This window comes from Narcine bancroftii, chromosome 3 (assembly GCF_036971445.1).
Source record: "Narcine bancroftii isolate sNarBan1 chromosome 3, sNarBan1.hap1, whole genome shotgun sequence".
NCBI lineage: Eukaryota > Metazoa > Chordata > Chondrichthyes > Torpediniformes > Narcinidae > Narcine > Narcine bancroftii.
The window spans coordinates 355,356,401-355,644,758 of NC_091471.1; the positions used below are offsets into that span (position 1 = coordinate 355,356,401).

General features: G+C 42.6%; 3 protein-coding genes across 14 annotated transcripts in view; 1 reads left to right on the top strand and 2 right to left on the bottom strand.

Moving 5' to 3' along the window:
- The first annotated feature begins 64,756 nt into the window (after window positions 1–64,756).
- Window positions 64,757–153,017, top strand: aatkb (apoptosis-associated tyrosine kinase b). 8 transcript variants are annotated; one of them, XR_011354854.1, is made up of 19 exons: window positions 64,757–64,839; window positions 71,101–71,234; window positions 84,311–84,346; window positions 99,371–99,515; window positions 102,175–102,254; window positions 105,726–105,844; window positions 107,897–107,984; window positions 111,005–111,138; window positions 117,167–117,251; window positions 120,440–120,561; window positions 122,078–122,227; window positions 123,006–126,372; window positions 132,699–132,861; window positions 135,814–136,041; window positions 137,634–137,921; window positions 141,422–141,566; window positions 149,893–150,094; window positions 152,045–152,172; window positions 152,429–153,017. XR_011354854.1 is itself a non-coding variant. In XM_069929948.1 (15 exons), the coding sequence occupies exons 2-15, from the start codon at window positions 71,190–71,192 to the stop codon at window positions 137,660–137,662; spliced, it is 4,791 nt and encodes a 1,596-aa protein (XP_069786049.1). In that variant the 5' UTR covers window positions 64,757–64,839; window positions 71,101–71,189; the 3' UTR covers window positions 137,663–140,262. The 8 variants fall into 8 exon arrangements, 1 of the variants encoding a protein (XP_069786049.1); XR_011354855.1 differs by having other exon boundaries at window positions 149,903–150,094; XR_011354856.1 differs by lacking the exon at window positions 149,893–150,094.
- Window positions 151,258–241,415, bottom strand: LOC138759472 (BAR/IMD domain-containing adapter protein 2-like). 5 transcript variants are annotated; one of them, XM_069929950.1, is made up of 16 exons: window positions 241,105–241,413; window positions 225,985–226,060; window positions 222,672–222,716; window positions 217,048–217,134; window positions 187,451–187,512; window positions 185,500–185,571; window positions 183,926–184,063; window positions 171,886–172,038; window positions 169,760–170,008; window positions 163,299–163,500; window positions 161,812–162,013; window positions 161,573–161,629; window positions 158,148–158,310; window positions 156,302–156,336; window positions 155,315–155,380; window positions 151,258–153,252 (listed from the first exon to the last, which is right to left on the bottom strand). In XM_069929950.1, exons 1-15 carry the CDS (start codon window positions 241,150–241,152, stop codon window positions 155,353–155,355), a joined length of 1,617 nt encoding a protein of 538 aa, XP_069786051.1. In that variant the 5' UTR covers window positions 241,153–241,413; the 3' UTR covers window positions 151,258–153,252; window positions 155,315–155,352. The 5 variants fall into 5 exon arrangements, with proteins under 5 accessions (XP_069786051.1, XP_069786050.1, XP_069786053.1 ...); XM_069929949.1 differs by lacking the exon at window positions 155,315–155,380 and having other exon boundaries at window positions 241,105–241,414; XM_069929952.1 differs by lacking the exon at window positions 222,672–222,716.
- Window positions 241,416–274,766: 33,351 nt separating this feature from the next.
- Window positions 274,767–288,358, bottom strand: part of chmp6b (charged multivesicular body protein 6b) — a 17,993-nt gene continuing 4,401 nt past the window's right edge. Inside the window, exons 3-8 of the mRNA XM_069929954.1 lie at window positions 287,863–287,950; window positions 285,119–285,205; window positions 284,902–284,967; window positions 284,708–284,788; window positions 279,022–279,079; window positions 274,767–276,799 (exon numbers count right to left, since the gene is read on the bottom strand). Coding sequence (XP_069786055.1) covers window positions 276,747–276,799; window positions 279,022–279,079; window positions 284,708–284,788; window positions 284,902–284,967; window positions 285,119–285,205; window positions 287,863–287,950 — 433 coding nt within the window. The 3' untranslated portion in view covers window positions 274,767–276,746. The remainder of the gene's footprint in view (window positions 276,800–279,021; window positions 279,080–284,707; window positions 284,789–284,901; window positions 284,968–285,118; window positions 285,206–287,862; window positions 287,951–288,358) is intronic.

The window sequence follows — 288,358 nt, forward strand, 5'->3', positions numbered from 1 at the left end:
TTATTAGAAAGTGGCCTTCATTTAAAAGTTAATGCTGCCATCAATTTGGAAGCTGTGATGTCGAAGTCGATGGAAGTGGTTTGCAGATGCGGAACACCATGAACGTGAGTGTGAATCTGTGCCCGTGGGGCTGTGTTCTGTGGGTGAGCTTGATTACAGAAGCAACCAGGAAGCTTATCTTTAAAAATAAATACACCCTGTGGAGTTGTGAGTCAGCCTTAATGTTTAAATAATTGTGTGTATGATTGATGTTCATAGTGTTGCACACTTCTCTTGACTCATTCTGAATCTTTGCTCTGGCATTTACGAAGATGACATTACCTCTTTAACAGATTATGCATTTCACTTTCTAGATGGCTGTGCTATTGCCAAGGTGAATATTTTAAATTTGCCTTAGTGTCATCCAAGATACTATTCTCCAGCATTTTCTGTTTTCACTACAATCACTGTGTCTGCAGACTTTTGAGTTTCATAAGTTTAACATAATTAACAAATAAGATTGTGATGCACTGTGGTGACAGTAAGCAGACACAAGATTCGAAAGACTGAACAACAGGCTTTATTCTACTTAAAGTCTTCTGCTGTAGTTAGCTGCAACTCCACGTGACTGACATCGAGGGGCCGGATGTGGGTTATGGCAGATGATTGGCAGCCGACCGGGTGAGGCTTGGTCCATTCAGGTCGGCTGATTGACAGCCGGCCAGGTGTGGTCTGTCCTCTGGTGGTCTTTCTGCAGGTACACAGGTCGCCCCCTGCAGTTAGCTAGTGGTATATCACCACAAAGATATTTAATGGCATGTTTGTTTTTTTGTAGTTTCTGTGCTTTGTCTTAATTATGTTTGAAGTCGATCATGAAAGTTTGCAGACACCATGGTTGAAGTAAAAACACAAAGCTGGAGAAACTCAGCAGGTAGGTCAAACAGTGAGCAAAGATAAAGATACAGAACCGACAGTTCAGGCTTGAGCCCTTTATCAAGGTATGGAAAAAAATAGGCAGGTGCCCAAACAAATTATATTTCTTTTTCTAATTGTATATTGACTGAGGGAGACTTCAAGAGTAATTTAGTCACATGACTGAAAAGAAGCTGGAGGGACTCGGTGGGTCAGGCGGCATCCACGGAGAGGAATGGTCAGTCAATGTTTCAGGTTGGGACTGATAGAGGGTGCCGACCCACAACGCTGACCGACTCTCTCCATGGACTGTGCCTGACCCGCTGAGCCCCTCCGGCTTCTCTACATTCCCTAAAGATTCCAGTGTCTACACTTTACTGTTCCTCTCATCTTTTCTCACCTTGGCGTCATTGTGAGGAGAGAGGGAATGGATGATGGGGCTTGGTGGGACGAGGAAGGTAAAAAAGTGACCAGTAACACTCATTACTGATCTGCCTGTCCTGTTGCACCTTTCCAGCATTTTCTGTTGATGTTTCAGGTTTTAAAATTTAGACATGTAACAGGGCCAGTGACAGTGTTGTATGTCTAAATTTTTAAAAATATATATTCCAACTAGGAACAGTGGCTGGATTTTGCTGAGAATGAAACCAGCAGGATCTGGACCAGGAGGTGGAAAGCCAAAGGAAGTTGTCTTTGTCCCTCTGCTCCTCCGTGGTGTAGGTGACAGCTGCTGAAATGCGTGAATTCGCTGCTGTCCCAGAGACACAGCGTCGCGGTTAGCGCAATGCCGACGCAGCGCCAGTGACCCGAGTTTGAATCCACCGCTGTTAGTGCCGCCCAATTACACCAATTGACCTTCAATCTCCGGCAGTGCCAGATTAACGTAGTAGCCAAAGTAGAATATGCTACAGGCCCTGCATTTTCAAGGGCCCCATGCTAAAAGTTTGCTGGCTTAGAACCAGAGAACATTATAGCACAGAAGCAGGCTCTTTTGGTCCTTCTAGTCTGTGCCAAACCATTTATTTAGCCTAGTCCCACTAACCTACACCCAGTCCATAGCCCTCCTTACCTCTCCCATCTGTGAACCTGTCCAAATTCTTAAATTTTGAAAGACTTGCTCTGTTACTTTATGTACTATGAATTATGAATAACTGGTGTTTAACTTAAACATTTTCATTTTCATCTTTGCGCAGCGGCTATGAGATACCACCCTCCCATAGTCTGTGTTAATAACCCTGATTAAAGGTGGTAATTGTCTAAAATTGCCAACCTTGATGTTAGCGATTTTAGCCAATTATCACCTTTAATCAGGGTTATTAACACAGACTATTGGAGGGTGGTATCTCATAGCCGCTGTGCAATTTGTCGATTCCCAACTTATGAAAGAAATGGAGACTGAACAGAAGTATTGGGGCACACTTGCATTTGAAATTGATACCTACGTGTAAGTAACGCTATCAGTGATATATAATGGCTGTTTGGTTGGGGGGGGGGGAATTAGTGAGAAATATGAAAGCATAAAGGGGTGGTAGCGAAAATTGTTATAACCTTTCATTAGGGATGTAATCATTGAATGTATAATGATCTGAGAAAGCTAGTATCTTTTTGTTAAGAATAATTAAGATTATTTCAAACTTACTAAAATGGAGGACATGCAGGGTCAGCATCAGAAACTCTCGTGAGGGGGACGCTGCCATCATACTTTCCCCTCATTGTGCATGCACCAGCTGGCACTATTTAGGACCAAGCATGCGCCAGTCGGGACAATTTAGGGCCCTTTATAATATATGCTACAGGCCCCACACTACCTTAATGCAGCCCTGACTCCCAGTACACTTTTGAACTGTGGACCCAGAGGAAACTCACGCAGACATGAGGAGAACGTACGAACTCCTTACAGGCAGTTTGAACCCGGGTCGCTGGCGCTGAAACAGTATTGCACTAACTGCTGCCCATAATTCTCATGGGAGAATTTTGGCTTGAACACTTGACTGTTCAGTGGGCTGGAAGATTAGTAGCAATATAGACCCTCTCCATAGAAGCTGCACAAATCATGTTCTTCCACATGAGTCATTTCCTCCTCGATGGTGGATGAGGCCTGAGATGAGCAGCTTGCTGCAAAGATTCATAAATACAGCTTCTTTTCTAAGGACGGAGCCTTGACCCAGCTCGTGAGGGTGGGCTGACTCCCTGCAGACTTTCAAGGGAGAGCAGGGCAGGAGGTAAGTGTCCTGCAGCCCGTTTGATCACCTGACCTACATTCTGACTGGCAGATGTACCCCAGGGTTTTTTTCCCCTCATCATTACTTCATTATGAGAATGAGAGAGTATGGCTTTGAGAGTTTATTTTCATGTACCCAAGTACAGATCCACCAAGATTCTTGCTTGGTACTGCTGCACAGGTTAAGTCTGATGCAACGACTGTGATCATATAAATTAAATTTCCATAGTAGTAATAAGACAAAAAAAGAGATAATAAACAAAAGGATAAATAAATAAACATTTGCAGTTAATGGAAAAATGTGCTTTCAATATTATAGTAGTTCTGGAGTGAAGATTCTGAAGATCAGGAGTGAAGATCAATATGTTAGTAGTCCTGGAGTGAAGAATCTGAAGATCATGGAGTGAAGATCAATATGTTAGTAGTCCTGGAGTGAAGATTCTGAAGATCAGGAGTGAAGATCAATATGTTAGTAGTCCTGGAGAAGATTCTGAAGATCAGGAGTGAAGATCAATATTATAGTAGTTCTGGAGTGAAGATTCTGAAGATTAGGAGTGAAGATCAATATGTTAGTCCTGAAGATTCTGGAGTGAAGATCAATATGCTAGTAGTCCTGGAGTGAATATTCTGAAGATCATGGAGTGAAGATCAATATGTTAGTGGTCCTGGAGTGTTGATTCTGAAGATCAGGAGTGAAGATCAATATGCTAGTAGTCCTAGAGTGAAGATTCTGAAGATCATGGAGTGAAGATCAATATGTTAGTAATCCTGGAGTGAAGATCATGGGGAGATTCAAGAACCTGATCATTGTTAAAAAGACACGACTCTTGAACCTAGGGGTGCTAGTCTTTGGGCTTCTGCACCTTCTTCCTGAAGGTAGCATTGAGAAGAGGTTGTGACCAGAGTGTTGGGAGTTCTTGAGGACGTTGGCTGCCTTCTTGAGGCAGAACCTCCCTCGGATATCCTCCACAGATGGGAGGTCAGTATCTGTGACGTACCTGGCCACATTCGCCACCTTCTGCAGCTTTCTCTGATGCTGGGAATGGGATGGATGGATAATAGGTATGGGTGGTTGGGGGGGGGGGGGTAGAGAATGACAAGGATGAAGATTGAGATACTCAGGATTCCAGTTCACTTCTTCCATGTTTCCCAGGCTGTAGATATTCACACCATGTGAATGCAGAAATCTCTGAAGTGGTGCAATGTTCCAAACTGCTGCAGCCCAATTTCTATTTGCTTGTAACACACACTGAATCTTCAAGTGGCAGACTCGTTTGTGTAAAGTTACTGTTTCACCATCTGTGACAGCCTATTCCTGTCACCAATAAAGATTTATAAATAGTGTGTGGCTGGAGGATGGAGTTCTCTCCTTCACAACAAAATCTCTAGGTTAGGTTTGGAACATTAAAGCCATAACACAAACATGCTGGAGAAACTCATCAGGCCACGCAGCGTCTCATTGGAAGTAAAAGCTAGTCGACGTCTTGGGCCCTTCAATTATGCCGCAAATCAGGCTGATTCCCAAATAAGGTGGGAGGTGGAGAGGATCACAGGGAAGCAGGTGATGGGTTGACACAGTTGGCGAGGGGGAAGAAGAGAAAGGTGCTGAGAGCTGATTAAGGAGGGTGTTGAGAAGAGGGCCTTCTGATAGGAGAAGGAAGGGGTGGGAAGCTGGAGGAAGGGTGATAGGGGATGAAGGAAAGAGCGAGATGAGGGTTAATGGAAAGTGGTTGTCCATATTGATGCTCTCTGGTTGGACACTGCTGAGATGGATATAAGGTGTTGTTCCTCCAGTTTGGCACTTAGATGGCTGGGATAGACATTTTGGGCGTAAGGGCCTATTTACCTACTGTATGGTCTGTGATTTTATGACAATTCCTCAGTGGGTTCATAGAATTTACTGCCTGACCTCTTCTTAAACAACCAAATGAACTCAAATCCAATAATCCAGAGATTGCCAGAAGGAATGCTGTTAAGTTCATTTCAAAACATTCTAATGCAGAAGCAGAAGCTACTTGGGCCATCTGAGCTGTGCCAGAATTGAACATCCACTTGAGCACTCTCCCTGCCTTCTCCGACTCTATCAGAATAACCTTCCTTACCTTTTCCTCTCTCATCCATTCCGAAACCCATCAGCATCCCTCCATTCCCAAAGTGGGATCCCTGTGTTAAGATCGATACAAACGTTTGAAGAACTGTTTAGTTCTGCGCCTTGAATAATGAAAGATGCCATCCAGAGGGTTATTGGTGCATTCTTGTGAATGGTATAAGGGAAGATGAAAGTCTAAGCTAGTGCTCACCTTGTGCAGCAGGATGTTCCGGTCCCCATGGTCACAAGATCTTGGACACCATTAAGTTGTGCGTGAAGTGCGTTCAAAGAGTACTTTTTTTTTAAAACAATCCCTTACATATTTCAGGTCCTGTAATCAGGGAAATTATGGAGGTTTTGTGCAGGAGAGATAGGAAAGCAGACCTTTGGATTACCCCCATGAAGTCCTTGTCCTATTTTTCTTAAGCACAGGAGATTTGAATGCAAGTCCCAGGGATGGATCCTCTTCAGCACTGAACGCATCTGGCAGGAAATTATATTGTTCAGAAATATATTCATTTCTGGTGTGCTCTCCTCCATCACTTCTCAGCTTCCTTCTCATACCCTTCACCTTTTCCCTGATGGGTTTATACTCCTGCCCCTCCCTCTGTCCCCCTCCCTTTTATTCAGGCACCTGCTGACAAAGGACTCAGGCCTGAAATGTTGTTTACCCTTTACTTCCTTCACATAGTGGGGGAATTCAAGTACGTGGGGAAAAGGCAGATAGATGGAGATGAGCCATCAGATCAGCCATAATCTCATTGAATGGCAGAACCGTATCGATGGGCCGGATGGCCTTCTCCTGCTCCTATTTCTTGTGTTCTTACGGCCTGCTGAGTTTCTCCAGCACATTTATGTATTGCACTCAACCCCAGCATCTGCACACTTTCTGGACATTTGCTTGCAAACCACAGCATTTATTACCCATCCCGCATGTTGCCCTTGAAGGGGTGGTTGTGTCCTGCCTTTATGAACCTCCACAGTTCAGGCAGCAGTGGGGATTACAAGTGCAGAAACTTGCTCCAGGCTTTTCCAAACTTTGAACTCAAAGTTCCATCTGTGAATCAGCATAATCCTGATTATGCCTCGACTAAATATGGTGCAAAGTTGCTAAATTTTCCTCAGCATATGTTCCTATAAATGATTCATTTGTTTATTGATCTACGAAACACTTTCGTCTCCTGATCTCCCTTTACTGGAAAGGAGAGACTCTCAGGAGATGCGGAATGGTTGATGTCATATTGATAATCGGGGAGATCAAATAAAACCACTCCGTCTGTGACTCCCTCGTCCCATTACTCACCCCCTTGGTTCCTTCCCCTACACCCCATCTGGTGCTCCCTTTGTGATCTTCTCTATACCGGGTAGATTGAAAGCAGACTAGGAGATCACTTTGTCTTCACTCTCTCCGCATCAGTGATGGGGATCTCCCGGTGGCCAGCCTTTTCAATTCTGCACCCCATTCGCACGCTGACATGTCTGCCCATGGTCTCGTGTAATGTCAAACCAAGACTATCTGCAAATTGAAGAGCAACACTTAACTTTTCTGTTTGGGCACGCTCCAACCGGCATTAACGCCGACTTCTCCGGTGTCTGCTGACCCACTCCCCATTCTTCTTGTCTTCATCAGCCCTCTGTCTTCTTTCCTCCAGCTTTCCATCCCTTTCCCTCTCCATTAACGGAGTCATTTGCTCACTCTGTTTGCTGGTGGGACTGTGCTCCTTCCCCCCCACCCCCCAATCATTTTGTTCGGGCGCCTGCCCACATTTTGCTCATTCCCTGGTGAAGGGATCAAGCCTGAAACATTGGTTATGTATCTTTATCCTTGGTGCATAAAGTACACTGTTTGACCTGTTGGATTTCTCCAACATCATGTTTTAACTTTAGATCAAATAGAATTGTACCCATGGAGTTGACAGCAATTACCTCAGAGAAATTCCTTGCTCTAAACACTGGCATGGTCATAGTTAAGCAGCTGTTGTCAGGCGCATTGGCATTGGCTGCTGAATTCACTGAAGTTGATAACTTTCTCTCATGCCACCTAAGATTAGATCAGACTAAATCTTCTTCCTCTATCCATTTCTGTCAGGTCCAGTTACAGAGGCAAATGTATTAACTTGTAAACCATTTAGAAACATTAATGAAGTGATGAGACAAGTGGAAATCCCTTCAATGTGCAGGAGATCTCATTCAATTCTAGCCCGGACTTTTGGAGTGCTGCTCGGTATCTGGCTGACGGGATTTAAGAGCGTAAGAAATAGGGGTTAGAGTCGGCCATCTGGCCCATCAAGCTTGCTCTGCCATTCAAAAGATCAAGGCTGCACTGGCTGTGGATTCTCCTTCATTTAACTGCCTGTTCCCCATAATACTTAACGCAAAAATCTATCTGTCTTAAATACAGTTAATTAAACTGCCTTCATCCGGCAGAGAATTCCACAGATTCTCTACTCTCTGGGAGAAGCAGTTCCTCCTCATCTCTGCCTTAAATCTACTTCCCCAAATTTTGACACTATTTTCCCCCAGTTCTAGACTCACCATCCTGTTATTATCTGTCTGTATATCCTTTGTGCTCTCTCTCTTTCTTAACGTAATATCAATTTAGACATAGTAACAGACCCTCCCGCCCACAAGCTCATGCTTCTCAAATACACCAATGAACCTACACCCTCCCCATGATTTTTTGAAGGGTGGGAAGAAACAGGAACATCCGGAGGAAACCCATGCAGGCACAAACGCCCTCCAGACAGTGCCAAATTTGAACCCAGATCAGAAAATGGTACTGTAATAGCGGTGCGCTGACCACTACACTAGCTCTTTTCCCCTCTTTTTTTCTCCCCTCTTTCTCCTTTCTCCTTTTTATTCTCAATTTCTTCTTTCTTCTCACTTTTTTGTCCTTTCCCACTCTTTCTTCACTCTCTCTTTCACCCTTTCCTTGCTTTTCTATCTCTCTCTCGCTCTCCATCTTCTTTCTTTGTCTCCAACTGCTGTTCCAACTGGGAGCTCTTCTCCCTTCCCTGGTGAATGATGCACTTGTGGGCCCAGAGTTGGTGGGAGCTTCTGCACCAGCTGTGGCCAGATGTGTAGCCAAGGCTTCAAACCTAATTCAGTCAGTGGCACAACTGCTTATAAGACTGAATATTTCCGGGGTACCAGGGCATTCTGGTAAATAAATAAATACCGTTCAACAGAGAAGGGCTAATGAAATTACAAAATGGACAGCCAGGCAAATGACTGCATCAGGACGTACATGTGCACTGAGTGATTCGGCTGGCATTTTCCAGTTTTATTTTTAGTGCTGGCAGGTAAAGATTGTGATTTCAGTTTGACGGTTCCCTGATGCACTGGAACTGGCTCTGCATCAGGAAAGCTGAATCCAGATCTCTGAGCAAAATATAATTCCCACTTCCAAGTCTTTCTTGTTCACACATCATTTAAATGCACAATCTTTTAATTATGGATCTGACCCTCTGTGAAGCTTTAAATAATCTTGTTTATCCAGAAAGAAAGGTACAAAAGATGCATACTCATCCATGTGTGTGCGTTTGCATGCTTGTGTGCCTGTGCATCTGTCTGTGTTAGTGTGTGAGTGTAAGTGCATGTGTGTCTGTGTGGATATGTATGTGCGTGTCTTTGTATGTGTTTGAATGTGTGTTACCTGTATGCGTGCATACCTGTGTGTGTTACCTGTATGCATGCATGCCTGTGTGTGAGAGTGATTCTTTATGTATCCAATATCCTCATGACAAAGCATCTTAAGGAATTTTTGAAGATGACACTTTTCACAGGCAAAGAGTAAGGGTGATAGAGATGTGGGATTACAAAGTAAAAACTATAGGGAAGCTAACGTGTAAAGAATAAAGGGGCTCGAGCCAATAGCGGGAGTGAAACTGATGCTTTTGCAGGTCGGCAAGGGTCAAAGGACCAAGGAGCCTGCTTGGCAAGCATTAAAGTGGGGAGAGCGAAGAACTTGCTGGCTAACATGTGAGGCAAGAGAAGGGCAGTTCTACCCCTCACACCTAGCTCACAGCTCCTGGTGCTCTGCAACATAGCCTGTATTGTGCCTCAGTGCAGGTTTACGGTCTGAGGGGACCTGTGCTGTTGCATCTTGGTTGTAATACTGGGTTTCACCCTGTCTGCTGGATTGGTGTCGGTGTGGGTAGTTTAGCTCAGTTCAGGTGAAATTGATGTCATAGTTCTTGCAAAGACAGGAGGTGTCCTTCTGAATGCTTGCCCCATGCTCAGTGCCACTGTCTGATGGCTGTGAGTTTGCCACACACCAGAAAGACATGGGAACTGCAGACGCTGGAATCTGAAGCCAGACATGTTTTCCGCCAATGCTGCGTGATCTGCGGAGTATCTTGTTTTTACACCATGGTGCAATGTAACAGTAGGTTTTGCCAAGACTGAATTGAGGTAATCGGGTTCAAGAGACGCTTGGACAGATATATGAATAGGGAGAGATTAGAAGGATACATGCAGAGAAATGGGACTAGCTCGGGATGCCAACTCAGTGGCTATGGACAAGTTGGGCAAAAGACTGTTTCTGGACTGGATCATTCCTTGACTCTTCTTCCCCCATGGGCTGATGCCCATGTTGGTCTGGGGGTTCTGCAGGGTTATGCAGGGAACAAAACATGCCTGACTCCAAAGCTAGTGGACAGACGACAAGAGCATGGCTACCTATGTGACTTGTTGTAAAGAGCTTCCAGATGTATTGTCAGAGAACATACACAACATCACATACAACCCTGAGATACTTTTTTCCTGTGGGTGAGGCAGAATTACCACTTATTGGCAGTGCAAAAAAAATTGTACTCGCATACGCATGTAGACAAAAAAAGAAATGTAAACAAATTGCAATGCAGTGGAAAAAATACAGTGGAAAAGTAAGAGTCCTTAAATGAGTCCCTGATTGAATTTGTTGTGGAAGAGTCTGATGGTGGAGGGGGAGCAGCTGAACCTAGTGATATGAGTCTTGTGGCATCCCCAACCGCTTTTCTGATGGTAGCAGTGACAACAGAGCATGTGGTGTGGATCCTTGATAATTGCTGCTGCCCTCCATCAGCAGCGATCCCTGTAGATGTTCTCGATGGTAGGGAGGGTTTTATCTGTGATATCCAGGACTGTGTCCACTACCTTTTGCAGGGCTCTCCACTCGGGGGTATTGGTGTCCCCACACCAGACCATGATGCAGCCGGTCAGCACACTTTCTACCACACCTCTGTAGAAACTTCCCAGGGTTTCAAAGGTCACACCAAACCTCCACAATCTCATGAGGAAGTAGAGGTGCCGATGGGCTTTCTTCATGATGCCATTAGTGTATTGGGTCCAGGAAAGATCCTCTGAGGTAGTGACTCTCAAGATCTTAAATCTGCTCACCCTCTCCAAGTGGTTTTGCACATGCTCCATGAGAAATCATCCTCCGGGAGATGACTGGGATTGCTGACGAAGAACATAAAACTCAACAGGAATGCAGGAGATTTTTAAAAAAGCAATGCAAATATTTCTTGCAAACCAAATAAAGACGAACACCATGCAGCATCTCCTTAACATCCATTATTTATATAATTTTCGCCTTTTAAATGAGCTGCTGCCTTCAGCTCTCTCCATAGCAACACAATGTCTGTGTTTATGTGAATGTAATTATGACCTACTTGTTCAATTTGTAATGGCCAGGTAAAGATTTGGATTTTGTTATTTCACTCCTTAAAACGTCATCATAACATTTATACTCTGCACTTTAAGGGCGCTTGTCAGCTTTAAGTGAAGCAGCCAACATAGTACACAGTTGAGATTTATACATCCAAATTAATTAATGATGTCCTATCTGGATTAAAGCTCATGCAATAGGGGTGGCATGGTTGGTGTAGCATTTAGCATAATGCCTTGACAGCACCAGCAATTGGGACTGGGGTTCAAATCTCGCACTGTCTGTTTGTAAGTTCTCCCTGTGTCTGCGTGGGTTTTCCCCGAGGGCTCTGGATTCCTCCCACCGTTCAAGGGTGTAGATTAATTGACAGCATAGACTCGTGGCCTGAAATGGCCTGATACTGTGCTGTTTGTCTCAATTTAATTAATAATTTCATATGATGGGAATATTACCAACTAAATAGTTTTTTTTTATTGCCAACAAATATTTATTTATCTGTCCTTGTATATTACCTCTTGTATCTTCATGGCATATTGTGGTAATTTAATTTATACCATTGTAGTTGGTGTATCTCGTGTACCTGTGTGGCTGCGGCATGTAGAATTTTGGTACGTCTATACATTGTACTTACATTCTTTCTTTGGCTTGGCTTCGTGGACGAAGATTTATGGAGGGGGTAAAAAGTCCACGTCAGCTGCAGGCTCGTTTGTGGCTGACCAGTCCGATGCGGGACAGGCAGACACGATTGCAGCGGTTGCAAGGGAAAATTGGTTGGTTGGGGTTGGGTGTTGGGTTTTTCCTCCTTTGCCTTTTGTCAGTGAGGTGGGCTCTGCGGTCTTCTTCAAAGGAGGCTGCTGCCCGCCAAACTGTGAGGCGCCAAGATGCACGGTTTGAGGCGTTATCAGCCCACTGGCGGTGGTCAATGTGGCAGGCACCAAGAGATTTCTTTAGGCAGTCCTTGTACCTTTTCTTTGGTGCACCTCTGTCACGGTGGCCAGTGGAGAGCTCGCCATATAATACGATCTTGGGAAGGCGATGGTCCTCCATTCTGGAGACGTGACCCATCCAGCGCAGCTGGATCTTCAGCAGCGTGGACTCGATGCTGTCGACCTCTGCCATCTCGAGTACCTCGACGTTAGGGGTGTGAGCGCTCCAATGGATGTTGAGGATGGAGCGGAGACAACGCTGGTGGAAGCGTTCTAGGAGCCGTAGGTGGTGCCGGTAGAGGACCCATGATTCGGAGCCGAACAGGAGTGTGGGTATGACAACGGCTCTGTATACGCTTATCTTTGTGAGGTTTTTCAGTTGGTTGTTTTTCCAGACTCTTTTGTGTAGTCTTCCAAAGGCGCTATTTGCCTTGGCGAGTCTGTTGTCTATCTCATTGTCGATCCTTGCATCTGATGAAATGGTGCAGCCGAGATAGGTAAACTGGTTGACCGTTTTGAGTTTTGTGTGCCCGATGGAGATGTGGGGGGGCTGGTAGTCATGGTGGGGAGCTGGCTGATGGAGGACCTCAGTTTTCTTCAGGCTGACTTCCAGGCCAAACATTTTGGCAGTTTCCGCAAAGCAGGACGTCAAGCGCTGAAGAGCTTACATATGTAGGTGTGAAATAGTCAATACAATGTAAACGTTGGCCTTGTGGCGGTGTGAGCAGTGGACGAAACACGGCCAACACGTTGAGGGTCGTTAGCGACTTTTTATTCACATTTAGCGTGCCCCTACAAGGGTAGCACGAGCTCAGTTACCTGGTGCATTGTGACATCATAATCGCTGCCCAGGGTGCGCGCTGGAAGGGATGCTGGAGTCAAAGAGAAAGCAATACAAGCGGGGCCAGTTCGCCATGAGGATGTGTGCCGCCACAGTCCCCTCTTTTTGGTCTCGGCTCCCCGCCAATCTGAGCTCCCAACACCTGACTGCCATCTCTCTCCCAAGCCCCAGCCAGCTGCCCACTGGAGCTCTGGACACCCCGATCTCAGACTCTCCCAAGTCCCAGCCGCCCAGCTATCTGATCTCCCAAACCCCCCTGACAGAGGACTCTTGCCTAGGACCCAGCTGCCTGCCTATCTGATCTCCCAACCCTTCCCGCCTCCTCGTGCCCCCCCCCGCCGACCGCAGACTCTCACCTAGGCCCCAGCCATCCGCCTATCTAATCTCCTAACCCCCCCCGATGGTGGAATTGCCTAGGCCCCGACTGCCATCCATCTGAGCTCCTGATTCTCTGAATGTGGAATTACCAGTTGGCTGCCTATCTAACCGAGCTCCCGACACCACGAACAGTGCAGGTACTTACCTCTGTCAAACGTTTTTGTGTCATAGTTAACACCCTAACTTTTACCCTAAAAATTGGTCCACTAAATTGGCCTATTACATGTGTATGTGTATAATAAACTCTCATCATCTGTTCCCATTTATGTTAAAATCATTAATCAATTCAGGACAAAGTAATGTATTTGATTGACACCCCACCTCTTCCTCCATTGTGAGCGCAGTGTGTACAGGCAACAAAGAATACTGCAGTTGCTTGCCCAGATCACTCCTGCTGCAGCAGATGCCTGGGAATGCGACTTTCTGGAGCTGCCTCTCCATGTCTCAGCCACATCCTGTTTGGAAATGCACCATGTGGCTGTGAATCCAAAGATTCCTTTATTGTCATGTGTAATATTACATGAAATTTGCTTTAGTCAGTTGTAAGATTTGCCATCAGCAGAAATTACAGTCAGAGAAAGAAGTAAATGCGAGTCCCTCCAGAGTCCCCGAGTGCCCACAGATTCACCTCCAGTGCTCCTACAGCCCCCGTAGTAATGTAGACCTCAATCCAAACCAGTCAGCAGTCTGAGCTCCAGATCCGAACCTCTGACACGATCGGGAAGTCTTCTGTTCCTTTGGCACCCTCTCACATCCCGGTTCTGATACCTGGCACCCCTTCAGCCAGCCTTCAGCAGTATGCCGCCTGGTGCGAGTCCTTTAACCACGTTGCCTGAATCCTGCAGCCTTTGTGGGTTCCTCACCTCAAGTGGCCAACAGCCCACCCCCTGTGTGTTCTTCAGCCACAGAATCCCCTCACTGGTCTGTCATCGTTGTCGCTGTCCCATGGTCGTCTCCTCTGCTTCTAGGGTGAGGGTGGTCTCCCTGTTTTCTTGTGCCCTTTGCCAGTCCTCCGCTTCCCTGGAGTCTGTAACCCCTCAAGGCTGCTGCCATACACAAGGCGCTGCCATCTTGGGCCCAGACTCTGCAGACTTTAAACATAAACCACTGTTGGCTCCTTTACAGGCTGTTTAAAGCCTGTACAGAGGCGTTGGTACTTGGACTGGATGGTAGAACCCAGCAGAGCAGTGCTGTGTCTCCGCTCTCCATTCTCCTAGGCCCTCACTAAAGGTGTAGACCAAAGAGGTTAAAAGTTCAGACGCTTGGATCTTAATCCAGGAATTCAAGTTTGAAACCCAGCTTGGCAGCTGGAAATTTCAATCAAGTTCAATAAATGGAGAGTTACAGCATGGAAACAGGCCCTTCCGCCCACTGTGTCTGCGCTAGCCAGCAAACATTAATCATGCTTGTTTTATTCCCATTGGCATCAACTCCCTCTACCCCAATAATCCACTATTTTTCTGCCCACAAGGGGAAATTTACAGTGGCCAGTTAACCTACCGTCCCACGTCTTTGTGAAATGGGAAGAATCCACAACATCCAGGGAGACCCATGTGATCACAGGAAGAATGTGCAAACTCCACATGGATGGGTTCAAACATAGGATTCTGGTGCCACAGCATTGCCCTTGTTATGCCATAGAAGGAGACCATTTGCCAATCATGTATTTAAAAAAAAAACAGGAATAATAAAAACTTATCTCAGTAAGGAAATAAAAGTTAGAAAGGGTAGTAAAAGCGACCGTAAATCGGAGGAATGCAATATTCTGTCTGGACACTCTCCAGCCAGATGGCGTCAACATAGACTTCTCCAGTATCTGTTAACCCTCTCCTCTGAGTCTCTCTCTTTCCCTGTCTCCTTTCCTTCTGCTCCACACCCCTCCCCATCACAAAGTTACCTCCTCCCCTATCACTTCTCAGCTTTTTTCCCTTCTACCCTCCCACTATGACCTGTGCTCTGCCCCTTCCTAACCCTTCTCGTCTCCTCCTTCCCCCCCCCCCCCCCCCCCACCGCCGCCACTTTTTTTGCTCATACCTATCGAAGGGCCCAAGCCTAAAGGTTGGTTACCCTATACATCCTATGCTGTGTTATACTGCTGAGTTTCTCCAGCTCGTTTGTTTATTGCAATCAGTCAGGAAATAACTGGATTATTTCCTGACTGGCTTACTAATGTCCTTTAGGGAAGGAAATCTGACATTGTTACTTAGTTTGGCCGGTACATTTTATAGTGATTATCTTTTATTTCTCATGGTGTATTGTGTTGATATAACTTGTTCTTTGTGTGTTTGTGATTAGATGCAACAAGTTGGAATTTCGGTGCATCTGTTCATTCAATAAACTCTCATCAGTATTATGATCTGCCTCCAAACCTACTGATGTGATTCTATCTTTACCATCTCTTCAGAAGTATTAACGATGGCATTGCCATTGATGTACACATCTCCCAAGGTGAAACAGTTTCCTGACAAGTGTGGAAGAGTTAATTAGGTTGTACTTTCAGAAACTTCGCTCATACTTGTCAGCTCTTGAAGAGCCGGTGCCTAACTAGACAACTTGTTCCAAGAGCCAGATCAGGAAAGTTGAATGATTCCCAAAACCTCTGCTGCCAAGGAGGACAAGGGCTGATGAGATGGTTGGGGGTACATCTCTCCTGCAGGTTCCCCTCTTTGTCACAGAGAATCCCAACTTGGGAACATAGGATTGTTAAGAAGGCCTATGGGATGCTGGGCCTCATTAATAGGAGGATTGAGTTCGAGTCGAGAGGTCATATGGCAACTCTACAGGTCTCTGGTGAGACCACACATAGCACTGTGTTCAGTTCTGGTCACATTATTAGAAAGGATGTGGAAGCTATGGAGAGGGTGCAGAGTAGAATTAACAGAATGTTACCTGGATTGGAAAATAGGTCAAGGTTAGCAGAGCTGGGACTTTTAGCTTTGGAGCAAAGAAGGATGAGAGGAGACCTAATAGAGGTCTACAAGATTCTGAGAGGTATAGATAAGGTGTACAACCAGTGCAATTTTCTCAAGCCAGGAATAGCAAACACCAGGGGGACACTTCGGAAAAAAAAAACTGAAGGGAGGAAAGTTGAGGGGTAAGTTTTTTTTTACCCACAGATTTGTGGGTGTCTGGAATGCCTTGCCGGGGATGATGGTGGAGGCTGGAACAATAGGGGCATTTTAGAGACTCTTAGATTGGCACATGGATAAAAGAAAAATAGAAGGTTATGAGGAAGGAAGGGTTTAACATTTTTTGGTAGGAATATATGAGTTGGCATAACATTGAGAGGCAAATGGCCTGTACGGTGCTATAGTGTTCCATGTAGTGTGGGTCCTCCCTCATGGTGAGTTTCAAATGATAGAACCAATCACTCAGTGGAGCACCGTCAACAGGTGAAGGCAGCTTATTACCACTATCTCAGTTAGGGATGATCAGTGGATGCTAGGATACCCAATATGGACTTGGGACCATTAGCATGGATTTCCTTTAGCCAGCCATTGGACTCCATTAGGTTAATCGATCCTCCCTCTATAGACGCTGCCTGACCCGCTGGACATTACCAGCATTTCCTGTTTTTAATTCATGAAATCCTTGGGGGGGGGGTCTTGGACAAATGTGGGGTGGGAAGTGAGGGGAATGTAAAGAATGAAGGAAGGACTGGTTGGTGGGGGGAAGGTACCAGAACTAACATAGAGCACAAAAAAGAGGAGGGGGTTTTAATTTAAAAAAAAAAGTCCAGAGGGTTGTTAAATTGGCCTGCGATATCACAGGCACTAGACATCTGCCTGAAGCAGAGTCTTAAGAAAGCAGCCTCTATCCTCAAGGATTCCCACCACCCAGGCCATGCCTTCTTCACTCTGCAATATCAGGAAAAAGGTGCAGGAGCCTAAAGACAAGCACCCAGTGACAAAGGGCAGCTTCTTCCCTTCTGTCATCAGATTCCTGAATGAACAATAAACCACAGACACTGCCTTTGAATTTTGCTGCTGCAAAACAACAAATTTCATGACATGGGGCAATACGGGTTAGCGTAGCTATTAGCGCAACGCTGTTACGGTGCCAGCAATCAGAACTGGGGTTTGAATCCCGCACTGTCTGTATGGAGTTTGTATGTGTCTGTGTGGGTTTTCCCCGGGGACTCTGGTTTCCTCTCATCGTTTGAAATGTACCGGGGGTTGTAGGTCAATTGGGTGTAATTGGGCAGTACGGGCTCATGGGCTGAAATGGCCTGTAACTACGCTGTATCTCTAAATTTAAAAAAAAACTTAATTTGGACAATAAATTCTGATTCTGAATTTCTACCACAGCAGACAGAGAATGTATTAATTAGGTCAAGTAATTGGGAATGATGTGTTCCAAAAGAAGTGAATGCGTTTTTCATCTATTTTGCACATAAATCAAGTTTAGTACTCAATTCAAAAATCATTTCAGCAAGATCATTTAATCTTTGTGAGTGGAAGGGTAATCTCTCATCAAATCTAATTAATGTTGGGTTCTGCTATCATGTGTGTAACATTTTCTGACCGCATTGGGACAATGTATAAATATATTGTGATAGGATTATTTACAAGCTAGCACACCACATGTAAGTTGGGTCTTTAAGATTTGGTGCAAATCTAATTATTCCATTTTATCTGTGTGACTGTTTGAGTAGCTATACCACATTACTCAGCTGTCCAGTAGAAATGTAGTGCAAGCACAGGTAGATGATGGTTGAGCACAGGATCACTTCAATGCCTTGGCTCCCTCAGTGGAAGTTGAGTGACGTGCCTTGTGATGCGAGCTGTGGACAGCCATTGGCAGGCTAATGATCTCTTGTCCAAGACGTTCCCGTGGAGGAGAAAGGAGGGAGAATAGAGAAAGGACTGTCGGAGGCAAAAGAGCACCAAGCCCAACACCACCAGCTTCTCTCTGCGTCGCGTTTTGGATCAACCCAAAGCACTTCACGCCTGCATCACCAGACAAGCAAATGTTGAGGCCAGTCAATAGAAAGAGGTGATAGGGCAGATGTGACTGAGGGGTGCCATATTGGTGAAGAAAAAAAATCCCACTGTGAAGATGGTCGCTGTTAGAGAGGGCATCAGATGATATGGGTTGAAATGAAAAACAAGAAAGAGGCAGAAACAGAGTTGGGAATGCACACTACACCTCCAAAGAGTCCAAGGAAGATAGAGGAACAAAGGCAGTATGCAGTACTCTTAGGAGATCCAGCCAAAGGAACGGAAGTAGAGACATTGAGTTCCTAAATTACTTTCAGGCAAGCTCGTTAGCTCTTTTATAGCAAGAATAAAAGAAGCTGGCGTGGAGGGATGGGCACAATTTTGGATTTATTTTTTGAAGCTGGGTGGATGCATGAAGTATCTATGGGGGACCATCTTTGTAGCAGTGAACAAAGTTTATTCCTTTGTTGCGTATTATTGCATTAAAAATGTAAGACACATGAAGCATCGCCATTAATATTGCCTGGTACTCCTCACAGAACAAGAGAAAGAGAAGCAAAAGAGAGTCCCATCAGAGACACAGTCGATTTGTCTCCCGCAGCCTTTGTAGCTTCATAGGCTTCTGTTCAAACCATCAGAAATCTCAGATCCAGATCTAAACCTCCAATGTGATCAGGAAGCCTTCAGTCCCCAAGGCTCCTCTGGACCCCTTCTTGACCCCAGCACCCTTCCGAATCCTGACTCTGACACCTGGTTCCCATGAGCCAGTGCCTAACAGCCCATGTGGGACCTTTGACCTCTAGTTGCCCACAGCCTCTATGGGCCACAAACTTGCTGTGCCCCTCACTCGTCCACTGCTGTGGTCAGGGTCCTGTGGGTGGCCTCCTCTGATGCTCCTTCTCAATTGTGGTGGGGGGGTGTGGGGTCCTTCTGCCCACTTCTGGTGCCCTGTGCCGACCCACTGCTTCCCAGAGTCTGCAAATCCTCGTGGCCACTGCCGAGCAGGGGTGCCGCCATCTTGTGCACAAACCTCACAGTTGTAGGATTGTACTTACAAACACCAACAGCTCCTTTAACAGGGTGTTTAAAGCCTGCAAGGAGCCACCAGCATTAGGACCAGGCGATTGAAACCTTCGGAGCAGCGCTGTGTCTCTGGCCTCCCGGGTCCGCGCCAATGGCACCGCTGCCATTTTATTTTCATTGTCCAGAATTCATTTTCACCTGTGATGCTGTGATGTCATCGGCAAATTTGTAGATGGTATTTGAATTATACCTGGTCACAGTCACGGGTGTAGAGTAAAGCAGTGGGCTAAGCATGCATCCTTGAGGAGCGCCTTTGTTGATCGTTGGTGAGAAGGAGACGTTGTTTTCAATTCGTACCATCTGTGGCTTCCATATATCTCAAACTGTTTATATATATATATATATATATATATATAAAAAAAAGAGGGAAATTGCAGAGACTGAATTTTTTAAAATCTGTCCTTGCTTGCTTTGGAGTCAGCACCATTAACTTCACCCTGTTGTATAAAATGGAAGAAAAAAGAGAGATTATAGTGTTAATTTTGACTTTGGCGCTGGGGAAAAAGATTGGAATGGACTTTGATTGATGGCACAAACCTTCACAGAGTGAAACAGATTAAAGAGAGGTGAAGTTGTTGAGGGAAGGTCTGATCTGAGAAATTATTGAAGCAGTAACAAGGCAGGCCAGCGAGGACAATGCATTTGAGAAGGTTCCAAGTGGCAGGTGTATCCAACAAGTGAACGTCCATGAGATCCAAGGGAGAGGAACAAAATGGGGTCAGTAACCAATGATTAAGGGTTGTGGTCGACTGGGGGTTTTGGAGCTGGTGGCCTGTCTCTGTGACAAGGAAGTGACTGTTTGTAATACAACATATTAATTGCACCATTCAACTACGATTTTATTTTCCTGAACACTTTTGGGTGTATTTTATGGATTTTGGCTTCTGATCATGAAAATTTCCTATTACATATTGTTTTTTTTAGAAATAACCTATTCCTGTGATTTCCTGTTATATTTTAAGTCTACAAGTATATTGCCCACAAAGCAAGCTGTTTTGGTCAGTCCAAATCATTTTCTGTATTCACAATTGGACTTCCCCACTGATCTTGGTGCAGTCAGTGATGAACATGGTGAAAGGACATTGTGACCATGGAAAACCAACTGGAATCCATCAATGTTGGCCGACTATTGTTGGACACTGGCACAAGAGGCATCAGATGCTGAATACAAATGAAAATCAGCGGCAAAACATTTTAAGGTCAGTTGAATTAACACAGCACCATTACGCAATTAAACGTGCTAAATTCAATAAAAGTTAATTTAATAATTCTCCAACTTCCATCGTGATGCAGCAAATCTGAAATTATCTTTGTGTTCAGCTTGAATTTGTCTATCAAGATCCCCAATTTTTTTTCAGGAAGCAAACCTTCTGAAAATATTTCTTGTCAAGTGTTATTTACGCTGAAACTCAGGAGAACTGATAATTCAGATGTTACAAAAATTATGATTGAGAGTGAGAAGGCAGCTATGTATGATCTGCCTTAAAGATGGTTTAAAAAAGGCACTTGGAATAATTGCAAAGGGTGCAAGATGAGGCGGTATAAACAGAACTCAGACCACAGCTCCAGTACTACTCCCGGTTCTCGTCACTACCTCACTGGGGAGATGTGGTGGGACTGGAGGAAATTTACGAGGACATTGCCAAGATGTCTGGAAACTTTGGGATCTGAACAACAGCTTGTGTTAATATTAACACCTTAAGCAAGGTATCAGAGCACTTCCAGTCATCCTAACCAGCAAAACATAATATGAACCCACATAAAGGGAGAACGGGGCCAATAGCCAAATGATTTGGTCAGAATTTGATCAGTTAATTCATTTGAAGCAATCACTGGATTTAAATGTGTAATCTCCAGCTTATGACTAGGGTGTGAACTCGAGTCAGGAGCATGGGAATCGCGTCATCACACACAGAAAGGTCTTGCAGCTGGAAGACGCACAAAAATCCTCTAAATTGCTAAATAACTGAGTTTATTCTCAGCACACATTTACTGTTGAACCATTGTTTTGACAATTATGGGATTCTCTGCTGTGTGAGTGGTAGAGTAGGTCTAAGATTTCAACAGGAAGTTGGGAAGGAATAACTTGCCAGCTATAATCTTTGAGTGGGAGAATGCCTCTTCATCAACTGCTCCTCAACTGGCTGTCATGGGCTGAATAGCCTCCTTTTATCCAGTGATGACTGTGGCCGACTGCAGGGGGCAACATCTGTACCTGTAGGAGTGTAAGGGGACAGGACAACACCTGGCTGGCTGCCAATCAGTCAGCCTGAATGGATCAAGCCCCACCTGGTCAGGTATCAATCACCCTCTGGAATATAAGCCTGCGCCGGCCTCCCGAGGCCTCACTCAGAGTTACTGCAGCTACAGCCAGCCTGGCTCTGTGGAAGCCTTTGTGGATTAAAGCCTGTTGTACAGTCTTTACCTTGTGTGTGTCTGATTCTGGCTAACAGCATACCACAATGACGTTATTAACATGAGCACTTGCAACATAAATGAGCTGTTCTAACCATACCCAAAGCCACTTCTTGTTTCTTAATCCTCTCTCAAGAAGGAGGTCACTTCTTGCAATGTTTTATCAAGTCTAGCATTAAAGTTCAAAGTTCAGATTTATTCTCAGAGTATGTACATGACATCAAATATAATTCTGAGATTCTCTTTCCTGTGGGCCAGACAGAATTTTTACTTATCAGTCAAGCAAAAAATGATATTCAAGATAAATATACAAAAGAGAGAAATGTAAATAAGAAGGAAGTGTAAACAAACAGTGTAACACTGGAAATAAATATTCAGTGACGAATAATGTGCAAAGTTAGTCCTTAAATGAGGTTCTTGCTAAGTTTGTTGTTGAGGAGTCTGATGGTGGAGGGTAGCAGCTATTCCTGAACCTGGTGGTGTGAGTCTTGTGGCACCGATACCTCTTTCCTCATGGTAACAGCGAGGACAGAGTGTGCGCTGGGTGGTGTGGACCCTTGATGATCGCTGCTGCTCTCTGACGGCAGTGTTCTTGCATAGATTTTCTCAATTGTGGGGAGGGTTTTGGCTGTGATATAGTGGGCTGTGACCACTACTTCTTGCAGGGCTGTCTGCTCCGAGTTATTGGAGCCCCCATAACAGACCATGATGAAGCCAGTCAGCACCACACATCTGGGGAAGTTTGCCAAGGTTTTCACTGTCACACCGAACCTCCATAAATCCTGAGAAAGTAGAGGCACTGATATGCTTTCTTCACGATGACATTTGGGTATTGGTTACAGGAAAGGTCCTCCTAAATAATGCATCTCAGAGGTAGTTTTAAACCACAGTAATCTTTGTTGCCTTGATTATGAAAGTTTTAATTCCTTGTTTGACCAGTTCAGAAGACATTTAAGATTAAACTATATTCTTTAGTTCTTGTTCAAGATAGTTATGACAAATGAGAAGCTTGGGCCTTGGAGTTGAGTGTGATACATCTATATCAATGATCTGGGTGAAAAGGGTTCATTGCTCATTGGACAGGACAAAATAGATGGATGTAGACCAGGAGGATGAAGGTTGACCATTCTTCATTACACATCAATGATTCTGCTGTGAAGAGAGGGGAGAGCACAAAGTTCCTTGGTGTGTATATAGAGAGTGACGTATCCTGGATCTATAGCACCACCTCATTCATCAAGAGATTGAGGAGCACAAGCTATCGGCAACATTTTACAGGAAAAAAATTGAGAGTGTCCTGTTTGGTGGCATCATTGTGTGTTAAGGTACCTGCAAAGCATCGGAACAGAACCCTATATAGAGGATCATCAAAATGGCCAAAAAGGTCAATGGGGACTGTTTCCCTTTCCTCTATTGAGGACATTTACCAGGGACATCGCCTACATAGGACTCAAAGAATTGTTGTGGACCCTTTCTGTTCAGCTCACAACATCTTTGACCCACTACCATAAAGAAGGACCTATAGGGACATCAAAATCTGGACTGGGAAATGGCTTCTTCCAACAGTCTTGGAGAAGAAAGGTATCCTATAATCAAGTAAATAATTCTAAAGTTTTGATTATAAATTATATGTTTACCTAATCATGCTATTATGTGCTGCGCATTGAATGTGTATGTGTGTGTGCACTGTGGTCTAGAACAACGCTGTTTTGTCTGTACAGTTAGATGGTAATAAACTTGAAGACGGTTACACAAGTAGATAGGGTGGCAAAGAATGTGGCTTCATTGTGGGGTGGGGGGGATCATTGTTGCTGTGGTGATCTAAACTTTTGTTTAGGTCACATTTGGAATGGAACACTGCACTCCTGGTCGTCCCGTGACAGGAAGGATGTGGAGGATTTGGAAAGGCTACAGAAGAGCTTTACCAGGATGTGGCCTGGTTTAATAAGGGGGGAGATTGGACAAACTCAGGTTGTCTTTATCTGAAGCTTTAGAGGTGGAGGGGAGACCCGATAGAAGTTTATAAAATTATCAAAGGTTGGACAATCAGAATTTTTCCTCAGGGTGAAAAAATTGCACACCAGGGGACATGTGTTTAAGGTGAGGGGGAGGAAATTTGAGTTGTGTGGGGCAAATATTTTAAATGGCGAGTGATGGGTGTCTGGAATAAGCTGCCAGAAGTAGTAAAAGAGGCAGATATGACTGGAGCATTTAAGAGGCTTCCAGATAAACACAAGATGGAATGGAGGGATGTTTATCAAGTGCATGCAGCAGAATTTTAGTTTGATTGGGCATCATATTTAGCACAGATGAATGTTATATATTATGGAGTAATAGAAGCCAACAGATTTTCCTCCTAAACGTTCAGTAGTGAGCCAGTTGTGCTTGGACAACCACTTGGTATTTTCATGGTTTGACCAATAGAAAGAAAACATGATTCATTTACTTGATGTAGTCAGTGTTGAACATTGCCCCACCCAGCCTCTCCATTCCAGGTTTTTCTAATGTCTTTTTAATGAAGATGAAGATGTTCTTGGTGGGAGTTGAACTCGTGTTGATGAGTCAGTGGTCTCGAGTTACCAGTCCAGTGGCATCACCACTCCAACACCTATCCCATTCTCTGAAATTATCTTTGTGTTCAGCTTGAAGTTGTCTATCATAATCTCCATTTTATTTCAGGCATCAAAGTTTTAAATTTATACGGAAAGCACGTTAACAGGCCTTTTTGGTCCACGAGCCCACGTTGCCCAATTACACCCAACTAAACTACAACCCCCAGTGTGTTTTGAAGGGTGGGAGGAAATCGGAGCACCCAGTGGAAGTTGGATACTTGCACAGAGAGTGTCAGGTGTATGGAACAGGCTGCCGGAGGAGGTGGTTGAGGCAGGTACTATAGCAATGTTTGAGAAAATATTGGATAGATACATGGATAGGATGGGTTTAAATATGGGCCAAACACAGACTGTTAGGAATAGTGTGGGTGGGATAGTTTGGTCAGCGGGCAAGTTGAACCGAAGGGCCTGTTTTCACACTCAATGACTCTATAAACCAGTTTTACAATTTCATTAAAAATAACAGCGGTGACATGTCCCTTAAAAGACGGCACTGTAAGTATAGCAGCAAACTACACTACATTGGGGCAAAGGGCCTGTTTCCTGGCTGTATGACTCTATGACGAACATGAGCAGTCAGCTTACACTAGACAATACATTTTTTCAAAAAGTGCCATGGCTGTCAGCCCGGTTAATGCAACACTACTACACCATCAGGAAACCAGGACCAGGTTCAAATCCTGCCCAGTCTGTCTGTATGTTCTGCGTGGATTTCCACTGGGTGCTCCGGTTTCCTCCCACCCTTCAAAACATACTGGGGGTTGTAGTTTAGTTGGGTGTAATAGGGCAGCATGGGCTTGTGGACCAAAAAGGCCGGTTAACGTGCTTTCTGTATGAATTTATAAATTTAAAACTTTGATGCCTGAAATAGAATGGAGATTATGATAGACAACTTCAAGCTGAACACAAAGATAATTTCAGATTTGCTGTATCACATGGGAAGTTGGAGAAACATTAAAACAACTTTTATTGAATTTAGGACGTTTAATCCATTCCATTCGTTCAACTGGCCCAAAAATGATTTGGAAAAGCCGCAATGTCCTGATAAAACCTTTCATCGTGTTCATCACTGACTACACCAAGATCATCAGGGAAGACGTCCAAGTGCGAATGTAGAAAATGAATTTTCAATAACATGCTGCACTTTATAGTTTTGTATGCTTGAAGTAGACTTAAGATATGACAGGAAATCCCAAAAATAGGTTATACCTTAAAATAAAAAAAGGTATATGATAGGAAAATTTTAAGGCAATTTTCATGATCAGCGGCCTAAAATCCATAAAATACCCAAACGTGTTCAGGTAGCAAAATCTTCATTGTTCGATGTTATTGCTTCATTCACTCAGTCTGCTGTGGCCTAATGGACCAATGACTGAAGTCTAAACACACTCCTGTGGGTTGACAGTAACAAAGACAGAGAGTCAAGTAGGAAGTGTCAGCTTAGTTCAATGAGCTCACTCACTGTGTCGGAAGAGCACGGGTTCACGCCATAAAACATAATTTGAGCACATCATCTGGGCTCTGTTGTCAGACCTGCTGTTCGTTAATAAGATGTGGATGTAATGAACTGCATAACTCCAGTGCGGGTAATTCGTCCTCCTTCCTGTCCAAGACAACAGCTTCCACGTGGCTCAATGCTGTCAGACATCATCAAGTGTCATGTAATAAAAAAACATGTAATACACATTATATTCTTCAACGTACTGTGGTAAGGCAAACAAAGAGTCGCTATGAACATTACCAAGTACCCCCAATAATAAGAGAAAGACAATCCCTTCAGAGACACCCAGTGTCCGTGGATTCCTGCAGCCGCACAGACTCCTGCTCAATTCATTGGCCGCCCGAATTCCAGATCCCCAAATCTCTGACTCGATCAGGAAGCCTTCAGGGCCTGAGGCCCTTCGGGAGCCCCTCTTGTCCTCAGCAACCTGTCGAATTCTGGATCCACTACTTGGTTCCTATGACCCAGTCTCCAGCAGCCTGTGTGAGTCCTTCAACCTAATCCGAATGAGCACTTCTGGTGCCCTGCGCCAGTCCACTGCTCCCTTGGAGTCTGTGCCCCTTCGTGGTGTTCTGCTCACATAGGTGGTGCCATCCTGGGCACAGACCTCCATGGTTGCAGAATGTTTTTTTTAAAATCAGCTCGTTTTAAAGCCTGAACGGAGCCGTCGGCATCGCAACTGCCATTAGGACCATGAAGGGGAGAGCTCTGTCTCCGCTGCCGGCTCTCCCAGGTCCGCACCAGCGGCAGTGCTGCAGTTATGACAACACCGCGAATGCTGCCATTTTTAAGGTTATATTGTATGGAAACAGACCACTCATCATGCCAATCGTCACCCTCCCATTTACCCTCATCTCACTTCATTTTCTCATCCAACACAAACCTCCCATTCACCTACACGCAAGGGGGAATTGTCAGCAGGCAGCTAATGTCCTCCAAACCCAGGATGTGGGAGGGAAACCACGCAGTCACAGCGAGTTGGCGTGCACCCCACTGGCATCAGATGTTTGAAACAACCTGGCTCACTGGAGAGGGGGAGGTTGTATCTCCAGAACATGCACTGTGCGTGCTGACCTTAAACCAGAAGAGTGTGTGAGGATCGGTGGTGACCCACTGGTAGATCCAGGCAGCAGGGTTAATGGTAGGGAAATATGGTGGTGAAAGAGGGGCACAGTTAATGGTAGGGAGGTATGGTTGGTGAAAGCGAGGCACGGTTAGTGGTAGGGAGGTACGGTTGGTGAAAGCAGGGCATGGGTAGTGATAGGGTGGCATGGTTGGTGAAAGCGGGGCATGGTTAGTGGTAGGGAGGCGTGGTGAAAGCAGGGCAAGGTTAGTGGTAGGGTGGTTCGGTTGGTGAAAGCGGGGCATGGATAGTGATAGGGTGGCATGGTTGGTGAAAGCGGGGCATGGTTAGTGGTAGGGAGGTGTGGTGAAAGCAGGGCAAGGTTAGCGGTAGGGTGGTTCGGTTGGTGAAAGTGGGGCACGGTTAGCGGTAGGGTGGTATGATTGGTGAAAGCGGGGCACGGTTAGCGGTAGGGTGGTATGATTGGTGAAAGCGAGGCACGGTTAGTGGTAGGGTGGTATGATTGGTGAAAGCGGGGCACGGTTAGCGGTAGGGTGGTATGATTGGTGAAAGCGGGGCACGGTTAGCGGTAGGGTGGTATTATTGGTGAAAGCGGGGCACGGTTAGCGGTAGGGTGGTATGATTGGTGAAAGCAGGACACGGTTAGCGCTAGGGTGGTATGATTGGTGAAAGCGGGGCACGGTTAGCGGTAGGGTGGTATGATTGGTGAAAGCGGGGCACGGTTAGCGGTCGGGTGGTATGATTGGAGAAAGCGGGGCACGGTTAGCGGTAGGGTGGTATGATTGGTGAAAGCGGGGCACGGTTAGCGGTAGGGTGGTATGATTGGTGAAAGCGGGGCACGGTTAGCGGTAGGGTGGTATGATTGGTGAAAGCGGGGCACGGTTAGCATAGCAGATAGTCCACCACTATTTCAGTGCCAGCTAAAGAATCTGATGCAGTCTGAAAGGAGATTGTATGTTCTCCCTGTATCAGTTTCCGTTTCCTATGGGTGCTCCCATTTCCTCCAACATTGCCGAGATGCACTCAGTTAGTAGGTTTATTGTTCACATGGTTGGCATGGGCTGGAAGAGTCTGTTACCATGCTGTATGTCTCAATTAAAGAGGGCCTTAAAGGCACATGGAAAGCCAAAGGGATTTGCAGAAAAATCATCAGGAACTCAGAACTGGTATTTCTCCTAAACTGTCCCTGCTTCCTCTAAATGGTCTCGCATCCAACAAATGAACACTAACCATTAACTTTTTGTTTAAAATGGGCGGCATGGTTAGTACAACATTGTTAAAATTCCAGTGACATGGGTTAGAATCTAGCTCTGTCTGTCAGGAGCTTGTACCTTCTCCCTGTGTCTATAAGGAGCTTGTACCTTCTCCCCGTGTCTGTAAGGAGCTTGTACCTTCTCCCCGTGCCTGTAAGGAACTTGTACCTTCTCCCCGTACCTGTAAGGAGCTTGTACCTTCTCCCCGTGCCTGTCAGGAGCTTGTACCTTCTCCCCGTGCCTGTCAGGAGCTTGTACCTTCTCCCCGTGCCTGTCAGGAGCTTGTACCTTCTCCCCGTGCCTGTCAGGAGCTTGTACCTTCTCCCCGTGCCTGTAAGGAGCTTGTACCTTCTCCCCGTGCCTGTAAGGAGCTTGTACCTTCTCCCCGTGCCTGTAAGGAGCTTGTACCTTCTCCCCGTGCCTGTAAGGAGCTTGTACCTTCTCCCCGTGCCTGTAAGGAGCTTGTACCTTCTCTCCGTGCCTGTAAGGAGCTTGTACCTTCTCCCCGTGCCTGTAAGGAGCTTGTACCTTCTCCCCGTGCCTGTAAGGAGCTTGCACCTTCTCCCCGTGCCTGTAAGGAGCTTGTACCTTCTCCCCGTGCCTGTAAGGAGCTTGTGCCTTCTCCCCGTGCCTGTCAGGAGCTTGTGCCTTCTCCCCGTGGCTGTCAGGAGCTTGTACCTTCTCCCCGTGCCTGTCAGGAGCTTGTACCTTCTCCCCGTGCCTGTCAGGAGCTTGTACCTTCTCCCCGTGCCTGTCAGGAGCTTGTACCTTCTCCCCGTGCCTGTCAGGAGCTTGTTCCTTCTCCCCGTGCCTGTAAGGAGCGTGTACCTTCTCCCCGTGCCTGTAAGGAGCGTGTACTTTCTCCCCGTGCCTGTAAGGAGCTTGTACCTTCTCCCCGTGCCTGTAAGGAGCTTGTACCTTCTCCCCGTGCCTGTCATGCGCTTGTACCTTCTCCCCGTGCCTGTCAGGAGCTTGTACCTTCTCCCCGTGTCTGTCAGGAGCTTGTACCTTCTCCCCGTGTCTGTCAGGAGCTTGTACCTTCTCCCCGTGTCTGTCAGGAGCTTGTACCTTCTCCCCGTGTCTGTCAGGAGCTTGTACCTTCTCCCCGTGTCTGTCAGGAGCTTGTACCTTCTCCCCGTGTCTGTCAGGAGCTTGTACCTTCTCCCCATGTCAGTGTGGCTTTCCTCTGGGTGCTTCCCACCGTTCAAAAAATGTTTGAAAATGTTGATTGGGTGTAATTGGGCGACATGGGCTTTTGGGGCAGAAGGGCGTGTTTCTCTGCTTTATGTCTAAATTAAAATAATGCAGTTCAACTTTTAGGCCATTTCCTGCAGGTTTCTCAATATATGAACTAATGAGAGGCATTGTTAGGGTAGACAATCTGAACCTTTCTCACGGGGTAAAAGCATCAAATACACTGGAACACTTGAAGCTGAGTGAGGGGTAAGTTAAAGGGACACAGTGTGGAAGTGGATACAATGATAGTGTTTTGGGAGATTTTCAGAGATACGTGTGCATGCAAGGAAGAGAGGAGTATGGATCATGTGCAGGCAGCAGAGACTTTGTTTAATATGACCATTGTCTTCAGCAAAGCAGGTGAGCTGAAGGGTCTGACCCACTGCGGTTCGCTCCCACTGCGGTTCGCTCCCACTGCGGTTCGCTCCCACTGCGGTTCGCTCCCACTGCGGTTCGCTCCCACTGCGGTTCGCTCCCACTGCGGTTCGCTCCCACTGCGGTTCGCTCCCACTGCGGTTCGCTCCCACTGCGGTTCGCTCCCACTGCGGTTCGCTCCCACTGCGGTTCGCTCCCACTGCGGTTCGCTCCCACTGCGGTTCGCTCCCACTGCGGTTCGCTCCCACTGCGGTTCGCTCCCACTGCGGTTCGCTCCCACTGCGGTTCGCTCCCACTGCGGTTCGCTCCCACTGCGGTTCGCTCCCACTGCGGTTCGCTCCCACTGCGGTTCGCTCCCACTGCGGTTCGCTCCCACTGCGGTTCGCTCCCACTGCGGTTCGCTCCCACTGCGGTTCGCTCCCACTGCGGTTCGCTCCCACTGCGGTTCGCTCCCACTGCGGTTCGCTCCCACTGCGGTTCGCTCCCACTGCGGTTCGCTCCCACTGCGGTTCGCTCCCACTGCGGTTCGCTCCCACTGCGGTTCGCTCCCACTGCGGTTCGCTCCCACTGCGGTTCGCTCCCACTGCGGTTCGCTCCCACTGCGGTTCGCTCCCACTGCGGTTCGCTCCCACTGCGGTTCGCTCCCACTGCGGTTCGCTCCCACTGCGGTTCGCTCCCACTGCGGTTCGCTCCCACTGCGGTTCGCTCCCACTGCGGTTCGCTCCCACTGCGGTTCGCTCCCACTGCGGTTCGCTCCCACTGCGGTTCGCTCCCACTGCGGTTCGCTCCCACTGCGGTTCGCTCCCACTGCGGTTCGCTCCCACTGCGGTTCGCTCCCACTGCGGTTCGCTCCCACTGCGGTACTGTTCAAGAGTGGCACTTGATGGTAGTTGGTCAAAAATAACGTGTACTGGATGGAAAGGGCCTCAATAGGTCTCTTTGAGACCTATTTAAGCAACACTCCTGGTGACAGTCGTCAATTGCCTGTTAAAAGGTAAACAAGAACATTTGCTGATGCTGGAGTCTAGTAACATCAAGGTGAACTCCTGGAAGCCCCGAGCCCTTCCTCCTGAGGAAGGCCTCAGGCCGAAACATTGACTGGCTTTTCCTTCCAAAGGATTCTGTGGGACCTGCTGAGTTTCTCCAGCATTGTTTACGCACAGAACCAATGCTGTTAACTTCTAAAATGCTAATATGCTGAACCAAAGAGGAGAGATTAGTGATTAATGTGAGAGTGGTAATGGTATGGTAAGTACAGGGCTTGTATAGTCTGTCAGCCATTAAAGGAAGTGTGATTTACTGAACAGCTCTGCAGCTGAGGTAGAATATCCTTTGATTTTTATATAGTGGTGATCGTGAACCTGCTGGCTACAAAAGGCTTCAGATCAGACCACCAAGGATAGATGGAAAGTAAAAATTAAAATAATTGTCATCCCTCAAAATGTTGGGTTTGGTTATATTGCCTTGATATTGTTACAACAAAGAGCATTGACTTGATCAGATGGTACAGGCATCCTTTGGATCAGAAACAGGGAACTCAGTTACTTGTTGTTTGACTCATTGCAAAGTCAAGTCAGATTTATTGTCATCTTATTATAAAAGTACAACTCGACATAACAATATTCTCCGGTCCTTGGTGCAAAATATGCAGACACACAACCAGACAAGTTCAAGAGCCTGCTTGTTGTGGAAAGAAACTGTTCTTGAACCTGGAGGTGCAGGTATTCCGGTTTCTGTGGTTACAACAACAGGGCAGAGGGCGGGGGTGACCTGACGGCAGGGAAGCAGTTCCCAGTTTCATTATTGCCATGCATTTAGAGAATGGAAGGTTGGGAGTTCATCCTAGCAACAGGTACCTCCCCCAGGTTCACCGTGTTACTCAGTGTGAATTTTGCATGGCTTCCTGTGGACTTGAGTTCTCATTCCATCCATTTGGCAGGCAGATAGCTTACTGATTTTTTTTTTGGGTGTTGGCAGTAATCACCTCATCGATCCCCAGTCACACGGCACCTTGATGCTGCAGATACAAATGTGGCACAAACCCTGAATGCTTTATCAGGTTGCAGGCTAAAGCCAGAGCGATCTACGTTTGTACAGCAGAAGTCCAAAAATCCAGACTCCAGAAAATCCAGACCACCCGAGAATCCAGAATTCTTGAAAACTCTCCAACTTTTTAAACTTAGCGGGGTTTTGTGTGCATGTATAAGCACCACAGCCGCACAGCAGCAACAAGTGACCACTTTATTTTTCTTTAAAACTGCTCGTTTTGATAAATGAAGCGTGCTGTATTTGCTAATGAATAAACTAACAAAATGTACTTGTTTATCTCTTGTTTATGTCTCCTTAAATTTGAATTTTAAAAGTACTGCCTGAGAATATGGACAACCCAATCCCCGAGCAGTCTGGATTTTCAGACTTCTACTGTAATTATTAACTGATTACATAAATCCACTCCATAGTTTAGCCTGTATCCTTTCATTCTCCTTCCCTTATTCAAAATAATTCTGCACACCTAGATAGCACCAAGATGATAGCTCACTGGATACTTCCCCATGACATTCTGAGCATCAACCTTGCACAGAGAGTGGAGGCAGAAATACATTTCATGCACAAGTTATGGTAATACTAAGGAGGTCAAAAGCATGACGCCACTTCTCTTTTATCCTTCTCCCAAGGCTATATTGAATGGTAACAGTAGGTCTTTGTTGGAGCTCTTGCATCTCTTCGAGAGGCTTCAGTTCGTGGATGGAGTACCCCTGGGGAAGCAGAACCATGGCTGAAGTTAAATGGCACACTACCAGCCTCACTGCAGAGATGGCCCTTTGGAGCTGGCCCCAGTTTGTGTGTGGGATGGCACACTGCCCTCTGGGCAGCTCTTAGTTGAGTGCACAGAACCCGGAGCTCAGAGTTGCTATTGGAGCAGGGAGTGAGGTGGTGGCCACCGAGTTTGGAGAGGGTGTTCAAACTGTGCCAAAAGTCATTGATGGAGTTTCAGGGGAATGGTGATGGAGAAGCAAGTTCAAACAGAACAAGCTCTCGTCCACTGTAGCCAAGTTGATTCTGAAGTTTCTGAAAATGTTCAGCTGGTGTCAGAATGAATTGCAAACTTAGGAAGGAAAGAAAATAACCATATGTTGGAAAGGGCTTTCATTTCTACTGAGACTTCTACCCATAACCAGCTTTCCAGCAATATTTTGTGGTAATGTCTGGCAGAGTAGATTTTCTTTCACTGTTAGTTAATTCAGCTGGGAAAGGCTGTTAAAAACCAGTAAGGTTCACAAAGTTCATCGGAATTAGCACTGTTGGAACCTGCATGGATTAGCCTGGCAAAGTGGCATTTTCCCTACAAAGCAGCAAAGCAAGTTGAAAACTTAATTGAGGTAAAAGGGCGAGAGAATTAACATTGTCTTTAGTTTGAGAGACATTGCCATAGTTGATCAACTTTATTTGAGATTGAAAAAGCGGATGTAATTACATGACAGAGGCTCAAGTTAATTCCCCACTTGCTGGTTCTTAGCCTGTAGACCTGCAGGCTAGCCTGATCCACGTGCTTTCAAAATGTGCTTCCTTCGACTGTTTGCAGTAAATTCTACTTGGAAGACAAATCCGCCTCACTAAACATTCCAGCAAATTTACTCTTGCTGTGGTTTGCCAGAGGATACTGTTTTTGACTGGAGACATTTTAGTGTCTTTTTTAATATAGATCAACTTTAGTTCCATGGTTGATGAAATATTCAGTACTTGTTCAGCCACCGACTAACAGATTTCATTAGAATCTAGGGAACACAGTCCTTATAACATTGCTGTGAATCCCTGAACCCTAATCTGGGATTTGTGGAGTTGATTGTAATGTTCAAAAGACACTTGGACAGATACATGGATAGGAAAGATTTCAAATACAGGTGGCCAAACCATGGCTCTCGAGCCATATGCGGTTGTTTGACATAAAATGCTTGTGGAAGTGTGTTGGCTAAGACCGGAATCGTATGAGCCAGTGGTCACAATGGTTGTGCTGGTGGATGTAGCTTGTGATTGTGTGATTCTGGCTGTGTTACGGGCAGTGAAATTAGCAGAATGTTAGTGTGATCCAGTCTGCCCACCCTCCAGAGCTTCTGACGCCCTGAGCGGTCTCTAGCCTCGGCCGCTTGCCCATCCAAGCTCCTGATGCCCTGAACGTGAACTTAGTAAGATAAACAAAATATTTGGTATGAACTAATACAAATTAGCAGTTTAAAAACTACATACATGAATAAATATTATTATGTGCATGTAATATTTATATAAAACTTTGGTACAAAATGTGCATGTAAGAGTAAAAATGTGTAAGTAGTAATTTTTCATGCGGCTCCAAAAAATATTTGGCTCTCACATTAAGCAAGTTTGGTCACCCCAGAATGCTAAATTGGTCAGCATGGAAGAGTTGGGCCAAAGGGCCTGTTCCTGTGTACAACTCTCTAACTCTAGTCCTGAACATCCAACATTTACGTGCACCAGAAATGCATGATTCTGAGAACTCGTTTGTGAAAACACTTGGCACATTGTATTTGTGAATATGACAATAAACTCTCATCTTTGGCTTGGCTTCGCGGACGAAGATCTATGGAGGGGGTAAAAAGTCCACGTCAGCTGCAGGCTCGTTTGTGGCTGACCAGTCCGATGCGGGACAGGCAGACACGATTGCAGCGGTTGCAAGGGAAAATTGGTTGGTTGGGGTTGGGTGTTGGGTTTTTCCTCCTTTGCCTTTTGTCAGTGAGGTGGGCTCTGCGGTCTTCTTCAAAGGAGGCTGCTGCCCGCCAAACTGTGAGGCGCCAAGATGCACGGTTTGAGGCGTTATCAGCCCACTGGCGGTGGTCATTTAAAAAAATACGCCATGCATTTCCCGTTTGGAACATGCATTTTTTTTTACTGGAAATATTACAATCACTTCCTAATCCCGAAAATAATAAACAAATATAATAATTTTCCCACTCATTCCACTGACCACTACACTCACACAGTAAAACCTTGGCGTCTGGCACCTATGGGCATTGGTCGATGCCGCATAAGTGAATTTTCCGGTTGCTTGAGATTGTGCATTGTGTGATTGGCAAACTAATGGCAAGGCGCGCCAATTTTAAACTTCCTATTTATTTTTCTGTTTGCTTGAGGCTGCCAATTGCTTGAATTCTGGATGTTGGGGATTTTGCTGTATTTGGTTCCTCTAATTTCACTACAACATGGTGTTTAACCAAAACATTAGGGTTTGTGATCTTAATTTTAATTTAGTTGAGAGATACAGCATGGTAATGGGCCCTTCTGTCCTATGAGCCTGCACTGCCCAAATACACTTATGTAACCAATTAACCTACTAACCCTTCAGAACATCAAAGGAAGCCAGAGAGCCTGAAGGAAACCCACGCCGTCGTGGGGAGGACATCACAAAACATCCATTACTGTACTCCCAGGGGGCATTGTGCTTCAGGAGTCCAGCTCCCTCCTGATAGTTGATCTATGTTGGCATCGGGTTAAGCAACATCTTGCCTGTTTTCAAATCTTCCTTGCATTTTCTCTCCCCTACCTTTGCAATTTCCCCTATCCATCAAAGGACAGTTGATGGGCAGATGAGGGAGAATAGGAAGAATGGGACTGAACCAGTATGGTGAGATGGACTGAAGAGTCTTCGGTGTTGCAAAAAGTAAGTTAGCCTGGTAACTTTGGGTATCTGCACACTTTTTTTAACCACGCAAGAGAGGGAAAAAAAACACAGTTAATAAATGTTAAAGGGTGGATTCAGTGTTGCAGTTGGTGCAAAAAAAAAGTGAGGCTACCAGAGTGCAGACAGATCTTTGATCCTGGAGGTTCAGGAGCCTGATGGTTGTTGGAAAAAAACAGTTCTTGAACCTAGATATCAGACTTCTGTACCTCCTGCCTGAAGGTAGTGGTGAAAAGCGATCATGACCAGTGTGAATGGGATCCTTTATGATTTTGGCTCCTCTGATTCTAGACCCGGGGACCAGGGGCTTCCACTGATGATCACATGTTCATTGGTTATGTTACCTTCCCCTTACCCAGGGCTAGGAATGGGCTGTTTCGGCCCACAAGTACGTACCGGGGGTGTGGGTTAATTGGATGACACAGACTCATGGGCCGAAATGGCCTGTTTCCATGCTGTATGTCTATATTAAAAGGTTAGCCACCCCTGCAATTTATCCTGCCAGCCTAAAGTCCCTGTGTGATTTTCTCTAACTGCTTTGCCTTCAAGGCATCACCCTTGTATGTGCTACCTCTGCAGCTTCCTCCAACCCCATGGTCTTCGCATCATCCAATCCCCCGAACTGTGTGCGCCCTTGAAGGTTCCTGCTGCTTTCTCCCCCTCTCAACGGTTGTCAATTTGTCCATCTGCACTCAAGAATGCCTTACTGGAATGAAACCCTTGAGCCCCTACCACTACATTTGACCAACATTCAGTTCACCTTTCTCCACTGGCATTGTCCCTTTACATTGTAGCAACCAATTTAATATTTTAATCCTTGAAGAAGGTCATCATGACTTATTTGGTCCATTGTACCGTCAGCATTAACTATGAAGTAGATATATTTGATAGCTGTGTGTCAATAAAAATAGGTTGTCTTCTCCATCACATAACAAATTTGCAAGATCAGTCATTGCTTCATCATCTGACAGAGCTGGATGCTTATAAAATCAATCAGAGGAGTGTTGGATCTTAATGGGGCTTGACTGCAATTGGTCCCCTGGTGTTGTACAATGTATAAAACAATAATATTGTGGGAAACATCAATGATAAGCCTCGAGTCACATTCTTGCATTATCCAGGAGCCTGTCTTGTCATTAACTCTGCTTTAATCAGCTTTTTGCATCATTTGGACTTTGCAACTTTTGAACTTATCCAAATGAAATCTCTGGCAAGGGCGGTGGGAAAGAAAGTGGGGAAGAACTTCACAGAGCTGTCATGGGAAAGAAGGAAGACATTTCACCCATCCCATTTGGCTCATCCCTTCAGATCTGTTCCCCTGCCCTTTCTCGATAATCCTCCGTGTTTTTTTTCCCCTCTGTCTGCGCCATTCCCTTGTGAACAGAAGGTGTGTGGCGGTTGGAGGCTTATCTCTTCAGCCAGGGGTGTTTCTGCAGGAGATCATCAGGGTGGAGAAGGGTGGATCAAATCTATCTCTCAGTATCACCTGCATTGCAGGTGGTTGGAAGTAAGTGAAATAAAGAGGAGAGACAAGGCAGAAGCTGCAAACCTCAGTCAACTGGAGGACTTGAACCCCTGATCTCGAATTAAGGGTTCTGATAAGAAGCCGTTAAATGAGTTCAGAATGAAGAAGCCTCTGTAAAAGCAGTGGCTGTAAAATGTTAAATTAATATGAGTCGTATAATCAGATCGAGCAAGATGCCATAATCCCAGATGCTGGCATTGTGCCTAGTCACAGGAGCAGTGTTTGATGGACTGGCTTGTTTACTAGATGGGGAAAAGCTCACACACAATTGCAGCTGTCCTACTTGACTTTCTGTGCCAGGATCCGCATAGAACTGTCAGCGTGGCAGGATGGAGAACACTGTGTCCTCAGTGCAGAATGCTCAGCCGATCCATTCAAAAATGACTGTGCCTACTTTGACAGTTGACTTGAATGTCTCTGCCACAGCCTGGATCCTTCTGCCTATCCCACTTCACTCCACTGGGCGCCTGTGTCAGGTGAAGTGAGCACACTTTTCCCAAGGTTAGGAGATGATGGGCTCAAGTCCTAGACAGCTCCAGGCTGTTTCCCAAACGACCACTGCCTTGTCAGAGGTGCTGTTTTTTGGAAAAGATTTTAATTCAATTTCCTCTTGCATTAAGGGATAAAAGATCTCACAGAGTTTGGGCTCATTTTAAATCATCTTCAAGTTTATTGTCATCTGATTGCACACGTACAACCCGAAGAAACCATGTTCTCCAGTCCTCAGTGCAAAACACGCGCGCACACAACCAGACATAACACACAAACAGTACATATGCAGGACAAGTATTCATTTTTGCAAATGAATAAATATTGTTTCATAAAGATGAGAGTCTCAGGTGGTTAGTATGAGCAGTTCCTTTGGTCGTTCAACATTCTCACTACATCTCCTCCCTGATGAGACCAGCTGAAAGATGCAGTGGAAGGAGTCCTCAATAATTTTGTGCGGTCTCTTCAGACAATGAACCCGGTAGACCACGTTGATGGATGGGGGGGGGGGGGGGGGGGGGAGAGATTCCAATGATCCTTTCTGCTACTCTTATGGTCCTGTGGATTGACCCACCTTTGTTGATGCAGTCTTTATAGTCCCTGTAAGTTTCAAGTTGTTTAGTACACCAGTCAGAATGGAAGTAGAAGTCAATTGTACATATTGTTTTCACTGGGACATCCCAGATCTCAGATGATCTATGTTCTGATCGTTCGGCAATCCTAATGGTTTACCATCTGGTTTATCGGGTGAGGTCTTCCGTATTCCTTGTTTGTTCATTCCATTCCTTCCTCTCCCTAGCATCCCAGTTTGACAACTCCCTTGAACTTGATCTGGGTCTGTTCCCTGAGCTCCTTAACCGGCTTCACTAAAGTGTCGGTCTAATTTTTATTCTGAAGAAGATGCATTGCATAACCGCCTAGTCTGGAAAATCTGGCAGCCTTGCACTGCTAAAGATCCAAATGTGTTGAATTATTGGAGTTCTACTGTAGTGTCACCCATCACTGTACATCACTAAAGAAGCAACCCTGATATTTGTGGGAGCTTCCTGTGCAGAAGGAGGCAGTCATGCTTCCTATGTTACAGGGGGTACCAAAAGTTTTAGAGTCAAACAGCACAGAACAAGTCCTTCTGCCCAAATCTTCCATTCTGACTGTTGGCATTCTGGACTAGTCCCATAAACCATTCTAATCGATGTATCCATTCAAATGTCTTTGGAATGTCGTAATTGGATTCACCTCTGTAGCTTTCTTCAGGAGCTGGCTGGCTCATCACCTTGGGCAGGTTCAGATGCCACAGAAATATGCCTGTTAAAAGCTATGCAGTGAAGGATCTGTCACATCACATATCAGTGTGTGAAAATGTATTGATTCCCAATTTTTTTTGTCACCATGTTGGGTTAACAAGAGCAGCAGAATATGGGACCCACATGCCACAGACCAGCTCAGAGGCAAGACATCTTGCACGGAGTCAGAAAATTAGAAGGGGAATTGGGTCGTGGAATTCTTGCTCTCATTTTGATAAATGGTGTGGGGCCAAAATCAAATAGCTCTGGAAATAATTTACTTTTTGCAAATAACAAAGGCCACAAATAATTTACAGCGACAGTGGCGGTAAGCAGCTATATGGTGTCTCAAGAAATGGGTTTTACAAGGAGAAGATTGATACAGATTCTGTAAATCGGTGTTGACAAAGGAAAGCAATGAATTGGTGGAGGAACTCAATGGGTCAGGCAGCATCCATGGGTAGGAATGGTCAGTCAATGTTTTGAGCCAAGTGCCATTTACTGGGACAGAAGGCCTTTTCACACCACAGTGTAAAATGAAGAATCTTGGGAAATTTTCCCATGAACCCTCCTGTGAACCTGCCTGGAATTTTAAACGGGTCGGTGGCCCTACCTTGTAGGTAAGGCCGCAGCCCCGGGAAATTTTCCCAGACCACCCTCTCCCTGTGGTGTGAAAAGGCAAATGGCCAAGTCAGAGCTTAACCATATAACCACTTACAGCACAGAACAGGCCAGTTCGGCCCTACTAGTCCATGCCATAACAAATCCCTACCCTCCTGGTCCCACTGACCAGCACCCAGTCCATACCCCTCCAGTCCTCTCCTCTCCATGTAACTATCCAGTCTTTCCTTAAATGTAACCAATGATCCTGCCTCAACCACGTCTGCCGGAAGCTCATTCCACATCCCTACCACCCTTTGCGCAAAGAAATTTCCCTTCATGTTCCCCTTATAATTTTCCCCCTTCAGTCTTAAACCATGCCCTCTACTTTGAATCTCCCCCACACTTAATTGAAAAAGCCTATCCACATTTACTCTCTGTCCCTTTTAAAATCTTAAACACCTCTATCAAGTCCCCCCCTCAATCTTCTACGCTCCAGAGAAAAAAGCCCCAGTCTGCACAACCTTTTCCTGTAACTCAAACCTTGAAATTCTGTCAACATTCTCGTGAACCTTCTCTCTATTTTGTTTATATCTTTCCTATAATTTGGTGACCAGAACTGCACACAGTACTCCAAATTTGGCCTCACCAATGCCTTGTACAATTTCATCATAACTTCCCTACTCTTAAATTCAATACTCCGATATATGAAGGCCAACATTCCAAATGCCCTCTTCACCACACCATCAACCTGAGTATCAGCCTTGAGGGTACTTTTTACCATCACTCCTAAATCCCTTTGTTGCTCTGCACATCTCAATAGCCTACCATTTAATGCATATGACCTATTTAGATTTGCCTTTCCAAAATGTAACACCTCACACTTATCTGTATTAAATTCCATCAGCCATTTCTCAGCCTACACCTCCAGCCTTCCTAAATCACCTTTTAATCTACGGTAATTTTCCTCACTGTCCACAACACCACCAATCTTTGTATCATCCACAAACTTGCTTATCCAATTCTCCACCCCTACTTCCAGATCGTTAATATATATAACAAACAATAGTGGACCCAGGACCGATCCCTCAGGAACTCCACTAGTCACCGGCCTCCAATTGGACAAACAATTTTCTACCTCTACTCTCTGACACCTCCCATCCAACCATTGCTGAATCCATTTCACTACCTCCTTATTTATACCTAATGCCTCCACCTTTTTTCCTAACCTCCTGTGGGGAACTTTGTTAAAGGCTTTACTAAAGTCTAAATAGACAACATCCACAGCTTTCTCTTCATCAACCTTTTTTGTAACCCCCTCGAAAAACTCAATCAGGTTTGTCAAACATGATCTATCCCTGACAAAACCATGCTGATTACTCCCTATCAATCCTTGTACCTCCAAATATTTGTAAATACCATCCCTCAGAACACTTTCCATCAACTTACCCACCACAGACTTCAGACTCACGGGCCTATAATTCCCAGGTTTACATTTGGACCCTTTCTTAAACAGTGGAACCACATGCGCCAACCTCCAATCCTTTGGCACTACCCTCGTGACCAGTGACATCCTAAATATCTCTGTTAATGGCCCCACTATCTGTCCACAAGCCTCCCTGAGTGTCCTTGGGAATATTTTGTCTGGTCCCGGAGATTTATCCACCTTTATCTTTTTCAACACAGCCATCACTACCTCCTCAGTTATCCTTAAATGCTTCATGACCTCCCCACTATTTTTCTTCACTTCAACTGGTTCAATATTTTTTTCCCTAGTGAAAAAATCATTCAAAATTTCCCCCATTTCCTGACTTCTCACTCAGCCTACCCTCGCTATCTACAAGGGGTCCAATTTTATCCCTCACTAATCTTTTACTTTTAATGTACCTATAGAAACCCTTTGGATTTATTATTGCATGATTAAAATTTAAAATATGCCTACCTCCTGGAACAGCGGGCCGCTTCGGCCTGTCGTGACAGCAGCACAATGCGAGATGAATGGCCATCCTCATTAACCATAATACTTCACACAGCTGGATTTCCCAGAGCGGTTCCAGCTGCATGGGGGATTATGAGAAACAAAGTTGGCCATTTATCCCGCATTGTGCCACTGTCGCAACATGCTGAAGTCTGGGGGTGCGCACGGGCCAGTCGGTGGGGGGGAGGAGGGAGGGAGCTACCGCGTAGGAAAGTGACGGATGGAAGGGGGTGAACTTGCTCTTCCTCCTGTGAGTGCATAATGCGTCCCCCCTAAATTGACGAGGAGGGCAAATTCCCAGGAATTTGGACGACAGTGTGAAAGGCCTGGGAGATCCTGAATTCCTGGGAATTTCACACCGTTGTGGTGTGAAAACAGCTAGAGATACAAAGGCAAAATTATGTATATAAAGGGGGGAAATAAGCTCGGGGAGGGGCCCAGTGGTGAAAAAGCAATCAGCATTTCCACCCACGGATGCCGTCTGACCTGCTGACTTCCTCCAGCAGTTCTTCATCGGCTCAAGCTTCCAGCATCTTCAGCTTGTATGTTTCTCTCTTCATAAGGAGAGAGTTTGCGTCACATGCAGATCTCATTTAATCCATAAGCACCAAAAAAAAGTAAGCTGTTTCCTTTAATTCCTTTTCCCAAATTTTCACAATCTCCGATAGCTTCCATGTTCCATCTGAAATTGGTCACCAGATGCTTGTGGCTCAGAGGGATGTAATCAAGAATGTTTTTAGCTAATAATTATTTTTAATTTTAAAGGGGTAAAGCTAATTAAAATATTACATTTATGTAGCACCATATCACATCACACAAGGTCTCAAAGACTTTGTATGTAATTAATCATTTTAAAAGGCAGTGATTGTTATATAGACAAGTCTTCCCCCCATAACTATAATTATCAGTTCAGCTGTTTTATACGCACAGAAAATCTTATACAAAGAAGACCTCTCCAATTGTTCCCCTAATTATATGGTAAGAAAGGACATATTGCTCCTTTTAGTTTTTCCCTGATCTATTTCTGTTCCTTTTCACCTGTGATGTCATGTGCAGAGATCAGTGCTCTGTCTGACACAGCTGACGACACCATGTTCCTGTAGTGTCTCTCCATTGCACACCATTTCCAGGGACCACACAGGCTAGATCCAACCCATTCCCACCTGTCCATTTGAAACCATAGGTTCACTGCGGCAATCGCTACCTGCTCAGGTGTCAGTGAATGATCTGTCCGTGGCTGTCCTCATCCATCCACGGCTGACTGCTCCCACCCACCCCTGTCGCCAGAACAAAACTCAGCATCAGTTGGCACAGGTGCGCTGACCTTTTGTGCAGCCCTGTTCCTTGTTGGACACCTGGCATTGGATATAAGCATGCGAATATCTACAGTAGGAGAGAGAGTAGGCCATGGGCTCTCAAACCAACCTGATCAATCAAGATTATGGCTGCTTCGACAATAACTTTGTCCACATTCCTAGGATCCTTGATCATTGTTCACTGCCTGTCTGTCTATGAAATTCATCTTTTCTATCCATCCATCTAACTCTATCTACATCTATGTTGATCTGTCAGTCTATTCATCTATCTCTCTATCTATCTCCATCTATCTATTCATCCATCTCCATCTGTCTATCGATGTATCTCTTAAGAACATTCACACTGCCGCATCTGCCCTTTTGTGGAGAGCTCTGAAGAATTATGACCCTCTGAGTACTGTCTTCAGAAAGAGATTTGTTACTTTCACTTTTAGTGAATGATTTCTTGCTTTGATGCAGTCACTTACAGTTGGCAAAGTCCAAAAAGAGGAAGCTCATTTCCATGTATGCCCACTCAAGACCCCTAAGATCTCAAGTTTCAACCAAGGCACCTTTGGTTCTTCCCAACACCAGATCCAAGAGCAGTGTTCAACACTTGTTTCCTCACTTGTTCCAGGCATAAGTCAACTGAACCTTCTCTGAACTGCTTGCAAAATGTACTCACGTTCTTCCTGAGATCAGAAGACCAATACGGTGCACGATGTTCCAGAGTGGTTGTACCAGTGTCCTATTCAACTGAAGCACAACCACCCTGCAGAGACCTCTGGCAACTAAATGTTGAAAATAATCAAAGACATTGTGGTGCCCTCAGACCCTCTGCCCACGAGGCACTTGTTGCCATCCTTGGCAATTGTATAAAGTGGAGCCAGGCTGCTTGCAACCGCTGCAAGACTTGACCCAAAGACGTTCTTTGAACCTCACTTCTATACCAACAATCTGTTTTCCCGACTGACACCTCTCCAAACTCTACTCCATACTCAGCCCATCAGCTGCTCCACTGCTGTGCCATCCATGCTGTCATTAGCCCTTTTTACACAGAGATCCTGCAATACCGCAGTAAAGAAGACCCATCATTTAAGCTGGCTTTGCTTTTTTTTAAACACTGAACCGAGCAATGTCGGCATAATGCGATTTGGCGCTGTGACTACCTCCACTGCTGGCTTAAAGGTGGAACTACAATGACACCCCCCCCATCCACGTTCGCACCTTTTACACAGAACACTGTGGCACAATATTCCCGCCTTGAAGAGGCTGTGTAAAAGGACCATTGTCTCTGGACTTGAGAGTTCCAAACATTGTAGGTTCGAGGTCACCTCAGGTTTTGCTGCCTTACAGCATCCAGAACAGTGAAGCTCCCACATTCTGACTACCAGTAGTGTTGACCAGTGGATATTCCAGAGTTTTAGATTTTAGTCTGATTAATACCCTTTTACATCACCATTTTTACATTACACTGCAGTATGATCAATTTGATAATGCTTTTATTGTCATACTCATAGTACAATGAACACATGAACTGAAATGCTTACTTGCTGCATCTGAACAGATACTTATGTGGGAAAATATAATAGTAAACAAATTGAATAAATTAAAACAATAGAAGAGACGGTGAGAGGGATGGTGAGCACTCCAGACCTTGTCTCCTGCTGCAAACCCACGTCCCTGACCCTTGGTGTTTCCCGCCCCAACTCTAGCCCCAGTCACATACCCAACTCGCATTTCAGTTGCCAGCCCTGGCTATACTCTTGACCAGCCATTCTTTACCTTATTTTGGCTCTGCCCCCCTTAGGACTCAGCTCAAGGTTTATTTGGCTGCCCAATCAAAATTTATAGCAATTTTTTTTGAGGAAGGGGATATTCCTGATTGGGTTTGTGGCAAGTGAGAAGATAGACAATTTCATTTACAAATTGAATATTAAATTATTGTCTGAAAGGACAGATAACCCCATTCTAAAACACATAATTTGGATACGGCAAAAATTCATAAATGTATATGTCTAAAAGTGGGGTTCTTCAAAATGACATTCGGAAATAAAATCCTGGACACTTGGCACAGTAAAGGGATCAAATGTTTTGAGGATTGTTGTGAACAAGGACAATTTATGATATTTGAACAGCTTAAAATATAGATACAATTTTTCAAATAGACCTTTCTTCTGACAGCTTCATTCTTTTTTTAAGAGCTTGTTTAGGACCAGCCATGACCCTGCCGATGGGTAGTTTAGTACCAGCCACGACCCTGCTGATGGGTAGTTTAGGACCAGCCACGACCCTGCCAACCTGTAGTGACATGGAGGCTCTCCTTCCAAAGGGGATCACGTAAATTTATATCGAAAATGTATTTCCTATTGCAGAGCAACAGGCCGATACTGGACTTGCACAAATCAAGGGAAAGGTGGGAGTCGGAAAAGGATTCAAGAACAATCTTGGTCAAAATTGTGCTCTGATAATATGACATCATTAATTAATGTCAGATATAGATGGGTACAATACAATTTTATGTACACGGTTTAAAATCTGAAATTCCAGACTTGTGTTTTAGGTGAAAGTAAGATCCTTGGCATAAATTTTGACAAAAATTATAGAAGTGGATTTTCCATTGAAACCATCTTACAGTTATTATCACAAAAAACACATCATGAGGTTTGCGCTTGCGGCAGCCAGGAAATGTATCACTTTTACATGGAAGTCTGACTCCCCCCTATTTATTACTCACTGGAGAATGGAAATGCAAAGTTGTGCTCCCCTAGAAAAGTTAACTTATATTCTTAGAGAGAAATATGATGTGCTTGTTAAAATATGACAACCTTATTTGAATCACACTGGCTTAATGAGATAATTAACTTCCCCGAAAAGGTTTAAATAATAGGTTAATAAAGTTGAATTTCTTAAGATCATGATATGGACTAATTCTTTGGCTTGGCTTCGCGGACGAAGATTAATGGAGGGGTAATGTCCACGTCAGCTGCAGGCTCGTTTGTGGCTGACAAGTCCGATGCGGGACAGGCAGACGGTTGCAGCGATTGCAAGGGAAAATTGGTTGGGGTTGGGTGTTGGGTTTTTCCTCCTTTGTCTTTTGTCAGTGAGGTGGGCTCTGCGGTCTTCTGCAAAGGAGGTTGCTGCCCGCTGAACTGTGAGGTGCCAAGATGCGCAGTTTGAGGCGATATCAGCCCACTGGCGGTGGTCAATGTGGCAGGCACCAAGAGATTTCTTTAGGCAGTCCTTGTACCTCTTCTTTGGTGCACCTTTGTCTCGGTGGCCAGTGGAGAGCTCGCCATATAACACGATCTTGGGAAGGCGATGGTCCTCCATTCTGGAGGCGTGACCTACCCAGTGCAGTTGGATCTTCAGCAGCGTGGATTCGATGCTGTCGGCCTCTGCCATCTCAAGTACTTCGATGTTGGTGATGAAGTCACTCCAATGAATGTTGAGGATGGAGCGGAGACAAAACTGGTGGAAGCGTTATAGGAGCCGTAGGTGATGCCGGTAGAGGACCCATGATTCGGAGCCGAACAGGAGTGTGGGTATGACAACGGTTCTGTATACGCTAATCTTTGTGAGGTTTTTCATTTGGTTGTTTTTCCAGACTCTTTTGTGTAGTCTTCCAAAGGCACTATTTGCCTTGACGAGTCTGTTGTCTATCTCATTGTCAGTCCTTGCATCAGATGAAATGGTGCAGCTGAGATAGGTAAATTGGTTGACCGTTTTGAGTTTTGTGTGCCCAATGGAGATGTGGGGGGGCTGGTAGTCATGGTGGGGAGCTGGCTGATGGAGGACCTCAGTTTTCTTCAGGCTGACTTCCAGGCCAAACATTTTGAGAGTTTCCGCAAAACAGGACGTCAAGCGCTGAAGAGCTGGCTCTGAATGGGCAACTAAAGCAGCATCGTCTGCAAAGAATAGTTCACGGACAAGTTGCTCTTGTGTCTTGGTGTGAGCTTGCAGGTGCCTCAGATTGAAGAGACTGCCATCCGTGCGGTACCGGATGTAAACAGCGTTTTCATTGTTGAGGTCTTTCGTGGCTTGTTTCAGCATCATGCTGAAGAAGATTGAAAAGAGGGTTGGTGCGAGAACGCAGCCTTGCTTCACGCCATTGTTAATGGAGAAGGGTTCAGAGAGCTCATTGCTGTATCTGACCCGACCTTGTTGGTTTTCGTGCAGTTGGATAACCATGTTGAGGATCTTTGGGGGGCATCCGAGGCGCTCTAGTATTTGCCAAAGCCCTTTCCTACTCACGGTGTCGAAGGCTTTGGTGAGGTCAACAAAGGTGATGTAGAGTCCTTTGTTTTGTTCTCTACCCCTTTCTTGGAGCTGTCTGAGGGCAAAGACCATGTCAGTAGTTCCTCTGTTTGCGCGAAAGCCGCACTGTGATTCTGGGAGAACATTTTCGACGACACTAGGTATTATTCTATTTAGGAGAATTCTAGCAAAAATTTTGCCTGCAATGGAGAGCTCAAACACCCCTTCTTTTTTGGACAATTTTTTGGGGTTTTTTTTTTAATGTTAGCAGTTGGTGGGGGGGGGGAGTGAGTGAGATTTGGGCCATAAATAGTATAAATACTATTTATATGATGTATGTAATAATATTCTATATGAGTCTTGGAAAAATTAAAATAAAATATTCCCCAAAAAAAGATAGATTTTAATTAGTACTGAGATTTCACTTTGAAATTCTGCACCTGAACAGATACCACATGAGTCTTAATGTAATATTAACCTCACACTACGACCCTGTTGAACCAGGGTCATAATTCATTCCACAATTTCTCATATTTAACCCATCCTTTTCTGACCCTCTCCTGCTTTGAAACTAATGGGGAGAGGCTAATATCAAAGGTGAAAGTTCCTGCACTGTTGAAATTTATTTTTGAGGAAATGTCGTACACTGTTCAGTAAATTTTGCTTGCAAAGAGCCACAGGGTCACACAGCATTGAAAGAGGCCCTTTGGCCCACTATGTATATGCAGAACCATTTTGTTCATCAAGACGAATCCCATTTGCTGCATCAGGTGAGTATTTTTCTATCGGATGCTGAGGCTGAATTGATATTTTGAAATTCACTTCAACTGAGTTCCTGTAATCCCCTGTCAATATCAATAATGGCTTTTTAAATTTTATTCTTTGGAATCTAGTTGAGGTTGAAAATCCATTCGCTACTGTAGAGGGAAGGGCGGTTAAAACCAAGGTCACATAGTCTGAATGAAAAAATTGCCTCTGCCAAGGTGAAGTTCTATTTCGACTATCTTTCTGCAAATGTTAATATCCTCTACTTTCAAGGAAGACGTTAAAATGACAAAACCAGTGATATTAATAAGAGAGAAGTTTAAAATATTTGCACCATTTTGGTGGCAATATTTATTTAAGGGTGTAGTTATCCATTGATAGTTTCCTAAATTATATATGAGTGTTGTAGGCTTGAATGAGTTCATACACTTTATATTTAATTATGTGTGCATAATTTGTCTCTGTGTGTGCGTAATTAACGATGATGGTGAATTTATTGTCACATACAGTAAAGGCCCTATTATCCAGAATTCAGGCAACTGGCAGCCTCAAGCAACCAGCAAAAAAAAATCGCGGAAAATAAATAGATTAAAAACTACTAGTTTAAAATTGGCACGTCTCACCATAAGTTCACCAATTATGCAACATGCAATCTCAGGCAACCAGAAAATTCATTTATCCAGCATCTGCCAATCCCCAAAAGCACCAAAATTCTTACTTGCTGAACTTTGTAAAAATGCAGCTACAATAGCATACATTAAATTCAATTGAGAAAATAGTTGCTACAGTGCAAGAAAAAAGTGGTATTATAATGATCCAGATACACGTGCTCATTCATGTAAAGTAGCAATTTAAAAATGTGTATTTGTGTCTAGGTTTGTTGAGATCTGGATGTAATGAAATATCTGAGCCATTCACCAGATCTGTTCGATTGCTGGTTTTCAGTGTCATCTAATGCTTCTCAGATTGTGTAGGGGAACCCTGCTGATGGATTGTGTGCCCACCATGGAGATGTGCTCAGCACCAATTGCTGTGCATTTTAAAAACAAGTCTGCTGCTGCTTCTTGGTGACCCTTTCTTTTGCACTTCATGCCATTCCATTGATTTGAGATTCGCTGCAGTTTAATATCAAGCCGCATTCCAAAGAGCTTCAGACTTGTGCAATATTGAGCCTCAAACAATTGATAATTTCTGGGAAGGCTACAGCATAAACTTAATATAAAATGCTTTGTATTTCTATGTATCGGTGCCTTTCCTATTAAGGAACCCATTTTGACACATATGCTTCAGTTGCTTGCAAAATTGAACTGAGGAACAAGCAAATGAAGCAAGAGCAGGCTTTATTATCAAGGAACAAGCTTCATACAATTTGATCAGAAAGGATATTAATTTCTATTGATTTTTATAGCTCTTGAAAACAATAAAAGCAGAATGGCAGTGGTCGGCCTTTTGAAGGCTGACTAAGAGACAGCCACCACTTCTACTGTTGAATCATGATCTTTTAGCCACTTGCCCCCACTACAATTTGAGCATGCATTGAGGTCAAAAATGTTTCCGGTGGACTGCTAACATTTGATGCAACTTGCAATGGTGCAGCTCTTCCCCAGTGCTGCAGCTGAGCGTTGACTGGATTTCTGCACTCATGGTGGATGCCAGACCAGAAAATAGGCCATTAGTCCCAGGGCAGGATGTTGAAGCAGCTGGAAACAGGAGGCCAGGTCAATCTGACATTACAAGTTAACAAGCTCCATTCTGCAGTGGAGCCATCCATTTCAGTTCCCCGTCCCATTCCCTTACCAACATGCCTATCCATGGTCTCATCCATTGCTAGACTGAGACCACCCACAAATTAGAGAAACAACACCTCATCTTCTGTATGAACACCCTCTGATCAGATGGCATTAACATTGACTTCTCCAGTTTCGTTAGCTCCCCCCACTCCATCTTCCCTATGTCTCCTTTCCTCTAGCTCAGTGGTTTTCAAATGTTTTCATTCCACTTACATACCATCTTAAGTAATCTTTATGCCATAGGTGCTCTGTGATTAGAAAGGGATTACTTAAGGTAGTATGTAAGTGGAACGAAAAAGTTTGAAAACCATTGCTCTAGCTCTATCTCCCTCCCTTTTCCCTCTATCTCCTTTCCCCCAGCTCTGCTTCCACAGAGCAAACAACCCCTTCCCCTGTTCCTCTCCTCCAAGTCCAATTCATATCCAATTAACACTTTTTGTCTGTTTTTCTGTGCTCCTCTGCCTCCCGTTCTTCCCTTTTCACGTCTTTTTATGTAGGCGCCTGCCTGGTTTTTACTTATACCTTGAGGAAGAGCTCAGGTCCGGAACGTCAGTCATATATCTTTACCTCCTGTGGACGCTGCGAGACCTGTTGAGCTCCTCCAGCATTTCTGTGTTTTTACTACAGTCACAGCATCTGCAGATTTTCATGTTTCCCTCAGGCAAAATCTTTTAAGAACATAAGAAATAGGAGCAGGAGTCGGCCATCTGGCCTGTCAAGCCTGCTCTGCCATTCAATGAGATCATGGCTGATCTAATGATAGGCTCATCTCCACCTTCCTGCCCATTCCCCATATCCCTTATTTCCTCTATTATGTAGAAAACTATCCAACCTTGTCTTAAGTATATTTACTGAGGTTATATCCACTGCATTATTGGGCAGCAAATTCCATAGATTCATCACCCCCTGAGAAGAGCAGTTCCTCCTCATCTCCATTTTAAATTTTCTATGACTCCTGGTTTTGGTCTCCCCTACCAATATAAACAACTTGCCCACCTCTATCCTACCTATGCGATGGCTCATTGGCTTTCTGGATTGAAGTGCTTAGGGAGGCTGAGAATATTGGCATAATTCTCTTGTATCCTGTGCCTGAGGACTCACCTCCCTATCAGTACAATAGGACAATGGTTTGATTAGTGTCCGGGAGCCTCAGTGTTCATCTGGGGGCCACAAGTTCAAAACACTTTGCAGAATTACAGTGTAACACAGAGAAAACATGTTAGAATGGAGTAAAGGCAACATTATTTTGAATGTAATTTTCTCTTGAAATGTAGACACACAGCATAGTAAACAGGCCCTTCTGGCCCACGAGCCCATGCTGCACAAATACCCCAATTAACCTCCAACACCTCGTATGTGTTGCATGATGGGAGGAAACTGGAGCATCCGGAGAAAAGCCATGCAGACACAGGGACAACATACAAACACCTTACAGAAAGCGCCTGATTTAAAACAAGGTTGCTAGCGCTGTAATAGCGCTGTGCTAATTGCTATCCCAACCGTGCCACCCAAGTATGAGGCATATTCAGAGATCTGATAATGCAAGGAAAGATTACCTGGATTTGTATCGACAACATGACGGGGTTATGTATCGGTGATGCGTCAGGATTATGTATCGGCGATGCACCGGGGTTATGTATCAGCGATGCGTCGGGGATATTTACCGGCAAAGTTTCAAGTTATTGGCAATGTGTTGAGGATATGTATCGGCAATGTGACAGGTTATGTTTTGGCGAAAAATGTTGAATGGCAGGAAAGCAGCGAATCTGAATGAATGGATGAGTCCTTTCCAGTGAAGAACTAGTAACTCGTGGGGTGTGCACAGATGTCAGTGCTTGGGCCACAGATGTTTACAATATGCATCAATGATGTGGATGAGGAAACAGTGCCAGAAGCTCTCCAGGAGGTGGGACAGTGAATTGAGAAAAGGATGTGGAGCGATTTCCAAGTGTTTTAATAAACAAATCAGGAAATAGATTTCAGATATAATATGTCAAAGAGAAATGTGAAGTTAGGAAAGACAGGCAAAGGCAATAGATTATATAAATGGTGTTAGATGGGGAAGTGTTGATGGATAAAGAGACCTAGATGTCAGTCTTTGAAACTACATACAGATCCAGCAAGCAGTAAACCATGCATATGGTGCAATCGTGGAAAAGGGATTGGAGTACAAGGGCAAAGTGATGCTATAATTATACAGGGCCTGGTAAGACCACACCTGGAGTTTTATCCCTTCAGAAAGAAAATGCATGCAAAGTGGAGTACAGCGTAGATTCAGCTGACTGGTTCTTGAGGTCACAAGTCTGCCGTAGTGAAAGGTATTAAGTGGACTCTTTATTCACTGGAATTTAAAGCAATGAGAAGTAATCTAAATTTTAAACAATCCTAGTTAGACAGAACAGACACCTCGCCAGTGTGTCCTCAACAAGGGGTCATAAACACTGGGGATTTCAAACTGAGATGAGGTTTCTTCATTGAGAGAGTGGTATACTTAAGAATTTTCGACTACAGAAGGCGGAAAGTTATTGAATATGCTTAGGAAGGAGATGGATATATTTCTAGACACAAAAGTTATCAAGAAATATTGGGATGGAATGGGAATGTGGTGTTGAGATAAATAATTGTATTGTATGGTGAAACAGGCAAGAAGGGCTAAAATGTCTGCTCCTGTTTCTATTTGTAATAAGTTGTAACATAAGATTAGAGTGGTAAAAGTTATTGAATCAAAGTCCTGATCAGTTATTGTCCAAAAGTACTTATTCTAATCTTGTCCTGCCCTTGATGAAGCCAGATGCGTTTCGAATTCTGGCCCTTGGGCGGTGAGGTTCATTTGGGAAGCATAAGCTGAGAATTGTCGAGCCGGAGCAGGCGGGGAACACAGTGGTGAGAGCATAAACTGGAGCAAACAAAGCAACACTTTATCTCTCACCCCTTTGATGTGATGCATCAAACAACATCCAACAAACACATCCATTCCAGAGCAGTGGCTCAATTCGAAACACATCACGAGCTCACTTGAAATGGAGCCCAGTTTACATAAGTAATCATGTTAAAATGTTACAAGTTTTCATTTTTAAAGAACAAATTGTAGAACTGCAAATGAACACTGGTGATGCACTGGAACCAGTTGGAACATTTTTAAGCAGATGAGCCAATATTTTTGGGGATATTTGTTATTGAAGTGATACAATGCTACTGTTCATTAGATTCAATGCCTCTGTCATATATCAGAATCAGAATTTATTGTCATGAACAATTCATGAAATTCATTGTTTTGCGGCAGCGTCACAGCGCAAACATTTATATAAACCACCTTACAAAATAAATAAAATAGTGCAAGAAAAATAAAAAGTCAAAGGCTGGGTCTGTGGTTCATTATTCATTCAGGAATCAAATGGCCGAGGGGAAGAAGGTGTCCTTGTGCTGCTGAGTGCTCGACTTCAGGCTCCTGTACCTCTTTCCATGATCGTAGCGGCAGAGTGAAGGGTGGTGGGGGTCCTTGAGGATGGAGGCTACTTTCTTTTTTTAAAAAATATTTTATTGATGATTTTCCAAAATTGAACTCAAACAATTATCAACATTCTGGTGCCTGTGATGCCGCAGGCCTAGTTAACAACTCTCTGGAGTTTTTTCTTGTACTGAGCTTTGGCACCTCCGTACCAGACAGTGATGCAATCAGCCAGGATGCTCTACACCTGTACAGGCTTTTGAGTCTTCAGTGACTTTCCAAATCTCCTCAAACTCCTCACAATCCTTTGTGATGGCATCGACATGGAGGCTCCAGGACAGATCCTCAGAGATGTTAGAACCCAGGAATTTGAAGTTCTTGACCCTCTCCACTGCGGACCCCTTGATGAGGTCTGGTTCGTGTTCTCATGATTTCCTCCCGAAGCCCACAATCATCTCCATGGTTTTGCTAACGTTGAGCACAAGGTTTGCTGATCTATTGCCTCTCCTTCCTCATTGCCGTTTGCGATTCTGTCGACAGCTGTGCTGTCATTGGCAAATATGTAGCTAGCATTTAAATTGTGCCTGTCCACACAGTCATGGGTGTGAACTGAGTAGAGCAGTGGGCTAAGCATGCCTCCTTGAGGTGCGCCTGTGTTGATTGTCAGTGAGGAGGAAACGTTATTTCCATTTCATACCGACTGATTTGAACAACTTGAGTCCACTTATAAAGGCATTAAAATCAGGTGTATTTTCAAGGGTAAAGTTGGGTGATATCCTTTGAACAGAATGCCTTCAAGCACCTGCCTGACAGCGTACATTTTGTTTTGAAACAACAACCCCGTGTGTACATCTGTTCTTTAGCGAGCAGTGGAGCAGCAGTGACTCTGAAACTGTTCTCGCCAATCTACTTTATTCTAGGGGACCCTGGGTAATGTGGAGGAAGTCCCTCAACTCAATTCTATGTCTGCAGACATAGAATCTTGACTGGAGATGTTTGCCAGGCATTGATGTGGTCTGCTCCATGATTTAACGGCACCTTAGTGTTTCGTTTCACTCAGCCAATTGCATGTTTGCATTTTGAAGATGTAATCAAAATTGAAAATTCACGCGATCGGAATGACTTCTCTGAGAATGATCCATCACAGAGATAAACGTTAAATTATGACTGGCTGCAAGGTTTTGTGCTGCAGCAGAATGCGGCATTGTTTGAAGGTTCGTTGGACCGTGTGAGGAAATTGTGTAAGCTGCAGGCAGCACGATAATGTAGAACAAATTCCATGCTTCTGAGGTAAAACACGAAAGTCTGCAGACACTGCGTACTTTATATAAAAAAAACGATACATAACCAAAGTTTTGGGCTTGACCCCTTCATCAAGGAAAATGTGGGCAGGAGCCCAAACAAAATGGTGGAGGTCAGGGGGTGTAGCACAGTCCCAAAGGCTGGATAAGGGAGGAGGACACGCCAGCAAACGGGGAGGAGTGATGGCTCTGTGAATGGAGAGGGAAGGGGTTGGAGAGCTGGAGGAATGAAGACAAAGGGAAGGAAGGGAGAACAGGGAATAGCCGAGCAAATATAAATGTTAATGCCATCCAGTAGGAGCGCTTCAGAGTGTTGCTTCTGCCAGAACTGAGAGTAGGCTGCTACTTTACAACAAAAATCCAGTGACCAATGCGATATGTAGCTCCGAAAATAACCCTGCTCTTGTTAAGGTTGCAGGGTTTTAGTTTGATTTGGCCATCATGTTCAGCACAAATATGTGGGTGTGAAGGCCTGTTCCTGCACCATATGGTTCTATGTTCCAATGTTAGAGAAACACAAAACTCTGCAGACGTTGTGATCAAAACACAGAACTGCTGGAGGAACTCAGCTGGTCTCACAGCATCCATAGGAGGTAAAGATATTCATTACTGACCCCTTCCTCAGGGTAGGAGTTAAAATAGATAAGCATCTGAATTAAAGGTTGAGGAAAGATGGGGGAAGAATGGGAGGAAGAACACATAGATCAGCAGACAAAAGGTACTAATTGGATATGATCAGAGGAGAGGTGAGAATTGATTTTGGCTCGGTGAAAAGAGAAAGAAAAGAGGAGACAGAGCTAGAGGAAAGAAGATGGGGGAAGAAAATGGGAGGTTTCAACAGAAACCGGAGAAGTTAGTATTAATGCTGTCTGATTGGGAGATGGCCAGACCAAAGATGAGACATTCTTCCTCCAATTTGTGGATGGTCTCAGTCTGGCAGTGCACGAGTCTGGTGGCCTTCTCAACCAGAATCAAAGGGAATCCCTTTAATCAGCGAGGGGTTAAAGTATTAGACCCTAGATATCTACAGCACAGTAGTCTGGCATTGTATTCCATGCACCTGCCACTGTCTATGTGAAGAACCTACCTCTTACCTCTCTCCTGTACTTACTCCCCATGCACCAAAGTACCTTAAAACTATGCCCCCATGAACAAATATTGCTCTAAAATCCCCTGAGAATCTGGTCGTTGTTGCGTGGAGTCCAAGTATTTAATAACACTTTGCTAATCAGCAAATACTCTGGGCCGAAACAAATTAATTATATGAATAACTTCCTTTGAAACATATTTCATAATGGATTTTATATTCAATTTTAATTGAGTTTATATTGATATTTCCATTTTCTGTCTTAACCCATTGGACTCTGTGTCCCTGTTTTCTGGGACTGGTTTTATATCCAACCACCAGCTGGTTTGTACTGTAAAGGTTTACCCATGGACCCTGTCTGGAATATATATTATGAAAGGTTAAAAATGGTCAGAGTCTAATCTACATGCCTCACTAAGAGCAGTTTGAGCTGTGTTATCTCCATTATGATTCAGGTTAAAGGACTCTACCTCTCTCTCTCCACAGATGCTGCCTGACCTGCTGAGTCTTTCCAGCATCTTTTGTTTATTACTCAGCTTTCAATTTTGAATCCCTTTAGTGCCTTTGTTTCAGATGTCCAGCCCTTGTTTTCCATTTGCGGTTTTTCCCTGTGGTTTGGTGACCGCGCGGATTCTTTAATGTGATTGGTCGCTCGGCCGTAGTCAGCGTCACTGATTAACAGCGGCCTCCCTTTGCACAGATGCTCAATTAAACCTAATTCTGATTCCACGGCATCGGCAAATTTTCATTCCCCCTTTCCCTGTGTCTTTTCTGCAGCTATTTCTGTCGTTATTTCTTTCCTGTTAGTCACTTCTTGGCATCTAGCTGCCTCCACACCGTTTTACGCACAGTGCCTGTCTTAATTGTGCTTCTCTTGTGGATCAGAGAAGGCTTGTTAATAACTGCACACATAAGTCTCGGGAATGAAGATGCCACATGACTCAGTGTGAGCTTGTTGCTAATAGCAACAGTGTTGCAGTTCAATACAGAGAAGCATTGGATAATAAAGCAGTAAGAAATGTGCGAAGAATTTACAGGGGACCAAATCTGATGAGTTAATAATGGGATTGATGGACTTGACCTGAAATAGTGTTGTTTAACATAACAACTGAGCTCTTTGTTAGACCTGATAGAGGTTTTTTTTAAATCACGAGGGACCAAGATAAGGTGGATGGTTGCAGTCTTTTTCCCAGGGTAGGGGGAGTCCTAAACGAGAGGGTGTATGTTTAAAATGAGAGAGGGAAAGAGGTCCCGAGGAGCATGTTTTTCACACAGAGGGTGGCAGACATATGGAACAAGCTGCCAGAGGAAATGGTACAGTTAAAATGCAGTGTTTAACAGATATTTGGACAGGAAAGATTTAGAGGGATATAGGCTAGAAGCCAACAATTGGATCAGGTCAGGGAGGCACCTTGGTTAGTATGGACGAGTAGGGCCGAAAGGCTTGTTCTCTGCTATATCCAACACTCAGCTCTCAACATTAAATGGAAATTTTAAAAAAATAGGCAGATGCTGGAACCCCTCAGGAGGTCAGGCAGAGTCTATTTTTCAAGTCTGGCTCTCGAACTCCCCCTTCCCTTTCCACAGACGCTGCCTGACAGGCATCTTTTGTTTATTACTGAGCTTTCAACTTTGCAGCCCTTTTAGTGAACGAAGATCTCACTCTTCAGAAACATTATTTGCTATTTTTCCCTCGCATTTTTTAGTGGAGGTTCAAAGTTCAAATTTATTGTCAGAGTACATGCAGTCAAAGTCCAAAAATCTGGATGCCAGAAATCCAGTCTGCCCAAGAATCTGGACTGCACTTGTTGACTGTATTTTACTTTAAAACTGCTTGTTTTGATAAATGAAGGATGCTGTATTTCCTAATGAATAAAATATCAACATTTACCTGTTCATCTCTTTATTCCACCTTAAATTTGGCTTTTAAAAGTGCTACCCGAGAATCTGGAAAATCCAAAATTTCAGACTGATCCCATCTCCAAGCTGTCCGGATTTTTGGACTTCTACTGTAAATGATATCACATACAACCCCAAGGTTCTTTTCCTGTGGGCCAGGCAAAATTTCTAATTACCAGTAACTCTAAACTGAACTCAAGAAATAAATATAAACAAACTATGCAAATACAGAAATATAAATATTCAACAATAAATAATGAGCAAAGTACGAGTCCTTAAATGAGTCTCTGAATGAGTTTGTTGGTGAGGAGGCTGATGGTGGAGGGGGAGCAGCTGTTTCTGAACCTGGTGGTACGAGCCTTGTGGCACCTATTACCAGCAGTGAAAGTAGAACATGTCCTGGGTGATGTGGATCTTTGAAAGCTGCTGTTTCCAGTGTCCATGTAGATATTCTCGATGGTGGGGAGACTTTTGCCTGCAATGTGCTGGGCTGTGTCCACTACCTTTTGCAGGTTTGCACTCAGAGGTATTGGTGCACCCATACCAGGCACACTTTCCACTATATATCTGTGCCTGGTTGAACATGTAGAGAATATCAAAGTTCCTTGGAGTCCACTTAAGTCGTGACCTTTCCCAGACACACATCTCCTCACATCAAAAAGGTGCAAATGTGATCGCACTTCCTGAGAAGTATGAAGTGGGCAAAGCTGTCGGCCATGACCTTGTCAGCTCTCTACAAGAGCTATATTAAGAGAGTCCTGGCTGGCTGCATCACAGTGTGGTGTGGCTGCTGTAGAGGATTGGATTGGAGGACAATCTACAAACCATAAGAGGAGCAGAGAAGATCATTGGGACTCCTTCCATCCCATCGACATGATCTACTGGGATTGTTGTCTTAAGAGGACTTGTAAAATCATTAAGGACCTGTACCACCTGGCACACAGTATCTTCCAGCTACTCCCGTTGGGAAAGAGATATAGAAGTATGAGAGCCTGAAACACCAAGCTGAGAAACAGCTTCTTCCTACGAGCAGTGAGACTGTTGAATGACTGATGAACTGCTCATACAAATGCTCTAAGACCCTACTATTTACTTAATTATACACATACACACACACACACACACACACACATATACATTCACACACACATATACACACACACACATAAACACATACACACACATATATACACACCATATACACACACACATACACACACACATACATAAACACACATATACACACACCTATATATACACACATATACACACATATATACACACCATATACACACACATATAGGATATAAAATATGTGGGCTATGTCTATGTATGTGTTTGCATTTTTTTATACTAAGGACTTATGGTAGAAGATTCTAGGACAAGAGAATGTAACTTCAGAACAAAAGGGTGTCAACTTAAAACAGAAATGCACGAAAACCTCTTTAGTCCGAGGGTTCTGAGACTGTGGAACATATTGCCACAGGCAGCTGTGGAAGTGAGTTCGTTGGCTATACTCAAGGCAAAGATTAACAGATATTTGATTAGTCAGGGCTGAGTGGAAGGATGAATCAGTTTATGATTAGAATGGTGGCACAGACTCGATGGGCCAATGGGCCTACTTCTGCTCCTATATCTTTTGAATGCTGTTTTGTCCAGTTGTACTTGTACAATTGCATGATAATAATTAACTTGAATTTGATTGCAAGCTGTTCATGGATATTTCTGTTCAAATCCATCTCCCTCTGCTCAGGGTGCTGGCACAAGGTATGTTGCTGCAGTGTGACCTCACCAACCAGTCGCTGATGGTACAGTTAATCCAGTTCCATTGGAAACATGGAAAAGTTGAAGCAATCCTTTAATGGGAATTACAATGGCAGAAGGTGAAACTTCAGGCTTCCTGCAGTGACAAAGAATGCCACAGATTCAGGTGTGTCAGTGTTTCGAAGAGTGTGGAGGCACTGTGTGAGCAGAGGGGTTAACCACTGAGCTATGCCTTGAGATGATATTGTGCCTGTCAGGGTGCTTGGAGAGATCACAGCGCAGTGTTATACACCTTGTCAAATTGTTCCCTGCTACTGATCAAAGATCTGATGGTGTGTTCTTAAAGCTTCATCTCTTATCCAAAAAAAAACACATTAATTATTAAGGTATCAGAAATCCTACATTGCATCTGGCTTTCTGGAATGTTGTCTTAAGGAGCTATGAAGGGATCACCTTGAAACAAAAAGAATTCTTCCAACATATCACTAATTGGCAATGCACTGAGTTTTTAACATGATATACTCAAGTCAAGTTTTTTGTCATCTGATTGCACAAGTACAACCGATGAAACAGCGTTCTCTGGTTTTTAGTGCAAAACACGCAGACACACAACCAGACATAACACACCTACAGACAAACAATACACATGCACGACAAGTATTCATATATACAAATAAATCAATAAATAATGCTTTGTAAATGTTAGACTCTCGGATGGTTAGTGTGAGCGGTGTCTTTGGTCGTTCAGCATTCTCACGGCCCGTGGGAAGAAGCTGATCCTCAGCCTGGTGGTGCTGGCTCTGATCCTCCTGTATCTCTTTCCCGAAGGGAGCAGCTGAAAGATGCTGTGTGCAGGGTGGAAGGGGTCCTCAATAATTTTCACGCCCTCTTCAGACAACGCTCCCATGAGATTGCATCGATTGTGGGGAGTGGGGAGGGAGACTCCAATGATCCTCTCTACTTCTGTTTACTTCAGGTTTTCTGGTTCCTACCAGGACTTGGGGCTATTTTCAACTTCACACTCCAAGATGAGGTGCTTACTGTCACCAGCCTGATGAGGGGATCAGATTCTGGGATGGCAGGGGTGCCAGCAAATGACAGATGGTGTGTCTGGAGAACACCAAGCAAATTGAGGCAACTGCCTCAACCAGCTTCTTGGCCTGTTTCCTCATCTCTGTCCTGGTGTGGGCTTCACCTTTTATTCAGCTTGCCCCTGCTTTACAACTTCAGATGTATTCCATTCATTCCTTTACCCAGACCTGTTGAAAGGTTAATGCTGATTCTTTTCCCACAGATGTTGCCTAACTTGCCGAGCATTTACAGCTTTTTAAAAAAATTAATCTTTCCAGCGTCTATGCTATTTCTAGGTACAGTATGATGTTCTAATTTCTGACATGGGAACCCAACCCTGCCACCTTTCCAGTCCACGCTGACCATTAACAGTCAACCTGCACTGATCCCAGCGCCGGAGGTCGGGATGGAATCCAGAGTTTTGAGGGAGATTCTCTACCCACTGGGGCACTGTGACGACCCCATTGGACCCGTTCCTCAGCCTCAGCTGAAACAATAGATGGGTGCACTGGCGTGTTGTAAAAATCAGTATCCTCACCAGAAATAAAAAAACAAAATCATTAACATAGTGTGCAAAACCTATACTTCTAAGCATACTTGTGCATCACTTTCTGGAGGGTCTGAACATTTCTCTGTCAAAAGTAGCAGACAGTCAAATTGCCTTATTTGTATGACATGCAAGGAACACACAATTTAAAAGGGGAGCTGGCTTTGTGCCTTGACCAATGAATATTTCTGTAACATTTGATGTTAAATTAGGATCGAATAAATCCATTTTAATTCAGAACTTTTTATCAAAAATTCCTCCAAATGCTAAGTATTTATGGGGCTTCTGCCCCTAAGTGGTTGTATGGGAATGATTCCCTTTTCAAACTTGGGAGAAATAATGCTGAATGGTTTCAGAGACATAACCTGAGATTTGCTGAGATTCTGTTATGTTGACTTTTGGAATTCCCATATATGGGAATCTGTTACTGGGGACCTGGGAGCAATGGCTCAAATCCATTTCTGTCCAAACTGGTGGAGTGGTAGAGTGTTGAATTATAATGTACAGTGTCAAAGAATCAGGTTTCTTGAGGACAGGAAGGTTTGATGGATCACCTGTTTGTTATACATTGACATATTTCAGTGTCGGAGCAATTGGATTTCTTTCTGCTGTTTTTCACTAAATGCTCCAAGCTTCCAAGCAAACCAGCCACCTCACAGGAATGTCAGTCAGTCAGCAGTGGAACAGATTTTTCTTCCTGAACATTTTTAGGGGTATTTTATGGATTTTGGGCTGCCTTAAATTTTTCCTGTGAAGCACTGCCTTTAAATTATAACCTATTTTTGTGATTTCCTGTCATATTTTAAGTCTACTAGTATATTGCCCACAAAGTGAGCTGTTTTGGTCAGTCCAAGCATGTCTGAGCATGAACTCAGTTCAGGTGCTATGCAAATGTTGTGTTATGCCTGAGCATTCTTAATTAGGATAGATGTAGACAGGCTATAAAAGCAGATACTGTGCATTAGAGTGATAAAGATTAAACCATGTTGATGCACATGTTCTTCAGGCAATAGCATAGTGAGTGTACTTAACAATAGCATTTATTGTCTTCAGGAAGATCAATATGGTAGAAATATCTCATCAATGTCACAACAGCTGTGATACATTTGTGGTGAGTATACGCTTAATGCTCAAAGATGCAGCAGGACTGGACTTATTAAGAAAGCCTATGATCTCCATTTCAGCTGTAAAATTGATGACCAAGACAAACTCTGGAATCTTCACATTTGTTGTGGAACATGTGCAGTCAACTGGGGAGCTTGTTATCATTATATTGATATTAAATATGCTAAATTCAATGAAAGTTAATATAATGTTTCTCCAACTTCCTATATGATACAGCAAATCTGAAATTATCTTTGTGTTCAGCTTGAAGTTGCCTGTCATAGTCCCCAATATTTATTCAGTTAGCAAACCTTTTGAAAAAACTTTGTTGTCCAGTGTAATCAATGCTTGATGAGGCAAAATCCTTGATTCCCTGTCAAAGATGTATGAAGGATCATGAATGACTTTCTCAATGTTCAGTGAGAGGTGGAGGAAAAGGAATTGAAGTGTGGTGAGGGTAGCTCAGACCATCATATGGAGCTGCCTTCCCTCCATCCACTCCCCCTTCACCTCCCACTGCCTTGAGACACCAATCATCAGATGATAAGACCTAGCCCAGCACGGATACACTCTCTTCTCCCACCTCCTGTCTGGCAGAAGAATCATGAGTTTAAATACTTACGCCCCCAGATTCAAGGACCATTTCTTTCCAGCTCTTAACAGATTTTTGAATTGACCTCCCATCACTGCACTGTTTAACTGCACTTCTCTCTAAAACACTACCCAACACTCTTGTTTTAGTGTGGCACCATGTTTTATTTTTTACTACTTGCAGTACTGTGTAGAGGTTGACTTGCCTGGGTAGCACACAAATCAAAGTTTTGCTTCATATAACAATGGGTGAGTTGGCAAGAAAGGTTGAGGATCCTTAATCCCTTCTACAGAAGCTCCATCGAGAGTGTCCTGTCCAGCTGTATCACAGAGAAATGGATCGGGGGTCACTGCAGAGAAATGGATCGGGGGTCAATCCACAGACACAAGGGTGGCAGAATCACTAAAGTCTCACACCCGCCCCTCCCACCATTGACTTTATCTACCAGAGTCGTTGACTGAAGAGGACGTGCAAAACCCCTTCTACTCTGCACACACCATCTTTCAGCTTCTCCTGTCGGGAAAGAGATGCAAGAGTATTGGAGCCAGCACCACCAGGCTGAGGAACAGCTTCTTCCCTCGGTCAGTGAGAATTCTGAACGACCAAAGGAACTTGGGGTAAATGACTGTTACACGATACTGCTATCGACTGGCTACTTGTCTCCCCTTTCAGGTTGCCCCTTTTGCTCTGATCAGTCAAGGAGGTGGATGGTTGTTTGATAGTGTTCCTGTCTTTGCTGTTAAAAGCCTGATTGTTTCACTTCTCAGCTTTTTGTGAATTTTTTTTTTTTTTTTTTTTTTTTTAATTTTTTATTTTTCACACCATAAATCACAATAGCCATGATATACACTTTTTCTTTTCCACACATTTACAGTGACTTTTTTTTTTTGTGAATTATTGATACCACATCAGAACTGTTCAGATTAACCATCCGAGATTCTTATATTTTTGAAACAATATTCATTTATTATTTGTACCAGAGTGGCCAACCTTTTAATTTAGACATACAAAACAGTAACAGGCCACTTCAGCCCACAAGTAGGTTAATTTGGCAGCATGTAAGTTTCATGGTCAGGCAAGCTTTTTAATTAAATTCATATTCCCCAGTTGCTGTGGCTGGTTTTGAAATTGTGATTCTGGATGCTGGTCCAATAACTTAACCACTTTGCTACTGCTCCACTCCAGTCGATTGTGAAGCAGATGTGCAACCTTGCAGTGTGTAATCAATGCCAATTTGTCTTGCTGTAATGACACCCTCCTGGCCATTGATGGCATTGCAGCCCTCTACTGAGGGAGGGCACATTGACAATGGCGTCTTTTTTTATAAATATGGGAAATTGTATTTTTAATGGAAAAGGCTGAAATGGCCTGTTACCCTGCTGTATATCACAATTAAAAGGTAGAAGAATACTTGTCCTGTGTATTGTTTGACTGTATGTACGTTGTGTGTCTGCGTGTTTTGAATGAAGGACCAGAGAATGCTGTTTCATCGGATTGCACTTGTGCTCTCAGATGATAATAAAGTTGACTTGTCTTAATACTACTTCCTAGGCTGGGTATGATCTCAAACACATTTGGTTGTTAAGATCCCTTATGGAGAAAGTAAGTGGGTCACAAAAATTACATTTGCAAAATTACAGCGTAATGTATAAATTCATGCTTCATCTTCAGACAGACGCCATTAAATCTGAGCAAACAGTGCCCAGGTATCACCAAAGTGAAGTTTGTGAGATGGGAGAGATATTAGTTCCCATTGAATGGGAGTGGTTTGTTGAATGATTGGCATGGTTTTAATATTTCATCACATTTTCTTAAACGATTAAAAGGGTGCTGAGGAGATTTACTAGGGATGTAACTTGGATTGGGGACAATGTCCTTTGAAGCAAGGATGACAGGGCTAGGCCTTTTCTCTTTGGAGTGACAAAGCATGAGAGGTGACTTAATAGAGGTGTAAAAGATTATGAGGGTCTGAGGTAGGGTGGACACCCAGCACCTATTTTCTGGGGCAATATTAACAAATATCAGAGGACATCTGTTTAAGGTGAGTGGAGAAAAGTTTAAAGGAGATGTCAGAAGTAGTTTTGTTTTATTCAGAGAGTGGTGTGTGCCTGGAATGCATTGCCAAGGTTGGATGGTGGTGGAGGCTGGTACACTAGGGACATTCAAAAGATTCTTAGATAGGCAATAGAGGGTAATGAATGTGTAGGGAAGGATTAGATTGTAGTGGAGTAGGTTTTCATAGGTCAGAGCAACATTGTGGACCAAAGGGCCTGTACTGTTATGTCCTATGTTAAATTCAACTGTGGTAACAATCAAGAGAAGCTGAGTGAAAGACTATTAATTTGCAGGCGTTCATTGAAAAGTAATAAGTATATTGCTTCTGGTTTCTCTTTGTTATAAATACAAATATGCTATGCAGTAAAATCCCTGTTAACCAGAATTCTAGCAACCGGCAGCCTCAACTGACAAAAAGAATCACAGAAAATAAATGGGTAAAAGATACAAATGTTTAAAATTGGTGCCCCCTCGTGGTTAGTTTGCAGATCCATGCAACACGCAATCTCAAGCAACTGGCAAATTCACTTATCGAGCATCTACCAATCCCTATAGGTGCTGGATGCCAAGTCTTTTACTGTAATATATTATCCCCTCTCTGTTCAGTAACAGTGTGCAATGTTTGCACTACAGTGTTGATGCAGTGCAAAATGTAATTGAGCAATTTTGCAATGTTGTTAAAGCTCTAATTGTTACAATCTCTTGTGCCTTTGTGTTCAAGTGGAATATTGACCAGACCAACTAAGGCAGATTTTCTTTCCTGAAGAATATTATTGAGCCAGCAGGGATTTTACAATAATTTGTAAGTTTCATGGTCAGGCAAGTTTTTTAATTAAATTCATATTCCCCAGTTGCTGTGGCTGGTTTTGAAATTGTGATTCTGGATGCTGGTCCAATAACTTAACCACTTTGCTACTGCTCCACTCCAGTCGATTGTGAAGCAGATGTGCAACCTTGCAGTGTACAGAGGAACTACTGACATGGTCTTTGCCCTCAGACAGCTCCAAGAAAAGTGCAGAGAACAAAACAAAGGACTCTACATCACCTTTGTTGACCTCACCAAAGCCTTCGACACCGTGAGCAGGAAAGGGCTTTGGCAAATACTAGAACGCATCGGATGCCCCCCAAAGTTCCTCAACATGATTATCCAACTGCACGAAAACCAACAAGGTCGGGTCAGATACAGCAATGAGCTCTCTGAACCCTTCTCCATTAACAATGGCGTGAAGCAAGGCTGTGTTCTCGCACCAACCCTCTTTTCAATCTTCTTCAGCATGATGCTGAACCAAGCCATAAAAGACCTCAACAATGAAGACGCTGTTTACATCCGGTACCGCGCGGATGGCAGTCTCTTCCATCTGAGGCGCCTGCAAGCTCACACCAAGACACAAGAGCAACGTGTCCGTGAACTACTCTTTGCAGACGATGCCGCTTTAGTTGCCCATTCAGAGCCAGCTCTTCAGCGCTTGACGTCCTGTTTTTCGGAAACTGCCAAAATGTTTGGCCTGGAAGTCAGCCTGAAGAAAACTGAGGTCCTCCATCAGCCAGCTCCCCACCATGACTACCAGCCCCCCCACATCTCCATCGGGCACACAAAACTCAAAACGGTCAACCAGTTTACCTATCTCGGCTGCACCATTTCATCAGATGCAAGGATCGACAATGAGATAGACAACAGACTCGCCAAGGCAAATAGCGCCTTTGGAAGACTACACAAAAGAGTCTGGAAAAACAACCAACTGAAAAACCTCACAAAGATAAGCGTATACAGAGCCATTGTCATACCCACACACCTGTTCGGCTCCGAATCATGGGTCCTCTACCGGCATCACCTACGGCTCCTAGAACGCTTCCACCAGCGTTGTCTCCGCTCCATCCTCAACATTCATTGGAGCACTTTCATCCCTAACGTCGAAGTACTCGAGATGGCAGGGGTCGACAGCATCGAGTCCACGCTGCTGAAGATCCAGCTGCGCTGGGTGGGTCACGTCTCCAGAATGGAGGACCATCGCCTTCCCAAGATCCTGTTATATGGCGAGCTCTCCACTGGCCACCGTGACAGAGGTGCACCAAAGAAAAGGTACAAGGACTACCTAAAGAAATCTCTTGGTGCCTGCCACATTGACCACCGCCAGTGGGCTGATATCGCCTCAAACCGTGCATCTTGGTGCCTCACAGTTTGGCGGGCAGCATCCTCCTTTGAAGAAGACCGCAGAGCCCACCTCACTGACAAAAGGCAAAGGAGGAAAAACCCAACACCCAACCCCAACCCACCAATTTTCCCCTGCAACCGCTGCAACCGTGTCTGCCTATCCCGCATCGGACTTGTCAGCCACAAACGAGCCTGCAGCTGACGTGGACATTTACCCCCTCCTTAAATCTTCGTCCGCGAAGCCAAGCCAAAGAAGAATGACACCCTCCTGGCCATTGATGGCATTGCAGCCCTCTACTGAGGGAGGGCACATTGACAATGGCGCCTTTTATTATAAATATGGGAAATTGTATTTTTAATGGAAAAGGTTGAAAGGAAGGATGTCCATGCATAGCATCTTTAACCTATTTATAGTCAGCCTGCAATGGTATTTTTACGAGGTCAGTACTTCATTTGTTTACATGTACTGTATACACTGTGTACAGTTTTTTTTTGGACTGCCAATAAATCTGCCTCACCTGTAGGAAAAGAATCTCAGGGTTGTATGTGATGTCTGAAAAAGTGAGACTAGTTGTATTGGGAAGATATTTTAAGTTTTAATAACGTTTATTGTCATACACATAAGAACAATGTATATGTGCTCCAAAATTATTTCTTGCTTCCTTATATTCAAAAGGAATATAAAAATTACAAAAATATAAATTGTTAAATTTAAGAGATGATAAATGCAAAAGATAGATAATAAATATAGTTACCCCAGAGCAAGATTAAAAAGTGGGTGACAATAGTGCGTACAGTCCTTTTGTGGTGTCAAATCAATCCCTAATTAGTGTGACAAGGGGAGGTTCAAGAGCCTGATAGGTGTTGGAAAGAAATTGTTCTTGAACCTGGGGTTGTCAGTCTTCTGTACCTTCTGCCCAAATCTAGCAGTGAGAAGAAGTGGTGACCGGGGGTGTACTAGGGAAAAGGAGGGGAGTTGTCTGCCTTGAGGAAAAGACTGTGAGCATTTGCTTTATCCATGTTGCTCTCAAATCATAAGACCATCAGCATTAGGCCATTCAGCCCATTAAGTCTCCTCCATCATTCAGATCTTGGCTTGATGTATTTTTCATTTCAGCCCCATTCTCCTGCCTTCTCACCATAACCTTTGACACTTGAACCAATCAGGAACCTATCAACCTCTTCTTTAAATTTGCCTATCTGTGGCAACAAATTCAGTATTTTCATTCTTCTCTGTAATGCACAGTCAATACATTTCTTTATTTGTTTACATGTGTACATAGAGTACAGTTTTTTTTTGCACTGACAGTAAGTGGTGAATTCTGCCTGACCTGCAGGAAAATGAATCTCAGGGTTGCATGTGATGCGATGTATGTACTCTGACGATAAATCTGAAATCTGAGATTCACCACCCTCTCACTGAATTAATTTCTCCTCGGTCTCTGTTCTGAAGAGACGTCCTTTGGTTCAGAGGCTCTGCCCTCTGGTCCAAGACCCTCCCACTACTGGAAGCATTTTCTCCACACCCACTCTATCCAGCCCTTCCAATATTCTGCAGATTTATATGAGAACCCCCCCTCCTAAATATCAGCAGGTACAAGCCCAGAGTGGTAAAATGCTTCATGAGATCACCCCTCAGCCAGCTGGTAAGATTTGGTTCTCTCTTCCCATTGGAAGCCTTCAGGGGGCAATGTGCCTCCCCCTATTGTTTTTATTCTCCATTGTTGGAAGCAATGCACGAACCCTAAACAAGTGGCAGCAGATGTGTACTAGGGCTGTGTTGGACGTCAGCTGCACTGGCTTTCATCTGTTTCCCCACACATGGCCTTCGACCTCAGGACAGGAAGGAGCCAGCAGTTCCTGTCAAACTCCTGTACTATTGCTGGGCACTGCCAGTTAAGATGATCCAGGTCATAGGTCAGCGGAGAAATCTGGCTCTGTGCAACTCCAGATGAACATGCTAATCCACAGTCCCACCATTGACAATTAAAAAGAAATATTTAGACATACAGCACGGAAACAGGCCCTCTCAGCCCACAAGTCTGTGTCGCCCAAATATACCCAACTGACTTACAGACCCTTATGTTCTTATGTACTGTCCCACCAAGACAACCTGTAAATTGGAGGAAGAATGCCTAATTTTCTGTCTGGTACTCTCCAGCCAAATGGCATTAACATTAATTTTTCTGGGTTCTGCTAACCTGCTCTCCTCTTCCCCCACTCCCCTTCCCCTTTCCAGTTCTCTTTCTCCCCCCTTCCCTCTCTATTCCCTTAGTCTGCCTTCCTCCCCTTGATCGCTGCTGTCCCCTCCCTCCCTTCTCCACCTATCACCTCCTGTCTTTGCGACCACATCTCCCCCTCTACTCTTTCGTTCGGACACCTGCTGACATTTTTCCATACCTTGATGAAGGGGTCAAGGCCGAAACATCAGTTATCTATTTTTCTTACCTTTGGTATATCAAGGAGTTTCTCCAGCATTGTGTTTTTACTTGACCTACACAACTGGTACGTGTTTGAAGGGTGAGAGGAAACTGGAGGAAACCCACATAGACATGGGGAGAACATACAAACTCCAACAGACAGCGTCAGATTTGAACCCCAGCCCTGGTTGCTGGCACTGTAATAGCATTGTGCTAACAGCTATGTCAACCAGGCCCCCTGATTTGGTGGGGGGAGGGTGGAAAATAGACAGCCAACTGATGATTAAACTTAAGCTCTCACATCAGAGCAAAATGATATTTGCAATGTTAAATTAAATGATAAAGTCAAAAGGATTAATTTGAGTTCTTTTGATCTCCACAAGCCCTTCAAACTAAAATGGGTATTTAATGTTGGTGGAAGATTACATTTTATAGCTTTTCCTGTTTATATTTTCCTTTAGAAGATGTATGACATGGAGCAGATGGTTCTAGGTTTGGATGGCGGCCAGTGCAATGTTTGCTCACCTCAGAGGTTGCTCCAGTTGGCTTTATCATCTTAGGGCCAAAGAGAGCAAGTATTAAACGCAGTTCCTGACCCTGATTAGTGCTCATGCTTTTCTCTTTGGAGCGAAGAAGGATGAGAGGTGACTTAATTGAGCTCTGTGAAATTATGAGAAACAAATAGATAAGGTTTTCCTGCATTGAGAGTCATAAAACCAGAGGTCATCTATAGAAGGTGAGGGAGGAAAGTTTAGGGGAGATGTCAGGGTTAAGTTTCTTTACTCAGAGAATTAGTGGGTTCCTGGAATGCATTGCCAGGGTGGAGGCTGATACCACAGGGGCATTTAAGACTCTTCGACAGGCACCTGGATACAAGAAAAATAGAGGAATATACATATGGGGGGGGGGGGGGGGAATGGTTTAGATTGTTAAAGTAGGTTTCTATCGGTCAGCACAACATCGTGGGCCGAAGGAACCCCATCGCCCTGTCAACCTCTTCTCACTGCTGCCTTCAGATAAAAGGCACAGAGGCTTTAAGTCCAGCACCTCTACCACCAGCTGTCAGGATGTTGAACCTTCCCATATTACACCTCCCATATCAACTACTCCAGGACCACCAAAGAAACCATGGGCAGCACAGATGATGTAGCAGTTAGCATAATGGTTAGCGCCAGCGACCCGGTTCGAACACGGTGCTGTCTGTAAGGAGTTTGGACATTCTCCCCGTGTCTGCTTGGCTTTCCCCAGATGCTCCTGCTTCCTCCCACCCTTCAAAACGTATGGGGTTGTTAGTCGATTGGTGTATTTGTGGGCAGCACAGGCTCATAGGGGTGAAGGGCATGTTTCTGTGGTGAACATCTAATTTAAATTTAATTTTAACATTGTTTGTACCACTGAAATGTCACCATTCTTTCCTTGTATTAACTGCACCTGTGAATATTTTTGTTTTCATATCCTTTTATATTTATTGTCTTTTTTTTTCAGACTTCGCATACGGTGGCAATGTAAACTATAGTGGTTGGTGTGTCTTACGCATCTTTGTGGTTGTAACAAGTCAGAATGTTGCTGTATCTGTACATTGTACTTATGTATATGACAATAAATTTTCATTACGCATTAAACATGGATGTCAGGATTGCAATGAGAACAGTGCATGTAGAACTGGATGTCTTCATCATATCTTTAAATTTTGGTGGACAAATGTACAAAGTGAGACCATGTGGAAGTTTTCCGAAGAAAAGTTATTGACCTAAAATACAAGTTGCGTTTCTCTCTCGTTGCTTTTAACTTCCTGAGCACTTCCAGATAAAATAACTGCCCTGCCCATATAGGGTGTTGAAAAAGCAAGCCCACTGTGTTCTGATGGTAGAAGTTCATTGCAGAAATTCAGTGGAGAAATGAATGTTTCAATTAAATTGATGTTGGTATTGAGTGGAACTTAACAACACTGCTATATAAAATTGAGGGGTATAGATAGAATAAATGCAAGCAGGCTTTTTTCCACTGAGGTGAGGTGAGACAAGAACTGAAGGGTTAAGCGTGAAAGGTGAAATGCTTAAAGAGAACATTTTACTTCTTCATGCAGAGAGTGTGGAATGAACTGCCAGCTGAAGTGGTGAATACAAGCTCGATTTTGACATTTAGGAAAAATTTGGACAAGTACATGGATGGGAGAGGTACAGAGGGCTTTGCTCCGGGTGCAGCTCAATAGGACTAGGCAGAAAGATAATTTGGCATTGACTCAATGGGCTGAAGGGCCTGTTTCTGTTCTGGAGTATTCTATAGTTCCACTGCTCCAACCGTGAGAGTTTTTTATAAAGAACACAAAATAGTGTCTGATGTTCAGGGTAAGAACTTGCTTGTGAACTGTGTAAATCTCTTGTGTATCAGCTGGACTGTTAACTGTTCAAGACTTGAAAGCACTTCTGTGTGACTAGCAACTGTTGTTTGGTTTGACAAGGTAACTGAAGGCAGTTCTCTCTTTCTCTAGACGGGACACCCATCACTGAGCTCACATGGTCCTCTTCATTGGCAGTGGTAGCAGTGTCCTTCTCTGGACTCTTCACCTTCATCTTCCTCATGCTTGCCTGTCTCTGCTGCAAGAAAGGAGACATTGGGTTCAAGGTAAGAGGAATGTGTTCCTCTGTTTTATATAGTATTGTACAAACTGAGATCCAAGTGCTGGCGAAACTTGTCTCTTTGGGCTAAGCGAAAGTGTTTAATGAAAGAATCTGATATTGTCACTGAATGATAATTTTGATATTCAAATTTATTAATCTATATTCCCTCAGGAGAGAATGCAGGGACACGCATCCCAGCCTGTATGCAGGGCACAGGGGCAATGTCTTGTGCAGTGACAGAAATACCAAGGCTAGGATGGAAGATATGGGGTAGTGTGTGTGAGGCTGGGGTATGGGGAGGTCTGAGTGAGGATGGAGTGTGTGGGAGTCTGTGTGGGAGTCTGTGTGGGGATGGGATGGGGGAGTGTATGGGGATGGGATAGGGGAGTGTGTGGGGATGGGATGGGGGAGTGTATGGGGATGGGATAGGGGAGTGTGTGGGGATGGGATGGGGGAGTGTGTGGGGATGGGATGGGGAAGTGTTTGGGGATGGGATGAGGAAGTGTGTGAGGATGGGATGGGGGAGTGTGGGGATGGGATGAGGAAGTGTGAGGGGATGGGATGGGCTGTGTGGGGGGATGGGATGATGGAGTGTGTGGGGATGGGATGGGGAGTGTGGGGGGATGGGGAGTGTGGGGGGATGGGGAGTGTGGGGGGATGGGGAGTGTGGGGGGATGGGATGGAGAATGTGGGGGGACGGGATGGGGAATGTGGGAGTGTGTGGGGATGGGGGAGTGTGGGGGATGGGATGAGGGAGTGTGTGGGGATGGGATTGGAAGTTGTGTGAGCAATGGATATACGAGGGAGTGTTTGGAAATGTCTGTACTTTTTACAAATTGTGGTTGTCTGAGCAGGGAAGTTTTGTTTGTGTGGTCTGCTTGCTTCACCACAATGGGGAGTGTGGGGGGTGGGATGGGGGAGTGTGGGGGATGGGATGAGAACTTTAGTGAAGAGGAAATAGCTGAGCTCGAAATTTGCCTTCATGATGGCCACAAGTAAGTTACTGATGACTGACTTAGAACAACATCGCCCTGTTTTACTCGTTGCCACTTGTGCCTAAGGTGGATGAAGAAGAGAGGTGGTGGTGACAAGAAATAGACAAAGGGTTGAATTTTTCCTGATTCTGGTGAAGGAAATCTCTCTGCAGAGATGCTGACTGATCTGGGGAGTGTTTCCAACATTTTAAGCTTTTATTTCAGATTTCCTGCAACTGCAATTCTTTTGTTATTTTGTCAAAGCCCTGAAACTGCTTGTGAATGTCAACAAGGGGCTGCTGTGGCATCACAAGACATCCTGGTTTCACCTTAAACTCCAAGTTCAAGAGCGCTCTAAATGTTATTGTCATGTTGTCCAGTTCTCCCAGCAGGTAAATATCACACACAAATTTGATTGGAGCAGTTAAAATAAAAGTGGCAGATTAACCCCTTGTTTTATTCACAGGTGGGAAAACTTGAATTTTCCACTGTAGTTCTTTCCCTTTACTCTCTTTCTGCGATGGATTAATTTATTGATGATTGATCAGTTGATTTGCTGCTATTTTGGGGGAGGGGACCACTTTTGCTAAAGCCAGGTGATTGGTTGAAGCGCAGTTCCCAGAAGTCAGCCAGTGGTTGCCCCATTGTTCTCGGCACAGGGAGAAGCACTCTGGTACTTCATGGGTTAAATCTGAGGCATCCCTGAGGGCTGTGAGAACACAGTTCCTCAATGGGAAGTAGAGAGCAGGAACGTGGAAGGCATCGGTGCATTGACCTGAGTGAAGTCTTAAATAGCCAGTAGGTGAGCAATTATCAACCTAATGCTAGCTACTTGTGCTCAGCAGACGTTAGGGGGTGAGTTGTGTTGAGTTCAGCCAGCAGTTGAGTCAGTTATGCACACAGCTGACGATATTAGACCTGAGTGGAAATGGTCCTGCTTCAGGCCAACCCCAGGTCCAGTGTGCATGAGGCTGGGGTACAGAGGGGAGTGTGGAGACAGAGGTGTGGATGAGAAGTAACTTCCTTGCAGAAACAGAGGAGCTAATTAGCACAAGGTCCAATGCAAGGAGCATTTCTGGTTCCTTTTGAAGTGAAGGCTTGGGGCATTGGAGGACACCTGCAGCTCTTCAATGTAACCCTGAAAGGTTCTTGGCATCCACCTGGGAAAGCAGAAGGCCCCTGCTGTGCTGCCCTCTCTTCGCTCATTTCCTTCCTCCGGTGTCCACAACCCTCAACCTTCCAGCTCTGGGCCTGTGTGTGACCTGATGGGCACGGCTGACGCTTAGATCTCTTGCACACAGTTGGTAGAGTTGCTACCTCCCAGGTCCAGTGGTCCCTTGTTCCTGTTAGTGAACTTTGCATGCCCTCCCAATGACCGTGTCGGCTTCCTGTGGCTGGTAGAATAATTAGTCACTCTATATTTCACCACTCCCCAACTCCCGGGGGTGGTGAAGGTAGAATCTAGAGGGAGTTTTGGGATGAGTGTAGATGCAAGCTGGATGGTTGGTACAGACTCAAATGGGCCAAAGGGCCTGTCTCCATCCTGTGTAACTACAATTTTGTCTTCATTCGATTGATTGATTTGTATGTCATAGGTCCCAACATATATGTGTAATCCACATGGAAAAAGGCCCTTCGGCCTAATTTCATCATGCTGAACAAAATGCCACACCAACTAGTGTTCCCTCCCCCCCTCCCCAAGTTTGGCCCAAACCCTTTAAATCCATCCTATACAAGTATCTGTCCAATTGTTTTCTTAACCCTTTGGACTCTAGCCATTTTTAACCTTTCATAATATATATTCCAGACTGGGTCCATGGGTAAACTACAGTATGAACACCAGTATGAACCAGATGGTGATTAGGTATAAAATTAGTCCCGGAGAAAGGGGACACGGAGTACATGCACTTGTTGGTAGTCCCTAAAAATGGGCACATGGAGTCCAAAGGGTTAAACGTTACCATGGCATCTGGCTGAATTGCTTCCTGTAGCAGCCCGTTCGATACACCCACAATTCTCTGTATCAAAAAGTTACCCCTCAGGTTCCTGACAAATCTCTCCCTCCTCATCTTAAACCTACATCTTCTGTTTACTGTTTCCCCCTACTCTGCACGAAACCATCTAGTCCTCTCATGCTTTTGTACACCTCTGAGATCATCCTTCATCCCCATGTGCTCCAAGGAATAGAGCCTCATCCTGCTCAACCTCTCCCTATACTTCCCCATGGTACAGATGGATAGATGTTCATTGTAATAAATGAACCATTGAGGATGAGAGAACATTCTCTGTGAACTGCTGGTGACTGGTCAGTGCCACGACTGATACCATCACACACATTGTAGATGGATACCTTCACAGATGCTGAAGCTGGCAGAGATCAGGGTACACCCACCCATTCACAGTAGCTGAGGCCAATTGGTGGAAGGGCAGGGCAAGGAGCCATTTGTGTCGGATAGGGTGTGGGCAATGAAATATGAGTCCACATCTTTGGATGAAGGCAGCCTTAGAACCAATACAAATTAGACAACCAGGGTTCAAACCTTTTATAAGATTGTGGCTGATCAACCTTCTCTCTCTATCCCAACTCCCCTCGATTACTTTCGTGTTCCACAGATCCATCGGTTTTAACCTTGAATACACTGTGTCCACAGCTCACTGGGGTGGAGAGAGGGATCTCGTACATCTTTGCTTTACAGGTGAGATTTGGCTAGAGAGGTGGGAGCGCATCCTCTCTGATTGGAGGTACGACCCCACAAACACTTTCTCCAGGTTTCCATACCTGCCTTGATAAGGTCTGAATGGGAATCAAGCCCCAGCTCCCTGTGTGAACCTGCCAGTTGCCCATCTGCAGAAGCGTGCCCGCTTCTGCAGACCCAGACACCTTTCCAGGGCCATCGCTGCACTCTGAACTGTGGTGAGTCTTTGTGAAATGATCTTGTGCTTTAGCCTAGATAATTAGATGCTTTTGCTTTTTTAATGTTGCAAATCCCTCCCTAGTGATAATTAGCTTGTGTGTGAGATACAGGCTTCCACTGTTCGAAAATGAGACCAACTTCTGAGTGTTGGCTCTCAAGATGCTGATAATGTTCCCATAAGAGTCATTGTCATTGACTTGCTTCACAATTTGATGCAAAGCTTGAGGATATAGTTTTGCACTGTTAAAATGTAGTGGGGGTGCAGGGAACTTGGAATCTTTGCATACAGAGTGAGCAAACAGCTTTTAGCTGTTGGTGGAGAACCTATGATCCTTCTCTTGGCCCTCTCGAGTGTAGGGATGACACAGATCTGGATGGACAATCAGGAAACCTTTCCTCTGCTGCAGGGTGACTAGCTGCACGGGTGAAGAACAATAAAATAGTCACAAATGGCCAGTTAACATTTTACTACAGGAACTGAAGAAAATACTCCAAAAAGAATTCACTCTTGAACTCCGGGTAAAGCTTCTCTTCGTCCTTGGTTGATTATGGTGGCGAGATTTTGAATTTTTTTAAATTGTTCTTCATGCTCCTAAATAATAATTTTGCAGAAGGAAAAGACACGAGAGAATTTATCTTTTCAAGGAAGCAAGAGCTACACTTACAAAACACCCTTCATGAACTTTCTCTAAATTTGTAGCCTTTTGAAAGTCGGAATGTAGGTAGCACCAAAACCCCTGAATGAACAGGAAGCTCTGTTACAGGCCCAGGGGGCCCCAAAACTCAGCAGCAATAGAAATTCACCAAAGAAAATGGTCATCCAAACAAAAGTCACTCCCGACCCTCTTCAAACGCTAAAACAAGATCAAACTTCAATCTATCACCAACAACCTAACCCAACCCCCCTCCAACTCCAAGCGCATGTGTATGCAATATGTATATAAGTTCAGAAAAGTTCCCTGACTCACAGTCCAACCTCACCCCTCACTCCTCCATCTCGCCGGTATCACCCAATTCTCATACTGTGCACAGAACTTGACATTCACAAATCTTCACTAGGCTTTGGCATCCAAAAACCAAATAGTTACTGCTCAGAAAAGTTCTTGTCAGTTTTTAGAGAGAAATTTGTTGTTCTTTGGACAACAAATCAGCCACTTCAGTGTCTTACCGAAGAAACTTGCCCCATCAGGGTTTTCCAGATGATAACCTCTTTCTTTCAGGTCACCACAGAATTCCCCCTCTGTTTCCTTATCTCAGGCGAAACATTATACAGCCAGCCATCTCCTCTTGTATGGAGCACAAGGGGTTTGAATAGGCTGAACTCAGAACTCATAACCCCTCTTCAAAATGGGGTTTCAAACAAGCTTCCAAAAGGCACTGCAGAAAACTAGCAGTCTCTCTTTCTTTCTGTGTCACACTCAGAGAAAAAAACCTGTTTGACTCTCTCTGCTTGCAAAACCACATGATCTTCCTAAAACAGCACACTCCACCAAAACTGCTTGCTGACTCCCAAAATTGTGAGAGATCTTATCAGTTTCCTGAGATGGGCCCTTCCATTTGCTCCTTGTTGTGAAAATCTCCAGCACAGGAGTCTATTGTCTTTGCAGACTTGTAGGCACCACCTTACGCATAACTCTTGCATTTTAAAATGAGATCTGTTTTGAAGTGTTTGTATCTGTTTGTAACCTAACTTAAAACCCCACAATCTATCTTCCAAAAACATATCTATACATAATATAAAATATAACATCATCTGTCACAGCTCCCATAGACAACTTTTGCCACAATGAGAAAACTCATGCTGTTGGTTGAGGGATAATTATTGAATAGGAAAGCAGGAAAGACATTTCTGTTGACCTTAGCAAGATAGAGCACTATGGAAGTCCTGACTGCTTCCACCCTTCTGGATTTTGAGTACCGAGACAATGGAGCTCCTCCTGAATGTTTGTTGTGCCTGCTGAACCTTTCATCCCCAATTTAACCCAGGTGCCTCTGCAGTTTGAAATCCTTCGCTCTTTCCTTCATCCCTTTACCACTGCCAAATACTCATCTCATTCTCGCCGGGGTCTCAATGTACTGATCAAGGATGTCAAGCGTGGCTTATGGCACTTGGGGAAAACATCAGACTCTTTACACCCATCCCTCATTTTTCCCTCAAATTTATCTTTTTTAATTTTTTTAATTAACATTTCAAAATAGACACAGCATAAGGAGAATAAAATGGTCTGTCCAAGTCTACATAGTATAAGTATCATATATAAATTCCAAAGAGTGAAAATTTAACATATTAGAAATAATTCTCCTAACAAGGAAGACAGAGATAAAGAAATAATTATAATATATATGCAAATTTGTCTAGTGGATAATATGTTTGTGGTTCTAACCAACCACTGTGTCAGCCTGAGAAAGTAGACTTTAGAATATTATTAAATGTAACTTTAAAATGGTAACTGAAGTTTTAAAATGGTGACTGGTAGGGAAAAGGGGATTGGACTGCATTTTCAGGCTACATCCCTTTCTCTTGGGAGCTGATTAGAAACTCTTTATTTGGTCGAGTGGTGTGAGACTAATTGATGAATGAGTTGCTGTAACTACTACAATTTCCTTTGGAAAAGACAAATGTATAGTTAAACCCATACAAGGACATCATCTTTTACCACTGAACGGCCCATTGAAGTGTCTGATCACAGCAGGAAAGAAACTGTCCTTGAATCTGGATGTAGAATGTTATTTCCCATTGGTGGGAGAGTCTCGGACAAGAGGGCACAATTTCAGGATTGAAGGGCATCCACTTAGAACAAAGATGCAGAGGAATTTTTTCATTCAGAGTATGGAATTTGTTGCCACAGGCGGATGTAGAGGCCAGGTTTATTGGGTGTATTTAAGGCAGAGACTGATCGGTTCTTGATTAGCCAGGGCATCACAGGTTATGGGGAGAAGGCCGGGCAGTGAGGCCGAGTGGGAAAATGATTGAATAGTGGGCAGACTCGATGGGCTGAATAGCCTCTTACTGCCCCAATGTCTTGTGAATCCAGAAAGAATTATAAGGAATATGTACACACATGGAGCAGGCCATTAGAATGTTCCAGAAACTAGAGATTAGAAATCGTAAATTAAATTTTTTGTAAGCCATGAGTCTCGTCTCCTTTGTTGACAGATAACATCTTGTGGTTGTGTCTCTTACTGTGGTGGAGTTTTTACCTGTACACTTTGTAAAGTAATTAATAGTTTCTTTTGCAGCTGTATTCGCCTTTGCTTTGGCACATCTCAGGAACACTTTAACAAGCCAAGACCAGCAAAATAGTCTCTCTCATATAATCAGAACACAGCCCTAATCTCACGCAAGTTAATTGAGGTCTTGGTTTCACTAGAAATGGAGCATTAGCAGTTTCATATCAGCGGAATACAACATACCAAGTCACATTAATGTCAGGGAAGGAAATTAAGGATTAAAACTTGAAGGCTGGCTTCTTTTTTGAGCCAAACATTGATAGTCAGAAGCTGTGGGGAAGCGTGCTGTGTTCCTGGTGCCTGAAAACAAGGCAATTTCCCTCTGCACTTTCTCCTCCAAAACTATTTGCTCTGCTGCAGTAAATGTCAAAAGCACAGAGTAAAAATGGGCAAAGAACCCAAAAACCTTTCTCTCCAAAGTTGAGCACAACTGAAATGTGAATGAAAAATGTTTGGAGCCGTAAATGAGTAATTTTCAGAAAAGAACAAAACTGCTGTCAGGTAGCATCTGTGGAGGGATAGAGATGGTCAGTGTTTCAGGTCAAGAGCCTGCAATGGGATCCTTGTAAAGTGGATAACTTTTTTAAAATTTGAAACACATTTTTCAAAAGACAACCCTGACCTATTTCTACCCACAGATGCTGGCAGACCTGCTGAGTTCCTCCAGCAATTCATTGTCAGGTCAAGTACCAGCATCCGCACCTTTTGTGTTTCCCACTAATCAGCGGATTATTCATTTTAGTGACGTTCATTGAGGGATAAAAGTTAGCTCATGGACTCCAGTGCTGGAATTAGTGCAATGTGATCTATGACATCTACCACTAAGAGAACAGTTTAATGTTTCACCTAAAATGCAGTACCATTGACAGTAGCTGTTCCCATCAACAGTACACTGGAGGGGCAGCCCAGGTTTAGTGCTGAAGTTTCGGGAGAGGGACTTCCACTCCAAGATGAGTATTGCATTAAATTCTGCTTGCCTTATTATAGGAAGGATGGTGCAGAGATTTACCAGGTTGTTGCCCAGATTGGAAAACATGTCTTATGTTGCAAGGTTAACAGAGTAAGGATTTTCTCTTTGGAGTGACAAAGGATGAGAGCCAACTTAATCGATGTATAGAAATTAGGGTGGACAGCCAGCACCTTTTCCTGTCAAATGGCAGAGTGCATCTGTTTAAGGTGAATGGAGGAAAGTTTAGGGGAGATGTCAGAGGTAACTTTTTCTACGCAGAGAGCGCTGGGTGCCTGGAATGCATTGCCAGGGTTGGTGGTGGAGGCTGGTGTATTCAGGGACATTTAGAAGTACCATAGAGAGGCACATGGGTGTGAGGTCAGGAAAATAGATTGTTGTGGGGTAGGTTTACATAAGTTGGCACAACATTGTGGGCTGAAGGGCCTGGACATGGCTGTTCTCTGAGTGCATTACCATGAGCCGCAGATCAGAAGGTGGCAGGAGAGGCTACAGAGTTATTGCCGGCATGGACCTGATAGGGTGAAGGGCCCGTTTCTGTTCCCTGTGACTCTTATGAGCAAGAAGGAAAGACAAGGGAATTCAAAGGTTACTAATTTTAGTTGTAAGCCATCATCTCTTTCTAGAAATGCTGCATTTTTTCAAATACATTGTGACATTTTTTTTATATACAGATTCAAGACCTTATGAAATGCCTGATATGCATTTTGGCCATTTATGTTCCTGTCTTGGTTTAGAGATTTACAGTGGGGTGAACCCACGTTATGGCTGCAGCTGAAACCATCTTGTCCCTGCTGAATTCACTTGGTGTCTGCCAATAAGTTGATTAGAATCAAAGTCATTACAGACCTTTCATGAATAATTGGGCAACATGATTCAATTTGCTGGCTCTATGCCATTGCCAAGTCTTTAGAAAAAAAACAAGTAACAATTTCAACAGTAGATACTGGTGGTAAAAATAAATATTATTCCCATTTAGTTACAGAGAGGAATAGGTGGTCATTAAGAATGAGATTGCTCTCTGTTTATTCCCTTCTGCAGAGCATAGCATAAACTAATAAAACCTTTTACTGCATTCTCAGCTTGAATGAATGATACCAAACAATTTATCTCATGCTCTTAAACTTACAAAGGAGAAATTTGACCATGTTATTACAGAGAAGATGAAGATTGGACACTTACTTGTCCTACTCTGGGTTCTGGAATTTATCCTTTCCCATGTTTCGACAGTCCTGTTGGAGGGAAATGAGAGAACCCCCCCCCAAGGTTGGATTGAACCCAAATATCAAAGGATAATATTCCACTGTCATGTCCTGCAATTGCATTTTTGTGCAAACCACTTCCAACTGTTTTCTGTAAATTGCTGGTGATCCCAAAGTTGGGGGACTGGTCATGACGGTGTGTGGAAGGCAGGGAAAAGAAGCTGCACAATGATAAGGGAAGAGCGGCAACAGCCATTTTGCTCCCCTTGTGTTTCAGGCTCTGGACCCTGCTAGGAAGGCTGGCACTCACCGCCTGTCACTAACTACCCTTGAGACTGCTCTCCAGGTGATTTAACGTAGCAGCAAGTCTAGAATGGGTTTTGAGGGATTGGAATTGATGGGAATGCTATGACACCCAGCAGAAACTCAATGGGCCAAATTCCCTCCATCTGTATCAGAAAAATATTACCCTGACTAGTTATGGATGACAGATTTCTTCCCCTGAAAGATATTAATGAACCAATTTTTTTTAACCACAGTCCTGTAGCTTTGTTGTAATCGCTCAGACTAATATTATTTATATTCCAGATTATTTTTTAATGATTGAAATTCCATTGCTGCCTTGCCAAGATATGAATGCATGTTTCCGAATTTTTAGTCTTCTGGGTTACTATTATGACCATTGAGATTAGCAACGTATCGCAGGATACACTCCAGGAGCATTATCTATGGTTCATTGATCCATGCAAGGTGATACCGGGAACGATATTCAGAAGGCTGTGCGGAGCATTGTGGAGGAGCTGAGAGAGGTGAAGAAGTCTCAGAGAAGGAAGGAGTACCAGAGCTCGGGGCCCTGGTAGCCGAGGGCACCACTACAACTGGTGGGCCAGTTCAGGGAAAGCCAAGAGGCTGAACCAGATGAGGGGGCTGGAGTAGATTGCAGAGAGCAGATGAAAATAGTAAAGAAAGATGTTGGGAGATACTTGCAACCCATTGAGGGTCTGTAGCTCATCACTGTTACTCCACACCTTTTCCTTTTGTTTGGCTTTTTACATACTCATTTCCTATTGCTCCTTTCATCTGCCACCCTGCATTTGCCTAACCATTTAGTCACACATCTGCGGGCTCCTGAAGTTTCACTTGCGTGTCCCATTGCAAAGCTATCCTCCTGAAGGCCGCCACTTCCCAGTTCCTGGTCTTCCTTCCTCCACCCCTCTCGCTGCATCCATTTGCTTGTGGGAGCAAAACTGGCTGCTGCCCTGACACCTCCTGGCTTGGCTGTTGCAACCTGATTCTTAATGCTCTTATAGAGTCTTTCCCGAGGAAGCTGGTGGCTTGATGGCCTCTTGCTCTCAGCTCAGCTTCTCTGGACCAAAGGAACCTGGGGTCTGGGTGGGGTGGGGATTGAAAAAGGGGAAGAGAAACACAACCCACATTTTCCATTGTGATGCTCCAGTCAATTAGTCTCATCCATCCTCTTCACCCCTGCTATTGGAGCTCACGAGAGCTACACAAGAAAAGCCTGCAGATGCTGAGGTCAAGTGCAGTACACAAATGTGCTGGAGAAATTACTTGTATCTGCTTTTATTTTAAAAGAAAACCATTGCTAGAAGACAGAGCTGGAGATATATAATACCGCAGGGCTGTTTTACATCAAGAAAGATATTTCCCAGACAGGTGGCTTGATGTGAAACAGTAGCAAACTGGAATTAAACAGCTGGAACCAAAACTCTTCTCCGACCACTTTAAAATGGAGAGGTATTTTTGCAGCTCTCAAAGCCTTTTCTTTCTCCAACCTCATGAAGAGTGTTGGACAGGGCACAGACAACTGAAGTCCTGGACACTTGGCACACTTTTAAAATAAAATGCATTTCTGTGGAATGAGTGCACTGGTCAAACCTGGGCCTTGTCGCTGCCATGATCTGGTCTGAGAGCTAATGAAGGGCACCCTCACTTCCTTCCATCTCCTGCATTTCCATGGCCTTCCATTACCATGACAATCTTGCTCAAGCAAAGGGCCAATCAGCACATTGTGCCCTTTGACCCAGTCGGTCCAAATCCTTCTATCTGGTATAACATACATCCAGCACTCCTTCCATCTTCTTGCACAGTACACAAGGTACATTTATATGATTCCCATGTATCATCAAACCATAGAAAGAGGCTATTGAGTGTATGCTATTGCAAGAACAACATCATTCTCCCACTTTTCCTTCCCCCACCCCCCCAGATTTCCCATCATATCCCTTACAGATCTACCATTCATCAAAACACCAGAGACAATTTATATCAGCCAACTAACTGACCAACCTGCCTGTCTTTGGAACATGGGAGGAAAGCAGACTACTCAGAAGAAACATACACAGTGGCAGAAGGAGCATGTGAACTCCACACAGACAGCACCCATGGTCACTGGAGGTTTTAGGCAGTTGCTCTTCTTGCTGTGCCACTGTGCAATTTACTTGCAGGACAAACAAAGTCTTCCACTCAACCTCTGGCATTCACCGGAGGAAATCAGAGCAGGAATTAGCCTCATGGCCCCCATATCCTGCTCCACAATCCCAGAAGGCACTGGCTGATCTGATCTTGGCCAGAGCCCTACTTTCCCTTCTGCCCCCTGGAAACTTTGACTCCCATAGAGTCTCGAACATATCGGATAACAACCTCCACAACTCGCCCAGCTCAAGAAGTCCAAAGATTCAGAACCCTGTGAGAATTTCTCAACATATCCATCTTAAAAGGTCCCCCCCCTTACCAAAAACCATGTCCCAGCTTTAAATACCCTCAAAGGATGCCGTAAACCTCAGCAATAAAAATCTGAGTCCTCAAGTCTTGGAACTTTCTTCCAATGGAAACAATCTTTCTGGCTCTAATGATGTATTTCCTCCTCTAACCTTCAGGGCTCCAAGGAGAATGCCCCCAGCTTTAAATCTGTGCAGACTCTCATCTCTATTATCTTTCCAAGTGAGCTCCTCTGCCCTGAACCCAAGTGTTTCACATCCTTGCCTCCCAAAGTGTGCACCCAGAATTGGATCATCACATTCCAGCCATGGACCAGCCATTAAAAGAGAGCCTGGGTATCTGGAAACCTTCCAAATCTGGTTGGAAAAATTCGGACAAGGTTCCAAAACTTATCACTTGATTTACAACTATGCACTTCCTCATCAGAAAAGTTTCTATTTTTCCCTTGTTGGGGCAAGGTCAACATTTATTGTGCACCCCTGATTGCTCTTAAGGAGATAGTGAGCCGCTTACATGATGCACTGCCTTCCTCCAGGTGTACGTGCTATTGGGGGCAGCTCATTCCACACTCTCTCCATGGAGGAGTTCCCACCTATGTCCCCTTTAAACATTTCACCTTAACCCACGTTAATCTCCGTAGAAAAGGCCTACTTGCATTTACTTTATCTATACCCATCATAATTTTGTACACCTCTGTCAAATCTCCAGGGAATAAAGTTCTAACCTGTTTAACCTTTTCCTGTAACTTAGTTCTTCTAGTCCCGGCAGGATCCTTGTAAATTTGCTCTGCACTCTTTACATTGATATCTTAGGTGACCAAAACTGTAAACAATACCCCAAATTTGGCCTCACCAACTTCACCATAACATCCCAACTTCTACACTCAATTCTCCCCCTGGCTTTCTACCTGATCTCCCTGCTCAGGCTTCAAGCTGCACAGCGGTCTTCCTTTGCTTTGCCTTCAGTTCTTGCCTCATTTACAGTTAAGACTTCAAAACCAGTGCATTGTTTGTCTCCGAAATTTCATCTCTTCATCTTCATTCCCACAGGCACCGATCTCTGCAGTCAAAAGTGTCAGCCGAAAGGTAGGAAAGCTCTAACCATGTATGACAGCAACGATTAAAGTCAATAAATAGAGCGCTGGTGGTGTGTGCTTGGGTTTGTGGGAGAGGGCAGGGGTTGGGGAAGCAGAGATCTTGCATCTGGTTTGCCTGTGTAATGAAGGTACTGAAATGGTCACTACAACCTTTGTTGTGAGGTGTAAAACTGGATTAGATTATGCATATAGAAACTCAGTGAGTTATTTCAATACCCTGCAATCTACTACTTCCAAAACGCTAAGGATTTTGCAATCTACAGACATCTCGGCAACTATCTTCACAAATCCTTTCACTCTGGGACTCCTTAATTTCATGGTGGCAGCATGGGGCATTCATTACCCAGAATTCAGAGGAGCAGAGGGGCATACTCATTGCAAATGTCTGATCTGCTGGAATAAGTGAACCCCAGAGGTAATGTGGGTTCTCTGCTCCAGAGAATTCTGGGTAAAGAAGACTCCATTTTTATCAAAACTGGGTCTTTCTCAAAGCCTACGTCTGCCACACAATGAGCTGCTTTCCCTGTAGTTTTGATTGTAAGTTGGCTTAGCGCGCAGTTTATAACTTGTGATTGTTTATCGTACCTGTGTACCCTCTCTTTCATTTATTTTGTGCACTGATTAATTCTCACAATTGTTTACAGTCATCTATTATTTTTAGGAGTGGCAGTTCAATCAGGCTTCACTATATATGAAAAGTTGAGTACCATTTTAGAATCTAAGTACAGTAAAACCCCTGTTGTCTGGAATTCAAGCAACCAACAGCCTCAAGTAACCAGCAAAATAAATAGGTTTAAAAAAAAAATGGAAGTTTACAATTAGCGCGCCTTACCATTAGTTCGCCAATCCATGCAGCATGCAGTCTTAAGCAACTTATCTGGCATCTTCCAGGTGCCAGATACCAGGGGTTTTACTGTATTGCATGGATGCACATATTTCAGTTTCAGAATTCTACACTACTAATTCCTGTGCCCTAGCAATATTGATTATGAGCTCTGCCCTCCAAGCATCTCGTTCATTGCATTTATATGTCTGCACAAAGCTTATTCCAGTGGGAAAGACATGATAGTGGGAATTCAAGGATACTCTGGACAGCATACAGTTAAACTGCTATGTCTGAAGAGAACAATCCCACATTCTTTCCAAGAAAACAGCTTTGCATTGGAAATGTATCCACAAATGTTGGAGATTTGAAAAGAATTACTTCTGACATTCAATCTTTTGTTGTTCATTTTTGATGGACCAAGTTTAACCAGTTTCAGAATCCCAACTCAAGTGTGAGTTGGATTGGATCTGACAGGATTGAATAATCTTGCCAGCAGATGGCTATCAATCTCATGTGGTTGATATTACAACCATTTTAACTTCAACTATTTTGCAATAAAGAATGGAAATGCCTGCCTCTGTGAGGTAAATTAAGTTAAACCGTATCCTCAAGACCCAAAGGAGTCTGGAATCTGGAGCTAAACTAACTCTGCTGGAGGAACTCAGCAGGTCAGGCAGTATCAGTGGGAGAAACAAAATGCTTTGAGCCGAAACTCTTCTCGGCTCTCAAACATGAACATCTGCAGGGCTGGGGTTGAGGGCAATACCCGCAGCTGCTGAAGAGACTCAGCAGGGCACACAGCACCCTGACGAAAGAATCAGGCCTGAAACGTCAGTTACCTTTTACTTTCTGTGGATGCTGCCTGGCCTGCTGAGTTTCTCCAGGACTTTTGTGTAATGCACTTGTCTTGGCTCAGAAGGTCTTTTTCTTCCACTGACCCATTTAATTCGTCCAGCGTAGTTTGATTCGTTTAAGCTATAAGCGTCTCTGTATTTCTCCTGTGCAGCCAACACTGCCAACTTCTGTGTGGTTCATTTGCTTTCAACTCATTTACTTCCTTTTCCTTTGAAAACGGGGCTTTTGATATGTGCAGGCAATTTGCATTTCGTGGGTAAGCTATCCTTTTCTGAGCTTTGGGGGGAAAATATTGGGACGGTCCCTTTTGTTTCCACAAATAAAATATATTCATAATAAATCTATCTACAAAGGAAACCTGTGCAAAGTATTTTCACGTTCCTCTTCTATACATTGTTCCATTCATCCTCTAATTTTTTCCTGTGTATCACCGTTGCCACTACTGTGAACTCTTGTAGTGTAGCTATTCCCCTTCTGTTTTTTGCGGGGCTTTCCCTCTGGTCTCAGCTCTCCAATGCCTTTCTTTAACCTAAGGATCTGGGCATTGCTATCTAGAATTTATTGCCCATCCATAACTGTGAAGGAAGTGGTGAGCCTCCTTAAACTGCTGCAGTGCTTCTCGTGAAGGTGTTCGGAGCTGTTGGAGAGGGGATCCAGTGATGAGGAAGGAACACCCAATACGTTTCCCGATAAGGCTTGCTAGGGTTTCTGCAGGCAGTGGTCTTTCAATGCACTCACTGCTTCTGCCCTCCTGACTGATAGAAGCCAGGGGTTTGGAAGGTGCTGTTGGAGAAAGTGCACAGATTATATTGGGATGGCCGTCACTCTGAATACCATATTTCTGGAGACAAGAGGAGGGAATTCCCCAGCACTCCTGATGGTGAAAAGGTTCCAGGTTGTAAGTCACTCTCTGCAAGATAATCTTCCTCATTGCCACCACATTCACGAGGCTGGTCTAGTTGATGTTGCGCTCAGTGCTGACCCCCAAGATGTTGATGGCAGGGAATTTGACAACGAGAATGTCAAAGGGAGGTGACTTTTATCAGAGATTATCATTCTCTCACATTATGAACTCTGAGAAGAACATAGAATGGGGCAGCACAGGATTGTCTCCAAATCACACTAAAATTCGCACTTGACCGATACCCCTTCATCCCTGACACATCCCTGGGTCTAATGTTGTTTATTTTTAACCACATGCAGGCGTGGACTACATTCAATTTCTGAACAATAAATTGGGCTGAACTTTGTTCTCTCATGAGTGACATTCAGTAACAGAGATGTGCCTCTAGGATGGAAAACCACACTTGTGCATTAGTTGCAAAAAAGGCTGGGACTTTGAGCTTAACCTTCTTGACCTGCCACCGTGATGTTTTTAACGTTGGGTATTTCCATCTTCGCCAGGAAGGTGCTATGAGGCAACAGGGTCACTCACCAGTTGTAGAAACTGCTAAACTCTCACCACACAAATAAAGAGCATTTGCACATTTTGGTTTGTCAAACAATCCTGCGACATTTATTCTCCCTTTTTAAACATATCTCCCAAAATTCCCAACCTGCCCTCCTACCACACTCCCGCGCTGACTGATTCGCTCCTTCCCCGCAGGTGACCGTGAGGCTGCCCTTACTCCTATTGTCTGCCCGCGCATGCGTTTGCCAGCGGCGACGGCCCCTACGCAAAGCCTGCGTGGACAATTAGCCTCGACAAACTCTTCAAATAACTCAGGACAAGTGTATGGGCAGAATGGCCTCCTGAGTGGGAATATTTTATAACAATTAAAAACATTAAGAATGTTCTCCTTACAAGTAATCGGAGATGTGTGAGCACCAATGAAACAAAATGCAAAATCAGTGGTCACCAGATCTACTTTATTTTTCAAAGGGTTCTTCAAAACGAGCCATAATTCTTTTTTGTTTTTTTTTCCAAACCAGGCTGAAGTTTTACAATTCTGCTTTTGTCTGTCACAAATGCCATTTCATTGTCATCACAAGGCTGCCAATGGTTTGTGTCCTATTTTCACAAGTAAAGTCCCCACCTTTTACCTGAGTCAGAAAGTGATCCAGAATAATGATTAAGACCTAGTAAATAACATGCCATCTAACCATTGAAAAATAATGTTTAAATATCCACTGAATGTTTATAATGCAATGAAGGAAAAACACGGCAGGCACTCTGTGTCAGACACCTTCCTACTCTCTTGCATGCTTAACATCTAACACAGAAACTGGCACGGCTGGAATCTTGATCTGAATCTTAAGAGAATGTAGTAAGCTGCTCATGCATTCACTGGTATCACACGGCAAAGACCATGCAATTCTGAAGGTCGAGCCCTCCAAGGTCAAGAAGCAGGAGGCCATGGAAATATTTCAGTCACCATCATTCTGAGAACATGTACTGTCGACTTTAACTGACTCAACCTTGTCCCTGGAATTCATGGCAATTTGTAACAATGGTAGAAGAACATTGCTGACATACTTCCATGCAGCCCTTAAATCTCACTGGCTCTGGGTGGCTGTGTTTAAGTTCAGGTTTATTGTCTTCTGATAGTACATCTGCAATCTGATGAAACAGGTTATCTTCAGACCACAGTGCATACACAGACAAGCAGTACACCCCACACACAAACAACATAGTGATCCAAAATAAATATATATTAAAATAAATTCCACGTTTCTGGAATTGTTCATCTTCTGTCTGGGTGCCCTCTAACCGGATGGCATTAACATCGACTTCTCCAGTTTCTATTAAACCCACACCCACCCCCCCCCCCCAACTTTGACCCCTGTCTTCTTTCCTCTTGTTTTCCCTTTTCCCTCTGCCTCCTTTCACAGAGCCAAAATCAATTCTCACCTTTCCTATTATCATATCTAATGAATGCCATTTGGTTTGTTGGTCTGGACTCCTCCCCCTCCCATTCTTCCTCCTTTCTCTCTCAGTCTTTGAGGCACCTCCTGCTTTTTGCTTATACCTTGAAGAAGGGTTCAAGCCCAAAATGTCGGCAATATTACCTTTACCTACTAAGGATGCCGTGAGACTGGCTGAGATCCTACATTTTTTTAACTATAATCACAGCGTGAGCGGACTTCCATGTTTCTCTCTTTCTAGGAGAAAGACAGTCTCATGTTGAACAGTCTCTCTGCCTGTGGGAAGAAGCTGCTTCCCCGCCCGGCAGTGCTGGTTACTGTCAACATGACACTTGGAACTCACGTACATCATAGTGGGTACAATGCCACAGTGACTAGGGTCATGAATTTGGGATGAATGGTCTCAGCCATAAATTCAAACTCCCACCTCCCCTCTAGAGTTGCAAGGGAATTCAAATTCAGTTAATTAATTCAATCTGGAATGAAGAGTAATGGAACTGCTAGATTGTCATCAACATCCATTTGGTTCAGTAATGACCTTTTTTGAGAAGGAATTCTCTCTCCTTCCATTATATGACTGAGCTAGATGTGAAGGTAAGTGGAATGGTTAGTGATTTTCCAACTACCACTAAAATTAAGGGTGTGGTGGATACTGAAGAATGTTATCGCAGATGGCATTGGTGCCTTAATAAATAGGGTGAGTGGGTTGAGAAATAGCAGATGGGATAAGTATAAAGTTTTGCATTTTGGTAAGCCAAACCAGGATATACCCAGAGCCCTGAAGAGTGTTGTGCACCAGAGAAACCAAAAGGTTTACTGAAAGTGGTTACATAGGTAGACAGGGCAGTGAAGAAGGCACTTGACAAACTTGCCTCAATGGGGTTTGAGCATGTAGAGGAGTTGGGACCTCATGTTATAGCTCTACAAGATGTCGCTAAGGCCACATTTGGAGTACTGTATGCCTTGTGATAGGAAGGATGTCCTGAAAATATGCAAAAATATTCACATGGGATGTCACTGGGACTGAAGGGCTTGAATTAGAGGGAGGGAATGGGTAGACTAGGACTTGTATCCTGGGAGTGTCGGAGGTTGAGGGGTAACTGTGTGCAAAATCATGAGGGGCGTTGATAAGGTGATGGGGAGGGTTGGAGAATCTAACGTTAGAGGCCATAGGTTCAAGCGGAGGGCGAGGGAAGATTTTAAAGGGACCCGAGGGGTACCTTTTTCACACTGAGCATGGATTTAAGATGAAGTGGTAGATATGGGTACAATTGAAAGCAGTGTTTAAAATAAAAGATATTTTGACAGGTACATGGATAGGAAAGAGTGAGAGGGATATGGGACTACAGTACAAGAACAAAAATCCAGATGCCAGAAATCCAGACGACCCAAGAATCTGGACTCTCAAACTTTTCAAATTTAACGGGCTTTTACGTGCGTGCTTAAGTGCCACAGATGCACAACGGACACAAGCAACCGCGCTTAATGCAGGTCATTTTATCACAAAGAAATTCATTTGTAGACTGTATTTTTTTCTTTTACAATGTTCATTTTAAACACAAGTTCAACCATTACAAGCATTTTTTGGTCATGAAACTTTTTATCTTTGCACTTTTGTCAAGGGTTGACTTTAATTTTCTTTAAAAATGCTCATTTTCATGAATGAAACCTGCTGTATTTGCTCATGAATAAACTATCAAAATTTACCTGAGCCCTAGTGGCCTCATCAACAAGCTGTTCTTCCAAGGCCTTCTCATAGGCCTTCTACAAATTCTCTCTCTTGAGATCCAGTCTCACCCTAGTTTTCCCCCCATCTACTTGCATGTTAAAATCCCCCAATGACTTTGCCCTTCTGACATGCCTTTTCTATTTGATCTTGAATTTGCTGTTCACCTCCTGGCTACTGTTTGGCGGCTTGTAAATATACCTAACTACCAAAAGTGTTTGTTTACCCTTGCCATTTCTTAACTCTATATCTTCTGATCCCATGATTTGGAGCCGAACAGGAGCGTGGGTATGACAACGGCTCTGTATACGCTTATCTTTGTGAGGTTTTTCAGTTGGTTGTTTTTCCAGACTCTTTTGTGTAGTCTTCCAAAGGCGCTATTTGCCTTGGCGAGTCTGTTGTCTATCTCATTGTCGATCCTTGCATCTGATGAAATGGTGCAGCCGAGATAGGTAAACTGGTTGACCGTTTTGAGTTTTGTGTGCCCGATGGAGATGTGGGGGGGCTGCTAGTCATGGTGGGGAGCTGGCTGACGGAGGACCTCAGTTTTCTTCAGGCTGACTTCCAGGCCAAACATTTTGGCAGTTTCCGCAAAACAGGACGTCAAGCGCTGAAGAGCTGGCTCTGAATGGGCAACTAAAGCGGCATCCTCAACATTCATTGGAGCGCTTTCATCCCTAACGTCGAAGTACTCGAGATGGCAGAGGTTGACAGCATCGAGTCCATGCTGCTGAAGATCCAGCTGCGCTGGGTGGGTAACGTCTCCAGAATGGAGCACCATCGGCTTCCCAAGATCGTGTTATATGGCAAGCTCTCCACTGGCCACCGTGACAGAGGTGCACCAAAGAAGAGGTACAAGGACTGCCTAATGAAATCTCTTGGTGCCTGCCACATTGACCACCGCCAGTGGGCTGATATCGCCTCAAACCATGCATCTTGGCGCCTCACAGTTCGGCGGGCAGCAACCTCCTTTGAAGAAGACCGCAGAGCCCACCTCACTGACAAAAGACAAAGGAGGAAAAACCCAACACCCAACCCCAACCCACCAATTTTCCCATGCAACCGTGTCTGCCTGTCCCGCATCGGACTTGTCAGCCACAAACGAGCCTGCAGCTGACGTGGACATTTACCCCCTCCATAAATCTTCGTCCGCGAAGCCAAGCCAAAGAATCTTCTGATCCTAGGTCACCTTCTTCCACTTATTTAAGTTGTGATCCACGTCCACCCCCTCTGCTTACCTGGCCATCCTCTCAATACATTGTATATCCTCGGACATTAAACTCCGAATGGCATCCATCCTTTAGCCATGACTCCGTGATGGTACATATTGGCAGGAATGGGTAGAGATCCTGCAAAGTAAGTTTAGGGAGTTAGGAAAGAGGCTGAAGAGCAGAACCTCCAAGATGGTCATCTGGATTACTCCCAGTGCATGGGTTAGGGAAGGTCAGAACAGGAAGATGACAAACATGTGGCTGAAGAGATGATGCAAGGGGCAGGGTCTCGTTTTTGAATCATTGGAATCATACCTGCCGAAGTGTCCCTGTACTTCAAGGTCATCCACTTTATTTCTAATGCTGCGTACATTTAAGTACAAAATATTTAGCCATGTATTAGCCTGTTGCATTACAACTCATCTTCATAGCAACAAAGTTGCCCCATCTGCCTGTCCTTCCACACAAACTCCCTACCAGCTCTCCCCACCTGTGCACCAACCGCATCTTCCTCTGCCTCTTCACTTTGGTTCCCATCCCCTTGCGAACCTGGTTTACCCCCCCCCCCCCACCTCCCCATCACAAACAGTATTACAAACCTCCTTGCTTCCCCTTGTGTTCAGGTGCAATCCATCCCACTTGTACAGGGCACCCCTTCCCCAGAAAATATTCCAGTGATTCAAGAACGAGACCTTGCCCCTTGCATCATCTCTTCAGCCACATGTTTGTCATCTTCCTGTTCTGACCTTCCCTAACCCATGCACTGGGAGTAATCCAGATGACCATCTCAGAGGTTCTGCTCTTCAGCCTCTTTCCTAACTCCCTAAACTTACTTTGCAGGACCTTTACCCATTTCTGCCAATCTCATTGGTACCAATATGTACCATGACCTCAGGCTGCTCACCCTTCCCCTTAAGAATATTCTGCACTTACTCTGAGATATCCTGGACCCAAGCAACCAGGAGTCAACACACTATCCTGGACTCTCTTTTGTGGCCACAGAATCTCCTATCTGTTCCCCTGGCTGTTGAGTTCTCTATGACTATCACTCCACCTGACCTTCACCTGAGGTTCAGAGCCGACCAGTCTGGTTGCTTCCTGGCCCAGGTAGGTTACCCCCCCCACTCAGCAGTATCCAAGGAGGTATACTTGTTGCTGAAGGGAATGACCACTGGGGTACCCTGCACTGCCTGCCTGTTCCCTTCCCCTCTCCTGACTGTCACCCAGCTACCTTCTTCCTGCCTCCTAGCTGTGATTGCATCCCTATAACTCCTGTTTATCACCCATTCAGCCTCCCAATGTTCATCCAACTCCAGTTCACATTTCCCTAACACGGTATGTGAGGAGCTGAGTTGGATGCACTTCCCATAGATGAAGTAATCAGGGATAGAGTTGACTTCCCTGACTATCCATGTTCTACAAGAGGAGCATGTCCAATATCCAAATATTTAATATACTTGATGTGTATAAAAGTTTAAAGATTGTGTGAATATATTTATGGAAAATGAAAAATAAAATAGTTAAAAAGTTTTTTAAAAGTGTATGTCCCTGCCCTGGCTACCCTACCCACTGCCTATTAAAGAGGAATGAGTTAGAAAAACCTGTCCTTACTTTGCCTTAACTCTTCCACCTCCACCTCAGCCTCTGCTCACTGAAGCCTCTCATCCAAATCCTCAAACTCATTGGGCCACTCACACAATGGCCACACCACAATGCTTGTCCTTACCTTCCTTTTATTGGCTATAGTTAATAGGCCAATGGAAAAATTTAAACAAGCACCGACCTCTCGCAGAGCTTTTCAGCTATCTTATTCACGGTCCCACTCTCACAGTTCCTGACGAGCATTTAGAGAAATATGGTCTTCTCAGGGATAGTCAGCATGACTTTGAGGGGTAGGTCATGCATCAGAAGCCTAATTGAGTTTTTTTGAAGAAGTAACCAAAGATGATGTGTATATGGATTTTAGTAAGGCATTTGGCAAGGTCCCCATAGTAGACTCATTCAGAAAGTGATAAGGCATGGCTAGGATCCATGGAACATTGGCTGTGAGGATTCAACATTGGCTTGCCTGAAGAAAGCAGAGGGTAGTGGCAGATGGAACGAATTCTGCCTGGAGGTCAGTGGCTAGTAGAATTCTGCCAAGATCTGTTCTAGGACCCCTGCTCTTTTGTGATTTTTATAAATGACCTGGACAAAGATGGGTCAGTGAGTTTGCAGATGACTCGAAAGTTGGAGGTCTTGTGGAATGTGTAGAACCTTGTCAAAGGCCTATGGTGTGCTCGCTTTCATTAGTTGGGAGATTGAGTTCAAAAGTTGTGAGGTAATATTGCAGCTCTATAAAACTTTAGTTTGAGTACGTTTGGAATATGATGTTCAGTTCTGGTCGCCTCTTTACAGGAAGGATGTGAAAACTATGGAGAGGGTGCCAAGGAGATTTACTAGGATGCTGCCTGGATTCCAGAACATATCTTATAAGGAAAGATTAGCAAAGCTATAGCTTTTCTCTCTGGAGTGAAGAAGGATGAGAAGTGACTTGATAGAAGTCTATGTGATTATGAGAGGCATAGATAGGGTGATAAGGTGCAAGAGTACCAAACACCTGAGGGTATCTGTACAAGATGAAGGGAGGAATATTTAGGTGAGATGTCAGAGGTAAGTTTTTTTTTACTCAGAGAATAATGGAAACTTGGAATGTATTGCCTGCATGGTGGTGGAGGCTGGTACAATAGGGATATTTAAATGACCCTTGGACAAGCTCAAGAAAAATAGAGGCTTATGGGTGTGAGGTAGGAAAAGTTTAGTTAGTTGAGTAGGTTTGTATAGGTCTGCACAATATCATGGGCTGAAGGGCCTGTACTGTGCTGTAACGTTCCCGGTTATGTTCTAGTTTGGAATCTAGCAAATGGAATGTCAATTGATACACAGATATTCAGTGCAGAATAAAATCAACAAAATCATAAAGACCTTCTTGTCACCATTATTCAAATTAGGTCAAGGTCACCTCACAGGCGAGAATAATGTGAAGAAATACTTTCCATTATTGGGATTTTTGTGGAGGCTTTTGGCATTTTAAACAAAACAAAAGAGTTAGCTTGTGAGCATTCGCTGTAGTCTCTGATGTACACTTAGCCACCATTCGGCTGGAGGCTGGTTCCTTGAAAGACCATAAACTCTCCAAACTGATCTGTGTGAGAAACTTTGACCAAAGGAAGCTCTGCACAATGTATCCATTCCATCATTCAGAGGTGCCTTGGAGGACAGTTATAGTTTTGGGGTCGGGAGAGGTGGGGGTGGGTGAAGTCCATTTGGTTTGCAAAATTTATTACTTCTCCGTGTGGGAAAAGGGGATGGCCAAATCCAAGGGTGTGCAGAATTCCAGGCAGAAGATCCACAAATGAAAGTGGAGACCAAAATAACCTAAAGATTCATCTCCTGAGTAACCACAGGTTGCGTATGAAGTACTTTCTGATAGCTGGTATTTAACAAAAGCTGTGTTGTTGTCGCTGTCAACCAGAGTAGCAACACAGCGAGGAAATTATATTTACTCTTCCTGACCTCTCTGAATGAACTGTGAGGACCAATTAAGTTTCTGATGTCTCTTAGATGCTCTTTACATAAGAAGGATGCACTTAATCAAAGGTAAGGTGCTCTCAAGGCAAATTCTATTCTTACTTGGGGTACAAAGTGAATGCTGACCTCAGGAGAGGCATGGGGAAGGTGAGAAAATTAGACTGTATAGTTCCAGGAGACTTTACCTTGTTGAATTCCTTGTGACTCTTTGCAGAGAGAGTGAAACTCCCCACACATTGATCTGTTGGAAATGTTTCAATCTAATCGTGTTCGGATCAAAGATCCAGGAAGGGTCGCTAAGACTCCCAAAAGCCTTCATGAAAGGCAGGCCAACTGTTTTCATTAGGGTTTGAGGGAATCCTTGTGACCCTTCCCAAATTTTCGCTTGTGCGGTCACTCGAATATTGATCCATCCCTTACTCCAATTGATCTTCGATAACTGCACCAGCAGGTTAAAGATAACATGTTACAGCTCTGCTAGTACCATTTGTTTTTTGAAATCAATGATTTCATAAGGCCAAAATTGGTCCTTCTTCATGCTGTTGTTGCTGCAATTCACTTTGTCCTTTCTTTCTTACGTGGCACACAAGTGTGCTCCAGGAGCCAAAATCTCCTCCTTTATTTCAGTGACTGTTAGTTTAAGCCCTCGTGTATTAACGTGCATCTATCAGTCTTGGTTGCAATGCTGTGTTTCACAGAGATCGCAGAGAATGAATGGCAGGTGAGTTGAACTTCCACTTTGAATGAGGCACAGATAAATCAAACAGAGGTGTGGAGCAAAAGCAGGGTGGTGTGGTGAACTTGCCCAAAGTATTGGGAACCTGGTGTCCCATGGTGGCCACCCAACCTCAGGAAGGATACAAACATTCCAGAGAGGGTGCCGAGTGGTTCTATATCTGAGGTTTAAGCTGAGATTACTCTCCTGGATAGCAGTGCCTGGTGGAGAGAAGGGCTCACGCTGGGAGATGGTGGACGGGCTTAAAAATTGGAGCAGTGGAGGGGGGGGAGGGAGATGAGGTAAAACTGTTTAATGCAGAGAGAGGTTGCCATCTGGTGCCTGTGGAGGTGGTGAAAACACCAAAGGTCAATCAGAAGGGATTTCCCCATTTGAGAGAGAATGATTTGAACAGAGATAGGGAAGAGTGGAAGGAAATGCTACATCCTGTTATACCTGGATTAGGAGTAGTGGAGGGAGGGTTCCCCTGATTCCTGGAAAGTAGGTTGAGCAGCTTGGAGTTATAATATTCATTGGAATTTGGAAGAGTGAAAGGTGATTTTATTTAAAATATTTATGTTTGTGAGGGTGCTTGAAAGGGTGGGTAAGGAGTGAACGTGAGTGCAGTGGAAAGGGGAACATTTGTTTAGAATGAGGAGATGAGGATGAATTTTGTGTCTCAGAAAGTCAGGAATTCTCAACCCAGAGACCTGCGAGGTGGAGTCTTTGAATTAAATTAAATTTTTTAAATTTAGGCACACAGCACGGTAACAGGCCCTTTCAGCCTACAAGCCCGTGCCGACCAATTACATCAATTGACCTATAACCCCAGTATATTTTCGAACAGTGGGAGAAAACCAGAGACCCCGAGAACACCTCACACAGATATAAGGAGAACATATAAACTCCTTACAGACAGTGTAAGATTCAAACCCCAGTTCCGATCGCTGGTGCTGTAACAGAGTTGTGCTAACCATGCAAAAGCTGGCAGACCAGGAGGAAACCCACATGGACACAGGGAGAACATACAAACACCTTCTGGGCAGCAGTAAATTCGAACCCAGGTCACTGGTAATAACAAATCATGAACTGTGCCACCCTAATTTAATTTGAACATCATGTTCGGTGTAGCCATTGTGAGCCGAAGGGCCTGTTCTCCTTCTATATTGTTCTGGTTTGTGTCGCTTACAGGTAACCTTGCTGAGATTTTGGAAATGAGGGGGTTAGCTTGTGAGGAGGGGTTGTGTAGCCAAGGCCTATGAAGCTTAGAAGTGGATCTTATAGAATCATAGGTAGGATCATGGCAGGGGTATTATTTCCACTGACCGGTGAGAATAGATCGAGGGGACATAGCCTCAAGATTCTGGGTTTAAGACAGAATTGAGGAGGGTCACCTTCTCTCAGACAGTGAATCTGAGGAATTCTCTGCTCAATGAAGCAGTAGAGGCTGCCTCATTAAATGTATTTAAGACACATGGGTAGATATTTGAATCATAGATATGTTAAGGGTTATGGGGAACGGGCGGATAAGTGGAGCTAAGTCCATGGCCAGATTGGCCTTGATCATGTAAAAAGGCGGAGCAGGCTCAACAGGCCAGATGGCTGACTCCAGCTTGTATTTCTTACATTCTTTTTAAACAGTTCACAATAAGCACTCAAGTCCTCACTTTGCCCCATGATCAAAGAATGCATCCCGCTGATGTGCTTTGTCAGTGCTCTGCCCTTATGCAGATATTGAGCATGTATGCTTCAAAAGTGTTTGCAGTTGAAAGTCTTCAGGAAGCAGAGGCTGTTCTTTTTGAGATACTTCCTATGATCTCCTCAGAGAATTTTCCTTGCCACAGAAGTTCTACAGGGCTGGGAAGGCAAGCAAAGCAGAGCAACAGACTGAGAGAGGAGAAAGATGAGTGAATTGTTTGGCTCACTGACTAACAAGGCCACACACACTCTGCTCAGCACAGCAGAATTAGTAGTGTAGGTGGGGGCGTCACATTGACTAATCAGACCACAGAATGACACCATTGGATCAGGGTAGTGGAGTACGCACACCTTAAATGGCACCTCACTGCGTACTATCAAGTACCCACCCAGGTGCTCTGGCCAGGAAGTAATATATCGAAATGCATCACTTGTATTGTTGAGTTTAAGCCAATGGCATTCCTTCTTCCTCTCTTCCCCAAGAGATAACGAGATATGCAACCAGGAGCAGTAAGCTCTCAATTCTAAAAATAAAGGTTCCATTTTTTTTGTCATGTAATACTACATTTAGAATGTAACATGCATAAAATTCTTTAACATTTGTCTATTGTAAGGCAAAGAGTTGCCACTTTGTCCAGCACCCCTCACAGAAACCCACAGTGCCTGGTGTTACTAGATGGTCTCCCCTCCATGTACCGACCAGTCCTGTGCCTGCTTTGCTTTCGAGATCTGACAAAGTAATGTGAGAATTCTATTATCAATCACTCAGGATTCACTCCAGGGAGTATGGTGGAAAATCACGAATTCAAGGGAATCCAGTTGTTGGTCTGTTGTCAGTCATATCTTGCCATCTTGTATTCAGCTATTTTCTTTTTGTTTGAGGAAATGACTGTCAATCCCCTTCTGACCTTTGTCCCTGTGGTCCAGAAGAGCAAGCATCTTGGTCTCATTTGCCCTCATGTTTATTACCCAAAGAAACCGGAGTCTAAACGGACTGTTCCTGCTTAAGTTCTGTGGCCGTAGGTTTGGAATAATTTTCTATTGCCTCATTGCCCCTTAACCCCTTTGGACTCCAGCCATTTTTAAAAAAACTTTTCATAATATATACTCTGGACTAGGTCCATAGGTAAACTACAGTATGAACCAGCTCATAGTTGGGTATAAAACCAGTCCCGGAAAACAGGGAAACGGAGTATATGCGCTTGTTGGTAGACCCTGAAAACCAGAACATGGACTCCAAAGGATTAAATCCTAATTGGGAAAATACCAATGTCTTTTAATATCAATAATTTGAATGCATGCACAGTAGAAGACTTTGTTTCCTAATTATCAAGAGTGTCTTAAATCCGTCAGCTTAAGTTACACGCATCTGATACCGTGTTTCTCTTACCTCTTTATTATGAACGAGATACTCACGTTCTTTTTTTTTAAATATAATATCTCCCTTTGAATACACTTCTTCCATCCTTCATATCCTGTGGTTTCTGAAGCTCCAAGGATTCCTAAATCCTACCAGAAGTCTAAAGTGGTTCTCTTTCTGCCTGCAGGAGTTTGAAAACAATGAGGGCGAGGATTACACAGGAGAAATCTCACCACACACCACCTCCTCATCACAGAATGGGCCCGAGGTTTACATTCTACCTCTCACCGAGGTTTCTCTACCCGTGTCTAGTCAGCCGTCCACCAGGTCAGGTAAGCGGTGGGACACCAGGGCTTCCTGTGGGATTGGGCTACTAGAAGGGAACATCAAATGGGCGAGTGCTTTAAGCTGCCCCGAGTTCATTGACCGACTATGAGTGAAACAGGTTTTTTCCCATTGTGTGGGGCTAAAAAGAAAAACAGCTCATGGCTCTGGGTCCCTTTGAGGAACTTGGGGTGGATTCATCATAAATTCAAGATCATTTTATTGTCATGTAATAAAACAGAAAATGTGATACTACACAAAATTTCCTTTAGTCCTTTAGTAAGGCAGACAAAGATTCACCATCAGCAGAAATTGCCCAGTGCCCCTTACAATCAGAGAAAGAGAAGCCAAAGAGAGGCTTCCCCCCCCCCCCGCCAGAGTCACTGAATATTCGCCCCCAGCACTCCCGCAGCCTCTGCAGCCACACACCCTTCAGTTCCAATCCTCAACAGCCCGAGCTCCAGATACACACCTCTGACACAATCAGGAAGCCTCCAGAGCCCTCTCACATCTTGGCTCCAACACCTGGAACCCCTTTAGCCAGTCTCCAGCGGTCTCCTGATGTGGGTCCTTTGACCGCAGCCCACGGCCTCTATAGATTCCGCGTCTCAAGTTGCCAACAGCCTGCTCGCTGCCTGTGCGTTCTTCAGCCTCTGAGCCCTTCACTGATCCGCTGCCATGGTCACTGTCCTGTGGGCCATCTCCTCTGCTTCTCCTTCTCCTAGAGTCACACAGCGTGGACCTTCAGCTCATCAACGCTATGCCCACCAGATCCAACCACTCAACGGCACACTCAAGGTGCAATTCACAGCAGCCAATTAACCCAGCAGCTCACATTTCCTTGTGATGTGGGAAGTAGCCAGCCAAAACCCACACAGTCATGGAGAGAATGGGCAAACACCACCCAAGCAATGCCCAATGCCGGGATCAAACGTGTCTCTGGCGCGGTGAGGCAGCGGCAGTATTAATTATGCTTTTGTCCCAGCCAAAATAAATCTCGCCCTCTATCTATCCAGACCTTCACCATTGTTGATCACTGGATTTATTAACGGAATTGAGATTCTTCGTCTGGCTTCCAATCCCTCTCTCTGCCGCTGACTCTGTTTGGAGACACACTCATAAACTGTCACTGGGGCAGTGCTGCTCAACACACACACGTGTCAGCACTGAATCCCAAATCCAGGGGTATTTCCCCATGTGGAGGCACTTGCAATGAACTGTGCACTCACCAGCAATAACACATGTACACAAACACATGGACACTCATAAACAGTCACCCACACGCACACAGACACACTCAATCACACACACTCTCATAGTCACACTTACACACGCAGTCACACGCACATAGACGCACATCCACTCATAAACAGTCTCACACAGACATGCACAGAAACAGTCACTCACACAGACAGTTATACAAATGCAGTCACACACTCAGAAATAGTTGTGCGCGCGCACCCACCCACCCACCCCGTTAACAGGGTAGACAGTTCGAATATTTTCCCAGAGTAAAAGTGGGGGGGCGGGGGGTACTTTTTACAGACTGGTGGTTGTCTGGAACAAGCTGTCAGGATTAGTGATGGAAGCAGGTACATTAGTGGCATGAAAAGGGCATTTGACTATGCAGCAAATAACACATCGTGTGAGAGCAGCAAAGTTTTAGAGTAAATCATGTTCGGCACAGACTTGTAGGCTGCAGGGCCTCCTCCTGTGCTGTGCATTCTATGCTTCTGTTCAGTCTCCTCTCTCTGTAACTTATCCAAAATGTCACCGGACAGTGGGAATTCTGTGGCCACTGAGAGCTGCTGTACCATTCCTTCACCTGGGTGCTCTCACTCCTGAGCCACCAGCTCGTTTAACTATCCTTTCAATCAATGCACAGCAGAATTTTATTTTTAAGTCTCGTATAAAACCTCCACAGATGTGTATGCACGCACAAACCCTAATATATTTTTGTGCCTATTGAGTGTACCAACCACAAACAAATTCATAATGAATGATTATGTGCAACATGAATACATTGAACATTGCAGCTTGCTCTGATCTGTAAGAAAGCCCTGTTCTGTAAGCCTGGTTATTGTCTGTCTGCCTGCTTTTTCCACTGGCAGCTTTGGGCAATGGGTGGGGAGCGATCGGCCTGTATTAATGCTTTACAAATGTATCAGTATTCACTTGGAGCTATCTGATGTCACTGGAATGCTGGGGCTGTGCTGTGTGCTTCCAGGGACCAGCTGACCGCTCTTACGCAAATCACTGACAAAGAATTCATTGCTCTCTGCACATCAGTATGTGCCTGGGATTCTCGCATTCAGCCACAGGAGTGGAGGATGCCAGGGGAAGGAGAAATGCCGCCCCAGGGACTGCAGCTCTCCCCAGGGAACAACTGGTTAGCCTTGGCTGTAATGGCAGCAGACTCCCCAGCTCCCTGGCTCCACGTCATCCAAAATCCGTCGCCTGGTCACCTGCCAGACGTCTCCCCGCGGGAACAACGGTGATGCCAGCACCACCCCTCTTCCCCACCCCCACCGCCAGGGTGTGTCCATCCTGGGCTGTGATGTAAAATTTTGCGAGGCCTCCACTTGTGTGGCTCGAGAGAGAGGATTGCCATCGGATGGGAGAGAGAGGTGAAGATTGTGGCGATAACCTTGATGCATCTATTTACAGGGAAGTTCCTTCACCAGGCAAGCCTAGGTCGCCAGAGCCTCCTGTACCTGAAAGAAGTAGGGAGCGGCTGGTTTGGAAAGGTCAGTAGATGTTGCTTCCACGGACCCTCTGGTCCCTTTTTAAATCTTTCTCCTCTCATAAACCTACACCTTCCACTGTTAGATTCTCTTACCCTGGGGAAAAGACCAACCATTCACTTTACCTGCACCCCTCATTGCCCATCTCATTGCCCATCGCCTCATTGCCCATCTCAGCCTCCTCTGCTCGTGGACCACAGTACTCAGCGTCTGAAGTCATCTGTTGGTCAGACTGGGTCACAACAGATGGTTCCCTTCTTTAAATAGCATCTGTGAACCACATGGGGATTTACAATCATCCAATAATTTCATTATCTCCATTACTGACACCAGCTCTTTTAATTCCAGCATTATTTCAGAATTAGAATTGTTATTTTGCTGCAGTATTACACAGTGCAAATTACATTTAAAAGATAAATAGTACAAGAAAATAGGAGAAAGTCAGGCTGTGTCTGGGGTTCATTGTCCATTCAGGAATCTAACGGCGGAGGGGAAGAAGCTGTCCTTGTGCCACTGAATGCTTGTCTTCAGACTCCTCTATCTTTTTCCCCACTGGCAGAAGTGTGAAGAGGGTATGGTCTGGGTGGTGCGGGTCCTTGAGGGTAGAGGCTGCTTTCTTAAGACACCGCCTCTTAATTACTTAAATTTAAGCTTCCCTGCTGCTATTATGGGAATTAAATCTTGGGGTTCAGAGTAAAATTGGGGTGGCATGCTTGGTATCACGGTTAGTGCCATGCCTTTACAGCGCCAGCGATCAAGACCAGGGTTCAAATCCCACACTGGCTGTAAGCAGTTTGTATGTTCTCCCCATATCTGTATGGGCTTTCCCCAAGGGCTCCGGTTTCCTCTCACTGTTTGAAATGTACCCTGGGGAATATAGGTTAATTGAATGTAAATTGTTCGGCATGAGCTCGTGGGATGAAATTGCCTGTTACTGGGCTGTACGTCTAAATTTAACATTTAAATGGAGCCTGTAGCTAGCAGTCCAATTATATAAACCAGGGTTCCAGGTTCCTTTTTTGTCAATATACATAATACACATGGTTTGTTTACCTATAAAGGTATATACACTCAGAGACACCACTAGAGCAGTGGCCCCACCAAGAGAAGCAAACGAGTGTTCCAACAGAGACGTCGACTGTCCGTGGATCCTGCCACCTCCTGTGCCCCCATCACCTCCATAGTTGCACAGCCTCCTCTCCATTCCAGTGGCGAATTCAAGCTCTGAGCCTTCCTCCTTGGATTCGAATCCCTGATAGGAAGCTGTCACCATCGCCACCCTCACAGATCCCAGTCCCAATTCATGGTTCCCACGAGCCGGTCTCCAGTCTGGGTCCTTCAGCTTCTTGAGCCCCTTGCTCATCCTCTCCCATGGTATCGTACCCTGGAGAGTCCATTCCTGGGATTCTTCTCAGTGGGGTGGTGTTCTCCCAGACTGGAACCCTGCACAGTGCACTCACCAGCCATGTCCACAGTAATATATTCACAGCACGTATTGCAAGCATGTGGGTTGTCCACATACATATGTAGCGCATCCTTGAGAGACTATATACATCATGTACTAACACATACTATACCTATGCATGTTATTACCGCAAAGGTTGTGAGATTGTGGGTTGCACTGCTTCTCTTGTAACTTAAAGACGCCTCCTCACCTTTAAATGTCCAGCCAAACTAAAAAGATCTAACCTTGCGTTCTGCACTTGCTCGTGCGCGTGTTTGTGTGTGTATGTGTATATGCGTTGTGTGCGTAAGTCAATGTGTGTGTGTGGATGTGTCTTTGTCAGTGTTTATGTGAGTGTGTGTAAATTGTGTGTGTGTCTTTGTGAGTGGATGTGTGTGTTTATGCGTGAATGTGTGTCAAGGTGTATATGAGTTTATGTATGTGTGTGATTGTGTTTGTGTCAGATAATGTATGTGACTATCAGTATTTGTTGAACCAAGTCATTATCGACCCTCGGGGATTACATGAGAAGACGAATTGTGCAACAGTAATGATGGTATGAGTCGCCAGGATATCAGTAACACAGTATTGTTATTCTCCCATAACAAGCCACACTCTTCATAACCCTCCAACTCACAGGCTTCACACACATTCTCAGCGGTGACTTGAGAAATCTGAGGCCTTTTCCCCTCTCATTGGCCCTGGAGATGAAAATGCAGCAAGGACTGCAACTGAATGTGTCCTTTCGAAAAGAGACGTAGTAACTGGGATGTTCCCTTGTTGCCCTGAGGTGAGAGTTGGAGAGGGACCATGTGCACAGCATTTGCTGAATCACCTCGACTGGAGCTGTCTTTGGTGAGATATCACTGTGTGCTCTCTAAAGACCGCGTGCCCTCTCCGCAGACCGCGTGCCCTTTCCACAGACCGCATGACCCTGGCGTGCACGCTGTCATGGTGAAGTGCACAACCCTGGACTCAGCTTACAGAGATTCCCTGCCCCGCTCCCCCTACCTCTGCATTATTCTGGTGATGTTCACCTACCCAATCACCCCAAACACAGGCAAAGAAAACTGCTGCATGTTGGGACAACAGCTGTTCAAATGCCCAGAACAGTAGGTCAGAGATGTGAACTCTGTGTGAATTGGACATCATAGCACAGTACAGGCCCCTCAGCCCACGATGTTGAGTCAACCCATGTAAACTTGCTCCACAACAATCTAACCCTTCCCCACCTCACACGCATAACCCTCTGTTTTTCTTACTAAGACTCTTTTGAATGTCCTTATTGTACCAGCATCCACTACCACCCCCAGCAATGCATTCCAAGCGCCCACTATTCTCTGAATAAAAAATGTGCCTCTGACATCTCCACTCACTGCAAACTGATGTCCTCTGGTATTTGCTATTGTCGCCCCAGGAAAAAAGGTGCTGGCTGTCCACCCTACCTCAGGCCTCATTATATACCTTTATTAAGACACCACTCATCCTTCATCACTCCAAAGAGAAAAGCCCTGTCAACCTTGTACATAGTGCTGGGTATCAAGGTCATGGTAGGCCTAGTGTGTGGGGCTGGGTTAATGTGAAATTGTTCCTGTTTTAGTTCAGTGTCTGCTTTTATATTCTGTTTCTCAATGTGATCCAGTGAAATGACCTGGACAAAGGCTCATAAGTTTGTGGCCCCAGGATGCCCCCCATGGAACTGACCAAAGTATCTGCTTCATATCCAACTAGTCCTTTTAAAAATACCATCATTTACTCAGCCTTGCTTGAAACAAAGAACCTTTGTTTGCATGCAGCCTTCATCCTAAAGGTTTCTGTCCCACCCTGGATTGGGTTAACTCGGGGTTCCAAATGGAAGAAAGATTTGCATCGCATTTTGGAAACATCAGTTGGGCAGGGAATGAGTCAGAAAGTTTATTGGCACAGAAGCATTGACATCCTTACAAAATGCATGGGATAGGTAGATGCCGGATAAGTGAATTTTCCAGTTGCTTGGTGAAGTGGAAACCTTTTGCTGTGTTGTGTTTCAGGTATTTCTTGGTGAAGTGAACATCAGCCTGAATTCGTGCCAGGTGGTGGTGAAGGAGTTGAAAGTTGGGGCCAGTATTCAAGAGCAGATGCGATTTCTGGAGGAAGCCCAACCCTACAGGTGTGTTCCTTCCTTTTTCCACTCTCGTTGGCATCTCTCGGTCATCGTGGGGCAACGCCTCACATGGATGACTGCAGTGATGGGGTGGGGGGGGGGGGCGCAGATCTGGCTTTCTGAAGGTGCAGACGACACGTGGTTGAAGCTCAGCAAAGGGATTGAGGAGCCGTTAAATCAAGTTTATTGTCATCTGATTGCACAAGTAAAACCTGACGAAACAGCCTTCTCCGGTCCTCGGTGCAAAACACGCAGATACACAACCAGACACAACACCCATACAGACAAACAATACATATGCAGGACTAGTATTTTATCTATAATAATATATAAATATTGCTTTGTATAAAGAAGAGTCTTGGATGTTGGACAAGGGGCTGTTTGAAAGGATGGGGAGATGTTCCATGCCATGCCGACATCCCTGCTGCTGAAACATCATTGGCACATGACCAAGTAGTGATCTCGCCCTTCTGACGTTGCCCATTTTAAAACCAGGAGACACATCATTAAAGCTTTAAAATGCAGAGCGATTTTTATTAATTAAGTAACAAACTGTAATTGTCACAAATTGGAAATAGTTCAAGATTGGAAGCATAGGCATTATTGAAGAAGATAATTTGGAATTGTCTGCACTGCATGGATTGTTTAGATGTACTTCAGAACAAATGAAGTAAAAACACAATGTGGGAGAAACTCAGCAGGTCAAACAGTGGACTTTATATAGCAAAGATAAAGATACATCACCAACGTTTCGAGCTTGAGGCTTTCATCAAGGTATGAGCAATAAGAAGGCAGGCATCTGAACAAAGTGGTGGGGTGGAGGGGAATGTGGAGGAGCGCGGTCCCACAGACAGAAGGTAATAAGGGAGAGAGGGCAAACCAGCAGATAGGGAGACGGGTGGCTCTGAATGGAGAGGGAAGGGGGTGGAGAGCTGGAGGAAAGGGGAGAGAGGGAGAATGATCTGGCAGAAACCAGGAGAAGTTGATGTTAATGCCATCCGGTTGGAGAGGGCCCAGATGGGAAATCAAGTGTTGCTAATCAGAGCTGTTTAGTGGGCATTTTATGGTCATTGGCAGAAAACTATCAAAATATCAAATACACTTCATGAGGATTGCACTCAACGGTAGCCAGGAAAAGTACCGCTATTACATGTAAGTCTGGCTCCCCCTACTTTATTACTCGTCTTCCCCCCCTGGAAAAGATAACTTATAATCTCAGAAAGAAATATGACGTGTTTGTTAAAATATGGCAACCTTATTTGAATCGTACTGGCCTAATGATATAATTAACTTCCCCGAAAAAGGTTTAAATAATAGTTTGGTTAATAGCGTTGAGTTCCTGACGATCACAATATGGACTAATTAATGAAGGCTCAAACACCCCTTTTTATTTTTGGACAATTTTCTTTAATGTCAGCAGTTGGGAGGAGGGATGTCGGTGAGATTTGGGCCATCATATGAGACTCTGAAGTTTTAACATACTTTTTATAAGATGTATGTAATAATGTTCTATAAATTAAAATATTTAAAAAAAACACTCTTGCTCCTCCAATTGGTCCAATAGCCAAACCAAGACCACCTGTAAATTGGAGAAACAATAACTAATATTCCACCTGGGCACTCTCCGACCTCGGTTTGGCAGTGCACAAGGCCAAGAACAGACAGGTTGGCATGGGGATGGTGTGTGGAATTAAAATGGTTAGCCAATGGGTGGTCTTTTACCCCCCACACTGGGCTGGGTTTTATTTGCAGGTAGCCAGAGTAAAAAAATCAACATTATTTTTTGCTGAACCTTTCACGCAAAAACTGACCTCTCCCATCGTTTTAAAGCATCCATTGAAAATCTTGTAATCTCCAACATGTTCTCAGCCAACTGGGCACCACACTTATTGTGGGGTGAATCTTCATGATGTCATATTGTTCCTGAGGAGTTTTAAATGGTAAGATGGCGAGAGGCAATGCATTGTCTGTGAAACCTCAGGCAAGGTTGACGGTTCAAGAAATGGTCATTAGTTTTGCACCTTAACCCTTTAAAGACCAGCTTTTTTTTTGTTACAGGAGTCTCCAGCATCCTAACCTGCTCCAGTGCCTGGCTCAGTTCTCGGAGGTGACTCCATACCTGCTGGTCATGGAATTCTGTCAGCTGGTGAGTTGTCGGCCTGCTTTCAATCGGGATACAACATCCCATGACATCCCATGATCTGGTAATGGTGGCTGAGTGCTCTTCGCCTTTTCCCCCACTGTAACAGGGTGAAAAGGAATGGTTTGAATAAGGACAGGTGCTGCAGTCATAGCTAACTGCAGTCGCCCTCCTCGAGGGCACCAGATCTCCCTCGGGGTAGCTCGAGACCAAACCACCAATGTCCTCCGCCTTCTCTCACTGATCTCCACAGCTAGTGAGATAGAGAAAGAAGGAAATATAAAGGAGACAGCAAGATTGGCTAAAGAAACAATCACTGCTGTGCAAAGGGATGGTATCAGATGGGTCATCCAACAAGGTCATGGGTTGAACTAATGGGGAAGTCACAGAATTGGAAGTGTGTTTTTAAATTTTAATGATACAACACGGTCGAAGTTGATTCCAGCCATTGAAATCCATGCCACTCAAGTACACCCAATGAAGCAACCAGCCCTGTATATTTTCAGAGGGTGGGAAGAAACCGGAACACCTGGAGAAAGCCGATGCAGGTCACAGGGAGAACATACAAACTCTTTTCAGACAGCGCCAGATTTGAAGCCAGGCTGCTAGAGCTGACCACTGTGCCGCCCAATTGTAAACCTCCAAACCGTCCAAAGGAGACAGGAGAGTGAATTCTCGGCAGAAATTTCTGAAAAGCAATGGTGGGGATTATGATTCCACTCCATCAACTATCAATGGTACAGAGGCCAGAGAATTCAAAACTAAAAACTGGAAATAATCAGCAGGTCACGCTGCATCTATGGGAAGAGAAACTGAGTCAGCGATTCAGGTCAAATGCCCTTCATCAGAAACTGAATAGGAGACAAATGTTGATGGTGCAGGGTGGGGATGTCTCCGATAGGGTAGAACTGGGGGGGGGAGGGTGGAGGGAGAGGAGGAAAAGCTGTAAAACAGTGTTATCTGGTCAGTAAGTGAATGTGATCAGGTAAAGGTTGAGAACATTGGCAGCAGGATTTGGGAGTTGCAAAGTACAGAGCAGCATAGACATGCCCGGCGGGTCAAGCTGGTCACGTTCACACCCATTCTAGAGAGACACACAGAAAAAAAAAAGTGGGGTGGGGGTGTCAAACAGAAGCTGATCACTGATAGATGATTGCCTTTGACTGAGGAATCATTTTTCTGCTCAATGTACTAATGACAACCCAACATTGGTTCAAAAAGTTTCAGGTAAACAGGCCTTTCCAGTTCTGACAAAAGTTCATCCGCCTCTCCCAAGGCTCTGCGTGGCCTCCTGCACAGTTCCAGCTTCAGTTTTGTTTCAGTTTCCCAGAATCTGCAGTTTTTGCTTTCATTTCCATTGCAATAATTAGATTTGTTGTGTCTCCTGGTGGCTATACCCAAACATTGCAGCTCCTGGGGTACCATTAGACATATGCTCCCGTGAAAACAGCCACCAACCTGTGACAGAAGCATTGTGCAAATTCATAGAAAACCCAAGCACTCTAACAAGATGCCATACAGTAATTGATTAATAAGATGTCTGTGAGAGTTTTATTAGAACATTTAATCATTGCATTTTATTGAATTCAACCGTAAATTGTACTAGAGATAAAGATTTATTGAAAGTTCTCCTCCTGCTGCCAGTGGATCAGTAACGTGCCTACTGTTAAGATCCCTGTGAACACTAATTTATTTGGGGGAGTGTGTGCGTGTATGTGTGTGTATATATACATGTGTGTACATTTCTGTATGCATGCATGTAATGTGTGCATTTTTGTGTGTATGTGCTTACATTTCTGTGTAGACCTGTAGAAATTTGTGTGCGTGTGCACAGATATGTGTGCTCACATGCATGTGTATGTGTGAATAAACGTATGAGTGATTGTGTGTGCATATATATGTGTTTGTTTGTGTGCACGAGCATCTATATATACATAGGTGACTGCATGTGGATAAGTGTATTTGTCCATGTATTTTTGTTTTCATATGTGAACTTGTGCATGTCAGATAAATGTGCTTGTATGTCTGTATTTGAGGTGTGTGTATGGGTGAACCTGTGCATGTATGTGCATTTGTGTATGTCAGTATATGTGTGCATGTATTTTTGCTCATGGGTCTATGTGGGCTGGAGAGTAAACTACCAAAACAGTCCCCAGTCTGTCCTCTGTTATGGGAAGAGATTACTGAGCGAGAGAAGGAGGTTCACAGGTATACTCTTTTTCCTTGAGAAAATACAACATCCCCATGGACTCAGGAGGAGTCCAATGTCTGCTCCATATATAGGGGGAAACATTGAACATGGCATTGAGAACCTCAAGCCCTGCATTGGGAGTGTGCAGAAGTCCTCTGTAAGGATCCACAGCATTACCAACATTCCCCAAATTGGGCAGGAGGTGGGTTTTCTCAGTCACCTCCTCCGTTTTTTTCCTCGTGGAACCCCTGATCCAGGTGGTGGGGTTTAACCCAGAGCAGCCCTGTCCCAGGAGCAATCAGATCAGAGATTAAAGAGAGCCTGGTGGGAGACAAGAAGGCAACACTCCCCCATCTTCCCATCAAACCATCGTTCACCTCAGTAACATTGACCTCTGTAAACTGACCCCAGTGTGAACGTGAGTGAGAGAGATAACGAGGTTAAAATGCGATTAGAATAGGATGAGTGTTTTATGGTTGGCGTGGGCTCGATGTGTTAGCAACGGTTAGCGCAGCAGTTAATGCATTGCTATTACAGTGGCCCGGGTTCGAATCTGCCGCTGTCTGTAAGGCATTTGTCCATTCACCCAGAGTGGGTTTTCTCTGGGTGCTCAAAAATGTACAGGGTTGTAAGTTAATTGGTGTATTTTGGCAGCATGAGCTTGTGGGCTGGAATGGGTTACCATGTTATACGTCTACATTTAATTTAAGGGCCTGTTTCTGTGCTTTGAGTCATATCGACCGAAAAGTTGTGTACTAGCCGGGGGTATCAATGGGTTCTGTTGACCTCGGAGATGAGCAGAATGCCTGAACCCGTTTTGTGCTCTGTGTTAAAGGGTGACTTAAAGGGTTACCTGAGGACACACCGCGCTGCAGATGAGCTGGCTCCTGACCCCACGACCCTCCAGAGAATGGCATGTGAGGTCACGTCTGGTCTCCAACATCTCCACAAGCATAATTTCATCCACAGGTAGGGACTTGCCTGAGCAGCGCTGAGAATGGAGGGATATGGACCTTGTGCAGGCAGAAGAGATTTGCCTTGGGCATCATGTCCAGCACAGACATCCGCAGGCCAAAGGGCCTGCTCCTCTGCTGCTCTGTGTTCTACGTTCTTCAACACAAGCTAACATTCCATTTTTATGTGAGTTCATCTTATGGATTCTTACAGCTTTTCTATTTGTCTTTTTATTTGGGCCACTGCCTCCAGCAGCCAGCGTGTCCACGTTGTATCTCATCCAGGATACCATCTAGGGTGGCAAGGTTAGTATAGCAGTCAGTGCCACATTGTTACTGCACCAGAAACCCAGGTTTGAATTCACTGCTGTCTATGAGGGGTTGGTCCGTTCTCCCCATGGGTTTCCTCTGGGTCTTCCCACATTCCTAAGACATCCAGGGTTAGCAGGTTAGAACATATAACTTTATAGTACAGGCCTTCAGCCCATCATGTTGTACCAACCCAAATATATCCTCAATCTAAACCTTTCCCTACCTTACACCCATAACCCTCTAATATCCATGTGCTTGTCTAAGAGTCTTTTAAATGTCCCTACTGTACCAGCCTCCACCCCCTCCCCTGGCAATGGCAATGCATTGATTAAATGGTCACATGGATGTATTTGGGCAGCATGACTCAAGGGCTAGAAGTTACCATGCTGTGTCTCTAAATTAAAACAAAATATTGGTGGGAATGAATACTTGTTGCATTTTTCATCAAAATTGCTGACTGGAGGAGATATTCCCTCACAGTGGAAAACATTCACCTACCACAGGAAACCCTCCATCGAACCCATCACTATCTCTAGCCATTACAAAACATTACCCACCATTCACTTCAGCCTACCCAACCCCCCCCCCCCCTGAGAAAAGCAACCAGACCTGGAAAGAATTCACCCCTCCCCTAGAACTTCTTCTCATCTCCCATCTGACAGCAGGTATCTCCGAGAACCCAGTAAAGTCCACTTTCTTCTCAGTGCCAATTCACTCTGGCAGTATAATACAGGAGGAGTGAAACACAGAAGTCTACAGACACTGTCCCCATCTTCCCTCGCTCTCTCTCTCTCTCTCTCTCTCTCTCTCTCACCCCACACACACACACACACACACACACACACACACACACACACACACACACACACACATACACACACACACATACACACACACACATACACACACACACACACACACACACACACCATTTGACTCCCCTTTGATTCTTCTTGCCATTTGTTGACACCAGCAGGGTAATTCATGAGCTCCAGTTAACCAAACAGCACATTGAAAAGTGCAAGGGAGTGGGAACACCTGGGGTAAATGCGCAAAGTCAACACAGGGTTGAGAGAAACATGATAGGCTGCATATGCTGTGATTATTATAAAAACACCTAAATGCTGGAGGAACTCAACTGGTCTATTCCACTGTGGTCTCTCCTCTACATTGGAGAGAGACTGGACACAGACTGGGACATCGCTTTGTAGAGCACCTCAGCTCTGTCCACTGCAATAGCGTGGATCTCCCAGTAGCCCCCTATTTCAATTCTCTGTACTATTCCCTTGCCAACATGTCTGTCCATGGTCTGCTCGTGTACTGCCAGATGGAGACCACCCACAAATTGGGGAAACAACTTATCTTGCACTAATTTGCATGTATCTTTGTCTCCTTTAGATACTGAATAAACCAGTTGAGTTCAGTGTTTTTACAAACAGCGTTGAACTAGCATCTTGGAGTTGTGAACTGCTCCACCTGCTGTCTCACCTGACTTAAACTCACATTCAAACTTTGTTACTAAATACACCTCGCGTTCCACTGCCAACCCAAGAGCTCCCCACACTTTGAACACAGAAAGGTGTACGTAACTGGACTTCAATGTAGTGTTGGAGGGGGAAACTTTCAGCACAGTTGATTGAATGACGGTACATTGGGGCAGTGACCCGTTGCTGCAGTTGTTGTTGGGATCCCTTGGCTAACTGATAAGTCACCAGTCACTGGGTTCTGTTGTGTGAGTTTATTTAAAATTTAATGAAGGCTTATTTCCCTCCTTCATTATGACAATAATGATTACTTTGTCTCCTGTTGTGTGGTTATTTTCCTTTATTTTTACTGCTGGCTTGGCTTTGCAGTGACTGCTGGCAACAGGTCAGGTTAATCACTTTCATCTGAAGCCATTTTCTCCTTCCTGTTCCTCTCCCCACCCACCAGCCCCTCCCTCCATGTTTCCTGCTCCTCAAAGCCCAATGTCTCTGCCTCTCCTCCATCCTTCCTCCCACCCACTTTCCCCTCCTTACCCCCCTCTTCCCCTTCCCTGTCCCCCCTTGCCCCTTCCCTGTCCCCCCTCGCCCCTTCCCTGTCCCCCCTCACCCTTTCCCCTCCTCTCTGTCCCCCCTCACCCCTCCCCACCTCTCTGTCCCTATCACCCCTCTCCAACTCTGTCCCCCTCACCCCTCCCCACCTCTCTGTCCACCCTCACCCCTCCCCACCTCTCTGTCCACCCTCACCCCTCCCCACGTCCCTTACTCCTCCCACCTTTCCTGCCCTTCTCTTCCCACTCTGTCCACCATCGCCCTTGCCTTTCCCTGCCCTCTCCTCCCCCTTCCCCTCCCCACCATCCAGGCCCTGACCCTCCCCCTGCCCTGTTCCCGTCCCCACTCCTCCCTGCAGCTCACCCCCAGATCCCAGGCCCCAGTTTGTGCTGACCAGGTCTCTGCTAGTTCCTTGGTCACTCCCTGCAACAACATCCTGATGCTGACGGCGTGACGCTGAGGCTCCAGCATCAGTGATTTTGTTGTGGAGTCTGACCTCTCACCTCGCATCCAGCTGACCTCCTGACCCTGGCTACAGCCTCTGCCATTGGACAGTGTGATGCTGGGCATTCTCCACTCTCTTGGGATTGGCTACTATTTCCTCAACGAGGTGGCATGGGTCAATGTTGTGGGATGGTCAGTGGAATATTCAATGCAATGATCAGTTAAACAATATCAGTGACGTTGAAAGAGGAAGATGAAGGGAGTGGGTGAAAGTGAAGGCAATGGGATTGTATGAAAGATATTGTCATTCAATACAGAAACAGGCCCTTCCATCAAGCACGGCTGCACCTTTTATTTCAGGTAAGGGAAGAGAGGTTTAAAGGGGATCTGAGGGTCAAGTCTTTCACAGAGAGGGTGTGTGGAAGGAGGTCTCCAAGGAAGTGGCAGAGGGAAATTACATTGCTTCGAAGATATTTGGACAAGTATGTGGATAGAAAAGGTTGAAAGGACCATGGGCTGAGTACTGGCAAAAGGGATGAGCTCAGGAAGACATCTTGATCGGCAAGAAAGGGCCTGTTTCTGCAGGCACTGAGGAGATTGAAAACTCTGGGGACTGAAGCCAAACACACTCTGGCAGGAAAACTCATCAGGTCGAGCAGCATCAGTGGGAGAAAAAGAATGATCATCAAAGCTGCCCTCTCTGTGCTGCATGACTCCACGTTCAACCCATCTGTACTAATCCCAGTCACCCAGACTAGGTCCATAACCTTCAGGTTTGCAGCAGTTCAGGTGTTTGTCGAGAGGCTTCTTAAATATTGAGAGAAGATCTTCATCTCCTTCTCAGAGTCCAACCAGCCTCTGTGTGTGAAACATCCTCCTGAGATTCACCTTAACCCTGCCTCAGACACCCCACCTCGGGACAAAGGTCCTTCCTATCTTCCGTATCAATCCCCGCGATAATTCTGTGAATGGATGTTAATTGCTTCAGATGCTCCCCAATCCCATTGGCTCAAGCAGTTTGCCTTCATCAGTGATCGCAGCCAGAATGGCCTTGGCCTCTCATGCCATTGCTGGTTTCATCCAGGTTATCTCCTCCAGGGGAGTCACATCGAAGTATTGAAAAGACACAAGGGGAGAAATGCCTCCAGTCACCATCAGGGAGGATGTGAAGCACCCTGGGAGAAATGGGCTGGAATGATTCCATTGATGAGTATTCCTGTTCTGAAGTTGCATTGGAGAGGCTGGACTAAAGAAGGTTGAGAAGAGGTTGAGAAAGCCATGAATGGGTTAGATGGAGTAAATTGAAGGAGACAGATGGTTCAGGGAATAGAAGGTGTGGCTAATACAATGGAAGGAAGGTAGAAAGGAGATGAGAAGGACACACTGATTTACATCAAGACTGGTGATGAGCAGGTACTCAGTGCCTGTAAGAGACGGTGGATCTAGAATCAGATTCAGATTTCAGATTTAGTGTGTTGGCTCGAGGAAAGATCCTCAGAGATCGTGACTCCCAAGAACTTTGCTCACCCTCTTCACTTCTGATGCCCCAATGATCACTTGATCGTGCACCTCTGGTTTTTTCTTCCTGAAATCAACAATCAGCTCCTTGGTTTTGGCGACATTGAGGGCGATCTTGTTGTTAGTGCACCCTTCAGCCAAGTTTTCAATCTCCCTTCTGTACGCTGACTCATCACCTCTTTATACAACCCACTATCTTGGTACTGTCAGCGAATTTGTAGATGGTGTTGTTGCAGTCGTAGATGTAAAGCAAGTAGAGCAATCGGGGGTTTTCAAAGGAAATTAAACAGCAACAAAGAAAGTAATTCATAGGCCTACAGAGAACAGGCAGGGGGAGTAGAGATGCCATGGACCAAATGGCTTCCTTTACTGGCTCTGTTCCTTGATTCTAATTGGTCCATCTCAGCATTGCCGGCCATGTATGGGGCTAAACTGCCAAGCCAAGGCCAGCCTTGGTTAAGGGTGGGAGGCAGGCCTGCCTTTTTCCAGTGCCTCACACAAACATGGGCTGTCCCAACATGCTTTGCAGCCTATCAGAGACCGTGACCATGTGGAGAACCTAGGAGACAGTATTTGACCAACTCCTAAAATCAGTTGTGTGATCAGTGACCAGGTAATCTGTTTCCATAGGTGAAAGGGACTTGAATGATTGTTATGTGTATAGAGAAAGAATGAAAAGCTTTGTTTTGAGTGTTAACCAGGCAAGTCAACCTGTAGTTAAGTACCACACCTAAGAACTAAGATGATCTGGAAACCTTTAACACATGAGGGAGAAAACCGAGTCTCTATTTTTACACGGTATCCTAACAGTGGGATCTCTGTCATTGTGGGTCTCTTGCATATGGCTCTTGGGTTGGGGTGCTGATTGGTAAAAAGGGACTTGAGCCCACAACATTGTGACTCAAAGAAGACACTACCTGCAGGCTCTTACTTGGGGATAGCTGTGGCAGGGAAGAGTGGGCTGGAGATGCTGGTCTCATTAACACACTTGCTGTACATAAATTGGTTGCCTTATACTATGGCAGAGACTGCACTCTTAGTTACCTGTGGGATCTGCTGAAAGGGATGTGAAATCAAATTCAACCTTATTATCATCTGACTGTACATGTGCAACTAGAAGAAACAGTGTTTCTCCAGTTGACAGTGCACACACAATACTCAGTACATAGAGATATTTTAAATAAATACAGTAAAATCCTGGTATCCAGCACCTACAGGATTGGTAGTTGCCAGATAAGTGGGTTTTCCAGTTGCTTGAGACTGCGTGTTGCATGAATGGGGAACTAATTGCGAGGCGCACAAATTTTAAACTTCCGTATTTTTTTACCCATTTATTTCCAATAATTTTTCTGCAATTTTTTTGCCGGTTGGCTGAGGTTGCTGGTCGCTTGAATTCTGGATAACAGGGATTTTGCTGTACACTATATAAATATTTTGGAAAGATTTACTCGGTTACAGGATACAGTTCATCAATCTCACAGCCTGTGAGGAGCTATTTCCCAGCCTGGCAGTCCTGATTTTGATGCTGCTTTATTTCCTTTGTGATGGGAGTAGGTCAAAGCTACTGTGTGCTGGATGGAAAGGGTCTATAATTCTTTGAATACAAGTCTTTCTCTTCTCCTTGTCAGTTTTGTCTGTTAGCTTGGCTGAGGGGTTCTTGACAAGGGAAAAACATTCAAGTCAATTGATAGTCTCCAAATCTTTCCCAATAACGCCTGATGCCTCTCCTCTCCCCAGTGACCTGGCCCTGCGCAACTGCTTGCTGTCTCCAGACCTGACTGTGAAAATCGGCGACTATGGGCTGTCTCACAACCGGTACAAGGTAAGCCAATAACACCCCTGGCCTTGCTGGAAATACTCAGTTGGTCAGAAACAATAGGCTTTTTATTTCCAACACACTTGAAGCTCATTCTGTGCTGCGACCCAGACTTTCTGGGGAGGGGTTATGGTGTTGGAGTCAAGAGGGAGGAGCCACAGGTACAGTCACAGAATGAGGCAGAGCCAGATAAGTGAGTGTACAGCAGTTCACCACACCAAGAATGACGGCGACTGCATCACGAACTCACAGAGCAAAAACACTGACTTTAATACTGATTTTCCAAAGTTAACTATTTGATCGCACAAGCTGGATTCTGTTGTTACTGGTTTTCCTTGCTCCCAAGGGTCAATGCTTGACAAAAAGAGATGAAGCCAAGAAGATTTTTTTCTTAAATGTTAATGATACAGCGTGGTGAGAAGGCCCTTCTGGTCCGTGAAACCCATGCCACCCAATTTATATTAGATATTGAGTTTAAATTAAAGTTTATTATCATTTGAAACTACATATACAATAAAACCCCTGGTATCCAGCACCAATGGGGATTAGTAGATGCCGGGTAAGTGAATTTTCCTGTTACATGGATTGGTGAACTGACTGCTTGGGGATGCCAATTTTAAACATCCATATTTTTTCCCTATTTATTTTCAGATAATTATTTTTGCCGATTATTTGAGGGTACTGGTTCCTTGAATAACTGTACAACCAAACAAAGCAGCATTTCTCTGGACCACGGTGTACACACATATACACACAATACAGTGCTCATAATATCACATATATACATAAATATATAAAATAAATATATGTAAAAGGTTTGGAATAATTAAATCATTCATTTATAAGAGGCCAAATGTTACAGGAAACCATTCAACAATCTCACAGCCTGCGGGATGAAGCTATCTCCCAGCCTGGCAGTCCTGATTTTGATGCTCCTGTACCTCCTTCCTGATGGTATTCAGTCAAAGATACTTTGTGGTGGATGGGAGGGATTTTCAGTCATTCTTTGAGCCCTATTTAAGCTAAGACTCTGGTGAATGTGCAAGTCTGAAACATCTCCCAATATTCACTTCCCTGAAGACCTAGGTCACCATTGAACCATCTCCTGTCCAAGTACAAGATCTTTGGATTTCCCAAAGTTACCTCACTCAGGGCCTTTCTCTGGATTGCAGCTTTATTGCAAAGAGCTCCTCACCCAATGGCCATTGTTCAGTCGCAGCCTCAGTCTTGCCGCTAGGAACCAGTTGGCTTTCCTCTAACCATTAAGGGCCAGTGATTGTGTTTCCCACAACTATTGCACAATGAATGCTTGTGAGGTGTGCTGAGGTCAGAAGCTGGAAGATTCCGTGGTTGGAATTCGCTTTGGTGCAATGATGCTTTGTGATGCAAGATTGTTCTTCTGCCATAGTTGGTGGGATACCATCATTGAGAGACCAGTTCTGAGTATCATTCTAAAGGAAGTTAATGCAGATGAGAAGAGTTTCTTTCTCCAAGGTGAACCCTGTTAAGGTCACACAGATTTCTGGCTGCCACCTTATGTATGTTTTAGCACTGTTTCAAATAAAACAGGGAATGTTAGAAATACTCAGCAGGTCAGACGGCATCAGTGAAGAGGGAAACAGGGTTCACTTTCCATTAGCATTGGGGAGCTTTTAGATATAAAACGTGTTGCGTTGAGGCACGAGAGAACAATTTGCAACAGTGATGGGGGCAGGGTGGAGCTGGTGAATAAAGAAAGGAGGTCCAGCAGGTGTCAACAGAGAGAGTGACATAATAATGGGCTTCCTGGAAGCATTACGCGGCTGGAATGCCTGATTACACTGGACAACAATTTTGCTTCCTGAAAAAAAAATTGGAGATTATGACAGACAACTTCAACAAGTTGAACACAAAGATAATTTCAGATGTGCTGGCTCAGGTAGGAAGTTGGAGAAACATTAAATTAACTTTTCTTGAATTTAGCATGTTTAATCATGTAATAATGTTGACACATTGCATTAGTTCAACTGACCTACAAATGTTTTGCTGTTGATTTTCGTTTGTACTCAGCATTTGGTGTCTCTCGTGTCAGTGTCCAACAATAGTTGACCAGGGTTGATGGATTCCAGTTGCCCTGATACCACTTTTCCATGGCCGCAATGTCCTGGTGAAACCTTTCACCACGTTTGTCGCCGACTGCACCAAGATCAGAGGGGAAGACGTCCAAGTACGAATGCAGAAAATGAATTTTCATGACGTGTTGCACTCAATGGTTTTTTGTATGCTTGAAGAAAACTAAAAATATGATAGGAAATCACAAAAATAGGTTATGTCTAAAACATGGTACATGGTCTTTAAGGTGATTTTCATGATCAGCGGCCCAAAATCCATAAAATACATCCAAAAGAGTTCAGGAAGCAAAATCTTCTTTGTCCAGTGTAATCAGATGTGGTTGAGTTCCAAGGGTTATTATCAGCCCAGTTGAAGATGAGGTGCTGTTCCCTTAATTTATATTGGGCATCAGTGAAACAATTTTGGTTGAAGATCTAGATCTGAGTGGGAGTGGGATGTAAACGACAGTGACAGGAGAGCAGAAGCTCAAGGTTCTTTTGTGGACAAAAAGCAGTCACCACAGAAGAGGATTGCACATGGCAAACGATGAATGTGGCGTACCAAGCTGGAGTAGAAAGGGATTGTGGTTTCACCTGGAAGGATGGCTTGGTTCTCTGGTTGGGAAGATGTGAAGGGTTACTGTTGCATCTTCTTGTGGTTACACAGGAAGGTGTGTGAGAAGTGACATTATTGACATGGGTTTTACATGCTATACAGATAGCTCACCAAGATGCACCGCACTTTGGCCGTGGTTTGGATCCACATCAAAACTGCTCGCAGAAAATTCCCAGTCTCGGAACTAACAACTGACTTGTAAAAGTCCAAAGGAAATAGCACAGTTGCTGACATTTAATTGAAAACAGCGGTGCTCCAACTTGGAGTCAAACATGAAAGACGGCAGATGCTGCGGTCGCGTGCAACACACAAACGTGCTGGGGAAACTCCGCAGGTCTCACTTCCTCTGGATGCCACGTGACCTGCGGAGTTTCCCCAGCATGTTTGTGCATGGCCGTTCCAACTTAGAGTCTCTGTGGTGAATTTGTTGGTGAGGATTCTCTGAAACTGAGTGGTGTGACTGTTGGTTTATAATGCTTTTTTGACAGAAGGATTACTTGATTACCCCTGACCAGCTCTGGATTCCTCTACGCTGGATCGCACCCGAGCTCATCGATGATGTTCATGGGAACCTGCTGGTAGTGGATCAAACCAAGATCAGTAATATCTGGTGAGCAGGCGACGAGAGCTTCTCTGTCCTGTGTACCAACATCGGGAAAGTGGATCAGTGCACTCTCAATGGATATAACTCCAAATGATTCTGCAGTTCCTCAAGATGGAGGAAGAGTCCAAATTAGGATATTCCAAATACCCACACACTCCCAATCCCGTCCTCAGGAATGTTCCATGTTTCCAATACCCAAGAACATTCCAAATCTCGTTCTCAGGAATATTCCATGTTCCCAATATCCATATCTATCCCAATATCTGACAACCTTCCACACTCCCAGGAAATGGGAACAGTCCATGACCCAATGTCAAGGAATTTTCAATGTTCCTGAGTGTCCAGGAACCATCTAACATTCCAACATCAGGGAACCTTAAACACTTGCCTTGATATTGTTCACAGAGACCACATCTACCCGTCCTCTCCTTATCATTCCATTGAGCCAAATCGCCAAAGAATTCACTGAAATTGGTGAGACGTGATTTTCCACACCCAAAGTCACACTGAGTATCCAGAATCAGTCATTGCCTTTCCAAACACAAATAAACCCTATCTCTCAGAATCCCCACCATTGATGTTAGACTTTCCAGCCTGTAGCTCCCTGGCTTTGTCCAGGTGCCCTTCTGGAATGAGAGTCACTCTTCAGTTTTTTGATGCTTCATCTTTGCCTAAGAAAGTTCTGCCAGGGCTCAGTGGAGCCCCAGCACTCCTGCTTGGCTTCCTGTGCTTTGCGTAGGATAAACCTGGCCAGGCCCCACTTCTTGTGTTTCAAGGCCTCGAATACTTTGCCATTTGCAATACTGATATGCTTCCCTCAACCCCTCCCTGAACTCACTAACTTCCATGATCTACTCCACAGTAAATACAAATTTTCATTTGAGATCTTACCGGTTTCCTGTCATTCCACATGCAGGTGATCACACTTCTAGTTCAAGGAAGCTACTCTCTTCCTAGCTATTCTTGTAATACACAAAAACGGTTTTCAGATTCTCCTTCACCTTCTTTGAAAGGGATATCTCATGTCCCATTTTGTCCTCCTAATTTCCTTCTAAAATGTATTCTTATACCCCTTGTACTCCTCAAGGGACTTGCTTGTTCCAAGCAGCCTCTATCTAATGTATAATGTATGCCTCCTTTTTCCTGAGGGGACCCTTGATATCCCTGACCATCCACGGTTCTCTACTCCTGCCTGCCACTCCATTCACAGAGCCATTCCCCCCCAAACCCCCCGTTTGCTGGTGCTCCCCACTCCCTTACTCATCTATTACTCTCTTGGCTTGTGCTCCTCTCCTACCCCCCCCCCCCACCATTTTGTTAAGGGACCTGACTACATTTTGCTCATACTTTGAAGAAGGCCTCAAGCCTGAAATGTTGGTTTTGTATCTTGATCTTTGCTATATTAAGGGCACTGTTTGACCTGCTGAGTTTCTCCAGCTTTGAGGTTTTACTTCACTCACTACTGCATCTGCAGACGTTCATGTTTTACTCCCATTGGCTCCTTTGTTGTTCTTTCCAAAAGGTCCCTGGGTGTAACTTTATGGGAGCTCTTTGAGTTTGGTAACCAACCGTATCACCGGTGCTCGGACAAAGAGGTGCTGACCTACGCCATCAAAGAGCAGCAGCTGAAACTGCCAAAACCTCTGCTGAACTTGCCCTTGTCTGACCGCTGGTACGTCCTCCTCATGTATTTGCACCTCCAGGTAAAGGACAGGCCGTTCAACGTGGAGGCGTGTGGAAATTCTTCTGTTTACAGAGGATAGTGAGTCTCTAGAATTCTCTGACCCAGAGGGTGGTGGAGGCTTGGCAATTAGAAATATCCAGGGTGAAGGAAGTTAAAATTTAGATTTAGGGCATGGGGACTGGGGACAGAAGAGGTCACCCATGATCATATTGAATGGACGGGCAGAATTGAGGAGCCTTCTCCTGTTCCTACTCTCTCGCTGTTCCTGTGTGTTATGCTGTATCAGGAATGCATTTATGTCAGTCTGCATCTACTGTGAATAAACCAAAATCAGACAGTGTCCTTTCCAACCCAATAGTGCCTCTCTCTGCCTATTCCCGGTTCTGCTTTAATGGCAACCCCATTCTGCCAGTTTTCCGAGATCCTGGCATCTCCCTCCATCCCACTGCCATGACATCAACCTCTCGGGCACACAGTGAACTGCAGGAAGGACTCAGCATGTCAGGCGGCATCCGTGGGCAGAAGTGGTCAGCCAGCGTTTCAGGTCAGGACCCTTTATCGAGACGGGGCAGATGGTATGGGTATGCAGGGGGGAAGGAATCCGAGAATGTGCCAAGATGTGTAGAGTACTGGGCAGAAGGCAGTGGTGAAGGCGGAGGGCAGTTGGAAGTGTGGGAGGGTTCAGAGCCTGCAGAACACACAGAGGTGCAGCACAGCAGCCAAGGGCTGGGACCTGAAGCAAACAATATCTCCGTTGTGGTTGCAGGTATGAGGTGATGCAGTTCTGCTGGCTGCAGCCAGAACAGAGGCCCACAGCCGATGAGATCCACCTACTCCTCAGCTACCTGTGTGCGAAAGCGTCCAGCGACGCAGAGGAGGAGTTTGAGAGGCGCTGGAACGCCATGAAGCCCTGCGGCTCGAGCTCCAGCCATGCGGCTGAGGTCTCCTCCTTCCCTCTCTTGGAGCAGTTTGGGACAAACAGCTTTCATGCTGAGGCAGATGACGTGCTGACCATTACGGAGACCAGCCAAGGCCTCAATTTCGAATACAAGTGGGATCACACGCAGACAGACAACTACCAGCCGCCCCCGGTGGGCCTGACACACAGCAGTGCCCAGTACCAGGAGATCTACTTCCCCAGCAGCGCTTCGGGAAGGCTCAGCCTGAGCATCTCGCCCGTGTCCTCCAACTCCTTCTATGAGTCCAGGCAGCAGTGCGGACCCCCGCAGAGCCTGAAGCCGCCCGGAGTGGTGCCAGTCATCAGCGCCCACAGCCCCTCGGTGACTGGCGAGTACTACATCCGCATTGAGGAGCCTTCAGAGTGCAACATGGACCTGGACTACACCATGTGCCACTATAGCCCAGAGTACGATGCGGGGCTGCAGGTGGAGCCGTCGTCATGGCGAGGAGTGCATGGCCAGGATGGGGCGGATGATTCCGAAAGCAGCCCCACCATCTCCTTGACCATGGAGCCCCTTTTGGGTCAAGGACCCTCAGCTTCCCAGGATCCCTGGGAAAGCGACCAGTGTTTCAGCAGGGGCAAGGCCCAGGAATACTTCGAGGATTTCATCTTCGAGGACACCAGCCAATATTGGCTGGGGAATTGTCCAGAAGATAGCGACGAGTGGAGGGTGGAACATTCCAGAGATAGTGCCCTCGAGGATCCAGGAGGGATTTCCCCATCAGTACCCTCTTCCCTCAAGGACTCCAGCCCATTGTTTGTCACTTCTTATGAGGAGCTGGACGAGACTGGGATGAGTCAGATGCAGCAGGAGGGGCTGACATGCACGCAGGGTAATACTGCAGGCTCGGAGGCTGCTTCAGATGGTGCAGTTACCCATGATGCTCAGCACTCAGATATGCCATGCAGACAGGTTAACCTGTCTGTCACAGATGAAGGAAACCTCCTCACTTTCGAGTCCGAGGAGCAGCAATTCTGTGAATTTAACACGGTCTCAGCAGAAGAGTCACTGGAGGAGGAGGGTAAAGGTTCCGGGATAGTCAGTGGAAAGCTCCACAGTGACTTTTCAGAAACCAATCTGTCCACACTACAAAGTTTAACGCCTCTATCTTTTTCTCAACCGCCTGAGCCTGTGGTCTCCAAAGCCCACAGTCCCACAGAGGCAGCAGTTACGGAGTCCAAATGGAAGGCACAGGGTGGAGAAGCAGGCGAGGACTCTGTGAGTCTGAGCCAGTCTCCGTCTGGCTTTGGGCCTGCTGGGGAAGAGGTTGGAGCGGTGTGCCCCAACAGGGTCCAGGTCTCAGGGAGTGAGGGACAGCTCGATCCTTTGCTGGGGGTGATTGCAAGGAACCGCTGCAGTGAGGTGCGGGGTGGTCCTGCTGGGATCGAATTGCCCGAGCTGGGTGCGGAAATTCTCAGTCGCAGCCTTCAGCCAGAAATCACTATCCAGTGGTCCAATCAACCGACGACCGATGGAGAACCTGGAGCTGAAGTCCAAGAATGGCAGATGCCCAACCACCTGCAGGTGGACATTGCAGTGACAGACCTGAGCACCAGTCCCCCGTCTGATTCGCCCAGCAGAGGTGACCACGTCCTTCCCAAAGACTCTGACAGCTCTCCCATAAAGACCCTCTCCAGTGCCAGCTTTATCGAAACAGATGTGTGCAGTGACGATGAAACAGACATAACGTCAGGAATATTTACAGATCTGGGACAGGACTGCGAAAACAGCGACCTGGTGGTTTCTCACAAGTCTCTGCAGAAGCTGGTGGGGACTCCTGATTCACTGGAGTCTCTCGATATCCCCTCCACCACCAGCTCCTGTGATATGTTCAGTCCGACCTCACACTATGCATCCCTGCAGCCAAAGGCTGTAGACAGTGGCTATGACACCGAGAATTTTGAGTCCCCTGAGTTTGTCCTGAAGGAGCCAGTTGAACAGAAGGACCCCGAGGCATTCAACAAGTCTGGCAAGGCCAGCCTCGTCCCTGGGATGAAGGAAGCCAGCGAGACGGTGGTAGACTTCGAACCCCTGAGCCTCGACGAAACCAGCTCCTACAGGGATTCGGCATACTTCTCAGACTATGACCCTGAGTCGGAAAGATATCAGGCCTTTGATTCAGAGAAAGATGACCTCTTGCAAGGTGAGATTGACCTCGGGCAACCAAACAAGGAGCACCCAGCAACCATTGCCGTGACGCAGGCTAACCAGGTGCCCCTGAATTGCTCGGAACTCAGTAGCATCAGCCTCGTGGAAGTAGAGGGTCGGAGTAGTGCAGGCACGAAGTCTGAGCACTGCATATTGACCCAAAGTTTTCGAGATGGCCTTGTGACGGAATTAACAGAATCGAAGGAACTCTCTGAGACCTCATCAAATCTAAAAACTGATGAACCTAGCTGCTGCACAAGAACAGACCCAAAGGGACAAATGATATCTTTATCAATCCCAGAAATAAGGGAAAAGTTTCACTCTCAAGACTCAGAAAATGGGAATGAAGCAGAAACAGTGAAGGCGGACTATTTTGTTTGTAGGCAGATGTTTGAAGAAGGAGCTTGCGTCCGTTCAGATAACAAAGATCGATTACTTCAAAGCAGCTGTGGTTCAGAAGGTCTGGTCTTCAATAAGCAGGTGACCTTCCCGAAGAAGGGATGCATTTACAAGCCATCAGGCTGCATCTTTGATGGCACGGAGCTGATACTAGAAGAGCAACTGTCTGAGCAAAGCCACGAGACTGTTGGGTTTCAGCACACTGCGGTGGGGAGGAGGACATTCCAGCAGTACTCCTTGAACGTGGAAGAGAAGTTGGAGAGTTGCATCGTCCCCAAGGTCCAGTCCATCCAGTTGTCCTTGGAGCTGCCTTCCCTGGGCTTCAACAGAGATCCCCGGCCAGCCTTCGGTGGGGAAGATGGCGACGAGGAAGACGAAGACGAAGATGAAAGTGATGACTCTGACGAGGAACTCGGCATCTACAACATTCAGGAGCACAGTGAAGAGAGTGAGGAAGATACGCCCACGGTCCCCATCGTTGTCACAGAAAAGGATGACAGCAGAAATCTACGCAGCCTCCTGAAGTTACCAAACCTGATGTGTGAGGCTTTCTGCGAGGACCTAGAAAGGAAGAAAAAGGCCGTCTCATTCTACGACGATGTCACCGTCTACCTTTTTGACCAGGTAGGTCAGGTCAACCTGGTGTTACTCTAACCCACTGAAGCATCTGCTTACCTTTGAGAACTCATGAGCATGGCAGGTATGGAGTGGGTTAGAAACACCTTTCACCCAAGCGTGGGCGGCACAGTTAGCGTAGCAGTTATCACAGTGCCAGTGACCCGGTTTCGAATCCAGCACTAACTGTAAGGAGTTTGTATGTTCTCCCCGTGTCTGTTTGGGATTCCTCTGCGTCCCACCATTTATGGATTAGTAGGTTAATTGGTCACTTGGCTGTGTATGAGCAGTACAGACTCATGGGCCAGAAGGGCCTATTACCGTGCTGTATGTCTGATTTTATTTTAAAAATCACCATTTTGCACGTAACCAGGTACAAACTGAGACAAAAAGGTTATTACTGCGATTATTTCACAGCATCAGAAGCAAGATTTCACTGGTTATTTGCAGGATCCTGCATTTTGGGAGGGTTGAGTTCTCTGTGGCCAGGGGATCTCCAGAAGCAAAACTCCCACCTCTCCAGTTGGCAGGTGAGAACAGACCCAGGGGACATAGCCTCAGTAGATTTAGATGGAGATGAGGAGGGACTGCTTTTCCCAGTGGCTGGTGAATCTATGGGATTTGTTGCCCATTGTAGCGGTGGAGGTGACCTCAGTAAATATATTTAAGACAAGGTTTTCTACAACATAGGGGAATTAAGGGATATGGAGAAAGGCAGGTAGGTGGAGATGAGCCAATCATCAGATGGGCCATGATCTCATTGAATGGAAGGGCAGGCTCAATGGGCCGGATGGCCAACTCCTGCTCCTATTTCTTATGTTCTTAAGCTGCATTTTCTACTCCTCTGCCCATCCACTAACCAAACCTATTCCTCCCTTGGGACGCCTCATCACAGTATTGGACAGCTGTCACTATTTCCACTATCAATCATAAATTTGGCAAGGGATCGAGTTCGAGAGAGAAGCATCCCTTGAAGAAAGGCTCAAGCCTGAAATGTTGGTTATATATCTTTACCTTCTGTAGATGCTGTGAGGCCTACTGAGTTCTGTCACCATGTCTGTGTTTTCACAGAGAGAATGAAGTTGTTTATGAGAGTGCTAAGAAACACAAGAGACCACAGGTGCTGGTCCTGAACAACAAACACGCTGGAGGAACTCAATGGGTTGAGCAGCATTGGTGGGAGATAAAGGACGGGTTGGTGCTTTGGGTTGGACCCCTCACTGAGAGAAAGGTGCAGGTGGAGACAGCCTGTGTTTATGGTGAGAGGGTTTGGGCAGGGGCCAGTACGGGACTGGCCAACCAGAAAGTGGTGAAGGATGATGAACAGGTGGGGAGAGTGAGGGTGGAATTGGGAGACGGAGGCCTTTGATTGGTAGGTGTCCAACAAAGGGTGAACGAGGAAAGAAGGGGGTGAGGTGAAGGAAGATGAGTCATGCAGCTAGATGGAGGAGGTCAAGCAGAAACATATGCTTCTGAGAGGTTTATTAAAAAGCTGTCGTTCTCTGGTTCACAAATATACAACTTTCATCGAATGGAGCTTTGAATCCCTACATGTCAATTTCATGATCCTACATGATAGATTCACCCACTCAGTACAATAAGATTATGAGGGGCTTAGGTAGGGTGGACAGCCAGCACCCTTTACCTGGGCCAACAATAGCAAATACCAGAAGACATTAGTTTAAGTTGAGTGCAGGAAAGTTTAGGGGGGGGGATGTTGGAGATATGTTTTTTACCCAGAGGTTGGTGGGGGCCTGAAATGTATTGGTGAGGGCGGCGATGGAGACTGAGACAAAGAGGGAAATTCAAAGGACTCTTAGGCACATGAATGTAAGAAAAATGAGTGTGAGGTAGGGAAAATTAGATTGTTGATCAGTCAGCCCAACATCATGGGCTGAAGGGCCTGTACTCTGCTGTAATATTGTCAGTCAGTGCAAATGCGAGGCAGTGCATCTTCCGAACATTGTCACCTTTCCAATGCCCACATCCTGCCTAAGCATCAGTTTAGTGTTTGCAGCGACTGCTTCAGTGTCAGTGACTAAATGGCGGCTTCTTGTTTGAATCCCTAGAGATGGCAGTGATATTTATGGAATATTAGATCTATGGCACAATTCTTAGCATTAATAATTCATAATTGTCTCTGTAACATCAACAAACATGTTGTTGTCATATTCTATTCCACGAGTTAATTGTGTAAAGGATTCATGTTGCTCTAACCCTACTTAAGTGTTCTAAATTCACTGCCGTGCTTCTGGAGTTAATGTGGCGTTGATTTGAAAGGTTACAGTGATTGCAATTTGAATAATCTAGTGTCTGCTGTGCTGTTCCATTTAGTTCCCAATTTTCTTTGGAAATTGGGCAAAATAAGGCCACATGAAGATAACAATAGATACAGATCTTTTAAACCCAACTGACCATTATCCCTTTGCACTGTTGAGTAGTTTGACCTGTATTCATCCCAATCCTTCAGCCAGTGATCCATCCTCGCCTTGAATCTTGGCATCATCTGCTTCTCCAATGCCAGTGCCAGTTGTGACACACAAGCCTCGCAGCTTCATCTAACCTTGCCTCCATCATCCATCGACGATGTCCAAAAGCGTGCTAATGTCGTCCTTGGCAGGTTCCCCTCAAAGCTGCGCGCCATCCCATCTTGGAAATGTGTTGGAACATTGGGCAGTCCCGACGTTCACCATCTTCACCAAGAGGAATGCAGCAGATCAGGGAGATTGACTCCACACCACCCTTAACATGGGCACTTGGACATGCCTGTCAATGCCGGTGACGCTAGATCCAAAATAATAAACAAAACACAAACTACAGAGAAAGTTTGATTTTCATGATGATAAATGTTCTAACATCATGAAGGTTCTAAACTGAGTCGATATTGACGAGAATTTGTGTGGCTCAAAGTTTTAGCACATAGATTGCTCTAAATTTAATTTTTTAAATTTTTTAACATTTACCGTATATACTGTGTAATAGTTGATACCATGTAAAATTCAACCCTCCCCCTTCTTTTTGGCCCAAAAATCACATGTTTTCCATATGACCCAAGTAAAAGTCAACCCAATATTTTTGGCCCCGGTCGCCCACCCACCAGAGTTCCCGATGCCCTGACTGCGGATCCTTGCCCCGGCCACTTGCCCACTGGAGTTCCTGATGCCCTGTCCATGGATCCTCATCCTGACTGCTCGCCCATCCGGGCTCCTGATGCCCAACCATGGATCCTTGCACTGGTCACCTGCCCACTCGATCTCCCGACACCCTGACAGTGGATCCTCACCCCAGCCGCCTGTCCACTGGAGTTACTGACGCTCCGTCCATGGATCCTCACCCCAGTTGCCTCCCCTCTGGAGCTATTGATGCCCCAATTACAAATTCTCACCTTAGCCACCTGCCCACTGGAGTTACTGAAGCCCCGACTGCAGATTCCCACACCAGCCACCTGCCTATTCAAGCTCCTGACACCCTACCACAGATCCTTGCCTCAGCCGCCCAACTATCCGAGGTTTTTCCTAGGCCCCGGCCCCGGCCACCCACCATCTGCTCCCGATGCCCCGAACGCGGACTTACCACCTAGTCCCGACCATTTGAGTTCCCGACACCTTGGACGTCACAGGTAATTACTGCAGTCAAATGTATGACCCCTCCCAAATTTGACCAGAAAAATTGGCCCAAAAAAATTAGACTATTACATGAGTATATACAGAAAATTTAGACATAGAGCACGGTAACAGGCCCTTCCAGCTCACAAGCCTGTGCCCTCCAATTAACCGACAAACCCTGTACATTTTGAAGGATGGGTGGAAACCGAATGAAATCCATGTTGACACAGGGAGAACGAACAAACTCCTTACAGATAGTGCCAGATTTGAACTCCAGTCACTGGCACTGTAATAATGTTGTTCTAACCATGCCACCCTTGCTGTTTTGCCACATATTTAAACATCTTAATTTTTTAACTTTTGAATGAAATCCATTGCTTGCTTCCCTGTTACTGTACCTCTGGAAACTGTCACAGTTGCAAAGTCCTCAAATCAGTCAGTGACACCTCAGTCCCCCATTACAAGCAGTAAATCAGGTCACCAAACATGCCAATATCTTCTCACTCACACAAGTACCCAATGGACTTTCAAGTGTGTCCAAAGAAGCAGGTACCCCTTGAAATAAGCATGATGCTACCAACTGATTCAAAAAGCCTGCCTTTCTGGCATCAGCGTGTAAATCTGTCCTTGCACTCTCTTAATTGCCTCTGTGTCTATAATTTAGCAACCAGAACTACAAAGTGTGATCGAATTGATCTAGATCCAGTGTAACTTCTCTACATATCAGTCTGTCCTTCGAGAAACAATTCCAAGACCGTTGGTCTCGTTTTATTAACCTGTCATGCAACTATTGGAGATCATTTTACTTGACCTGCTCTTTGACCTCATCTTCTAAGATATATAAAATAGAATAGAAAATGGTGGAGACACTCAGCAGGTCTGTCCGCACTGTAGAGAGAGAGAGAGAGAGGTTGATGATCTTTTGTCAGAACCAGTGAAAGGTAACCTCTTCAAAATGTAAATCCCTGTACTTGTCCATGTTGAACTTCTTCTGCTAATTACTGACCCATTCTGTGAGTTTATTGGCCTCCTCCATTTGCTGCCCCCAGTTTAGACTGTCCCGGCTAAAGTCAGACATTGCTCTTAACATTCCAAGGTCCATGTTGTCAACTATGAATTGTGAGCGGCAGGGGTCACGACATCGAGTTAAACAAGAAAGGCTGCAGACACAGGGGTTGAGGACAATACACATCACTGGTCCTTAGAGTCATGGAACATTACAGTACAGAAAACAGGCCCTTTAGCCCTTGTAGTCCCTTATTCTGCCTAGTACCATTGGCCTAACTTAGTCCATACTTCTTCCATCCATGTACCTGTCCAACTTTTTCTTAAATGTTAAAATTGATCCCTCATTCAGCAGGCAGCTCGTTCCACATTCCCACCACCCTAACCCTAAACTTCACCCCTTTACCCTTAACCCATGTCCTCTGGTTTGTATCTGGTGGAAAAACCATACATTCTTTTACTCTACTTATACCCCTCATAATTTTTTATACCTCTATCAAATCTCCCCTCATTCTTCAACGTTCCAGGGAATAACCTCTCCCTGTAACTCAAATGCTGAAGTCCTGGCAACATTCTATTAAATCTTCTCCACAATCTTTCAATAGCACAGCACTGAAAAGTTGTTGGTCCTTGAGCCCACAAATACCCAACTTCTTGATGGCTCCCCTTCCAAAAGTCAGCAGCTGAGATTTGAGGTTAGCTGTGGTCTGAGCCATCTGTCGTCCAGACTCCAAGGCCTGACATGGAGCTTACACCTTCGAAGACAGTTTCCCACCCCCCCCCCACCTTTCTGGGTTCTCCTGTGGTATTTTCTCCCACCTTAGTTATAGTTGTCCCCCAATGAGTCTCACTCCACTCCACACCCACCAAACCCCCACCCCGCCCCCCGCCAATAGCCTGGAGAATGAGATTCTAGATATTGGGGCTTTATAAGGCAATGATGAAACCTCACAGAGTATTGTGAGCAGTTTTGGGCTCCAGATTTCAGACATTAGTGAGGGTTCAGAGGAGGCTCACAAAGATGATTCTGGGAATGAAAAGTTTATCATATGGGGGAGGTTTGACTGTTCTTGGCCTGTATTCAGTGGAATTTAGGAAAACGAGGGGGATCCCCTTGAAACATTTTCATTGTTGAAAGGCATAGTCAGAGTAGATGTAAAAAGGTTGTTTCCCATGATGGGAGAGTCTAGGACAAGAGGGCACAACTTCAGGATTGAAGGCCATCTGCTTAGAATCTCTTTAGACAGAGTTTGGTGAATCTGGAATTTGCTGCCTCAGGCAGTTATGGAGGCCAGGTCATTGGGTGAATTTAAGGCAAAAATTGATAGGTTCTTGATTAACCAGGGTATCAAAGGTTATGTGGAGAAGGCCGAGCAGTGGAAAAATGGATCAGCTCATGATTGAATGGCAGAGCAGACACAATGGGTTGAATGGCCTATTCCTGCTCCTATGTCTTAGACTGATCCTCTCCGCCACACTCCGCAGATTTTCAATGAGATATCCATCACAGCACCATCTGTGAAACACGATCCCAACCATCTACAGAAAACCAATGGTGAAGTCATTGATGACGCGACCCGTCACCACTCATCATCATTGCCTGTTGCCTACAATTGAACCTTGACCTAGCGTTATGGTAATTTTGGGTGCTGTGGAAGGAATAAGAATGGTACTACAGCAATACAGTGTGTGGAAGTGCACTCAAACATCTGTTTTTACTTCCAGGAAAGTCCAACAGGAGAACTAAGTGAGCAGAACATTCCAGATGTTGATCCAGCCCACCAGCACCCAGCTGACAACACCCTAGACAAGAGTGGCAATGTCTCCACGGCAACAGAGAGACAGAATACCTCCAGTGATTCTTCACATAGAGGCTTTGTTGAAGAAAGTAATGTTAATTTTATCAGCAGTCTACAGTGTGGCTGAAGTTGGTCCCAGTCCACCCAGTATCAGTGGCATTTCTAAACACAGGAATGCAGAGGAACTCAGTCTGTCCACCACAACAGCGTAGATCTCCCAGTGGCCAAGCATTTCAATTCCCCACCCCATTCCCTTGCTGACTGTCTGTCCATGGACTCATGCATTGCCAGATTGAGACCACCTGCAAATTGGAGAACAACACTTCATTTTCCATCTGGCACCCTCCAACCGGATGGCGTTAATATCGTCTTCTCTGGTTTCCTTTAACAACCCTCCCCCTTCATCTTTCCCCTGTTATCTTTCCTCTAGCACGCTCTATCTCTCTCTCCTGACTCCTTTCACAGAGCCAAAATCAATTTTCACCTTTCCTCTGCTCCAGTTAACACCTTTTGTTTATTGGGCTGGACTCCTTCCACGCCCATTCTTTCCCCCAGTCTTTAATTCTGCCTATATTTTTTTCACTCATACCTTGAGGAAGAGCTCAGGCCCGAAACATCGGAAAAATATCTTTACCTCCTATGGGCACTACTGAGCTCCTCTAGCATTTCTGTGTTTGACTGCAATCACAGTGTTTGCAGACTTCTGTGTTTCACTCAGTGGCATTTCAGACAGGCATCACCTGTGGATACTTTCATCCTTAACCCATATACTCTGGTTTGAATCTCACCCAACCTCAGTGGAAAAAGCATACTTGCATTTATTCTATCATACTCATTATTATCAAATCTCCCCTCTTTCTTCTGCACTCTAGGGAATAAAGTCCTAATCTGTTAACCTTTCCCTGTGGTAAAAATACTGGTGGAATTCAGCAGGTCTCGTAGCGTCCATAGGAGGTAAAGGTATATAACTGATGTTTCGGGCTTGAGCCCTTCAAGTTCTGCCAGCACTTCTGTATTTTTACTACAATCACAGCATCTGTTGACTTTCGCATTTTAACCTTTCCCTCTATTTCAGTTCCTAAAGTCCTGCAACATCCTGGTCAATCTTCTCTCTGCTCTTTCAATCTTATTAATAATCTTTCCTGTAGTTGGTTGACCAAAACTGCACACAATACTCCAGATCTGTGCCTCACCAATGACTTGTACAACTTTACCATAACATCCCAACTCACTGCTTTGATTTATGAGATGTCACCAGGTTGATTCCAGAGATGAGGAGGTTGGTCTGTGAGGAGAAATCGAGTCGTCTGGGACTGTACTTGCTGGAATTTAGAATGAGAGGGGATCTTATAGAATCATATAAAATTATGAAAGGCATAGATAAGTTAGAGATAGTTACATTGTTTCCACTGGTGGGTGAGACTAGAACTAGGGAACATCGCCTCAAGATTCAGGGGAGTAGATTTAGGACAGAGATGAGGAGGAATTGCTTTTCCCAGAGGGCGGTGAATCTGTGGAATTTGCTGCCCATTGAAGGAGGCAACCTCTGTAAATATATTTTAAACAAGGTTGGATAGATTTTTACATGGAAGGGGAAATAAGGGATATGGGGAAAACACAGGTAGGTGGAGATGAGCCGATTATTAGATCAACCATGATCTCATTGAATGGCTGGGGCAGAATGGTTGGTCGACTCCTGCTCCTATTTCATGTTCTTATGAAGGCCAACATGCCAAAAGCTCTCTTTATGATCCTAATTCATCTTAATTTCTTCAAGCCTAACCTTAATTTATCTGGAATAGCTTCATGACTATAACTCCTCTCCTTTATTTTAGGAGTGAGCTTGCTGAAGCCTGCTAAACACATTGAGGCCGTGGCAAGTTTTCACTCACTGGTCTCCTACTCACCATCTCCCACAGATTTCAAGCTGTTGCTGGGCCCATGCCTGCCCTCTGCTGGGCTGTTGCCTTTAGTGCGGGTCTCAAGCTTTTCTCCGGCTAACACAGAGAGCACACACGTTTCCCAGACTGGAGCATTCTCCAAGAAATCATGGCAGAAGCTGCTAAATTTCTGCAAGTCTCTGTTTCTCACGGTTCTCGAACAATTTTTGTTTCCAATAGATATCAGGCTGCCCTACCCTAACCATAAGCTACTTCGGGACCACCAAGAAATCTGTTTGCACCATTGAAATGTACTTATTTTTGCACTAATTGACATTCTGAATATTTATTGATCTATCCTTTTAATTTTAAGTCTCTTGTTTGTCACAAAATAACTTGTGCAGTGGGGGTTCTTCTGCGAGCAGACCAACTGGTTATCTGCAACATTCAATCTTCTTTGGCTTGGCTTCGCGGACATACAGCAGAATTTACAGATTACAGGATTACAATAAAAATAAATTAGCACCAAGCAAGGGCAGCAGGAGAGCATTGTTGTAGGGTTAATTCAGGAGCCTGATGGCTGCAGGGAAGAAATTGTCTTTAATACTGTTGTTGCACATTTTCACACTCTTGAGCCTTCTCTCTGATGGGAGAAGAGACTGTCTGGGGTGCAATGGGTCCTTCAGTGTGTAAGTTAGATTTCCTGGGCAGCGGGAGTCCACATAGGGGAGGGAAGTTTGCTTTATGCTCTGAGCTGCATTCCCCACCTTCTGCAGCTTCTTCTGATCTTGAACAGTGCAGCTATTTATATTTTTGTGCATGTGTATTATAGTAATTTAATTTATAATACAATAGTTGGTGTATCTTGCGTACATGTGCGGCTGCAGCAAGTAAGAATTTTGATGTGTCTGTACATTGTACTTGTGTATATGACAATAAGCCTCTCTTCATTAACTTCACAGAGCTCCTAACTTATCTCTGCCTTTCATAATACTCCCAGAAAGCACTAGCTGCAAATCTTTAAAGGCCTGGTTTAGTGCGTCATGTGATGTGTTACCCTCATGTCAGCCAATTACGGGTGTGGGCACTTTGAAAGTCAGTGCTATCAGCTGCGAGGAAAACCTTTGAAGCCAGTTAACTTGCCTTTCGTTTTTGTAACAGGTGGCGGCTTCGAATGGGATGATGACTTTCCACTGGTGTCAGTGAAGTCGTCCTTGGTGACTGAAGGGTCTTTGTTGCCCTCGGAAGCTTCCTCCAGCACTGTTCCCAAGGGCCCTGCGCACACCCAAGTGCAGCAGACACGCTTCTCGCGTTTCACCGTCTCTCCCGCCACTCTTTCGAGGTTCTCCATTACACACGTATCAGATTCAGACATCGGATCAGCTGGAGGTGAGGCAGAATCCCTTTCAATCACTTTGAAACCCAGTGTGAGTCTTTAACTTAAAACTTTTTCCAAAATTAAAAAAAGAGCAAATTCGTTCCCCCCAAAAAACTTTAATTTGACATTACTTTGCAACTAGAATCTCAGTCCAGTCAGTTGCTGCAAAATGTTTTGTGGCTCCCTCAGGATATAAAAAGCCCAAAATACTGTGCATGCCCAATAAAAAATCTACTCATGAGCAGGCTTTTAACAAGTATCCAGGCTTCAAACCCTGGACCTGGGAATTGAGCCAAGCTCCCACTTGGAAATGTCTAGGTGAAGCCTTCAAATCAGTGGCTGCAAAGGAGTCTAAATTCTGTTCAGATACTGGTCGTTGACTAAAGCAGAGGGCCGAAGAGCTTCACTTTGACAACTCAACCATATTGTGAATTTTGCTACTTTGCCCTTACTGCAAGTACATTTGAATTAATCTTGGGGCTCTGACACAATTTAATCTGTCCCTCTTGGAACCTTCCTCCATCTGCCTCAGCCCTAAACACTGAGATTTCCTCACTAAACCTCTCCACCCAGATTAAAGTCTTGTTCCAAGCTTGTGAACATCTATCCTGGTCTTATCGGTGGTAAGAGAATGGAGTCTGAGCACGGTCAAGACAGGAGTTCTGTGAGAAAGGACCATGGTCTGGGGTTCTCCCGTTACTGAAACCTGAGGGTCTGAGACTGGCAGGGAAGCCCCTCAAACAACTGAAGGGATGCCGGGGGTGGGGGGGGGAACTACATTAATGTCAATAAAGTTCAATGATTGACTAACACTACAATGCACAGAATCCAAATGGAAAACTGAATGGCAATAAAAAAGAACATGGGAAGGGTTTTCACTGTTATTGCGCGCGCGTGTATATAACACACACACACACACACACGTGAATAATGTTTTCTTTTCAAAAATAAAACCATCTGCTGGAGGAACTCAGGATCAAGCATGAGTGAGCTGTGGAAGGGTTCAGATGCGAAGAGTTCACTGCTCTCTCTCCCATGGACGCTGCTCGACCTGCTGAGTTCCTCCGGCTGATTATTTGTTGCTTCTAAATCTTGAGAGTTTGGTCACTAAACCTAATGGCATAAACAGTGATTTGCTGGCGTGGGTACCCCCATCTGCTTCCACTGTTTCCACCTCCTCTTTACTATTCACGCTCTCAATTATTTTTGCTCCGTCTTTTCCTTCCCCACCCCCTCCTGGTCTCTTCCTCTTCCTGTCTCTCCATTTCCCTCCCCTTTTGCCCTATTCCCCATCACCTCTGAGCCACTTCCTCAGCTTCTTTCCCACTTGAGGTATTTAATGTTGTCTTACTCTCGACCTGAAATGTTGACTGACCATTTCTACCCGCGGATGCTGCCTGACCCAATGTTCTTTGTCTGCTCAAGACTGCAACATCTGCAGCTTTTGTGTTTCCCTGTCCAGTCACCAGCACCATCTCCAAGATGCAAATTGGCTGATACCTTTCTCTCATTTGATTGGCTGAGGGCAAGAGTAAACTTGTATCATTGCAGACATCACCATGGAGGGTAGGGACTAATCTCTCTTCTCCGTAACCTCTTGCAGGCACCACTGAGCAGGGGGAAAGAGAATGACTCACTGGGACACCGATGGAATTGTGAATTCCCTTTTATATTTGGAAACAAACAGCAAATAGACAAGTCCGACAAGAATAGGAATTGCTGGATGACTTTAATGGTCTGGAATTGAATGGATCACGAATTTCAGCTGCTATATAAGCGCGGACGGACGCATTGTGGTGGCTTCGGCGGCTCACGACCCTTCTCCTCCTCCTCATTCGGATCCCACCCCCCTCCTCCTTTCCGCATTACATTGGGGATTTCTTCAAATCAGGTGCGGTCACTGCAGGTTAACCTGATCCCTGGCATTGCTGCCACCTCCAGCGCAGGTGGGTTGGATTATGTTGGGGGGGGGTGGGGTGGAGTGGGGGGGATATCATTGACCTGGAGGAGACCACACACATCGCCAGCTCCACGTCTACCCCAGGGAAGCGCCTGATGTTTAAAGTGCAGAGCAACTGTGAAGGTTTCCTGAAAAGACACACCGCAGACTGTTTGGCCTTCATTTATATTGAACCACATTTTGCAAATAACACCATCTGCTTATAATCCTCCACCGCTCAGGCTCCTGAACGATGTGCTTGGATGCAACTATTTATTAACCTTTTTCTGCTCACATCTTGTACCAATCATGCCTCACAGTATTCAGTCCACAATATTTAATGTTCCACCTTTATCCGTTTGATATTGAATAGTGTAGAAAACCAGTTAAACGGCAATCTCTATACTATTTTTGTAAAACCAGTCAGACTACTGATGAATATATTGTAAATGTTGCCAAAGAGATGTAAAAAAATTGTGCAACTCCAAGCGATGTTAGTTGCTTATCTGTATGGCTGTAAGCTCTTGTGTCATAGTATAAATTTTAGAAAGGTGCAAATAAGCACTTTCTGCCTTCATTCTGCTTTAAGGATGCAACATCTACTAGATTTAAAAAAAAAGGATTAACCAGTTGCATGATATCAGTCAGTGGGGCTATCTTTTGAAGTGTTACAGCTGTTAGTATTCTGTTAATTAATCAATACGGGTCATTAATGCTAGTTCAATGTTTTATTTCCATCTAGCTACCAGCATGTGGCTTCAATCACCAGACTAATAAACTTTTTACGATATCTTATATTTGCTTTCCTTTCCTTTCTGACTCTTTCCTCTATATACTCTTGGTGAGAGTGCCTCATTCTGTTCTGACTGCTTCTCCCCTTTCCCTTCCCCACTTGCACTGCTGGCCGGCTCTTCGCTGTTGGAGTCGTATTGTGGTGGGCTCTAAGCAGCTAACTAAGTCCGTCCATCGACGGAAGCTGTTGTCTCATTTCTCAACCCCCCCCCACAATGGGTTTTGACTATGGTTCAGTGGCTGATACCCTGACCATTGTCTCCGAATGGTCCAGGGCTCTCCTGGATTTACCCAGGAATAGGGAATGCCAGCACAGAATAGAAAGAATAAGATGCAGTAAGGAAGACAAGGACATTAGCATGGGTATGAAATTGATGGGAGCTGGCATAGATTTGAAGGGGTGAACATCCTCCTTTGTGGTAAGTGGGCCTGCACAATGAAAGGTGGGGGTTTAACAGGTGCAGTTTTGAGTCACTGCCTCGTGGTTTGAATAGAAGGTAGACCTCGATTATAATCCACAAAACACTGGGGAAATTAATATGGAGGAAAAAAAACGGGGTTTGTGTTGATAAATTAACCAATTAGAAGCTGAATTAGCAAACTGAACAAGAGCTGCTAGATGTTGTCAAGTGTTGAGTTTCAATTTGCTTGCGGCTGCGATACAGACCGGAAGCACTGATTACTTCAGAGGAAGTGTTCAGGTTTAATGTGTCATTGATAGGAACAGTGCAATACTCCCTCACTACAACTGGCTCATTGCTGTCGGAGGAGACTTTGCAGCAGACAAATCCTGACCTAGTGACAGAAATATCATCTCTTCCTGAACCGTAGTCTCCTACCTCAGAGCGAGGATGTTCTGGGGCTTGAGGGCGATTCTCTGCCTCAAGGATGAGGGAGTGGGGCTAGTCAGGAGATGTACCTTTGCGGGCTCTTCCCTGGCTGGAGGTGGCTGGTTCAGGAACAAGAATCTCAGGATTTGGGGTAAATTATTTAGGAGGAATGTCTTTACTCAGAGAGCATGAACTTGTGCAATTCCCTCTCCCCCAGAAAGCTGTGGAGATTAAAATCACTGAATACATTTCAGGAGGAGGTGAAAGGATTTCTAAGCTCAAAAAACATTGAGGGGAAGGGTGAGGATATGGTTTTGGGCTCGGTCAGCCATGATTACATTGAATGGTAGAACAGGGTCAAAGGGCTGAAAGGCCTACTCTCCTATGCTTCTACATTATAGCTTGGCCACCAATGTAAAAATTGCTAACTGCATTCCCTGGATGAAGGAGAGAGGAATCTCTCTGAATGCACTGATTTGCAGTTAGCTCTCAACCAAAATTAACACATTGTGGCAGCAAATTAATGACTGCATTTCCTACATTAACAGCATTGACAGCACCTCAAATGTAAAGCACTTTGGGACATGTTGAAGGGTGAATTTGAATTGACTTTTATAAGTATCAAGTTTGTTTTTAGTTTATAATAAAGAGACCTAATGCGAGTGTTTCAATTTTTCAATTTTTTTTGCTGTCTCATTTCCCCTTGTTCTCAAACTGTTTTTCTTGAAGAATGCCCAATTGCAGGACCCCAACTGTCATGAAAATCGCCATTATTAATAGCAGTTAATTGACTAGCAAACAGTATTGGAGAGATGGCCAGGTGGAATATAACCCCAGTAAGTATAACAGAGGTATTTTGGGAGCACCAATAAAGATGGGACGTACAGAATGAAAATAAGAGCCATGGAGAAACAGGACCATGGGATTCTAGGTATAGATACCGAGGTGGCATCACAAGGGGCTCTTCGTTCATTGGGTGTGACAGCGAATCCAAGGGGGGGGGGGTATGGTACAATGTTATAAAGATCAGGGAGACCATGACTGCAGTTCCGTATGTTGCATTGATCACCACCCAGTAGGAGGAATGTGGCTGCAGTGGAGAGGGTGCACAGGTCTTGCCTGGAATGGAGCTGCCTTTGTTTTCCTTGGGAATGGAGTAATCGGGGAGTTGCGAAGTCCAAAACCATGAAGGGCGTGAAATGGGTTGATAATTTTAAAAGAAATTGGCAGCAGAGCTAAAGGGTTGGAGGGATTTTTTCTCCCCAAGATCGTGGTAGGATCTGGAATACCCTGCCAGACGAGGTAGAGATTAGATAGTTGGGCTGACTTGATGAATTACTCCATAACTCTATTCTCTAAAGTTCCTGATGACCCTATTTTTAAGATTTGGTTTTCATTGAGTTTTTTAAAAATTGATTTTTCTGAACATTGCATAGTAGAACTATAGTCCACAGAAACAGGCCCTTCATCCCATCTAATCTGTACCAATGAGATTCCACCGAATCTCATTGACCTGAAAATGTTAACGTATGATTCCACTTCAAATTTTAAAATAGTTTCTTCTTTAATAGGCAGTCATTTCCTGGTGGTTCATTTTTTTTTATTGGATCTCTCCAATGGCAGGAAAGCAGGCTTTAATGCAGCTGCCGAGTTGTAACTGGAGATGCACAGTTCCCTGAGTGTGAGGCACTCGTAAACAACAAACTCAATCAGAGATTCATTTACTGACAATTAATGCTCATTGTGGAGGTGTGGGAATGTTTATATCAGCTCAAAGACTGAAAACCTCTGTGAATCTGATGTAAAAATGCTTCAGTTTTGTGCTTGTAGTTTGGAAAACTTTCCAAGTGGATTCCGGGCAGCCTGTGTACAAAAGTGAGACCTCACTCCCCTTTGCGTCTGAATGCTGACAGGGAATCCAGTCAAACGCTCCGTGCATCTGAAGAATTAGAGGAAATGTCCACACAAGATGCAGGTTAGTAGACAATGTCTCTTGGAATTCCAGATTCCTCTTGCTTTCCTTTATTATCATTTCATCTTGGGGACAAAAGATTCAGCTGTGAGAATGATAGAACATTTTGTTTGGTTCACACCGAAATATTGTCTCTTCCACATTTCCACCACCACCACCAAACGTCTTCTGTTGGACTTACTCAGGAATAAGATGAACACTACTTTTCAAATGAGCTTTTCCAGCGAAAGTCCATTGACCTGCAATGTTTACTCTGCTTCTTGCTCCACAGATGCTACCTTATTGATAGAGTATTTCCAGCAGTTTCTGCTTTGGTTTCACATTTGCTGCATCTGCAGTATTTTGCTTTTGGACCCATTGCAGTTTCATTCGCAGTGAATGACCTGTCAAAGAAAGCTGTTCCTGCTTTGTATATTGTCTTCTTCTGTTTTCTTAAAAGTCTGTGCATTTCAACCTTTTCCTCTTGCATTTAGTAACAGGGTAAACACTCTTGCCTTTGAGTCCCATGTCAAGAAGGTCCATCAAAGCTGATCCATCCATGAATAACAGGAGTGGGCAACCTTTTAAAAAAAAACCTCACATTCCACTTTAAGTAACCTCTATGCCATAGGTGCTCTGTGATCAGTAAGGGCTTACTTAAGGTGGTATGTGGGTGGAAAGGAAAAGTTTGAAAACTACTGTTTTAATTGTACCTAATTGACTCTTTATGTGCATGGTTTCATAACTCCAAAGGAAATGGGCCAATGACAATTTTTCTCAAGCAAAATATTTCAGTAACAATTGGGTCGAGAGCAGTGGTTCTCAATCTTTCCTTCCCACTCACACACCACCTTAAGCAATTGCTTACCAATCAGAGCACTTATGACGCAGGGATTGCTTAAGGAGAAATTTCAATTTTTAAAAAAGGTTGCCCACCAAAGGAGCACTGCATTGCTAGAGAAGCTGGCTTTTGGATAAGACATTAACCTGGTGATGCTATGAGAACAGTTTTGATCACTGCTGTACACATTCAAGTTTATTGTCATGTACCAAGATGCAGTGGCAGAGAAAACACAATGCTGGAGAAATTTTAAATTTAATTTTTACATCCAATTAACCTACAACCCCTGGTATGTTTTGAATGGTGGGAGGAAACCAGAGCCCCCGGGGAAAGCCCACACAGACACAGGGTGACCACACAAACACCTTACAGACAGCGCTGGATTCAAACCCCAGTTCTGATCACTGTTGCTGTAACGGCGTTGCGCTAACCACTCTGCCGACCGTGCTGCCCCTCATCGTGAAGGGTTCAAGCCCGAAACGTTGGTTATGTATCTTTTATCTTTGCTACATAAAGTACACTGTTTGACCTGTTGAGTTTCTCCATCATTATGTTTTTTACTTCAATCGCGGTATCTGCAGACTTTTGCATTTTATTGTAGAGGTGGTGGTTGTTTTGCAAGCAAGCTATTTAGACAGCTTATACATAGTACAACAAGTGAGGCACAGAAAGAGACCTCAGTTGGTACGAAGCAAAAGCAACCTAATTTTACTACCTTGCAGTTCATTCAAGAGTCCGATAATGACAGGAAAGATACTGTCCTTGAGTCTGATGGGATGTGAGTCCTTGAATATGTTGGTTGCTTTTCCAAGGCAGAGGGAGCTCGTGATAGATTCAATGGAGGGTAGCAGCCTGAGACACGTTGACCACATTTATAGCTCAAGGCAGGAAAATTTTATTTTTTTAGGAGGTTAACAAAATCTCTTTGGAGGCTGAAGGAATATTTAATTGGAGTGGTAAAATTATGTGGGAATTAAACAGGAAGTCATCCTTGGAAGAGATGTCAAAACTCTGCGAAGGGTGGTGATTGTTAAAGAAGGTTCAGAGCAGTGGTTCTCAACAATATTTCCACTCATCTACCACTTAAGTAATCCTTTACTAACCACAGAACATCTAAGGCATTAGTAAGGGATTGCTTAAATGTGGTATGTGAGTGGGGGAAAATCGGTTGAGAACCATCTGTTTAGAGGAAAGTTGAGGATTTTATTTTTGGTCAGAAATGTTGCTTTCTACATCTTGCCGCCTGCAAAATAGTGGTGGGGGGGGGGGGGACTCTGATTTGTAATTTTTTTAATCAACTCCTGCTTTAAGTTGATGAAACACTCAAGAGATGGCAGATGCTGGAATCTGGAGCAACAAACAATCGGCTGGAAGAACTGATAAAGGGTTCTGGCCCGTAACATCGATGGCTTTTCTCCCACTGACGCTGTTCAGCCTGCTGAGGTCCTCCAGCACATTGTTTGTTGTGTGTGAGTTGACATGCCAGTGGGTAGTCAAAATGTACTGGGGAGGGGGGGGTTGTAGATCAATTGGATGTGATTGGACATCACGGGCTTGCGGACCGAAAGGGCCTCTAACTGGGTTGAATGTTTAAATTTAAGTCTTGGTACACGTGACAGTAAATAATTCAATTCAACAGCATTGAAAGATTCTTTGTTAATGGAGTATTTCTTTCAGGCTTTCACAGAGTTTATATTTATCAGATGCAGAAATGTCAAGGCACTTTGCACCCACTGATCTGGTGTTGGTTCTGTCAGGAAGGCAAACGGCTGCCCAATTATTACTGAGCATGAGCAAACAGTAATTATTGGCTTGTCCAATCTGAATAAACAGTTATTGCTATTGCCACGCATATCAAGTGAGTCACAATTGGAATGATAAAAAGGTCAGAAAAACATTGCCGCTGTTATTTGTGGCAAGTGCATCCAGTTACTCAGTAAAGGTCATAAAATAGAGCTCATCATGGGGGATTGGAGAATGCCTGTTCTAAATGCTTGCTACGAAGGGGCGGACTGTGATTTTGTAGAGCTTCCTGTAGATTCAGTGATTTTCTTAGACCAGCTGGAAGCTAGTTTTAATTTTAAATCAAGCCAAGTTTTTTTTTAAATTTAGCTTCACAGGAGTGTATCTTTTTTTTCAGCTTTCATGCCCAGCGTGGTGCAGGTCAAGAGCTGCAAAGCAAGCGTTTTATTAACTTTAACCCAGTGGTTATCAACCTTAATTTTCCCCACTTACATGCCACCTGAAGTAATCCCTTCCTAACCACGGAGCACCTAAGATAGGATGCCATAGGTGCTCTGTGGTTAGTAAGGGAAACTTAGATGACATGCAAGTGGAAAGAAAGAAGATGAGAACCACTGCTCTACGCTCATCAAACTCCACTAAATCTGCATGGCTCCTCCTAAATGAATCCCAGAACAAGTTTCTCAAAGGCAGTTTGGTGGGAAGGAGAAGCAACAGAACTGGCTGTGCTTCGAACTGCCCTCCTAAACTCACATTCCACCATAAGTATTCTCTATGCTGCAAGTGCTCTGTGATGAGTCAGGGATTGCTTAAGGTGTTATGTGAGTGGAAAGAAAAAGTTTGAAAACCATTGTTTTAATTGTACCTAATTGACTTGTTAAGGTGGAATGTGTGTTTGGGGGGCAGTTTGAAAACCACTGCTTTAAAGACAGGGGTTGGCAACATCTTTGTCAATTCCACAGTAAAGAGCTGGTCAAGGTTTTAGACATACCCTGCGCTCTCAGCACGGTGGGTCGATCTGGCAGGGAACTGGAGACATTGCAATCAAGTCACAAGATGCAAACGACAGGACATAAAGACCCAGTTATAAACCCTGACACTTGCTTTTCTTGCCATCTTCACATCCTTTGGCCCAAATGATGAATATGGTTCATAGATAGTATCAATGATTTTTTTTTAAACTGCAAAATTAGTTTGAAATTTTGAGCACATATCAGAAGAGGAAATGAAATTAGTAAACTCCATGTGATCATTTGAATGCTAAGCTGACACCTCCTGCATAAGGATGGAAACAGTTTGTACCTTTGTCGTTTGACATAAATGTTCAAAGCAAAAAGAGCAGAAACCTTACTGTGTGTGCAGAATAGAAGGAGAGGCTACAAAGCTTACCATCCTGGGAGGCCTGATGGCTGGGCAAATTGTGCACAGCTGGTGGACCTGTGACACTCTCATAATGTTTCCACAACATGAGGCATCTGCCCTGTGGATCAAGTGTAGTGTCCAAAGTCATGCTAGTGGAGCCCAGAGTACTGTATTACACATTCGACTGATTTTATGAACCCTTTCAAACCCACAAAGCCAAAACATTCAAGTAAGCACTTAACATGAGTCCTACTTTTTAAATCTCTTGTTTGGCCTTTGAGAGAGCTTATATATAAAAAATTATTAACTCATTTGTGGAATCAAGGCAATCTTGTCAATTTATAACTTTACAACGAGGAAAGAAAATTAAATGTTAAATTTAAATTTAGACATACAGCACAGAAACAGGCTCATCTGGCCTATGAGTCCATGCTGCCAAATTGACCTACAACCCCCGGTACATTTTTGAAGGGTGGGAGGAAACCAGAACAGCTGGAGGGAACCCACATAGACGTGGAGCAATGTACAAACTTCTTACAGTGCGGGATTCGAAACTCGGTTACTGGCACTGTAACAGCATTACACTAGCCGCCACAGCAACCATTCCGCTACATGGCTGCAGAGTTTTTGTGAACTGTGAATATTGGGCACTAGAGTAAATTTGTACTGGCTTGTGGCTGACAAACTACAAGGAAAATGATAACACAATTATCAGTAATAAAATCTTAGGCTCCTACAGAGTGGAAGCAGGCCCTTCTGTCCAACTTGTCCACGCTGACCAAAATGTCCTCCCCGCACTGGTCCCACCTCCCTGCATTTAGCCCATATCCCTCTAACCCCATCGTATTTATGTATCCATGCAATTCTTTCCTTAAACATTACAATATTTGACCACCACCTCCAGCAACCTGTTCCATGCACCCACCAACCCTCAGGTTCCTGTTAAATCTCTCTCCCGTCACCCTAAATCTATGTCCTCTGGTTCCTGGTGCCCCTGCTTTGGGCAAAAGACCTGACGGACAAAAATATTGTAGATGACTGAAACCAGACCCAAAAACAAAAAATATTGGAAGTATTGAACAAGTCTATGGAAGGGGAGGCAGAGTCCATGATCCTTCAGAATGGCACAACAGGCTGAGACCTTGAATACAATTTAATTTCCTCTTCTGAAATGCACTCAAGCATCTCAAACTGATTTTGCAATTTAAAAAAAAATTGATATATCTATCTATCATACAAGTCGAAGGATGTAAATGTGGCAAGTAAAGTAAGTGTCTGGGTCTTTGTGCGGTCTTCAGTTCCCTGCCAGATCCATCCACCTGAGTACCATTGCAAATCCATTGCAATCCTCTGTCATGACTCATGATATTGATCCAGAATTCTACACGGCCATCACAAGATAACCAATGATGGGTTGTTTGCTCACACTCTGTAGCTTCCTGTGATTATTGTTGCAGCATTCACCGGTTCCATTGTGCCGGTGACTCCACACTCTCACTCTCTTGAAAGATTATTTGAAACTATATTTCATCATGAATCTTATCCAATTCCTCACCTCTAGTGGCACCTGCTGTACTATAATTATTGTTCAAATGCCCCTATGACCATCTCTCACTGATGGCACAGAAATGCACCTTCACTGTTGAAGCATATTATTGTCCCCCCTTCTTCATCCATTATTTACAGAGCTCAATTCCAAATCCACTTACCTGTATCCACGAGAACTAGGAGCAAGTGTTCTCTACTATTCAATACAATTATGGCAGATTTGATCTTTTCTCCATTTCAATATCCTGTCCAATCCACATAACCTTTCTGGCCTCCTGTCTAAAACTTGTGTTAGACCTGAATCGGTTTGCAGATGTGGATTTTAAGATTCACGAGCTTCTGAGAATAATTTTGTAGATAAAAATAGGGGAATAATTTATCTTTATATAATGCTCCCTGGTTGCAGATACCAGGGAGAAGATCTTCACAGAATCCCCATCAAAACTGAATTCTGAGATTTCCTGCTTCTGGCTTATTCTTTGTAGAAGGGCTCAGGCCCAAAATGTTGGCAATATATCTTAGTCTCCCATAGATGCTGAAAAGACCAGCTGAGTTCCTCTAGCATTTTGGTGTGTTTTTTCCCCCTGTCGAAACATCTGAGAATCTTTTGTTTCAATGCGATCACCTTTTATTCCTCAAAACTATTGAGAACATTGGGCTATTCTGTTCAACCTTTGCTCATAGGACAACACTAGCTTGATCTGCAGAAACATTTATTTGTTGTCTATGTTCATTTCCTTCAACTCATCTCCGGCACCTTAATTTATCCAAAGCAGTGGTTCTCAACCTTTTTCTTTCCACTCATATGACTTCAAGTATTCCCTATGCCATATTTGCTGTGTGATTAGTAAGGGATTGCTTAAGGTGGGATGTGAATGGGAAGGGAAAGTTGAGAATCACTGCTCTCGACCCAATTGTTTCTGAAATATTTTGGTTCAGATAAATGGTCATTTGCCCATTTCTTTTGGAGTTATGAAAATGTGCACATAACAGTGGTTTTCAATCTTTTTCTTTTCACCCACATACCACCTTAAGCAATCCCTTACTAATTACAGAGCACCTATGGCATAGAGGTTACTTAAAGTGGAATGTGAGGTTTTTTTAAAAAAGGTTGGCCACTCCTGTTATACATGGACCTACTTGACATGGGACTCAAAGGATGAAATGCACAGACTTTTAAGACATACTTAAAGTGATATGTGAGTGGAAAGAAAAAGGTTGAGAACCACTGATCCAAAGTAAAGCTGTTTCAGTTTGAAGAATATGTTTCACTTTATTTGAGGGTAAAGTAAGCAATGGTATCCATGGAGCTGGGCTCATTAAACTCAGGATGGAAGACATCTGTTTCCAGAATCGACTTTTACCCTTAGAGATTTGTGTTTTCATTAATGTACTTTTTTCCCCCAATTTGCACATATTTTCTTCTGGAATTAGGAATGATAGAGGCTCATTAGTTTGGGGTTAAAACAAGCAGAATTTATTTTCAGTTTCCGGTCGATTAAGAGTTTATTCCTTCCTTTTGTAATGCCTTAAAAAAAGCCTTATTTCATCATTCCATTATTGTGTATCCTATAGAATGTCAAGGTGATCTTCAGCAACTGTACTGGATTCTGGACTTCCTAACGGAAAGACCAGACTGTCCAGTTGGCAGCCGAACATTGAGCACCTCAGAGTTGTGCACTCGGCTCGCTCCTGTTCACACAACTGACCCATGGCTGCATCGCCAACTCCAGCTTAGTCATCAAATTTACAGATGACACAACAGTGGTTGGCCGCACCACAGAAGTGGAAAACCTTGTGAAATTGTGAAAGAATACCAGGCTGAAGCTCAATGTGGATAAGACAAAGGAGATGATTGTCAACTTCAGGAGGACCAGGGATTCTACCCTCCATTACACATTAATAGCTCTGCAGTGGAGTGAGTAGAGAGCATCAAATTCCTCAAGAGTCCACTTAATATGTGACCTATTGTGGACACACATCTCACTTGTCAGGAAGATGCAACAGCGACCGCACTTCCTGAGAAGACTGAAGTAGGCAAGGCTTCTGGCCACCATCACATCAACTTTCTTCATAGCTTTATTGGCTGTATCAGTGTATAGTTGCTGCAGAGCATTGGATTGCAGAACAATCCACGAGCGACAGAGAGGATCACTGGGGTGTCCCACCCCACCTCTCCTCCCCAATCGACATGATCTACTGGGATCATTGTCTAAAAAGGGTTTGCAAAATCATTGAGGACCCCTTCCACCCCGCACACAGCATCTTTCCGCTGCTCCCGTCAGGGAAGAGATCCAGGAGTATCAGAGCTAGCTGCACCAGGTGAAAAGAAAGCTTCTTCCCATGGGTAGTGAGAATGTTGAATGACTAAATGGGAACTGGTCATTCAAACCCTCTATTTTTTTATGTGTGTAAGTACTGCATATGCATGTATTGTGTGCGTGCATTTTTTTTTACACTGATGCAGTTAGCGTAAAGCTGTTGCAGAGCCAGTGACCAGGGTTTGAATCCAGCATTGTCTGTCAGGAATTGTATGGTCTCCCTGGGTTTGATCTGGGTGCTTGAGTTTCCTCCTATCATTCAAAATAAAACAGGAGTTGTAGGTTAATTTGGGTGTAATTGGGTGGCACGGCTCATGGGTGAAAGGGCCTGTTATCTTGCTCTATGTCTAAATTAAAATTTTTAAAAAATACACCACTTGTAAAGTTTCTGTTCCTGGTGAAAGAGATTACGTTTAACTGTAAAGGCCAAAAACGGAATTTTTTAGGTTTGTACCAACATAATGGACCTGGGAATATTACCCAATTTATTTACTATTGTTGCGTTCCAAAATAATGTAAAGCTCTCTTTTGCAAGCTTTTCACAGATTAGCAAAGAGTCACCAAGCCATCTTGCAAAAAAGAAAAATTACATCGTTTTAAAAATGACGAATGGCCAAGGATCATACCGTGCCCTCCGATAACCATGAAAAAAACATGACTCGTCATTTCTAAACTTGTCAGAAAGAGCTTCTCCTCCCAATCCGAACCAGAGTTGACCATTTATTTCTACATGACAGGTCAGTGCAAGTGTTCATGTGCCATTTGGGTCTGTGCAGGAGAAAGGCTGCAAGATGGCCTACAAATTTAATGAGCTGAGTTAGAGGGAAAGGTTAAACAAGTTAGGATTTTATTCCATGGAGCATTGGAGAATGAGGGGAGATTTGATAGAGGTATACAACATTATAAGATGAAATGCAAGCAGGCTTTTTCCACTAAGGTTGGGTGAAAGGTGAGATCTTTAAAGCAGTGGTTCTCAACTCACATATCACCGTGAGTAATCCCTTACTCACCACAGAGCACTTATGGCATCTATGTCAACTACATGACAGGTAGGATGAAAAAAAGTTTTCTGATTTATTCACAATATTCAAGACATCCAGTTGCCTGGAATAAATAGGAAGTCCAATGCTAAGGCGAAGCTTTGAGAAGAATGAATTATGGTTTTTACAGTCACCTTAATAATTGCCCATTGATAATTTTCACACTTGCCTTCCGGAGTGGCCGTTCAAACAGGAAGGACATTTACACTGCATACCTGAGTCGCGGTCATATGGAAGGCTGGTCGTTAGTTGTGATGTCGGCCCTGTGTGCGATGTACAGCATCAACGTTGTCCTATTCATTTAGCCCATTGTTATGGACTGCCTGCAGTTCAGTTTAGAGTCCACAAAATCGTCTATGGCTGCCTCAGGAAAAATTTCAGAATGGGAAGGAGGCACTCATTTCCATTCCGAACTTTTTACATAGCGTGTATTGTGGGAATTTTGCATTTTGAGAGGGGACTTGATAGAGGTATTTAAAATTAGAAAAGGAATAGAGAGACTAGACATAAACAGACTCTTTCCCCTGAGGGGATGGAGGTTGGAACAAGAGGCCATGAGTTAAGGGTAAGGGGTCAACACTTTAGGAGAAATATTAGAGGTGTCTTTTTCACTCAGCGAGTGGTGGCAGAATGGAATGATCTTCCAAATGAGATAGTTGCGTCAGGATCATTTAAGAGAAGGTTGGATGTGTACATGGAGGTGAGGGGGTCGGAGGGTTATTGGCGGAGAGTGGGAGGTTTGAGGTAGTGAACCGGTGCGGACTCGAAAGGCCGTGTAAAAACCATAATTGATTAAATCAGTATCACCATTCCAGCAATGAGCATCAATTAGGAAACTTAAAGACATGGAGTGGGAGATATATTTCTTAAACAGTAAATCCATTTTATTTTGTACAAGCTACTATCAAAATCATTTTTCATTATCAGAAGGAACTTACTCTATTTAGGTCAATTTAAAAATCACAGAAACATGGTGATTTATGAAAAATGGCAGCTACTGAAATCTGCACTGCAGTACAGATCATGTCAATTATCCCAGCAAGTCTCTTACTACATTTTAATGCTCATGTCAGGCACAAATTAAACCATATTCTTGTAACAGAGTCAAAAAGGTTAATGCAGACTTAGAAAAGAAACATGGCCACCTTAAACAGGAAAGCTATTTCATTGGGAAGGCAAATGGATGTATTTTTACTAAAAAAAACAGGACAGAGAGAGGCTGGTAAGTACCCTGTATTGAAGTGTTTGGTTTACAAAATAAATCCACATGTGAAACAGCACAGGTTGGATGTAATATTGATTGCTTTGCAACTCTCCGCAAGAGCTTAATTCTGCGTTATTGTCCACAACCACTTTGTGAAGACAAATTAAGTTTACTAGAAATTTTTTAAACTACCTATTTTACTAAAAAAAAACAGACCCACAGAGTGCTAGACGTTTAGTTTGGTCCTTAGAAATTTTGTGTCAACTCCTCCAACAGTGCAGCCACTGTTCCCTTTTGTGGTGACAACATATCTTGTACTTCAAATTGCTTTAGTGTTATGCATCCAAAGTAAAATTTGTAGAACATGACAAAATTAAGGATATTATATATTAACAAGCTTTTTAAAATAACTGACTAACCACATACCTTTTATAACTTTTCAGATACAACAGAACACCGTGTTCATTAGAAGAAACTAATTGAAAGAGTACATCACCTTGCTTGTTAATACTGATTATCCTATTGCCCAAAGATCACTGAACCACAGACCTTTGACCAATGCATTTGGAAGGTAATTCATCACTCTAATCATTGCTGTACGGCAGTAATCATCAACTTTTGTAGCTCCCACATCTGCAAATTTTTTTTTCTCTCGCATAAAAATATACTTTGAAAGTTCTCTATCGTTTTGAAGCAATGGCACTAGTAAACAATAGGAGAATAATCACATGTCCCCCTCCCACAGCACTTTGAACTCCAGCAGAAAGACCGAAAATGTGACCTTCTGCATAATGTCTCTATGCCTTATCCATTTGCTTTATCCCCAGGTTTTACCGAGGGGGTTGCGTGACTGATCCACAAGTTAAAAATTATACAGGAAGCACTACAAAATGTGAAAGAAGTTTTGACCCTCTATATTGTGCTGCAGATGAAGTGGGCCACACAGATGAATCCTATAATTCTACAGATGGGTTCTGTTTCCTCAGATGACATCAGTCCTGGGCCATCACCTCGCTTATTATTTTTAAAAGGAATGGAAGCTTTGAGGGTGACAGCAAGGATTCAAACAGCAACTGCTAACTGAGGTAACATTGAATAAAAGTTAGGTCAATTATATACACAAACCTTAAAATTTGACTTTTACTTTGTTCCCCAAAAGGGAACAGAGCAGACTATACATTTTATAATTGGTTTGACAATATTTCAGTTTTCTCGTTTCTACAAAGTGTCAACATTTTAGCCAACTCCTGCAAAGACCCAGATAATAAAATATTGTTTTATATGCTGATTAAGTACAAAGTATATAATAAAAAAATACTAACTGCTAATTCTTGAACACGTGCATAAATTACAAACATCTTGGCCTAACCACATAACTGCCACTTAACAATTCCCTCTACACGATCCCTTAAGTATAAAGCAGAGAATAGGATGGGTGGGATTCCATAGCAACATGTGCAATTGGTACATGTGCAACTTTAGTGACCATCATCAGATGGGTCTATTCTAGGCTAAAGTCAGGTCAAGACTTGTTTGGCATCTTTTGCCATCAGCAAGTGAGAATCATCTTGTAGTCGGTGTTCACTTCACTGCAGGGACTGATCTGTCATTTGTTTTGGTTGGCCTCAACTTGACGTTTGCAACAGCTTCCCTGTAGATGGAAGGGAGAGAGATAAAGATGGATTAATGGAGGAAGCTCTACAGAGAAAATGAGCAGTGGCACCATGACAATACAGCTTGCAAGAGCTCATGGCAGCTAAAAGTTCATCTTTGGTAGATATTGGGGACAAAAATCTGGTATGTGACCTGCTTGTGTATAAAATGTTTATCTGTAGTTGGCTGCAAGATAGTTATTAATTTAAAAAACTAAAAATCTTTCAATACCAAGCATTTGTAATATTTTACTTACTGTACAAGTGAGGATTAAATTTTTTGCTTGGGATTTACATTACTTACAAAATTATTTTTCCTGAATGCATTATTTACTAATAAATGCACGGATTGCAGTTCCTTAAACCCTGTTCAATACTGCCCCAGATCTAACTGCAAGATGTGTAGCAACATTTTCCACCCCCTCCTCGTTTTGTTGAGCACACTGGCTAGAGCCCACTTTGAGCCTTTTTTGATCTAACATCAGAACTGAATAATCAATTTGCTGCAGAAATTTTTCTTGGCTTGGATATATTTAAATTTCTGCAAAATTTGCCCAATTTATTCTAACCTCCTGTTTGGGCCCTGGTAGAAAAATTGATCAAAATAACCAAAAATAATGGGAAAAATAATTTATATGCTTAATATTTCAACATTAACTAATCATTAGGAATATTTTGCTTACATAAAAGTTTAAGCCACAAATATCGGGAGTAAAGACTGGAGGAAAGTATTTGATAAAGTTAAACTGCAGCCTGCACAATCTCTATTTGTATGCGGCACATTTGCTCTTGCCAAGCTGAAATGAGAACAGGACTGTAAGAGACTTACTGGAACAATATGCATGAGCAAGTAAATTGCAAGCCACAGGAGGTCAGCAGACAGATTGTCAGCCATGAAACACAGAACCAGAGTGAATCAATGCCCTCAGTCAAAGCAGCTTATCTGTGATTGGCGCAACAGCAAAGCAATCCTGAAGGTGGATCAGTGGTGAAGTAATGACTGAAAAATATCAGCTGATTCTCGCAAAACATTAGGCCACCAAAGTGAACTGGAACTTAGTTCTAATGAGAATATATACAAAATTGACAAGTTATTAGATGAGAAATCTGTGAGGTGGTTTTACACAAGATATAGGCCATTTAACCCTTGAAAGCTTGTTCCAAATTCAAAATTGCAGTTAGTCTTCTATCACAGCTCTCTCGACCTGCAACCTTTCTCCAATGTTCACTCTATTACATGCTATTCACCACCTTACTTGGTATAGTTATTATGCCATTCCTTTAACTCTTTGGACTCCATTTTCCGGGACTACCAACAAGCACATATACTCTGTGTCCTGGTTCCCACTGGTGTTCATACTGTAGAGTGTATCTTGGCAAAGGTTGAGGTAAAAACAGCTGCTTTGCCTAGTTCTACAAGAAAAAGTACTGCTAAAACATTTAAATTTGTTAGAATATCTAGGATGATGGCTAAATCCACCAACTCCAGTTTACCCATGGACCCTGTCTGGAGTATATATTATGAAAGGATACGAACAGCCAGAGTCCAAAGTGTTAATAGTTTCTTGGGCATTGTGGTTGCTCCTAGTATTGCCTCTCAGGGACTGTCACTGCATTCTTTCCATTCAAGGCCCTGATGGGAGCCATGTGAAAGAGTTGAGGATTTCTTCAAAGAGGAGGAAAGCCAGCTTCTGCTAATCAATTGGAGAATTGCAGCAAGTGGACGAAGAGAGTGCTGGCATGCTGCATTGTCACAATGTTTTCAATGGGGACATGATGGATTCTGAAAGGATCTCCACTGATGATAGAATTCTGACAGCTTTACATTGGAAATAGAATTGAAGGAGCCATTCCATGCTGGATATTATTAGCACTTTCCAAACAATTTACCCAAATCGGCCTTTTTTCCCCATCAGAATGAGACATAGAAACAGATCAGGACTGGGGAGGTGAGACAGAACTTGCCCAAATGCAAAGCCACAGTGGGAAATGAGTGATTATCACCCAGTGACAGACAAGGTGATGAAATTCAGACTGGCAATATTGAAATGCCAAACTTACTAATCTAGAGAGGCCTTAAATGTGGCAGAACTTTAAATTCAGAACCTTGCAACCTCGGCATCAGAACTGTAATGAAAAAAATTCAGTTGGTTTGTACCTTTCAGTCCTAAACTCAGAGGGAAATTAAACCACACAACCATAAATCCAAGCAATAAGTAACACAACAAAAACTTTGTACAGTTATCACAAACACACCCTGTTGATAACTATTATCCAGCAAGCAGTAGATCCATGTGGACCAAACAGATGACACTACAATGGGTGTCCAGTGTCCTCTGGATCAATAAGCAGGAAATTCAGTCTGCCGCATTTACTATTCAGGAGTCAACTGGCAGAAAGGAAGGTGCAGGGGGATAAAGCATCACAGGATTAAGCTCCAGTCAGATGCTTACAATTGGGGAAAGCCTGCCAACAATGGCTGTGAGGCAACTGAGCGGAGTTTAGCCATACTCTGTCTAAAAGCAGCAAACTTCAGAAAACCGATTTTAGGCATTGCCCTTTTTGTAGGCTGATAATGGAGAACTTATGCTCTGTTAATTTTACTAAGGAATATTGAAACGCCACAAAACCTTCAGAATATATGAGGCATCCAAGTTACTTCTAGAAACACACTGATTTAGATTAGTTTTAGCTGTTCTTTTGGGCACTGACTGGCCTCACACCAGTTCAGTATTACCCAGCTTTGAATTGTTGCTTGTTTCTCACTTTCTCATTATCACCTGACTGCACATACACACACCATGTACAGTCACGTATATAAAGATACAATATAAATTAAACATAAATAAATATTTGGGATCATTTAGTCGGATACAGTTCATCTATGCCACAGCCTGCAGGAAGAAGCTATTTCTTAGCCTGGCAGTCCTTAATTTGAAGCTCCCGTAACACCTTCGTGAAAATTAATACAAGGAATACTCAACTTATAAGTTATTGTTAGTGCATCAGTATCATTTTTTGTACCATTAAAAAGTTAAAGAATCTTACTTCAATGAAAACCTTGATGGACCAAACTCCACACCCTGGAAAGAACAAGACAAATCATTAATGAAATGCCGCTAGATGTTGACATCAATGCTTACAATCTATTCTTCTGTAAATGAACAGCATTTCCAATGTTCACTAATAATGAAGCAGAACTGGCATTAAACTCCCCAAAGCTCAAAATTGCTTCTCCCCTGTCCAATTTTCAAACATCAAGTCCTTACAACAGTAAGGTGGTGCGGGACCAGTTCATTTCTTTCCGTCTTGACATAAATATGGTCTAGAATACGTGGAGGGCTCATGACTATTTCATGTCAATGATCCTTTAGGATGAGGCTGGCAGGAGTCACTGATACAAGTTGTTGCCTAAACAATGTTTATGACCTAGAAACATAGATTATGAAGTTTGTGCAGTGTCTAGAGGGTCCACTGATTACTAGGTTGTAATTAAAGCCTCAAACTTCAGCCTGAATCTCATGCTACATTATATATATGTTACTGATTCAATACTTTGCTCTTTGGATGACAATTATTGAAGATGATGTTTGTTATTTTAGTTCTTTTTAAAGAATTGCAATATGCTTTTAATTAAGTCTGTCTACATTTACGTGTGCATTAATTCACATCAAAACAAGAGTTCCTTGTTAGGTGGCGTTATAGTATAAATGAAACTTGCTCTTTTAAAATTTCCGTTGTTTTAAAAAAAATATAAAACGATCAAGGTAAGCAAAATGCTGCCTCTGTTTGGACAACACACTTTCTTCCCCAAGTTATAAAATGGCTGTAGCTGCTGCATTTTAATGAAGGAGCGGTGGCAGGAAACCCACTGTAAACAAAAAGCAGTGAAAATCTCTCCCTCCAAATGTTGAGAAACTGGGCCAGTTGAACATTTCAAATTTAGGGCTTTTTGTTTATAGTTTTAAAGGTTACAGCTCAAAGCAAGTGTTTGGGATACATGAATGGCAGAACAGTCTTGAGGAACTGAATGGATTTTTAATTTATTAATTCATCAGATGTGAACACTGTCATTATTTGCTCTGTCTTAAGAAGGCAGTTAACAGTCATTTCCGTTATTGGACATGGAATCATATACTGGCTGGGCCAAATAAGGTTAAATTTATTTTCCTAAAGTACTTCACTGAACCAGATGCGTTTTTACAAAATATGTTTGAGATGAGACTAGCATTTTTTTTTTAATATTAAAAAATTTAGATTTATTTAGAACCAAAGAACACTCCAACACAGGAACTGGCCCTTCTAGTCTGTGCCAAACTATTATTCTGACTAGTCCAACTGACCGCACTCAGTTCATAGCCCTCCGTACCCTTCCCATCCATGTACCTGTCCAAGTTTCTGTTAAAATTGAGCCTGTTTTCTGTGCTGTAGCATTCTATGGTTCAGCTTGTTCCACACTCTCACCACTCTATGTGAAGTTTCCCCTAATGTTCCCTTTAAATTTTTTCCCTTTCAGCCTTAACCATGCCCTCTAGTTTTTAGCTCACCCAATCTCAGAGGAAACAGGTATTTTTAATTTAATTTCTTGAGTTTGTTTTAAAGCAGCCGTAGTGTGATTCAAACTTAGGCCTCTCGATGAATGACTCAGATCTCAGACTGAACCACTGCACTTCCCAGTTGTTGTCCTTTTCTCTCTGTAAAATTACATTTGATTATTCTGTTATTTTAAATACAAAGCCTAAATTTAAATTAATCTTACCAGATGCCGCCAAGTTTTTTGCTCACTTTCTCCTACAGAAAATCCATGGAATTTTAAATTGGTCCAAACGTGTAATGTTTATTGATATTATTAGTGTCAAAATTACATTTCCCTCCAGTGCATGGTTTTAAATACCTGTGAAAAACCTGGCACCGCCATGCTGTAGGGTCTGGTTTTACTTGCAGCGGATATAGGACGAGAAGTCATTCTTAAAGGAGAGTTGTAGTCAGGAGGAGGAATGGAAAGATCTTCTTTCTGTAGAAGGTTCCCTGTACTGCTGCTTTTTGCGTGGTTCAAACTACAGGCAGAAATGGAGACACAAGTTAAAACCAGTTTATTTATAAAGCATGTGCCCTTTTTAAAGTAGTGAAGGAAAGCAACAAACAGAATAAGGTCGAGTATCCCTGATCTGAAGTTCTGAAATGCTCCAAAATCCGAAACTTTTTGAACACCGGCATGACGCCACGAGTGGGCACCAGTTTGTTAACAGCCATCGTCACCACCAATCCTACGGACTCGCTGTTTTTTTTTGCCATAGCAGAATTTCTAGTATTTGGTGCTACGTTTATCTTCATTTGTAAGCAGAAATCACTTTTTGTTTTGGCAAGTACAAAACATTATTTTCATGTGAAATCTAAAATTCATCTCCACTAAAATGCCATGTTTGAGTGTAACATGACCAGCAACACTGCATTAAAAAAAAATAGTGTACTGTAACCTTTTGATCAAAACATTATCATAGTGGAGACTGCCATTGTTTGTTGTTGTTCTTTAACAGCTGATACAGGTTTTCTGCTGCTTTTTTTTTTACCCTAAACACTATTCCAAAGTCTGAAACACTTGTGGTCCCATGCGTTTTAGATAAGGGGTACTCAACCTGTATTTGAAATGCCGAATGTTCAATCATACAATTGTCCTCATGAAGTCCACCATGGATCCTGGCCATCTGCTCAAGACTTGGCCTGATCACAAATAATTAGGGTGACATGATGTGCAATACTGAGGAAGTGTAGCATGGCTACACTTGGCATTTCAGACAAAGGACAGTGTGGTTAGTGCAACGTTATTACAGCATCAGCGACCCAAGTTTGAATTTGGTGCGTTCTGTAAGTAGTTTCTATGCTCTCTTGTCTGTGTTGTTTCCTTTGGGTGCTTCAGTTTTCTCCCACCTTCAAAACGTACCTGGGGCTGCAAGTTAATTGGGATATTTGGGCAGCATGGGCTTGTGGGCCAGAAGGGCCTGTTACTGTGCTGCGTGAGTGAATTTAAATGTGTAATTTAAAATATTAAACAGGCTGCATTTGTTCCCTCTAGTGGAGATTTAATAAATGCCATGATATTATACCAAGTCACAGCCAATAATTATCCTTCACCACTAATTTGGCTCGATCAACTGCTTAATTGACTGTGTCACTCAACACCACCTGGAGTTAAAATTGTCCACCGTTTATGGTGGTTTAAAAAAAATCAAAGAAACACTTCTCTAATCTTGCATCAGGAAAATTTCAGAGGGAATTGTGGACGGGCAAACATGAACCAATGGGCTGCCAAGTTCCAGTTTCACAAAAAAAATTGCATAATTTATTGCTGGGAGTTGTTGCATTTTTAGATTTTAGTGTATTTTAATGAAATTTTAAAAACAATTTGATCTATGGTAAATGGTCCTACATCACCCTGGACACATCTCTTCTTGCTGCTACCTTCAGGAGACACAGAAGCCCAGTCCAGCGCCTCTAGGTTCAAGAACAGTTTTGTTCACCCAAAGACTCAGGCTCTTGTTTGTCTACTTACTACCCTAATCATAAGCTACTCTGACGATGCAAAAAAGCCTGACTTAACTTGAGAAACACTTTTTTTTTTGCATTACTGCGACTGAATATTATCTATCCTTCCATCTAATAATTTAATAGAATTATTTATTTTTACAAAGTACCTGAACGAATGTACCTGCAAGTACAAATTTAACACAGATTTATGTTTTAAAAATGATAACTTTTAAAACAGTTCAATTCTTATATTGTCTCAATCTACCTGATTAAATTTAAATGGCTCTTGGACAAGAAAGGCTTATGTGATATTTTGAGCAGTAAAATAGGAGTTTAATCCGAGCAATGAAACAAAATGGACAGATTGTCAATCACAGCAAATGAGACACAGGCTCAGTGCATAGTAGTCCAAAGGGCTAGGGCGAGGTGAAAGAGTAAACAATTTTCACCTGCTTCTAATCCACCATATACATGAATTAGAAGCTATTTTTCTTTTAATCATCAAAAAGGTTTTAATCAAGTGCTTTGAAAAAACATTTATAAAGCCGATGAACAAACGTCCACAAAGAAATTGCTTTAAGGTGGATGTCACAGACTCCGTTGAAATGACTTTGTAGTTCATCGGGGCAGATGTAACATACATGCTAAAAAGGCATCGAATGTCACCACGTGGACATTATGGATCTAAAAGGTATAGACACAGAGCAAGAATCTGGAGCAAGAAAAGTTACTGGAGAAACTCAGTGGATCAGGCCACCTCTGTGGAGGTTGGGGGAGGGAGATGATTGAAGTTTTTGATTGAGGCACCACCCTAGCCACTGAGCTCCTCCAACAGTTTGTTTTGGCTCTAAAGTTGGAATAGGGGATCAGAAGTGTTGAGAATGTGACTTTTTTTAAGCAGATAATATCATTAAAAATAGGACAGAAATTTTAGACAAGTGACACGTTAATTACCATATTTGGTGGTGGGCTGTCAGTCCCCGCACTGGTCATGGTCCCGCTCCCCGTCAGCCCACCAGTAGTCCCCATACTGATCCCACCACCCACTGGGAGAGAGTGGGGCAGTGGGACCAGCGCGGGGATCGACAGCCCGCCTCCAGTCCCCAACAATAGATGGCAGTGATGCTGGTGAGCCGCACAGCAACAATGATCACTGCCGGTGTTACTCACCGTTAAATATTTACCCATAAATAAACTTTTCAAAAATTCTTAATATTCCCTGCTGAAATGGGGGAGGGTCTGATATGCTAACAAATCTGGTACTTAGCACAGAAGCATCAGCCTTCATCACTTTCTTTCAAATTTAAGTCTTAAACTTGACTTCTGCACCATCAGGCCACAGCAGGAACTGAACCAATTAAGAGGGTGTAGTGGGAATGGAAAATTAAATCTCAGTGAGTGGATTATTCATCTAATCCATAAAGTGGACAGCTGCGAATAAAAAAAACAATTAAATGTAATGTTTCATTATCAGGAACAGTACGACCATAAGTTTAATTATCAGTAATAATGTCGGCACAGTACACTGGACTGTTAATGTGTTGTGACTTGGAGTAATCAGATGCATCTCTTATGCTCTGTGCAATATTAAAAAATGGCCTTCTCCAGGAAGGAAAGCCAATTTTCAATGATTTTGGGTTTCAAGAGGAAGCGTATTGAACATCTCTAGGAAATTAATAATGTCAAATATGGATAAAGTAGAGGCACCAGAAAAAACCTACGTTAGGGCAGGTGCAGAAAAAAATTAAGAAAAATTACACACCTCCAAGTTGACATTTTTAAATAGCCACTTACTTGTGTAAAAGTCCACTTTGTATCATACGAGTATAAGAGAATGGAAACCATCCACGCCTAGAGGTAGAATGATAGAGTCATTGGATCATATAATGTAACACTGAATAATAAAAATTCAACAACTTCTAACATGGGAAAGCAACTTTCAAGTTGATAATTCTGCAGTGCACAGAGATATTGGATTTTAATAGAGAAAACCTGGACTTACAAAGACCAACGCACAGTCTATGATTACTTACAACCGCGTTTTTTCATTCTCGCCATAATGCCAGCCATCCTTCGCCTCTGGAACCAACAATGTGATGACATCGCCTTCACCGAAACTTAGCAGTGTACTGTTGCCTCCTGCCTGATGAGAAAAAATAGCTTGTACTTTGATTCTTCCATTCTTTTCTAACCCAGCAGCCATTGAGCTTGATCGAGGTAATGTCCGGTTTTCAGCTGAATAGGTGAAACAAACCAATATCACAAAGGGTACGAAAATAAACAAACAGACTCTCACATTTACAGAATTTGACAGGTAGAAGCCAACAGACAGTTTCCTCCAGCTGTAGTCCATTAAAGACAGTCAAGAAAACCTTTCTTTACAGTGGATTTGGGTTTCTCTATTGTTTAGTGTATTCAAAAACAAGACTGGTAGACCCTTGGACATCTAAGGGCTTGCAGATTTTAGACAGGAAAATAGAAACCGTAGGGACACTTTGGAAACAACTGCTGCAATTTATTGAAGAATATGTTCAGTAGTACTGTTTTAATGTGCTTTAATCCAGTGCTACTGAACAGCTTCATTTTTAGGTCCACCTATTTAATGATAATGAAATTATAATACACACAAGTAGAACGTAGATACGCAGCAAAATTCTTACTTTCTGCAGCCAGACTTCATAAAATAAAGACTCCAACTTAAATGATCATGTTGAAGGAGATTAATAAAGTTACAGTAATTTAAGAAAAATAAGGGCAGACAATTCTTTTTGTGGTGTCAGAGTAGTTTATGATTAGGGTTATAACGGGGAGGTTCAAGAACCTGATAGTCTTTGGGGACCCTTTAAAATGTTGGCTGCCATCTTGAAGCAGTGCCTCACATAGATACCTTCAATTGATAAGAGGTAACATGCAATTTTAGAATTGCAAGATTTAAGCCCCATCTCAGTGAACTTTAACTGAGCATAGAGATGACAGAAGTACTGTCATTCATATCAATACCACTGTTTGTGTCGAAGTGTTATTTATCCGTAATTTAAACAATTTCCCCAAGATGTATTCAGCAGTCTTTTGGTGAAAAATGGAGTTGGCAACATCTAAAATTCTCATGATATTGGACAGTCAGCCTCACAACACAGTGCATTGCAATAGAATTAAATGCAGTTATTTTTACAATGGAAAGAACCAATAGTTGTGAATGATTTTAAAGTACAAATGGGATTATAATTGGACTGGTAGTAGTCCTGAGCCAATAATTTAGCATTGCACTCACCACTAGATTGCCTTGCTAATTAAAGGTCACAATTCTCCCATTAATTTCCTGCCCTGCATGTTAAGGAAGGCAAGGGTTAAGCATATTTTGCAACCCCTTTGAATCAGGTCCACACCTAGTTAAATATTTCCTTTGACTAAAGAAACATGCAAGTTAGTGCATGATTGCTGTTCCATGTACACTTGACAACGCCAATTAAATATCTGTCCCAAGTTCCATTAGACAATGTCTATATTATTGGTCACTCACCTAACAACGGGCTGACTTTCAAGGGCATTGCTTTGCGTGTAGGCAACGTGTTGGAATAGACATCATTTTGCTGTTTAGGAAGTTGTGGTGGTGACGGCAGCTTTGGTTTGACATCATATTGAGCAGGATGCTGATGGGCCACTTGATGTGAATTGGACAGGTCACCATTAGGCACTAAAGAAACATCCTGGCCCATGATGCGCTGAAATGAAAACAAAAATATATAATCTCTAATCCTGTGTAAATAAATTGCAGCTGTTCCAGAATGCATAACTCAATTTCTTGCCATGGTCAGGTCCATTATTTTAATTCTGAACATTTATAATGATCAGACTTCTTAATCATAACCAATTTTATTTATCTAATATAGCAAGAATCTGGATAGAGCTTGATACACATGAAAACTTGATAAGGCCCTTTCGATATACCTTTCAAATATATTAGTTCAGTTAGTTAACTATATAAGCAACTTTGGGTAGATATTCTTTCTCCACAAATCCCAGTATGTATCAAATTAAATCTTGAAAGAAATCAACAGAAAGGCAACAGAGGTACTCTAGTGCAGCCATTCTCAACATTTAGTTGGCTATGGCTCCCTTGGAACTCTGCTCAAAGTTTAGATGGTTTCTTCTCTACTTCTCTCCTTCCGACTACATAGAAAAAGTATTATGATATCAGTCTGTGGCCCTCACTAGGGGAGAGGCATATGGCCCCTATTGAGAATGTCTGCTCTAATGCATAGGTTTTCTCTCTCTTCAGTCTTCCTAGGAACAAACTGCCTCGAATAAAAAGTATGCATGGAGTGTGCAAGCTGAAAATTAATGCAAATCCATCCTCTTGCCAATGTAGCAATATGAAATTACTTCCCTGATATGTTTCAGTCTCAAAACACGTGATGTTTGCTGTCATTGCCAATAATTAGCTGTTGGCAGGCATTATTCATACATGATGAGGCCAGTTATTTCCCTTGCTACAGCATTAAAGAAGCACTTGGAAAAAAAAATTGTTGGACCAGGCCAACTAAAAGCAGGTTTCACTAAGGGTAGGGAGCTCAAATAAAAGATAACTATGTTCCATTCAGATATGTCTTCTAGAGCTAAGAAGGGACTGTATGTCCAGAGAATTCACAGCAACAATATTGAAAGGCTGAAAAGCCTACCTACACATTTGTTGTTTGAATCCTGGTTCAGATTAAGCAAACTCATTACACGAGTTGCTCTAAAGTTATACACAAGAGTGGAGTACATTTGAATACCATCTAAAGCCTATTTCTCAGGAATCCATACATCTATATTGGCTTTGGTGGAATTCCCTGAACCATTAGAAAAGTAACACCAGGAAAATCTAATGGAACATGGTTTAATCGTTTATTTTGGGGACTACTATAGGGGATTGCTAGAATGCATGAACATTTTTTATTGTGGAGTATTAAAATACTTGCATCTAAATTTTAAAATCAGAACCAATGACTGAAATAGACCATAGGAATGTCTCTAACAAATTCTTCCGTCTCAGGTTGCAGACAACTGCGTAACGTTAATAGATTTAATTGGACTTTTAACATGTAATTTTCTCCATTAAAAAAAGCTTCACATAGAAAAACAAATCGTAATTTGCACTCTTGCTCAGTTGATGCGATCCTCATCTCAAAAGATGCTTGTTTAAACCCCAAGACAAAAAAAATTCTCAGAGCAAAAAAAAAAGGCAGATGCTGGAAATCTGAAATGAAAATCAGAAAATGCTGGAAGCATTCAAGTCAGAGAGCATCTGAATAGACAGAAACGGAGTTAATGATTTGGGACCTTTCAGTGGAAATGCAGTCTAGTAAGTTAGTGCAGTGCAGAGGCAGTGACAGATGAGATGCTTTCCTAAATGGATGAAAAAGCTATCTCAGCTGCTTTGAAATACTCAAATCCTTGTGTAACATCTATACATAATGATGAATGGCTGTAAGCAGTGCTGTTCATGAGAACTTGCACTGGCTGGTGGATTTTCTCTGATGTAAATAGTAATCGGACTCTTAAAGTCATTGGATATATTACTCAAATCAGAATTTATGGTCATGAACATGTCACAAAATTCATTGTTTTGCAGCCAAATTACAGGTGCAAATTTGCTATAAGTTGCATTTAAAAAATTCGTCCAAAAGAAGAGAAAGTGAGGCAGTGTTTGCAGATGATTGCTAGAATGCATCAAAATGTTGATGGAAGGGGGAAGAAGCTGTTTCCTTATCATTGGGTGTTCGTCTTCAGGCTCCTGTACCTCCTTCCTGATACAAACGGCACTTCTGTATTCAAATGCAAATCCCTTTTCAAGATAACTATTTTAAATGTGTGACTGTACAGGTATAACAGACTTACCTTTGGAGATCAGAGCATAGAACAAAACTAAGGATGTTGTGTTGACACTTTACAAAACAGTGTTTAGTCTACACAGAGTTGCCAGGCTAAAGGAAGGGTGTGATTGTGTTGGACAATGCAGAGGAAATTCACCAGGATTTAGCTTGGGTGGGAGGACTTTAGTTGTGGAGGGAGATTCGATCAGCTGGGTTTGTTTTCTCTGGATCAAAGAAGACTGAGAGGTGACCTGATGGAAGAATGACAAGTATGACTGGGAAGAAAGCCAAAAACAAAAATCCCATGGCAGGGGTATTGGACAAAAGGTGGCATAGGCTCAAGGTGAGATACTGTATGCCTTTTCAAAAAAAGAGTTTAATATCTAGAATGCACTGTCAGAGGTAGTGGTGGAATAATTACTGTTTAAGAGAGATGGAGACGGAAATAGACGGGGTATAGAAGGTTATGGTCTGAAGAGAGACAAATTGTATTCACGTGGATGGACATGGTGGGCCAAGGGCCCACTTCTGTGCTGTATGCTTCCATAACTCAAGAAAAGTCAAGCCTGGTTTAACTTTGCTAATTGAATAACTCCTTTATATCCTTTCATAATTTTTTTGTTCCGCACTTCACAAGGATTTAACAAATGGGCAAAGATTTATTGGAAAAATTGCTGTGTAGTTTCAATATCAAGACATTTAAAATAAAACCACATCTTGGAATTCTTGAGAGAACAGAGAACTCTGTACTTGTACCACCAGATTCAGTAATAGTTGCTACCTCTCCACCATCAGACCCCTCAACAACAAACTCAATCAGGGACTCATTTAAGGACTCTTGCACTTTATTGATTTTTCTTTCTCTCTATTGCACATTTCTTTCATTGTTTACATGTGAATGTTGAGCAGGCTTTTTTGCACTACCAATAAGTGGTAATTCTGCCTCACCCACAGGAAAAAAAATCTCAGGGTTCATGTCATGTAGGTACTCTGACAATAAATCTAAATAATTTGCAGCTTCAGCCAGACTGTTGAGAAAAAAAAGACAGTGTTTCAGGTTCAAAGATTCAGACACAGATTAGTGTCTTCATATTTCACACAACTTGCAGTTTCTCTATCATTCCTATCAAGCCTGTAAAGATAATAGATGCACTGGCTATAATCTACCAAAATTCCAGGCTTGCTGGTGAGGTCACAAAGGATTGGGAAACCACAAATGTAAGAATGCTATTTCAAAAATGGTAGGAGACAGAAAACATGGTTGGTGACCATCGTTGGGAGAACGTTGGAATCTATTAAAGAAAGTAACAGCAAGACAATTCCTTTTAGAAAATCTGCCAAAAGCCAAATCACTGCAGTATTTTCTGAACTGTCAATTAAGGAGGTTAGGATAAGCTACACTTTATTCAGAAAGGAGCCTGAAGGGATAATGAAAAATTTGATAAACAGGTAGTTTACTGTATTGGCTTACATTTTATGAATGTGCTTTCCGGTACTATGTGTGTGAATACTCTCTCACAGTCACAAAGCAACTTTTCGCATGCCTTTTTACTGGCATTCACGATTTTAAACAGCATTGTGTCTATAAAGGTAATTTTGAGAACCGTAATGATCCATCACGGCATTTCTCAATTCTTTGTAAAGCTGCCTCTCATGGTTTCACGAGTGTCTAAATTTTGTATTCTAAACTATGAATTACTGAAGTAGGTTGGCTTCAATTCAAGGATATTCATATAAAAATTGACGTCGACAATGAAAGTTATTTATCAATCGCTGAGAAGTGTTTGCATTTCTATCTGATGGAGAATGTAATAGTTAGGATAACTGCAATTAGCTGTGGAAGGGGTGGGGAAATGCCACCATCTTCCAGGGGACTGGGGGGGGGGATATCTTCAGAGAAAATGATCTACAAAAATCAACAGAGTTCTATAGATTCAGTTTCGCATTGTGCATTTATACAAAAGGTATCCAACCTTGTATCGAATTAAGATAATGCAATAACAAGTCTTCTGTTGTGCCCACGCCAGCCAAAAATGGAATTCACTCCCACTTTCCAGCTGTTGTAGAGCATGGAAACCGGCCCTTCAGCCCAACTTGCCCACACTGTCCAAAATATCCCACCTGCCTGAAATTGGCCCATATCCCTCTAATCCATCCTATCCATTTTTACTTAAGCATTGCAATAGTACCCACCCCCTCCAGCAGTTTCCACATATCCACTATCCTCTGTGTGTAAAATAAAAGTAACCCCCCCCCCCCCCGCCCCATCTTAAACCTATGTCTTCTTGTTACTGATTCCCCTTCTCTGGGCAAGACTCTCCATTTACCCAATCCATTCCTCTCACAACTGTGCTTCAAGCAATAAAGACTTAGCCTGATCAACCATTCTCAGTAACTCAGGCCTTAGAGCCCTGGCAATATACTTGGAAATCTTCTTTGCATCCTCTCCAGCTTGTGACATATCCTGCTACAATCATTGGTAACTGTCTTCACGAGCTACAATACCAGACACTTGAGTGTCATCCACAAACTTGCTAATCGTTTCCATTGAATTAATTATTTAGTTTTAATCTTTGTATCAATTTTCCTCAAAAAAGAAACTTAGAATAATATACAGATGTGAAAAAGTAATATACATTGTCCTTGAATATAACAATGAAGTACTTTCAAATTAAAACATTTCCATATATTGACAATTACATTGAGTAAGAAAATAAAAAGTTAATACATAAAACAAAAAAAAAAAATCCAACTCCAATGGAAAAAGAAACAAAAACTGGTCAATCCATTTTGAGAGTAACTTCAAAGAAAGTAGAAATTAGATCCTTCCTGAATAAACACTGTAAAAAAAACTGGAAGTGGGTCAATTTTCTTCATTAGTTTGAGTCATATGAAAATATTGAATAAATGGTTGTCAGGTTTTTTCATTGAAATATTTGTTATCAAGGGAAAACAGCACTGAACCCTGTGGCACATACTAGTCACAGGCCTCCAGTCTGAAAAACCATCACCTTTTCTACCTTGAAACCAATTTTCTCTCCATTCTGCTATCTCACCGTGGATCCAACCTTCCAGATCTGCCTACTGTGCAGAATCTTATCAAGTGCCTTGCTGAAATCCATAACTATTGGTCGGTAACCAAATGCACTATGGTTCCTTGAATACCCATACAGATGTGATGACTGTTTCTATATTCACCACCCTTTCAGGCAGTGCACTCCAGACCCTACTGCTTCACTGGTTTCTTGCCAGCTTCTTATGTTCGCTATGAGTGGGGAAAGGGTGTTGGAATTTGCTGCAGATTTTATCACTAGTCAGCAAGAGTACAAGAATGCACAGTGCTAAAGTTGAAAATAGACAAAGCAGAAAACAAAATTAAAGTGCTAGAAATACTGAGCAGGTTAGGAAGCATCTGTGAAAAAACAAAAGGATGATGTCTCAGGTCAATGGTCTTTCATCAGGATCTGAAACACTAACTCTCTCACTACTGCAGAATATTACCAGCATTCTGTGTTTTTATTTCAAATCTCAAGTATCTGAAGTGTTTACATTTACTGACCAGTAATACTGGTTTGGACGACTGCAGGCAAAACAGAAAGTGTGTACGCATGTGTGAGAGTGAGTGTCCAAAACTTTGATCAAAACATCAATGTGATGGTGACTAACTTAGAAATGTTAGTTGAGGAATACTAGTGAGGATATCAAGAAGAATTAAATGTTTAAGGGTGGCCTACTATTTTTCAGAGATGCAGGATCTTCCAGGTTCGCTGGAGATCAGATCAGGCTTCAGTCTGATTTCTGTGCTCATGTCTCCAGAGTGCACTTAACCTCATAACACTGTCTGAGAGGTGAACCTGCTACCTATCAAGCCATCACTGAAACATAATTTTACATTTATAAATGTCGACATAAAGCATGGTAAAAGGCCTTTCCGGCCCACGAGCAAATACCCCAATTAACCTGCAACCCCCATGTTTTACACGGTTTTGATACCTGACACTATCATTTTTTTCCCCTCTGTTACATGACTCTTAAAAACAAATGCTTAAGTTAATAAATTAGAAATGACATCTAAGTACAATGCAATTTGACAGGTAAATCGCCGAAAAAAATTAGTGATACTTACAGAACTGTGACCCATATTGCTTCCAACAAAGGGTGCAAGCTCTGGTGGTACAGGTAGAGGTTTAGCACCAGGAATAGGATCTGATATAATCAGCCCTGATTTGGTGGTGGCAACGGGCTCAGAGATGAGGGTTCCTCCATTGCCTGAAGACATCTGCTGCATTAATGATACTGCATGATCGGGGATTTTGGATGGATCGCTGCAGGCCTGTTGCCAACCAGGAAGCTTTTGTGTTACCATGTCCTTCCCCTATCAAAGAAAAACAATTTAAATACTGCATTGGACAAAATCCAAGTACTTTATGATTGATTTACTCAGAATTTATTAGAAAATTCACACCATTTGCCACATTGTTGGGAAAACTTAAATCTGATTAAAAAACATGTTTCTGCAAAATGTGCTAGCCTCTATTCCTGCAGCTTTCCCTATGGATACACTGATTGACCGTATTGTGTTCTACAGCCATACAAATTTAGTTGCCTCAGCATTTAGAGAAAAAAAATAAGATAAATGAAAAAACAAAATGCAGGAAAAACAGTTGGCAAATCTGTGGAAAACAAGGAGTTAGTGCTTCAGGTTAAAGGCCCTTCATCCGACCTGAAACTTTAACTGTTTCTTTGTCATGAATTCCACAAATGGTGCTGACAAGCTGCGTTATTTTTTTAAAATCCAGTATTTTAACCTGTCCTGACAAAACAGACACTTTTCACATTTTCCTACATCAGATATAGGAAATATATGATATCATATATGCCAGATCTTTGCCCAGTCATTTAATTTGTGTCCTCTGCAATTCAGTCAAATGGCATTCCTGCAGCAGATGGTCTAAAACATCCACAAGCCAAAATTATGGATACCATCTGTGAATCGTTCTAGCCATTAGGATGTCAACACGACAGGATGTCAACACGACAGGATCCCCAATGAAAATCTTGGACTTTATGATTTGTGTCTCGGCCCCAATTTCTTTCATGGAGACTTTATCTCTTTATTTTATCATTTTGAAAATGCAAACCCATTTAATACTGTAAACTGAACAAGGAAAACTGGAAATTTTGGTCAAGTAATAAAATGCTCTACTAATATTATGTTAAATAAAACGGTTTTTAGCCACTTAATTGTTTGAACATCTTTAACATTTGAGTAGTTTTGTCTGGATAACCAACAGATAACCACTGCTGGCTTAGCTACTTGCAGTGGGCAATTAAATGGGTGCAAATGAATGTTGGGACAGATGTGACAACTAACTTCTGCAGCCCTCATTAGAAAAAAAAACTACCCCTCGCTCCTGTGCATTTCTAATAAAACCAAGCAGCAGCAAAAGTACATACATGTAATCATCTGAGGATTGACTCAGAATTGCCTGCTACACTTTTTGGATGCCGACAATGACACATGATTCTGTAAATGTTTAAGTGTGGCCAGCATTAATGCACTAAAAGATTTGTCTCCCACAGAACTGTAATGTGCAAATGAACTAATGTCTTCAGGGGAGGATGGGATAATAGGAGATCAACAAAGAAGAAGGTAGCCAAAATTGTTACAAGAAGCACATGCAAAGAAATTACGTGCCACATTTTATTAAGGGTATTCATTAATATGATATAGGTGGGTACTAGAGCAACTTCAAGAGCTTTCCTTTGATTATGCAGCACTTATTTCCACATCACATTCACCTTAACTGTGCAATATTAATTCTTCTGGGAAAGCAGAAAGGAAAGATCCATTTCTAAACCTTGTGCTTCATGCAATTAGATGATCTCACATACAGTGATAATAGTCTCTTTGCCTTCCCAGATTAGAAAAAAGAAATATAGTCAACCCAGACTTCCTGCTCCAAACACTGGCCAAAATACAAACTGATATGCATTCTTTAACAATGGAGCGCAGGCGTGATGCCCAACTCCAAAGATATTGTTGGCTTTATTTGAGAAGAACTGTAAATTGAATGCCTAAATAAAGACCTACTGTCACAAGTAGAACAAACAAATCCCAAAAATTAGATGTCAGTGGAGAAGCAGAACAAAAAAAAATTGTTAATATATCTTCCATATCTTTATTCCTCTCTGAACATTGCTGATGTGGTTGACACTAAATAAACCCAAAAAGGTTATCAAAATACTTACTCTGCTATGGTACACCATGTTATTCTTGGCAACTGCACACTGTTTTTCCACCAAAAAGGAATACCGCCTTCGTTCCTCACTCAATGCTGTTTTGTATCCATTTCCAACAAAGCCCTCTAGATCAGATTGCCTTTTGCTGATGGTCTCAGTAAACTACAGGAATGGGAAGAAGAATTGGAAACTAAGTAGACGATAATGAAACAACAATGAAAGAATAAAAACATTTCCAATTAGGATTACCTGCAACGGGTTAAAGTTTTGTATTATCTAGATGACATTTAATTTTCAATGTGCTTTATTCAACATTTCCATGTTGACCACAGAATTTTAATTGCAATTTTGGAGCACAGCTCAAAGTGGTCATAATGAAGGAAACACATTGCACTGCAGATTTTTCCTGTAGAATACCCCAAATGTATTCATATATGGTCAGAAAAATTTGGCTCCGATGATAAAGATGAAAAATTGTCTGCACTTGCTACATCTGTATGATAATTATCAAATGCTCCATTTCTGTGCTGCCAAATTGCATTGAATTAAAATACAGAATCCAAATTTTGAAATACACAGATTGCCATAAATAACTTATAGAGTCAACTGTGTTATCATAGGGATCTTCAAATACAAATACTTGACATTTTTTTTTAAATGGCAATCTATAGAATACATGCTATTTATTTTCTGGGGATGATCAACTAATTTTTAATTTCATTTCATTGACTGCAATTTACAACTTTCTACAATGGGAAATAAAATGCTAATTTTTACAGTGTATAAGCTGCAAAGTGTCCTTAAATGTTTTATTTTCCTTTTTAAATATTCTTATTGAGTTTAACATATAAACTTACATACAACATTTTAAGGAAAACACATAATATACATACAAACAAAATGATGGAATTACATTGGATAGTTCTATAATCCACATGAGAAACAAGTTATTGAATAACCACGTTAAAGCCCATATTTTCCAAATTAATTCAAATAAAAATGGATTAAAAAGATTTTTAAAAATAAACAAAAAACCTAAAAACTAAATCTAATCTATCCCCTCCCTCTAATCAAGGTAACCTTTGTAAAAGAAGAGGGAAATTGTAGACCGGATAACAACCTCCAGACATCGGACAGAGAATCTCCGGAACATTATGAATGGGCTCCACACATTTACAATTTGAAACTTTAATGTTGTTTCTAATTTTCTCCAAGCTTAAATAGGACATTATATCATATAACCACCGTGTATAGGTAGGGGAGGAGTCATCTTTCCATTTTAATCAAATTGCTCATCTGGCTAGCAGTGTGATAAAGGCTAAAACTTTCTCCTGAGTTGCAGACAGAAGTTATATCAGGCTCACATGAAAAACCAAACAAATCAATTAATGGACATGGTTCTATTTTGATCTTAAAAATTGTTGATAAAGTTTGGGAAATGTCTTTCCAAAATATCTCTAAATTTGGCACTCCCAGAACATACGAAGCTTCAAAAATTTTACACTTCTCACATAATGGATCAATATCTGCATAAAAATGAGATAATTTAACAAATGTTTTATTTTAAAATTACTTCAAGAGCATTACTTGCTGAAAAAGATGACACCTTATTCAGGATAGCACCTCATTTCCCAATAAAACACAGCATAGAGTACCAATAATATTTGCAACCACTGTTAACTGCATATACTTTCCAAACTAGTTTCTAATCACATCATTCCTCAATATACATCGTAAAATATTTGCAAAAGTGCAAACTTTAGCCTTATGAGATGATGGAATACAGCAACTAAAGGTTATATTTTTACTCAATCAAAGTTGCTACAATAAGCAATTGCACTACTTCATAAAATGCTACAGGATGGGAGTGATTCAAAAAGCTACTTGCTGAGTTTAGTCATGAATATATCCCATTTGTGGGGGTACAAATATATACCCCAAGTGGAAATAGACATTGTGTTAAAAGAAGATTAATAAAGAGTTAAGTAAACTTTAATAAGGTATTCCTAAATCTCTTTCCAAAACATGATTAAGAATTGCTATTTAAAATGTGCTATTTATTTAAATGACACAAGATGATGATTATGGAGAAATTAGAAGCAAATCATCCTTTCTCCAGCATCTTCCATTCCAGCAAAAAAAGTTTAGTAACTCAAGGCCCCATTGTACATATGCACCAAAATTTTTACTTACTGCAGCTGGATAGGTAATTCAAAGTCAACAATTGAATTCAAAAGAGATGATAAATACGATAGATAATAAATATTCATGTTTATCCTAATGGAAAAAAAAGACAACTTTGGAATAGTGAAGACAATTCTTTTGTGGCATCAGAGCAGTTGAAAAGAAACTGTTCATGAACGTAGAGGAGCTTGTTCTTTCAGCTTCTACGAGAAGAGTATTAGTGAGAAGGTTATGGCCAGAGTGATGGGAGTCCTTTAAGATAATGGCTGCCTTTTTGAGACAGCACCTCACATAGATGTCTAACGATGGATGGGAGGTCAGAGCCCGTGATGATTCCTACTTTCTGTAGGTTTCTGCATTCCTGAGCAGATGTCTACCATAAGGAAGACAGAGTCGCCACTTTGTCCAGCGTCCCCACGGAGGAAACAAACATGCGATCCCTGGCTTATAAGACCAGTGTTCTAACCACTGGGCTATTGGAGGCTCTAAGAAAATGACAGATGAAACCAGGGGTGGTGAAGAGATAAGTGAAGGTGGAGGCTACCTTGTTCATGAACCCATGCAAAGAGGATTATGGCTTGGCTATTTATTTCTAACTTGAAACTCCCATGAGATTTCCTGTAGGGTTTAGCAGTGGACAATGACAAGTTGACTTGTATATAAGATAGAAATTATGCTTATCTTTAACCTTTCACTTAAAGCAAAATTTTACTCTGATCAAGAATGTACTTCATGATTTAACATTATTAATCGTACTTCAAAAAAGAGAAACAAACAAATAATCAGCTTTGAACCCAAATTGCGGTATATTTAGACATTAGAAATTGAAGTAGTTACAATGAAGAAAAAAACTCTACACTTCAGGATGGAATGGCGAGTAAGATGGGCATAACCTCTGAGAACCAGTTTAACAGAAACAGGCTATGCAAATATAATGCTCATCATACCTAATAGTTTGAATTCAAAACCACCCCAAGTTTTTGCTCTGAAGGGCACTTCGATTTTACCTACATTGAAATTTTTAGTGGTTCTTAAAACTGGAAATTCTTTTCTATGCAAGGTTTCCTTAAACATCTTTGATCTTCAGTTGTTCATGGAATGACATTTTCCATAACAAACTACTGTTTTCCAATACAAATCGCATGATGAGCTGTTGCCATAGTGACAGAAACTAGGTCATACCACAAATTCTTTTCATAGCTGGGAACGGCAATACTTAAGAGAAAGAAATCCGTGGAAATCAGTTAAACTGAACAGAAACATGGTTGATATAGCAATTGCAGATTCAGGAGGGAAATAAGACAAATAAAACTGGCAAATTCCTTAGCACTATCCAATACAGCGGTCCTTGCACGAGTTATTATCCATTGTACAATAAGCGTAAAAAGATGCAACTCTTGCACATACTGAGCCAATTAGCAGTTGTATGAGTGTGATGTTGCCCTCCCGCTCCACCTACTGCCACACTGCACATTTAAAGAATCTCCTTTACAGAAATATTTCACGCTTTGTCCAAATATTTGTTCCTCCTTTGATGCCTCGTTTTCCAAACCAGTTTTGTTGCAATTGAGGCTTCATGACAGATTAACTAGATATTTTTACAAACATCTTAAACATACGCAGTTAACCACTGAGAACAAAACAAATTGGGAGCTGCAAATAATAGCACAAATTAATGCTCTGAGATTTTGCATGTAATTATACAATTGAGCTATACAGTACAACATATCAGTATGAGGGAAAAAGATGGTTGATAGGAAAATAAGTGACAGGGTGATCCATGGCAATGGTGACATGTATCCAGAAAAACCAATATCAACAATCATTTGTAGCCACTGCTACAATGGTCTTGTCCTATTCATCCTCAATTCTCACTTTCATCAATACCATATGTCTAGAAGATGGTGAAATTGACATTAATCAGATTGGACAACCAGGAAGCACATTTAAGCTTGTCTATCAGCAGAAAAATAAAGGGCCACTTCATGTTTTTGGGTGATGACAATTCAATAGTCAACTCCCAAAAAGCATCTGTCAAATTTGAAGTGTTATCAGAATGAACTCACGAACAGCTTCAACTCCTGGGTGAAATGGTCCAAATTTTAACAAAGTAATTCTGGAAAGCAGTTAGACCAATGCACACTGCAGCTAAGAAATGAATACACATTTAATGAATTTTTTTAAAATCAAAACAAATATCTCCAATGATCACAAATGATTACTGCATATGATCCTGATTTTAAAGGCTCCATTAAGAGATAGGATGATGTTGAATTAGTCCTTCAGTGTGCTCTAACCCAGAGTGTAATGACATGGGTTCACATTCATGACTCTCCCAATCTTAGCCACGTGAGCAGCATCAAGGAGAAAAATAAACTGCAGATCATGAGGAAATACCATGACATTCATTAAAATTCTTGTAAAAAAAAAGCCCAGAATTTGTTTATTAGGGACCTTTAGAGTCATTTCAAACATGCCGTTCATTATCTCCAAATGGCTCATTTTGAAGATACAGACACATAATACAAGGGCAATGTGAACATAGAGGTATGGATAATTTCTGGTCAGCAAAAAGCTTTAAGTAACAAGGTTTTGGACATCTAATAAAATAATCAGGAAGTTTCTTAGGCCAGAATAATATAGCAAGTTATTCTGCACATCATAGTACATACAAATAAAACAAATAAACAAGTACAGAGAAAATTTTAAACCTGGAAATGGGGGTTAAAAAGTCAAAGCTTGCAAATGATGCAAGGTAACAAAATGCTACAAAAACAAAGAAAGTCATGAGACGGGAGTATAACAGTAGAAAGGACTAATCAGCAGAATGTGGATTTACGGTAATTTGGGCAAATAGGTAGGCCCAGGAGGAAGAATGCCAGAGAAAATGGACATTAGGTAATATTTTTAAGTGGTCAGAACACTTAGAAAACCTTGTGCGCAGAGGTGCGGGCCTTAAAAAATTTTTTTAAAAATCAATTATACAAAAGATATAAAGTGAATTTTAGATCATGAATGGAATCAAAGCAAAATTTTATGCTCAAGTCTGTAGCAGTTAGTGACACGGGTTCGAATCCGGCACTCTCTGCAAAGAGTTTGTGCGATCTTCCCGTGACCACGTGGGTTTCCTCTGGGTACTCTGGTTTCCTCCAATCCTTCAAAATCATATGGGGCAGCCCAGACTCGTAGACCAGGAGGGCCTGTGACTGTGCTGCATGTCTAAAAAATAGTTTAAGTTTGAAAATTTTAAAATCACTGATAAATTTGAGGAACATATTTCAGTCAGTTTATAGGTAAATTAGTTTTCTTTTTAAATCTGATTTATCACAAAAGTAAATGAGAACATAACTGTGAAGAATAATAATGACATGCTGTCAAGAGTTGATTTTATTCACTGTCCAGATTTGACAGACTAAAACTTTCCATTATAAAGGGAATCCTAGAAAAATTATTCTGCAAAAATTGCGCTTGTAGTCATTTCTAATGTCCTTGGAACCAGCACTCCTACACTGAGCATTTAATAGATTTAAAATGTTATGACAGCTCTCTAAAATCATTGATAATATGTACATAGCTACCAACTGAATTGTACATGACTCACACTGCAGTTAAGTGATTTTACAATACAAAGAGCAAGTGAATGGGGTGGGGTAAAGGCACCTATCATATTAGTCATTTCAGAAAGCTACATTAGAAAAAAATTACAATATATTTAAGCATATTGTTTAAGAGAAAAGGACAAGACTGCAATCATGAGAACTGATTCTTGTTCAAAGCTGGAACATGAAGTAGTTGTTTGAATTGCTACCCATGTGATCAGATTACTCGAGAGTTATCAATATTATTCTGAATTCATTTCACTCCATTTACTATCTGTGAAATTCTTACATTTATTTTTCTATTTCTACAAATTAAAAACAATAGATTTTCTCAAATGCCTTCACAAATTTAATTTTTAAGATATAATTGTTACAATTCTCCCTGGTTTTGAACAAAACATTTTTTTTTAAAACTTGGATTCAAGTGCAGCATGGTAACAGTCCCTTCTGGCTCATGAGCCCGCGCCCTCCCCAGAGGTCTGTGGTAGGTAAATTAATGGAGAAAATTCTTAGAGATAGTACTTATAAACATCTGGATAGACAGGGTCTGATCAGGAGCACTCAACATGGATTTGTGAGAGGAAGGTCATGTTTGACCAATCTGATTGAATTTTTTGAAGAGGTGACTAGGAATGTGGATGAGGGTAGCGCAGTGGATGTTGTCTATATGGACTTCAGTAAGGCCTTCGATAAGGTACCACATGGAAGGTTAGTTAGGAAGGTGCAGTCTTTCGGTATAAATTTTAAGATAGTCAAATGGATTGAACATTGGCTGAAAGGGAGAGGCCAGAGAGTGGTAGTGGATAATTGTCTGTCAGGTTGGAGGCTGGTGACCAGTGGTGTGCCTCAAGGATCTGTATTGGGCCCATTGTTGTTCGTTATATACATTAATGATCTAGATGATGGGGTGGTGAATTGGATTAGTAAATATGCAGACGATACTAAGATAGGTGGAATAGTGGATAATGAAGAAGGTTTTCAAGGATTGCAGAGGAATTTGGGCTGCTTAGAAAAGTGGGCTGAAAAATGGCAGATGGAATTTAATGCTGATAAGTGTGAGGTGCTTCATTTTGGTAAGAAGAATCAGAATAGGACATATGTGGTAAATGGGAGAGCATTGAGGAATACAGAAGAGCAGAAAGATTTAGGAGTGACGGTACATCGTTCCCTGAAGGTAGAAACTCACGTGAATAGGGTGGTGAAGAAGGCTTTTAGTATGCTGGCCTTTATCAATCATTGCATGGAATATAGGAGTTGGGAGGTGATGTTGAGATTGTATAAGACGTTGGTGCGGCCTAATTTGGAGTTCTGTGTGCAGTTCTGGTCGCCTAATTATAGGAAGGATATAAACAGAGTGGAGAGAGTGCAGAGAAGGTTTACCAGAATGTTGCCTGGGTTTAAGCATCTGGAGTATGGGGAGAGATTGGACAGATTGGGTCTTTATTCTTTGGAGCGTAGAAGGTTGAGAGGGGATTTGATAGAAGTATTTAAGATTATGAAAGGGATAGACAGAATGGATGTGGATAGACTATTTCCGTTAAGAGGAGGAAAGATTAAAACAAGAGGACATGAGTTAAGAATTAAGGGGCAGAGGTTTAGAGGTAACATGAGGGGGAACTTCTTTACTCAGAGAGTGGTAGCCGTGTGGAATGATCTTCCGGGAGAAATAGTGGCGGCGGAGTCAATTGTATTATTTAAGAAAAGGTTGGACAGGTATATGGATGAGAAGAAGATGGAGGGTTATGGGCATTGTGCAGGGAGGTGGGACTAGAAAGAGGTGTTTGGTTCGGTGCGGACTAGAAGGGCCTAATGGCCTGTTTCCGTGCTGTAATTGTTATATGTTATATACAAGGGCACAGGGAGAATGTACAAACTCCATGCAGACAGCGCCAGATTCAAACCACAGTTGCTGCTGTAGTAGCATTACATTCACTAACTGCTACAGTAACTACATTGCCCTCATGTTCTATTCACTTTCTAGAAATCTTTAACTTAATCACATAAACTGGCACACCAAAATTGAAGGCACAGCGATCATTGGACCCAAAAAGTAGGGTGATACATTGTAATTTGGATTATTTGCATAAGCTCTTAATTAAAATGCTGTCAACATTAAATGATTATTTTCAATGCTCCTCAAAATGAGTAATTGCCAAACAATAAAAGTTGTCTTTCTTAGTTTAATGTACAAATGTACATTATTGTCCAATCAAATACACAACCGATGACAAAATTTAGATTTAAAATACCAGTCTATCACGCCAGTTAAATGTTTTGTTTTTCCACCACTGTGATCCACACAGATGCTGAAGTGGCTGTGGATACCAAAGAGTTTTTCAGGTTACCCTCAAGACCCAGTAAGCAACAGCTGAATTGACTGCATCAAACACCAGATCTGTCAGTCTGTCAATCAGAATTTCTGATATGTACTTTTGCTTAATTAAATTGTACTTTTAGGTTAATGCAGCCTGTACTGAAAAAGAGTATTAAATTTAATACAAGAGTCAGTGGGTATCTTTTTATATCATTGATCTGGGGTTCTAACTGTTTCAAAAAGAGAAGGAAGTCAATACTTGAGATGAACCACAAGGAAGGGCCATATTTAAGCTTGCAGTTTTCCACAGATTCCATAAATAGAAGTCATAGAAGTGACTAAGACAGGGGTCAGACGATGCAGTTCAATGAAAGCACGCAAGTGAAGAAAAACATCTGAACAAAGTCATTAGCTGTAAAAAGCTTGGAGCCACAGACAGCTGCACAGAAGGCTTATCATATGCTAGCCTTCTTTAGTCAGGGGATTGTTCAAGAGTCAAGAGGTAATGTTGCAGCTCTATAAAACTACGGGGAGACTACACTTGGAATATTCTCTTCAGTTTTGGTTGCTTCGTTACAGGAAGGATGTGGAAGCTTTGGAGATGGTGAAGAGATTTACCAGGATGTCTTTTTTCCCCCCATCCTATCTACCCTGCTTCTATTTATTTACACAGAGAGTAGTGGGTGCCTGGAATGCATTGCCAGGGGTGGTGGTGGAGGCTCATACAAAAGGGACATGTCAAAAATTCTTAGACAGGCACATGGATGAAAGAAAATACGAGGTAGGGAAGGATTCGTTTTTTTTGCGTAGGTTCATATAGGTCGGCACAACACCATGGGCTAAAAAGCCTGTACTCTGCTGTATTGTTCTATTTTAAGCAAAATAATGTGGAAAATATTTTAAAATTCATGGGTGATGAATTATAATCTATGCACACAACTAAAATAGTCCTGAGTGGTTTACAATGACCATTAATCAGTTTTTGGCTGGGAGGGGTGCAGGATATGGAAGAGATTACAAGCATAAAAATAGGACATGTTAAAGCAATTGAATGTTCTTGTGAGGAAGGAACGAGTGCCTTGCGAATCAAAGAGCAGTGGAGAATCAGCAATGTTCCTGTGTGCTTCAACACAATGAATTTTTATAAGCACATTTGTACATAGCTGATGTCACCCTGCCAGTGGTGCGATAACACATCATAGGATTCTCAGCAATACGTCACAGCAGCAGTACATTCTGCCAGAGTGCCTAAAATGGCTATGTCTTCATAGCATCAGATACACAAAATACATTTTATTTACCAAGTGCAGACACACATTACGACAGTTCACCTCTCTTCCCAAATGCTTATTTGTTGGCGTTTCTTACTCCAGCTTGTCCACTGGCCAACTTATTTTATCGACAAAAAACTTTTTGATTCTTTTTATACCATAAATTACAGTGGAGAATAAAACTTCTAAAAATTGCTGTCGTGCTTGCTGACCTTCAGTGATTTCCTGTCAGACGCTTTTATTTTAAAATTCTCACCCTCCTTTACACATTATTTCCATGGTAAAGCACCAACCCATTTTTGAAAAGTCTTCCTGTTCTACACTCTTTATAATTCTCCTATTTCGCCTCACATGCACCCTGCTAGGCTTTACGTGTACTTTTATCCCTGGAATTCCCTACCTCAACCTCTCTGGCTTTCAATCCTCTTTTATACTTTAAAAATCAACAAGACTGACCATACTTTTGGTAAAATCCCCACTTAGCTCCTTACATGGCTGTGTCAAAGCAATATTGATCACATCTCTAAAGGCAAATTGAAAATAATGTGTGCCACAAGATTTGTTTAACGGATCTTCCTCAAGACCAAAATGGTTTAAATTTGTGAACTGAATTTTAAATAAGATTCACACCCTGCTTGAAGGATTCCACTGAAAGGTTAATTCTATAAAAGCAATGTATAGTGCAAGTCTTTATTTAAGCCAAGTTTAGAAAAAAGAAAAGCATCTAGCTACTCCTATCAAACGATCTTTGGTGGGAAAACACCTCGGTGAAGGGCTCCAGCCTGAAATGTTGGTGACGTATCTTCACCTTTGCTACATAAAAGCACTGTTTGACCTGCTGAGTTTCTCCAGCATTTGCGTGTTTTTTCAAATCATCTTTGGAGATAAGCAGTGAAATTACACATTTAGAAGCATAGAGCAACATGGAAAGAAAATGTTTAAATATTTGAGAAAGTACAAAATCAAGGCATTTAGTAGCATTTGGTGTACTGATTTCCATGATTTGTTGTCTAAAGCAGGCAAAATGAATCAACAGCAATTGCAATTAACATGTTGGGGTTTTTAAAATACCCTTCTTTTCCTTTGATATATTGTGATTCAGGATATAAATTACTCAGCCTTTTATTTAGCCGGACCAGAGAGATGCCAGGTTCAATACCCAAGCATTATTAGCAGGACAACAGCAGGCTTTAAATTGCATATGGTAAGCAAGAGGAAGTATATCAACTCAGATATCTGGCTGATTGTGACGCAGAGGTTTCTCCTACAACATTTTGTTGATTCAGGAAGGTCCAGATGCTTGAAATGTTATATCCATCATATTATTGAATTAATTCAAGGTGCAAATAATGGTTTAATCTCACATCTGGATTGAGCACTGCTTCCCTGAATTTAATACCCAAACCTCAAGTGAAGTTTAAAGCAATCTCAATCCTTTTTGATTGAAAGTTTATGGAGCCCCTTTCCTGTAAAGCAGTCAAGATTAATTGGTTTCCTCCATACTTCTCTCCTACTGACTACATAAAAATTAGTTTTATGATTTCCTCCTTAAATGTGCTGTGACCCCCATATTGAGAATGGCTGGGCTCACACAACATGTAAATAGACCATTCAGTCCATCAGATTCATAGGACTCTTCAGCACTTGGCTGAGAGCCCCCTATTGCCCAGATGATTCAAGTGCTCTTCAAAACACTCAAATGCTGTTAGTTAGCTACTAATACTAGTTAATACTAATTAGCTCTGCTTTCACCACTCTCTCAAGCAGAACGTTCCCAGGTGAAAAAGGTCCCCCCCCTCAGAATCTCTTGCCCTTTAGCCTAAATATTTGTCCTTTAATTGTACCTACCATGTTTTGGGAATAGTTTCCTGCAGCCAATGCTATCAATACCCCTCAATTTGATGTACTGCAATCATATCCCCTGAAAACCTCCTCCACTTCAGACCTCTGGAATGGATTTTCGACCTTCATTGTTTGATTCCAACAAGTTTAACAATTTAAGTTGCATGAAGAATTAAGTTGTTGGTTGAAAATGTTTTGGGAAAAGGTGAGCTGAACAAATGTACACAGAGGGCATGGAGGCATATGAATTAAAATTTATCAATTCATTGGGTGAAATCACACAACTGTATTTTCCCCCAAATGTAATGCAATGTACCTTTTATGTTAAAGTCTATATATTTTTTTTAATTTTATTTTTTAAATTGCAACTGCAATCATTCAATGCCGAGTCCAATTTCCTAATATTGAAAGGAAACAATTGTATTTTATTCGTATTTTTTGAACAAATAAATACCTATGACCTTAATCGCCATATTTTAACATTAAGTACTCGCAACAGGCTAAAGCACAGACATTAACCGAATATTCAAAAAATATATCATCCATCTAACAACATGTCCTTGCACCTCTGTGGCAGATTACAGTAGATTTGTACACTGTCAACAGAACCTGGACTGAACATAATTTCCACAGAAGCTTCCATTACTTGAATGGGATGAAATCTTTATTCCAATACCAACCAAGATATCATAGGCCAGCCTAAGGTACCTAGTCTACTAAGAGAACATTAAAAATAATTCCCAATTCCACCCTCACATTCTCTCCTTACTGTCAAATTAAAGTTTCCAAGAGTTTTCTTAAACACTTACAGGAAGATCCACTTTGGTCCAAACACGTACCTGCATCTCTTTGTCTCCATACTTCTGAGGATTTCTACTCCCCTGACTCTTCTTTCTCAGTTTCTTCAGCTCTGCCTGGCATTTCTCTAGAGACTCCAATTTGGCTTTATGTTCAGCCTGGTACTTCTTCAATGTGGCCTAAAGAGGAACAGATATAAACAGAAACGTGAACACCAGCCATGTTGACAGCATCAGCTCAGCCACAGGAAAGAGGCCTGGAATTGATGGTAAGAATATGGGACAGGAAGCAAAATGGGTTCAGAAAAAAAAACAAGTCGGAATTATGGGTTTAATATCCAAATGGTTTCAAATTAATTCACATCCTAATAGCCCAGATACACTTATCTGCAAATTGCCTATTAAAATGTTAAACAGTTCACACCTTCGAGATAAAGAATGGTTTTGTCTTTCCAAAATCACTGAAATACAAGCGGGCTTTGACTGGTCAATAGTACTAGAGACAACTTGACAACCCAACGGGAAAGATTTGTATACAACAGAAAAATTTGAAGGAAGAATGGAAATTAAGACGCAAAATAAATATGATCTGTTGCAGCCATTGTGATAATACAATATCCATCATAACACTTGGTTTTTTGCATGCATCCACAGACTACTGTCGAATGTATAAGATTTCAAAAGAAGATTCATTGAATGATGAGAAACTCAAATTTCTCACACTAGGTCTTTTAACAAATGGAAATAATTCAGACCAACAAAAATCAAATGTAAATTAGTTAATAAATCAAGAAAGTGCAAAACACAAATAAACCTTAATAGATGTCAGAACTTAATTGGGATGAGATACAAGTGAGCAACTTTGCATGCGTCCCAAATTAACACAAATATTTATGAATATATGAATGCAGGAATAAATCGTTTGACCCTTACGTCTGCTCTGCTGAGGTCATGGCTGTTCTTTTACCTCTGTTCCCATTTCCTGTACCAACCCCATATCCCTCAATTACCATAAATCTATCTTTCTTGAAAAAAAAATTGGTGACTGAACTTTCATAGCCTTGAATAGATTCCAAATATTCACTCCCCTCCAGCTGAAGAGATCTCTTCTGACCTGAATGGTAGATCAAACATTAACTTGGTTGCCAAATAATATCAAAAAACTAACTATAAACAACATGCTTACATCAACATTTAGGTGCTGTGCAAAATGTGTATCCTTCCATTGCAGAAAGGAGTTGCTACAATTCAGAATGTGGCAGCTAACTTTAAATGTGGAAGATCTACCCCAAAATGTTCATCAGAAAATATTCCAGGATCTTATGGGTCCAAAAAATACTTGCCAGATTTCAATTCTTTTAAACCACCACTTCCCTTATAAATTATACAGATGGCAATTATTTCAAAGCTGCAATTCAATCCTCATGGTAATTAAACTTAGAGCCTACACCCCTGCTAGATTACATCCTGTAATCAGTTCATACTCTCATTTGATAATGTATTTGAAAACATGCCATTTTTGCTACAATATTTCAAAATTGAAAAGTGTTTGGGTAGATTAATGCATCATTATTAATAAAGTGGCAAGACAGCAGACAACTGAGCCTGAAACTTACACTTAAGTACTTGGCATCCAACTCAACCTTCTGCTCCAGTTGCATCAACAACTCATTGTGAAACACTTTCAACTGTAACAGCAAGAAAATGTCAGTTGTAGAACATAAAATATTCAATTTCAATAATGTCAAGGAAACAAGAATCCCCCTGAACACCCCCACACTGCAGAAACAGCCTTTGTACCTTGGATCCTCCAAATTCAACTCCTTAAAAGCTATAATTTTACCACACACAAGCTGTCGTTCAATATTAATTAGCATGGATTTTTACTCTTCTAGTAGAGACTCATACTACAATCCAATTTCACGCCTTTTCTTCAAATCAAGATTGCATCTTAAGGATGCAATAGCTCAAAGGACAGCACCAATTTTGATTTGTACTTAAACCTATATTGAAAACATGACTTTAAATTTCTGATTTAAATATCAAAAATGTTAACATAATATTTGAATAAGAGTATTCATTCTGGAAAAAGTATATTCAATTTAATATTTTTACACTAATAAACATTTCACAATAATTGTAACAGATAAGTTATAGCATCACATGCAAATCATTTTCAGTAGCACGGCTATGATGTCACTGTACCAACATTCAGGGACGGATGAATGAGATAAGGGTTTGATTCCCACCGTGGCAAGAAATCACCATAATATATCTATGAAGTTACCAGATTCTTGTAGAACAACAGGGAAGGGTTAGGGATTTCCAGTCCTTACCCAGTCTGGCTTGTATTTGACTCTAGATCCTTTTGGTGGCTACAGTGATTCCAGATTGTAAAACACTTTCCAAGGTAGCCTAGCCAGGATGCAAGTATGAATGGAGAATAAATGCCAACTATGCCAGTAGCATCCATCTCCAGGGAACAAATAGGGAACCACAGTAATTCAACTATTACAGCCACTATTTCAGAGCTCCAATGGCCCAGGTTCAGTCCTAATCACCAGTGCGGAGTTTGCAAACTTATCTTGTGACCTTATGGTAGGTTAATTAAGCAAAATAAATTGCCCATAGTACACAGGCAAGTAGTCGAATCTTGGGATTGATCATAGATACTTGTGAAGAATAAAATGGAATTTGTGCTGGTGTGCTGCAGATCAGATACTATTTATTGTCATGTCATAAAACAGAATTGCAATATTACACAAAATTGACATTAGTCTGCCATAAGGCAGACAAAGATTTGCCATTAGCACTGCCCGGAACCCTACAGTTAGAAAGAGAGAAACATAAGCAAATCGCAACAGAGTCACCAGGTGTCCATGGTTTCACCTCCAGTCCCCCTGCAGCCTCTGCAGCCACACAAAACTCCTGTTGAGTTCAAACCATTGACAACCCAAGCCCAGATCCAAACCTCAGACACCATGAGGAAGCCTTCAGCACAGAGCCATTCAGGAGCCCTTCTTGCCCTCAGCATCCTCTTGAATCCCAGTTTTGATACATGGTTCTCATGAGCTCGTCTCCAGTAGCTCACAACCTGGTGAGAGTCCATTGACCTCAAGATGTCAACAGCCCATGTGGGTTTCTCACCCTCTAGTCACCATGAGCGCGCTGCCCATGTGTCCTTCACCTGCAGAGCCCCTTGGTGGTCTGCCACTGTGGTCACTTTTGGGTCGTCTCCATGCCTTTCCTTCTTAATGGAGGTTTGGGGGGAGGTTTATTTCCATTATTGATGCCCTGTGCCAGTCTGCTGTTCCCTCAGTATCCGGAACCCTTCTTGGACGTTGCTGAACACAGGTGGCGCCATCCTGGGTCCAGACCCCGCAGTCACAGGATTTTAAATAAAATACTGCTGGCAATAGGACTGGGTGGTAGGACCCCTGAGAGGGAGCACTGTGTTATGAGGAGAGAAATAAAATCACTGAAACCTTTACACATCAGGTACACCTGCCAGTGTTTCAACGATGTCCTTCAACAAATACACAATATCTCTAAAAGAGAAATACTCACCATTTCTTCAAGCTGGATCTGAATTTGCCTGTGGACCTCTGCCATCTGGAACAAAACATCCCCTGAAAAATAAATTGAAGCCAAAATAACTTTTCCCTCCTATTTTGGAATTGACAAATTCAATATTTGCACAATGAGTATCACAATTAAGGCAGTCATTGAACAAAAAAGCCACATCAAACTGCTCAGTCAAATTCTAATGACATTTAAACAACATTCTTAGACCCAGTTTTTACTCCAATGTTTTTCAACCCATTCGTGTCCTCGAGTTAAAAATTGCTGTTTCCCATGGTCAAAAAGCTATTGACATGCAATCTGCAGAATTGTCACAAATATCACCAATAGCGACCAATTTGGGTTCACTAAAGGAGGTAGGAATTTAGAAAATCTAAATATGAAACATGGATTTTTGGGCATCCTCAAAATTAATTCCCTTTCATGAAGGCATTTCATTCGAGAACACTTGACTGAAACTGTGATCCAACTCCAATCAAGAGACAAAAGAAAAAAGAAATCACCACAGGAACCACATGAAATTTTGATCGAATGCATATGTAGACAAAATATTTTGCTTAGTCTTTTTCAGGATGTGGCAAGAACAGTATATTTTTACCCATCCCTAATTGCCCTTAAAAGGAAAAGCTGATTCAACTTCTGGAAAACTGAAGGAAAATAGATCATACCTAACTCAGAGTGGTGTAGGACCTGAGAATTATCTCTGGGAAGTGATTTGTTGCACCTTCCCATGCAACAGCAGCTCTTATCCTTCTTGTAATGGAGACCATGATTCAAGACCCTCCAAGAAGCCATACAGAGCAGCAGCAAAGCCCCTTGTTTAAATTAAGGCCCAAACACCTCCCACATGATTACTAGTGTATTTCTTAACTGAGTTACGAGTTAATATTCATTAGCAAACATGAAATTCCATCTGGGCATGAAGGGAAACTGACCAAGAAAGTAGCTAAACGTGGTTGAATCTGTCTGTACAACCACAACAATAATCCTTTGTTGCTCATTAAGATTCCAGTCTGTTAACAGCATTAACACCACCCCAATTCCCAGCAACTTCAATTGGACCAGTTATGGAACGAGATCAGGATACAAGTTAACCAAAAGGGATGAGTTGGCCACGAGCACGTCAGGAGTATGGGGATCAGGTAGGAAATGGGAGCTGAACATCAGATCAGCCATAACCTCATTGAATGGGTTGTGTGACTTACCCTGCTTCTACTTTGGATACCAATTCTGTTCAATCAAAGTGGTCTCCGATAACAATGTCACTAGACTAAATCAGTTCCACATATGGAACAGATGCTGCAGAAATTTCATCTCTCCGAACAGAACAAGAACCATAACACTCTGTGGCTGAGTTATAAACACATCGCTACCATTCCTCCAGTTAAAGAAAACAAAGGTGAAAGGCGTCAAGAAACCAAACTATTTTAAAAATATGACAGGAATGAAAGCAAGCATTCACCACTGCAGAAGATCAGTCTGGCGTGGCTACCGGAGAGCTGGAGGTGAAGCCGCTTCTTTGACTGGCTGCAATGGGCACTGGGCAATTTTTGCTGAATTTTTGTCTGCTTTATAGTAAACATTTTCTGTTTTAATTGCATGACAATAAAATAATATTGAAAAAATGATTCAGAAACCCCAGCTCTTCTTGGAGGACAAGCAAATGAGGGGGATCAGAAATATACTTCATCACATACTCTGAATAAATTTCTGGAGATGCTGTAAAACTGCTGTTACTATCAACCACTGTTGTTCCCCCATGAAGGGCATATTTGTTGGTAACAAACTATTTAATAGGCCTGGGAAATACCATATATTTCAGCATTCAAGTTGAGTAGTGCAACTCAAAAAAAAAACTCTCCAAAAAAAAAAAGGGGTCAACTTAGATGCCGGGTAGACTTTAAATTCAGCTCAAAATCCAATCCGCGCTGATCCGGTGTACAAGTCGACCCTTGAAAACTGGTTCGGCATACAAGTTGACCCTTGAAAAAAAACCCAACGCTGACAGATTTTAATTGAAAACAACAACATAATTATCACTCTTCAAAATTTGCTATCATTTTCTGAAAACAACAACACATTTACAACCCTTCAAAATCACTCTCACAATCATCGTCTGAAGCAAAGATGGAGGCAAGCACAACCAAACTCTCACTGTAAACAGTCATCATATGGGTCCAAGTCTATATCTGATGAGATAGTTTCAGCTTTGTCGTCAGTGTCCCACAATAAATCATCTTCCGTGCCAACAATTCCACTTTTTAAATGATTTTATTGCAGTCCCTACTTTAAATTTGCCCGATGCCTTGAGGATGAAGTTATACAGTTTATCAAATGATGCAGTACACCTTGCCCCGCTTTTTGTAAACTATTTTTTTGCACTCGACATCCATGTATTTATTCCATTCCTTGCGCACATGGTCTTTGAATGGCATTTGCAAGCAGTCATCGAGAGGTTGCAGTCTGGACATCAAACCACCAAGTATTATGTAGAGCTAATCTTCTTATAGTGTTCTCAGTTAAGTGTCTATGAAACGTATCCCAGACCAGCAAACTCTGTTCTTTGCATAAGCCACCTGGCTGCCTGTTCCACACATTGTCTATCCATAGCTTTACACCATATTCATCCATCCATCCTTTATGATGAAAATGTACAGAAATACCTGCAGGGACTATTTTGGTTGAATTTTGCATTTGAAGATTACCAAGGGTCTAAACTTTGTCCCGTCAGCCATGCACAATAACACCATGGTAAACCTGGTCCTTTCATGGGCTGGTCTGCAGTTTTTACACCTTTTCATTCCGCTGTTCTATCGTCTATCATGTCAAAATTCATGGGGGTTTCATCCATGTTTCTAATATTTGCCAATGCAAACTGGTGTTCCTGCCGGTTCCATATAATAAACTGGTGAAAACTTACAACTTTATGATTAAGATGTCTTTTTGGCATAATACTAGATTTTTTTCCAGTTTATCACACCAGCCTTCTGTAGTGTCAAAAATCATCACTGAGGTCTGGGTGCCACTTGGCTCACTGCAGTGCAAATGTTCTTATTTTATTTTGGGTGATTATGTAGCATTCTTTCATCTGTTCACGTACTCATTCTGCAACATGATTTTCGGACTCCAGCCAATGAGCAATTCCTTTCCTCAAAGAAATTTCCTTTTTTTGGCATGTTTCTTAAAGTCTCTTCTTTATTCCTCCAATCTCTTACCAACTTTCTCATGCACACCAAATTTTTTTGGCCATTTCTATCAATTTCAACTTAAAGTTCCCTTCACATTTTTGTTGCCTGCTGCATGGTGTTGATGGACTCTCCGTGATAGCAATCACCTCCGGCCAATGCCCAGCAGAGCGATCCATGAGATCCATGATGGGGGGGGGGGGGGGGAGGGAGGAGAAAGGAAAAAAAAATTGACATATACGATGGTCAACAGCCAATCTCAGTTATTGGGGTCGACTTATATGCCAGTCAATTGGGCACCTCAGGCAGCCAGAAAATTGTGGGGGGGGGGGGTCGGCTTATACGCCGAAATATAAGGTATATATAATCTCCATTGAAGCTCCAGTCTGGATATTTTTTTCCAGTACATACCCAGATCTTTCTACCACAAGAAACATTAGCAGTGCTCATTATGATCAAGAATTTTCTAATCTTCAACAGCACCTTGTTATTAAGCATTTTAAAATCTCTCCAGCACGATCACCCAACTCCTAAAGGCTGCGACTTCTTAAATATATTTTATTACAAGAAACGGAATGAATTTTCCTGCAAATACTACCTTCACCTCAACCAGTGGTTCTCAGCCATTTTCAATCTAAGTCCCAGCTGGCCTTTGGCCTAACATGCCATGGTCCACTAGTGGCAATGACGGAGTAATATTTTCAAGTCAAAGGCAGCCCTGTAAGAAGTCCACCTTTATCTAATTTAAAGTATTTTGTTTAACATTTTTAAAGACTCACATAGCTGTGGCTCACCATTGGGCCATTGGCCACTGGTTAAGAACCATTGGTCTGTACTTTGTCACAAAATATGGTTTCTTAAAAAGTTAAAAAAAATCCCCATTATTGTCAATACCACATGCATTGTTTTCATAACAGAATTTAAATGAATAAATAGAAGCAAAATACATTAATCCAGTGTTCCAAAAGCTCAAATAAAGATCATTGACTCCTTAAATATGGAAATGGGCGTGCACTGCAGAAGCTTGTTTTGCCATCCTCTTTCAGGACTCCGCTTCATTAGGCAATGTGGTAAAATGGATCAAAAACAGATTCACACAAGTACGGCCTTGCAGTTGCCATCTTAACTGGTTGCACAGTCTTGAGAACTGGAGAGACTGCAGTTGATCTCCTGGCCAGCCTCCCATTTTCCACTGTTTACAAACATGAGCTCATCCAAAATTCTGTTGTTCATACAAGTTGCAGCAAATTCTTTTCACCCGTCTCCCTTGTGATCCCTGATTTACATTGGCATCCAGCAGAGCAATATGATAATTTTAAAATGATCATTTTCAAAGCCCTTTGTGGTCCTCACTCTGGAACCACCTCTTGCTCCAAAACATTGCGACTTCTCTGCAAGCCCCGCATATGTTGTATAATTTTAGCTGCAGGCCCTTGAATGCTTCACCCCTCAATTTCTTCAGATATCCAAAGCCCATCTCTTTAACCAAGATTTTAGGTGTCTGCCAATGTGGGTTTAAGTGTCAAGTTTGCATGCCTAAGCATTTTGAATATAGGAGATCCTACTTTAATGGAAGTTATACTTTAGTGCACCTTGGAGACAATGGAGTAGATTGAGAAATAACCTGAGGCTTATTTCAACAAAAACAAAAGTTAATTCAACATGGATATACTGCACACTCTGTACTCAAATCACTTTAGTTGATTTGGTTAAAAAAACAGCATCAATTTTTGTATTCATGCTAAACAAAATCTAGAGCACCAGCTAAAACCACTGGATAATGGGTAAAACTTGTACAAACAAGTATCAATATCCTTCCAATGCTGTAAATGCAATCACCAATTTAATTCTGCTTACAAACTACATGTTGAAATAATTCTCCTTTTTACATACAATGAGATTATTTTCCAGATGATATTGTAGAGTTGAAGTCATGCTGTAAAAATCATATTCTGCTTGATTTGAGATTTTACTGGGTGTAGATCCAAGTGATTAATAAGCTAATCGCCGAAGTTTAAGTTTTTTGAATTAATATACAGTAAAACCCCTGGTACCCAGTACCTACAGGGATTGGTCGATGCCGGATAAGAGAGTTTTCTGGTTGCTTGAGACTGTGTGTTGTGTGAATGGAGAACTAACAGAGCGGCGCACCAATTTTAAACTTCTGTATTTATTTTGGGTTTTTTTTTCCAGTTGCTTGAATTCCGGATAACAGGAATTTTACAGTATTTTAATTTTCTCAATCCTTAGCCAAAAAAAATTGCACTGAAATAGACTGCAGTTATACTTAAGTTAGACTTAAGTATCCAACTCAGAAGTTGCTCTGGATAGGATACAGAGATAGGTTAAATTTACAGTGAAAAATTGCACTGAAATAGACTGCAGTTATACTTAAGTTAGACTTAAGTATAGACTGCAGAGGGTTAAGTTATATGGTACATAAATGTTGATAAAAGACAGGAATGATATACAGAGTAATGATTTTCTTTCCTCTTCCCATACCTCCTCTCCACCAACCCCCCCCCACCCAAAAAGAAGATCTGATTATTTCTTGTGCACCTACAGCCATCTGGTAATTGTGTCAGCAGGTTTTTCAAAAAGATTCTCACAATTTAGCTGAATCCTCTTGGTGGAACACCTTTGTTGTTGGTTAATGAAGATAAATAGAATGTGCATCATTGCTAAGATTCACCTTTGTTTCCAAGCAAAGTTGGCCACTCCGAAAATATACAGTACTAGCAAAAAAAAAGTTGTTCTTCGTTTGCTTTCCTCAAATATTACACATCTATATTTAGCACTGCTTGCTCATGGCAAAAAACTGAAATAAACCAGTTACAAGGATTCATCACAACAGATTTTCAAACTACCAAAGTTACAACTGGTTATGTAGACCTCCACCAATTGGCTGCCAAATTGCACTTGGAGCTCTGTGCCACTGCCAATTCTAAACTACAATTAAAAGGGAAAGGACAAAAGGTTGAGGAGATGGTGGCAGTGGGGGGGGGGAGAGAGAGAGAAATTTTACATTTTCCCTGGGGTCATCTTCAGTTAGAATTAAAGTTCAACTGGTTTGTTGAGATGGATTCATGGTCTGAAATGTTTAGTGAACTTGAATAGGTAGATGGCATTCTATCTTGAGTTACCCAGTAATAATAAAGACGCCTTTTGTTCATCTTGGCTTTTCTCTTATCATCCGCTGTGCAGCCACTGACAAGGCAGCTGGGTAATTTGCTTATATTGCTGCAGGATTTTGTTTAATTTGCTCTCTATCGGACTGTGCAATGTATGACTTTAAAGAAAGCCAGCTGGCCAACTTCCCAACCAACGCTAGACACTAAATACAGAGAACACATTTAGAATTAGAATATATTTCTCAAACCTGGACTGAAAATGTTAAAAGCTCACATCTGATCTTATTTCATACATAATTTAATATTATTTAACATAATAATTACATAATTTAAATTGAGAATAAGTGTAAAATAAAGGCAAATTTTGATCTTAAGTGGATGATGTAGACTGCAGCTGCAAAGCTCGGAGAATTCAAAAAAGATTAACGCCTTTGTGAATGCAAATCAGAGACATTTGGACATTTTAATAATTATTTAAAATTAAATAATGCTATTTTGCCTTTCAAAAATGTAATAAAGCCAGATCCCGTCTTTTTATAAAGTAACAATAAAATTATTAAAATCACTTTCGAAACTTTAAAAGCAGCATCAATGAGCATCAATATTACATGATGGACTTAAAAATATCTCACAGAAACACACAAAATGCTTTCAAGACTACAGGGTACATGCATAGATGATTCCACTGAATTGGTGCATGAAACCAAGTGGCAGTGTCTCAGGTAAGAGATCAGCTATTCAGTATTAAGATGAGTTAGGCAGCAATAAATCTTTGGAATTCTACACCCATGCAAAGCATGGAGGCTCGATCACTGAGTTAGGGCAGGAACATGTGCTCAGCCTTAATCTTACTTAATGACTAAACTGGTACTTGGTACCAAATGGCCTACCCCTGCTTATATTTAAGTTCTTCTGAGTGAAGTGATTAACACAAGGGTACCATGGTGGTTCCCATGAGCATGCCAAACATATTCTTCGGTGGTACAAGAGCTTGAACGAACATTGAATCCTATTGTAGGCATCAGTGCTGCATTTTAGAAACCTGTATCACTTCACAATAACAAAAACGTTTCTGAATTAAGTACAAAGACCGGAGCTTGAAAATCTAGAGACACTTAATTGCCATGATCAATGATGCCACATTGCAAAACTTGTAAAGAACATTGAAAAAAAACCTGCCTTTTGTAATCCAATTCATATTCAAATATATATTTACCTAAATACTTGGTAAAGTGTTTCAAGTCATGGACACAAATTAAATTTGCTTAATTGTACAGTACACCTCCAATTATCCAAAATGGTCAGGACTGGGCCTATTTCGGATAAACAATTTTTTCGGAGAACTGGTCTTTTTTTTTTAAAACAGCCCAGTCGCAACAACAAAATCACTTGTAAGTGCTTAAACAACAAAGCAAAGCTTTTTAAGCATTAAAATAATGTTTACTTCTCACCCAAAAAAATAGTGGCCACTGCCGATCACTGACACTTCCCCACTGAGGTCCAAGTCTCCCACTCCTGCCTAGGAGCTTGAGGTCCACTGCTGCTGCCACCAGGAGCCTGAGGTCCCTGGTCAGTTTGGCTCAAAAAAAATCAGATAAATGGGGATTTCTGATTTGTTTCGGATATCTTCATTCAAATCAGTGAACCGGTGCGGACTCGAAAGGCCAACATGGCCTGTTTCCGCTCCGTAAATGGTTATATGGCTATATGGTTACCTGAAACTTTTTTTGAAAATTTGGATAACAGGATTTCGGAGAATCCGATTTTGGAGAATTGGAGTTGTACTGTATTTCAGTGCAATTCTGCTGATGGAAAAGAGGACGTACTGTATTCTATTTCTATATCATCCTATAAACTTTGTCATACAAATTGCTTTCAACAAATGCTGAGACCACATTTGAAATTCCTGAAAACAGATATAACAAGTTGAATTCATAAAAAATAAGGGAGCCATAACATTATATTTACACGGTTTAAAATTAAAAATTTCCTTTAGGCTGAAGAAATTACTAGACCAGGTTTCTCCTCTAGAAAGGATTTTTTTTAAATAAAAGGCTTTATCTTTTGAAACTATAGAGATACACACCCAACCTTTTGTTTCACACTAACAAAGTATGCAAGGCGGAAGAAGCTAAATGACGTTGTGTAGTTTGAACAATGAGCTTTTTATTTAATTATTAGTAGTAGAGGAACAAAAAGCATAATTCACAGATTTGGAAATGTTTCTGAACATTTCTCCAAAAACACGTTAAAAAAAGCACAAATTATGCTTCTAACTTCCATTAGAATTAAGCACTAATCGATTATTTGATCTACACATTCATCAATGGTTAAAATTAAATTGAAATGAGTTAGATGAATATGTAATATTCTAATTTGGAAGAAAAAAGGCTCTGGAAATTTGAAATAAAACGGAAAATGATGCTGTTGCTTAGCAAGTCAGGCAGCATCTGTGGATGAAGAAACAGTTAACATTTCACATGCAGGAAGACTGAATCTAATCTCTTTCTACAGATTCCACCTGACCTGCTGGGCATTTCCAGCATTTTCTCCTTTTGATTTTTAACTTGGGACATTGCCCTACTATGATCAGGATAAATGCACCAATCATAATCTCGATCCCTGACATCTCTTTTCATAGATGCAGGAGTACAATATACTACTATTCCGCCACATGACTTGAATCAAAGCAACTCTCTGAAGAATGGATTCAGCAGCAATAATTTTTATTGCTCAGTTTGTTCTCAATCCTGCAACTTCATTTTCTAAGAGGATGTCAAAAAATAAAGAGGAACAAAGTAATTGAAAACTCCAGCAATTTGTTCTATCAGTGAGAATGAGATTTACTTAAATACAATATTGTTGTAACTTTCCCCGCCATTTTGATGAATGATTTTAGAAATACTTCACTAAGCTTGTTTTGATAGATCCTACAGAGGTTACAGTTAGCTGGAATCACCAATAAAAATCACCACAGTATTCAGCGGATATCACCTGACCTCTACCTGGGAAATTGCAATGCACCTTGTTTCAATAAACAAATCATTATCATATAAAGAGATTATTAACAGGTAGATTCCCCCTCTCCTAGTGTGGTGTGTGATCTACATTGACATTTAAACTGGGACACAAGAGGGTGCCGAGGTGGCTGATTGTGTCAGAGGTTTGCATCTGGAGCTCGGTTTGCTGATGGTTTCGACTGAAGGCTGAGTGGCTGTGGAGGCAAATCCATGGACACTCCGTGACTCTTGGGTACTCTCGTTTGCTTCTCTTTCTTGGATTCTAAGGGGCACTGGGCAATTTCTGCTGATAGCAAGTCTTTGTCTGCCTTATGATAGTCTAAAGGAAATTTTGTGTAATATCACATTTTCTGTTTTATTACATGACAATAAAATATTCTTGAATAAATAGTTGGACCCATATTCCTCACAAAGTGATCTGGGATATCTTTCCTTTGTTGGGAGTGTTTTAATGTGCCCCGTTAAATTAAAAAAGACATAATATAACTACCTTAACACAATTTCACGTGAAACAATTGTTAAAGGTTTCAAATAACACCAGAGCAATTCAGAAGTGAATTCAAACTGTATACTCTAACCCCTCAATGCACAATTCCTATGGAAAGCTAAACTTACAAGCTATGGAATACTAACAAAGATCCCAGAGTTTCAAGACTAACATCATGATGTTTCCACATAAGCGAACACCCAGATAGTGTTGAAAAACATCTACTCAAAGGACTTTAGATACATGCTGCTCAAAGGAAAGAACCAACACTGGGGGAAAAAAATGACCATTTCAACTTTGAGGATTTAAGGGGCATGGAAAAAGTAGAAGTTGCAAAGAGATAAAAATTATCTGCTCCCACTTTGGAACCTCATCCAAGAGAATAGATGACAATCTCATGAATGAACATTTCTTTCCAAATTACTTTTGTAAAGTCACTAGTAAATTGTCAAGTTGACCACAGGTAAAATTTGTCAATCCTCACTCTCATCAAGCAAAACTTTGGAAAACGAAGAGATTCCAAAAAATATATTCAATTAGATATGATCAAATAAAATGGAGAAGTTCAAAATGCAATGATTATATCTCCAGGATATATGCATTACATCCATTAACAATGTATTATGTATGGATAAAAAGGGATGGGATAAATCTAAAGGTAAATGGGAAGCGGAGATTGGTTTTATTTTTTCCAAGGATGATTGGTCAGATATTTGTTGTGATAGTGTAACTAGACTGATAAATAATTATAATTTTTTACATCAATTATACTTAACACCTGAAAAACTAAAAAAAATATGATTTTCATGAATCAGATTTGTGTTTTAGATGTGGTAACGCTGTTGGAACTTTTTTTTCATGCGGTTTATATATATATATATATATACACACACACACACACACACACACACACACACACACACACACAATCTTTTTGGAAGAAAGTACAATTGTTTTTGGAATACCTGTATAAGATTAAAATACCTTTAGATCCGACAGTATTTTTATTGAGTAGTTTGCAACCTCTGAAAGGTCAACTTGCTTTTGTATATTTAGCATTATCTGTAGCGAAAAAATGTATTGCTAGTATGTGGAAAGTTACAAATATGATTGATATTAATAGATGGCATAATGAGATGAAATATTGTTTAATAATTATATTCAGAATATTTACATTTTGATTTACATTGATTAGATCTTAATATGTATGTTTAATTTTTCTTTCATTTTTTTCTCTTTATGGCTCTCCTTAGGAGAGTTGGCTGAAAGGGGGGAGGGGTTCTCTTTTTTCTCTTTTTCTTTCTTTTTTCTTTTATATATAAAATATATCGTTCATGTTTAGTTTATTGTTATATATGTTAATTATTATCTATATTTTGAATGAATAAATAAAGTTTTAAAAAAACCAATGTATTATGGTAGTTATATTCAACTCCTGCACCTAATTAGAAAGAAATGTGGGCATTTTGAGAGCATCTCTCACAATCAAAGGACATTGGCAATGGGAGAGTGGATAGACTGGGCTTTTTCAAGCCCCCACCCCCCCCCCCCCCCAGCGAAGCAGACCGAGGGATGACCTTATAGAAGAGAAACACAAGTAGGGTAGATGGTCAAAATAGTTATCCCATGGTAGGGGTATCAAAAACAAGAGGGCATAGAGAGGAGAGAGGCTAAAGAGGATCTGAGGGGCAAGTTTTTTTGATAGCTGGAACATGCATACAGGCACCAAGGCAGACATTTTAATAGGGCATGGCATAGAAGAATACAATCCCAATTCTGAAAATGGATTTAGTATAGATAGGCAAAAAGGTTGATGTGGACATGGTGGGTCAAAGGAATTGGTTCCATGCTGTACAACATGACTCAATGAAGCTACAACCTCAATGATCCAAAGTGCTTCACAGGCAAAGAATCTTTGAAGTATAGAAACAAAGAAATTCAATAGGGTGAATCCCTAAACTGCAAAGATAACACCCAAATCATTTGGTTTAGTGTTGGTGGTCTAGCAATTAATATTGGAAAACTCTGTGGAAATAAATACAAAAAATTATGTGAACAATCTTGTGATTCTACCTTCATTTCTTCCACATGGACTGAATTACAGTACTCAAGGTGCACACTGATGAGTCCTATGTATCAGAGGTTTGGACCTGGAGCTTGGGCTACCAATGGTTTGAACAGACATCTGTACAGCTGCAGAGGTTACGGGAGCACTGGAGGTGAATCCACGGTCACAGTCTCTGATGGGACTCTCTTTCACTTATATTTCTCTTACTGAAGTTTGACAAAAGTTGAAGTATATCATGTATATTTTTATGCATTATTAGGTGACAATAAAAGGAACCTCGAACATTGGTATATCTGCAGCATGAGAGCCTGTGTGGTACTTTAGAGATACCAATATAACGATGCATTTTTCTATCATACTGTAAATGCTGCTCCAAAATGTCTGCAAAGAACTCCAATTGACAACCATTATAATATTTAAACCTGCATTACAACCTGCTCAGATAAAAGTTAACATATTTCATTAAGATAAACAGAAAAAAACTGTATACAGGTATAGAATCCTTTATCCGAACATCTAAAATCCAGAAAGCTCCACGAGTCGGGCGGCCGAGGAGGGGGAGACCGGCAGCGCGAGTCGGGCGGGTGAGGGGAGATGGCAGGGCGACTGGAAGGGAGAGGGGGTGGATACGGCAGCACAATTCAGGTGGGCTTAAATCTGCTTTCCGAAATCCGGAACACACTGTCCCCCAAGGGTTCTGGATAAAGGATCGTGTACCTGTAGTACAGTATTCTAACTGACCCAAAGTGTTAACTTTCATTTGTCTTTAAAATTGTTGGGTATTTTTGAAGCATTTTTATTCAATTTCAGCACCTGCAATGGTTTGTTTTTGTGAGATTAAGTTTAGTCCCATTTAACCATATAACCACTTACAGAACAGAACAGGCCAGTTTGGCCCTACTAGTCCATGCTGTAACAAATCCCCACCCTCCTAGTCCCACTGACCAGCATCTGGTCCATACCCCTCCAGTCCTCTCCTATCCATGTAACTATCCAGTCTTTCCTTAAATGTAACCAATGATCCCGCCTTGACCACGTCTGTTGGAAGCTCATTCCACATCCCTACCACCTTTTGGGTAAAGAAATTTCCCCTCATGTTCCCCTTATAATTTTCCCCCTTCAATCTTAAACCATGCCCTCTAGTTTGAATCTCCCCCACTCTTAATTGAAAAAGCCTATCCACATTTACTCTGTCTGTCCCTTTTAAAATCTTAAACACCTCTATCAAGTCCCCTCTCAATCTTCTATGCTCCAGAGAAAAAAGCCCCAGTCTGCACAACCTTTCCCTGTAACTCAAACCTTGAAATCCTGTCAACATTCTCGTGAACCTTCTCTGCACTCTCTCTATTTTGTTTATATCTTTCCTATAATTTGGTGACCAAAACTGTACACAGTACTCCAAATTTGGCCTCACCAATGCCTTGTACAATTTCATCATAACCTCCCTACTCTTGAATTCAATACTCCGATTTATGAAGGCCAACATTCCAAATGCCTTCTTCACCACACCATCTACCTGAGTATCATCCTTGAGGGTACTATTTACCATCACTCCTAAATCCCTTTGTTGCTCTGCACATCTCAATAGCCTACCATTTAATGCATATGACCTATTTAGATTTAAGGGTGACATGGTTAACGTAGTGGTTAGCGCAATGCTTTTACACTATTCTGACAATGGGAGAAATAGAGTACCATTTACGTCAAATTGCAAAGCTATTTGGCAAATGCTTCAACCTTCACTTTAAAGAATCAATCAGACAGCTGCCAAGAAAACCTAATTTGAGCAGTATTGGTGAGCTGCTTTTTAAAAAAGCATGAAACCTGATTTCATCTGATACCTTGCCAGGCCAGATTTCATAATATATATTATGGACGCCCAAAAACTAAAAAAAAACTTTTCAAAACCATAGATCTACATTTCCACACCTACATGAAGTTACTAGAGCACAGTGGTTCCCAATCTTCGTTTTTCCCCACTCGCACACCACCTTAAGAGCACCTATGTGAGTGGGGGGAAAAAACGGTTGAGAATCACTGTGCTAAATTCTAGTCTAGTAACCCATCCAGAGACATTTTGTATTCATATTGTCAACTACAGAATACAAGTTCAAAAGAGTAAATAAGTCTTAAATGATAAACTTTCATTGAGTACAAGAGTCGGAATATTTTGTTACCCTTGTGCAGAAAGTTGGAGAGTCTGCACCTGGAATACTGTGTACCATTCTATGGGATGCATTTACACTACAGAAAGTACAGAAAATATTCTGAAGGGGGCTGGAGGGACAGAAGGGCTCGAGTTACAAGGAGAGACCAAATACACTGGGACTGTTTTCCCTGGAGTAAAGGAAGTTTGGGAGGAGGGGTAGGGCGATCTTATATAAAGATATATAGTCATAAGGGCCATTGATAAAGGTGGATAGACCCAGTCTTTTCTTTACACATCTAAGCCATAGGCTCTCTCTGGTTAGTAAGGGATTACTTAAGGTGGTATACAAGTGGAAAAAAGTTGAAAAGCACTGGTTTAGAGGGTTACAGGCTCAATACATGGAACTAGCTCAGATCAGCATGGATGAGTTGGGCCAAGTTGCTGTACAACTCTCTCAACATCTGGCACTTGATACTCATTATAACGTGAGCATAGGTTTATCGATGTATTAAGACTACACAAAAGAGTCTGGAAAAACAACCAACTGAAAAACCTCACAAAGATAAGCGTATACAGAGCCGTTGTCATACCCACACTCCTGTTCGGCTCCGAATCATGGGTCCTCTACCGGCACCACCTACGGCTCCTAGAACGCTTCCACCAGCGTTGTCTCCGCTCCATCCTCAACATCCATTGGAGCGCTTTCATCCCTAACGTCGAAGTACTCGAGATGGCAGAGTTCGACAGCATCGAGTCCACGCTGCTGAAGATCCAGCTGCGCTGGGTGGGTCACGTCTCCAGAATGGAGGACCATCGCCCTCCCAAGATCGTGTTATATGGCGAGCTCTCCACTGGCCACCGTGACAGAGGTGCACCAAAGAAAAGGTACAAGGACTGCCTAAAGAAATCTCTTGGTGCCTGCCACATTGACCACCGCCAGTGGGCTGATAACGCCTCAAACCGTGCATCTTGGCGCCTCACAGTTTGGCGGGCAGCAACCTCCTTTGAAGTAGACCGCAGAGCCCACTTCACTGACAAAAGGCAAAGGAGGAAAAACCCAACACCCAACCCCAACCAACCAATTTTCCCCTGCAACCGCTGCAACCATGTCTGCCTGTCCCGCATCGGACTTGTCAGCCACAAACGAGCCTGCAGCTGACGTGGACTTTTTACCCCCTCCATAAATCTTTGTCCGCGAAGCCAAGCCAAAGAAGAAGTATAATTAACCAAATTACAATTTATCTGCATCATCTCTAACAGCTCAATTCCATTTGATAGACCAACTGCATTGACCAAAACTTTGGTTAATCTTACCAGCAAACTGGCTGATAACACCTAATAAAATATAAGAAGAGAAAACGCATGCTCCTTGAGGCTCATGCAGGCCCGACTTCAGAAGTCATTGAATAATTTATGGATTTACAATGATGTTATCAAATGGCAAATAAGAAATTAGGCCAACCAATCCAAAGATACTGCAGTCTATTTAGATGGCAATGCTCAATGTACTGCAATGAAGTAGTCGTTTTTTTAATTCATCCCCTAATTGAATGTATTACACTTCAAACAAATGTTAGATTTCATCCAGTAAATAAGATGCCCAAATGTAAATATTTCATAAATGTTTGTTGAACGTGCAAACCTCCACAGCTAGAACAAGAGTAACTATGAAGTGTATAAACCATATTTCTAACCTCATCTTCCATTTCTCTCCCCAACATCTTCACAACTGTCTTGCATGCAAAATTTCAATTTTGCCCCATTACAAATGAAAGTTTCATAGTTTCTTTGTTTTGAAAACTCATTGCTCTTGTGGTTATTGACAACTGGAGATAATGGGGACTAACAAATAATCACTTCCTGATCTGAGATGCCTGAAGCACTGCTCAGTTGATGCTATTTAATGAATAATTATTCAACTCTGTGCCTGTTGAAACATTACCATGAAAAGAAAAGGAGTTGTTTTCATTAAAATTACAAGCAAAAGGGATTTGATGCATTAAGAAACTTTGTTTAGGGCAGTGGTTCAGCGAGGTTACTCAGTCCTGTATATGATGGTTTTAAGAGCTTTTTAAAAAAATAAGCTTCAAGAATGTTCAGTGTCACAAAAGAGCACAACACCCAAACGTCAAAGAATGCATCATAAGGGGCTTTAGACTTCCATTAGACTATTACATCCTCACACCAACCCTCTACTATCTTCTTCAGCACGATGCTGAAACAAGCCATAAAAGACCTCAACAATGAAGACGCTGTTTACATCCGGTACCGCACGGATGGCAGTCTCTTCAATCTGAGGCGCCTGAAAGCTCACACCAAGACACAAGAGCAACTTGTTCGTGAACTACTCTTTGCAGACGATGCCGCTTTAGTTGCCCATTCAGAGCCAGCTCTCCGCATGACGTCCTGTTTTGCGGAAACTGCCAAAATGTTTGGCCTGGAAGTAAGCCTGAAGAAAACTGAGGTCCTCCATCAGCCAGCTCCCCACCATGACTACCAGCCCCCCCACATCTCCATCGGGCACACAAAACTCAAAACGGTCAACCAGTTTACCTACCTCGGCTGCACCATTTCATCAGATGCAAGGATCGACAAAGAGATAGACAACAGACTCGCCAAGGCAAATAGTGCCTTTGGAAGACTACACAAAAGAGTCTGGAAAAACAACCACCTGAAGAACCACACAAAGATCAGCATGTACAGAGCCGTTGTCATACCCACGCTACTGTTCGGCTCCGAATCATGGGTCCTCTACCGGCATCACCTACGGCTCCTAAAACGCTTCCATCAGCGCTGTCTCCGCTCCATCCTCAACATTCATTGGAGTGACTTCATCACCAACATCGAAGTACTCGAGCTGGCAGAGTCTGCAAGCATAGAATCCACGCTGCTGAAGACCCAACTGCGCTGGGTGGGTCACGTCTCCAGAATGGAGGACCATCGCCTTCCCAAGATCGTGTTCTATGGCGAGTTCTCCACTGGCCACCGAGACAGAGGTGCACCAAAGAAGAGGTACAAGGACCGCTTAAAGAAATCTCTTGGTGCCTGCCACATTGACTGCCGCTAGTGGGCTGATATCGCCTCAAACCGTGCATCTTGGCACCTCACAGTTCGGCGGGCAGCAACCTCCTTTGAAGAAGACCGCAGAGCCCACCTCACTGACAAAAGACAAAGGAGGAAAAACCCAACCAACAAATTTTCCTCTGCAACCGCGTCTGCCTGTCCCGCATCGGACTTGTCAGCCACAAACGAGCTTCCAGCTGATGTGGACATTTACCCCTCCATAAATCTTCGTCCACGAAGCCAAGCCAAAGAAGAAAAAGATTTATGAAGGGCAGCGCCATAGCACCAGTTGCCCCGCCTCCATTGGCTCTGGAGGGTGCTATGTGGCACTGCTCAACATGAATGTGACACAAGAGCAGGCTTTTAGGGCTGCTCCATGAAAGGCAAGTTTATATTTTTCCCTCCATGCTTATAGCCATCCTCCAGGCGGAGGCTTGGCATGAAAGGGCCTAGAGACTTGCCACATCTAGGGAATAGGAGTGTTTAACACCTTTGTTTCATTAAAATGCAGAGAGTTACTCTGTCAACAAATAACCACAAAGCTGAAAATATAAACCCAAGAGCACAAATGGACCAGCTATTTGATTAAATTCATCAGGGCAAACAAACTGGCAAAATATTTTGCACAATTCTATAATCCTAAAGCAAAGAAAGATAAATCATTTTCAAAATGTGCTTTGTATCTTTTTTGCCAAACATAACTTTTGCATTAATAATATTCATATTTTTCTTGCAAGTAATTCAATATTTTTAAATATAACTACCGTATATTTCGTGTAAAAGTCGAGTTTTTTAGACCAATTTTTAACATTAAATTTATGGGGTCAACCATTACATGGCCAAAATAAACCAAGATTGCAACCATCATTTAGAAGAGGATCTTTCTGCATCTTAAATATTTTGCCTTCACTCTCCCCCAGTCCCAAACTCAAGATCTCATCACCATATGTGAATGGCCTGCTTCCTGGACTCTGGGTGTACAATGCATATCTGCATAGCAATTTCCACTTCAGAACGATCATCTTGTGACAAGCAAATAATTAACTGGTGCAGCAATCTAATATTTACCAGGGACTTTGACACAGTAGCATGCAGGTCAGCTAAATGCACTTTAAAACGAACAGCCTCAAAATATTCAATCAACAACGCCACTTCTACCATTGAAATTTGTTTACTGACCTTGGTCAGCTGTTTGTTACAAAAGGAATCTGGATTTTAAAAACTTCAAACGATATGAATCATAATTAGATTCAGCAATCAAAAACATGTTATGCACTTAACATCCAGTTGAAAGAACACGTCATGTGCCTAAGTTTGCTCACGAGTTACTCTATACAAATACAGGAACAAAAACACCTGGAACTCATCAACATCATCCACAAGATTTTCTCCATGAGGCATATAGAACCCATAAAAGATTTTTACTCGGCAAACCATTTCTTTCAGGCCTGAGGTCACCAACACTAATGAAAATGTGCGTCTGTCTCCTACCATCGTTATTTTTTACTCATTCCCTTCCCCCATCTCCTACAGTGCCAAAGGTTCATTGCTACCAAAATGCACACGTAAATGGCAACTTCCAAAATAAAAATTTTTCTTGCGGTCTCAGAAAATAAATTTCACAACCCTAAAAACAAACTACATTTAACAATCTCATTACGTCTCGACATGAGCAGAAAATGCCCCAAGGGGTTTCACAAATGTTCCAACAAGACCAGATGCCTTGTGATAGTAGAGAATGGAAGTGGTGATCAAAAGTTCAAAAGAATTTCATTACAAATAATGTTTTGAGTGGAAAGGAAGAAAACTTGATTGTGAAATAAAAAAATGGGAGTAGAACCACAGCAAATAAAGGCAGAGTATGAAGAATCCAGCAGAAAGAGTCAGAGCTTCACACTAGGTGAGCAGAAGCAGGTACAATAGACGAGGAACAACAAAGCAGAAAAGACAACAGTCCATGCATTTATATTTGTTTTTTATTCAGGTCAAGGTGCTTTGAAATCAAGAGCATTCGCCACAACAGATATAGACTATCTTTATCAACTATGTACATACCCAGATATGCTTAAAACACACTTGTTTGTAATCAGAAACACAGAATTAAATTCCAACACATCCATTACAATTGACAATAGCTACATGTTACTTCTCACACACAATGATCTGATTTATTGATGTAATCTGATGCCACTGTCTAAGATTACAGTTTAAAAATAAGTAACGAGGGTTCTAAATTACATGGCTCAGTTGAACTGGAGTCCTGTTGCACTATAAGATGTTAAAATGGTTCCCTAAGAGTATTGCATCTAAGAAAGAAACATATCTCAAGGCATGTATGCAAACTTATTCATATTTGACAGTCAGAAAAATATGAACCTATGCCAGATAAATACTCTGTGGACCATTGCTTGCAGTGCAATTTAATATTTGACAAGAAAGCCTTTAACTTCAAAGCAAAATGGTTTCTACCAATTACAAATCAGATTAATTTGATCCTCCAAGTAAATACTAGGATTAAGTAGGTACAATATTGAGATGGCAAGATTAAAAAAAATGACCCTAGCTCACTCCATTAAGCGTCCGTCTGGTTACTAATAATTAGAACAGCACCAAGTATCAATAACAATATATAACATGGGGAGACAAGATGATGGAATCTACTAAAGGCAACATTTCACTTCATTTCTCAGATGATAGATTCATAAATACTTTAAAGTAAAAAAAAGCATCTTAGAGACTGTACCTAATGTAATCTAGCAAGGACTCCATTCATTAATTCATGGAAGGGTTATTACCTCCTGCAAAATGGCGACACTGAAAAGTAGATACTTTAATTGAGCCTATCAATGTATCAATTTTTATTCCATTTAATCCAAATAGATATCCTGCCCATTTTAAGACACCTGAAAGGACTTTAAATAATTGGTTATCACTATTTAATAGTCAAACGCTAATATTTCCTAAATTTACAATGTTCACAAGCTTGATCAAATCCCAGAAGCCACATTTTTTAAAAAAATCAACAGCTTGTGCTCCAAGTAAAGACCAAGTTCAAAGCATAGTTTTCTTAATAACATAATTATTTAATCAGTAGGTTAGAAGCAAATATTACTTTAATGTTCTCTATTATCTCTAATTAGGATCAAACTTGAAAATGTGTACACATTAAATGGAACTAAGGTCGCACAATCCAAAAATCAACTAACAATCGAATAAAGGCTGAAGCAAAAAAAATTAATAAAATGAAGTTTGATCTAAATCTTCAAACACTTTGTTATCCAATGGTTTACATGTTAAACTGAAAACCTAAAAAGTTGTTCACTGAAATAAAAGAAAAATTAAGCACATAAAACACTAATTAAAGAACCTTGTAATTTTAACCTCTGCGCTGCAGTATTCATTTCTGTTAAATGCAGGATGCCCATCTCTATAGCTACAGATTTCACTCAACTATCATTAACAGTTTTAGCAAAACACAGCTGGAACAAAGGAAACCGTTTCTGGTCAAGTGTTCGGTCTAAATGATAGGGCATTTCTTATCTGCACATTTAAATTAACAAACACTCAACACCCTTAAATTTAACATGGTATATACCAAAGCACAACTTTTCTAACAGTTGTTAAGTTTCCTACAAGAATGGATGGCCAAGTGCATGAAACAAAAAACATGCTTCTTGCCAGCAAATGAATAAATCTAACTGATAATGGGAAAGCACATTTCACCAAAACCACCGGTGGGACTGCACATCATTTATAATTTTGACTGAAAAATAGATAAAGTTCTTTGTAGACATTGAACTATAATTATCCTTTTGTTGAGAAAATCCATTTTTGAAATTTTGCAAGTCAGAAAAGTATAAGCAAATTTAACATATTGCTCAATCAACACAACACAACCACTGCAGACGACAGAGGAAGGATGTTCTTCCAAGGTAAAGAAATGCCCCCACTGGAGCCAAGCTACAATCATCAACATATTTTCAGACAGAAATAAAACATTCTGTAGCACTGATTGCTTCAAATAATTTAAAATCAGTCAAAATGAAAACTTCACAGGTGTGCCAAAACATTTAGTATCGTTTGAACCTTTAATCTGTCCCAGTATAAAGCATGTGCCAAATATTTTATAAATGCAGTAAACACTCTACCCAAATCTTCAAGCAAATCGAGATCCTAATTACAAAATGCACGTCATTATCTTCAAAAATAGTTAATAGCTCATATTGATACATTGAACTAATCTATAGAAATTCTTTAAATAATGATCAAAAAGGGGAGAAATGTTAAATGAGTGATCATGGCAGGGGGAGGGGGGAAGAAACATTTTAGCTTTCTGTGATTATTTTTTTCAGTGAAACTATGAAGTGCTATTTCTAAGTACTTCATTCAGACACACTACCAATTAAATTAGCTGCAAATAAAAAAGTATACGTCGAGTATCCCTTATCCAAAATGCTTGGGACCAGACCTTTCTCAGTTTTGAGGTTTTTAAGATTTTGGAACAATGGAACTAAGCAGGCACAGTAGCATCAGCAGGAATACCTGTATCCACGGTCGCACAGTAACAACAAACAACGGCACAGGTGGAAAATTCTTACTTACAAAAGAAAAATCTCTGCTTACAAAAGAAGACTACCTCCCTGACTCCTCCCCACCGCTGTCGCCAGTCCCCCCCAACACCTCCCCACTTCCGTCACCAGGTCCCGACACTTCTCCAACGCCGCTGCCGGTCCCTAACACATCTCACAGCCTCCACCCATCCATGACTACGGTCTCCGCTCCTGCCCGGGAGCCCAAAACCACTACTATGATGCAGAGGGCACGGCATCTGAAGTTAAAGACTTGGACCCAACTCCATTTGGCATCTTCCTGGCTAGAAGCAAATATTTCATTTTTTTAAAAAAAAACTGTTATTGTAAACAAACTAGCGCCAATTCCCCCCCCCCCCCCATTTATAACGTCATGTCAGCGTTTAAAAAAAATTCGGTTTTTGGATCATTTCATTTTTTTGATCTTTGGATAAGGGGTTCTCAACCTGTATTGTTAGAAAAGAATTTCAACTGAAGTGGTAGATTTCTTTGGCTTGGCTTCGCGGACGAAGATTTAAGGAGGGGGTAAAAAGTCCACGTCAGCTGCAGGCTCGTTTGTGGCTGACAAGTCCGATGCGGGACAGGCAGACACGATTGCAGCGGGTGCAAGGGAAAATTGGTTGGTTGGGGTTGGGTGTTGGGTTTTTCCTCCTTTGCCTTTTGTCAGTGAGGTGGGCTCTGCGGTCTTAGATTTAAACAATTAGGAAGACACAAATTCTATAGCTGGCTGATTTATTCGAAAGAGAATGCCAGATGAAGTGAAAATAGATTCCAAAATTGAAAGAAGGCAAAATTTTGTGGTGAGAAAGGCATGTTTCTCTTCTGGTTACAACAGTCTTACCAAGTTAGTTGCTCAAAATCATAGATTTAATTCATGAATCAGAAAGTTCAAAACCATGTTTCTGAAACTAACTTTTTCTTATTTATTTGGTTAACTCGTGGTCATTTAATCATTCCCTATGTATAAGCTGCATAACCCATCAAAAAGATTTCTACCCAAAACAATTATTTTTGCTTCAATTCGAATTGAAAAAGCTGCTTGCATAATTCAAGGCTGTGTAAATCCTAAACCATAACTGAAGGTTTAATATAGCACCAACAATGCAATTCAAATCCGGTGCTGTCTGTAAGGAGTGGGTACATTCTCCCAGTATCTGCGTTGATTTCATCCGAGTGCTCTGATTTCCTCCACCCTTCAGAAACGAACGGGGGTTGTAGGCCAATTGGGTGCAATTAGGCAGTATGGGGGTCATGGGTTGCTATTTACATCCAGGCGTAATTGTCGACATCAAGATTTAATTCTGGCTTCATATTAACATCGCATTTTTTAAAAAGTAAATTAGTTTTTATGCAACCAATGAGCAATATTAACATTCCTTGAGCATGTTACAAGTAATATTGTATTAAAAAGACACTTATGATACAGTAAATTTGGGGTTGTGAAGATAAAAACATATAGTAGGAGAAGAACATTTATAAAGAAAACAAACATAAATGGCTGAGTTTATTTAACTGTTTCAAATGAAGAGAGAGGGAGAGGTCAAAGAAATGCAAAGGCTTGGCAAATCTATAGCAGAGCTCACAATGGTAAAAGAACCGATAGATTCAAAAGTTTGAGTACATCAGTTAGAAGAAAACAGTTCAATTTCTCACTCAGTTAATGAAGCTCACAAGCTTAAACGTCTAAGTTTATAAACTTGTGATGAAGGGCTGGATATTAAATGGCAACACAGTTGGTGTAGCGGTTGGTGCAATGCCTTTACAGCACCAGCGAATGGAACCAGGGTTCGAATCCTGCACTGTCTGTAAGGAGTTTATATGTACTCCCCGTGTCTGCATGGGTTTTCCCCAGGGGCTCCAGTTTCCTTCCACCATTTGAAACGTTCTGGGCGTGAAGGTTCATTGGGTGTGAATTGGGCAGCATGGAAGCATGGGCTGAAACAGCCTGTTACTGAGCTGTATTTGTAAATTGAAAAAAAAAACAACGGATGGAGATTCACTTGCTGAATAAATCTTGAAAATGAGAACCTATTACTGAACGGCAAATACAGTTATCAGATTAAATCAAATCTGATTTCACTGGCAAATTGCTACAAATGATTATGTATTAATGGCATGGATCAAATAAATTCTAGTAAAAACACAATGGTGGAGAAAACAGTGGTCAAACAGTGTAATTTACAAAAGACAAAGATACAAAACCAACATTTCAGGGTTGAGCCCTTCATCAAGATATGAGCAAAATGTAACCAGGTGTCCAAATAAAATGGTGGGGGGGGGGGGGCGGGGAAGGAGCAGGAGGCAGAGAACAGTCCCACCAGCAGGAAGTTACAGGTGGATAAGGGAGGGAGGGCACAACAGCAAACAGGGGGCGGGCAGTGGCTCTGTGAATGGAGGGGGAAGAGGGTGGACAGGTGGATGAAAGAAGACGAAGGATGGTGAAGAGTGGGAGAAGGCTAGGAGAAATCAAGGAAGCCAATGTTAATGCCATCCAGTTGGAGCATGCCCAGACAGAAAATTAAGTGTTGGTCTTCCAATTTAAGGGTGGTCTGAGTTTGACTGTGACGAGGCCGTGGAAAGACACGCAAGCGTGGGAATGAGGCGCAGAATTTAAATGGCTGTTAATTGGAAATGATAAGGGATGAGGTAAGAATGCATCATGCTTGTGCGAAAGGAGACAGAAATGGAGAGACAGAGATAAGGAAAGGCAACAGGCGGAAAGTGGGGGGGGGGGGGGGGGGGGGGGGAAGAGAGCAGAATGGTTATAATGGTTTAACACCTTTTGATGGTCTGGATTCCTCCCCCAGCCAGCATTGTATGAATTCTGAGACTTTTAGATTTCCTGCTTCTGGCTTATTCCTTGAAGAAGGGCTCAGGCCCAAAGGCAATATATCTGTGATCCGATAAATGCTGAAAAGACCAGCTGAGTTCCTCCAGCATTTCAGGTGTTTTTACAATGAAGTTATTACCCTGTCCATTCAAAATGTTAATTAAATGTAAATGCAATTAACACCGACCAATTTCAAATTAACAATCACCAGAGATTAGAACAATGAAATGCATTATTTCTAATGCAAATATTCTATTGTTAGCAGTACATCCATGTTTCTGCAGAGCATGCAATTTCTAATGAGGGGACAACCCATACTTTGAAAATTCAGCTTTAATGCATCCATTCCACCCCCAACCCCCACCCCCCCCCCCCCCCCCCCCACCGCACAACAATATCTTAAAGAAGTGTTTCTGCACAAGAGAACCCTGATGATACTCCATGTGCTGTATGGCAATGTGCTCCAATTATATGCCCTTTGAATGGTTCCACTTTGTACATGGTGTGGTGATAATGAAAAATGGCAGCATTACCGACCGGAGCTGCTGTAAAGGCAACACTGCTCTGGCGCAGACCCGTGCAAAGCACTTCCTCATTGTGTCTTACCGCCCAGTCCTACTGCCAACAGATCCATACAGTCTGTTAATGGAGCCAACAGTGTTTAATTTTAAAATCCTGCAGCTTCAGGGTTTAAGTTGCTTGTGTTTGGCAGTGGCGCAATGGCTCAGGCACCAGTAATGGGAAGAAAACCCCGTTGAGGAGAAGAAACTGAGAAAACGACCCTAAGGGCAGTGACCGTGGTGCCGGACCACCAAGGGGCTCTGCAGCTGAAGGACACACGTAGGCAGCGAGGTGCTGCCGACTTGCAGGCAAGGAACCCAAAAAGGCCACAGGCTACTCAAGGAACCCAAAAAGGCCACAGGCTACTGGTGACTAGAGGCCAAAATACTCTCACCAGACTGCGGGCTGCTGGAGACTGGCTCATGAAAACCAGGTAATAGATCCGGGATTCGAGAGGATGCTGAGGGCAAGGAGGGCTCCTGAAGAGACCTGGATGCAGAAGGCTTCCTCATCGTGTTGGAAGTTTGGATCTGGGCTTGATTTGAAATAAACTTGAAGTGATAAAGGCGAATCCATGGACACTCAATGACTCTGGGGGGACTCTCTTTTGCTTCTCTTTAACTCTCAGGGGCACTGGTCAATGCCAACTCTTTGCCTGCCTTTTGACAGACTAAAAGCAATTTTGTGTAATATTACATTTCTGTTTTATTACATGACAATAAATAGTATCTTTATCAGTTTCTGGCAGTTATTGCAAATGCAGCACACTCACAAGATTTTAACTTAAACAAAAAGTTCACTTCAATATTGTTTTGGAGGATAAATAAATAGCTTATTCTTGATGTAAAACTGCAGCAGTATTGGGACACGATCACAAAAGAGGTCCAGATGGTTTAGTGAAGGCTCAAAGAAAACCAATTTATAAAAGATTTTCAAAACATCTTGAGGCATCACTAGGGGTAGTCACATTTCTGAAAACCATGCGTTTATCCCCTCAGACTGAAGAGCATGCACCTGAAGTTGCAAGAATGACTGGAAAGGAGGAGGATGGAGTTTCAGATATTTTTCACTATTGCCATGAATATTCACCATCTAAAACTAGAAATGTACAATATAAATCTATTTAGCAATGTTTCATCTTGACACCCATTAAATCTACAGTAGCACATGCAAAGTCTCCCAAATATTTTGGCACAACTTTAAAAGTGGATATTTATCAATTTAAAATAAATATATTAAACAACAGTCTGTAGTTTAAATGTCTGGTATGGGGACACCAATACCCCTGGGCGTAAAACCCTGAAAAAGGTAGTGGACACAGCCCAGAACACAGTTAAAACTCTCCCTACCATCAAGAACATCTACAGGGAACAGTCCTGTCAGAGAGCAACAGCAATTGTCAAAGCTCCACCCCACCCAGCACATGCTCTGTTCTCACTGCTGCCATCAGGAAAGAGGTGTCGGAGCCACAAGACTCACACCACCAGGTTCAGGAACAGCTGCTACCCTCCACCATCAGACTTCTCAACAACAAACTCAATCGGGGACTCATATAAGGACTCTTTGCACTTTTTTTTTTCCTCTCTGTATTGCAGTTTGTCTATATGTGTATGCTGAATACAATTTTTTTTGCAGGTAATTCTGCCTTGCCAGCAGGAAAAATCTCAGGGTTGTAGGTGATGTCATGCATGTACTCTGTCAATACATTTGAAAATCTGAATCTGAAATGCCCAACCTGGAATGGTGGGGAAGAGGCACATGAAATCCAATTAGCAAAACTGGAAATCATGGTTAAATCAGTTAATGGTCATTAAATACTATAAATTTCACAGTATAAGTGAATGGCCAACTCCATATCATTAATAGCCAAACCATTACAGGGCAGATTGATGTAAAAATGAAATTTTATCAGAAAACATCTCTAGCATGCAACAATGCCTTATCTGGTAAGAAGCAATACAACCTTCATTAACAGATTTTATGGTCAGAAGTCAAGTAAATTTGATAATTGTGAAAGATGTCGCTGTCATGCAAGTAAATAATGCCAGGCACACTGCGTAGAAAGGTCAAAGGTTATCAGCCTTGGGCTTACTTTGAGTTTCCTATTCAACCGTAAAATTTAAAAAAACCCTTTTATCCTTGTCGAGGATAGTCACACAGAAATGACACAAGAATTAGCCTCATCTATTGGGTTTCAACATTTACTGCAAGGTTACCATCAGGAAACAGCTGCCTTTGGCATATCCTTATTCAACTAGGAAAACAAAAAGCAATCCTTTACAGACCATTAATCTCATCACGGCATTCACTTTACAGGTTACTGTCCAAATAGAGATGACAGAGGTACTGATAGCAGCTATAACTTTCACTATAAAGCATATCATTCTCAAACAGACCCAAGGCAGGCATAATACTGTCAAAAAATCTTTCAACAGAAGTTGAAAATCAAAGCCAATTCCTTGCCTTTAAGAAAGGCAAGAAAAAATGTATTTTAATTCCAAACTTGACTTCTGATATAAATATTTTAAACCATATTAACTTTGTACCACTTTAGATTAACAATCACTGATAGATTTGATTCCAAACAATTTGGTCAAATGTGCTTTTTTTAAATTTTAATGTCAAACACAGACGAGAAATAATACCAATTCCAATAGTAATAATTGATCATTAACAATTATACTCATTATGGGAGGGGAGAGGGGCAGAGAAGTTGGATATATGTGGCTGTAAACATGTCTTCTTTTTTTTCTTTGGCTTGGCTTCGCGGACGAAGATTTATGGAGGGGTATGTCCACGTCTGCTGCAGGCATCAGACAGGCAGGCACGGTTGCAGGGGAAAATTGGTTGGTTGGGGTTGGGTGTTGGGTTTTTCCTCCTTTGTCTTTTGTCAGTGAGGTGGGCTCTGCGGTCTTCTTCAAAGAAGGTTGCTGCCCGCCAAACTGTGCGGCGCCAAGATGCACGGTTGGAGGCGATATCAGCCCACTGGCGGTGGTCAATGTGGCAGGCACCAAGAGATTTCTTAAACATGTATACATAGAAATATTACCCATGGGGTTGTACACTGGCTCCAGATTAAAAATCCTACACTTCCTGACATCAGTGGTAATACAAATGGTGTCCTCATCAAAATAAATGTTCATAATGACAAAATGGCACATTAAAAGATCCCAAGAATGTAATCTCTTGTGTCAAATTATCATTAAGAGAGCATCAAGCAAAAATAGTGCTCTGTTCCGCAAACCATCATTTGCAACATGAAAACCATTTGGTACATGTTAAAAAATATGAAGACAAGCACTGCATCAATAAAATAGCATCCCAGACAGCAATTAATGATAACAGAAGAAGATGCAGATAACTGAACTTTTCTTAATTCCTCCTGGGCGAGTTCCTTGTCTCCACTAGTTCCAAAGGAACTTATAGTTCTGCAGTTCATCATCCAAAATCTTGCCTTATCCACAAGCCAATCAGGATTGACAATCCATTTCAACTTTGAAGATTGTCACTGCCTATCTGACCCAATCCAAATCCTCACAATAAAATTTTCTAACCACGTGGCCTTCTCTACATTGGAAAAACCAAGGTCATCTTCTCTGTTCAGTCCACAAGGGTTACCTTGATTTTACAGTGAGGTCAGGGCAGAACAACATCCAAAAACACTAAATGTTTCCTCTCTCCACAGATGCTGACTGACCTGTTGGGTTTTCCTGTATTCTCTATCATTCTTCTCTGCAATCTGCTATGTTATTTAACATATTGCCTGCACATTTTTTTCTGTGGTCCTTTTTATTCTCTCCTTCCAGCTATACTCTTTTCACATCATTTAGCTGCCTTCAGCAAATCTCCAGCACCTTCTCTTTACTAATCTGTGCCACTGTTCACCCCATCACATTAAGTCCCCATATTCTCTCCACCCTCTCTGCAACATAAAAAGGTCTGCTTTCTGATGTTTCCTTGCTCCAATGAATGACATTCTTCACAGATACTGCCATTTCATTTTCCCACATCAGTCACAAGACACAATTCGGATATAGGCAACCCGAAAGTTTTTGTTTTCTTAAATTTCACCATGTACTGATGTGTTCAGATTTTCACTCTTAAATAAAGTGGGGATTTATGTTTGCAGAAATATTTGCCGAGGCATCCACCCTTTGATTACGGAATCACCAAGAGGCAAAACCCCTCGTATCCAGCACCTATGGGGGTTGGTAGATGCTGGATAAGTCTATTTTCTGGTTGCTTGAGATTTTCCATGTTGTGTGGATTAGTGGACTAACAGCGAGGCATGCCAATTATAAACTTGCATTTTTAAAAATCTATTTATGTTCCTTGTTTTTTTTTGCTTGAATTCGGATACCAGAGGTTTTACTTTATAATAGGATCTGATTTTTTTTCTAAAACCAGGCAATATTTTGTATCTTCATGGAGCAAATTAATGCACAAAATTCATTTTGTAGTTGATTCTTATTCCAGTCACCATATTGTTCATTACTCACCCATCTCCTTGGAAGCTTGACTGTCGCTGGCTAGTTCACCCATTTTCACTAGGGCTTCAAAATACCCTTTTGCTGCATAGGACACACCTGGAATGTTGAAATTTCAGAAAATGCATTTGTAGAAATGTTCAAGTGCTTCATAATGCATGTTTTCCTAAAATTAAATGAGTTAACATCAAGGAACCATTTGATTTAACAAATTTTATTTTAAATCTTTGAATTCAAATCTTGATGCTGGAATAATTTGAAGTAGCAGTTTAGGATTGCACGATGTAATCTTGGAAATCCTTGAACATTTATGCACAAGGTTATTGATAAGGCAATGTTACAGTGATATTGGGGTCTTAAATATGCAGGTAACCTGGGAAAATCGTCACTGGATCCCAAGGGAAGGAATTCGTGGAATATCTATAGGATGGCTTTTTAGAGCAGCTTGTGGTGGAGTTCAAGAGAAAAAGGCAATTCTGGATTTGGTACTGTGCAATGAACTGGATTTAATTTGGGAGTTTAAGGTGAAAGAACCATTAGGAGACAGAGATCATAATATTATGGACTTCCCTCTGCAGTTTGAGAGGGAGAAGCTAATGTGTGAGTGTTCTAATTAAAGATAATTATGGAGGCATGAGAGAGGAGCTGGCCAAAGCTGATTGGAAGGGGGATCCTGGCAGGGAAGATGGTAGAGCAACAATAGAGGGAGTTTCTGGAAATAATTCAAAAGAAGCAGGTTCCTTTCATCTTGAAGAAGCATTCTATAGGGAGGGTGAGGCATCTGTGACTGTCAAGGGAGGTCAAAGACATCTTAAAAACAAAACAGAGGTCATATGATATTGAGAAAATTTGCTGGAAGTCAGAGGGTTGGATAACCAACAGAGGGCAACAAAAGAAAGCAATTAGGGAAGAAAAGTGGAAATACAAAAGTACCCAATTACATAACAGAGGACATCAAAAGACTTTTTAGATGTGCAAAGAGTAAAAGAGAGGGAAGAGTGACATCAGACTACTAGAAAATAATGCTGGAGAAGTGATAATAGCAGTTGAATGGAATAGGTATTTTCATCAATCTTTACTGTCAAAGACACCAGCAACTTGCCTGAAATTTAACAGAGTAGGAGGCAGAAGAGAGTGCTATCGCCATTACTAAGGAGAAGCTGAAGATGGATAAGTCACCCAGAGTGGTTGGACCACACCCCAGAGTTCTGAAAGAAGCATCTGAAGAGATTGTGAGCGTGTCAGTAGTGTTTATTCAGGAAATGCTAGAATCGGGAATGGTTCCAGAGGATTGAAAAATTGCAAATGTCATTCCACTCTTTAGGAGGGAGAGAGACAAAAGACAGAAAATTATAGGTTAGCCTAACTTCAATATGGCAAGATTCTAGAGTGCACTATTAAGGATGAAGTTTCAGAAGATAAAAAGATAAATAGGCCTGTCAGCATAGTTTCCTTCAGGGGAGATTGTGCCTGGTGCATCTGTTGGAGTTCATTGAGGAAGTCATGAGCATAACAGACATAGGAGTCAGTGTATATTGTTTTATTCTTGGATTTTCAGAAGGTCTTTGACAAGGTTTTCAGAAGGTCTTTGACAAGCAGCCAATGGCATTTTAGGAAGAGTACTAGCATAGATAGAAAATTAGCTGATTGGCAGAAGGCAAAGAATGGGAATTAACAGGGCATTTTCGGGCTGGCTGCCAGCGACTAGTGATGTTCAGCAGGGGTCAGTGATGAGTTCACTACTTTTAACGCAGTGTAGATGATGGAATTTATGGCTTTGTGGCCAAGTTTATGGATGACACAAAGATAGAAGAGCGAGTAGTGCTGAGAAAATAGGGAGTTACAGAAAGACTTGGATAGGTTGGGAGAATGGGAAAAGAAGTGGCAGATGGAATACAGCAGATGGAAGTCTACAGTCAGGCAATTTGGGAGGAATAAAGAAATAGACTATTTTCTAAAAGGGGAAAGAATTTAGAAAGTGGAGAACCAAAATGGACTTAAAGATCAACTTGCAGGTTGAGTCAGTTGTAAGGAAGCCAAATGAAAGCAAAACAGAGTTAAAATCTACAAAGTAGAAATGTATCAAGGACTACACAGGATCTTGAGTTTTTATCCTCAATTTTACTTATATTCAGCTTCACTGAATAGTGGAGATGAAAAAATGGGCAGTTAATTGGCTTCCATCATTTAGTGAGGGCAAATAAAAATAAATGGAATGAACTCAGAAACAATTTTCAGAGCATTTATGAATTATAGATGGCATATACTTTGATCAGAGGATAGTAAAGCCAGCTTTATACCAACCTACTTGCAATCACGTTTAAAAAATAAACCAGTATAATTTGCAAAATTAAAAGCTAGTTTTATTTAAATTTAATGAGAACTAGTATGGACATACTGATTAAATAAGTTTTCGTAGAGCATTGTATGTCGACAAATGAGATTTTCAGCAGACCACTGGGGACCTGAAGGGATTCAATTACATAATCACACTGTAATCACTGTAATACACTGTAATCACAATTACACTGGGGACCTGAAGGGATTCAATTACATAATCACACTGTAATCACTGTAATACACTGTAATCACAATTACACTGGGGACCTGAAGGGATTCAATTACATAATCACACTGTAATCACTGTAATCAGTGTAATCACAATTACACTGGGGACCTGAAGGGATTCAATTACATAATCACACTGTAATCACTGTAATCAGTGTAATCACAATTACACTGGGGACCTGAAGGGATTCAATTACATAATCACACTGTAATCACTGTAATCAGTGTAATCACAATTACACTGGGGACCTGAAGGGATTCAATTACATAATCACACTGTAATCACTGTAATCAGTGTAATCACAATTACACTGGGGACCTGAAGGGATTCAATTACATAATCACACTGTAATCACTGTAATCAGTGTAATCACAATTACACTGGGGACCTGAAGGGATTCAATTACATAATCACACTGTAATCACTGTAATCAGTGTAATCACAATTACACTGGGGACCTGAAGGGATTCAATTACATAATCACACTGTAATCACTGTAATCAGTGTAATCACAATTACACTGGGGACCTGAAGGGATTCAATTACATAATCACACTGTAATCACTGTAATCAGTGTAATCACAATTACACTGGGGACCTGAAGGGATTCAATTACATAATCACACTGTAATCACTGTAATCAGTGTAATCACAATTACACTGGGGACCTGAAGGGATTCAATTACATAATCACACTGTAATCACTGTAATCAGTGTAATCACAATTACACTGGGGACCTGAAGGGATTCAATTACATAATCACACTGTAATCACTGTAATCAGTGTAATCACAATTACACTGGGGACCTGAAGGGATTCAATTACATAATCACACTGTAATCACTGTAATCAGTGTAATCACAATTACACTGGGGACCTGAAGGGATTCAATTACATAATCATTTTTGACTTGAAGTTGATTTTGCTACTTTATTAATTTAATCTGATCTAAATATACACTGAATTCATTAACAGGCAATAGTAAAATGAATTTAGATTTGTAATTTACACATTTAGTTATTTAACCAGACAGTTGATCATTTATCACAGTCAATTTCATATTTCAACGTGTCTCAAAAAGAACAGAAGCTAATCTCAGGATGTTGCAGTTTCTCAGAAGCAATATTTTAAAAATGTAAATGAAATAAAAACATTAGATTCTGAAGCAAACGCTGCCACAATAATATCACTGTCAGTGTCATATGCAAAAAACGCACCAAACTTCTTACTTGCTGCAGCCAAATAGGTGCATAAGACACCAGCTGAGATAGTAAAAAATAACTTACCATAATAGGATTAGAAAAAAAATTAATCATAAAGGATAGATAAATAATATTCACTCTCAATCACTCTGCTAACATAGAAGTACTTCATCTTCATTAATTGGAAATGGTTTTATATAAATGAAGTAAACATCTAAGATTTTTAACTAACCAGCTGAATGATCAGGCATGTTTATAATCCAAATCAAACACAAGGAAAAATCATGCTAATGTAATATCTAATGATCCTTTATCCGGACATCTAAAATCCGGAAAGCTCCAAAATCCCGCAAGTGGGGACCAGCGGTCGGGGGAGGCGGCTGAGGGACCGACGGTCGGGGAGGCGGCCGAGGGACCGCGGGTTGGGGGAGGCGGCCGGGCGTCGGGGGAAACACTGAGGGACCACGGTTGGGGGAGACATCTAGGCGGCCGAGGGACCGCGAAGACGGCAGGGCGACTGGAGGGGGGTGGGGGTGGATACGGCAGCACAATTCGGGTGGGCTTTCCGAAATCCGGAAAAATCCAAAATTCGGAACACACTGTTCCCCCAAGGGTTCCAGATAAAGGATTGTGTACCTGTAGTTATAATTTTTACAGATATTTAAGGGCTCCATTTTTTTAAAAAGCCAAAAGTCTTTTTCACAATGTGAATCCTCTTCATGAAACAATAAATGTTAGCATTTTTTCTTTTAAAGTTTTTTCAAAAAATGTTTTTTTCAATTAATTAGTTATAATGGACCACTGAAAGCGGGATTATAAGACTTAAAACAGATTTTCAAACAATTACATACACAGAGGTTTTATTTACTCCATTGAAGTTGGATCATTGAGGAACAAGATTTATTTTTAATTTCTACTTTTAATTTCTACCAAATTCATCAGACCATAGCTCTTGATTGCCTTTCCAAGACACTCTTGTGGCAATTAATTTAATATGTTAACCAACCATATTTTTACCCAGTTACAGAAGAGATTTCTGTAAAGTTAATAGATGAGCAGCTCCATGCCTTTGAACATTCAACAACAAGGACAATCATAATTATTTTAAATCACAAAGCAAGCAACAATTGAACATTTTATACATATTATATTACACTTAACCAAATTATGCTGCATTCAAATCAACTTCATAGTGTGGACAACTCATGTGCTCATTTCCACAAATTCTCCTTCAGCCTAAACAGATATTCAAGCAAGACCATGGGCCTCACTGCTCTGAACAGCTGGCAGCTACTCGAGGGAAGAGACAGGTACTTTTTGTCTACTTTTAATCTTGGCAAAAGTGTAAGCGGTTTCTCAAATTTAAAGAAAACTTGTTGAAAGACTAATATCAGTTAGTAAAAAATATATAAACCAGTCTTACTACTGCACTATCAGGACTTCATAATCAGGATTTAGGTTTCAAACAGCCGACAAAACAACTTGTAATTCTGGACTCAAAAGCAACTTGTGTTTATTTCTTCTGCACCTAGTTACAGAGTGCTTGCAGAGCAAATAACCACGTTCAACATACAAAATAATATTCATTACAACAAAAAAAAGGCCATTCTAAGAAAACTTCAGGGCTTGAATGCAAGCTGACAAACCAACAACATGTTGTCAAGTCAGCTTTTGTTACCAGCAGAATTTTGCTTGCAAAAAGTTAAAAAAGGAAAAAAAAAATCACAGCACAGCATGCCATAGCATTCACTCTCCATTACAGTCTCAGTAATGGAATGAAATGGTGAAGCAATAATAAACTGCGGGTTCCATACATGCACGAATATACTTTGATTCACTGCACATACGGTATGGTATTTCTCACCTTTTCTAGCTTTCTTGATCCAGATTTTTTCTGCACCCATGTGGTCTGAGGTAAGATCCAACAAGGTTTGAATGAAACAGTAACAGTGGGGGAAAAAAAAACAAAATTCAAGATGGTGTTCGCAGCAGAACTAGTGATATCTACAACCACTAGCAAAAATTGACCAGCCAGTTTGATATACATTGTTGGCTTGGATTCCAAAAGATTAGCATTTGCAAGTCAATTCCTAGCTCCACAAGTTAAGCCTGACTCCCTGAACCTGATGGCAGGCTTGATGGCTCTCAAACTATTTGGATCTACAAGTCTGCCATAAGGAGCAGAGTTTTGAAACATCAATGCTAGAAGAGTGCACTCACCAAATCCTAACTAAAACGATGTCAATACAAGAGCAGCTATGATATAGATTCCAGCCCCAAAATTAGGTTCCTAAGTTTTCAGTATTAACATCTGAGGATAGAATTTTACAACCTGTCAGTGCTCCAGGAAATTTTGATTTGACAAGCATTTTAAGTAAGTGTCAGATCCAATATCAAATTAACCACACAAAAAAACAGATATGTTGCTTTCATTGGAATGTGAAATAATATTATAGTATTTCACTGATGTAAAGCTCCAATGTTTAATATTTCTTTCTGAGCCAACATTAAGCTTGTTATCTCCCTTTTTTAGTGATTCCAAATTCAACAAAGTATCAGGAATTCTGATTGATGAAATTAGTTGCCTGCATGTTTAATATTTGCAATTTAGTTCTTGGAAACATATTCTTCAATCACAGGATTGAAGATCCTAGCCCTGAAAGTGTGACCTAAAATTTCCAAACTATTCCCACCAGCCCACCCACCCCACATCCTTACAATATTTTTCCCTTCACACCTCCCTGCACAAATCCCTTTCAAAAAAGTACAATGGAATTTATTTTCACTCTCAGGTAGGGTATATCAGAGTTCACGACTCGTCTTCACGCTAGTGTTTTGCCACATATCTGCTTGAACCAAGATTGACTAAAATGTAAAACTGCATTCCTTTCCACAATTCATTAGAATTTACTTAATGGCCACTCTCCATTGAGCATTGTAAAGGCATTATGAAATCTTGAGAAAGTTCAATTTTAAAAAGTCAAACATTAAAAATAGGGTTATTTTGTGACAAAGTCATCAGGTATTTTACAGAATACAGTTTACTACTTCCACAATTCAATAATTGTGTTCATTCCAGTGCAGTTACTGACATTGCCTTTACTACAGAAAATCACACATCACGTGGAGTATCATAATTTAGGGCGGGAAGGCAATATAAACTAAACAGCAGATGTAAAAAGGGGTTCAGCAACAGACATCAGTAGTTAATGTACATGGGTCTTTAAAGATGGCAGGAATCAAAGCAGCTAAGAACACATGGGATTTTTGGTTCTGGGAAAACAGAAATTGGAAAACAAATAACAAACTTTTCTACTGTGACCTACTGGGTATCAAAGTCTTCAGAAGAAACATCATGACCTAAGGAAGTTCAAAAGGAAATTTTGTATCATGAGGAATAGGACATTTAGTCCATCAAGTCTTATTTACCATTCAATGGGACCTGTGGTCTCATGCCATCTGCCAGAATGGAACACTGTGGACAGTGTGCCGGGAATTTTCAGTGAATACATCTTAATACCTTAATGTATTAACTGCTTTCCTAACTTATATCTATGTAAATATGCACCATGGTCCTGGAGAAACGCTATCTCGTTCTACCGTGCGAACATGGTATGAACGATAAATAAAGTTGACTTGACAAGATGAAAAGGTGTGTTTAAGTCGTAACCAGCGAAGGGGGAGAGCCAAACTGCACTGCCTGAAACAGTGACAGAAACTATTTCATTCACAACTTTCAAAGGGGGCAGGAGAGCAGAAGAATTGGATGTCTTCTTCAAAAGACACGGCCCAAGCCCAATGAACCAATGAACTGCACAATTCGGTTTTATGTAACTTGCAATTTAAAAAGTTGTTTGGCTCAATGTTAGATCCACTGCAGAATTTCTACTGAAAATAAGCAATTGTTTAGCTCTTCAAACTCTTAACCATATCACCATTTACGGAGTGGAAACAGGCCACGTTGGCCTTTCGGGTCCGCACCGGTTCACTGATTTTGATAGCATTTTCTCCAAATAAGAAGTAATAAAAAAATTTCTCCAATTCAAACATTTGAATAATTTTGATTTAAATTGAAAATTTAGTTGGTAAATAGCTTATTTATAGCTAACTCATGATCTGATTGCCCAATTCCCCTTTCTCACTTATTTTTCCTCATCTCTCTGGTCGACTTTTCATCTGATCTTTCAGGAAGACAAATTTTAAAAAGAGACTTTTCAGTGAAACATTGACACGTGAACAAATTCACAAACACTTAACCATTGATTGTTAGAATGAACATTAAAAACCTTGACTCACAAAGTAGCAAAACTCAATTGAAAAACTTCTGGGGGGGGGGGGGGGGAAACATTCCACTTAATGCTATCTGCAAATGTTTATACTTATTGCCCATTTAAATCTAAATGTGAAAAACCAAAAATCTAAATGGAATAACATGCTGCCTCCTAACCCCAATCCCACCATTACATAGGCTTCTCACATCCTGCACAGCTACAAGCCTGCCCTCAAATCATCCAGAATATAGGCTCAGAAGCTCTATATTCAATGAAATGAATGGAAAACGGTTTCTTCAGCTTTCAGATACTGCTTAAGCTATTTCACAAGCACATCAAAATTGCATTCCAGGAGAAAACTGACTCCACATCACTAAATAACCTTCCTGCCTCTCCAGCATGGCTATACTTTTCATGCAACTTTCTTTTATTTTGCAATGTTAGTCGGCAGGTTAGCTCCAACTTTAAACAGGATTTCAGTGCGAGCATCCCCCATAACGTGGTTGAGCAACAGACTGTGCTTACAGTTAAAAACCGAGCAGTGGAGCCCACTATTCAAATTTTCCACCGCGTGGTGTGCTAAGTCTCAACTCTTAGTAAGACCATTGAAAGTGATAGATTGTGGAAGACATTACAAAAAGAACAAAAAAAATGGACTATTCTGTCTCCCCTCCCCGCAACCCCCCCCCCCCCCCATGGTTAATGGCTCAGTGGAAGACAATGCTGGCTTCCAAAGGAGGAACCAGTGACCTGTCACCCATCTAGCTGAAGGAGAATGCATGGAGATGAGCAAACGTACTTGCACAAGAACAAAAAAATCAACACAAGGACAAAACACAAACACAATCATATAAAAAGACATTAAAAACAAAGTCAAGTTGCAAAACAAGGGACCAAATAACTTACTAGAAAGCGCCTTTTCATAGGACTTCCCCATAGCAATAAAGTTTCTTAGGCTTGGATTAAACTGGTCCATAATGGTCTGTGAAAAAAATGTCAGAATTTGTTTCCATTATGAGTGCACTGCATACTCAATCATTTTCATGTTAGACAATATTTATAATCACAATATTTTATTTCTAGGATATAAAAATCAACCTGACTTTCTGAAATTACACTTGGTCTAGAGGTAGAAATTTGTCCTCTGTTGCAAATATTAAACACGAAATGTAGTGAATCTTGGGGATTGGGTTGGTCCAGATTTTCGGATTTTCTGGATTTTTGGGCAGTAATTTTAATATTCAAATTTAAGGAGGAATAAAGAAGAGATGAGCAGATAAATTTTTGATAGTTTATTCATTAGTAAATACAGCATGCTTCATTTATCACAGTGAGCAGTTTTAAAGAAAACTGGTACATTTAAATTCCATATGAATTGTTTGATGACAAATTTAAAACTGTGGAGCACAGGGGCAAATAAAGGAAAAAGAATCAATGTCTTTGTCCCAAACATTACAAAGGGCACTGTCAGTGCAAATCTGTGGTACATTTAAAAAGTTGGAGAATTTTCAAAAAGTCCAATTTTTTGGGTGGTCTGGATTTCTGGAATCCGAATTTTTGGACCACTGTGTTCAGTTCGATGCAACAGGTTGATATTTACACATTGAAACTGAGTATGTTATTCCCAACTATTCTTCAATTAAATTCATCATATACATCCAAGCATTCATTACATTTGGCAGCTTTGATAAAGATTTTACAACGTTACTCGGCAGGTTAGCTCCAACTTTGGAGAAGATTCAATATGCAAATTCTAAAATTCAACAGAAAAGCCAATCTTATGCCGGTCAAATTCTGATTAGCCATTGATAATGCCACACTTTCTATGTCTACTGAACATCTTATACTGTTACAATCAACCTCAGAACTGTACAACGACAAACCAGATTGTATTGACTAAATAATCTGTCGAAGTTAGAGTTCTCAATTTTAAACCAATTCAGTGATTATTTTAACTTTTCACCTTCATAATTACTCTTAATTAAATATGAGTTATACCATCTCATATTGATCAAAAGCAGCCATCAGTTCATTAACGATGTGGCTATGAAAAAATATGCACACAGGTTAGCTTCACCTTGCAGGACCAGTTCAAAAAGATACTCTTGTTGAAGGCATAAAAAGAGATAAATATTCATATCCAAGGTGTTGATCTGCATATAAAAGGCACATTATTCTCTTCATCACCAAATTTCCATCATGTTTACTTTGTAGTGTTAAGTGAAATGCTTAAATCGAAACATGAACATATTAAAGGAGTTAAATACTTCCATACTTTGTTTACTCTAAACATGGAACTGATTATTGCAAGGATACTATAAATTGCAGTAAAGGAAATACGTGAAAAAAAAAGTCCCTCACCAGCTAACAAACAAACATACACCAGCAAAATCTCTGTAATATGGCAATGTTTCTGTGGGGAACCAGAATTCAGCAATATAGATATAGACATTAATAATCATGTAGTGAGAGGGTTATTTTACAAACGTTTGCACTAAGACGCTGCTGCAAAACACCAAATTTCATGACTTGTTCATGACAGTAAATTCTGATCGGCTGACTGTTAATTCCAAGGACATTATGAATGTACAGAGTCATGAGGGAATTAATGATCGAGATATCGCAAGTCTACTCCCTGGGGTGGTAACTTACTAACAACTGTACAAAAAAGGAGGAAGGGCATCCCAAATTCAGATGGCTCAATTTTAAATTTAAATTTAATTTTTGTTTTATTTATTATAGAATTAGTAGGTCCTCAACATTCATCGGAGTGACTTCATCACCAACATCGAAGTACTCGAGATGGCAGACGCCGACAGCATCGAATCCACGCTGCTGAAGATCCAACTGCACTGGGTAGGTCACGTCTCCAGAATGGAGAACCATCGCCTTCCCAAGATCGTGTTCTATGGCGAGCTCTCCACTGGCCACCGAGACAGAGGTGCACCAAAGAAGAGGTACAAGGACTGCCTAAAGAAATCTCTTGGTGCCTGCCACACTGACCACCGCCAGTGGGCTGATCTCGCCTCAAACCGTGCATCTTGGCGCCTCACAGTTCGGCGGCCAGCAACCTCCTTGGAAGAAGACCGCAGACCCCACCTCACTGACAAAAGACAAAGGAGGAAAAACCCAAAACCCAACCCACCATTTTCCCTTGCAACCACTGCAACCGTGTCTGCCTGTCCTGCATCGGATTTGTCAGCCACCAACGAGCCTGCAGCTGACGTGGACATTACCTCTCCATAAATCTTCATCCGCGAAGCCAAGCCAAAGAAGAAGAAGAAAGAGTAGGTCCTGTGTACATATCCAACTACAAGGGATATACATCTGAGGTGGTTGTATGTAGTTTAATGATTGAGGTGAGGGTTTCCCACCAATGAAATAGCCTATAAAAGAATTAGGTTTTGTCAGTGATGTACAGAGCATTAGAAAGAACCAAGGAGATGAAGACTACCCAAAGTGGCTGTTCGATGAAACTACTAAGCTGCAGAAGACCGTGATATCTTTCTTCTCTTTGGCTTGGGTTCGCGGACGAAGATTTATGGAGGGGTATGTCCACGTCTGCTGCAGGCTAGACCATGATATACCCCTGAATTATCCATCCAATGGCAAGATTGTAACATCTGGGCTGCACAAAAATTCCAAGCAGCAGTTTACAAATTGTGATGCTGACATAAGATATCACAACTCAGCTAAAATTGTCCTATTAATCCACTGAAAAATCCAAAAGCTTCTTACAGCTTCAAAGAAGCAAAAGCACTTGCAAATCAAAGCGGCCAAGATTTAGCTCATTTTAGAGCTCCACTATACTGCGTTACAATTCATGCAGCCACAATGTTATTATTATAACTTATTTTTGATTGTTAAAAACATCCGAAAAATTAATCATAATTAAACTGGCTCATTAGCAAATCGTCCAATCAGATGGCTCAGTGTATTCTGTCAGATGTATCTTTAGAACCAAGAAAAGAGTGGGTCTGCAATGTTGTGGCAAGGCATATTAAATGTTGTAAATATGGTCAGAGAAATAGTAGATGGAGTTTAATCAAGACATAAATGAGGTGATGAATTTGGGAAGGGAAATGTAAAAGTATATTGTAAATGGCAGGACCATTGGGAGCACTGACATATGGAGAGATCATGTCTATAACTTCTTGAAAGTGGCAATACAAGTATATAAAATATAGAACACTACAGCACAGTATAGGCCCTTCAGCCTTCGAATATTGTGCTGAACCATATATTCCTTAAAACAAATGTACTAAACTCTCCTGACCTCGTAAGTCTCTATTTTTCGTCCATCCATTTGCCTGTCCAAGAGTCTCTTAAATGCCCCCTAATGATTCAGCCTCCACCACCATCCCTGCCAAGAAAGGCATTCCAGGCACCCATAACTCTCTGTTTTAAATAAAAACTTACTCCTGATGTCTCCCCTATCCCTTATTTTCCAATCCTGGCAACAGTCTGGAAAATCTCCTCTGAACCTTCCACCTCCTCCCTATAATGAGGTGACCAGAACTGAACACAATACTGAAAGTGTGGTCTCACCAGAGATTTTAGAGTTTCAATATGACCTCTTGACTCTTGAACTTATTCTCCCTATTAATAAAGACCAACATCCCATAAGCCTGCTTAACTATCCTATCAACCTGTGCAGCAACCCGGATGGATGGATGGATGTGGACCCCCCAGGTCCTTCTGTTCTTCCACACTCTTAATTAACTGATCATTAACTCTGTACTCATCCTTTTGGTTTATCCTTCCAAAATGCATGACCTCACACTTATCCAGCTCAAAATCCATCTGCCATTTTTATGCATCCTGTCTATATCATCTAGTAACCTTTGACAACCAGCATCCTTCAGCTCCATCCACAACTCTTCCAACCTTCACATCATCTGCAAATTTACTAACCCATTCTTCCTCCACTTCATCCGGGGGGGGGGGGGGGGGAAGAGAGCGAGAGAGAGAGAGAGAAATAGACAGATCACAGAGAGCAGGTTTCCCAGAATATATCCCTGCAGAACCCACTAGTCACTGAGTAGTATATGGATCCAAAGAAACCACATAGCATGCTTGCCTTCATCAATCATGGCAATGAATACAGATTCGGTAGGTCATGCCACAGCTGTACAATATGTTGGTTAGGCCATTTTTGGAGTATAGTGTGCAATTCTAGTTGCTGTACTGAAGTTAAGTGAAGGCTTTGAAGTGGGTGCAGAAGAAAATCACCAAGATGTTGTTTGGTTTGGAATGTGTTAGCTACAAGGAGAGATTGTTTTCTTTGTATCCAAATGCAAAGGGGTAACCTAATAAATGTATGTAAAATTATGGGAGGCGTAGATTGATCACACACATACAATGCATTGCCAGACATACGAGCATGTGGGGAAAAAGGGAGGCAAATCAGCAGGCAAATTGGCCCCATCATCGGCAGGACATGATGGACAGAAGGGTCTGTTCCATGTATGCGTACATTTCAGGCCCATGACACTGTTAACAAGGCCAGCCTTTGCCGTCCTGTAGGAAGTAGTGAGCCACATCCTTAAACCACTGCAGATCCTCTGAGTGATTTTCTGGCAAGGAAAATGCAAAGAAAAGGCAATACCTTTACTTGCCTGCCCCTTGTAGTGAAATGAGATTTAGTGACATCTTTACTTCGGATTTGCTTATGGTTAAGGGTGATAGGTTAGCAAGATGTATTTCAATGTAGAATCTTTGCATTCCTCACTTAATGTTAGCAGCTGATGGTGGGGGGGGGGGGGGGGGGGGTGGGGGGTGGGGAGGGTTTTAAGACGGAGGGTAAAAAAGACCAGTAATCAGCACACAGTAACTACAACAAACAATGCAATGTTTCTGAAGTCACCCAGTATGAATCACCCACAAGCTGACTGTTCCATGATAAATCCTTGCCAATTATTTTACTGTGAGCCTTAACCTCCTTGTTCATACAAAGGAAAGTGCTAAGTTAATGACTCACTACACTGCTGAGATAAAATATTCAGTGTTCAATGTGAGTGAACATCAATTTATCAGCACCTAAAGGCCAGAATCAATCTGGCATCTCTCTGCTGGCGATTAATAAATTGTATTAAATTAAGGAAATAATTCAAACCAGTCAGATGTGAAGCTGGTGTGCTTTGACAGATGCTGCATGGAACCCACATTCACGGATGGATAATGGAAACATTCAAGATTTAAAAACAAATCTACTTTCTTTGTAATTGTTCATAATCAATCTAAAATCTTTATCTTCTAATATCCAGTCTTCATCCAACTCAAGTACACAGAACATAAAATATAGGAACAGCAGACAGCCATCCGGCCAGTCGATCCTGCCCCTTCATTCAAGATGATCTGACCATGGACTCAGCTCCATCTCCCCGCCTTTCCCCATCATCCTTCAATCCCCTACTCTGCCTAAAACTATCTAATTGGGTCTTAAGTATATTTAATGAGGCAGCCTCGACTGCTTTCTCAGGCAGAAAATTCCACAGATTCACTGCTCTCGACGAAAAGCAGTTCCTCCTTATCCCTTAAATTTACTCCCCTGAAACTTGAGGCTATGTTCCCTAGCTCCAGCTTCACCTTTTTCTTTTTCTTTGGCTTGGCTTCGCGGACGAAGATTTATGGAGGGGGTAAAAAGTCCACGTCAGCTGCAGGCTCGTTTGTGGCTGACCAGTCCGATGCGGGACAGGCAGACACGATTGCAGCGGTTGCAAGGGAAAATTGGTTGGTTGGGGTTGGGTGTTGGGTTTTTCCTCCTTTGCCTTTTGTCAGTGAGGTGGGCTCTGCGGCCTTCTTCAAAGGAGGCTGCTGCCCGCCAAACTGTGAGGCGCCAAGATGCACGGTTTGAGGCGTTATCAGCCCACTGGCGGTGGTCAATGTGGCAGGCACCAAGAGATTTCTTTAGGCAGTCCTTGTACCTTTTCTTTGGTGCACCTCTGTCACGGTGGCCAGTGGAGAGCTCGCCATATAATACGATCTTGGGAAGGCGATGGTCCTCCATTCTGGAGACGTGACCCATCCAGCGCAGCTGGATCTTCAGCAGCGTGGACTCGATGCTGTCGACCTCTGCCATCTCGAGTACCTCGACGTTAGGGGTGTGAGCGCTCCAATGGATGTTGAGGATGGAGCGGAGACAACGCTGGTGGAAGCGTTCTAGGAGCCGTAGGTGGTGCCGGTAGAGGACCCATGATTCGGAGCCGAACAGGAGTGTGGGTATGACAACGGCTCTGTATACGCTTATCTTTGTGAGGTTTTTCAGTTGGTTGTTTTTCCAGACTCTTTTGTGTAGTCTTCCAAAGGCGCTATTTGCCTTGGCGAGTCTGTTGTCTATCTCATTGTCGATCCTTGCATCTGATGAAATGGTGCAGCCGAGATAGGTAAACTGGTTGACCGTTTTGAGTTTTGTGTGCCCGATGGAGATGTGGGGGGGCTGGTAGTCATGGTGGGGAGCTGGCTGATGGAGGACCTCAGTTTTCTTCAGGCTGACTTCCAGGCCAAACATTTTGGCAGTTTCCGCAAAGCAGGACGTCAAGCGCTGAAGAGCTGGCTCTGAATGGGCAACTAAAGCGGCATCATCTGCAAAGAGTAGTTCACGGACAAGTTTCTCTTGTGTCTTGGTGTGAGCTTGCAGGCGCCTCAGATTGAAGAGACTGCCATCCGTGCGGTACCGGATGTAAACAGCGTCTTCATTGTTGGGGTCTTTCATGGCTTGGTTCAGCATCATGCTGAAGAAGATTGAAAAGAGGGTTGGTGCGAGAACACAGCCTTGCTTCACGCCATTGTTAATGGAGAAGGGTTCAGAGAGCTCATTGCTGTATCTGACCCGACCTTGTTGGTTTTCGTGCAGTTGGATAATCATGTTGAGGAACTTTGGGGGACATCCGATGCGCTCTAGTATTTGCCAAAGCCCTTTCCTGCTCACGGTGTCGAAGGCTTTGGTGAGGTCAACAAAGGTGATGTAGAGTCCTTTGTTTTGTTCTCTACACTTTTCTTGGAGCTGTCTGAGGGCAAAGACCATGTCAGTGGTTCCTCTGTTAGCGCGAAAGCCGCACTGTGATTCTGGGAGAATATTCTCAGCGACACTAGGTATTATTCTATTTAGTAGAATCCTAGCGAAGATTTTGCCTGCAATGGAGAGCAACGTGATTCCCCTGTAGTTTGAGCAGTCTGATTTCTCGCCTTTGTTTTTGTACAGGGTGATGTTTCACCTAACAGTGAAACAACTGTCTTATCTGACTTTCACAATTGTTTCTGTTTCTATGAGATCCCCTTTCATTCTTCTAAATTCCAGAGTAGAGTCCCAGACAAACCTCCCTTCATAGGAGAACCCCCTTCCTCTACAGAATCAACCTGGTGAACCTCCTTTCTCATAAAGGGACCCAAATTGCACACAGAGTGGCAACAAAACCTGCCTGCTCTTTCATTCAATCCCTCCAGCAAAAGTCAACATCGTAATTGCCTTCCTGATTACCTGTTGCACCTGCAAAACAACCTTTTATGATTCATGCACAAGCACTTCCCAGTACCTCTGCACAACAGCATGCTGCAATCTTTTAAAGAATAATCCAATCTATTCCCAAAGTGGATAACCTTACATTCAGAATCAAAATCAGGATCCGTTGTCATGAACAAGTCCTGAAATTCAGAGTTTTGAGGCAGCATCGTACTGCAAACATCCATATGACAACCATCTTACAACATTACTATAAAAATAATAATGCATGAAAAGTGAGGCAGTGTCTTTGGTTCATTGATTATTCAGGAATCTGATGGCAGCGGGGAAGAAGCTGTCCCTGTGCCGCTGAGTGCTTGTCTTTAGGCTCCTGTACCTTTTCCTTGATGGTAACAGAGTGAAGAGGGCATGGCCTGGGTGGCGGGGGGTCTTTGAGAATAGAGGTTGCTTTTTTAAGACACCGCCTCATGTAGATGTCCTCAATGGAGTGAAATCTGGTTCCTGTGATGTCGCAGGCTGAGTTAACAACCCTCTGGAGTCACGTATTAGGCAGTGATGCAACCAGCCAGACTGCTCTCCTCGGTACACCTGTAAAAGTCTACAAGAGTCTTTCATGACATAACAGACACCTCAAAAAGTATATCCGCTGTCGAGCCTTCCTCTTGATTACATCAACATGGAGTCTCCTGGACAGATCCTCAGAGATACTGATACCTAGGAATTTGAAGTTGTTGACTCTCTCCACTACTAAGCCCTCGATGAGGTCTAGGTCACGTTCCCCTGGCTTCCTCCTGAAGTCCACTATCATCTCCTTGGTTTTGCTGATGTTGTGCGTAAGGTTGTCGTCATTACAACATTCAACGAGCTGATCTATCTCCTTCCTGTACACTTCCTCATGGCCATTTGTGATTCTGCCACCAACTGTGGTGTCTCGGCAAATTTGTAGATGGCACTGGAATTGTGCCTGGTCACACAGTCATGAGTGTATAACGAGCAGATCAGTGGGCTAAGCACGCATCCTTGGGGTGCATCTGTGTTGAGAGTCAATGAGGAGGAGACATTGTTTCCAATTTGTACCAACTGTGATCTTCCAATAAGAAAGTCAAGGATCTAGTTGCAGAGTGGGGTACAGAGGCCTAGAGTTTGTAGCTTCTTGACCAGCACTGAGGGAATAATGGTATTGAAGGCTGAGCTTAGTCCATGAAGAGCAGCCATATGTATGAATTGCTATTTTTGAGGTGATACAGAGCTGAGTGGAGAGCCAGCAAAATTGCATCTGCTGTGGAATGATTGTGACATTAGGTGAATTGCAGTGGGTCCAGATCTTCATTTAGGTACATGTTAATTCTGGCCATGACCAGTCTCTCGAAGTATTTTATCATAGAAGTTAGTGCTACTGGGTGGTAGTCATTGAGGCAGCCCACACAACTCTTCTTGGCTACCGGGATGATTGATGCCCTTTTGAAGTTGATGAGAACCTCTGACTGCCACAATGAGAGGTTGAAAATATCTGAGAGCACTCCAGCTAGTTGATTGACGCAGATTTTCACTACCCTGCCAGGTACGCCATTGTACTTTGTCAGACCCTTGCTCATTCACTTTTTCTATCTAGCTTTATGCAAACTCGCTGCATCCTCCACACAATTTGCTTTTACACTCAATTTAATGTTATCAGTTAACATTATACTTGGTCCCACCCTCCAAATAATTACTGCATTTTGCATATTGGAGTGTGAAACAGTATACATCTACCTCAAAGCCCTGTCATGGTCTTATGACCTTGCTTTTAATTGGGTTACAAAAACTGATTTGGAAAGTCTGGAATGTCTCAGTTTACACAACAACTTGTTACAAAGCCAAAATTCATTTCAGATTGATCTCTCTAGAACTAGCTTTCTTTCAACCATTTTCCACACCCTTACCAGCACCAAAACATTTCACTTTTATTCTTACAAGGAGTTTTGGTCTGGATTTCTGATGTCTTTGGACCATCACAAGGGGATAGTTACACCTGTGTGACTTGTGGCAACTGTTACTTATTGTGTGATAAACTTAGCAAACTCTATCACTGAATAAGCAATAACATACTGTACAAGAGTGCTGTATGTAGATATGACATTTTTATCAGCACGGATAAAACTTGAATAGTAGTTCCCCAAAACGTCACAATATTGCAAATTCTTGAAATACACACAAAAAAGGAATTTATTCAAAGCTCACGGAAATATACATCTTGTCAGCATTAATTTTGCTTCCTGAACACTGCTGATCACGAAAATCACCTTAAAATTTTCTACCATGTACTTTTTTTAAGATATAAACTATTTTTTGTGATTTCCTACCATATTTTAAGTCTACTCATATAATGCACACAAAGCAAGCTGTTTTGGTCAGTGCAAGCATGCCTGGGTATGAACAGTGGAGGTGATATGCAAATGTGGTCTTAGGCCTGGGCATGCTTAGTAAGAATAGATCCAGACAAACTATAAATTTTCTTAGCAACTACACAGCACCAAACTACATCCAGTTGATTTGACAGCAAGCTGCAAGCATAGAAAACCATGATGTGCAACATGTCATGGAAAATTTATTTTCTGCATTCACACTTGGACTTCTTCCCTGCTTATCTTGGTGCGGTCAGTGACGAACATAGTGAAAGGCTTCACCAGGACTTTGGGGCCAAATAAAAGTGCTATCAGGACAACTAGAATCCATCAATAGTGGCTGGCTGTTGCTGGACACTGATACGAGATGCATTAGATGCTGAGTACAAATGAAAATCAGTGGCAAAACATTTTTAAGTCAATTGAACTAATACAATGTGTCTGGATCATTATGTGATTAAACATGCAATAAAAAAAAGTTTCTTCAACTTCCTATGTGATACAGCAAATCTTAAAACTATCTTTGTGTCCAGCTTGAAGTTGTCGATCAAAATCCCCAATTTTTTTTCAGGAAGCAATCCTTTTGAAAAAAATTGTTCTCCAGTGTTATGAAATAAGTTGCTAAAATTGTTGGATACTGATTTGTGAATGTCTAGTTTACTATTTCACAAAATAATTTAATTATCTTCTAAAATTAACGTATTCTCAAAAGTAACAGTAACACTTTGGAAGAATGAATTTATGCCCAAATAAAATAGAAAGACAAATTGGAAAGCAATAAAGAACCAGAAGCATTAGTGAATTGGGTGGAAAAAAGTTTTGTCTTTAAAACCAATGGATTTAATGGCTCATAACATTTTTAAATTCTCAAAACTTTCTAAAAAGTTAAAGTCTCCCTGATAATGCCCTGGGGTATTTTCTTTCCCCAGCTAGCAATGCTCCTTCCATCTCTCCTTTACTGAATCCTGTATTCAATTTTTTTTCTCCCTCCTTCTTCCACCCTTTACCTCCCACCACCCCCCCACCGCAATGGTTTCTCCACCTCTCGTGCCAAATGCCCAATCACCTCTGAGCCTCTCCCCCAGCTTCTTTAAGAGCATTAGAAATAGGCGCAAGAGTAGGACATCTGGCCTGATGAACCTACTGTGCGGTTCAATGAGATCATAGCTGATCTGATGACAGGCTCATTTCCACCTACCTGCCTTTTCCCCATATCCCTTAATTCCCCTACTTCGTAAAAATCTATCCAATTATATTTACTTAACACTTTATAATGATGTACTTCACTGATAATAGAACCTGTTTGAAGCTATTTGATTAACTTGTCATTGTAAAAAAAAATGGCAATACTTGTCTCTTAAGTTTCAGCCTCAACCGCTTCAATGAGCAGCAAATTCCACAGATTCACCACCCTCTGGGAAATTCATTTTTCCCCCTTTCTATGTAATTTTACCTTTTGATAAAGAGTTCTGACTTGAAATGTTGACTGACCATTTCTACCCATGGTTCCTTCAGCAATTCTTTGTCTGCTCAATGTGGTTACAGCACTAGAGAATATCCACCTGATGCCACCAAGGATGCTTTCCCTATTCCAAATCGTAATTTGCACAATCCCACTGTGATGTGTAGGACATCCAGCTAAACTTTGGCTAAGAACCAATGAAGCAACCCACTCAATATGCTCCTCCTCTCAGTGAATTTCAGTTCTGTTGCGCTTCAATAGTCAGAGCCAAGTGCTCATCTCTAATTCTCCAGTTTTCTGTTTAGATTGGTTTCTCTAGTTTTTTCCCCTGCTTCTGACTGTCATGGATTACTCACTCATCCATCACCTCAGTATCGTTGGCACTTTCTGCTCCCTCCCCTCTGCATAATAGCTCCAGACTTTTTCGCAAAAAAATAAAATGAAGTGTCTGAAAAATCAAAGCAATATTTTTATTCCACAGTTCCTGATGTTAGTGATTTCAGCTATGAAGATGATGGCCTTGGAATCAACTTAATCCAGCAAACATCTGATTATGCAAATTTCTTATGCAGCCAAAACTTAAGAGACAAGTATTGCCATTTTTTTTTTTACAATGACAATTTAATCAAATAGCTTCAAACAGGTTCTATAATCAGTGAAATACATCTTATAAAATGTTAAGTAAGATCCTTAGTGGGAAATTGCTGATGCCACCCACTGCAGATCTGGCAGGATAAAGGCATAAAACCAGATTATCAATTTTCATTAAACTAAAGGCAGTCAGGGCAACATTGAGGATTTCTTGTATCCATTTTGAATTGACACAGAAGTATATAATTGAGATTAGGAGGATGAGGACAGGAAACAATTATGATGCCATTTTTGAACAATTCCCTCAAATTAAAACAACCCTTGCAGATCACCCACAAGACAAAATGATTGACTGCTATTAATTATATCTGTTAGTGATTTGTATCGATCTATATGGTAACTTGAGCCGCTGATAAATGAAGTAGACTACTTAGATGATCTGTTGTGTCATCCAGCAAGGTCCATTTTAATCTGAACCAAAGATTCTAAACCCAATTGCAAATTATAGTAATTTATTATTGAGGTGGACAGAGTATCCCCCCCCCACCGAGACAATCTGTTGTCATGCTATTCACAAATGTTTCACATTCCAAAACATACATATATTACAACAAAAAAAAAACTCCTATGCTAAAGATTTTTAAAAAACCTGAGCGCACACATTGATCTGGCACATCATTGTGGATTTTAAAACAGCTTGCTCAAAATGACTAAAGTCTCCTGAAAAGGAAGCAGGCAGCAACACTCTTACAGTACACTAACTGCATACAGATTCAAGTACAGACTTCAAAAGAAGAATTCCCCAGCCCCTTCCTTTCTGCGCAAACTTTTATTTGCTGTAGAGCAGCTAAAGACTAATAAAAATGCGTAAGCTATTCCTGTCTTTAGAAAGCAATGATCCACGTCCAACCTGAGCCACTGGAGAAAAAAGGGTATTAACTTTGTAAAACAAAATGCCCAGGTTATCTGAAATTCCAACATGTAACCCTAATGATGTAAAGAAATATTTAACCAATGCATTAAAAAATTAGGGCAATGAATTATTGCCAAGATCAGCTCAAACTCCCCAAGGTTTGCCATCTATATCAATTAGAGCCCAGGCACAGATCTGCAACCACCCTCCTCCTCCTAAGAGACCCCTCCAGGTACCTCCATTCCAATTCAGTCAGATTCACAGGAACACTCTAATAAACCATTTTGAAAGAGCGCAAAAAAAAGTTTAAAACGAGGGTCTGCAAACACCGTGATTGAAGTAAAAAAACACAATGCTGGAGAAGCTCACTCAGCAGATCAAACAGTGTGCATTATATAGCAAAGATAAAGATACATAACCAATGTTTCGGGCTTGTTACCTTCCTCAAGATATTGTTCATATAAATCTTTGCTGTATAAAGTACACTGTTTGACCTGCAGAGTTTTTCTCCAGCACTGTGCTTTTACTAAGTTTAAATGCACTTCTGAGCTGCTTAAGAAGAAAACTGCATGCTTAAAAAAAAATCATGCTGAGACATGCTTCCATGCTTTAAACGTTTAACAATTAGGAATTCTCTGTTTTAAAACTTGCTTCTGAATAGAGAGCAAATGAATAATGGCCAGGTCAGCAACTCAGTACAAATTAAGTGGACACTTGTTGAGATCCTGGGGGCAGGGAACTAGTTGAGATTCTGGGAGAGGGAGTACTAGTTGAAATCCTGGAAGGTAGGGGGGGGGGGGTGGGAAACTGGTTGAATTTCTGGAGGGGGGAACATTGCGATTCTGGAGGGGGGAGGGGGAACCGGTGGAGATTCGGGAGGGGGGGGAGACCGGTGGAGATTCGGGAGGGGGGGGGACCGGTGGAGATTCGGGAGGGGGGGGGGAACCGGTGGAGATTCTGGGAGGGGGGAATTAATTGGTTGAGATTCTGGGAGGGGGGAATTAATTGGTTGAGATTCTGGGAGGGGGGAATTAATTGGTTGAGATTCTGGGAGGGGGGAATTAATTGGTTGAGATTCTGGGAGGGGGGAATTAATTGGTTGAGATTCTGGGAGGGGGAATTAATTGGTTGAGATTCTGGGAGGGGGAATTAATTGGTTGAGATTCTGGGAGGGGGAATTAATTGGTTGAGATTCTGGGAGGGGGAATTAATTGGTTGAGATTCTGGGGGGGAATTAATTGGTTGAGATTCTGGGAGGGGGAATTAATTGGTTGGGATTCTGGGAGGGGGAATTAATTGGTTGGGATTCTGGGAGGGGGAATTAATTGGTTGAGATTCTGGGAGGGGGAATTAATTGGCTGAGATTCTGGGGGGTTGGTTGAGATTCTGGGGGGTTGGTTGAGATTCTGGGGGGTTGGTTGAGATTCTGGGGGGTTGGTTGAGATTCTGGGGGGTTGGTTGAGATTCTGGGGGGTTGGTTGAGATTCTGGGGGGTTGGTTGAGATTCTGGGGGGTTGGTTGAGATTCTGGGGGGTTGGTTGAGATTCTGGGGGGTTGGTTGAATTCTGGGGGGTTGGTTGAGATTCTGGGGGGTTGGTTGAGATTCTGGGGGGTTGGTTGAGATTCTGGGGGGTTGGTTGAGATTCTGGGGGGTTGGTTGAGATTCTGGGGGGTTGGTTGAGATTCTGGGGGGTTGGTTGAGATTCTGGGGGGTTGGTTGAGATTCTGGGGGGTTGGTTGAGATTCTGGGGGGTTGGTTGAGATTCTGGGGGGTTGGTTGAGATTCTGGGGGGTTGGTTGAGATTCTGGGGGGTTGGTTGAGATTCTGGGGGGTTGGTTGAGATTCTGGGGGGTTGGTTGAGATTCTGGGGGTTGGTTGAGATTCTGGGGGGTTGGTTGAGATTCTGGGGGGTTGGTTGAGATTCTGGGGGGTTGGTTGAGATTCTGGGGGGTTGGTTGAGATTCTGGGGCGTTGGTTGAGATTCTGGGGCGTTGGTTGAGATTCTGGGGGGTTGGTTGAGATTCTGGGGGGTTGGTTGAGATTCTGGGGGGTTGGTTGAGATTCTGGGGCGTTGGTTGAGATTCTGGGGCGTTGGTTGAGATTCTGGGGGGTTGGTTGAGATTCTGGGGGGTTGGTTGAGATTCTGGAGCCGAGGAGGAAGAAGTTTGACGGTGGAGGTGGCAGCGGACGAGCTGGGCAGGAGCCCCCACTCACCTTGTAGACGCCCTCGGTCATGCGGTGCATCTCATCCGTGCGGGACATGGTCGCTGTCTCTGCTCTCAACCTGCACCGAGCAAATCACCAGTGGGGGGAAAAGTTACTCTGCGCCGCGAATAAAAAGCCTCTCTCGCCCCCTGAAACTTTTCTCTCTCTCTCTCTCACACTTTCTTTTGACAGTGATCTCCGAAGCCACCCCCGCCACGCAAGCCTCGGGGCTCCTCCACCAGTGCGGGTCGCCTAGGAACACGGGCGAGAACTCCCGCGGACACCCTCACTCGGCGGCGCGGGAGGAGGCGCCGAGCCGGCGCTCTGCCATTGGCCCGGCTCGCGGGATCCCGCTCGGCCATTGGGTGGAGGCGACTGCCAGTCACCGCCTCCCGCGCTCGGTTGAGTCAGCACTCGTTGACGTCACGGCCAACACTCCTGGGCTCTTGGAAAGCCTTGCAGCTCCTGGAGAAGCAAAAACCTTCTTTAAATCATAGTGAAGCAAACTATTTCCATAGTAACCAGTTAATACTGGGTTAGAAATCCCCCCCCCCCCCCTTTCCAGGGTGCAGCAACAAATACGTAGCATTGGCAACAATTGCAATTGCTTTTACTGGTTGGATACTTTTTGAACATTCGCAGAGAGAAAATCATTATTCCAAATCCATCCAGGGTGAGCTCATCTGTGGGCACAATGAATCATCTTCAACCAACGTCGACTTCAGTTGCTTATGCATGACTCTTGTTTTAACCCCTAGATTCCAACTGTTGGAATCTAGGGGTTAAAACACTCTCCCAGCTTCTACTTTATAATCATGCCATTCCAAACTAATCACCAAAATGACTTGCTGCCAATTCTTAGTCCGAATAGACAGATTTCAGTTCTTGCCAATACTCTTTAAATCGTGCAGTAGGTTTAAATTTATGCAAGGTCTTTTGAAAAAATCTAATCCTCTTTCAAGAATGTAAAAACATTATCCTGTCGAAACTCAGCCGGTCAATCGGTGCACATTATGGAGCCAAGGTAAAGATTTTTTTTAAAACGTTGAGCCCTTCATCAGGGTGTGGGTGACCTTCTGAGTTTCTCCAGAATTGTGTTCTTACTTCAATCACAGCATCTGATTGGCTCTATTCGATTAATGTTCTTAATTTGTCAACTGAGTAGCAAAAAACCCAGATCTATTGGCTCCCTCTTCAGAGAAGTTCCTCTATTTTAATTGGTTAATTCTTGTAATTCCACATAACTTTCCATTCCAGAAAATAATCTCCATGTTTTAATGGTTTGCAGCAAGAATAATCCCCATGCTGATGTGGATCTGGTGATACATTTCTTTCAATTTATGCTTTTGATTGATTTTATCAGATATTGGTGAGGCAGCACTTGGATGTAATACACATCATTTCAGTCATGTTGCATTAGAGGCAGTCCATAGGGAAATTGATTCCTGTGATGAAGGTGTTGAATGGGTTGGCCCTGTACTCTTTTCAAATTTAAAAGAATGAAAATGAGGAGTATTGATAGGATGGGGAGTTGAAAGGTGTTTTCTTTCCTCATGGGGATATCTTGAACTATGGGCATAGTTTCTCCATGTTTTAATGGTTTGCAGCAAGAATAATCCCCATGCTGGTGTTGATCTGGTGATACATTTCTTTCAATTTATGCTTTTGATTGATTTTATAAGATATTGGTGAGGCAGCACTTGGATGTAATACACATCATTTCAGTCATGTTGCATTAGAGGCAGTCCATAGGGAAATTGATTCCTGTGATGAAGGTGTTGAATGGGTTGGCCCTGTACTCTTTTCAAATTTAAAAGAATGAAAATGAGGAGTATTGATAGGATGGGGAGTTGAAAGGTGTTTTCTTTCCTCATGGGGATATCTTGAACTATGGGCATAGTTTCTCCATGTTTTAATGGTTTGCAGCAAGAATAATCCCCATGCTGGTGTTGATCTGGTGATACATTTCTTTCAATTTATGCTTTTGATTGATTTTATAAGATATTGGTGAGGCAGCACTTGGATGTAATACACATCATTTCAGTCATGTTGCATTAGAGGCAGTCCATAGGGAAATTGATTCCTGTGATGAAGGTGTTGAATGGGTTGGCCCTGTACTCTTTTCAAATTTAAAAGAATGAAAATGAGGAGTATTGATAGGATGGGGAGTTGAAAGGTGTTTTCTTTCCTCATGGGGATATCTTGAACTATGGGCATAGTTTTGGAGTAAGAATTCATCTATTTAAGATGGAAATGAAATTTGTTCTCTCATTGCATCATGAAGCTTTGAAGTTTTCTATCCCAAAGAGCCATGGAGGTGAAGTAAATAGAACTTTTTCAAAGCAGAAATTGACAGGCAACAAGGGAATCAGTGACTGTAGGGGCAGCACAGATAAGTGGTATTAGACCAAGATTGGATCAGCTGTCATCTTATTGAATGGCAGAATAAGGGTGACCTACTCTAATTTCTGTTGTTTACGTTCTTCGACTGTAATGTGGAGGATCGTGTGATCTCTCTGGCAGGAACCTGATTGGAAGCCACCACATCTTGTCAATCAAGATCAAGACACCCACACTGAGCCCTCACCTTGTAATTGGCCTTTTAAAATCATACACACACACACACATTGCCACCTACCCTGTTAATCACCTGTCCTGTTTTAGGCATACTTGGGCCGGCTTGACTGACCTGAGAAATGAACCCATGCTCCACTCCAGGTCACGAGCCAGCGACTACACTAGATAATCAATACCAAGGTGTGTCCCAGTAATGAGTGGGGGGCTTTGTCATCCACCCTAATGAACCATCATTTTACTGTGAATGAATCTTAGTGCCATACCTGCACTGGGTCGAGGGATGGCAGGTGCTGTTGTCTCGTCTTTTCTCTCTACTATATATTTAATGCAGTTTGTAGTTATTACCTGTTCAGTTGTGTCTGCTGCAGCTGCACTCAGTACAGTGTGTGATTCCCTGAGGCAAATTCCCCTCACAGGCAAATAAAGACTTCTGTATGTCCAGACTCCTTGCTTCTCGAACCCGTTGAACTTGTTCTTTGCATAGCATAGACTCAAGGTTTTTGGTCAGCCTCTTTGTGGCTAATGGGCCCAACTTTGTTAAGGAAACTTTATCCATACAAAGTGTAGACCTCTGGATTTTGGGGATCTGACTGATGGACTGGTGGTGAGTATGCTTGTAATGTTCGATGTTTCAAGTCAATGAATTCTGACTAATTTGCACCACACCTAATTTAAACAATCTGCTCCCAATTTACCATCAATGTTTCAGAACTTCCTTGATACTTTCAATAGAACTTTGTACATCTCTTTATGGTTTTCACAAATAGAATGTAGACAACCAGCTCATTATATGTCATCATTACTACATGACCAGGCACTCTCGGTCATGATATGATGTGGGATTTGTGTGTCTTGAATATTCAACATATTTTTTTATTAGTAGTCTGAGACAGATTAGTTGGCAGTGGCTGAGGGAGCTAAACTTAGATACTTCCCTCGAAGGAATAAGGGGAAATCAAATGGTATTTACAAACTTCTCTCAAGGACACCATGGTCCTACAATTAAGAATAGTAGTGGGCAGTTTTGTTGCATATTATTTATCTGGAATTTAGAATGGTTTCTCAAAATAACAGTGAAGGACATGATAATATTAAATATTTAATTTTCTTCCTGATATTAATGAAATATGGCAAAGAATTGAATTAGATGATTTTGAAAGTACATTTTAGAATTCGGACAGGCAAAACCTGCAGTGATATTAATTGCAAATTGTTCTTTGAATATAATTTATTTATGTTTATCAAATTAAACAATGTTTATAAAGCTGTTAAATCAAGGATAAGGATCATATTCAAGGTAAGACATATCTTAGGAAAGCCATTTTCAACCTTTTTTCAGCTATGGCCCCCCCCCAAGGATTACTCAAGGTTTATAGGGCCCCTTTCCTGTGAAACAGTCAAATTTTGGTTTCTTTCGTGCTTCTCTCCTACTGATTCTCAAAAAAACCAAAAAATGTTTATGTTATGTGAGATGAAAAGAAAATAAGGCTTTTACTTAAATGTGCTGTGGCCCCCATTAAGAATGGCTGGCTTAGGATATAACCTTATCCACTGAAATTAGAGGATGGTGAATGCTCAGTTACTGAAGGCAGAGTCCTCATGCGTGGCCTGAAACTGAAACATTGACCACCCCTTTGCCTCCACAGATGCTGCTTGTCACACTGAGTTCCTCCAGCAGCTTCTTTTTTTTTGCTCTCGATGCCCATATCCGCACTCATGCGTCTTTGAAAACTTTCATTTTTCTCCCACCATGTGGCCAAAGCATACACACTCCAAAAAGGTTAGTCAACTGGAAATCAGGCTCGAGGCATCGACTGCCTTTTGGTTTTTATGACCTGCTGACTTTCTCCAGCACCTTTGTGTCTGGTACACATGGTTTGCCAGCAGAAAATTGCCTGTATTACACCCAGAATAAACAGATATAATTACAACTACTCATGTAATAGTCGAGTTTTGGGGAGCAATTTTTTGGGTCAAATCTGGAGGGTCAACTTTTACACGGATTCTACTTTTGACTGCAGCAAGTACCTGCAATGTTCAAGGCGTCAGGAGACTGGGTGGTAAGTCTGCGTTCAGGGCTGTGGGTGCTCAGATGGGTGGGTGGCCAAGGTGAGGATCCGCCGTCAGGATGTCTGGAGCTCCGGTGGGTGGAAATGTAAATAACTGTCAAACAAATTGTCAAATGTTCAATTTTTACATATTGTGTCACTTAAATCACTCATCAACAGATATAATAAGATATTTTAAAAAATCAAATAAAGGTGGGACATTCTCATACACTAGATCTTTGAAAGAATATCCATGTGCTTCCGCAGAACCTTGCCTTTTACACATGGCCCTTCAAAATTCCTCTGATCAAATAATCATTCAATTCCTATTTAAAACTCAGTCATGAATTTGCTTCTAAATCCTTTTGGGTCATCACAGCATAGAACGTAAAAATGTTCTATCAGTCCTCTGGATCATCTGTTCCAATTACTTTAAATATATGTATCCACAAACACTGTGGAATTTTGTGACCTGTGATATTTTCCCCTTGTCTTTTGTGTTCAGTGGACAGCAGTCAGAGATTTTTCAGTGTCTCAATATTTCCTGATACCATTCATTCAAAGATTTTGTATCCTTCCGGAAATGTGGTTTCACAGGATATCAATGGCCCAGCTCTAACAGAACCAATGATTTATTGAGGTTTAGCATGACTTCCTTGCATTTGTGCTCCATGCCTCTATTTATAAGCCAAGAAGCTTGCATGTTCTCTTAAAACCAAAAGATTTTCTTTTGGTTCACCTTCATCTATTTTTTTCCCAAAGCGTATTGATTGAGCATCGAAAGCAATTTTGTCTACATTCTACATATGGACATTGTGCTCCTATTTTCTTTTTTTTTAAGCAGAAAAACCAACACACATGTACACAAATGTTCGCATACACCCTCAGATACACAGCCGGACCCCCCCCCCCCCCCACCCTCTGACCACTTTGGCACCTTTACTGACGGTATCATCGGTCTATTACTGATTGTACTGGTACAACCACCTCACAGTTAGTCTTTTAGTCCGTAAGCACTCGTAATTAGGAGGAAAAAAACACAAAGGGTTGCCATTTGTGGAAATTTTTTTCCAGTGGACCCTCTTAATTTTCTCCAGTTTAATAAAGAAACTGATATCTGTGTAATAGAAGGACTCCTGTCAGACTGCCAGTGTAACAAGATTAGGCACTTGGCTAATAGGGATGTATTGCGTCACTTCGACCTATTATGTTTAAAATTGATATCCTGTTTGGAAGAGTGCTTGATCAATGTACAAGTGAAAACGGCATATTTTATATAGCAAATATAAAGATACATAACATCTTTATCTTTGTCTACATAAAGGACACTGTTTGACCTGCTGAGTTTCTCCAACATTGTGTTTTTCCTTCTTTCATGATTTTCTTCTGATCAATTTACATGTAGGTCATAACACTTCCATTATTAAACTGGGGAAATCACAATAAAAGAGACAGATCATTGAATTTTCCTCATTATTTTACACTTTAAAACTTCAGCACGCCTCCAAAATAAAGGAAAATGTCAAAAGAGAAGCACTAGTAAATGAAAGTCATCGAAAACTGAAGAGCTGGAACTCTGAAATAAAAACTGAAAATGTTCAAAATATTCAGCAGACAAAATATTCAGGCAGACAAGAAAGGCACTTAATGCTTCACATCCAAGACCCTCAGTAGATATTTCAAAAGCAGGAGATTAAAAAAAAATAATTAGGCATACAGCACGGTAACAGGCCGTTTCGGCCCACGAGTCCGTGCTGCCCAATTTATACTCAATTAACTTGCACCCCAGTACGTTTCGAATGGTGGGAGGAAACCAGAGCCCCGAAGGAAAACCGACACAAACACAGGGAGAACGTACAAACTCCTTACAGACAGCACGGGATTCAAATCCTGGTCCCAATTGCTGGCGCTGTAAAGGCATTGTGCTAGCTGCTACGTCAACCAAGGTATTTAGATTTTCAAAGCAATGTTTTAGCAAAAAATTATAATAGCTCTTTGCTATATGGCAAAGCAAAGTATTGAATGAAATGTATATTCAAGTGGGCAATTCCTTTACTCTGGTTGATTTCCTGAATTTGATTTGTGATTTGTTCTCGGGATTTTATTTTCTTCACATGGCTCTTGAACAGGGAGTTTTGTTTCCTCCCATAAAGAGGTGATGTCAAGGATTATTAAAGATGAGCATAGCTAATGTTTGGGTTTCGAGGCGGGGACTGTTGTCTTTGCTCTCTTATGTAGTCAAGCAGCTCCTAGCTTGACTGTACACAGCCAGCAAACATTTAATTTTAGACAATGCAAAACATGTATCGTGGGCACTTTGCACCGAGCCACTGTCAACAGCAGGGTGGAGGCAGATACAGATAGTCATTCCAGACCAAAGTAGCTAAATTTCACACTACTCACTGCACTGCTGGTGTGCTTTACGCAAGACAGAGAACAACCAGCAGGGCACATTGTTATCCCAAAATTAGATGTTTCCTATTTTACTTTCATTGCCATAATTGTAAACATGCTCCTGTGATTACAACGGACTATTTTGAGTCCTGTCTTCATTGCTGAGGGTTTCTTCACTTCAGCAATTTGCTGGGTGCCTTCTTAATGGAGTACTTGCAGCACCTGGAAGATTTTGTTGATTTTCCTGTCTGCTTTTGGCAGTTTGCCACCACTGGTGAATTTCTCCCATTCTCACACACCAAACACTCAAGCTCTTCAGACTAGCCAAGTTTCCAAAATGATTTAGCCTGGGGTGATAGATCAGGATGAACCAATCTACTTTCACTTCAATCTGATAAATTGTTGGGTTACACAGTTCATATTTTCAGGAGGATATTGTGTGAAACCAGTGACAGGTTTAATTCAATAACATGACAGTTCATTTCTTTTTTCATTTTATAAATTTGAAGAACTTATGTTGTATATTTGGTTCGAGTTAAAAAAAACTTGCAGGAGGAACGTTTCAGGACGTAACCCTGCATAAGGTCTGGGAGTGTAGAAGGAAGAGAGATAATTTTGAAGAGGGAGTGGTGAGACAGGGACTAGTGGTAGGTGGAACCAAGGGAGGTGAAGGATGGTGGGCAGATGGAGCCAGGTAGGGGAGGGGGGGGGTTTGGGGGTTAGGGTTAGAGACAGAGGCTAGTGGGTGATAGATAGACTAGATAAAGAAGTGAAACATGAAAGACTGCAGACGCTGTGTTTGTAGTAAAAACGCACCAAAATGAACTCAGCCAGTCTTTTCAGCATCCGTAGAAGATAAAGATATATTGCTGACATTTTGGGCCTGAGCCCCTCTTCAAGGAATAAACAAAGAAAGAAAGGACTAGATAAAGAAAACAAGTGGGCAGATGGAAAGAGGTGGGGGAGGGGACAGAGGTGGACACTGGATGTGGAACCAGATAAGGGAGCAATAGTGGTCAGGTGAAAGCACATGGGGGAGAGATAAGCAGGGAAGGCCAAGGGAGAAAAAAAATCCAGGTCGTTCGGTGAGTGGGTGATAGGTAGATGGAAATGGGAAAGGTGAACTGAGGGAGAGAGGAGGATTGATAGGAATGGGAAAGAGACACATGGGAGAGGGTTACCTGAAATTGGAAAATATGATGCTCATACCATTGACTGTGGGTTACCTGCATGGAACGTGAAGTGTCGTTGACCATCCCTTTACTGTCACAGATGTTACCTGCCCCTCTGATAGTTTGTTTTCTTGCCCCAAATTCCTGCATCTCCAGCCTCATGTGCCTCCTTGGTTTATTGGTTTGCTGCTTCAGATGTGAAATCTATTGGTGAAATGGTAAAGGAGTGGGTGGTAGGAGTGGGATGATGAAGAGAAGGGTGGAGAGGCCCCCAGCTGCTCTCAGTGTGCCAATGCGTGGGTCTGCTCAGCACTCCCAGCTCTGCATAGCTAGATCCAACCCCTGATGGTTGCAGCAGGAAGGGGAAGGCAGGCAGATATTTTATATATAAATGATGGAATGGAACTAATGTAAGAAGAGCCCAGTTCCTTGTCTGACTTGGTTCTATCTGATGGGAGTTGGAAGCAAGAGAGAAGGATTCTTGCTCATATTAGGGCTTTTTTTGTATAGGAAGCACAGGTTTGAAGGTCGTAAAACATTGGAGCAGAAATAGGCTATTCAGCGATCAAGTCTTCCCTGCCATTTAATCATAAAGTGATTCCATTTTCCCACTCTGCCCGGCCTTCTCCCCCTAACCTTTGATGCCCTGGCTAATCAAGAACCTATCAATTTCTGCCTTAAATACACCCAATGGCTTGGCCACCGTAACTGCCTGTGGCAATAAATTCCACAGATTTACCACTCTCTGACTAAAGAAATTCCTCCGCATCTCTGTTCTAAACGGATGCCCTTCAATCCTAAAATTGTGTCCTCTTGACCTAGACTCTCCCACGATGGGAAAGGACCTTTCTACATCTACTCTGCCTTTTGACATTCAAAATGTTTCAATGAGATCCCCCTCTCATTCTCCTCAATTCCAACGAGAGCAGGCCAAGAGCAGAAAACTTGTATTTACCACTTGCCCACCTGAGCCCAAGATCAGGAAGTATAATTATTCTCTGTGGAGAATGGATAATGCACTCTATTGTCATGAAGATGGTGAAAATATCTAATGCTGGGTACAAAATGTTTTTTCCGGGTTGCATTCCCTAGATCCTGCCTATACACTGGAGGACCATCAAGCTTCAGGCAAATCAATTAACAACACGCATTTCATTTATTGAGCTGTTCTGTTTGGTTATTTTCTGCTTGCTGTTCAGAGCCATGTTTTGTGCATTTCTTTCCATTCCCACCCCTTGTTTACTGTACTGACCTTTATAGACTCTCTGCAGAAAAGCACCTGGCTTTGCACCTTCCTTTTCCTGGTCCCAATGACTGGAAAATCATAAAGAAGAGCTGGCATAATCTCAACCCACTGCAGAGTGAAGCTTCAATATCCGGTGAAGATTTTATACGCTTTATTCAAAATGTAGTTTTTCAAATTTATTGTGACTAATGTTGCACCTCCGTTGTTTGCAGGGGAAAATTCCAGGGAACGGAGAGGAAAGGGATGGACAGACCAGGGCGTCACAGAGAGTGTGTTCTCTACGGCAAGCAGAAAGTTGTGGGGAGGGGGGAGGAAGAGATGGGAAGATGCGGTTAACGGTATTGGAGCAAGCAGAGGTGGTGGATGTTGGTGGGGAGAAAGGAGAGGACCAAGAGAAAGGAGAGGACCAAAGGCGGCCATTTCAAAAGGCTAAAAACAGAAAGCCTCATCTTGAGAACTGAAAGAGAACTGAGTGAAAGGGTTGGCATCTTCACAGGAGGCAGAATTGAAGTAGTTGTAAATTTATGGTAGATATCAATAGATAGTCTGTCTCCTGAGGTGAAACCAGACATCCAAAAAAGGAAGTGGCAAAAATAGTCCTGGTGAGTACAAGGGTGATACAGTAAAATCCCTGTTATCTGAAATTCAACCAACCGGCAGCCTCAAGCAACTGGCATAAAGATAAATAGGTTAAAAAGTACAAAAGTTAAAAACTGGCGCCTCCAATCACGCAACACACAAACTCAAGCACCTGGAAAATTCACTTATCTGGCATCTACCAATCCCCATAGGTGCTGGATATCAGGGGTTTTACTGCACTTGGATTCATGACTCTCCCCCACCTAGTTCTGCATTCTTGTCACCCACATACCTCTTCTCCCTCATTTACTACCTTGCACCATCTTGACACACCTGAATCTTGGAACTCCTAAACCCAGTTTAGGGCTTTCACTTACAATAGGTGGGTGATGTGAGTGAGTGCCATCCTATGGGACATTTTTCCATTGGCCAGAGCAATAATGATACCAGTAGAACTCCCCCCAAAAATAGAAGGAGCTACCACGAGTTCAGAACTTTAATCCTCTCGATGATGACCTCAAATTTTGGGTCACTGCCAGATTCCATGATCACTACTCAGGCAGGGTCAGGCCCTTCAATGCAATGAAACAGACATTCACCCTCTGCTAAAGGCTTGAACTTGGGTTCCGACCCATAGCGTTTCTGATGTGTACATCAGCCCACACTGGGCACCCCTTGCACCCTGATTGTCCAGTCAACTCCCCAACTCACTTTGTTCACACAAAACAGCTGATTGCATCCGGAAATTAATTTTCAACTCCAAAATAGATGAACCCATTGAGGTAAGCAATAGAATTTCCAGCCAAGGGTTTCTAATTATACAATGCTATTTTGCATAAAATCTCTGGCACATTTGTATGTATGCCACGTCACTTTTTAACATTTTGCACAGAATGACTCTCAGTACAGGGATTTTTCCCATATGTCCTATTAATTAAACATGCCCTGGCATTACTTGTAGCATTTGACAGGAGGAAGCCTCCTCGACAGCCTCCGCATTTTGCATTATTGCTTCAACCTGAAGAGAACAGGCACAAAATGTCATAAAGCAGCATTCAGTTGTGAAATAGAAGTGTTATTAAAATATTCTAGCAGGAGCTTCAGCAGTGAAATGTATTTATTTTTAAAATGTGTATCCTTTGGAAAGGTGGCTTGATTCTGACGAGCTTGGGAACTGTGCATGGATTAAAAACAACGTAATGAAAATCTTTCAAAATATAACAACTGGAAGTATTACATAAATACATAAACCCCTGGTATCCGGAACTTAAGCAACTAGCAAAAATTCAAGGAAAGTACATTAAAAATAAAATAATAGGTAAAAATATGTATGTTTAAAATTGTAAAAGTAAATATTCTCTGAAGGTGGGAGCAAATATTCAGCCAGTGAAGAACCTTGGTTGTGCTTTGCTCTTAGCAGCTGTTTGAATAAAGTTGTGTTTGAATAAAATGGCACTGCCCAGGATGAAGAGCTGGTTGATGCCACTCGCCATTGGGGGCAACTTTCTTAGTGTCTCTTTATCCCTGCTTAGTAAAAGTCACCCCGGTCAGATGCTTTATCTGTAAACGAGGGGGGGGGGTAATTATTTATAATGTTATTTTTCATCTTTCTGGAAACTCTGTGGAGGGGGAGGAACCTGCAGATAAAGCGACAGTTAAATGTTTTCAAAGTATGTGACTGAAAATAAAATAAGATGGTTTAAGGTTTATATATTAATGCAAGTGAGGTTTCTTTAGTGTAAGGATAGTTTTTGCCTTTTAAACTGTTATTCTTAAAGCAGGTGTATTCGTTAGGCAATGTAAGAGTGAATCTCAAGCAACCAACACTTATCCAGCATCTACTAAATCCCCATTGGTACTGAATACATAAAGGGTCAGCAGTTTAAGCAGCTTATTTGAGGAGAGAGAAACTGAGGTAACATTTTAGGTAATGCCAACAATATCTTCAAAAGTACAGGCTAACCTGCTGAATAATCCAAATTTTGCGTCTCATTCAGAATGGTTTACCGTAATTTTACGGACAATGAGTACTTTAAAATATTAATACATCTCAATGACGTGGTGTGTTAGGTTCTCATTCTTCCATCATGGGAATCCTTTGGGTTTAAACAATGCCATTGCTAAAAGGTATACAATGTGTACTTTGATCATTCTTCTCTCTACTGTTACTGTTGTTGATTTGTTTTGGGGACTCAGTCCTGTCACCCTTCTAGTATTGTCTCCATCTTTCAAATTAAAAAAAAATTTAGACATACAGCCTGTAACAGGCCAATTCTGCCCTACACCGCATTAATCTACACCCCGGTATGTTTTTTTCGAACTGTGGGAGGAAACTGGAGCCCCCTGAGAAAACCCACGCAGAGACGGGGAGAATGTCCAAGCTCTTTACAGACAGCGCAGGATTCAAACCCAGGTCCAGTCCCGATTGCTGGCGCTGCAAAGGCGCGGTGCTAACCACAACACCAACTGTGCCACACAACTTACATTAAGTAACAGATGCAGTCGTGAGCCCATTACTTTATCACTCTGCCTGTTAACCACAGTCTGTAGGTAGGTGGGGGGAGGGGGGAGGTGGGAAAGTGCGGTTTCCGTCTGCTCAAAAACGCCTACATACAAATTCACTAGAAGCTGCATTATTTTGTTTGTAATCAGCATTTCATTTTACAGCCACTATATTTTATTTGGCAAATTACTCCCGTCAGATTTGCAGGCTACTAATCCTGCAATAAACTGTGCTGAATGAAAGCTGCCATCCCTTTGAGCTCCTCTGCTAATATCTGTTCACTCTGACTACACCCAACTCCCAGAACAGTGCCACTGGATGTTCCAGATTCAGCAGGGAACCCAAGAATATCTATGTAATAGCAATGAGATAACATGATAGCAATACACAATTATGAACCCTCTCTAGTATCAGAATAGTTATGGAACAAGATGGCCATTCAGCCCTTCAAATCTGTGCTGAGTCCTCACATAACATTTCTGTTAGTTCCATTCACCCTTTCTTTCCACATCCCATTTCCTTCTCATTTCTGCATCTTCCTTTTTTAGCTTTGCCCTACACTTCAGATCTTCGCTCCCCTGTCCTTACGTCATGTATAACTTAAAAAAAAATTTTTGTGAAACAAGAAAGTCTGCAGGGATTGTAGTAAATGGACAAAATTGCAGGTCCTGCAGCATGCATAGGAGGCAAATAAATGACCAGGGTTTCGGGCCTGAGCTCAGGCAGGGCTTGCTGACTTTCTCTAGCAATTTTGTGCATTTATTTATTCATTTTTCAGATCGAGGGAGTTTCTGGCTAGGCCACTAAATGTTGCTCATCTCTCTTTGGCCTTGAGAAGGTGGTGGTGAGACTCTTTTATGAACTGTTGCAGTCCTGGTAAAGGTCCTTCCGCAGTGCTGTTGTGAGCCAAGTTCTATAGTGTGAACCAAGGGACGATGAAGAAACCAAGTCAGGCAGTGGTATTCCCAAGTTCTTGCTATCCCTGTCCTCCTCCTTGATGGTAGAAATCATAGGTTATGGAGGTGTCAATGGAATAGCCAAGGTAAGAAGCTGCACTTTGTAAGTAGAACACAGCACGGCTCCCAGACACAGAGGAAGTGATTTCTCAAGGCAGTGGACAGGTGTCACTCATGTTGACATGATTTATATTGCATTGTGTTGAGCACCTTGAGGGTTGTTGGTGCCACACACTACCAGGCGAGCAGTGTATATTCCCCCACTCTCCTGACCCGTGCCTTGGAGATGGTGGGGAGGCTTCGAGGTGGCAGAAGGTGAGTCATTCACCAGAGGACACCCAGCCACTGACCTGCCTTTATGCAGATGGTCCATTTGACTTTCCGGTCAATCATTACTCCCAGGATGTTGACCGACTCTATGATGGTAATGTCATTATATATGAAGGACAGGTGGCTGAATCTCTCTGATTGGAATGGTACCAGAAACAATTACCAATAGTTCATGCAGAATCTGCTGGAAGAAGAGATGGACTACTTTATTTGCTGAGGAGTTACAATTCTGTGCATGCCCAAATCTGACTTTATTATGGCACAAATGTCATTGATTTGGCCATTGAAGGAGATTGGATAAAGACACTTCCCTGAAAGACTCGTACGTTAATATAAAATGTATCCCCAACAATCACAACCATCCTCTTTCATGTGAAATAATATTCTCACCATGAAAGTGATTTTTTTCCTTGAAGCCCATCGACTTCAGTTTTACCTTGGCTCCTTGTAAATGTGTATGTTCACACAGTAAAATACTCCCCGCTTGCCTGGATAAGGACAACTCATTCCCTCTACCACCACTATGACTGCAGGGTGCACCAACTACAAAATGCATGAGTTACTCACATAGCTGATTCTGATGGCATCGTGAAGTAAACACCTCAGCGTCTCTACTTCCTTAGGAGTTTTTGGAAGTTTTGTATGACATCGGGAACTCTGTCAAATTTCTACAGATGTGTGGTGGAAAGTGTGCTGACCGGCTGCATCATGGTCTGGGATGGGGACATCCCTGAACATAAAGCCCTGCAAAAGGTAGTGGACACAGCCCAGGACATTACAGGCAAAAACTCTCCCCACCATCGAGAATGTCTATAGGGAATGATGTTGTCAGAGCAGCAGGAATCATCAAGGATCTACAACACCCAGCACACACTCAGTTCTCTCTACCAAGAGGAGGTAAGGTGCCACAAGACTTGCACCACCAGGTTCAGGAACTGCTGCCCCCCCCTCCGCCATCAGACTCCTCAACAACAAATTCAATCATGGACTCATTTGAGGACTCTTCCTTGTGCATTTTATTGATTTTTCTCTCTCTGTATTGTAGTTTGATAACATTTCTGTATTTGTTTACACGTGTACATTGTGTACAGTTTTTTTTCCACTGCAGCGCCCAGAGGGAAAAGAATCTCAGGCTTGTATGTGATGTCATATATGTACTCTGACAAACTGTATCTTCAGGAAGAACATGAGCTCTGGGTGAACAGGGATGCCACCACCTGCAGTTTCCCCTCCAAGGTGCACCTCTTCCTGGTCTTTGAAAAATATCGGCATTCTTTCCTGATTGGTTTTCAATCTTGGACTTAACTCTCAGTAGCCCAGTCAGAGTATCTTCACGAGGACAGTCCAACTCACTACTGAGTGAAACAGGATAGGCTGCAGATGCTGTGATTGTAGTAAACACACTGAAATGCTGGAGGAACTCGGCTGGTCTTTTCAGCATCTATAGGAGACAAAGATATATTGCCAACGTTTCGGGCCTGAGCTTTGTCTCCTATAGATGCTGTAAAGACCAGCTAAGTTCCTCCAGCATTTCAGTGTGTTTACAACTCAACACTCTCCACCTCTTTCTCGATCCCATTTTGTGGTGGGCAATAAATGTTGACCTTGCCATCATGCCAAGCTTCTCTACCTTATTCTATTGCCCTTTTATGTCCCAGGTTCCCTGAACTCATTGGCCTCACAGGAACATGTTGGTGCTGAACACTTGCTCTCCCACCTTTGTTATTTCAATGATGCCCTACATAAAGCCTAGGAGCAGGAGGCCACTTGGCATGCAGTGCAAGTCTTGCCCATTTGTTGTGTTAAGACATTTGTCCTCACCATCACATGGAGGCCATGCCCTCTTCACATTGCTACCATCAGGAAGGAGACAGAGGCGCGTGATGAGCACCCAGTGGTACAAAAGTGACTTCCTCATCTCTACCATCAGATTTCTGAATGAACCTCAGACATGACATGATTTTTTCTAATTTTCACATATAATTTTTAAAGCAATATTTACACTGTAATGCTGCCGCAAAACAAGGAATTTCATGACATTAAATTCTGATTCTGATGAACTGCAAGGTTGACTCCAGTCAAGTCCTGGCCTTGCCAACAATATCCAGGGGTGAGATTGTAAGGTTAAAAACATAATAGAACCTGCACAGGGTCAAGGGTCCCAAGCTGAAAGGATGACTGGCCATTTCTCCCCATAGATGCCGCCCGACCCTCTGGGTCCCTCCAGCTTTGCTTTGCTCAAGATTCCAGCACCTGCCATTTTTATGTTTCCTTACTGCCCGATTCAAGCCTGGCACCTCCTCGTTTCTGCAACCCAGCTAACTGCCACCCCCACCACCCCCCCTCCCCCCAAAAAATGAAGCTGGGCCACTGGCCAGCAAAAATGTTTCATAAAGTCAGTGGGGGTGAGAATGGATAGTTCACACTAGACCCATGGTTTTCAAACTGCCCCTCCCAAACTCACATTCCACCTTAAGCAATCCCTGTCTGTTCTGTGATTAATAAGGGATTGCTTAAGGTGGAATGTGAGTGGGAAGGGAACCACTGCTGAAGACCCAATTGTTTGGCTTGAGAAAAAGAATGTCATTGGCCCATTTCCTTTGGAGTTCTGAATCCATGCACATAACCAGTCGATGAGGTGCGATTAAAACTCTCTCTTTCCACCTGAAGCAAGCCCTCACTAATCACAGAGCACCTATGGCATGGGAATTGCTAAAAGTGGAATGTGGGTTGGGGTGGGGTAGAACCACTGCACTCGACCGACGGGCTGAACGGCCTCGAAGGACGAAAGCTGCAAGCGGCGAGCAATGTTTCTCTGCGGCAAGGAATAGATTTGCATCAGTAAAACGGCCTTTCAGACCGAGCCCCGCATCAGAGTGGAACTTCAGGCTGAACTTGCTGGTGCCACCGTCTCCAGAGTCGCTGTGAAAACAGGCGTCGGGGGGGGGTGGGGGTGGGGGGGGGGTGGGGGTGGGGGGGGGGGTGGGGGTGGGGGGGGGGGGGTGGGGGGGGGGGACCTCAGGGGAAGACCAGGCCAGTGCTATTCACCAGCACACGCTTCCAAACCGGGATGATTTCACGGCCATTGTCCCTCGGCCGACTCCTCGCCCCTTGCGAATGATTCAGCTGCCAGCGACCGTCCTGAGCCGTTCAGCCGTGTCCACGGGTGCAGGGTCTCGCTGTTCTTCCAGGTGTGCCTGACTCAGGCTCACAGACGTGGGAAGAATATGAAGCATCGCCATCCCTGCAGCCGCCCACGGAATGATCTGCATTATTGTGTGAGGCTTAGTCATCGCGAACAGTGTATTGAGCGAGTATCTGTGTGTGTGTGTGTGTGTGTGTGTGTGTGTCTGTGTCTGTCTGTGTGTGTGTCTGTCTGTGTGTGTGTGTGTGTGTGTCTGTCTGTGTGTGTCTGTCTGTGTGTGTGTCTGTCTGTGTGTGTGTCTATCTGTGTGTGTGTCTGTCTGTCTGTGTGTGTCTGTGTGTGTGTATATCTGTGAGTGTATATCTGTGTGTGTGTATATCTGTGAGTGTATATCTGTGTGTGTGTCTGTGAGTGTATATCTGTGTGTGTGTCTGTGAGTGTATATCTGTGTGTGTGTATATCTGTGAGTGTATATCTGTGTGTGTGTCTGTGTGTGTATATATGTGTGTGTCTGTGTGTGTATATATGTGTGTGTCTGTGTGTGTGTATATATGTGTGTGTCTGTGTGTTTGTATATATGTGTGTGTCTGTGAGTGTGTATATCTGTGTGTGTCTGTGTGTGTGTATATATGTGTGTGTCTGTGAGTGTGTATATCTGTGTGTGTCTGTGTGTGTGTGTCTGTGTGTGTATATCTGTGTGTGTGTGTCTGTCTCTGTGTGTCTGTCTCTGTGTGTCTGTGTGTGTCTGCGCGTCTGTGTGTGTATGTGTCTCTGTGTATATCTGTGTGTGTGTCTGTGCGTCTGTGTGTGTATGTGTCTCTGTGTATATCTGTGTGTGTATCTGTGTGTGTATCTGTGTGTGTGTATGTGTGTGTGTGTATGTGTGTGTGTGTATGTGTGTGTGTGTATATATCTGTGTGTGTGTGTGTGTATATATCTGTGTGTGTGTGTGTGTGTGTGTGTGTGTGTGTGTGTGTGTGTGTGCGCGCGCGCGCACGCAGGGCCAACCGGTCAGCCAGCCTCCACGGGTCGAATCATGGTCCCTGTGGAAAGTGGAGAGGGAAGGGGCAAGGGGGGGCATAAAGGGAGAGAGTAGCTGGGGTGGGGGGGGGCTGAGTTGATTGGGGTATTGGTCAGATAGAGAGAGTGTGGGGGCAGTGGCCCAGGCCCTAGGCTGAGCTTTAGTAAGGCCCCCCTTAACCTTCGTTGAATAAAGTGAATTTGTTCCATTTATTCGCCTTTGATGCCCTCACATTATTCTACATTTTTCCCCCCTGCCAGGTATGTGCTGGGAATGCCCAGATGATGTTTGATTGGAGGAGGGGAGGAAAAACTTCATTAAAATTAAACAAAGTTTTACCTGACAGAAGCCATCTGCGAGCCCATGAAAAGTCTGTTGGTTACAAAGGAATAAATAAAATCAGTTCTAAAAAAGTCTCAGTACAAAATAACACAGGAGAAAAGGGAGAGTCCTTAAAAAAAAAGCCTCCCGTGAGCGACGCTATGGGAGCCGAGCTCCTCTGCAGCCCGCACGAGGCAGACCTCAGACTCATGCGCACGCATACAAACGGGTGGCATTGGGTCTGGCGGAGCCCAAATTGATAGATGGGGCCAAGACCACACTGTTGATTGACAGGCGAACGCAGGACTTCTGCAAGCCTTAATTGACAGGTGGACCCAGTTCTAATGCGAGCCCATATTGACCAGTGATTGTGACAACCTTCTTAACTTCCGGGCCCTTAGGCTTCAGCCTACTCAGCCTGATTGTTAAAACACCACTGATTACTTGGGGTGGGTGGGAAGTTAGAGACAAGTAAGCAAAGGAGTGGGTACACAAGAAATAGGAGCAGGAGTTTCGGCCATCCGCCTGGTCGAGCCAGATCCACCATTCAATGAGATTATGACTGATCTGATGATGGGCTCATCTTCACCTCCCTGCCATTCCCCCAGATCTCTTAATTCCCTTACTATGTAAAATCTCTCCAACCTTGTCTTAAATATATTTACTGAGGTGACCTCCACTGCTTCAATGGGCAGTGAATTCCACAGATTCACCACAATCTGGGAAAAGCAGTTCCTCCTCATCTCTGTCCTAAATCTACTACCTTAAATCTTGAAGCTATGTCCCCTAGTCTGGTCTCCCCCACCAATCAAAGTAATCTACCTTCCTTTACCTTATCTATGCCTTTCAAATTTGATCCCTTCTCATTCTTCTAAATTCCAGCGAGTACAGCCCCAGATGACTCAATCTCTCCTCACAGGCTAACCCCCTCATCCCTGGAATCAACCTGATGAACCTCCTCTGCACTGCCTCCAAAGCCAGTACATCCTTCCTCAGTAAGGAGACCAGAAGTGCACGCAGTACTCCAGATGCGGCCTCACCAGTACCTTGTACAGTTGCAGCATAACCTCCCTGCTCTTAAATTCAATCCCTCTAGCAATAAAGGATTCCATTTGCCTTCTTGATGGCCTGCTGCACCTGCAAACCAACCTTTTGCAATTCTTTTCTTTATAATTAAAAAAGTATGCATATACAAAACAATTATGGAATACATAATATTAAATAATAAATAACAAATTTGATAACTCATCAAGCTATAAAGCACTTATTACCATAATTCAAAATTATAACAAAAAGAGAAAAAATTATTTCCACATGATTCTAAACCCTATTCCCTAACCCAAAGTGTATGACTAAAGAAAATGTGTACTTCACAGAATAAAACATCAAATATAAAACTTTTGAAAAATAACATTTTGTCCAGAGATTATTAAAGTAATTCAAGAATGGTCCCCGCAACATTTGAAATGTTATATTTCAATTATTAATTGAATAATGTATCTTTTCTAAATGTAAACAGGACATAATATCCTTGAACCATTGAGTGGAAATTTAAATTAATTAAATAAAATTGAAAAAAGATTGGCCAGTTTTAATGGTGACCATGAAACCATCGTTGTACAAACCCATCTGGTTCATGAATGCCTCTCACACAAAGAAATCCGCAGTCTCTACTCTGACTGGTTGAAATAAATTCCAGACACAGTGTAAAGGCTTACTCTGAACTGATCTGAAAGTCACTAAGTTACAGAGTCAATTTGAGATGTGTAATAAAGTTTGAGCTTGTCAACAAAATGACCCCCCAAGTGAGGGTAAAAAAAAAATTAAAATAAAATTACCATTGGGCAATATTTACCACAAGAGATGTCAGGTCAGACAGCATTACAGGCTGCTCTTTGACAAACCTCCTTTCCTCTGTTGTGTATCTTGTGATGAAACACTAAAAAAAATTCTCATCAATTTAACAAAATGACAGAAATCAAGAGAAAAATCTCATGAAAAAATAGTTTGACACCTCCAACCACTCATCTTTGCAATGACAGTGACAATAACATGAATAGACAATGCAACTTTTATTAAAACCAGTCACCTGCAAGATCATCTGAGATGTCTTCCTCCTCCTTCAAACAACATGCCACCATCAACTCGGCCCTCACCAGTAAACCTTCCATTACCTGCACATTTGCTCTCGCCCCCTCTGCCCCCACACGCATCAACAACTAGATTCCCCATATCCTCTCCAATCACCCCACTAGCCTCTGCTTCCAACATATCATCCTTCAACTACTTCATGATCCCACCACCAGACGCATCCTTCCCTCTCCGCTTTCCACAGGGTCCACTCCCTCCATGACTCCCTCATCCACTCCCCTTCCCACCAACTGCTCCATTGGCACCTGGCCTTGTGACCACTCCACATGCAAGGCTCCACTTGCGCCCTTACATCCTCCCTCAGCAGCACTCAAGGCCTCAAGCAGTCCTTCCAAGTGAAGCAACACTTTACTTGTGAATCAGCAAGGGTCTCCTCTACATCAGACAGTCTGGGCACAGACTGGGATTGCTTCGTTTAGCAACTTCACTGTCCACTGCAATAGCGGGAATCTCCCAGTGGCCACCCATTTCAATTCCTTGCCCCATTCCCGTGCCAACATGTATGTCTGTGGTCTTATGCACTGCCTGACTGAGACCACCAGAAAATTGGAGGAACAACACCTCATATTCCATCTGGGTACCCTTCATCCAGATGGCATTAATGTCGACATCTCTGGTTTCTTTCAGAGCTTCACCCCCAACCCGTCTCTCCCCTTCCCCTATTTTCTCCTTTTGTCTAGCTCTCTCTCTCTCTCTAGCTTTCCCTCTGTCCCCTTACCTCAACCTCTGCATTCGCAGAGCCACCCCCTCCCCCAATCAATTCTCACCTTTCCTCCTATCCATATCCAATTATCACCTTATGTCTGATGGGCTGTGCTCCACCACCACCACTGCCCCCCTACCCTGCCTTTCTTCACATCCCTCCCAGTCATTTTATTCTGGCACCTGCCTGCTTTTTGTTCATACCTTAAAGAAGGGCTCAGAGCCGAAATGTCGGTTAGATTTCTGTGTTTTTACTACAATTACAGCATCTGTAGACTTTCACGTTTTTTCTCATACATTTACTTACATTTTGCCTGATACAGTAAATATTGGAAACAGAAACAGGCCACACTGCCTCTTGAACATGTCTGCAACTTATAAGGTCACTTAAATGTTGGCATAATTAACTATATTGTTCGGTCTGATTCCTCATATCGCTTTCATTCCCCACAGTACACAATTGTTTCTTCATTGTATTCATTTAATGACTCAGTTTTCAGGGGGTGGAGAGTTCCAAAGAATTTAATCTACTGAGAAGAAATTCTTCCTCTATGATAACCCTTTATCCTGAGATGCAGTACAGATAGAGGCCCTTCAGCCCAATGAATCCATGCTGGCTGTCCAGCACTCATCTATCATGAACTGTTTCTTTCCACTCGTATCCCACTTTAAAGTAACCCCTTAGCCACAGGTACTCTGTGATTAATACGGGATTACCTAATCTGCCCTCATTGCACATGAACTCCTCAGACTTGACATCGACATAGCCGCTCTCAGTGAAGTCCGCCTGGCAGATGTAGGCAGCCTCCAAGAACGCGGCGCGGGCTACACACTCTACTGGTCTGGCAAGCCTTCGGATGAACGACGCCTATCTGGTGTAGGCTTCATGGTCAAGAGCTTCATTGCCTCCAAACTCGAAAACCTTCCGACAGGCCTCTCGGACCGAATCATGTCCATGCGACTCCCCCTTCAAAACAAGCGTCACATCACCCTCATCAGTGTCTATGCTCCAACCCTCCAGGCGGAACTAGCAGAAAAGGACAAGTTCTACACCGACCTGCGCAACCTCATCCAACGCACCCCTACAGCCGACAAGGTTGTCATCCTGGGCGACTTCAACGCTCGTGTCGGCAAAGACTCAGAAACCTGGCCAGGAATCCTGGGCAAGCATGGCGTCGGCAAGTGCAACGACAATGGGCGCCTCCTGTTGGAGCTCTGCGCAGAACAGCGGCTTGTCATTACAAACACCCTTTTTCAGCAGAGGGACAGCCTTAAGACCACCTGGATGCATCCCCGATCCAAACACTGGCACCTCCTGAACTACATCCTGGTGCGAGAAAGTGACAAACGAGATGTGCTCCACACCAGGGTCATGCCCAGCGCGGAATGCCACACTGACCACCGGCTGGTTCGCTGCAAGCTCAACCTTCACTTCAAGCCAAAGCCCAGGAACAATAAAGCCCCCAGAAAGAGGTTCAATGTTGGAAACCTGCAGTCAGACGAAGCGAGAGGAAACTTCCAGGCAAACCTCAAAGCAAAGCTCGATGATACAACCCGCCTCACGGACCGGTCCCCTGAAACCCTCTGGGATCAGTTGAAGACTACCATACTGCAATCCACTGAAGAGGTACTGGGCTTCTCCTCCAGGAAAAACAAGGACTGGTTTGACGAAAACAGCCAGGAAATCCAGGAGCTGCTGGCAAAGAAGCGAGCTGCCCACCAGGCTCACCTTACAAAGCCGTCCTGTCCAGAGAAGAAACAAGCCTTCCGTCGCGCATGCAGCCATCTTCAGCGCAAACTCCGGGAGATCCAAAATGAGTGGTGGACTAGCCTCGCCAAACGAACCCAGCTCAGCGCGGACATTGGCGACTTCAGGGGTTTCTACGAGGCTCTAAAGGCTGTGTACGGCCCCTCACCCCAAGTCCAAAGCCCGCTGCGCAGCTCAGACGGCAAAGTCCTCCTCAGCGACAAGATCTCCATCCTCAACCGATGGTCAGAACACTTCCAATCTCTTTTCAGTGCCAACCGCTGAGTCCAAGATTCCGCCCAGCTCCAGCTCCCTCAACAGCCCCTAAGGCTAGAGCTGGATGAGGTTCTCACCCTGGATGAGACATATAAGGCAATCGAACAACTGAAAAGTGGCAAAGCAGCAGGTATGGATGGAATCCCCCCAGAGGTCTGGAAGGCTGGCGGCAAAACTCTGCAAGCCAAACTGCATGAGTTTTTCAAGCTTTGTTGGGACCAAGGAAAATTGCCTCAGGATCTTCGTGATGCCACCATCATCACCCTGTACAAAAACAAAGGCGAGAAATCAGACTGCTCAAACTACAGGGGAATCACGTTGCTCTCCATTGCAGGCAAAATCTTCGCTAGGATTCTACTAAATAGAATAATACCTAGTGTCGCTGAGAATATTCTCCCAGAATCACAGTGCGGCTTTCGCGCAAACAGAGGAACTACTGACATGGTCTTTGCCCTCAGACAGCTCCAAGAAAAGTGCAGAGAACAAAACAAAGGACTCTACATCACCTTTGTTGACCTCACCAAAGCCTTCGACACTGTGAGCAGGAAAGGGCTTTGGCAAATACTAGAGCGCATCGGATGTCCCCCAAAGTTCCTCAACATGATTATCCAACTGCACGAAAACCAACAAGGTCGGGTCAGATACAGCAATGAGCTCTCTGAACCCTTCTCCATTAACAATGGCGTGAAGCAAGGCTGTGTTCTCGCACCAACCCTCTTTTCAATCTTCTTCAGCATGATGCTGAACCAAGCCATGAAAGACACCAACAATGAAGACGCTGTTTACATCCGGTACCGCACGGATGGCAGTCTCTTCAATCTGAGGCGCCTGCAAGCTCACACCAAGACACAAGAGAAACTTGTCCGTGAACTACTCTTTGCAGACGATGCCGCTTTAGTTGCCCATTCAGAGCCAGCTCTTCAGCGCTTAACGTCCTGCTTTGCGGAAACTGCCAAAATGTTTGGCCTGGAAGTCAGCCTGAAGAAAACTGAGGTCCTCCATCAGCCAGCTCCCCACCATGACTACCAGCCCCCCCACATCTCCATCGGGCACACAAAACTCAAAACGGTCAACCAGTTTACCTATCTCGGCTGCACCATTTCATCAGATGCAAGGATCGACAATGAGATAGACAACAGACTCGCCAAGGCAAATAGCGCCTTTGGAAGACTACACAAAAGAGTCTGGAAAAACAACCAACTGAAAAACCTCACAAAGATAAGCGTATACAGAGCCGTTGTTATACCCACACTCCTGTTCGGCTCCGAATCATGGGTCCTCTACCGGCACCACCTACGGCTCCTAGAACGCTTCCACCAGCGTTGTCTCCGCTCCATCCTCAACATCCATTGGAGCGCTTTCATCCCTAACGTCGAAGTACTCGAGATGGCAGAGGTCGACAGCATCGAGTCCACGCTGCTGAAGATCCAGCTGCGCTGGATGGGTCACATCTCCAGAATGGAGGACCATCGCCTTCCCAAGATCGTGTTATATGGCGAGCTCTCCACTGGCCACCGTGACAGAGGTGCACCAAAGAAAAGGTACAAGGACTGCCTAAAGAAATCTCTTGGTGCCTGCCACATTGACCACCGCCAGTGGGCTGATAACGCCTCAAACCGTGCATCTTGGCGCCTCACAGTTTGGCGGGCAGCAACCTCCTTTGAAGAAGACCGCAGAGCCCACCTCACTGACAAAAGGCAAAGGAGGAAAAACCCAACACCCAACCCCAACCAACCAATTTTCCCCTGCAACTGCTGCAACCGTGTCTGCCTGTCCCGCATCGGACTTGTCAGCCACAAACGAGCCTGCAGCTGACGTGGACTTTTTACCCCCTCCATAAATCTTCGTCCGCGAAGCCAAGCCAAAGAATGTGGGTGGAAAGGAAAAGTTTGAAAACCACTGTTTTAATTGTACCTAATTGACTCGTTATGTGCACGGTTTCATAACTCCAAAGGAAATGGGCCAAAGACAATTTTTCTCAAGCTAAATATTTCAGTAACAATTGGGTCAAGAGCAGTGATTCTCAACCTCCACCCCCCCCACTGACATACCAATTTAAGTAATCCCTTACTAATTACAGAGCATTTATGGCACATGGATTACTTAAAGTGATTTGTGAGTGGAAAGAAAAAGTTTGAAAACCACTGGACTAGATTATGTTGGTTTGAAATTCCACCACCGGGGGAATGTCTTGACAGCATTTACCATGTCAAGATGCCAAGCAAATCAATGCGCATATTCTTAAACTCCAGAAGAGAGGCTCATCCATTGAATTTTTCCTTTTATGAGGACCGCTTTATTCCAGAAATCGAAACATGGGGTATAAATCAAGCGACACAGCCTTTTACAAGTTATGACTTGAGCAAGGCTCTCTGGGACACCAAGAGGTAGTATCAAACCAGACGAAACTTACAATGCACACCATCACAGGCTACAAAACCAGGCTAAACAGCAACCCAACCCTCTCACACTAACTCAATGCATTCTGCGCTTGCTTCAGGAGGGCACCTGAGAGCTGGTGGAACATACCTCTCCTGCCCCAATCACACCTGCACCCACCGGTCTCCGATGCAAGATCAACCTTCCAGAGAGCGAGCCCGCAAAAAGCAATGGTAACAGACGGAGTCCGTGGACAGATCTGTGGAGCCTGCCGGACCAACAGCTGGCCATATTCTCAGAAGTCTTCAACCTCTCTCTCCAACAGGTTGATTCAACAAGGCCACAATCATCATGGTGCCAAAGAAGAATCTAGTGACAGGCCTCAATGACCATCAGACAGTGGCCCTAATATCCACCATGATGAAGTGCATTGGCTCATAGTAACTCCAGCCTTCCAAACACTCTCAACCCACTCCAGTTCACATGTCACCAAAACAGGTCCAGATGTCATCTCCTTGGCCTTCCACTCAGCCCTGGAACACGAGAATAACAAGGACACCCACGTAAGCGAACTATTTTTCGACTCGTCAAGTTTATTTTCATCTGACTGCACAAGTACATCCCGACAAAACAGTGTTCTCTGGTCCTTGGTGCAATAACACATAGACACACAAGCAGACATAACACACAGATAAACAATACAACAATTAAATAAATAAATGAATTTTGTTTCACAAATATAAGAGTCTCGGATGGTTAGTGAGAGCAGTTCCTTTGGTCGTTCAGCATTCTCACTGCCGGTGGGAAGAAGTTGTTCCTCAGCCTGGTGGTGCTGGCTCTGATCCTCCTGGATCTCTTTCCCAATGGGACCAGATGACAGGGTGGAAAGGATCTCCAAAGATTCTGTGTACCCTCTTCAGACAACGGTCCTTGGACTCAACACAGTTCCCTGCAATCAGATCCATAACCTTCTATCTCAAAGGTCACAATCAGTGAGGATTGGTGACAGCACCTCCTGTATGATCATCTTCACCACAAGGCAGTGTACTTGGTGTCGTAGTACTCCCTGTACACTGAACTGTGTAGCCAAACACAACTCCAACTCTGCCAAGAGTATCAAGTTCCTTGGAGTGCACTTGGTGGAGAATCTCACCTGGTGTCCCTTAACACCAGCTCCATAGCCAAGAAAGCCCAGCAACACCTCTACTTCCTGAGAAGGGTGGGGAAAGTTCATCTCCCACCCTCCAGCCTCACTACATTTTACAGAAGGTGTATTGATAGAATCCTGTGCAACTGCATCACCGCCTAGTTTGGAAGCTGTATTTCCTTGGACTGCAAGACCCTGTAGAGGATAGTGAAGTCAGCAGAAAAGATCTCTTCCTCAGTGAAGGACATCTACAACACTTGATGCAGGCAAAAGGCAATAAACATTGTGAAGGATTCCACACACACCCCTCATGTAAACTGTTCTCCCCCTGCCATCTGGTAGGAGGTACTGTAGCACTCGGGCCCAGATGTCAAGATTGGGCAACAGTTTTTTCCTCCCAAACCATCAGACTCCTGAATTCCCAGAACTTATGTAGATAGTGTACCATGGAAAGTTACTGTACATGTCTTAATATTTTAAGATTTTAATGTGTTTAACTTATATTCTAACTTGTATGTACCATGGTCCTGGAGAAATGCCATCTCGTCTTTACTGTGCAAACATGGTATGAACCTCACTCCCCAGTCCACATCAGTGGTGCTAAGGTGCAGAAAGTTGGCAGCTTCAAGTTCCAAGGGTAAACATCTACAGTGACCTATCCTGGTCCCACCCACTTTGATACAATAGCTAACGAAGTGCCCTAACCTGAGGAAATTTGACATGTCACCAGCATTCCTTAAAGACTTCTAAAGATGCCCCATTGAAAGCATCCTGTTAGGGTGCATCACTGCATGGAACAGGAATTGGTCCGACTAAGATTGCAAGAAATCAGAAGTGCGAGCATGCACCTCCATCACACACACCCCTTCCCTCCACTCCAGCAACCCCATCCATAACTCCCATTGCCTTGAAAACGCATCCAACAGTTAAGAGACTTATCCTACTCAGCCACACTTTCTTCACCACCTCCTGGTCTCACCAGGACAACTGTTCATGAGTACGTGACCACACACCATCAGATTAAAGGGCAGTTTCTTTCTTGCCATTATCAGGGTCCTGAAACCCCAAAAAAGTAAAACCCCAACTGATCTCTCTGTGAGTCTGCGTATTGTACTTTTGCACTGCAACTTAGTTGTTGTACTATGTGCGAGATATCTCTGGCCTGCTCGCAAAACAACTTCTGTCACTGCACTTTTGATGCCCATGTCAAAAAACAACCTTGAAGTCAATTTGGTGAACTCTTTCTGCAATTTCTCCTGAAACTACCATGTATACACGTGTAATAGTCCATCCCCTGTAATAGTCCACGCCTCCTCCCATCTTTTTGGCCCAAAAATTGCGTGTTTTCCTTGAGACCCACGTAAGTTGACCCCCCCTTTTTTTTTAGCCACAACCACCCGAGCTCCAGACACCCCAACCGTGAAACCTTGCCTTAGCCTCCCACCTACCCGAGTTCCCAACACCCACCCACAAGAGTTCTGGATGTTGGCCACAGATCCTCGCCCCAGCTGCCTACCCACTGGAGCCCCCGACAGCAGAACTTTGCCCCGGCCGCCCTCCCAATGCCCGGACTGTGTAACCTCATTCCAACCACCTGCCCACCAGAGCTCCTGATGCTCTGACCACCTGCAGACTCTCACTCCAGCCACCCATCTACCAGAGCTCCCAACACCCCAGTCATAGACTCTCTCCAAGACCCTGTCTGCTCTCTCCTATCTGAGCTCCCAATGCCCCAAACATCAATTTACCACCAGGTCCCAGCCATCTGAGCTTCCGACACCTTGAGCAATATAGGTACTTACTATGGTCAAAAGAATGATCCATGTAAAAGTCAACCCCCTAAATTTGACTCAAAAAATTGGTCCAAAAACTCAACTACTACACAAGTATATATGGGATTTTTCCTAGGCAAAGAGACAAAAACTGTATGAAATATCCAGATGCCTCATCATATCTTTGTGCAGCTGAGGCAAAATCTCTAGACTTTGTACTTAATTTCTCATACAATAAAGGCCACCATTCTACAGTATTTATCTTTTAGATGTCAATTTAGTGGATCTTAAAGGCTTCTGCCTTTAAGCCAAATGATCCAAGCACACTCACTGCAATCCAACCATTAACACGACTGCAATCAAATCACTTCATCAACATTTATGATCAAAGCAGGGATAAATTTGTCTGTGTAACTCCCGTTTACGCTTTCTAAATGGCTGAACCTCATCAGAATCCAAACCCGTGATGATGGGAAGGAGGTGAATAGAATCAGAATCTCCAGATGCAAGAAGCAGGATGTGAATGTATGCCTTTCTAGTCTTCAAGTCTGTCAACGTAGACTGGGTATTTTCACCAAAGGCCTGAATCTCATGCAGGTTTAATTTAATTTTAATTCAGGCCTACAGCACGGCAACAGGCCCTTTCAGCCCACGAGCCCATGCTACCCAATTACACCCAATTAACCTATAACCTCACTGGCGCTGTAACAACATTGCGTTAACCGCTAAACTAACCATGCCACCCTGAGGATGAGCTCCTTTCCTCCACCTGGAAAAAGTTAGAATAATTTTCTCAGCAATGAGAAAGGTTTTGTTACATCACCATCAGTAATTACTATGGACAATCCCAAATCAAATCCTTCCACCTCTCCACATTTTAGATCCAATTGCAAGTTTTTCACTCCTCCTTCAGTATTGAAGCTCAAACCTCATGTTGGGGCTCTCATCTACAATGGATTGTTTCTCTTTGAAAATAAAGGTAATTAAAATGGATGGGGGGGTGGCTTGGGAGGAGGGGGGGGGAGAAAAAGTCATTGTATATGTGTGAAAAAGAAAAAGTGTGTAGCATGGCTAATGTGATTTATGGTGGGAAAAAAAAAGAAAATAAAGGTAATTAACCAAAGGTGTACAGTAGGCAGTAAAGTCAAGTAAAAACAAAATGTGCCTAAACACTGATTGTGGGTGAATGAAGCAAATAATATTTCATTCATAGAATTTGAAGAGTAATTATAGGATGTGGTGGTACATTTCCTGGCAAGGTTCAGGAGGGGTCCGTCAAAGTAAGCAGAAAACATGACAATATTATAGAGAATGTTAGTCTATTTCTGAATTGCATTTATCTGCTGTATTACCCAATGTACAGTGGCTTGCATTTAAAAAAATATTTTACTTCAAACTCAAGCAAATGTATACAAACATTTTCTTATCACACAATATAGAGTCCAGTATTTTCCCCCCTACCCTGGATATTAAATCAACCATAATAGGCAAAAGAATAAAAAATGTAAACTAAAAATTAAAACACGTCGTCTGCACCACAACCTTAATTCAGTCTCTTCTTCATTTACGCCACTATCTATATATACTCAGTTCCACATTACACACCATGCCAACTTGAAAACGTATCCACCGCTCCTTATTCACGAATGTCGGAACTCATTACCCAACACCATGAAGTCACCCAATTAAAAAGACTGCAAAAATTGGAAGTGGGTAGCTCACTGCAGTCTTCCTGGGGGAATTAGGCCGAAACAAGTGCTGACCTTACTAACAATCCCCATAATTCAAATACGGGTATACCCCACTTTAGAGCGTTCCTATGAAACCTTTCGTAAGCCAAAATGGAGTAAAGTGAAGACCCATTCACTACTATCGAGGCTATTTTCATAAAAGTGAAAACCCATTCAAATCGTTTCGTAGAGGCGAATTTTCGTAATTTGAGTATTCGTTGAGTGGGGTATACCTGTATCAAATTTAAACATTTAAATAGATCCACAGTACCAGGAAAGGTTAGTTGTTTCAGGAAGTGCATGGTCCAACATTTCAAACAGATGGTTACCTGAACCCATTCTCACTTCCTAATCAAAACAAATAAATGCATTTGATTAGCACCACATTGCTGCTTGTGGAAGGTTACTGTGTACCAGTAAGCTGCTGTATTTAGAGTACATTACCAAAATCCTTAATGGGCTGTTAACGTGAAACATGTTATACAAAAAGACCCCTTTGACTTTGACCTTTTCATCTGCTTATGAATACATATTGACAAAGAGTAGTCACAAAGTGTGGTCAGCTCTATTCCATTCAAGTCCTGTATCTATGTTAAAAAACTTATTCATTATATATTTTTTTATTTTGCACCTTCATAAAATTAAAAAGAAATCACCTCAGAATTGTTCGCCAAAACCATTGTAGAAACTGAATTCCAACTTTCTTGATTTACACCAATCCAAAAGACTCGAGGCCAGTGGTTCTCAACATTATTTCCCAATCACATATCACCTTAAAGTAATCCCTGACAAACCACAGAACACCTATGGCATTGGTGCTCTGTGGTTAGTAAGGATTAACGTGGTAAGTGAATGGGGGAAAAAGGTTGAGAACCACTGATCTAGGCCATGGCCAACTAGAGTTCACTGCAGTAATCAAGCAGCAATCATTATTTAATTTACCATGTTAAAAGCAACCATAACAATTGTACCTAACACACAACTTACAAAATTAGAAATATTAGTCAGCACTAATGTGAAGGCCAGTACAAATGCCCAGTCTCAGAGCTTAGGGAATCAAGTTCAATCCTGACCTCTAGTGCTGTCTGTGTAGAGCTTGCAAGTTCTCCACACACAGTACCCTACAGAATGATTGGGTCAAAGATTTTTTTTCCTTTATTTGCTTCTGTGCTCCAGTTTATAAATTTGTAATTAAACAATTCAGGTGATTAAAGTGAACATTCCAGATTCTATTAAAGGTTATTTATGTACATTTTGGTAGAAATTACAGCACTTTTTATACATTGTCCCCTCATTTTAGGGCACCATAATATTTGGGACAAAGCAATGGAATGTACATTAGTCATGTTTAGTACTTGGTTGCATATCTCTTGCATGCAATGACTGCTTGAAGTCTGTGATTCATAGACATCACCAGGTGCTGAGTATCTTCTCCAGTGATGCTCTGCCAGGCTTCTACTGCAGCCATCTTCAGCTCCTGCTTGTTTCAGGGGGTTGTTCCCTCTAAAGCTTTCTCTTCAGCATATGGAAGGCATGCAGAATTGGATTTAGATGAGTGACCGACTTTGCCATTTAAGAATTTTCCAGTTTTTAATTTTGAAAAACTTCTTTGCTGCTTTAGCAGTATATCTGGGATCATTGTTTTGCTGTTGAATGAAGCCCCATTCAAAGTTTTTGGAGGCACTTGCTCGAACTTAAGCAGATGTTTCTATACACCTCAGAATTCATGTTGCTACTGCCATCAATGAAGACGGTGCACCAGTATCTGTAGCAGCTGTACATGTCCAGGTCACAATGCCATCTCACAGATAAGGTGGTATTCTTTGGATCTTGGGCATTTCCTTTACCCCTATACACTTTGCTCATGCTACCACTTTGATACTGGCTTATCTTGGTCTTATCTGTTCACAAAACCTTTTTTCCAGACTTCCAGGCTCTCAAATATTTCTGAGCTAATTGTTTCTGTGGCCAACTAGCAGATTGCATCTTGCAGTGTAGCCTCTTGAAGTCTTCTTTGGACAGTAGTTATTAACACATCCACATCTGCCTCCTGAAGAGTGTTTCTGATCTGTCGGACAGCCGTTTGGGAATTTTTCTTCATTATAATGAGAATTCTTCTATCAGCGATGGAGGTCTTCCTTGGAATACCAGTCCCTACTGAGCTCACCTATATGCTCTTTCTTCTTCATGATGTTCCAAACAGTTAATTTTGGTCATCATAAGGTTTAGGCGATGTCTCTTACTGTTTTATTCTTGTTTTTTCCAGCCTCATAATGGCTTATTTGACTTCATTCCCAGCCTTCATGTTGAAAAATGGCCAATACTAAACTCCAAAGGTGGTCAAAAGCTCAGATGCAAGCGTAGCTCTCTTATACCTGCACTAATGAAGCAATTAAACATACCCAAGTACTTACAAACACCCTCGAAGCCAAACATGATGCCCTGAAATGAGGGGACAATGTATAACAAAAAGTGCTGTAGTTTCTACATGGTCAAACCAAAATGTATACAAATAACCTTGAATAAAATATGGAATGTGCACTTCAATGTGAATTGTTTGATTACAAATTTATAACTGTGGAGCACAGAGGCAAATAAAGCAAAACAAAAAAAAAACATGTCTTTGTCCCAAACATTACGGAGGGCACTGTAACTTGCGAAAATGCCCAGAGCATCTAAGCAAGTGGTAGAGTTTGGGGAGCAGTGGAATTGATGGGAAAGCAGGGACTGTCAATTGGGTTAGGATAGGGTTCTTGTAACAAGGGATGCTTAATAGGTAGCATGGCCTCAATGGGCTGAAGAATGCACTGAGTGGATTGAGCAGATTAATTAGGGTGTCTTTCTGATAAATCTGAAGAAAATACACACTACTGGAAACTATTATAAAACTAAACAAAAATTAAAAGACTAGAAAGCAAAATGGAAACTAGCTTAAAAAAATGCCTCAATTCAGGTAAAAAATTCAAGTGGTTGGAAGGCACAAGGGGTACTTAAAGATGAGACAAATGAACTTTTCATAACCCTGACCTTTCTGGTGAGTCATGTCATCAGTTATTAAGTCTCAATTGAAATAAAGGTTGTGGAACAGATTACATGATCAACACTTCTGATCCTCACCACATTTCCCAAACATTCATCCCACAGTTATACACACTGCACTGCCAGAGATTGAGTCATGGTTAGTCACAATACATTTCAATTAAAAAAAAGGAACAACCAACACCATAGCAAAAGTACATCAACAGTTTGAAGAGAATCAGCTTTACATTCTCCCCCTCCCCACCTCCACCACCACTTTTCAATTTTGAGACCAATTTCCACATCCTTCTCTGTCAATATAGGTAAGAGTTACTTTGCTTTGAACAGCAGGAGCTGACCAGCATTATTTCATTTACAAACTGAATGTGCCCTGCATTGAAAGATGAAAGCAAAAAACCTTTTGTTTGAGAGAACACATTTCATTGCAAGGAAACAATTCCTGGTTAAATTCTTTTATTCTATTTTGCAATATCAAAGACAATTTGTAGAAATTACAGAAGTTGAAGGGATTTGTACCTGAAGATTTTAAACCATGGTAGAAAAGGTTATAACACCCATACAAGGCATTTCCTGAAATATTGATAGAAATTTACATTTGAAATTGAAATGTTTAAATTTAGACATACAGGAGGGTAACAGGACCTTCTGGCACGAGCCTGTGCCACCCAATTGATCTACATCCCCTGTACGTTTTTAAACAGTGAGAGGAAATTGGAGCACCCGGACGAAATCCACGCAGATATGGGGAGAACGTGCAAACTCCTTACAGGCAGTGCGGGATTCGAACCCATATCGCTGGCGCTGTAACAGCGGGGCACTAACCACTCTCAGGTGGAGCACAACTCAAAAAGATCCTTTCCATTCTCTCATTAGATATACTGGTATGATTTTCAAAATGTTTATAAAGAAAATATTTTAGGTATGACCGCTTATCTCCTCTACTACTTACAATTAAAAAATAGAGGTAATTTTGCCATGTGTCTCAGTTTGCAGTATTTGCCATTTAATACATGCATCACAGAGAGGTACACGCTCAGGCCCCTTCACCATAATCACCTTCAGCTGTCTTCCACTGGGAGAGCTGGCCTTGCACTCCCTACCCCACTCCACTCTGCACATCAACTCATGACTGTGTATGATCAGGCCTCCTCTATCCCATCACTGTCACATTTTCTTCCAGTGTTTTCCACTGATTCAATTATGATTTCACCTCTATTCAAAAGGTTTATTTGATGGCAGGACAAAATATTGTGCACAAAAGGAATTTGAACTTTTAGGGCAAACATTTGAATAATTAGGGAAATATTTGAATATTTAGAGAAACTTTGTTTTGGGAAGTAGATTTTTTTATTAGATCCACCAAGCGAGAAAAAAGTGATCCAAGAATAATGCATCCAAATACCGATCGATATAGGAAGTACAAGTCGAGAAACAAATATAACCAACGTAACACAAAACTATTCCGTTCAATGCTGAAAAAAATTAAGTTAAAATTAAACATTTGGTTTTTAAACATGATTATAAAGAGAACATTGATAGCTTGGGCTAGCAGCTGGAAAAAAAATCCGATTTTTGAATAAGTACCCATCCAGCATGAGTGAGCCTTTTGGTTTTTTAAAAAAAATGTTCATAGTGGAATTGCAAAGTATGCCTGCCAGTGATTCTTGGATGAGCAGTGGACACTATTTAATCAAGTTTTATCACTGGCTTTTCAATTCCTTTCATTTAGAAATCTGCAGTTATCCTCATCCATTGAATGCATGGGCTTTCAGTGCAGAGCTCCAGGGATTCAACTTATGAAGATCTTGGTTAAAAATAGAATTTTGCAACCCTGCTCATATCTCGTCACTTCAAAATCTTCAGTATTTGCCAATTTTAATACAATTTAAACATTCAAGACAGAGAATATTTAAAGGACAGTATTTACAGTGATCATGCCATCAATGTCAAATCTGCTCCAGCTCTGGAATCTCTACAGACTCCACATTCCTCAGGGCTGGATTTCTTTCTGTACCTCTGCACAGAGTTATTTAAACATTCAAAACATTAATGATTTATAGTCAGATGTTTCTCGCTTTCCCTATTCACTACATTACCAGGTCAGTGCGGATTGAATAAAACCATTCCAATCAGTCGATTTGAGCGGATATCCAGAAAGTTACTCGTCAGCTTTGGATGACAAGAGATGCTACTTAGGAATTATGATTAAGGACTATATTCTGAAACACTGCTCGTTTTTGGAAGATTTGTTTAAATACAAATGTAAAAGAAAGTCTGCATTTTTAAGTCCACATGAGTAAGAGAAAATGTTCTTTTGAGGTGCAGAGTCTGAACTTTCCTCTAAACGGGATGCAAGCCAAGACCAACTCCAGAAAACACAGTGAAGATGTATGGCAATGAAGACAACAAACTTCAGTTAAGAAGCTGCCACCATCGCTTGCTTCTGCAGGTTTTTAACAGGCTCTTTGTCTGTTTAAGAAATAAATAAGCATTAAATTTTCAATAAAAAGATTTATGAAGAATACAATTTACAAACTCTGCATGTACAGAACTCGAGGATTTAAACTCTTAGTCAAGCCTAGGAAATAGGTCCTTGCAACTGTATCGCAATGGGCCACACTTCAATCCAAAAATCATTCCTTCCTGTATCAACCTACAGTAAAAGCACTGGTATCTGGAATTCAAACAACCAGCAAAAAAATCATGGAAAATAAATGGATTAAAAAAATATGGTTTATAATTGGCATGCCTCATCGATAGTTTGCCAATCACACACACGCAGTCTCAAGCAACCAGAAAATTCATGTTTCCAGCATCTACCAATCCCCATAGGTGCTGGATACCGGGAGTTTTACTGTATATTTTCAACTCTTGTCACAGCAATCTAGCAAATTAAAAACCAGTGTTGTAGTGGCCAGCTAAGTGGGACACGACCCAGTACACAAAATGGCCAACGAATGTGGTAACCACGCAGATCCAGTGGGGGCCAACGACCTTCATCCCAGGTGACCAACTGCACAGCGGGAAACAACGAGCCACAGCAGGAATGCCACCCAAATGGAGATCGGTGCTGCCGTGACGTCACTCCTGTCATCGGCAGCGAGGAGAGAATATAAGCAGAAATGTCAGTGTATTAAATCAGTCTTCAACTGCTCTTCTTTCCACACTTCACGGAAGTGTGCATGCTACATTGGTGATCCCGGCAGATCCAAGCAACAGTTGGTCTCGAAGATGATGGATCAATCAGCTCTTCACACGGTTTTGCTGAAGTTGCCAACGTTCTGGGCGTTGCAGCCACATGTGGTTCGAACAGGACGAAGCCCAGTTCCACCAACAGATCACTGATGACAACACCTGCTACTACTACGTAGTGAACTCACTTGACCAGGAAACAGCAGCTAGGGCATCGATTTCCTAAGGCAGCCTCCGTAGCAAGTCAAATACGATGCCCTCGAGGATCTTTTAACCCGCACTTTCAGGCTCTCACGCATTGCCTGATTGTTGCATATGGACGGTTTTGGGGGGGTGGGGGAGCAGGGTCCCATCCACCCTCATGAGTGAGATGCTCGCCCTTGCTGAGGGACACAGGCCTTGCCTGCTCTTCGAGAAGATTTTCCTGGAATAGCTGCCCAAGGATCTCCAACTCTTGCTCACTGATGAGGGCTTCAGTGACCCCTGGAAAGTCCCAGCCCGGGCGGACATGACCAGGGGAGTGAAGAAAGAAAATGACGCCCAGTAGAGCAGATTGCTAGGCCCTGCACACAGCAGGCAATAAGACCGCAGCAAACAGAGAGGCAAGTGGACCCCCCTGACCCAACAGTATTGCTACCATCACTAACGATGGGATACACGGGCCTGTCGATGCTGCCCACTCTGCACGTTTCAGGGAAATGCAATGGCCAACCATCGCTAATGGCTATAGCAGTTGGCTAATGTGACAGCCTCCCTTACACGTGCCCCTCCAATCGGGTGGCATTCCTGCTGTGGCTCGTTGTTTCCCGCTGTGCAGGTGGTCACCTGGGATGAAGGTCATTGGCCAGCATGGGATCTACGCAGTCACCACATTCATTGGCTACTTCGTGAGCCGGGTCCCATCCCAGTTAGCTGGCCACTACAACACTGGTTTTTAATTTGCTAGATTGCTGTGTCAGGAAGACACTTCCTTGTTGACGCCAATGACGAAATAAGTGTCCTCCCTCTCCCGGCCTTATCTCACCCAGCCTGTTGAATCATTTGTACGTAAATGGTGCAGTGGGTCACTAAAACTAGAACTTTGATAGTTTATTCAAATAATCACAACACAAGAGGAATCCAAACGCAAGCAATTTCTAGAACTCCACCTACAACTATATTTAGGTCAACAAAAAACACGCAACACTATGTCTCGGGTTTGAATCCTGCGTTGTCTATAAGGAGTTTGTATGTTCTCCCCATGTCTGCCTGGGTTTCATCCAGGTGCTCCAGTGCCCCCCCCCCCCACCTTCCCAAAAGGTCAGTGTGGGCAGTATGTCTAAGTTTTTTAAAAGGCAAATTTACAGGGAGAGTTGTAGCAATTTTTTCTGTTAGAGAACGCTGCACACAACTCCACTTATTTGATAAATCCACACAAAGCAAAAGCAGGTTCTAAAAGTAAAAATAAGCAGAATGAATGTTTAAATTACTTGGCTTTAGGCTAGAAATTTTGTGCGTACCTTTTTCAGGTAGATTTGGTAGTGCTTCTGCAGGAACTTCTGGAAGTTCAATTTCTTCCTGTAAAAGTAAAACAAAAGAATACGAATCATTGGAGAGGGAAAAGCCATTCATCGAGCTCATGGGTCATATTCTACCATACCCCTCGATTCCTTTAATATCCAGATACCTCTCAATCCCATTTTGTTCATGAATACAATTCACAGCCCCTTAGGAATGAAAATTCCAAAGAATCCCCATTCTGAGTGAAGAAATGTCTTCTCACCCCCTGCATAGCCTCCCTTTCATTCTGACCCTTGGTTCTACACTTCTGAGCCAGGGAAACCATTTTTCTTGAATCCAGCCCAGGGTGGCTAAACTTGCTTAACACCAAGAGCCACACATGACAAACTTCAGATGTTTGAAAGCCACAAGACCTGCACATTTTAACTCTTACCTGCATATTTTGTAACATGTACATAATCATATTTATTCATGTATGCAGTTTGTGTCTATATTCTATTCTCCTCATGTATTATTTACTTATAATATGTTTAATAACAAAATTGAACAAGGAAGAATGTGGAGCTGGCTTGACGGGCTGAATGGATGACTCTGGTTTCTGATGTATTCTCTTTGGGAACGCTGCTGCCTCTGGTCTCTGCAGATATTTGCATCAATGCAGCATCCACAGCCAAGCGCACGACATGGAAAGCAACCCGATGTAAAGCTTACCTCCAGTGGCAGGCCGAGGCCAGGGGGCCCGCAATGCTAGCCTAAGTTACAATTACATTTCCCCTCATTCTTTTAAAACCTTGAGATTACAGGCCACCTTGCAAACCACCAACCGTGGAACCAGTTAAGTAAACTTTTTCACTCTTTGACAAGCACATTCTTTCTTGGGCATGGAGACCAAAGCTCCATACAAAACTCCAGCTTTGCTCATCCCGAGATGCTTAACAACTGCAGCAACACTTCACTTCCGTATTCAAATCCTCTCATAATTCCTGTTAACGCATGATTTGCCTTCTTGACCATTTGTTGCACCAAAATACTGGCTTTCAGTGACTCACGAGCAAGAGCACTCAGTCCATTTGAACATCTAGATTTCCCACACCTTTAAATCATTTAAAAATTCTCCACTTTTCTGTTTTATGCACTGAACTGGATTGCCCAATTTTTCCATGTTATATTCTATCTGCTATATTATACAACAGATGGAATATAATGTAGAAAAACTCGAGGTCACCCACACACACACGCAGCATGTCCATACCCCAGATGCTTCTTTATATCCTCTTCCAAACTCATAATCCTGCCATTTAAATTCAGCAGCGCGAGTAGAATTAAAGGCATTTTATCCAAATCAATCCTATAGATGGTAAATAAGAGGCCAGGGACCAATGCCCTGCTCCAAAATAAAAACACAATGCTGGAGAAACTCAGCAAGTCACACAGCTTTCTTTATATAGCAAAGATGAAGATATAAACATATAAAGAAGGCTGTGTGACCTGCTGAGTTTCTCCAGCATTGTGCCTTTACTTCAATCAAGGCACCTGCAGACTTTCATACTTTACACCAATTCCTGCATTACTTCACTTGCCACAGCCTGCCAAACTGAGAAGGATCCATCTTTAAAGGTTGGTCTCTCTCCCCTTTCTTGCATAGAGAGGGTCATGTTTGGAACCCTCCAAATAAAAGAAACAATTCCAGAATCAATAGAATTTTGGAGAATGACCCACCATTTACTATATTAAGTTGCATTTTCCGTGGTTGCTGCATTACCCCTGTGAACACAATTCTAATTTCCTGATTTATATCACACGCACTATTTGGTGGTTTACAAGCAACTTCTTGTGTTTTCTGTGCTTTGCTACCACGAAGTGTGATCCGTACTGATTCCCAAAATTCTTTCAACATATATGGGCAGTTCCATAACATCATTAGACCATGTACTGCTTCATTCAACTTATTGCAATTATAGTATCTTCAATTTTTCCATTAAACAATTTCTTGCACTTGAACCCTTTATCTGCCTTGTTTTGTTTCTGCTGCCAGTTTACTTTTTTTCTAACTTCCACTTCCTGCGTTGTTTCTCCCTTTGTCGATCTCCCTTTGAGGTTCCATGTGAGTTTAAATGCTTCCACTTCAGAGTGGCAGAGAGGATCACTGGAGTCACTCTCTCATTGACGTGATCTACCGACATCGTTGTCTGCAGAGGGCATGCAAAATCATCGAAGACCCCTCCCACCCCACACACACAAGCATCTTTCAGCTGCTCCCGTCAGGAAAGAGATATATGAGTTTCAGAGCCTGCACCTCCAGGTTCTTCCCCCTGGCAGTGCAATGTTGAGTGACAAAAGAACTGCTCACACTAACCATCCAAGACTCTCATATTCATGAAACTGCGGCGGCTCGCCCACGCAACAGGTGAACCAGCTCACAGAGTTGCAGGCAAGTCCACAGCAGATCTGACTGTGAGAGCTCCAGGTGCGGGACAAGCCCACAGCCTGGTGGATGACGTCATAAAGGTCCTGGGAGTTGTAAACACCCTCGGGTTCCGAGGGATTTAAGCGCACGCAAGAGTTCTGTTAACGTCCGTTGGTTCAACTCACTTTTGACTCTACGTGGTTCTTTCGTTCACTGCAAAACAATATTATATAAATACTTTCCTACATACATATTGTTTGTGTGTTATGTCTGGTTGTGTGTCTGCAGGTTTTGTACCGAGGACCTTCTGTTGCAGCAGTTTTGGAAATTATACATTTACTACAAAAATAAAGTCGACTATATTTAGGCATAGCCAAACTCACATTTGGAGGGAGTCAAAGCTAGAAATAAAAATGTTGAACTTAGTGTAGTCTGGAGGAATAAATTTGCTGCTCCCCAGACTTACTGTGTGGATAGCAGCATCTACCCGTCATTGGCAAGTCTGATGCAGTGGACCCATGGTGTATGAAAGGAAACATCTGCATGCCTGTACATCCTGACTAAAGAATTCAACGCAAAGCCAGAAGTTCAGCTTGCTGTAAGATTATGTACAGGAAGGAAGTGGCACAGTGAAAAACAAATAGCAAGAAACAAGACCAGAAAATCTGCACAGGGCAAGATTACACTTAAAAAAAAAAAATCCCAACATTGAATTTTGAAAGATCAAAAATAAGCCAGAGGAACTGAAGAGGAGAAGCAGATCCAGCTAAAAATGTCAGACAGATTGTGGACTTCAAATTCAATATTTTTTTTTCAAAATTCACTTCACCTGAATGCACAAGGCCGGACTTGAATGGGCAGCCAGTGGGCACGTAACCCACACCCACCTACTCCAGTTCTCTCAGCAAGGTCCCACATGAATGCTGTCGTAGCAATTGTGTAGACTCTGGGAATGGCTGCTAGCCTCACTTCACAAAATCTAGACCGGGGTGGCTTATCTTTTTTGGTTGTGGGCCACATGAAGAAAAATATGAGTCAAGGACCAAACAATATTAAGTCCAGCAGTTTTAAATCAGAAAACCTCTGTGCCATCAAATATTCATTTTCTATCAAGCTATACTGAACAGTTTAACTGTTGACATTTCAGTAGTTTATTGATGTGCTCACATATAACAGTGGGCATTTCTGTATCTTAAATTTATTTTAAATTAATACAATAAAAACTCTTTAGTAGTTGTTCAAAATGGCAGCGGCATCTAGTGTTGAAACTAAAAAGTACAATGCACACACCGTGCAATTTAGATTTCAGATTTATTGTCAGGGTACATACATGACATCATGTACAACCCTGAGATTCCTTTTTCTTGCAGGTAAAGCAAAGTTACTAGTATTGGTAGCGCAAAAAAGCCTGACTCAACATACACATAAAAAAATAAAGAAATGTAAGCAAATGACTGTGCAATACAGAGAGAGGAAAAAAAAATCAATAAAGTACAAAAGAGCCCTTAAACAAGTTGCTGATTGAGTTTGTTGTTGAGGAGTCTAATGGTGGAGGGGTAGCAGCTGTTCCTAAAACCACCTTTATTTATCGTTCATACCATGCTCGCACAGTAAAGACAAGATGACATTTCTCCAGGACTACAGTGCAAATTTACATAAATATAAGTTAGAATAGAAGTTAAACATATAAAGTAAAAGTCCACAGTACACTATCCACATATGTTCTTGGAATTCAAGACTTTGATGGCTTGAGGGAAAAAAAAAATTGTTGCCCAATCTGGACACAAGGATCAAAGTGCTACGGTACCTCCTACCAGATGGCAGAAGGGAGAACAGTTTACAGGAGGGGCGTGTGGAGACCTTCACAAAGTTTATTGGCTTTTGCCTGCAACAAGTGTTGTAGATGTCCTTCATGACAGGAGGACCCACCCCCTGCCCCCACTATCACTATCCTCCGCAGGGTCTTGCAGTACGAGGTGGTATAGCTTCCAAACCAGGCGGTGATGCAGTTGCACAGGATGCTCTCAATACATCCTCTGTAGAATGTAATGAGGATGGGGGGGGTGGGGGGTGGGAGGTGAACTTTCCACAGCCTTCGCAGGAAGTAGATGCGCTGCTGGGCTTTCTTGGCTATGGAGCTGGTGTTAAAGGATCAGCTGAGATTCTCCACCAAGTGCACTCCCACTCCAAGGAACTTGATACTCTTGATGACTTCAATGGTGGAGCCGTCAATGGTCAGCCCAGTGTGGCCCCCCCGGGCCCTCCTGAAGCTGACAGCCATCTCTTTTGTTTTATTAGCATTCAGATACAGGTTGTTGGTTCTGTACCAGTTTGTTAGCGACTGCACCTCATCTCTGTATGTTGACTCCTCATTCTTACTAATAAGGCCCACCACGGACGTGTCACCACCAAACTTGATGATGTGGTTCCAGCTGTGTCTAGCTGCCAAGTCATGGGTGAGCAGAGTTAACAGCAGTGGACCAGGCACACAGCCCTGGCCCCTGTACTCAGTGCGACAGTCTTGGATGTGCTGCTACTGATCAGGACTGCTTGAGGTCTCCCCGATAGGAAGTTGAGAACCCAATTGCAGAGGGAGGTGTTTAGACCCAGCAGGCTCAAGTTCCTTATCAGGTACGGTGGTATGATTGTGTGGAATGCCGAAATGAAGTCGCTAAATAGCGTTCGAACAGATGAGTCCTTATTTTCCAGGTGAGTCAGGGCTAGATGGAGGGTGGTGGCAATGGCATCATCTGTAGAGTTGTTGGATCTGTATGTGAACTGCAGGGGGTCCAGTGATGGGGTCAGCAGCAGGAGCTTCACAACGATGGACATGAGTGCGACAGGACGGTAGTCATTGAGGCAGGACACAGATGACTTCTTCAGCTCGGGAACAACGGTGGTGGCTTTGAAGCACATTGGGATCACAGTGCTTCTCAACACTGCCACCTAGTGTTGTGAGTCTTGTGGCACCTATACCTCCCTCCTGATGGTAGCAGCGAGAACAGAACACACGCTGGGTGGTGCGGATCCTTGATCCTTATTGTCAGAGACTATGCTCTAATGGGCCACTTAAAAATGGGCATGTGAGCTGTAGTATGGCTACCCCTATTCTAGACCAATTACCTTGTATTAACTTTTAGTGTGAACTTCAGGACTGAGTACTAAAAATCCACCAGCTATTCACCAAGATGAAATTAGGGGAATACTAGTTATGTACTTAAAGAATGGCAACCTTAGATATTAATCAATGAATAATTAGACCAATGTATTATCCTCACCTGAGTGATAGCGTCCAATTCTGCCAGAATTGCATCCTCGTCATCTTGAGACAAACCACCAGCTAAAATTTCATCTATTTGCTAAAATTTAAAAAAAAAATATTGTTCAGAGTAGATTTGATAACCTTTGGTTGTAGTTGTTTTAAATCTATAATATTTAGGCACTAGTAATGGTTTGGCAGCATGGATCTCACCTGCTGGTATTCCACAGCTTCCTGGGTCTCATCCATGATTCGTTCTACTTCTTCAATAGACATCATCTAAAATGGAATCATTCAAATTATGCACTTGGAACCAGTTTGGGAACTTTTACATTAATCTCACCCAAAAATGGCAATTATTTTTAGTACATCCAAGAAATGTTACATTTTCTGTTGGCTTCGCTAACTAGAATAACTTCACAACACATACCTCATGCATTTTCTGAAGACAATCATTTCCAATTTTCAGACCTTCTATAACTTTCATTTCTATTTGAGCAAATTCAATGTCTTGAACCTATAAAACAGGAAAAAAATGCATCAATTTGAAATCAAATTTGGGTCACATTTTATACACAACAGTTGGGTTGAGATTGAAAACACCAGAAGAGGAGCAGAAATTCTGCAGGCAGTAAATATGTGGTCACCATCAGACAAGATAGAATGGAAAATATTGTTTCTTAACCTTAAGGCAACAAACTCATTTCCAATATCAAGGATAAACTATCTTTTCTGTTTATTTGCATCTGAATTTATATTGAGGTGATATTCTTCACCTTGTTTCCAACATTTCACATTGAAATTGTTTAATAAAACAAAAACTGCATAAGTTGGAATTCTTCTTCTTCTTCTTTGGCTTGGCTTCGCAGACGAAGATTTATGGAGGGGTATGTCCACGTCTGCTGCAGGCTCATTGGTGACTGACAAGTCCGATGCGGGACAGGCAGGCACGGTTGCAGCAGAAAATTGGTTGGTTGGGGCTGGGAGTTGGGTTTTTCCTCCTTTGTCTTTTGTCAGTGAGGTGGGCTCTGCGGTCTTCAAAGGAGGTTGCTGCCCGCCGAACTGTGAGGCGCCATGATGCACGGTTGGTGGCGATATCAGCCCACTGGCGGAGGTCAATGTGGCAGGCACCAAAAGATTTCCTTAAGCAGTCCTTGTATCTCTTCTTTGGTGCACCTCTGTCTCGGAGGCCAGTGGAAAGCTCGCCATATAACACGATCTTGGGAAGGCGATGGTCCTCCATTCTGGAGATGTGACCCACCCAGCGCAGTTTGGTCTTCAGCAGCGTGGATTCGATGCTTGCGGACTCTGCTAGCTCAAGTACTTCGATGTTGGTGATGAAGTCACTCCAATGAATGTTGAGCATGGAGTGGAGACAGCGGTGATCGAAGCGTTCTAGGAGCCGTAAGTGATGCCGGTAGAGGACCCATGATTCGGAGCCGAACAGGAGCGTGGGTATGACAACGGCTCTGTACACGCTGATCTTTGTGTTTTTCTTCATGTGGTTGTTTTTCCAGACTCTTTTGTGTAGTCTTCCAAAGGCGCTATTTGCCTTGGCGAGTTTGTTGTCTATCTCTTTGTCGATCCTTGCATCAGATGAAATGGTGCAGCCGAGGTAGGTAAACTGGTTGACCGTTTTGAGTTCTGTGTGCCCGATGGAGATGTGGGGGTAGTCATGGTGGGGAGCTGGCTGATGGAGGACCTCAGTTTTCTTCAGGCTGACTTCCAGGCCAAACATTTTGGCAGTTTCCGCAAAACAGGACATCATGCGCTGGAGAGCTGGCTCTGAATGGGCAACTAAAGCGGCATAGTCTGCAAAGAGTAGTTCACGGACAAGTTGCTCTTGTGTCTTGGTGTGAGCTTGCAGGCGCCTCAGATTGAAGAGACTGCCATCTGTGCGGTACCGGATGTAAACAGCATCTTCATGTTGAGGTCTTTCATGGCTTGTTTCAGCATCATGCTGAAGAAGATAGTAAAGAGGATTGGTGCATTCCTCAACATGGTTATCCAACTGCAGGAAAACCAATAAGGTTGGGTCAGATGCAGCAATGAGCTCTCCGAACCCTTCTCCATTGACAACGGCGTGAAGCAAGGCTGCGTCCTTGCACCAACCCTCTTTACTATGGAATTCTTAAGTAAAAACAAAATTAACAAGTCAACACAGTATCTACACAGTAGGGGAATTAAGGGTTATGCGGAAAAGGCAGGCAGTTGGAGATGAGCCCATCAGATCAGCCATGATCACACTGAATGGTGGATCAGGCTCAATGGGCTGGATGGCCAACTCCAGCTCCTATTTCTTATGTTCTTATCTATGAAATGAAAAACAGTTAATGTTTTGGGGCAAATTATGATAATGACCTGAAATAGTAACTCAGTTTCTCTTTCATGTTGCCCGACCAGCTAAGTTTTTCCAGCATTTTCTATTATTAACCTGCATGTCATTCCCTGTAGAAATGAAAATCTCACTTTGAGGCACTTTCCTGCATCTCAGGAAAGCATTTTTTCAGCGCTCCATTCCAATGAAGTGCCTTACTGCACAAGTGTGACTATTTTTGATTTCCCACAATGGACCATCCTGAGCAAGTGCTAACTTCTGCGAGCTTTATCCAACCTCTTGTGCCAAATAGGAAAAGCTTGATTCTATTTTATAGAAGATAGAAGCCCCAGCCAGATTTTTACTGCTTAAACCGTACTAATGTAGCGGCCAAGCAGCTGTGTAGCACGGTGGGCCAAACCATCACCTGTGCAGCTAGCCGAACGGTTGCTCAGAGCCGTGGGCCTGGTTGCCCCTCACTCACCTGGCTGGGAGAGCAATGTGGCACTGTGGGCCGGGTCATGGCACACTGGGGTGTTGGGTACTCACCTTCAAGATGGTGAAGGGCTCCCGTCGTCTTTACTTTAAGACATACGCCCTTCAGGTGAGTTGCAGGCACGGGGCGATGTCACTTCCAGACCTGGGTGTCCAGGCCAGAAGGGATTTAAAAGGGGAGGCAAATTTGAATAAAGGGTCTTTGCTGACTAACCACTGTGTCTAGTGAATTGCTTTAGTAGCTCTACTGGAGTAGTTGCAACACTAATGCTTAAATCAGGAGTAAATCAACAAGTTACTTTAATTTTTGGATCTGATGCATTTATTGCCAATGTTAATTGAAGCCAAAAAAAATTCCTTACCATTTGCTCAAGATTGCTGATCTGAACCTCAGTTTTATCAAGCAGTTGCTCCTGGTATCTTTTTTTCTTCAGCAAGAGCTTCGCTTTCCTGAGAAACAAGAGAGATAAGCTGGGAAATGATACCGACTTTACCATTCTGACTTAAAGCGTACAACATAAAGTAAGGTTGTCATGTTCCCACCGGCACACTGTTCTAGAAATCTTTACGCTTCCTTGAAGATCTGGATTATAAATCTCAAATGAAAATACATCAAGCAAATTCAACTAAATCTTTATAGCTCTGACCGTAGTGTAGGCTGTAGAGAATGAAACCAGAATTGTATTGGAAGCTCGGGAGACTTGGGCACACAATGCATGCTGGAATTGAGAGAGAAAGGTGGGAGTGGGGGGCAAGGGAGATTCAACATTCATCATCGTGGGTGATTTCCTCACTGAATTGCCCAAGTTTCAAGGACTTCAATCAGGTTTACAAATGGCGAATGAGGCAAACTGGAGT

Bases quoted from the DNA above. Each gene is read 5' to 3' on its own strand.
- LOC138759472 (XM_069929949.1), bottom strand. From the start codon at position 241,152: ATGTCCCGCACGGATGAGATGCACCGCATGACCGAGGGCGTCTACAAG. The intron at 184,064-185,499 runs GTAAGTTTCAGG...GTTCCTCTTTAG, and splicing joins TGGATGCCAAGTACTTAAGT to GCCACATTGAAGAAGTACCA. The intron at 161,630-161,811 runs GTAAGTAATCAT...TTCTACCTCTAG, and splicing joins GAGAATGAAAAAACGCGGTT to GCGTGGATGGTTTCCATTCT.
- aatkb (XM_069929948.1), top strand. From the start codon at position 71,190: ATGCTTGCCTGTCTCTGCTGCAAGAAAGGAGACATTGGGTTCAAG. The intron at 111,139-117,166 runs GTAGGGACTTGC...TCCTCTCCCCAG, and splicing joins AAGCATAATTTCATCCACAG to TGACCTGGCCCTGCGCAACT. The intron at 136,042-137,633 runs GTGAGGCAGAAT...AACCTCTTGCAG, and splicing joins AGACATCGGATCAGCTGGAG to GCACCACTGAGCAGGGGGAA.